The sequence below is a fragment of the Canis aureus genome, chromosome 13 (assembly GCF_053574225.1).
Source record: "Canis aureus isolate CA01 chromosome 13, VMU_Caureus_v.1.0, whole genome shotgun sequence".
NCBI lineage: Eukaryota > Metazoa > Chordata > Mammalia > Carnivora > Canidae > Canis > Canis aureus.
The window spans coordinates 39,696,932-39,940,724 of record NC_135623.1 but is presented as its reverse complement, the minus strand read 5'-3'; the positions used below and the strand labels follow the sequence as shown (position 1 = coordinate 39,940,724).

Below are 243,793 nucleotides of genomic sequence, written 5' to 3'. Positions count from 1 at the left end.
AGGGTACAAGGTAATGGTAATGAAAAGAAAAACTATTGCCTTGCTCAAGCCACTGTCACTAATTCCTGGAATTTGGGGGAGTGTTACTTGATGGCTCAAGACAGCCATGGAGATGGCTGTGAATGAAGCCCAAGGAGTCTTTTTATCCCACATTTTCTCTGGGCTTCTTGATTCTGAGGTGGCTCCCAATCATTTCCAGGGATTTGGGGGACCAGAGACCAGTGATCTATGACCTGCCAGTTCTGCGCCTGCTCATAGGACTTTGGCGGAGCTGATGTCACTCCTCACATTTCTGCCCCCAGCAAACCTTGACAGCTTCTCTGTTCCCCCAGGGGCCAGCAGTCCTGAATTTACAACGGCTTGCCCCTTTGCACAAGGAACTAAAATTGTCTTAGCTTCCTTCCTTCCCTCTTTTCCTGTGGGGAATGTTGACCTTGGACTGACTGAGTTTGGGTCTGATGATCTTACCCTCAGCCTTTGTCCATCTCATGCTTATGTTTGGACTATGTTGAGTTTTACTTGAAGGTGAAGAAAGACTCTTTTGTGTCAGGAGAATGGCTTACTGCAAGAAACAGCCCTCTCCACCTGACTTCCGTAAGGATCATGAAGCTCCCCCTTGTTTACCTATCACAAAGCCAGACATAGACCCCATCAAATTCTTGCTTTTTGCCTCAAAAGTGATTAGTTGAGCTTGTCCCTCACTGATCAAAATCTTGGACTCTGGGAAGCACTTTCCTGTCACCTTCCCAAGCCTTATATTTTACCCCACCACCAGACAACCAAATGGCAGTTCCTGGGCCAGATTCAGCCCCAGATTTCCTTTATCTGATCCACACAGTATCAGAAATATTTCTTTTAATTAGTAACCACCGTTTTTAAAAATCAGGAGACTCACATAAATATTCTAGCTTCCCTTGAAAAATAGGAGCCAGAAACATTGTTTGCGTCTCTGCAAAGAGCAACAAGTCTTCTTAATTCACCTGCTTCTTCGCTCATTTCCATTACCTGCCCAGTCTGTGGTCTTGAATGCTTACCGATGACCATGGCACGAAGCAAATGGTACTTCTCTCATTTAGTTGTTTTGAGCTCAAAATAAGATAAAGTACACAGTGGCTCCCAGTAGGACCTCCATAACTGGTACTTCTCCATCCTTACTTGCTGGTATTTAGGCTTGTGGGCTTACACGGACTTTGAAGCATTTAAATAGATTTTCTACCTTGAATACATGGCTAATGATTAAAAATAACCACAAAAGAAAGGTTAGAAGCACATCTGAGATGGAGTAAGTCCTTAGGGGAAAAGAAGCTGACTTCAGAAGCTTGAAAAAAAATGTGTTTGAAAGATAAACCTTTTTCTTTAAGACTTAAATCTTAGACTGTAGTTAGGTCTTCCAAGTGAATCACTCAATCAATGAAATTGTTCACTGGTAAAATAGATGTTTTCCCTACACGGGGCCAAAAAAACAGATTTGATTGATTTTACAATTAAATTGAGGGAGGTGGCTGATTGTTTTTGCAAACTCATTCCTTGTCCTTTATTGATTTGGTTTAAAGTTTAGCCATTGAACGTTACAGTAAAGTGACTAATCCACCTTGAACTGACAAAAGCAAGGACAGTCACCAGTTGAAAGGACCATACATAATAAGCATGTGTCACAACTCTTACGGATTTTTTTGAGTCCAACTTTTCCTAGAAAATTTGCGTCTGATCACTGGACTATGAAGGCTAGAATCTCTACCTTGAGTTTAGCTCTGGGCCATCAAAGCTGCCTTGATCATTGCTGCTTGTCTACGGGGTTCAAAAGTTTTCCTAAGAAAACTGGCAGGTTCCATTTCCTTCTCTGAAGATTTCTTTGCAGATCTAAACCCTGAAGAGGTTTCTCCCTCCTACCAGTCTCACTTGTGCTTCCTACCAAGTCTACTGTGACCAACAACATATTTCAAAACTCCCAAGTGGTTCTTCCTCCCTCTAATCCTTCCTGAGCACTGAAACCAGCATCAGTTTCGGGAATGATGTGCTTAGTTCAACAGCTGTCAGAAGAACACATCCCATTTACAGAGTCTACAGACACCTCACACCAGGCCTTAAAGTCCTCATTTCTGGGCATGAAGTGCAGGATGGAATTTGGCAGAAGCCTGCCAGCCTCACCTCTTGGACTTGCAACTTCTCCCAGCCTCAGGTTTTCCTTCACAGTACATACAATATTTTCTTCTAGATGCTTCTCCTGGCTAGGCTTTTCTTCTTTGCTTTTGAAAAACAGTGTCACGTCTTTTCCCCAGTGGAGGTCTCTGAATGCATCTGGCCTTTTCGCAGGCTGCTTTCCTTTTTTTCTTAAACTTTGGTTGTGAAGCAAAATGCGGCAAATTTAAGTGTTTCATTAGCTCTTGCTAAGCTGCTTCCCCGCTTGCTTTGTCAACTCTTTCCAGGACTCAGTGAAAGTTTAGGCACTTATTTTGGTTTTGTGAAGTGAACTAGCACCCTCTATAGGCCAATCTTTTCATAAGTAGGAGAAACCATATCTCACAATAGAGTGTTAAATTTCTAATGCCAGGGCCTCAGGCAAAAAATCGCATTTGTCAAAATTATTCATGAAAATCCCTGAAATAATCGGCCAGCATGAAAGCCAAAAAAACTGGTTCTTTTGTTTCTCTTTGAATTTGGTGGCTGCCTCCCATTATCTGGAGCAACACTTCAACAGGGAAGGGAAGATGAGGTTAAATAGAGACAGTCTCTTTCTCCACCCCTCTTTCTGTCTCTCTTGCCCCCAATTTATTTTGGGAAGCTTGTATTCTTCAGTTCCCATTACGTGTATTCATCTGGCAACATTTATGACTGCCTGCAAGGTGCTAACCACCGTTACAGTCTCTAGCAGAGAGACCCCTGCTTTCATGAAGCTCACGCTCCCATGACCAGAAAAAGAAGATTGACATATAGGTTCTGAAAAGAGAGGAATTTTTTTTCAGACAGTGCTAAGTACGCTGAGCGTGCTGTTTGCCCCACTTTGCTGCACTTCTCTCCTGGGGTGGCTCCCACCCTTTCCTCCCTTGCTACTACCCACAGCTGCTTCGGCCTCCTGGGCTCTGGGCCTCCATAGCTGTGGGAGCATCTTTCCCACCCAGGGCCGACCAGGCAAGCCTTCCTCAGTGGCTGCCTGAAGGACGATAATAACCACTCAGAACTATGGGGGGTGGGGGATGGGGATGGGTATTAACACCCCACTGGATGAATTTGACCAGTGAGAGGCAAAAAAATCCAAAACTGCTACCACATAATTTCCTCTCCTCTCTTTTACCCCACTAGTGTGCCAATGCCTTGCCTACACTGCCTACACCTGGTAGCTTGTTAGAAATGCAAACACTTGGGGAGCCTGGCTGGCTCACTTGGTCAAGCATCTTCCCTCAGCTCAGGTCATGATCCCAGAGTCCTGGGATCAGCCCTGCATCAGGCTCCCTGCTCAGTGGGGAGTCTGCTTCTCTCTCCTTCTCCCCCAACTCATACTCTCTCTTGATGGCTCTCTCTCAAATAAAAAAATAAAAATCTGAAGAAGGAGAAGGAGAAGAAGAAATGCAGACACTCAAGCCAAGTCACAGGCCTATGGAATCAAGTCTGTATTTTAACAGGATCCCTGGGCGATGCATATGCACACTAACAGTTTGAAAAGCATCACTGTAAGAGGCAGCTGTTCCTCAAACAAAACAAAACCAGCACCTAGACACATCCTACTCAACTACTGAAAACCAAGGATAAAGAGAAATCTCTAAGGCAGCCAGAGAAAAAAGACAGGTTACAGAGGATCAAAGAATTACAGCAGTCTTCTTGTCAGAAGCTGTGCAAGCCAGAGGGCGGGAGGGTGTCATCTTTACCAGGAGAACAAAACGGTCAAAAATATCTTTCAAAAATGAAAGATAAATGAAGACTTTTTTCAACAAACAAACACTGAAAGAATGAATTATAAGCGGTCCTGCACACTCGGGAATCTTAAAGGAATTTCTTAAGCGATATTATATCAGACAGGAACTTGGATCTGCACAGAGCAATAGGGCTAGAAATGACATAAATGAAGGTAAATTATGAAAAAATTTTAAGCTCTATTTTTTTCTAAAATGGCTGGTGATTTATTAAAGCAAAAATAGTAACACCAGAGAATTGTATACAGCACACGTAAAGTAAAATGTTAGCACCATGGTAGCACAAAAGATGGGAGGCACAAATCAGGAGCATATTGTTATAGGATATAATATTATTTGAAGGTAAGCTGCACTTATTTAAAGATCAACTGAATTGACTTTGTAAAATGCTCACCAAAAGAGAATATAAAAATATGCTTTTCAGCTATAGCAGAAATAAACCAGACATTAGTAACAGAAAGATATCTGGAGAAGCCTTAAATATTTGGAAATTAAACAACACACTTCTTTTTAAATTTATTTTATTTTATTTTATTTATTTATTTTTTATTTATGATAGTCACAGAGAGAGAGAGAGAGAGAGAGAGAGAGAGGCAGAGACACAGGCAGAGGGAGAAGCAGGCTCCATGCACCAGGAGCCTGACGTGGGATTCGATCCCGGGTCTCCAGGATGGCGCCCTGGGCCAAAGGCAGGCGCTAAACCACTGCGCCACCCAGGGATCCCTTTAAATTTATTTTAATTTTAAAAAGTTTGTCTCGGGACGCCTGGGTGGCTTAGCGGTTGAGCGTCTGCCTTTGGCTCAGGGCGTGATCCCAGATCCTGGGATCAAGTCCCACATCGGGCTCCCTGCATGGAGGCTGTTTCTCCCTCTGCCTGTGTCTCTGTCTCTCTCTCTGTGTCTCTCATGAATAAATAAATAAAATCTTTAAAAATAAATAAAAATAAAAAAGTTTTTCTCTTTTAATTTTAATTTCAGCATAATTAACATACAATGTTATATTAGTTTCAGATTAAACAACACACTTCTAAATAACCCGTGGCGCAAAAAAAAAGGAAGTCATGAGGGAAATTACCAAATATTTTGAGTTAAAGAAAAATGAAAAATATTGGTGACCTACAGTTCATGTTACAGGGAAATTATTAAATTATAGGGCTCACCCATTTTTTGGCCTCCCCCTCTACTGGTTTCTAGGTCACTGCCTAGGTGCTTCTTTGTTGAGGAAATAGGGTAAAGTAAGAAAACTAAAAAATCCAAGAAGGCTTGGTTGATATCCATAATAGTGAACCGAGGTGCAAATGGAGGAAAAGTGTCAGGAGAACTTTCTGAAACAGAGAGAGACAGCGGAGAACGTGAATTTGGGGGAAGCCACTGCAGAGCACGCAAGAGAACTCAGTGATAAGAGGGTGTCTGAAGTGTATTTTAAAGAGTTTTGCTTTATATTAAAAATATACCCCAACTTCAATATTTTATGAAAAAACTAAGCAAAGAATTACATTTCATTTGATTTTATTTTCCTGGAGGTCTGTTTCTTTGAATGTGACTCCAACACAGGACCTCATGAAGCCCCATCTAGCCAGAAACAGGCCTATCCACCCCCCCTTTCCACCATCCATTTCACCAAGGAGCATGTCCTTTTTTCATTCTCCTGAGGTCAACAGGTTATTCTTTTGTAATTTATGTTCTTCCTGAATCCCTCCCTGGATTTTCATTTGTTTCCTTTCCTTTACAAGGAAAAGCCTTTGTAAGGAAGAGGCTTTGGAGCACCTGGTGGGTGGAGGGGCTCAGTCAATTAAGTGACAGACTTTTTGATTTCAGCTGTTCAGGTCTTGATCTCAGGGTCTTGCTCTCAGAGTCGTGAGTTCAAGCCCCACGCTGGACTCCAACGCTGGGCGTGGAGCCTACTTAAAAGAAAAGAAGAAGAAATAAATTAAGGAAGAGACTTCATGCACTCCCCTGACCGGGGGGGAGTAAATCCCTCAAGCCCTCTAGGAATGACCCCTGACATCTCACACTTACTTTGAGATCATATAACCTTCTATTTTCATCAGATATCTGGATGACTTGAGCATTTTGAAGTCCCATAGGACTTCCCTGCTCCACTCCAACCAGCAAATGAGGAGCACATGACCCAAATGAACCCAGGAATTTGAGTTCAGAACATAAAGACACACAGTTGGAAGGTGGCCAGAGCTGAATCATTTTGCTGGCAGCCTCCAAAATGTCCTCTTCCAGGAATCCCTGGTACTGAGATCCTTGGAGCTGTCCTGGTTTGGTTCTTTCTGAGACTGGTTTTCTCTGTCGATCCTGCATTTTCTTGTATTATTCCAATCAATTCTTTATTGCTTGAATTAGCCAGAATCTGTTTCTGTTGTTTGCAAGCAACTGATCATAACTGAGACAAGTGGCAACATAAAAACAGTACTGAGGGCTGTGCCAGACTCTTTTGAGTTGATCCTGCTGGTGTTGATGTAGGGCTCGGTGATGATTCAGTGCTCCCACAGTTTTCTCCACTTATTCTGCTGTGACACCTCTGATCTTAAGTGGACATTGTGCCAGGACATCATTTTGTCCCTCATTGGTGCAAACGCATTATTTATGTTTTGAGTTCACATTTGTTCTTTATTTATTAGTCTGTGTGTCAAGTAGTGGTACTTGACACTGTACAAAACCATTTGGGTCATAAAAGTAAATAGCATCCCTCAGTTATAAAGCAGCCATTCGAATGATCCGAATATGTTCATATTAAAGTTTTGACATTATCATTGAAAGGAAAACACGTCACTTAAAATAATTTTAAAAAGGCTGTTGTGGTAGCCCTGTGCTTTGTGTTGTAATCCAGACTTTGTCACTCTCCCTTCATGCATGGTAGGAATCATGACCAAACGTATGGTTGAGTACCATAAGCTTAAAAAGTTAACAAATGCTGACACGAACAGAAATGTCACAAAAAAGGAAGCATAAGTGGCCAAAAAGTATAGGAAAGTGTGCCTAATTTCAGTAAGATCTAAGATGTTTAATGCATCATTCATGATGGTCTAGGTAATACCACAGTAATGCTCAACCCCAAATCACAGTGGCTTAATACAACCAAGGTTTATTTTTTGCTCATATTTTTCATGATTTAGCTTTAGGCTTTGTTTCATGGAATTGATTAAAATGGCATGGCCGTGTTAATCAATTATTTGAACTGGGCCAGTTTTTGGAATGTTATTGCTGGTAACCAATAGCCTGAGTGAGAGACAGCTCTATAGGGTCTTGCACTGGAAACGAAATACTCAGTCCAGGTGATAATACAGTATGGTGTGTATTCACAACTCAGTGACCAGAACAGTCCACCTAACCTCAAATGCCATGAAATTCAATCCTATTGTGTGATCAGGGAGTGGAAAGTCAGAAATATTTGGTGTGCAGTACTAACAGCTACAACAGGTGATCAAAACAGTAATAAACTTATTTTTCAGCTATCAGATCGGTCACTTGATAAAGATACATGCAACGTGGTCTCAGCAAGCACTTGGTAGCAGGTGCTCTCATGCATCAGGAGTGAAAGTTTTTTCATCATTTCTGAGGGCAGCTTGGCTGCACACACGCGTACACACACACACAGAGCGTGTGCATGTACTTTACCCTACAATTCCCTCTGGGAATTTAACCTAAAGAGATAGTCACAGTTATGAAAAGATAGGTTGACAAACACATTCATTACAGCGGACAAATGGAAAGGCCCCATGAATGTGACAACCTTGTGACGGCTGAGCAGTTTATGTTACAGCTGTACCATACATTGTGCTTCCAAAGGATCTAGAACTGAGTACTATCTTTATTTTCTGAGGTTAAATGACAAAGCAGCCTGTACACATTCGGTGTGACTTCTCACTGCAAGTGAAAAAAAAAAAAGCACTGCACAGTTTTTTCGCTCTCTGCTTCGGAGATCACAGCAAAGCCTGGAAATTTGCTGTTAGGACCCCAGTAGGGCTGTCCTTCCATGGGTGACTCTTGGGCTATTTTAGAGCTCTACTGTTCTGCATCCACAAAAGCTATGCTCCATTTCCCCGGAGGCTTGTTTGTGTTCAGGACTAGGGAAGAGGACAAACTCCATCCCCAGAGTTTTCTCAGCTCAGTTTTCCTCCCCTCCTGCTCTCAAGGGATTAGCGAAACACCCCATCCTCTCCATCTTCTCACTTTGACTCCTCCTCCCTCCTCCCCTCCTTTTACCTTCCTTTCTTTCCTGTTTCCTCAAAAGGCACGTTGAATAGTTTTTTTTTTTTTTTAAGATTTTATTTATTCATGAGAGACAGAGACAGAGAGAGAGAGAGAGAGAGAGAGAGAGGCAGAGACACAGGCAGAGGGAGAAGCAGGCTCCATGCAGGGAACCTAACGTGGGGCTCGATCCAGGACCCCGGGATCACATGCTGGGCCAAAGGCGGGTGCTAAACCGCTGAGCCACCCAGGGATCCCCACGTTGAATAGTTTTAAGTCACAGGTACTATACCCAGTGCTGGGACACCACAATGAACGACTTACTCTGCCCACCCCCCACCCCCCCAACCGGGGGCATTTTATCCATGAGCGCAAAGCAGAAAATTGTAACAGGCCCCTGTGCAGGCACCTGCGAGGGCCCAAATCCTCGCTGCCTGCTGACGTTCCTGCCCGGGTACAACCGCCTCTCCTGAGTGTTGCCTGGATTGAGTTGCTTAGAACACACAGACCTTGGCAGAGCCGTGGGCTGTCACTCCCGAGCTCAGGTGATGGCCAGACCGCCCGTGTGCTCCCACCACCTCCCGCCTTCTCGCCCTGCTCCAGGGGAGGGCGCCCCCGCCCTGGGCCTCGGCCCTGTGCCACGCAGCCAGGGCCAACCGTCAGAAATAAGGAAATAGTATTCCTCAGCCATCAGAAAGGACGAATACCTACCATTACATGGGCATGGATGGAACTGGAGGGTATCAGGCTGAATGAAATAAGTCAATCGGAGAAAGAAAGACAATTATCCTACAGTTTCACTCATATGAGGGATATGAGAAACAGCACAGAAGATCATAGGAGACGGGAGGGAAAAACAGAATGGGAAATCAGAGAGGGAGACCAAACCATGGGAGAGACTCTTAACTATGGGAAAGAAACTGATAGTTGCTAGAGGAGAGATGGGTGGGGGCTTGGGGCAACTGGGTGATGGGCACGAAGGGCAGCACATGATGGGATGAGCACTGGGTGTTATACTATGTTGGCAAATTGAATTTCAAAAAAGGGAAATAGAAGGCAATCATAAAACCAATCATGTTCAAATCTAACAAGATGAGATTGCCCACTGAACGCTCGGAATCTAAGACCTCCTTGCTCCTTTTGTGGGTGTCACTCCTTAGAAGAGAGGTGATAAAACCTCAGGAGGACCAAGCTGACATATTGTCTTTGATATGCTCAAGATTAAAGAGAACTGAAAAAAAAGAATCATGTGGTTTTATTTTAGTTACTGCTGCAACCACCTGAATGCACATGTAACACTTACCTGTTTTCCATGACACTTTGCAAACACTGCCCTGCTCAAGCCCAAGACCCTCCTCCACAAATGTAGCTCAGTGCTCCTTACCTAGGGAAAGCTGTGTTTTTGTTGTTGTTTTTGTTGTTTTGGCTTAAAAAAAAAATTTTTTTTTAAAGTGGGCTCCACACCCAGCATGGGTCTTGAACTCACAACCCTGAGATTGATTGAGAATTACATTCTCTACTGACTGAGCCAGCCAGGTGTCCCAGGGAAAGCTGTGTTTTTAAGGCAGACCCAAGGCAGTATCTGCAGCTGGGTGCATGGCACAGTGGTGTTCCATGAATTTTCACAGTGTGCTACTAGATTTTGATCAATATATAAAATTGATGTCCCCCTTCCAGCCGAGGATACACGTTTTTCTGTATGTATGACAGGAGGCTCGGCAGAGTGAGTTGCGTATCCCATTCTCCCTACTTAAGAAACATCACCTTTCTGTGGAAACGGTGAATTGGAACAGTAGTCAGGACGATAACCACTCAACAGCTTCGTAGCTACATACATAAGGGCGACCCAGTGAATAGCAAAATAACTGAAGAAAGATTTTTCAATCTTCCAGAACTTGCTTTTTAAAAACGATTCACCTTGGGACATCTGGCTGGCTCAGTAGAAAGAGCATGCGACTCTTGATCTCAGGATTATGAGTTCAAGTCCCATGTTGGGGGTAGAGATTACTAAAAATAAATAAATAAGCTTTAAAAAAGAAAAAAAGAGCCAAAAAAAAAAAAAAACCCAAAAAACCAGCATTCATCTTTTCATGCCTTTTAGCACATTGTCCAAACTTCTAGAATTCAAAGATGTACCTAACCCTCCCATTTTAGGGTTGAGCAATCAAGTTAAAAATCAACATTTTTGCAATATGTTCTCATGTGTTTATAGGAACAAATACTTCTTATTCATTTGTACTATCCAAGCAATAAAATATGACTAATGATTTGTGGTGATAAAATTCTCTCTGAAATGCTTCCTAAAATGCAACTTGATTTTTTTCTCTAAGATATATTATGAAAAACACTTTGAGTTTGCAAATGATTTGTTCCAAGTCACAACAGAAAATAATATTTCTTAAGGAACAGTATTTTTCCTTTCTCAGAGTTTTAGAATATGCCTGATGTATTTTTAAACAAATTAAACCAAACAGTATGGTCATGCCCCGGAAATGCAGGGGTGGGGGAAAAGGAGTGCAGGGGAGCAGTTGGGGGTACAGTTTTGTGCATAATAACAGAAGAAGGAGGCACAGGGTTAGAGAATTATTATTTCTTCTCTGGTGCAGAACTGGGCCATGTTTGGGTGCCTGCAGTGAGCTTGGCAGAAAGTCACTTGCTTCCTCGAGCTGTTATGTTCCACAGGACTTTCTGTCTACATGACTGTCTTAGTGAATGGCCTATTTTATAAACTAAATGCCACAGTACTTTCACATACCCAAATTAGAAGAAAAACGTTGACCCAAAATATGGAAATCTATTGAAATATCAGACTTGATTATCTTCTTGCTGCAATTTAAATAGTCATTCTTGCCTAGCATCCCCAAAATGATTTTATTTTATTTTTTAAAAGATATTATTTATTTATTTATTTATTTATTTATTTATTTATTTGACAGAGATGGTGTTTGTGAGTTCAGGCAGGGGTAGGGGAGAGACAGAAGGAGAAGGAGAGACAGTCTCAAGCAGATTCTGTGCTGAGCACAGCCCTTGATCCTGCAACCCCAATTTCATGACCTGAGCCAAAACCAAGAGTTGGGCACTTAACCAAATGACCCATCGAGGCACCCTCGGCATTCCCCCCACCCAAATTATTTTAAATAAGTATCTAACTTGGATTGAAATGTTTGAGTCCCAGACAGAAAAAAAAATAAGTCGCATGAGGAGACAGGATATGAGGGATTCAAGTAACATTTTCTCTCTTACAGATTTGTGACTTACCCACCATTTTCTGGCCTGGAAGAAGGAGCTTTCACAGAAGCAAAATAAGTTCTATTTGCTTAAAAGAACAAATCAATAGCAATTACATTTAATTGGGACATTAATAACTGAGGAAAAAGGACAGATTGTCATACTCTAGATGGTCAGCCTCAGGGCATGCGGGACCTCAGTCTGGCTGGTGGGGAGGAAATGGAGTCTGAAACCAGGCTCAGGGACATGATTTGGCTGTGGCTCTGACCCCCATACATGCTGGCCAGTGGTCCAAGTTAATATTCAAAGGGGAGGAATAAAAAATGTGATTGCACTCAGAGCTGATACCTAAGGGGGTCAATCGTGTCAGCAAAAGTCTCCAGGCACAGGTGACATTTCAAAATAGCAGGGAACTAATATCATACTTGCAAAATTTTTTTTTTTTTTTTAAGAGCAGAACCTCAGCCAGCAATTCAGGAGCTCGTGGAGAGTCTCTAGACCCCCAAGAAGAGGAATGGTGAGACTTGGCAATGCTCCAGCAAAGCAGAGCTGGGATCTCCTTCTTAGGGAAATTAAGGCAAACCAGACCCCCATAGTGAGATTTAGGGGAGTGTTATAACTCAGTGGGCCCACTAAATACATCACAAACATTGGGTCTACAGAAAAACAGCTATTTTCAGAACCACTCCCTTGTAAAACTGGGCTTCAGGGAGCGAACTTGAAAGATATTAATGTGAGATAACCAAAGTACTTTGCCCTGGTAAGTAGGGTCTGCAATACTCATTGAAGGTGTGTTGAAGGGATAGTCCTGTAGTATATTTTATGGAAATAAAGTATAAAAGAATTTCTAGAACCCCAAATGGTCAATGAACAAATGAAAGATGCTCAACTTCATTGGCAGTCAGGGAAATGCCAAGTTAAAACCACAATTTAGGAGCATTTCACACGCATCAGGTGTCCATGAGAACAGCATTGTAGCATTGCAAAAAAATTAAAATTACCCAAACATTCATCAATAGGATGGATATTTGACTTTGCAACAAATTTTATGGTAGTTTAAATTTTGTATTGTATTTTGCAATATGATGCTATATAAAGCAGTGAACATGAATGAACATGAGCGAGTAGAAAAAACTGAAAGCACATTCATGAAACAAATCCTTTATTTCTAGAATAACACAAGCTTAAATTATAGAATGAATCTAAATATGAAATTTAATGCAGAAAAGCACTTTGTTCTTACTTCTAACATAACACTTGGCAGATTCTATTGCACATTTTTATTTAGGTACCCAGTGACACAACATGACAGTAAGTTTTTTTATTAAAATGTAATTGACAAAAAAAATTTATTAGTTCCAGGTGTACAACATAATGACTCGATATTTGTATAAATTATAAAGTGATTGCCACAATAAGAATATTTACTATACATCCTGACACGGAGTTATAGAAAAATATTTTTCTTATGATAAGAAAGCAGAACATTCTGCTTTCTTGGCAACTTTCAAATATGCAGTCCAATATTACTGACTATAGTAGCCATGCAGTACATAATATCCCCATGACTTATTTATAACAGTAAGTTTGTACCTCTTGATTCCTCCCGCCCTTTTAGCCCATCCCCCTCCCCTGTGGCAGCCACCAATCCGTTCTCTGTGTCTGTGAGTTTTGTTTTGTTTCTTTGTTTTGTTTTTTAGATTGCACATATAATGGAAGTCATATGGTATTTGTCTTTCTCTGACTTAGTTCACTTATGTTATTGCAAATGGCAAGATATTTGCAAATTATATATCTAATAAGAGATTAATATCCAAAATATGTAAAGAACTGAAACAACTCAATAACAAAAAAAATAATCTGTTTAAAAAATGGGCAGAGGGTCTGAAAAGACATTTTTCCAAAGAAGGCATACAAATGGCCAACGGGGATACAATAGGTGCTCAGCATCACTCATCATCAGGGAAATGCAAATCAAAACCACAGTGAGCTATAACCTCATACCTGTCAGAATGGCTAAAACCAACAACACAAGAAATAACAAGTGTTAGCAAGGATGTGGAGAAAGGGGCTGATGGTAGGAATGTAAATCGGTGCAGCCACTATGGAAAACAGTATGGAGGTTCCTCAAAACATTAAAAACAGAGCTACCATATGATACATCAATTTCACTTGTAGGTGTTTGTCTTAAGAAAATGAAAACACTAATGCGAAAAGATATCTGTACCCTTATGTTCATTGCAGCCGTATTTACAGTAGCTAAAATATGGAAACAACCTAAGTGTCCACTTATGAATGGATAAAGACACTGTGATACGCACACACACACAGCACACAATACACAATGGAATACTACTCAGCCATAAAGAAAAACATCTTTCCATTTGCAACAGTTAGTGTTTTGAAGGCAAGAACCAAGCAGAACGTCTTTACAGAACGAGTACTGGATGACATTAGTTGAACGAATTAGGAAAGTGAATGAAGAGTGAAAGACACAGGTTGCTTAGCCGTCATCTCGTGGACCAAGCTCAAAGCCATCATTGCTAATCTTTGGCTCCTGCCCCTCCTCCCATCTAAGTGGCCTTTTCTGGAGCCCCTCACTTTTCCTTCTTATGTTCTTACTGGATCAATCAGGGCAAGTTGGGAGAACAACCATCTGCCCCCATAGCTCACTCTCGATCCGTATTTTTTCATCTCAGCTTGAATAGTCTGGATGTCTTTAAGGAAACCTTGCATATTGGACTGTGATTTTTCTATTATATGTATTTGTGTATGTTCATGGGCATGTTTTCATGTGCACATGCATAAAATTCAGGCTGAATGCCTAGGCCGAATGTTGATTTCAATACTAACCAGTAAATACAAGGCACTTATACACAAATCACATTAATCTGCTTAAAACCTTCAATGGTTTACACTTTCTTTCTACCATATCACTCCTAATTTTAGGGACACTTGGAAAAGTCACACACAGAAAAATAAATAAAACAAATGAAATGTGAACCCTGTGGCTACTCTCAGAGCACTTTGATGGGCCTTCACTTTAAGCGGCATCTCAGGGACATCTCTAGAATAAATCCAAAGAATAGTGTGTGCTAGGAGGGATGGAGGCCTTTAAAAATTCTAAAAAGGACAATAACAAAAAGAACGTTCAAAGAGTATTTAAGGCAGGAAAAACAAGAAAAAGAATAAACCTACTGCCAAAGGAACAGGAACAGATGGCACAAAGAAAATGAAAAAACCTCACTTTTGCTTTGATTTTCAAAAGCATCACTTCTCAAAGTGGGTTCCACAAAATGCTAGTTCTTGAGTACATTTTGCAGGAAGAACATTTGCATGACCAGATACATTTGGGAAAATACTCCGATTTCTTTACTGCAGGATTTATTTTTTTATGCTTAAGATGCTACAGTGTCATTTGAGACCCCAAGAGAAGGGTAGAGTCTTCACTGTAACCAGATTTATGTAATAATCGACACTAGTATTTTGCGGAATGCATTTTGGAAAACTGTCTTGAAGGCAAAGAGAATGGTTTCCAAGACAAAACTACATCAATAAACTAGTTTTGTCTTTGAGGGGAAAAAAAGAGAACTTGACTATTTTCAAAGATTTCAAATCTTTCAGCCCAGGAGATATATTCCAACTATGAAAATCAGTTGTGAGAAGTGAAAGAAAAGGTTAAACTTTACATTAGATTGGAAATGAACAAGTTGCATATCCAAAGAAACGTTCTAAAAACTTGAGACCAAAATACAATCTCCTCTTAACACTAAAATAGATTTTCCTTCCATTATGATTCTTCAAGTGACAGAAACCAACACTGACCTTTTTAAGGAAAAAAAAAAAAAGTGGATGAACTGGTGGGACTTTTACTGGGAAGAAAAATGAGAGACTGGAGACTCCGTCTTGAAACTGGGACAAGAACCAAGGAAGCTGGGCACACACGGAACCCAGAATATGTGCTTTAAAATTTGCCATGGCTGAAACAAAGTTCTTCAACATCTCCCCCCGCCCCCCCCATCGGTTACTCTGCTAAAGATGCTAAGTCCTGGGAGAGGAATTCCATTGGAACCTGCCTCTTGGCCAAGGGACAGCTGGCCACCAAGATTGTACACAATGGAGAGATGTGTTACCGAAAATAAAACAAACTGTTGCTAGAAAGAGAAAAATGAATGGTGAGTGGCTGAAAGTCAAAAAGTTCCCACTTTATGTTTCCTAAGAACAAGCTGTATCAGATTAATCTAATTGCCTGGAGTTGGTAAAACCCTGAAATGGCATAGAACTGTATCAGGGATTCATTGTGTGTATTTAACTCATTTGTTTATGTGTAAATATTCAATACTAACCAGTAAACACAAGGCACTCAAGTACACAAATCACATTAATCTCCTGCTTAAAACCTTCGATGGTTTACACTTAGAACAAAATACAAAATCCCTAATGTGGCCTCTGAGCCTCCTGGATTCTCTTCCATCCCACCTCCTTGGCCTGGCCATTCCAACCCCATTTCCCACACACTGGTGCGTCTCACTCAAGCCTGAGTAACTGGAGTCACTCTAGCCATACTGGGCCTCAGGTTAAACGCTGGTTCCTCGGAGAAGCTCTGCTAAAGCCACAGAGTCTGCCTCTCCCGCTGTTCCAGCCCCTGGCACCCTGGATTCTTGCTTCCTAACATAAATTGCACTCTCCCGTTTTTCTCCTGTTGGTTTACGTAAGACTCTCTTCCTCAGGAGATGGCACGCCTCCAAAATCTAAAGAGCACATCTCTCTTGTTTAATTCTAAAATGTTGTAACTAACACAGATCAGCGTTAGGCCGGTGTTGGCACACAGCAGATGGGAGTCAGGAATGAGTGTGGACTGTGTTTACCATGGAGTCTGGGTTCTGGGGACGAAAACCCTGATGACCACTGTGAAAAGTGCAGTCCAGGGGGATTGTAGAAAGTAATGGAAGGAACACCCTGAGGGAGGGCTACTTTGGCCATGAGGCAACCTCACGAGGTCTCTCCTTGCGTCCTTGAAGAGTTCCCCACAAGGGGGAAATGGGTGTGGACAGCACCAGGCAGCCAAAGCACAGGGGGAGGAAGGGGAGGACCTGAAGGGTACAGGCTTGGGGGCGGAGGGCGTGCCCCAGGACTGTGGCTATTGCTGCCTCTGCAGTCGGGATCTGAGACTTGGATGAAGACCGAAAGAATAATTATGAAACCTTCACAACACAGAACTAGAAAGAATGACTAATACACTGCCTTGTCCTGAAATTCTGTTTCCTCAAGTTTGCTGTAAAAATGTATTTCATGGGGGCACCTGGGTGGCTTAGTTGGTTGAGCTCAGGTTACCTTTGGCTCAGGTCATGATCCTGGGTTGCTGGAGATTGATCCCCACGTGGGGCTCCCTGCTCACTGGGGAGTCTGCTTCTTCCTCTGCCTCTGCCCCACCACTCTGCTCAAACTCTCTCTCTCTCTCAAATAAATATTTTTTTAAAAAAAAATGCATTCTATGTTACATTCCTTGAACATTTGCTTTCTATTCATTAGTAATGTTTTTGTGTTTAACTATATTTGTAATTTAATTCATATGATTTGGTAAAGGATTTTTAAGAGAAGAGATCAATGGCCTGATATTCTGGAATGTTAAGTATGTTACAAAGTGAATTCGTGATGCCAGGAACATAAAATCCAAATGTTTAATATTCCTTTCTCCAACTCATGTGCTGTCAGCTTTTTCAATGGTTACCATGACATGATTTTTATTAAACTCTTACTTTTTCCCCCTTTGCACATCAGGTCTTCTCCAGAAATCTTTCATTCATGTTAAAACTCCTTATTGCATCCAATTTGCTGTAACAGAATTGCTCCTACACACACACACACACACACACACACACACATTCATCTAAGGATACATACTAATTCACTATCGTGCAGTTCTTGGTTGGTTTATGGTTCATTCCTACTTTGAATTCAGAATAAAAATGTACCCAGCTGACTCTTCGGTGAGTCAGTAAGACTTTTTATTTCCTAATTCTAAATCTAGTTAAGGCTGGAATAAGCAGTTCTCCACCCAGCAATTGTAATTAAACCCACTAATTAAAAAAAAAAAAACCACACACATAGACCTTAATACATCAGTTAAAATGGCTACAGGTTATATCTAATAAAAATGGGAATCCAATGAGTATATAGTTCTGCATGTGACATATTAAAAAGACTGGCTGTATTTAATTCAGCTGATGTATCACGGTCAATCTGGTTCCTCATCCTCTGTTGCTGTCCCTTCCTTGCTTTGTTGTTTTGGTATTTAGTATACTACCCAGGTCTTCTTGAGTAAGGACAGAAAATAAACATTTGTTAGCACTTAGGCTTGATGTTCACCAACATCCCACTGACACATGAAAAAAAATAATCATGGAGCATATTATTTAAGTTAGAATTTATCTAAATCATTTAATTTTATATTTCTTTTAGAGGAGGGGTGGGGTGGGGGTGGGAAAAGAGGGAGGAAGAATCTCAAGCAGACTCCATGCCCAGCCTGGAGCTCAACATCGGGCTTGATCTCACAACCTCAAGATCATGACCTGAGCTGAAATGAAGAGTTGGATGCTTAACCAACTGAGCCACCCTGGCACCCCTAAATCATTTAGCTTAAAATAAAGTAGGAAATTCCATATGCTACATTTAGGAAAACTACTTTATAAAGTGAAGATGAGGGTAAATCTTAATAGATTGCATGGATGTAGATAGAGATTTTTCTGTTGATAAGAATTGAAGATACAGCCTCAGAGGTGTGGATTATGAGTGAGAGGTAGCCCCACATTTTAAAGAAGGGTTCTCAACACACATACATGGGTCTCATGAGAGGAACATTCCAGTCCAGCAACCATCTCTCCCACAGCCATTAGCAGAGAAGGCCAAAGATTCAGTTGGGCAGATGCATCTTTGGGGGGACTTCCCAAGAGGAGACAGCACAGTAGCATTTCTTCCCTGTGCACATGGGACATTGCTCCTCTACCAGAGCCAAAAGAGGGACACAGTGAGAGAGCTCTTCAGAGAACTGGGAGTACTAGCCAGAAAGGAATGCTGGACTCTCACTCCTTGGCCAGAGGCTTGCCCGGCGGGAAGAATGTGCACATTTGGCCTGTGCTGCTACAGTAGTGGAAGACAAGTGTGTTCTGGGAAGAATTTGACCAGGGTCTCCTGGAGTTTGAAGAGTATGGAGAAACAGTAGACTGGAGACTGCTGGAACTGCTCCTAGTGGCTGAATGATGATGACAGAGGGTCCTACCATTCAGCTGGGTGAGAATGAGCAACATTTTCCATGGACCAAGGGGACAAGATGGAGACTGTCTACCAAATGAGATAAAAGGACAGGCCATGCTATAATAAGAGACACAGGGAAATTTGAATTAGATGAAAAATTAAAGTTAATTTAGATTGGACTGGAATTTCCCATAGCTGAAAATGAGACTCTTCCCCGATCTGAAAGGGACCCTAAAGGTAAGGGATCTGCCTGAAATGTCACTGGGGGCAGAGAAGGGAGATCTTGTTTAAAGGCAGAGGGGGAAGGGGGCGCCAGGCTGGCTCAGTCAGTAGAGTGTGTGACTCTTGATCTTGGGGTTATAAGCTCAAGTCCCATGTTGGGTGTAGAGATTACTTTTAAAAACTTAAAAATTTAAAAAGAAGATAAAATTGGGGTAGCTGGGTGGCTCACTTGGCTAAGCATCTGCCTCTTGATGGTGGCTCAGGTCATGATCTCAGGGTGGTGAGACTGAGCCCTGCTTTGGGCTCTGTACTCAGCAGGGTGTCTGCTGGAGATTCTCTCTCTCTCTCTCTCTCTCTCTCTTTCCCCCTACTCATGTGCTCTTTCTCTTTATATATATAAAATAAATAAATATTTTTTAAAAATAAAATGAAGGCAGAAGTGGGAGAAGAAAAGCTGTTTACTGCTTATGATCACTGACTCAGTACATTGAATAGAGCAATCACACCATTTATTTAAAAAGTAAGCTACTATACCACCTATAAAGTATTCTTACCAAAACAACAACAAAATATTTCTGAACCTGAATTTAATCAAGCCTCTTGAACTAACTAGCAGGTTATGAAAAAGATGGGAGATGGAAAACTGGCTAATGACACCAGGGGGCTGCTATCCATCAACTCCAGAATATTAGAAACACCACAGGACAGAACCTTTTGTTGTTCACAAGTGTCATGATTCCGTATCCAGCCACCATGTGAGATGTGCCTCGCTCAAACCTTGTCACAACATAATTGGCACCTTACCCATCTGAAGTGAAAAGAAGAAAAAAGAATCCCACAGGACAAAATCCCTTTTTTCTTCAAAAAACACATGGTGTAAAAGAATAAAGAAGAGGAATTGTTATAAGTTAAAAGAAACCTAAGAGAATGCCTGGATATGTAACGTGTGCACTGTGCTTCAATTTTTACTTGAACAACCGTAAAAAGACATTTCTGAGACAATCAGGGAAAGTTGAACTTGCATTGGATATTAAATATATTGAGGAGCTTTTATGAATTTGGGAGGGCATGATAATGCTATTATATTTTTAAGTTCTCATGCACTATAGAAACATTCTGGGGGATCCCTGGGTGGCTCAGTGGTTTCGTTCCTGCCTTTGGTCCAGGGCGTGATCCTGGAGTCCCGGGATTGAGTCCTGTGTCAGGCTGCCGGCATGGAGCCTGCTTCTCCCTCTGCCTCTCTCTCTCTCTCTCTCTATCATGAATGAATAAATAAAATCTTAAAAAAAAAAAGAAAGAAACATTCTAAGATATTTATAGGTGATGAGATATGATGTCTGGGATTCATTTTTAAATATTGTAGGATAAAAGAAAATAAAGTGTGAATTTGAGAAAAGGATCAGTGAAAAAATAGTAGAATGGGAACAATTCCTGAAGCTAGGTGATGGGTACATTAATGCTTCATTATACTATTCTATTTTTGTAAAACTTTCTATGGAGTGCCTACATGGCTCAGTTAGTTAGGTATCTGACTCCTGATTTCAGCTCAGGTCATGATCTTGGGGTCCCGGGGCAGAGCCTCACATTGGGCTCCACACTCAGTGGGAAGTATTCTTCTATCTCTCTCATCCTCCCTTGCCCCTCCCCCTGCTTGTGCACTCTCTCTCTAAAATAAATAGATAAATCATTTTTTTTAAACTAAAAATAAAAAAATTTATAATAAAATGTTAAAAATTAAGTTAAAAAGATCTTTAGATATCAAATATTTTTATTTTTACTTTTTAAGGTCTGTGTTGTAGCAGAATGGTAAAAAGTTTAAGAGTAGGTGTTAAACTTAGTTTTGAATACTGGCTGCAACTGTTACCAATTATGTGATGTTAGGCAAGCCACTTAACTTTCTAAGCCCCATTTTCCCCTCTGTAAAATGGGAATAATAGTAATAATGCCTATTGTTGTTGCTGCAAAGGGTTTAATGAGATAATACATATAAAATTTAATAAACCACAGAGCTGATGCAAGTATTAGAGAAATGAGTAATGTCTGCAAGGAGGCACAGAGTAAGTGCTAATATTAGCTTAATTAGATTTAATTTTCACTTCTCTGTTCTCTGTTTGAGTTACTATCTTTGATATTATAACTGCCTTGTTATCTTTATATCTGAAAACTGCAATGCTGAAGTGAAAATGTGCTTAGGCAGAAAGCCTCAGGTGGGGAACTGGTTTTATATCTCCTCACTTTGGAATACATCCAGACTTTACCTTTGATCAGTTGGAGTTCTATGATTGCAACTCACATAAACTTATTTTCAATAACTGAAGGGGAAAAAACAGATACCTTACAGGGGTGCCTGGGTGGCTCAGTCGGTTAAGCACGTCTTTGGGTCAGGTCCTGATCTTAGTGTCCTGGGATCAAGCCCTGCATCGGTCCCTGCTCAGTGGAGAGTCTGCTTCTCCCTCTCCTCCCTACTTGTGCTACCTCTGTCTCTCTCAAATAAATAAATAAAATCTTAAAAAAAAAAAAAGATATCTTACAGCATCCAAGGACAATCTGGACCTAGGAAGGCTGACTAAGGGCAAGCTCAGGAACCAGGAAAACTCTAGTAGAGATCTGAGTAACAAAAAGCCATAATGTTTAAATTCCTCAAGTCACTACAAACAGGATGAATGAACTTGAATTATTTCAAGCCTCTGTATCACTTTGCTCAAGATTTGGCCCAGTTTGGGTCATATGCCCATCCATTGATTGGAATGGGGAAGTGGATTTGGTACCTCTAGTGACTGTATCTGGTGATGAAAGGGATTGTTATCTGTGTCAGACCACTAGTTGTTTTGTAATAGCCATTCTTCCGTTCTTTCATGGAAATAGGGTTTTAGCTGGCTGACTACCTGCCCAGCTAAATACTACATTTCCTAGCCTCCGTAGAAGCTCCATGAGACCATGTAACTCAGTTAGGTACCATGGGATAAAAGCAAAATATGTGACATGTCTAGGTTCTGCCCTTAATAGAATTGGAGACATGCTCCTCCTTCCCGTGGCTGAAAGAAAACTAGAGCTGGAACAGCCACCTTGGATCAATGACAGGAGTAGGGCTGTGAGATTTAGTAAATAAAAATACAATGCCCAATTAAATTTGAATTTCAGATGAACAAGGAAGCCTTTAAAAAAAAAAACATAAGTATGTCCCATGCAACATTTGGAGACAGGGAAGTTCAATATAAATTGTTAAGTGAGAATAGTATGTATGCACTGTATGTTAATGACCTATATGCTAGCGTATGTTTAGAAAAGTCACTTATGTTTAAATATGACCATTCTGACTGTGATATGAACATGATTTTGAGAGGAAGGAGAGGAAGAGAGGCAAGCCTGGACCAGTTGGCAGGATTACAAATGGAAAAGAGTAGACAGGGCAGCCCTGGTGGCTCAGAGGTTTAGCTCCACCTTCAGCCCGGGGTGTGATCCTGGAGCCCCGGGATCAAGTCCCACGTCGGGCTCCCTGCAGGGAGACTGCTTCTCCCTCTGCCTGTGTCTCTGCCTCTCTCTCTCTCTCTGTCTGTCATGAATAAATAAATAAAATCTTTAAAAAATAAAGGAAAAAAGTAGACGGTGATATACATTGAAGATAAATACATGTGTTTTGAGAATATGCTAAATCATTACTGGTGGTTTTAACAGGGTGGGCAGAGTGTAAAATAATGCGGGAATTTCACATCCTAAATCATATAATTTTAATAGGAAATATTGAAATTTTTGACTTCCTAGAAATAAGAAAAACTGTATGTTTAAGTGCCATGAAAAGCTAAAAGATGAATGCAAAACTGGGAAAATATAAACTATAAAATTTACCTTGGACAAAGGATTAATATTCCGAATTTATAAGAGCTCCTACAAATCCAAAGGATAGAGATTAACATACTTGTAGAAAATTGGCAAAAGACATGAAAGTCACAAAATAAATGTGTATCTCCAAGATACTGAAAACATTCTACCTTGTTAACCAGAACAGAAAGGCATATAACAACTAGGTAGTATTTTCTTCCTAAATTGGCCTTTTTTTTTTTTTTTAAAGAACAATCTCAGTGTTGGTTATGCAATTTCCTTGAGTAAGGCTGTTATCAGAGAGTGGGATTTGGGAGTTTAGTTTGTCTGCAATGAAGTAGCTTTGGTGATGACAAAGCCAAAGGTAGTCCCCAGAGTAGGTCACATTTTGTGCACGGGATGATGGTGGCTGAAGAACTGGGAGATCACAGAATCACATGGGTTATAAATGTCTAACACAAGTAACAGTAACTATTTGAGTATTGAAAATTACTGAGTATTGAAAACATGCCAGGCAAATGCTGAATGCTCTCCAAATTCTATTAAAGGAGGTGCGAATGTCCTTCACATTCTACCAGGAAAAAAACAAACAAAAAAAACCAGGTCTTGGAAAAGTTGAGTAACTTGCTATCTTTTCCACATTTACATAGGTGGCATATCTGAGATTTAAATGACTCAGAAACTCTTCATTCCTGACCACCATACTGTACTTCATTCATACTTACAATAAACATCAAGTATTAGGCAACTGCATTAGGAAATACAAGTACAGCAGTGAGCAAAATCCCTCTCTGTGTAGCTGATTGGCTAGAAGGAGACAGGCAACTAGGCAATTATAATATAGGGCCCTATGCGGTCTCTGAGAGACCCACCTAAAACCAGGGTAGGTATTAGAGCTGTCTTGTGCTTGCTCTTATCAGCTCACAAGAGCTGACTGTTACAGCAGCATTATTCATAATTGGCCCAAAATGGAACATTGATTAATGTTCATCAACTGATAAATGGACAAATAAATGTTGTATATCCATACAATGAAATATTATTCAGCAATACAATGAAAATGAAGTGCTGATCCATGATACAACACATATGGACCTTGAAAATATGTACTAAGTGAAAGAAGACAGTCTTATAAACGCATACACATACACAAAGCATGTTGTATGATTCCATTTATGTGACATGTCCAGAAGAGGCAAATCTATAAAGATGGAAAATAAATTAGCAGTTGCCTAGGACTGGGACAGGCGGATGGTTGGAGGTTAGTGAATGTTGTTAAGGACAAGGTTTCATTTTGGGGTGGATGAAAATGTTTGAAAATTGATTGTAGTGGTGGCAGATGCACAGGTCCAAATATGTTAAAATTGATGAACTATCCCTTTAAATGGGTGAATTGTATAATATGTGAATGATATCTTAATAAAAGTTATTTTAAAACAAGTTGACGATAAACATCTCTTCCCAATTTTTCATTCAATGATATATCGGTGGGAGTAGGGTTGCCAGATTTAGCACGTAAAAATACAGGACAACGAATTAAATTTGAGTTTCAGATAAACAGCAAATACTTTTTAAAAATAAGCATGTTCCATGCAATATTTGGGGCATATTTATATCAAGAATATTCCTTATTTATCTGATGTTCATATTTAACTGGGTGTCCTGGATATTATCTTGCAACCCACGTGGAAGTATTGACACAACAGAAATGAGTAAATTCTACAAATCCCACTCCACTCCTCCTCCCCAGAGCTAATTGTTAAGCATGTATCAGGGCATCACTACCTAAGCTGTTAAAAAAGAGAGAAAGACAAAAAGTCAAAGGATGTAAAAAATGTATATATAATAAGCAAATACTAACCAATGCAAAGGTAGCATGATTATGTTCATATCAGGCAAAATAGATTTTAAAGCAAAAAGCTTTACTGGGATAAGAATAAACATATTGATAGAAGATTAACTTAATTAAGATTCAATAATTCAAAGTTCTATGGGCCCCATAGCACAGCATTGAAATACTTAAAGTGCAAGTTGCCAGGACTGCAAGGAGATTCAGCAAATTCATTACCATAATGGGGATTTTGATGTATCTATATCAATAATCAATAGGTCAATCATAAAAGATACCGATAAAAATATAGAAGATTTGAAAAATACAACTAATAAGCTTATCTAATAAACCCCCACCCCAAAACTGAATTACATCCACTCCTGCCATAAAACATTTATGTAAAAACTTACCAGGCTAAAAAACAAGTTTGAGTAACTTTTTAAAGAACTGGTATATGCAGAGGTGCCTGGGTGGCTCAATTAGTTGAGCATTTGATTCTCGGTTTCCACTGGGGTCATGATTCCATGGTGGTGGGATCTGGCCCTGAGTCAGGCTCCACATTCTGAGTGGGGTCTGCTTGAGATTCCCTCCCTCTCCTTCTGTCCCTCCCCATTCACACATACACACACACACACACACACACACACACACACAGACATACACTCTCTCTGTCTCTCTTTCTGACAAAAATGAAAAAATAAAATCTTTTTTAAAAAAGGAACTGGTATATGCAGAGCATGTCCCTAAGTACAATGTGATTGAATTAGAAATGCATGTTAAAAGATTTTTAAAAATATTACATGATTGGAAATGTTATAAACATACTTATTGAAGAAACACATGTCTCAGAGAAGAAATTGTAATGGAAATTTAAAAATACTTAAACTTGGATGGTAAGAAAAATACATATCAAACATTCTGGAAAAGAATTCTTAGAGGAAAATGCATAATTCTCTGTGCTTATATTAGAAAGAAAAGTATACTAAAAGGTTAATGAGCTACCCTAATATAATCTATGAAATAGGAAGAGAGATCAAAAGAATAAAATCAGGGGCACCTAACTGTGAGTGCCTCACCCTTGGTTGTGGCTCAGGTTGTGATCTCAGGGTCATGAGATCAAGCCCTGTGTCATGCTTTGCACAGAGTCTTCTTGGGATTCTCTCTGCCCTGTCTCTGTTTCTGTGTATGTGTCTCTCTCTCAAATAAATAAATAAACCTTAAAAAAAGAATAAAACCAAAGATAGTGGGGGGAAAAGGAAATAATGATATAATATTGAATATTATATTATTCAATAACATACTGTATATGTTACATTCAATATTGTATTCAATATTAATTCAATATTATATTGAGTGTAATAATGAAATAATAATAAATGATTTAAACAGAAATTAGAAGGAAAGAATGCACAAATGAACAAATTAAGGGAAAGTGGTTAAAATAATAAAAAATTGAATTGGCATTTTAACATCTTTCCATGCATGAAAAGAAACCTACTAAGCCCAGAGTACTTTATCAATGAGTTCTAATACACTTTCAATAGATAGAAAATGATGAGAAACAGTCCCCTCATTTTCTGAAGCTGGGTATAATGGTGATATCAAAAATAGACAATCTCAGTATAAGAAATGCAATCTATAAGCCCTTGCACTTATGAACACCAATGCCAAATCCTAAAACCAAATTGTAGAAAACTGAATACCATAAGAAAGACACAGATAAAGACTATAGAATTTTGCCAAGCTGATTATAAAGATGCAGGATGGGTTCAACATTAGAAAATCAACTAGTGTATTGGGCACCTGCGTGGCTCAGTCTATGAAGTGTTGGACTCTTGATTTCAGCTGAGGTTATGATCTCTGGGTTGTGAAGTCAAGCCCTACCCTACTACAAGCCATGATGGGGCTTAGCCTACTTAAGATTCTCTCCCTTTCCCCTGACCCTCTCCCTCCCCCAAAATAAGAAAAGAAAGAAAATCAACTAGTGTGATTTTCCACATCAAGAGATTAAAGGCAATGTAATCATCTCAATAGATACAGAAAAAAAATTCAATAAACTTCAGCAACAGTTCATGGTTTAAAAAGCCATCTTAACCTGATTATAAGTACTTGAAAAGAGGTATAGAGAAAACAACATATTTTAATAGTAAAATATTAAAGTTATACTTTTAAAATCAACAAGACTAGGTTGCTTGTTATTGCTGCTTCTATGTAACATTGCAACGGAGGTCTTATCCAAAGCAATCCACAAGATAATAAGAAATAATGACTGGAAATAAAGTTTTGAAAACTATCATTATTGATAAAGGAAAGGATAGCCTTTAAAGAAAACACAAATGAGGGCACCTCGGTGATGCAGTTAGTCAGGCATCTGATTCTTGGTTTCATCTCAGGTCATGATCTCAGGGTTGTGATCTCAGGGTCATGAGATCCAGCCCCACATCAGGCTCTATTCTTAGCACAGAGTCTGCTTGAGACTTTCTCCTTCTCCTCTGCCCCACCCTCCATGCCCTGGCTCTCTCAAATACATAAATAAATCTAAAAAAAAACAAAAAACAAAAAAAACCCCACAAATGTATCTGCTCATTTATTATTGGATAAAAGGGTTAAACAGGATCATTAGATTTGATTTCAAAATATAAAAGTTTAGTTACATTTTGATATAGTAGCTAGAGTCAGAAAATGCAACAAAAATATATTTAGAAATAATTTTAACCAAAGACATGTAAGATCCTTTTGTAATGAAGTGTTAAGACTTTACCAAATGGTATTAAAGAAGATCTAAATAAATGGAGAGACAAAGCATATTTATGGATTGAAGGATTCAATGATGTCAATATTTAGTTCTCCCAATACTAAGTTGATTGAAATCAATATCAATTAAAATCTCAACAGGATTGGGGCGCCTGAGTGGCTCAGCTGTTTAAACACCAACAATTCTGCTCCTGGGCATGTATTTTATAGAAGCTCTTTTATATGTACTTCAGAAAATGAGAATATTCACAGCAGCACTGTTTAAAGTAGCATAAACTTGGGAAAAACTCATATGTGGACTAACGGCATTGCTTTTGTGGTAGAGTTATCCAATGGTATATTGCACAGGAGAAAAAAATAAACCACAGCTATATACATTTGCATATTTGAATTAAAGAACCTGAAATTAGAGCAGAAAACAGGAGATTAGATAGAGTACAATTGTACTGAGAGAAAGGTAAATTATAGGCAAGACTAAAAATGTATGTTTTGTTAAGGAATACCTACACGAGTGGTAAAATTATAAAGAAAAGAAAAGGAATAAGTAAAAAATATATAGTGAGGTATGTGTTTGGGGAAGGGCATGCAAAAAGACTTCAGAGATATTCCTTTACTTTTTTTTTTTTTAAGTTTTTATTTATTTAAGTAATCTCTACACCCAATGTGGGGTTTGAACTCATGACCCTGAGATTAAGAACTGTATGCTTTTTCAACTGAGCCAGCCAGGTTTACTTTACTGTTTCTTCCTTTACTGTTTCTATTATATATAAATTTTATAATACTATGTGTCAGCAAACTATAGCCCATGAGTCAAATCTTACCTGCTGCCTGTTTTTGTACAGCTACAAACTGAGAATTGTGTTTACATTATTAAATAGTTTTTTTAAAGGAAGAATATTTATCACACATGAAAACTAAGTTAAATTCTAACTGTAGTATCCACAAATAAAGTTTTATTAGAACACAATGCCCATTTCTTTAGGTATTGTCTATGGCTATTTCATACTACAATAGCAGAACTGAGTAGTTGACCCAGAATGATATGACAGGCAAGTCCTAAAATATTTACTATCTGGCCCTTTACAGAGAAGGTCCTGAAAACTCTGCTATAAAGCTCATAAGTGTATTGTAACACCTAGAAATAAAATTATATCATAAAATATTAACATTTAAAAAGCTATAGGAGTTACTAGCTTATTTTAGTAGATGTCTATACACTAGAAATTTGATTTTACAAGTTTTTATGCTAAAGACTGAATGAAATATTCCATGTGTATGGATTTTTTGAGGATGCAAGGAATCATTTAAGAGACATTTTCTTATTATGGCACGAAGTAAAGTCTATAATTGAGACAACAAAATGTTTATACATGATTATCAACTTGTATTTATCTCAATAAATTCCTTCTTTTCATATAATTATCAAATGTTTTGGATTGACAATATATTATTGATCAAATGATTTGAGGTTATTTAGATGGTAGCATTGAAAATATTATGTCAAAAAATATTACCTGATTTTCACAGTAGATGCCAGCAAGGGGATTAGTGACTGGAAAATATAGGCAAGGAAAATTGCTTTTCCTCTATTCTCTAAAGTTTGGTGCCTGGAGCCCTGCAAATTGAAATGACCAAAGATGGTTAAATAGGAGAAGGTTTCTTTTACATGGAGAGCCCTTACAAAAATGAAGTGAGGAGATCAGACCCAAAGGCTTATATATCATTTTATCAAAGAACAATACATTTGTGGAGAAGGGACAAGACAAAGGAGAAAAGAGATTTGAATTTCCTGAAAGATGGAAGATAATGGTATTTTGCAAAATTTGTCATGCAGATTCCTCAGGTATTTATCCAGTCTCTGGTCTGGTAAGAGTTGAGCTGTCTCCAAGGATTAAGAATCCCAAGGATTAAGAGTTGTTTTCCCTTTCCAGTACAGAAGGAGACATCTTTATGGATGGCAAAGTTTGTCCTGCTTTTAGCTAGATGGTGGAGGGCAGAGAGTTTTTTTCCCCCCATGACCATAGTTTCTTATTGCCTTCAATTCAGAATGATGGTCATGCCACATTTTGGGGTGGCATATTCTGGTCCTCTTCAATAATGAGTGGCTGCTCAAGGTAGGATTATCTCAGTAAATTTCACAGTCTGGATCTGGTGTCCCCTCTACCCCACCTCAGCCCTCTTCAGAGAACACACACATTTCTTCTCCACAGATGCTGCTTGTTTTTCTATCTCATCATATGTCATTTCTATTAATCTCTCTATGGAAGGTTGGACAGGAAATTTCGTCTACTCAAGCACCACTACTGAGGGCTTCAGTATCCTTCAACCACAATTTAGTTTACTTTTTAATTTACTTTGGGACTATTTATTATACATTTTTTCAATTTTTTCCTCTTAAAATGGTTTGTGTTCTTAAAGCCAAAGAACCACATCCTAATTTGATTCTACTCATTTATTCATCAACACATGTTTTTGAGTCCCTATTATGTACCAGGCACTGTTTCAGGTATTGGGGGATACTGTAATGTAGAAAAGCGGAAAACACTCTGCCTTAATATCCTAATGGAGAGTAGACAATAAACAAGATAAATAGGTAAAATATGTAATATTAGAATGACAAATGGTAAAAATGACTGTAGGAGTAGATGGTAAATTGTAGAAAACCAGAGAGTGATTGATGCAAATAATCCCTAAGTGATTGCAATGCAAATAACCGTTGTCCCCTAGAGATGCAAATGATTTATGTCTGGTAGAAGAGATTACAACTCAAAGATTAGATTTATTGCCCTGTGAGGTGTTAATCGGTTTTTATGTAATTTAGTAACCTTATTCCGGCATTTTTTCCCTCAGTGACTAGAAATATTTTGTCCTATGCCCTGTGGCTTATCACCTTTCTCACTCTCTCATTAACAAGATAAACAGCTCTTTGACTCTCTATCTGTATTCTGAGCATCACAGTTTTTAACTTCCTGAAAATTCTATATCATCAAAAAAAATTGATATATTTAGCTCTGATTTGCCAACCATCTTTTTAATGAGCAAACAAAAAATTAAAAAATACATATATTTCAAAATATATATGTTAAAAAATAAAACTAGAAACAAATCTTGTGGGCTGATTTTTAATATTCTAATGTTGATGGAATATTAGGCATTTAAAATGGAGACCATGAAGACCATACAGTTATAAGGGATGAAAGGTTATGAGAATGTTTTAAAAACATTTATATAGTTTTCGGGGCACCTGGATGGCTCAGCTGTTAGCATCTCAGCTCAGGTCATGGTCTCAGGGATCAAACCCTGCCTCAAGCTCACGTTGGGCTCCACGCTCCGCAGGGAGTCTGGTTGTCCCCCTCCTTTTGACTTCATGCTCTCTCTGTTCCTTTCTCAAGTAAATAAATAAAAAATAAAATCTTTAAAAAATATATAGAATGTCAAAAGATAAACTGAGGCATATTAAACTTTTTGAGTTTATTTAAGCAAAAATCCACTTCAAACTTGGCAATGTCAAATGAGGAGTGGTTAGTGGCACTCCATCATCAGGAGCTGGGGGACAAGACTTGTAGAGAAGGTGCAGGAGCAAAGCAAGGAAATTATTTGATTGGCTACAGACTAAGTATTTGCCCTATTTGGAAAAGGCTACTTGGTTGCTTGTGATTGGTTGTTCTTAGGTTTTGATTTCTTAGTCTTGAAGCATTTTAGGGTTAGGTTTTGATTTTCTTGGGTAGGCTGCTGAGGCATCAAAGCCACCTCATCAATGTTTAATTAATTTAGCAATAGGTAAATAAATAAAACATTTGAACTTGTAGAATAATATTGCTTACTCTACTAGTGTTTTGTATCAGTCCACTAGCCATTCAAATATTTGAAATTATTAATAGTTCAGGCTCTGGAGTTAGACTGCCTGCCTGCCTTCAAATCTTGGCTCAACCACTTCTTGGTTTGGAAAAGTTATTTCATCTCTGTCTCATAGGAATATTGTGAGGAATAAATGAAATAACATAGGAAGTTCTCAACAGTGTTAGTAAATTCTTGTTACCTGTGAGCTTTCTGTGGAGTTACTTTGTCCTTGCAATGAAAAGTCAGGCCGTACAAAGTAATGTAGAGCAAGCAAGTACCCATTGCAACTTAAATCGTCATGTAAATTACTTTAAAAACAATACAGGATGTTTGCAATGTTTACTAGAATGATGTTTCTCATTATTGGAAAATTCTACTTAGCAGAGCTTTTTTCAAATCAAAATGGATTCTTACCCACCAAAATAGCCCCATATTTTATCTTTATTCTATAGTATAATGGAACAGTTTACAACTTTAGTTTTTAGTCAAACCTAGGTCACAACAAACAGTGCTTTTTTTTTTTTTTTTTTTTTGCAAGAACAAGAAACTTCCTAAACTAACTGTTACTCAAAGAAACGACCTGGGAAACATTTCTTCAGAGGATTTATGAGTAAACCTACTTCTGCCAAACATTAGCAGTTAATAATTTCCCAAACAACAGAAAAAAATACCCTTCCCCCCAAAAGAAATACAATAAAATGAAAACAAAAATAGATACAGTTCCTTTGAAACTATGGACAGGATGATTCAAGCCAACTTGCTAAGCAGGTTCAGCAAATACTATGCAGGCTTAAAAATGACCTGGTGTTTCCAGATGTCTTAAGATTTGAAAAATGGCTTGGTCTTTCCAAGTGTCTTCAACTTTCCAAGTCAGAACAGAAGATACAACAGATCCCTTTATTCTATTCCATCATACAATATTTTAAATTCAACGAAGTTGCCAAAATTGAGGGACAGAAATCTCAGTTTACATAACAACAGCTTAAACTTTGCAACTCCAAATTACTCCACTAAGTTGGTTGCATACTATCTTAATTTTTCCTCAGCATATAAAAGGATTTGAAGATGTTTTTTGTCACTTATTTCCCACCAGAAGATGAAATTATTTATTGTGAGCTTTAAATTTTTTTAAAAGAAACATTGGGCCCCAAATAAAGTCACTTTTGCTAGGCCCTGCTGGGACTTCATACCTACCCTATTGGCAGTTCCTGCCTCTCCCAGAGGTGGAATTTTAATCCAGTCAGTCTGGAATTTCCTGGTCAGTACTAGTGAGGTAATCTGTATGAGGAGAACCCCTGCCTTCCTCTCTAGGAGAAGGTAAACTTGCATCAAGTAATCATCTCTACATTTCCTTGTCCCACCCTCCTTCCGGCCCATAAAAAAACTTTCATTTTGTGCAACTTGTGGAGAGCTCCCTTCTCTTCCCTAGATGGGATGATGCTGATTCGTGAATCATTGGATAAAGCCAATTAGATCTTTAAAATTCGACTTACTCAGCTGAATTTTGTTTTTTAAACAAATTTTATCCTTGGATTTTATAATGCAATTAATGGAAGATGGTCGGAAGAAAGGCAGGCGGGGCCTAGTGTGTCCCCCACACCGTTCTGAAGAGGAAACTACCCTTAAAAGGAAAAAGATCCCATCCTGTAATTCTACACCACCCTGGAAGGAGCCCTCCACCCTTTCCCACGTAAACAACCAACCACCTGATAGGTAGATGAGCACGTAGACAAAAACCTGATTAGGTGACAGCCATGGAGGGTGAATCAGATGAAAATAGCTCACTCACAATCTCATAAAAACTCCTAAACTTAGAAACTCTGAGGCAACCCTCTGGAGTCCCCTTTCTCTTTGGAACCCTGTGCTATCGCCCAATAAACTATGCTGTGCCCCCTTCTTCCCAGCAGTGTGACCAAGAGCCTCAGCCACAAAAGAATAAGAAATCCTAGAACACAGTGGTGTTATATGTAGCAGTTTTTTTTTTTAAAATAAGTTTCTTTTTATTTATTTATTCATGAGAGACACACAGAGAGAGAGAGGCAGAGACATAGGCAGAGGGAGAAGCAGGCTCCATGCACTGCTTGGGAGCCCGACGTGGGACTCGATCCCAGGTCTCCAGGATTGCACCCTGGGTCAAAGGCAGGCACCAAACCGCTGCGCCACCCAGGGATCCCTATGTAGTAGGTTGTTGAGTGAACCATAAGAGGAGGAAAAAGAACTTTGCATTTACCCTTCCAAGTTATTGGCTGAGACACCCTGTAATAAAAATCATGTGGAGAAAAAACCAAATAGTGTATTATTGTATATGCCTTATGTACACCTGGGAGATACCCAGGGAGAAATGGGCCACTCCCCAGGGAAGTCTAAGCCACCAGTTTAAAAAACCACCTTCAGCTTTTGTATTGGTCAGTCGCTGGGGGGATGACAGGGATGCATTTATGGGATGGAACCAGGATGGTATTCCCTCTTCCTGGTACTGACAGAGGACACTCTTATAGAGGTTTCTTTACAAAAGGATAACTTATATTCTGTTTTCACAGCTTCTGGGTCAGCCACTTCTCAAAAGGAGAAGCTCTAAAAAATCCTTATGCCAAAGAGGTATACTTTGGGGTGACATTCTGCTATCCATAGAACAAATTTTCCACCTGGATTTCAAGTGAATTGGGCCCCACCGTGCTCCACACCTCGGAAGAGATGTTTTAGATAGAAGGGGATCAGAATATGCTGCTTGGGCATGTTAATTATTTTGAGGTAAAGGCAGTTGGGAAACAGCAGATAGAATCAAGATTCGTTAAAATAAATGTCTGGTCCCAAGACGTAGCTGCTCCTGCAGGGGGCAGGGAAGGGGGCTGCCACATAGGCAAATCAAAGCTTAGACAGCCTTTCTGGTGGTAGGAGCCTGACGAGAAACATAGTTATACCCAGTCAACCAATCCCCAAAGGCCAAGGCAACTAGAGGCCTTCTCACTGAAATTGATGCTGTGGCCCCCGCTGAACAGATATTTTCTATTTGTCTCTTCCTTGTTCTTCATTCTTTATCCTACAAAAGCTTCTTGCCTTCTGCCTCATTTTTTTTTTTTAAGTTTTGTTTATTTAAGTAATCTCTACACCAATTGTGGGGCTTGAACTCACAATCCCAGGATCAAGAGATGCATGCTCTTCTGACTGAGCCAGCCAGGTGCCCCTGCCTTCTGCCCCATTTTGCTGTTCTCTGAAAGAAGATGTCCACTTCATGAAGGGTTAAATAACATTTGTTGGTAAAACCTAAGCTGTCTTCTTAAATCATCTTTATAACAGAGTTCTCTACTCTCCCTCTTTCCGCCTAAAAGCAGGGCATAAGCTTCTCCCCCCTGTACCAGGTGAGGAGAACTATTCTTATTTCTCATTAAGAGATAAACTCTGAGGCATATTAAACATTTTAAGAGTTTATTTGAGCAAAGCTGATTAGAATGGGACACTGCCAAATAAAAGGGGTTAGCATTCCACCCATCTACTCAGGGGTAAGACTTCTACTTGCTAGTGTCAGGGAGCAAGAACTCCTGTCCCTTTCAAGGGCCTTCCAACTGGACTAAGAATCAAGTCAGCATGAGACAGATTAGCAGAAGAAAATCAAACTCAACAGGGTTATATACAAGAAATCCACACAAACATGGCAATTCCAAAGACAGGCAAACCGAGGTATGTTTGTCATTCTGAACCAAGAAGGAGGGGGAAGGGGTGTGGGACTTCAAAGGGAAGTAACTCCATTCACAGGAAGATGAAAAAGAGTAAATATTTGGTAAACAAATGTTTGCCCGGGACTACAGATGGGTGACTCAGATTTCATGTGTCTCTGCTAATGACCCTTATTCTAGGAAAGACCTCCAATTTAGATTCTTCTATGTGATTAAGGGAGGGGTTAAAGTTTCTCTTGAGCCTGCAGGGTCTTGATTGCCTTTGGCTTGAAATAGTCTGCATGCCAAAGTAGCCCATTTGGGAGCAACCTGCCCTCAGCCCCTACACCAGTCACTTTCCTATCATTTATCTGCCTGAAATACCTAAACTCTTTTTCCTTTGTCTAGTCACTTCTCAACATATCACCCTTTGGTAAAATGATATATATGCCCACAAATCCAACTACTTCTTTGGGGTTTTCTCTTCTTTCTCTTCTCCTCTTTCTCCTTCCCCTCCCCCTCCCTCTCCCCTTCCTCCCTCCTCCTCCTCCTCCTCCTCCTCCTCCTTCTTCTTCTTCTTCTTCGTGAAGTCTTTATGCACATATACATATGAACATCAATAAAAATTGTCTTTTCTCCTGTTAACCTGTCTTTTGTTCCTTCAGTTTGCAGATCCTCAGATACTTAAGCTGAGAAGGTCAAGGAAAAGTTTTTCCTCACCTACATGGTAAAAAAGAGAGAAAGGAGACTGTGTTTTCTGAAAGTTCTTCTCTAATTTTCTCACCAGATTAATTGGTTTGCTTGTCCATTTTATATATTGACTAAAATCTGTCTAATGAAATATCTTTTGGTATCTCATTTTTTAGCCAACTAACCTGTAACAAGCATTGTCCTTAAACTCTTTTTAAAAGTGTACCATGTGTTTTTTATGTTGAACATCTTGAAGATGTTGATATTAAATATTTCAAAATTTTTAGAAGTGATAACATGAATGAGGTGACTGCTCTGAGTTATCAGATAGATTTTTTTCTCTTTTAACAAAAGAAAGCCTTTTTTAAAAAAAGATTTTTTAAATTAATTAATGTATTTAGTTATTTGAGAGAGAATGAGCGTAAGCACAAACAGGGGTGGGGTGGGGAGGAAGAGGGAGAGGGAGAGACTCTCAAGCAGACTCCCCACTGAACATGGAGCCCCACACAGGGCTCAATCCCACGACCCATATTCCTAATTTCACTTGAAGTGAAATATGGTTCAAAATGAATAGGCAGATAGGGGATCTCAGCAGAGAAATGGAAATTCCAGAAAATGATCCAATGGAAATTCTATAAGAGCAAGACTATATGTAATTTATTCTTTAAAGATTTATTTATTTATTTGAGAGAGTGAGAGAGCGAGAGTGCATGCCAGGGAGGGGCAGAGGGAGAGGGAGAGAGAGAATCTCAAGCAGATTCTGTCCTGCTCATGGAGCCCCATGCAGGGCTCAATCTCATGACCCTGCGATCATGACCTGAGCCAAAACCAAGAGTCAGGAGCTTAATTAAGTGAGCCACCCAGGTGCCCCTGGTTTTTTTGTTTGTTTTGTTTTGATTTTTTTTTTAAGTACAAATAGATAACAGAGGAGAGAAAGTATGTATGAGAGCTGCTTTTTCACCCAAAACATTTTTTACACAATAATAATTTAACTATGAATAATAAAGTAAAGTACTTTATCATCTCTCATTCCTCACTCATCTCACCATTTCTGTGGTAAGACATTTTCAGATTAGGGTATTATAAAGGACCATTTATTTAAATCTCAACTATGATATTCTACTTTAGATTTTCAGACTATTCAAAAGCTGTCTATGGGCTTAAGCAACATATTACTTAAATAGATGGCGTTTGGAATCTTCTAGCCCTGAGTTTCTATCAAATCATAAGGCAGTGATTGAAGTGTGGTAGGTCTAAATTCTATGCAACTCATCATTCTAATTATGCAGCCCAGGGAGGCCAACTGGCTGTCAAGAGACCTCAGGAAGTTCATTTGCATTGGTAAATTCACTATAGTACAAGCTCTGAATCTTTGCTTTGCAGGCTTAAAACTTGAACTTTTGTCAGCACATTGAAAGTAAAGTTTTCTCTCGGCAAACTCTTCCCACTCATTGAGACTGAAATGTCATTTTATTAATTTACAATGGGCAATAAAATATTCATGTGGATTGTTATGCTTGTATCAACAGGACCAGTGCATTTCCCCTTTACAGACAAAACTACCTGGGAAGCCAATTATAATTGAAAACTCTGGGGGTGGGGGTGGGGTGGGGGGTGTTCTGCAATCAGAACAAGAGGAGGTAGTTGAATGATGTACCTTAGGGACAAACTTGTCCTGTAGCCTAGAATGTTTTGAGTTGGCCAAAGTCTTTTCTTTCCCGTAAAAGGATTGGGTACAAAACTGAGGTGCACATAGGTTGTGTAGCTTAGTTAGGGAGTATTGGGTGGGGGGCAAGAGTTGGGCATAAGTAGGAATTGGATAAAGGGAGGATGAATGTAGGGAACTTTTCAGGCTTATGGAGGGAACATTCAGGAATGTAGGGAACTTTTCAGGCTTATGGAGGGAACATTCAGGAATGTAGGGAACATTTCAGGCATATGGAGTAGCATATGTAATGGCTTAGAGTAAGGAAAAGACTAATGAAGCAGAAAACTGCAATAATTCAGTATGCCTGGGTTGTACCAGTGCAAAGGAAATAATGTCAAGAGATAAGGACAGAGGGGTAGCTGGAGCAAGAGCATGTGATGACCATGGAAGCCACAGTAAGGGATTTGAATTTTTATCCTCAAAATGATGGGGAACTCATGAGAAATTTTAAGCAAGGGAGTAATGCTGATCAGATTTCTGCTTTAGAAAGATCACTCCAGCTGCAGTGTCAAGAATGAATTAAAGGAAGGCAAGACCCAAAACAGAGATGAGTTGGCATCTCAGATTAGAATGGAATGAGTTGAAAAATGGGATGATGTGAGGTAGAATTTATGGGAGTGGGTGATTAATTGAATATGGACAAAAGTAAAAAAGGGACAGAAAAAAAGAGGACAGTTTCTTGCTTGGGCATGCTGGTGCCAGCAATGATACAGGAACCCTGGAGGTCATAGGGAATTGAGTGAAGGGTGAGCAGAAGAGGCAGATGATGAGTCACTTTAGAGGTTAGACATTTCAAACTGAATGTGAGGGTTCTCTAAATCAAAGTGCATTTGTCCAGTAGGCTGTTAAATATTTGGGCTTCATATTATTTACATATTTATTGAAGAATTCTATTTTATTTTAGAGAGAGTGAGCGTGTGTGTGTGTGTGTGTGTGTGTGCGTGCAAATGGGAGGAGGGACAGAGAGGGAGAGAGAGAAAGAAAGAGAATTTCAAGTAGACTCCCTGCTGAGTGTGGAGCCCTCCTTGGGTTTTGATTGTACCATCCTGAGATCATGACCTGAGCCAAAACCAAGAGTCTGTTGCTTACCCAACTGAGCCATCCAGGCACCCCTTGGCTTCATATTTAGAAGAGAGACAGACTGCATATTTGGGGATTACCAGCAAATAAATAATATGTAATAGAAACCATAAGAATGTCCGGTGACCTATTGAGAAGGTATGGGAGGTAGGTAATAATAATAATACCTGTCACTCTTCTGTATACCTTCAGGTAAGGTCCTTCCAAAGTTGAACAGTTCTGGTACATGACTAGAAGCTTCACTTTCAAGTTCATGACACCATTTTCCAAAGAAGGCAGCTTCTTGGAAGATTTATTGAGCTAACAATCGCATAAAACAAACAAACAAACAAGTAAACATTCCACTTGTATTTGTTAAACACTTTAGTCTCAGAGGTCATACAGCAACTATTCATTTGGAGCAACTCACGAAGTCCTGCTCATCTTCAAGGGAAGAATTAGAGTTTACCTTTTGGTGGGAGGAATGTCAAAGAATTTTCACATGTATTTTTTTTTCAGGCATATTTTAAAATCACCACAGGGAAAAAAGAGGCTATGTGTTTTGGAGGCTATACCCAGTAAGTTTACTACCAACAAGTGGTCTGAAATATAATTCTTCCCTTCCGTCCTTCTTCCTTTCCTTCCTTCCTTTCTTCCTTCCATTCATTTTTCAAAACTCACTTAACAGACATTGGCTGTTAAGTGAGCTACACTGTGACACTGTTACACTGTGTCACAATCAATAAATTCCAAATTCAATGGACATATTGTTCATTAAAAAGAGAGGGGCTTTTTGTTGTTTGTTTTTGGTTTTGTTTTTAACAGTGCAGATATGTTATCTTACAGTTCTAGAGGTGAGACGTCTGCAATTGGTTTTAAGTCAAGGTGTCTTCAGGGATGGTTCCCTCTAGAGACTAAACAAGACAATGTTTCCCTGCCTTTTCCAGGTTCTGGAGGCTCGCTATATTTCTTGGCTCATGACTCCTTCCTTGCATCATTCTGACACAAGGAAACTGGAGGGGCTCTGTGAAAAAAACTGTTTTTTTTTCCTTGCTTCTTTCCTGCTTCTGTTCTCGCTAGGACCTGCACTTCTGCCTTACAGAGGCCTTAATGTTTGTCCTCCTTATAAAGGTCAAGGAGTTTATGATTTCTTGGAGCCTTCCAGCACAATAGATAGTATCTAGGGGCTGACAAGATGAAGTCATCATGTATGTTTTCTAAGACCATTGACTCCAGACACCTTGATGCCAAGACTCCTGACTCCAGAGCATCAGTGACTTATGGAGGACACCTGAGCAAGGACTTGTTTGACCAGTTCCTGGATGCCTGTAAGGACACCTACACCAGACCATCATCCTCAGTAAAAACCCCAGACCTCAAGCAAAGATGAGACTCATTCTCCTTTTCCTTTACAAGTCTCCTGGACATTCCCTCTATGTCTATGCTCTCTCTACATCTTTAATAAACTCTTCTCTCACTTCCTTCTGGTCCACATTTGATTTGTATCCTTAACTTTTATTTCTTTATGCATTTTTAAGTAGGCTCTAGGCCCAGTATGAGGCTTGAACTCATGACCCTGAGAGTAAGAGTTGCATACTCTACTTGACTGAGCCAGCCAGGTGCCCCACATTTGATTTCTATCCTATATGTAGTCAAGGACACTCTTGGATGGTCCTGCAGGACCCACTTTGGGTCCTCAGACCTGGCCTGCCAGCATCAATTCCAACACCCTGCTTTCACTGTCACATCTTTTTAAATTGTGGTAAAATGTACCTAACATAAAATCTAGCATTTTAATTATTCTTAAGTGGACCCTTAGTGACATAAAGTACACTCACATTATTGTATAGCCATTCCCACTATCCACTTCCAGAACTTTTTAATTGAAGAGTTTTAAAATGTTAACCATTGTTTTTATTATTACCTTCAATGTAGTATATGGAAAGAATCAGAGCTTTGTAGGCATGGATTAATTTCCAACGTCTGATCCCCATGCACTCATGTATGATATTTAGATAGTGTTGTAGACAACATGGATGCCATGTCTAGTACTAGGCCAGACTCTTTGCTTTTAATTATTTAGACCTAGTATATGTGAACATATAGAATCCAGTTTATTTTCCAACATTTTTCCAGAGGAAAGATAGCTCAGCTTCTTTTTAACATGAGATCTTAATTGCTCAGCTTCCAGAGGCTAACTGGATCTGCTCATCAAATCCAAGGCTCCCTTGCTCCTTGTTGGGATGGACCAGTGGTAGCTCCTGCTGTTGCTAACCTAGGTGTGCTTTCCCATTTCTTCCTGGTTTTCTTAACTTCTGACTGTATCTATTTAAACAGTGCCCTCCTTCAAAATATCTTCAATTACATTTTTCCCTCTGGGCCCCTGATTGATACATTCCTTTTTGTGTGTGTGTGTGTGTGTGGTTGTTGTTGAAATAAATCTACTCTGAATTCCATTATGTAGAACAGATAAAAGTGAAACTACATGAGCTTAAGCAAGGGTGAATAATGTAGGGCCTCAATTGCTTCTCCTCATCCTCTGAGAACATAGGATTTGAAGGAACAAATTTAGAAAAACACTGGACTGAGAAAACCCAAGGAAATGCTAGCCCTGACCAATGCTTGGATGACATCTCTCTTCCAAACTCATGAAATAACTTCACCTGACTTCGCACACATGCTTTGGAAGCATGTGAGAACACACCTTCAGGTATCTGAGTTCTACAGTGCATCCACACCATCTCTTATGGAAGTCCTTGTGCTTTATTGCATCTGGTTAGCTGTTCAGTTAGGGAGTCCACAGATTGCTTTCTCAGTTTGAAGGCTGATAAGAATGATGACTTAGATTTAGCTTCATACCAATTTCACTTTGATTTACTATTGAATTTTTTTTCAAATAGGCAATGTAAAGAATATTCACAAGATAAAAAAGATGAGTTATCTTGGACCCCATTGCTAGTCTAGTTCTCAACACGTGTGGTTTTGGAAAATCTAGGCAGAATGAGAAGTCTCCCAGGTCAGAAATCCTAACCATGCATTTTGGATGGGATGGCCATCTCAGGACTCAAGAGGTCCACCTGTTATCACAGATGGAAATTTTTCTTGTGTCATCTCTGCATGATTCCATGGTCTATTTTGTACTCCACTAATTTGTGACTTAAATGCAATAGGCTTGGCTATAGCCTATCACATAAATATTAAGGGCAGTATTTTTAATAGATCTTAAAACATTAACTGTTATTTTGGATCTTCACTAAAGCTGCTTCTGAAGAAAGCCAGCTAAGACCTGATACCTTTCTTGAGATTAATCAAGTCAACTAGAGTATGGAGGAAACCAGTAGTGACTTCTGGAGAATTCATATTATCTCCCCACTCTTTTGAAGTCCTTGCCTTTACTTCCCTCTTCCTACTGCCCTCAAGGGCTGAAAGAAGCACAACTTGATACTAGGCTTCAATTAGTTGGTTCAGTGCTGCTAATATAATTTGTTAAAAGTGAGCAATTCAATTAAGTTAAAAAAATCTACTAAAAAAAAAATCTCCTTGATGCCAAATATATGGTTAGTAGTCCTGTGTATATTCCTTAGAATTCCTTTTTTTTTAATATAGATTTTTTTTTAAAGATTTTATTTATTTATTCATGAGAGACACACAGAGAGAGGCAGAGACACAGGCAGAGGGAGAAGCAGGCTCCATGCAGGGAGCCCAACACAGGACTCGATCCCAGGTCCCCAGGACCAGGTCCTGGGCCAAAGGCTGCGCTAAACCGCTGAGCCACCAGGGCTGCCCTTCCTTAGAATTCCTAAACTATTTTTGCCTTACATGTACAACGTTATCACCTGCACTGTGCTTATTGTGTTGTGATTGCTCATAGAATTGCTTCTAATTGCAAATGAATTATTTGGTTGTCATGTGAAATTAAAAAGAAGAAAAATGTTCTAACTTAAAGGTCAGGTATAAGTTGTTTCCCATAAATAGTGGGAAATTTTCAAGAGTCACATAACATACATACATACTAAATGAAAAGAAAATAGATCACCAAGTAGGATCAAAAGATTATTAAATTGCTCTCAAGATCATTGGATTTGAGTAATATCTTCACAAGTAGGAAGATACTAAGTTGAGGAACTCTTTGAGGCAACTGTTACACAAGTAGTTATATGCCCTTCTATCTTAGCTTGAGCTGCTATAACAAAATTCCACAGATCAAGTGTTAGAAATTTATTGCTTATAGTCCTGGAGGCTGTAAGTCTGAGATCAGGGTGCCAGCATGGTTGAGTGAGGACCACCTTTTGGATTGCAAACTTATTATTAATCTTCACATGGAGGAAGGGACTAGAGAACTCTATGGTTTCTTTTATGAGAATACTAATCACATTCATGAGGGCTTTCCCTTCATGACTTAATTACCTCCCAAAGACCCCCACCTAACTACTATCACCTTCAAGGGTTAGGATGCAAGTATGAATTTGGGGTAGGGGCATAAACAAACAACAGCCCTTCTTTTCTTCTTTGCTTCCTTGCTTGCTTGCTTCCTTCCTTCCTTCTTTCCTCCACAAATATCTATTGAGCACTGTTTTAGTTATTGAGGATAGAGCAGTGAAAAAGAGTCAAGGTCCTTGCACTCAGGGAACTTATATTATTATTGGATGGACATAAATACAAAGATAAAAAAGTCAGAAATGATAGTTTGCTCTGCTATGCAGAGAATTAAAATGGGTGATGTGATGGTTTGGAGACCACATCAAATAAGGTGATCCTTGAGAATATATCTCTGAGGAGGTGATTTTTTGGAGTTTATTTATTTTTTTAGTAATCTCTATACCCAGTGTGGGACCCGAACTCATGACCCCAAGATCAAGAGTCACATGCTCTTCTGACTGATCCAGCCAGGTGCCCCCTGAGGACACTTTTCAGGTACAATATGAATGCCATGAAGTTAGCCACAAGATGTCAGGGAATAATATTTCCTACAAGGCAGGAATGACCTTAGTGCGATTGAGGAGGCTGGGGCATAGTGAACCAAGGGGAGAGTGTTATAAATGGGAAGCAGAGAAGGAGGCAGGGCCAGATAGACAAGATATGTGAGCCAGGATGAAGTATTTGGAGTTGTGATTGTGGTGGGAAGCTTCAATTAAGGACAGTGACATTATTTGATTTGCATTTTTAAAAGCTGTTCTTTGCTGCTGTGTAGTTTATGGAGTAGAGGGAAGCCAAAGTAAAGACAGGGAGACCAACCAGGAAACCTTTACAGTAGTCTGGACAAGAGATGAAGGCTCTATGGCCTAGGCAAAGAATGGAAAGAAGTGACAGATTTAGGATATACTTTGGAGGTAGACTTATCAGGATTTCTGGTGGATCGGCTGGAAGAAGGAGAAGTGATGAGAAAAAGAGAGAAATCAAAGATAACTCCAAGATTTTTGGTTTGATCCAACTAAATTCCTGGTAGTAGTATCTAGTGAGACAGGCAAACTGGCAGAGAAGTAGTTTCGAAAATAAAAATGAAACAGCTTTGTATGGGCCATGTTAAGTTAGAGATGCTCGTGAGACATCCAAGGAGAGCTGTGTAGATGGTTTGTTGTGCAGGTCTGGCAATCTGGGGAGAGGTCAGTGTTGAGATATAGGCTTGGAGGTCTTGGGCAGACAGATGAAATTCAAAGCCAAGAGATTGGTTGAAATCATTTCCAGGCTCTGTGGGACAGATAAAAAGAGGGACTGTAGACAAAGCAGGGAGTTTTGAACAATAAGCTATGCAGTAGAAAAGTCAAAGGAGTCTGAGAAGGAATGATCATTGAGGAGAAAAACCAGAAAGTGAATTGTCAAGGAAGCCAAAAGACTAAAATAATTTGAGGAAAGAATGGTCAACTGCTCTCGGTGTAAACAAGGGTCAAATAAAGCCAAAGCAATAAAGTTGTTCGGGGATTAGACAACATGAGCAGTCTCATTCGAATAGGTGAGGAGGCTTTTATTTTATTGTATTTATTTTATTTTTGAGAAGGAGGCTTGATTGGTTGATTGGAGTGGCCTAAGAAGAAAGTGCGATGTAAGACAGTGAAACCACCATGGGTGTAAAAGCCATTTTGGACAAAGAAAGACCAGAGAAGAGAAAGAAGACCAGGAAAGGGAAATAAGATTGCTGCCAGACAGTGTCGAGAGCCTGTCTGAGCTCTGTGGTTATTAATGTAAAAGAAGTGTCGTAGCCCCCGCTTTACCTGTGCACCGCTGACGGTATTCAGCTGCCCTTGTGCAGACACAGTGGATGGAGAGCTGGGTTTGGGTTCTGCTAGATGAAAACAACGGACCAAGAAGAGAGAGGTGAAGAAGTTAAGCATATTCATAAGAATGGGCGCTTATCAAGTTGGATCATGGACTTGAAGTTAGGTTTTGATGGAAATGAGGTTCTAGAAGCAGCTGATAGTAAGAAGGTGAGAGGAGTCAATCAACTGGAGGTCTTGATGGAGTCAAAGAATTAATGGAATATTAATGTAAAGAGCTGAACAGATGGGGATTAGTGGCAAGGCAGGGTAAGCACAACGGTTATGTGTGGGAGCTGCTAAATTAGTGAAGGGTATTCTTACATTATTATGTCTCACTCACTGCTTATTTACTTTTGAGCAATTAAGTTCTCTAGTGTGTTATTCCAGTCATATCATAAGCTGCAGGGGAGCACCCAAACTTTTGAATAAGCCATCCAGCTGAACAGATGAGAGTGTCTTATATTATTAGGCAAAAAATTCCACAGGAGAATTCCAGTGTAGAAGGCCTTAGCATGTGACATTAATAAGCAGCTTTAAACTAGATTAATTTTTGAAAAATAAACAAAAAAGGGAGACAAATATGACTTTAAAGGAGAAAAAATGAAAACTTGTTTCCCATCTCTACTTACAACACACTTTTAAAAAAAGTTTCTAATTGTTTAATTTTTAAAATGATTTATTTATTTATTCGTGAGAGAGAGAGGCAGAGACATAGAGGGAGAAGCAAGCTCCCGGCCAGAGGCCGATGTGGGACACGATCCCAGGATCCCAGGATCCCAGGATCCCAGGATCATGACCTGAGCCAGAGGCAGACGCTCAACCACTGAGCCACCCGGGTGCCCCTATTTTTTATTTATAAGGATCTCTACAACCAATATGGGGCTCAAACCCACCACCTGAAGATGAAGAGTCATATGCTTTACTGGCTGAGCCAGCTGGGTGCCCCTACTTATAATACTTCTAACCCCAAATGTGTGGGGTTTTATTCTGCAGCAGGTAATTTGCTAATTCTGTGGACACCGACTGGGTGTCCTCTAATTAAATTCAGTTGTGATACTAAGCACCTGGAGTTAGTGCAGACCCTCCAGGGTCAGGGCTCAGTTCTGCAGGACAACCCCCGCTTCAGACACTGGTCACACGTTCCAGGTTGCAACTTTGCTTTGAACCAATTGGCTATAAATTGGGGGTTCCCACAACACCCTTCTCAGGTTTGAAAATTTGCTATAACAGTTCACAGAACCTAGGGAAACACTTTTCTTACTGTCACTGGTTTGTTATAAAAGATGCAACTCAGGAAGAGCCAAAGAGAAGGGATGCATAGGTCAAGATATGGGGGAAGGGGTGCAGAACTGTCCTGTTCTCTTTGAGCACATCATCCTTCTAGTACCTTGATGTGTTCACTAACCTAGAAGCTCTCTAATCCTCATGGTTTAGGATCTTTATGGAGGTTCCATAGCATAAACAGCCATGATTGATTAAATCAATGACCATTAGTGATTAACTCTTCCAGCTCCTCTTTCCTCCTGGAGGTGGGGGGATCGTGGGCCTGAAAATTGCAACCTTCTAATCATGCCTTGATCTTTCTGCAGATTAGCCTCCATCCTAAAACTATTGAGGGACCCCCAACCACCAGTCATCTCACTAGCATATACTCTTATCACTGTGGCTAGTCCAAGGGTCTTAGAAGCTTTGGTGTCAGGAATCAGGGTCAAAGATTAAATATTAGAACAAAAGATGCTCCTAGCATCCGTTCAATCAGGAAATTACAAGGGTCTTAGGAACTCTGTGTCAGCAACAGAGACCAATTATATATTTATTAGGGCACATAGTTTTATCTCCCTATGTTGGTCAAAGTATTTCCCATGTTGTCTGAAAATAAAGCACCTTGTGTCTAGAAAGATGGAAAGTTGCACTTTGCTATGTTTGTCTGGAAATATTTAAGTGCACTATTATCAATGGTGATTAATAACGTATTAGTTGTAGGTATGACTATTTTGCTGCACTATGGACACACACACAATAAAGAACAGAACATGTCTGGAATAGAAACATATCACACCATATAATAATGGCTTTACACTTTACAAAAACATTTTATATTAACTCATTTGAAAATATTTGCTGCATCTTTTCAAACAATCTGGAAGTACTTTGCAAAAAAGCATCCCATTCATTGCTTGGGGTAGACCTGAGGTTTCCCCCCTCTCCCACAGCAAGGCCAATTACATTATTCCCTCTTTCTTTTCTTCCCTCCTTCCTTCCTCCCTCCCTCCTTCCTCCCTCTCTCTCTTCTTTCTTTCTCCTTCCTTTCTTTTTCTTCTTTCTTTCTTTCTTTCTTTCTTTCTTTCTTCTCTTTTCTTCCTTTTTTCTTTCTTATTTATTTTTTTAAATTTTATTTATTTATTTATGATAGTCACAGAGAGAGAGAGAGAGGCAGAGACACAGGCAGAGGGAGAAGCAGGCTCCATGCACCGGGAGCCCGATGTGGGACTAGATCACGCCCTGGGCCAAAGGCAGGCGCCAAACCGCTGCGCCACCCAGGGATCCCTCTTTCTTATTTAAACAATATTAAAGTCTTCCCTCTTCGTCCCAGGGTAAAGCTCCTGAACCTTGGCTTGTGAATGCTAGCAGAATGGTGGGTCTCCGGAGCTGTGATTTTTTTTTTTTTTAAGATCTAAATATTTTAGAGAGACGGAGAGCCGGGCAGGTGCCCATGTGAGGAGGGAGGGGCTGAGGGAGAGAGAGAGAGAGACTCTCAAGCAGACTCTGCGGAGCCTGGAGCCCAGGCGGGGCTCGGTCCCACCGCCCGGAGATCGCAGACCTGAGAATAAATCCACAGTCCCACGCTGCATGGACCGAGCCACCCCAGCTATGATTTTTGGACCTAAGTAACGACGTGGTGCCTGGAAGTCAGTTTGAAGTCCACACGCCCTGTTTATTTGTGACCTTCTTCTTCTCTCTCTCTCTCTCTTTTTTTTTTTTTTACTGAAACAGACGCATTAACGTTGCTTCAGTGGATACGCCTGTTAGCAGCACAGGACTTGAAATTCCTTGGGAGTCGGGCCACGCAGGGGCTTCCCAAGGAGAAGGGGTTAGAGACCTCCGCCGATTACAGACTGATGCGACGATCCAAAAAGGACGCCCCTAAAGTTCTCTTGCCAACTCAAATTCGTTTCTCCCTCTCCTTCCTTCTGCTTCTTTACTTTCTCTCTGGCCGAAATCAGCAGCGAGAAGGGAGGACAGAAAGGAGACCCGGGATCGAAGCCGAGGCGGGAAGCCCAGCGGACGGGAGAAGCGTGTCCGCGACTCCCTGCTTTGCCGCGGAAGTGAGGGTCCCGTGCAGCCTCGGTCAAGAGCAGGGTCCAGCCGACCAGCCTGACCCGGCGGCGCGGACCCTCCCCGGGGCCCTCCTCCCGCGGGGCCCGGGGCTCCCCGCCCGCCTCCCCCCGCGGGCTCGCGGCCGCCGCGCGGGCACGGCCCCTGACGGAGCGCGGGCGTGCGCTCGGCCGCCGCGGCGTCCCCCGGCCCGCCGGAAGGAGGGGCGGCGCCAGCGTCCCGCCGCCTGTCCGTCACGCGGCCGCCCACGCCGCCGCCGCCTCCGATTGGCCGCAGGCCGGGCCGGGCCCCTTGAGGCCCCGCCCCCCGCGGACGGACAGGCCGGGAGGGCGTGGCGGCGGCGGCGGCGGCGGCGGCGGGCGGCCCGCCCGGCTGTCAGTTACGGGGGCGGCCCGGCCGGCGGGCGCGCGCTCCCTGTCGCCGCCTGTGGGGAAGTCGGGGCCGCCCGAGCGGCCGCCGCCACCGCCTAGCCCCGGCCTCCTCCCGGGTGCCTTCCCGACTCCGTGTCCCCCGCTCGCGCAGCCCCGGGTCGTGAGGGGGCCCGCGCAGGGTCCGGAGAGTCACCGCGGCGGCCCGGGCGGCGTTTAAACCATGTTCAGGAGGATTCTGCAGAGGGTAAGCGAGTGCAGCCGTCCGCGGGGCGGCACGTGAGCGGAGCCCGCCGCCGCCGCCGCCGCGCTGAGGGGCCGAGGCGGTGGCTCCTTCCTCCTGTAGGCCCCGCAGCCGGGAGGTGGTTAGGCCTCGGCCGTCGGCGCCGGGGGCGGGCCGCGGGGGAGGGCGGGCGGCGGCGGCGGCGGGGCGGCGGGGCGGGCGGGCCGGAGCCCGGGCGGCCTCCGAGGCCCCCGCGGCCCCGCGCGCCCAGGCCCGGCCGGCGTCGCGCTCCCCGCGGGGCTGTCAGCGCCGCGGGCGGCGCGCGGCGGGCGGCGGGGCGGGAGGGTGTGGTGCGGCGCGTTCCTCCCCGGCCCGGGGACGCCGCTGCCGACCCGAGTCGGTGCCTCGCCCGGCGGGGAGCGCCCGGCCCCTCCGCCGCCCGGCTTCGCGCGCACCTGCCGCCCTGGGCCGCGGGTTCGCGGGGTAACGTGCCCAAGCCCGGCCTAGCTCGGGCCCAGTCGTGGTCCCGACACTTCCTGGCGAAACCCGCCGAGGAGGAGGAGATTACTCACTGTTGGAAACTTTTTTTTTTTTTTTCCGTCCCCCAATTAAAAATGCGTTTCCCCCTCTCAGCCCCGGTACCTTTTTTTTTTGAGCTCTCCGAGAGTAAATTCGCAGTCCGCTTCGTCTAGTGTTCAACGCTCGCTCCGTCACTTTCTGCCAGCGCTGTCCCTACTGGAAAGCTGGAAAAACCTGAAGCTGTAAAGCCAAGAGCATTGGAAAGCTGTACGTGTGTTGTTTAGAGATCGACTCCTAGAATAAGAAGAGTATCATTTCCTACAAGCGTTGCTGTCACTCAAGGTTTTGTTTTGGATAGCTTTTCTTTTCTTTTCTTTTTTTTTTTTTGGAATCTGAGAAGCTGCGACAAACTGTAAACGATTGAAAAGTTGGGGCAAACTGATTAGTTGGTTACTGAGGGAGTAGGATTACTGGTTCACAGGACGGAAGAAATTAGTGAATTTGTAGTATTTAGCCAAGGAATGTGCCAAAGACAGTTGAGTCATCCACTATATGGAAAGGGAGTGTCCTTGGCTCCTGCACAGCTTTGTGAAATGGTCAAGTCATGTGAGACTTGGTCGTGCATCAGGGGAGAAATAGTTAACTTTTGTATCTGCCGCCCTGTATTGACATCTGATGATTTTTTTTTTTTTTTTTTTTGCAGTGGTTTTGTCAGAAATCTTGATAAGCTGATGATTTTAGCAATAGCAAGGACATGCCCTTTACCCCTGTCGTCCCTTCCTGGGTCCAGCAGTAAAGACGAGTGTGCATGATTTACTTGTGGTACTTGGAGAGGGTTTCCTTCTAGTCCAACCTGGAGGAACCGATTATCCCCTCATCCCTCAGACTGTGTTTCCGCTATAGTTGCACATCTGGAAATTAGTCTGCCTATGGTTTGCTTTAAAGTTGATAAATAAAACGAAGTGTTTCCTGACTCAGGAGTGGCGTCTGGTAGGGGCGCCTGGCTGGCTTCATTGGAGAAGCAATGCCATTCTTGACCTAGGAGTCCCGAGTTTGAGCCTCACATTGGGTGGAGAGGTTATTAAAAAACATACATGAATAAACTTTGAAAAAAAGAGTAGCTTCTGGTAGTTACAGTTTTCGGAAATACGGGATGCTTTCCCGTCCTCGTGGTTTAATGTTGTTAAGCATTACCGTTGTCTAAGGACCGTTCTTATATAAAGACCATGTGTTGGTGCATGCACGACTATTAATAGAAGTTTCAAATGAAACTGCAAAATTGGGATTCTGATCATTGCTGAGATGTGACATGCGATCATCACATATGAATAAGTCAGTTGACAGTTGACTTTTTTTTTTTTTTAATTTTATTGATTTATTCATGAGAGAGAGGCAGAGACACAGGCAGAGAGAGAAGCAGGCTCCATGCAAGGAGTCTGAGTGGGACTGGATCCCGGGACCCCAGGACACGCCCCGGGCTGTAGGGGGCGCTAGACCACTGAGCCACAGGGGCTGCCCGGCAACTAACTTTCTTAACCAAGGCACTACTGATATTTTATGACTGGATAGTTCTTTTTTTTTTGTGGGGGGCTGTCCTTTTGCATTCTAAGATGATGCTCTGGCTTCTGCTCACTTCATGTGGTTAGCAGTCCACCCCTCCCCCACCCCTTTCCCCTTTTGTGACAACCAAAAATATATATATATTTTAAGATTTTATTTATTCATAGAGACAGAGAGAGGGGCAGAGACAGGCAGAGGGAGAAGCAGGCTCCATGCAGGGAGCCCGATGTGGGACTCGATCCCGGGTCTCCAGGATCACACGCCAGGCTGCAGGCAGCGCTAAACCGCTGCACCACCAGGGCTGCCCCAAAAATATCTCTTGATTGAGAACCACTGTGTTAAGTGTGTATACTCTTTTATAGGGAAATTTGAATTGTTTCTCACAGTTACTTTTTCCCCTTGTGTATTTATATTGAGTGTCAGTAGTCACCAGACATATGCAAGGGACTGGGAAATGGTTTATAAGGTATGGGTCCTCCCTTTAAAACTCACAGCCAGGTAGGGGAAGTGGACATTTAACAGTGATTACAGTGCTGTGTAATAGAAGAAGTGTGCCCTGGGTGCCTCTGTGTGAGGGTGTTGGGATCCTCAGGAGAAGCTTCTAGTAGGAGGTCATATTCGCAGCTCCAAAGAGGGAGGGGCATGTCAGGCAGAGGGAGACCGAAATGCCAAGGCATCTTGAAAGGGTAGGAGGAATGTGAACAATTAAGGTTAGGAAGTGAAATGAGGTGCAGGGATAGGTGGGATATGAAGATGCCGGGGTAGTAGAGGCTGGATCCCTAGAGGACTTAGACTACCTTCAGAGGAGTTCAGCTTTATCTTGCAGATGGCTCACTGTTATTGCTCAGCATATAATAGGGGTGTTTTGATAAAAACCTTAAAGAAATCTGGTGACTTGTATTATTAGTTTAGAACCTAAACTGTTATTATTAAGTCCACAGGTGTATTTACTAACAAGTATAACTAGAATCTTTATGTAACATGGCAACCGTTTTATTTTACCCCACCCTGATAAATCTTATTTCTCAACAGAGGTAATAAGATACAAGATTAAGACAAAAATTGCTAATTTAGAGATTTGTTTGAAATAGTCTCCATGCTTTGGGATTATATTGCATTATTTTAATATTCTGTTTTAGATGGCCTTTTCTTTTTAACCTTTGTTATTTTCTTCTGAATAGTGTCCTTTAAAAAGCGTTTTTGAAAGAAGATACGGACAATATGCTTACAATCAGTTGTAACTCAGTATTTGAACGTTTGCAATGAGGTCCCAGGGTACTTGACAAAATTTGCTGCTGCTGCTGCTTTTTCTTCTTCTTTCCATTAACTTACTAAAAGTTGGCTTTCTGAGGCTTGAAAGGATCTGAATTAGAAAAAAAGAAATTAAGGTAGCTCCAGTATGTATGTATTGACTGTTTTGCTTAATGGTCCTCTGAAGAGAAATATGAATTTAAAGTGCTTGATGACTGTGGGGGCACCTGGCTGGCTGTTGTTGATCTTTGGGTTACAGGTTCCAGCTCCACGTTGAGTGTGGAGATTACTTAAAAATAAGATCTCTAAAAGGAAAAATAAAGTGCTTGATGGTCAGAGGAAGAGATGATCAGTATTTATTACTTGAGGCAATTTGTAAGTTTTGTTGCCATTTCTTAAGAAATTACTGTAATTTAGTGTATTAGATTTCTTTTCACTGGCATATATAAATACCATTGCTAAAGAAAAAATGGATTTAATTATTCTAGAATTGTAGAAACAAACAGCTTCTTTTATAGTCAACAGGTCCCTCTCTGATTTTAAAAATGAGGAAGTAAAAATGGATTAACTGATTTATCTAAGGCAACACAGTAGATGTCAAAACTGAGACAAGAGCCAGATTTTCCCAACTCAGTCCATTTCCCTTTTTCTGGCACCTTGTTGCCCTTTCCCCACTACTCAAATTAATATGATTGGCACTATGCTAATCACTGTGGAAGATATGGGGAAAATATCATATCCTTCCTTAAGGATGCGATTAAGTGCCAACGAAAATGATACACACAATGAAGGCTGTAGTGGTACAGAGAAGGAAAGATCAGAATGAACCTGGGTGAATGGGGAGTCTTCTTGGAGAAAATGAGCATGAGACGGGGTTTTGAGGAATGTGTGTGTGTTTAGGAGAGGTCTTAGAGAAGAAAGTTTCTTTTTAGGAAGGAGTTACAGTATAAGCAAAGATGCAGAGTTGGGAATAAGTTCATTTTTCCCTGCCCTTCCTCCTTCCTTTGCACATTGCCTTTTTTTTTTTTAAGATTTTATTTTTATTTATTTATGAGAGAGGCAGAGAGAGGCAAAGACATAGGCAGAAGGAGAATCATATTGCCTTTTAATAAACAGATATTAATAACACTTGCTATGTGCTAGAAACTGGGGACACAGCAGTGAATAAGATACAGTCCTAAGCCTCAAGTAGCTTAACCCTTATCACATCTGGAGGCCCATGATGTCTTTCTGTCCTCCGTAGGTGCCGTTAATTTTGATTACCTTGTCAGAGGTCGGGGGTAGCCGAATTTTTTGATTATATAATATTATTTTTTTCTTCTTTTACAGTTAATAGCATCTACCTAGAAGATCATGTACATATCTTGCCCCTTACCAAAATTTGCCATTAATTTAGCATTCATTGTTCATTCTTGCCCGATCTAGTCTTCTCCGTAATGACTGCAAAATGATGATTTTTCCACTCCGGCATTCCCTTCACCTTTACCAGGTGATTCTTGGCTTTCCTGTTCTTCTTTCCTCCCTCTCAGCTTCCTTTCTTCTTTTCTATTTGAGTGGACTCATAATTTCAATTTTTAAAAGTGGTTTATAACTCATTACAATATTTAATTATTTTGGTGCTCATATTTGAACAGTGGGAGCCTTTTCAGTGTGGCTCCTATGTTTTGACATGGTCCTATGATTTTTTTTTTTTTCTTTCTTTCTTTCTTTCTTTTCTTTTTTTTTTTTTTTTTTAGTCCTTCTTTACTTTCTGGCATAACAGTGTATTCATCCCTTACTCTTTCCCAGCCCTGAAATTAGCCATTTCTCTGAGGAGCCTTTTTCTTACAGTAGGGAATGGTATTAGAAACCCAAGTCTGGGGTGGCTTTCCTTCTCATTTCAATAGACAAATCTGACATTTTGAACTTTATTCTGTAGGCATTAGGAAATCAATAAGATTTTATTAAGCAGTGAAATATATTTGGTATGCAGGAGAGGCAAAATTTTCCACTACCTTCTTTGGGTGTCTGGCTGGACCTAAGAATTAAACATATAAAGCAGATTAACAGGAGAAAGGATACACGTTTTATTAAATTTTTACATATACACAGGCAGCTTCACAAGAGAATTTAAAGTCTTTCTACAGAATTCGGGTGCCAGACAGCCAAAGAAAGTGGATGAAATTGTGCCTCTCCTGCATACCGAATGTTAGAAGTAGCCAAGATAATAAGGGTTAGTTTAACAGGGTTGTTTATACAGATTTCTCAGCCCCAAATTTTCTGTCTTTGGTGATGAGAATAACTTTTTCTCTCCCTGTACAGTGAGGGAGCTTTCCACATGAGAATTTTATCTCCTTTCAGGAAGAAGAAAGAGGGTCAGAGTGTTCTTGCGTACCTGCTGCTTTAGTGCCTTTAATTAAAAATAATCAATATGCCAAAGTGGCATATTTTGGGGGTGACATCTTGGTATTCTTTAGGCACAAAGTAGAAGTTAAAAATGTTTGTTTTTAGGAAGATTAATTGGTCAGTTGCATGTGATACATTAACACCATAGGGGAGGAGTGCCTGGGTGGCTCAGTTGGTTAAGCGTCTACCTTTGGCTCAGGTCATGATCATGATCCCAGAGTCCTGGGATCGTGTCCCATATTGGGCTCCTTGCTCAGTGAGTGGTCTGCTTCTCTCTCCTTCACCCTCCGTTCCTCCCCCATTCGTGCTCTTTCTCTGTCTCCAATAAATAAATTCTTTAAAAAAAAAAAAAACCTTAAACAACCCGTAAAGGAGTATAGGCAGAGATCAGATAGAAATTTTAATATTTTAGGCTCTGAGAAATTATGATTTGCATTAGAATGATGACAATGTGACAGAAAAAAGGATGATGAATAGGGAAGAAGACCTTTTTTTTTTTTTTAAAGATTTATTTATTTGAGAGAAAGAGAGGTGTGTGCACACACACACCTGTATGCAAGCAAGGGGAAGGACAGAGGGAGAGGAAGAGAAATCCTTAAGCTGACTCCATGCTGAATGTGGAGCCTATGTAGGACTCCATCTCATAACCCTGAGATCATAACCTTGAGCCCAAATTAAGAGTTGGACGCTCAACTGACTGAGCCATCCAGACACCCCCAGAAGACCTTTCAAGCATATCTATTCCTCAGATGTCTAGTATGGGCCCACCGTGTGCTGTGGATACACTGATGAGTGAAGAGACATAAACCCCTGTGGTGAAGCTTCGTGAAAGAGGAACTGTTCAGAGAATCCCATAGCTTTTTGGTCACATGAATGAGTCTTAAGAAGCACAAAGGCATGGGGAGATCCACGAGCATAAAGCAAGAGGGCCCTGATCTAAACTGAGATATTAGGGAAGGCTTCCCTGTCTGGTTACACATTTAAGTTTGATGGAATTACTACTAATTTATTAAATTTTAAAATGTGGAATTATTTTCTCTTTGTGTAGATTTATTTATAGTGTGTTTAAGAATAGAGATTGAGGTATAAAAGAACCAGGGCTAGAACTAAGTTTTTTCTGTTCTTATCCTGGTGGTCTTTTGCTTGTGCCAAAGAGACAGTATGATTCGTGGTTAATAGCCTGAACTCTGGGGCCATAGTCCTGGGGTGGTATTTGTATCCCATTTACTAGCTGAGTAACTTTGGGCACGTTACTTGATTTGTCTGTGTCTCATTAAAATGATCATAATAATAGTACCTGTCTCATAGGATTGTTGTTGTAAGGACTGACTGAATGAGTACCTGTCAAGGTCTTTGACAGTATCTGGCACATGGTAAGCTCTCTGTAAATGTTACCTGCTGCTAATGTTGGTATTTTATTATTATTACTATATACTCCAAATTTCTTTAAGGAATACTTTTCTTATCACTTTTTTTTTTTTTTTAATCATGCGTGTATGTTTGTGTAGACATTCATCACACCATTGGGCATTCTGTGCTACTTACTTTGCTGGGTTTGGGGATGAAAAAACTCTAAAGGAGTTTTAATGGGGGAGACAGATACTTAAATAATTACAAGATAATGTGATAAGTGTTAATAGATACCCAGAGGAAGAGTTCGTGAGTACAAAAGAAAAAGTAACTAATCCTGTGAGGGAATGTTTAGGGGGAGATTGTTGGACTGGAGATTGTGGAGGACCTTACAGAGGCTGGAAGTGATAAGCAAAGAGGAGCAAGGAAGAGAAGCCATCTTTAGAGACAGGGACCAAGGAAATGTAAGAGCATGAAACAGTCTAGCACAGCATTAGAAGAGTTGTGAATATTTCTGCATGTGGATGGGAGTAGTTATAAGAGATGAGATCAGAAAGAGGTTTGGACTTTATACTATATACAGTAAGGAGCCGTGGAAAGTTTTTTTTTTTTTAAAGATTTTATTTATTCAAGAGAGACACACAGAGAGAGAGAGGCAGGCAGAGACACAGGCAGAGGGAGAAGCAGGCTCCATGCAGGGAGCCTGACATGGGACTTGATCCCTGGTTTCCAGGATCACGCCCTGGGCCAAAGGCAGGCACCAAACTGCTGAGCCACCCAGGCTGCCCAGAAAGTTTTTAAATTATCAAATTTGTAATAAGGAAAACCCTCCAAAAATATTTTTCGTAGGTAATCTTTATAAAAAGTAAATTGAATGTATCGCTCTTCTGTCTAAAATATGTTGATGAATAATCATTGCCCTTTGGAGATGTCCAAACTCTTTGCCTTGGTACACTTGGCCCATAAAGCTCTGTCCTTTTATAGGATTTTAGGCTCATCTTCACCTACCTCTCTGAACATGCCCTTGACCTTTCCATTCTCACTAATTGTGTTTCTCACAACTTACTCTATTCTGTCATTCTTTCATACCTCTGTAGAAGAGCTTTATTCTGTTCAGACTGTCCTACCTCATTTGTAGACATTGCTCAATTCAAGTGACTCTGGGAGTTTTTTGATTACTTTTTTTTTCTTCTCCCCAAACATCCCCATACTAACTAGAACAGGCTTTTGGTACTAGACCATCATTTAAGGCCTGTGTTCCTCCATTTATGAGGGTGAGATCTTGTACAAAATTTCAAGCTTTCTGAAAAGCTTGAAATTTGCTTTATCTGTAAGTTGAGGATATTATGTATCTCACAGTGTTGTGGAAGGATTAAATAATGTTCATGAAGCATTCACTGCAGTATCCAGCATTCAATAGACATTTAGTATATGGTAGTTGAGTTCAGATCTCTAGAAAATTTATGTTGTTTTTGTAATTTATTTATTTGACCATTTCCCTATAGACTTGAGCTCCCTTAGGGGAGGTATTTTGTTTTCTTTTTTAGTGTGTAGAATCTAACTTAGTATTTGATGCTTGATGTTTTTCAGTAATATATGTTGACTACTTGGTGACTCTATAGAGAGGGTGGCTTCATTAGGGAAGAGACTGGCTAGAAAATAATAACTTTTTAGTTCTAAAATTGCTGCACATTATTATTATTATTATTAATTAATTAAGGATTTTATTTATTAATTTGAGAGAGAGTGAGGAGAGAGAGCACATGTGTGCATGAGCCAGGTGTGATGGGGTAGGGGGAGAAGCAGACTCCCCACCCAGCTGGGAGCCTGGTGTGGGGCTTAATCCCAAGACCCTGGGATCATGACCTGAGCCGAAGTCAGACGCTTAACTAATTGAGCCATTCAGGCGCCCCTAAAATTGTTGCACATTAGAATCATTTGGAATTCTTAAAAAAAAAAAAAGGATTTTGAAGTCCCTCTATTGTATCAATTTCTGGATCTTCAGTTTTCAGTTCAGGAGATGAAGAAAACTTGAAGTTAGACAATGGCTTTAGGGATAGAGAAAGAATGATTTTCAAGAAAATTAAGATGTAAAATTGATAGGGCTTATTGACCTTTGAGTAGTTTGGGCAGCTGAGGGGGTGGTGGAATTGGACTAAGGTAAAGAATAGAGAGGGAAGAAGAACAGGTTTGGGAAGGAAGATGAATGTGAGCTAGACGAGTGCCCATCCCAGTGGAGATGTTCATAAAGTAGGTGGAAATATAGGTCCAGCACTTAGGAGACAAGTGGAGGCAAGTATAAGATATGTACAAATACATATCTTGAAGAGAGGTAAGTACTGAGAAGTGTCCATTGAATGGAACAGTTGAGTCATACCTAGTTCAGTTTTAGGAGAGTCACAGGGACAAATTGGGAAGTAAGGAAGTAGAATCAGGGAGCACAGACTACTTTCTGAGGAATATGGAATAGAGGAAGCAGAAACTAATTAAATATTAAATACATGAATGAAATTTGTCATCCTTGGACAAGATTCTGATAAATGATTTTTATTTTCAAGGATTATAAACTTCCTCAATCAGTTTAAGTTGAAAGGGGGGTTTATTATAAAGTTTCAAAATGATCATTGAGCAAGAATTGCTGTACACTTGGGACTTAAGAGAATGTTGTTAGAGACAGAGGCATTTCTTCTCTTTGTTTTACTCTTTCATAGACTGCTGGCATCTTGTCTCTGATTCTGCGACCATCCTCCTTGTTGCTGCTTACTCAGTGTGTTCAAGACCCAGATGGTCATCTGACCGCTCAATTCTGTATACTTTTCACCTTAGCTTTGTATAACCAATTGGTCCAATGTCTCAATTCCCAAAATCCAAGAGAAGACTTTAAAATGTCCTCTGCATCTTTTCTCGTTGGATCATGCTTAGGTCTCTGGATGGCCGAAGACGTTCATTGATGGTTTAGTCAACTGAGGTTGGAAGTGGAGTGTGGTCATATAATACTTAGGACTATTCCTTCTAGGAGTTGTGGTACAACATACAATGTTGTGTAAACATACAATTTACACATTGTTCTTCTAGAAATAAACTTTACCATGGCTCTGAAATAGTGATAATAGTTATGATTAATTAAGTTCATTTGATTCTAGGAATAAAGAATTCATCAGGTTAGCTCAAAAGTAGCATAGTAGTGAGTATAAGGATGCGCTCAGCAGTAAGAAAGATGGAATTTCATGGAAATTCAGAACCAAACATTTAATATGGGGTTGATCCTCTCAGACATTTTTACTGGAAGGCTTTGAAGGCTCCATGGCAGTGCTATCAGGGACTTTCTCTACTGGGCTTTATAGATTTTCACTGTAGAGTTGAACTGTTAAAGGACTCAGTGACTCTTAATATATTTGTGTTCCCTGTATCTAAATACTTTTGTTTCACCTTTCAGCTAATTTTCTTACCCTCTATTCTAGTTTTTTTTTCTTCACAGCTTCTGCATACTCAGAGTCTTTGGTCTTTTGAAACTTTGGTGAGGTTATAGCTTTGATTTGCTGAACACTTTTATGTACTCTTACTTTACCTTATGATTACACTGTTTATCTGTTTAGTGCCAGTTTGTGTGTTAATTAATCATTTCTTTTCATATATCGCAATTCACAGGCCTAATCATGGAACTCAGCAGTAGTTCACTCTTGGCATTGGGCACTTTTTCTTTTTTTGCTACTGGGCCATTTTATTGGCTGCTAGCTAACTTATAAATATCTGCTATTTGGTCCAGCTGATCACATCTTTGGTCAGTTGGCAATAGACACAGAGTCATATAACTGGCTATCTTGGACTATGTTTTCAACATGGCGTATGGTAAGATAGCTTTCTTTAGGATGGAAACATGGCTTTTGCCCACGCTATGATTGATTGACATATTTAGTACAATAACATGAATAATTTAGTTGCATTGGCATCTGTTTAAGTATTGCATAGACTATACCAGTAATTGAAATTTAAAATCATCCTTTATCCCCTCATTTCGGTTTATGGCTAAGTTTTACATAACTCTGCTAATATAGAAGTTTTTAGAGTCTCGTTGATACTTTATCAAGTATCATTGGACTTTATTTTTTGATATACTCTCATATCTGTTTGCAACTTTTAAGTATTTTAAGCAATCTAGTTTTAAAAATAAAAATATTTGAAAATAAAATTTTGTTTCTGGTTATGAAAATAAACCATGTACATCACAGAAATTTGAGTAGGTCTGAGAAGGAAAATCAAAAAGAAGCAAAAGTGTAGTATAGTGGATAGTTTAACATTAAGAGCACAAGCTTTGAAGTCAGATGGAATTCCAGCTTTGTGCATTACATTTGTAATCTTAGCTAACAACTTATTTAGCTTCTTTAACTGTATTTTCCCTCCCTTGGCTACATGGAAGCAATCCCTTTGACTTTATTCAAAAGATTGTTTTAAGCATTAAATGACATAACGTAGACAGAGAGCTTGGTATTCTTGCCTGTCAGAGAGGTTATATGTTAGCTATTACTATTAATAGACAGAGAATATTTCATTTAGCCAGACTACCAAACTGACATTTCTTTAACTAGTATAAAACTCAAGTTTCTTATGCGCATGATTTTGAAAATGCAAATGATTCAGAAGAAGCTGGTATTGAGGGGATCTCTGGGTGGCGCAGAGGTTTGGCGCCTGCCTTTGGCCCAGGGCGCGATCCTGGAGACCCGGGATCGAATCCCACGTCGAGCTCCCGGTGCATGGAGCCTGCTTCTCCCTCTGCCTGTGTCTCTGCCTCTCTGTCTCTCTCTGTGTGACTATCATGAATAAATAAATAAAATCTTTAAAAAAAAAAAAAAAAAAAAAAAAAGAAGCTGGTATTGAGTTTTACAATAAGATTCATGCCTCAGGGTTATTTTGATTTTATTAAGTTTTTAGGTATAAAGTCACCAGGGCAAAATAGGGAAATCAGTAATTTGGAATCAGGAGATTAGAGTTCACGTTCTTTGGCAAATCATTGAGTTTTTCTGGGCTTCACTTTCCTTATCTGTCCACTGTGAGTGCACTACCTTAGGTGATTTCTCAAGTGCTTTTTAGGTTAAAGCTGTTATTTGAAAATCAAGAAAGTACCAAGATTTTACTAATGAAGATCATTTGCAACCCTAAAGTAGCATTTTAAGTGAGTTATGTAACAAATCCAAATAATGTTTACCCTATTTTCTAGCACCTTTGCTGAGAAAAACTGTCTTCAGGAAGCAAGGATTCAGTGATAAAATTTGATAACTTGTGTAAGGTGACTGTCATGGCATTTGCGTGTAGTAGGTTCCAGAAGATAGTAGGTCTCCTTCTCTGCTGAGATCTACCCCCTGCCCTTCTGGTGTATGGCCCTTTATGAGTATCTCAGATGCACGTAAGGTACATTCATGGTGGTAGATGCTTTGATGCAGCACTTAGATCTTCCTTCAGGATGGAAACACATTGCCCTAGCTGATTAGAGTTAAGGCTGCTGATGGCATAAAGCTGCATCCTTTTCTGGGAGTTGCCCTAACAAAATAAAGCTGCCCCATGCAAGATTTTGCTCCTTTCTTGGAAGCAGCCTCATTACTGTTCAATGTGGAGAATACAAAGAATCATCTTCTTGCCTTGATTTGGGACTTCTGTGAAGGGCCATCTAGCTTCAGGACTCTTGCTAGGATTAGCTGAGGCTGCTGTGGCAACTGTGTTGCTGATCAGTGCTGTTTATCTTCTCCTTCTGCTCAGTCATGCTGCTCCTGCGCTCACACAGGTGTTCTTGAGAGCACTGCCCAATAAACCTGCTTGCAGATTTCAGAGTTTCAGAGTCTGTTTCCTTGGGAACTCGAATTATAAGTCATCTATTTGAATAGTCTTTGTTAGAGATTTTTATATTATAAATGATGACTATTTTCAGGATAGATCTTAATTTTTATGAGCTTTGTGTTCTACTTCTTTGAAACTGATACTCTACATATCTTTTATAATAGGAATCCATAGCCAGTAGATTAGAATTTCTGTTAGATTCTAAAGTGCTGTGTAAGACCATTTGCTGGGATTTTGAGCATGGCCCATTGATGCTGTGTTTAGGAAGTTTTATTATCAGCACCATTCCCAGTTCCTTTGAGAGATTTTAAAACTTCAAAAATGAAAAGTGGCTTCTTCTCCAAACTAGAGTATGAACCCTTATTTTGGTATATTTTTGTGTCTGCCTATCCATATTTGTTGAATCAAAACACATAATACTCTAAATTTGCTTCACATATGTAGCTCAATTTTAACTATGTGTTAGATATTTAATTATGCATTAGATATTCAAAATATAGTAAATGTTAAAAAACTTACTCTTTTACTTAGTATTGACTTAACTATATGATGTCTGCAAACCCAATTAAGTTACTAATAACTTATCTATAGTTTTAATAATCTCAATCACTTACTGACTCGGCTGCTCTTTGTTTCTTTCTTCCTTCCTTCCTTTCTCTTCTTCCTTTCTTCTTTTCTTTCTCTTTTTGACCTGGCTGCTTTTGAGAGGTAAATTATTTTCATGCAACCATTAATAATAACTGGTAGACGTTTTAGAGTTTTGAAATGTCCATAAGTATATATAGAGATTAGAAATATAGTTGACTATCGTGGCCATTGCTGCTAGAAACATCGGGGTGCAGGTGTCCCGGCGTTTCGTTGCATTTGTATCTTTGGGGTAAATCCCCAACAGTGCAATTGCTGGGTCTTAGTAAATTGAACACCAATAAAAAAATAAATTAAAAAAAAAAAAAAAGAAATATAGTTGACTGTTTCTATGGATTTGCTTTTAAATTAGCCAGTTTAGGACCCAAATGAATCAGGGAATGGGAATTTTAGAGCTAGAAGGATCCATGATCATGATCCATGATCTATCCCTGTAGTATATCATTAAAGAAGTTGAGATTAGAGAAATTAAGTGTCTTGATGGATATCAGATGACTAAGAAATATTTTGGTTAGAAAGAATATTGAATTGGGATGTGGGAAACCTAAGTTTTAATTGCAACTTTACCATTAGAGAGCAGAGTGATGTCTGTCCACTAAGCCAGATGTGCTTTCTAGGGCTTAGTTTCATCATCTATGAAGTCATACAATTGGAATATAATTTCTTTTTTTTTAATTATTTATTTTTTAAAATATTTTATTTATTTATTCATGAGAATACGAGAGAGAGAGAGAGAGAGAGAGAGGAGAGGAGAGGAGAGGAGGCAGAGACACAGGCAGAGGGAGAAGCAGGTTCCATGTAGGGAGCCTGATCCAGGGACTAGATCCCTGGTCTCCAGGATCACGCCCTGGGCTGCAGGCGGCGCTAAACTGTTGAGCCACCAGGGGTGCCCTGGAACATAATTTCTGAGATGCTCTCCAACTTTTCAAGTTTGATTCTAGTCTTAATAATGATGAGAGCGACTACTATTTGTAGTATATCAAATGTTAGGCACTGGTTTAAACATTTTAAATGTTTCATTTCATTTAATCCTTACAAGAGTTCTATGAGGCTGACATTAGTTCTACTTTACAACTGGGAGTTTGGGCTTATAGAAGTTAAATAAATCTACAAAGCTTCTAAGTGGGTAAACTAGAAGTCGAATGCAGGTCCATGTGACTCCAACTTCTATATTCTGAATCACTATTCCTGGATATAGGTGGACTTTTATTTTTGGAACACTTGATAGGCCCTGCTGAAAACAAGAGTTAGTTATATTAGGTAAGTATATGTTTCTGACCCCCTTCTCTGGCAGAGTGTAGTATTGTGTGTCAGTAGGTCAGGCAAGAAAGACTTAGGATGCAGAAGTATGTTGTGTATTAACACAAGATATTTTGGAGAGGGTTGGAATTAGCTGCAACAGGGGGGATAATCTCTTAGAAGTTACTTGGAAAGACAAATTGAATAGGGATTACACTCAGTTTAGTATTAATAATTTAACAACATGGGTGGCTGTATTTGCTTGCTCATTAAAGTTGTAGGATGGCTCTAGGTTAGGCGAAATTGCTCACATTTCAGAAAATAAGAATTGTTCTCAGCTGAAAGCTGATATAAATAAGTTAGAGTTAAATGTGGTATATTGGTAAAGAAGCTTGCTATTTCTTAAAAATTTATTTCTTTAAAGTAATCCTACCCAGTATGGGCCTTGAACTTACCACACCTGAGATCAAGAGTTACATGCTCTACCTGTTGTGCCAGCTGGGTGCTCCAAGAAGCTTACTAATATTGTGTGTGATTTTATGATGGATAGAGAAGCATCTATGGAGTTATTTGGTGCCATAAATTTTTTAGGTCATATTATTGCAAAAGTCTAAGTAAGCCTTCTACTTCAGGATTTAATATGGATCAGGATATATTCGGTTTTAAGAAGACAGAGAAATAAGAAGGAAATCTGAGGACAAAAAAAAAGTAATTAGCAAAAATGAATTATGAGACAAGTTTAAAGGTGGTAGAATTATAGTGGAGATTAGAACGAAGAGTATTAGTGACCATTTTCAAGGTTGAAGACTTAGAATGAGCAGGAAGGACTTAAGACACAAATTTTATGTGGAGTTTGAGGCTGATATCCAGGAGTTAGAATTAGAGGAGTACAGAAGGTATAAAATGAAGAGTAGAGGGTCCCCTCCCCAGTAATCATTGCTAATAGTTTCTTTGTATTTTCCCAGAATTTTCTGATGCATATATCCATTAATATTATAAAAATATGATCTATTCTTTGTATGAGTTTGAAATTTTTTTACTTAATACAGTTTGGAAGTTTTTAAGTGCCAGCACTTTGAGAATTACTTTTTTTTTTCCTTTTCTTTCTGAGAGAGAGAGAGAGTGCATGTGAAAGTGGGCAGAGTCGGGGGGGAGAGGGGCAGAAGGAGAAGGGGAGAGAGTATCTTAAGCAGGCCCCATGCCTAGCACGGAGCTCCATGTGCAGCTTGATCTCATGACCCTGAGATCATGGCCTGAGCTGAGATCATGTCCTAAGCCGAAATCAAGGGTTGGACACTTGATTAACTGAGCCACCCAGGTGCCCCAGAACTATTTCTTTTATATTCTATTCTATGAATTATCAAAATTTAGTTCCCTGTTGAAGGACATTTAGTTTTGTTTCCAGTTTTTCTGTTACAAACAATACTGCAGTGAACATGCTCGTACATATATAGGCGGTACTTTTGCTTGTGCATGTATAGGTGGTACTCTTTTTCACTGAGTAATTTCCTAAGTACTAGGTCAGAGAGTATGTACATTTTTTTTGCGTTTAGTTATGTTCCCACTAACAATGTGTGAGAGGCTTGGTTTTCCAACATTATTTCCACCAATGACTACTGTCAAAAAATAAAACATCTTGATATTACTCAAATGCCCTGAAAACTAGATTGACAATTGTCATTTAGTCTTCCAGTTGCTTGTTAAACAGTTAAAAAAGAAAAGATGAAAAAAAGAATGATGTAAACTTGGAGTAGTTACATTAATCCTTTTTAAAAAATGTGCTAAAACTATTGGATGTCCTATTAAATTCAAGTAGACACTTTTATTGTGTCCTTACTAGGAATTGTGATGAGTACCTCATTCTGTATAGGGTCCCCAGCCTCAAAAAGGTTCCTTTTCTGTTTTGTGGAGAAGCTACCACATTGCATCTACTATATCTAGTTGTACCTGTTGCATAATAAACCATACTCAAACTTTGGCTTTGACTTAACCGCCATTTTGTTTGCTCTAGATTTTGTGGGTCAGCAATTTTGGGAGGCTTGGCTGAGTAGTTCTTCTACTGGACTCTCTTGAAGTTACTCATATAAGCAGGAGTTATTTGTCAGTTTGGAATGGATAGTCTAAGGTACTTACTCAGATTGCTGATTGTATTTGTTGGGCCACATAAGTCTAAGGTTAGTCTGGGCTTATATTATTGTAGCAGAAGAGTTTCCATCAATAAGAGAGCAAATCCCATTGTGCAAGTACTTTTCAAGTGTCTGCTTGTATCTCATTTGCTACTCTACCATTAGCCAAAGTGAGTTTAGTGGCCAGAGTGCATGTGGGAGGGAATTACACAAGAAAATTACAAGGGCATTAAAACATAGGGGTGATTCATTGAGGGTCATTATTGTAATGATTTAACACAGATAGCACTTTCTTCTATTATGAGTTAGTGTTACAAGAGTATAAATAAGAGACATGATAGAATTTAAAGGACAGTAGAATTTCTTATTTGAAAGAGGAAATTCATGAAAGGTTTTATGTCCTTTATGTGGAAAGGACTGATTTTATCAAGTTGCAAAATGATGATTTTCTAAATATTTCTTTTTTTCTGCATACATTAACTGACATTTTCCTGAAAAGAACTTTCAACATCAAGCAGACCATTTGGTTACCATGAATTTCTGGAAGGGCAGGGTAAATGTTTAATACTTTTTCTTTAAACACTAATTTTCAGATAAGAATTGGAACATACTTTAGCAATGATGAATGAGCCTTGCTTGTCTTTTGACTTTTTCTGTCCTTAAAGAAAGAGAACTCACAAAGTTTTAAATATATTTTATGAACTCATAGGTTTATATATATTTAGTAGGTTTCAATCAGTTGAAGTCTGAAATTTTTTGATGTGCAAATTGCCCTGCTTTAGCTACTGGAAGTGCCTTCAAAGTGACTTGTCATTTTGACAGGATCTGATTAGTATTTACTAGCTACTTTGCTTTTGGCACAACAGTATGTCCCAGGTTCATCTTGTAACATTTCTCCTCCAGGCTGAAATCAGCCATTTCTCCAAAAAGCCCTGGTTCCTTTCAGTGGGGAATACTATTTAGATAACAATGGTTTGGGCTCTAAGGGTGCTCATTGCTTCTGGGTTGTCATTGCTTTTAAGTAATAAGAACTAGGAAGTATTTATATCCATATATATGGCAAAACAAAACATGAATTCAAATTTAAGAGTATGAAATAGTTATACTATGAATTTATATCTTTTTTGTCTAATACTGAGTATCTTGATTCTTAACATTGATTGTTATTTTTTCCTAAAAAATACATAAATAGCTTTAATATAACAGTACTGATATTACCATTAATAAGATTATTGAATGTTACTGTGTTTTAAAAGCAGTTATTTTTGTCCTTGTATTGTCTATGTAGTTCTTAAATCATTTGAAATAATTATTTTCTATGTGGTTGGTTTTACCACCAACTTGAGATTCAGTTAGGTTTTCAAAAAGTTCTTAAATTTTGAAAATTGAAATGACTTTTCCTTCAAGGAATGAACTTTTTTTCAAATATTGCAAGTAGCATTGATTTATTTTTTCTCAGAACTCTGCTTGCATTCAGAGCTCTTCCATTTAGCATTTAAATTTTTTAAGTTGTTTCCTACTTCTTTTTGTTTACATTAGTTTGGTTTCTCCAGCCAGGTTTTAGTCTACCCCAAGGCATGGTCCTTGTTTCTCTTATGCTCTCCTTATATGTCTCCTTATATGTCTCCTTATATGTCCTTTTGACATCCAGAGCCTTACAGAATGCTAGATACTCCAAGGGAGATGAACAAATGTGTTATATACTTTTTGGTTACTATAAAAGATTTCTAAATTTAGGTAATACTTTCTATAAAAACATAATTTGGATGATATTTATCTCCTATTTAAATTTTTAGCACAAATTATTATTATTATTATTTTTTTTAAAGAATTTATTTATTTGACAGAGGAAACAAGAGAGAACAAGCAGGGGGAACAGGAGAAGAGGGAGAAACAGGCTTCCCGCTGAGCAGGGAGCTCCATGTGGGGCTCAGTTGCAGAACCCTGAGATCATGACCTGAGCCAAAGACACTTAAATCAGCTGAGCCACCCAGGCACCCCTAGCACAAATTATACTTATCCTCTTGTTTTCACAAAGTAAAACTTTTATAAGTAGAAAAGTTAGAATGCTTTAGATTGTTTGTTCAGGGTCATCATTACTGTAATTGGACTTCTCATTGAAGTAATGGGATTTTAGTGACTTAACAGAACAAGAAGTTATTAGACAATTTAGCAACAGTCAGGGAGAATGTGTTTAAAATATGGGTATGAAAAGCATCGATAGTTTCTCTCTTGTTTTTCCTTTTACTCCCCATTGTCTTGGACTTTCTTAGATCTGTTGACAAGGACTATTTTAGGCAAATATAAGAAAAGGTATTTTTGGTGAGGATAATAGGATTATGTAGATGTATCTCTGAATTGCTTACTTCACAGGGAAGGTAAATCTCAAATGAAAAGCCACCTGTAATCTGGAAAAAGAAAAGATAAAGAAATGTGGGGAAAATGTAATCCTTGGGAGATACAGCTTTAGTTTCCAGTGCTTTTAAGAATGGGGTCACTAATTTTAAAAGCCATTGTGGCGTGAAGCTGTTGAAATGTTGATGGGTCAAAAATGAATTTCTGGTGTTATACAATTCTTTATATTAAGTATGTAATATAAAGGGTCTTTGACTTATTCAACATTGAGCTACTTTTTTTGCCAGGTGCATGAGTATCATTAAATCCAGATAGCTGGCTTTTATTTATTTATAAATTCATGTCTAAAGCATGCTGTTTTGGGAAAGAATCTTGCTTTGTTTTTTAGAGGAGAGTAGCTAACAGAATAGTTAAAACATGAGAATTTTATGGATTTTAACTGAAAACAATAAAGCCACACTCTGGATAAGCTTAGAAAGTTTAAGAAGACTACATTTTGGGAAAATATGACAGGAATGTGGATCATCCATTTTGCAAAGGTCCACTTATTTTTTTTACTATTTTTAATATTAAGAAAAATTTCAGTGTACAAATAATTTAACTGTGGATCTAAAATTCTAAAAAAAAAAAATGAGCAAAACCCAAGCCTGAAAAACTAAAAGCCAAAATATCCGTAACTGTGTCTTGCTACAGAAATCATTATTTGTATTTTGGGATATATATATATCCTTTGAATTTCTTATAAATAGTTTTTATACATAATTGTATTTTTTAAATTTTATTCTATTTTATTTATTTTTTAAAAAGATATTATTTATTTATTTATTCATAGAGACAGAGACACACAGAGAGAGAGAGAGAGAGAGAGAGAGAGAGAGCAGAGACACAGGCAGAGGGAGAAGCAGGCTCCATGCAGGGAGCCCAACGCAGGACTCGATCCCGGGTCTCCAGGATCACATCCTGGGCTGCAGGCAGCGCTAAACCGCTGCGCCACTGGGGCTGCCCTGTATTTTTTTTCAAAAAGATTTTATTTATTTATTCATGAGAGACACAGAGAGAGGCAGAGAGGGGCAGAGGGAGAAGCGGCTTCCTGCAGGGAGCCCGATGCGATACTTGATCCCAGGACCCTGGGATCACGCCCTGAGCCAAAGGTAGATGCTCAACCGCTGAGCCACCATACATAATTATAGTGTATATGTTTTCTCATTTTTTTGTGTAGCTTTTATAATCATTTCAATTAGTGAATTTCAAAGTATCATTGCCTCCTTATTTGGCATCTGTGTTGAATATTTAATAGTGATGAATAGGAGGTTTGTGTGTTGAGACAAGTATAGTGAATTGCTCTCAGTCATGGGTGCTTGAGGTACATTTCAGTGGAAATGTCCATAAATCACCAGTATGGTTTAGTGATTATGGGCCAGACTGCTTGAGTTACAGTCCTTTCTCTCATTGATTGGCCATGTGATTTTGGGCAAATTACTTAGTTTCCACACCTAAGTTCTCTTTTGTGTGACGTGAGAATGATGAAAGTATGTACCATAAGTGTTTTTTGCTAAGGATTATTAAGTTGGTTGTTGTGTTCCAAATCTTTCTTCTTGCCCAGTACTTTATTAGATTTTTAGTTCCTTTATGGTAACACCTAAGTATTAATGAATAATTACGTGAGAGGATAAGTGTTGCAGGAGAAAAAGAAAAAAGAACTTTAATCCTCCAAACTGTATTTTTGATAATGGAATATCAAGTATTGAAGACAAATTGGTAATGATTGGCATGAATGATCTGTGTTGGTCTTTTGAGCAACCCTCATGTTATAGTTTAGTTGGTGTAATAGACAACAATGTAAGAGGAATCAGAAGATCAGTGTTTTAGTTTTTTCTGATTTTTGTTAACAGTACAGTCTTGAGAAATCTTTGGGCTACTTTGAATCTCTTTTCTCATGTATAGAGGTGACATATGTCCTGCGTCTCTCAGAGATGGCACTATGATTAAATAAAATGTTCTGTGAAAGTGAGTTGAAGACTATAGGCAATACATATAAAAATAAGCTTTTTATTAATTTAAAAAGACTAAAAATGAGAGAATGCATGCAGAGATCTTGATGCTATATTAGGCATAGTCTTCAATAAAGGATAGCTGCTAGTACAGTTTGTTACTATATTGAGAGGACATCTACTTTTATGTGTAAGGCTAGCCCTGATTATTGTTTAGGTTATTAAATAGTTTGTGAATATATTATTAATATCTACTTTGATTTTTTTTCTGTGTTTCAGACTCCTGGGAGAGTTGGCTCTCAAGGTTCTGATTTAGATTCATCAGCAGCTCCTATAAACACAGTAGATGTCAATAATGAAAGCTCTTCAGAGGTATGGAAATAATTTGGCAAAACAATTTAGTGTTATTTAAGGGAAAATGAACAGATATTTGGAGTAATGGTCAGTAATTGTATTGTAGGAAACATTCTCATCCTTCTTAACAAACTGGAATGTGACTTTTGAATCACTTGTAGAAAAATTCTGGTATTTAGTTTTAAGACTGAGAAAGTGTATATTAAGACTGAAAATTAAATTGTGAATTTATCTTCAATGTTAATGTCATCTCAACTTAAGGAAGATTTTAAAATCTGTTTATAAAAATTACCAGCTGATTAGTGTTTGCACTATCATGACTACTGAGCTAAAATGAAAAATGAGATTATCTATGAAGTTTATACATTATTTGCTGTCTTCATTTATGATTTTTTAAGAGCTTCTATCAAAGTTTATTAAAAATTAATGAGGAAAGTAAATAAATCTAAGAAAGAACTCAAATTTTTGGAGAAGTCAGCCTTAGTAGTAAAGCCTTGCTTTATTATTATTATTTTTGACAAACAAGATTTGCTCATTATAGAAAAAGAAGAAAAGGAAAAAGAAGAGCATAAAAGCCATCAATAATATTGTCCCTAAGATATTGATGTACTCACATTCTACTCTGACAATTTCTGTCAGTTGCCCCTTTCTGGGCCCAGTTGTACTGTTAACCCAGTCCCCTTTCCTGTGTTCCCCCTTCTGCACCTCTTGGTTGGTGAGTCTGTCTTCTGTCTTTCTGAGTTTGTCTCTCTATCCACTCATTTCCCTGTTTTGTCTCTTTCTGGCCATCTGATTTCATATATATGGATATTAACCATGATGAGATCTAACAAGACCCTGAGAGCTAAGAGAAAAGTATCAGTTGAACTTTATTAAGAGCAAATTTAATTGTTAACCTCAGTCAGGCCAAAACAAAACAAAAAAATCTCCAGTGGGTAGTGAACAGTGCCTGGTAGTCTTGCTGTATTTACTTATTAGTGTTATTTTCCTACTGTCGGAGATAGTTTTACTTTCTTCTTTATCCTCAAATCTCTCTTGTGTCTTACTCTATCCCACCTTCCCTCAGGCATCTTCTATATTAGGAAATATTAGGTGAACACCAATCGTTTTGTCACCAAAGCTATTTGCATCCATCTTTATTCTCTCTTACTTTAATACATGAAAGATAGTTCTCTTTTCCTATCAGATTTCAATCCTTTCTCTTGTGTTCTGAATTCTCTTCTTTTCTACATTCTCATTTTATTTTCTCTCTCCTTCCCTCCTGCCACTTTAGTTTCTACCTATGTCATGAATTATTCCTATCAGCATACAAATACTGCTGTAGAGAGGTTCATATGCCCAGTGCTAGGGTACATAAGTGTCAAGGTCTCAGGTGATAACTCTATCAGCCTCTCTCTCTCAGGTTTGTTTCCCCTTTACCTTAAGGTTGTCATCCCATTTTGAACAATTTTTTAACTTTGTCCCCTTAGCCATCTATATGGAATTTGAAATATGGTCTTCAGGACTAATTTTTTAAATTAATTAATTTTTTTTTTTACAAAGGCTCCACGTCCATCGTGGAGCCTAGAGCAGGGCTTGAACTCATTACCTTGAGATCAAAAGCTGAGCTGAGATCGAGAGTCAGACACTTAACTGACTGAGCCACCCAGACACTTGGGTCTTCAGGACTTTATTATTTATTTATTTATTTATTTATTTATTTATTTATTTATTTATTTATTTTAGGACTTTAAAGAAATAGAAATAAAGCAATATTTTGCTTTATATCATATTTATGTCATATTTTATATTTTGTTATATATTGATATATAATGTTTTCTTAATATGGCTGTTGTAACAAAAGTACTATAAACTGAGTGACTTAAACAACAAACACTTATTTCTCAGAGCTCTGGAGGCTAGGAAGTTCAAGAGAGGCAGAGGGAAGCGGAGAGAGAGAGAATCTCAAGCAGACTCCCCCCTGAGTGCAGAGTTTGACAGGACCCTGAGATCATGACCTGAGCCAAAATCAAGAATTTGATGCTTGATGGACTGAGCCACCCAGGCACCCCCAATTTTTCTTTAGTTGTTATCATCAGAATGATAGTTCAGACTATTTAGTTTAATGTATTGCCAGAAGCAAACATCTTTGTTCACTCTTTATCCCCTTCTAGTCTGACTTCCATCCTTGGTACCCACTGAAACTACTCACTTATTTTCCTGGTCCTTTAGCTGGAGAGGGAAGGCTCTTTTTGTAAGTGCTCACTAAAGTGTCCCTAGTACCTAGTCTGGTACTAGTCCCTAGTACCTAGTTGCCAGCTTCCCTAGTACCCAGTCTGGAATATATGAGGCAAAAGAAAATCCAGTGTATTTATTACTATGTCAGTCCTTGGATCCTGAGATGCTTAGCTGGTCCACCTTCTCATCACCTTTCAGAATTTTCTTATGTTTCTTTTGTTTTATATATAACGTCTAGGGATGTTAGGTGTAGCTAGCAGGAGGAAATGGGGCAAGTCAATCTATTCCATTTTGTCTGCAACTGGAAAACTAACGATTTCATTTATTTATTTATTTTTAAAGATTTTATTTATTTATTTATGAGAGACACAGAGAGAGGCAGAGACATAGGCAGAGGGAAAAGCAGACTCCCTGCAAGGAGCTTGATGTGGGACTCGAACACAGAACTCCAGGATCACGCCCTGGGTCCAAGGCAGGCGCTAAACCACTGAGCCACCCAGGCATCCCTGAAGTCTAATCATTTAAAAGTTGGATCATTTATCTTTTTGTTTTTGAACTATAAAAAAAATTTTTTTTAATCTATTCTGGGTATAAGTCCTTTATCAATATTTTGATTGCCTCCTATTTATCCTTATTGGTTAAGGCTGTCGTAGGCTTATAGGGATGGCTGAACATACAATTAGCCTGACACTGGACAGGTTGAAGTCAACAGCAGTTTGCTAACCACATATACTTATGGCCCAGGAGAACACTGTATGCCTTGAAGAGCCATATGAGGACTGAACTTGGGAACAAAATGAACAACCACGGGCTGTGAGAGGCAGGGTTTATGTTATTATCAAGAGGATGGGGTGCCCCTTGGTTCCTGCAGGAGATTGTCATTGGCTTGTTTGAATTATTCTGTGGGCTGGCAGGGAACTGAAACCTGCTACTTAGGGATAAGCAGGCTCTGTGAAGAGGAGGTTTTTGTTTTTTTTTTTTTTTAAGATTTTATTTTTTAAGTAATCTCTACATCTAATGTGGGGTTTGAACTCACAACCCAGAGATCAAGAGTCATGCACTTTACAGACTAAACCTCCAGGAGGAGGGTATTTGACTAGAGGATGCTCTTTGTGGGAGTAGTGTGGGAAGGGCACTTGCAGTTAGGCCATTTGAAGCTCTCCCATCACCACCTGAGAAAGCAGGGCATAGTATTGGGCCATAATTTTGGACTTTACACCATAATCAGATATATGTGATGTGTATATTTTTTCTGTCTGTGGCTTTTCATTTTGTTAATGGTGTTTTTCAAAAAGAAGAAGTTTTGAATTTTGGTCAAGTCCAGTTTGTCAGCCTTTCTCTTTGGTTAGTGCTTTTTGGGTCCTTCTACAATTTTTTTTGCCTACGCCCCAGGATTGCAAAGACTTTCTGCTATGCTTGCTTCTGATATATTTTTAAAAAATCATTTTAGCGTATACATTTAAGTCTGATTTATTTTAAAATATTGTGTATGGTATGAGGTAGTGCTTGAGGTCTCTTTTTTTCATATGGATATGGAAACTAGTTTTCTATATGGTTATTTCAGTACTATTTTTTGAGAATATTACCTTTTCCCATTGATTTAAATTTTCCCTTTTATGAGAAATCAGTTGACCTTATATGTGCGGTTGTATTTCTTTGTGCTCTGTGATCCAGGCATACAGAACTCCTGCTTTTAAGGTGTGCCAAATTTGTTCTTATCTTTGGGCTTCTATATGCTGATCCCCATACCTTACCTGCCCTTTTGCTTTTTTGTCTGGTTAACATCTGATTATCCTTTAGGTCTCATTACAGATAATTACTTTTTCAGTAAACCGTACTTGAGATTCACATGTGGAATAGATGCTTCTTTTGTGTGTTTCTGGGAAATTGTATTTTCTATCCTTTGGTAATGATTATTATTGTAAGATTCATTTATTTACCAAATATATATTGTTGTCAGACATCGTTCTGGATGCTAGAGACACGGCAGTGAGTAAAATAGTCAAAAATTTTTATCCTGGTAGAGGATGTTCTAGTAAGTGGAAATAGGCAAAATCCCCAAAACATACAAAAAATGGACAGAGGGAAACGATTGGTGTTAGAAAAATAAAGTAGGGAAGGAAGCATAGAAAGTGTTCTGGGTTGTTGCAATTTCAAATAGGATTGTAGGGAAGACTTCTCTGGGAAGGCATAGCCCAGGAAGAACCGAAGGAAGTGAGGAAATGAGTCATGTGGTTCCTGGAACCACTGTGTTCTGTTTTGTTTGCGTGGAGCAAGTAGAAAGTCTCTGAGGTGGGAGCCTAGCCTGTCGAAAAAGCAGCAGGGAGGCTGGTGTGGTTGGGGCGCAGTGAGTGAGGAGAGACTGGATCTGTGAGGTAATCAGGCTCACCTCATGCAGGGCCTTAGGGGCCTGCCTCAGAGGCCTTTGTGCAGACTTAGGTTTTTTACTTCTGGTGAGATGGGAAGCCCTTGGAGAGTTCTGACTAGGGAAGTGACAAAATTTATTTACATTTTTATAGGATACATTCTTGCTGCTCTGTGGAAAGTAAACTGTTAGTGGGGTGAAGAGAGAAGCAGAGGGACTGTGGAAAGCGATTGCAGTGATCCATGTGCAGGGTACCGTGGCTTGGCTCAGAGTGGTGACAGTGGAGGTCCTGTGGTTCTAAATATATTTTGAAGGCAGTTCTAATAGGGTTTTCTGGTTAGCGGGGTCTAAAATGTAATTTATTTTCTTTCATAACTTTTTCAAGAAGCCTGTAAGCTTCCTGAGGATGGGGCTTTGCCTTATTTTACAATTATGTTCTCAGAACCAAAGCATAATGGCTGGAATCACACTCATAATCACACTGAGTACATACTTTTTGAATGAAAGATTGAATGATTGTACATGGAAGCTGAGGGTGAAGAAACCAGTAAATTGAGAGGCAGCATAAAGCCATCATGGCAGAAATAAATGCACTGATGTGTTCTTTTAAGTAATTATTATTCTGTACTTCCAGCACTTTGGACTGTGGTTGCCTGAACATAACCCTTTTTTCAGTAAAAAGAATTCATATTCCTCACTTTCATCCCCTGGCTAATCTCCTTTAAGGGTTGTTAACAAAAGGAATAATGATAATAATGATAGCTAACATTTATTGAATGTTTTCTTTGTATCAGATGCTATGATAAACACGTTGCATGTATTATTTAATTCTCATGAGGACCCCCTCCCCACCCCCCCGGCAAAGAAATAGGTATTACTATTACTCCATTTCACAGAAGAGGAAATTGAAGGTCCTATAAGCTACTAAGAGTGGTGTGAATCCAGGATTCAAGCCCAGGCCTGGCTCTTAACTGCTACCCTGCCTTGCCTCCCACCTTGGGACTTTGTTTATAGTCATTGTCTCCTTTGCTATTATCCTAAGTGACATTAGTGACTCAAGGAACACCCTAGCCTCCCAGTTCATAAGTTTTCAATGCTATTGATGTTATTCTTTTCTAGCTACTCAAGTTCGTAACAGTACCTTCCACCTTATTACTGGGCAGAATAGTTGACTTGAGATGTTAAGACCAAATGTTCCCACGACTACCTAGCCCCTCAAAAACCTTCTCATATTTTTATTACTTTTTTGGCCTTGCTGAATATTTCAGGTGTTTAATTCCTGTCTTTTCTTCTAGCCTTTCAGCCCTTCCTGACTTCATTTCTTTCTTCTCTAACCACACATCTAATGACAATATTTATTGAACACTTAAAATGTTGCAAGCACTACACTAAGGATTTTATGTACCGCACAGTAACTCTAGAGGAATAGGTGCCAACATTAGCCCCATTTTATAGATGAGGAAATTGACATTTAGTAAAGTAAAGTGATTTCCTTAAGGTTATATCGTCAGCATTGGTCGAATCTCAAATCCACATCTATTTTTGACACAAAAACTCACAGCTTTATAATCTTTATCCTTCACTATAGTCTTCATTTTATTTACTTTAAACTGTAGATCAGTGTGGCAACCCACATTTTAAAGTAGAGCTATTGTTAGGTATGGAGAATCTGGGAGATTGACTGAAAATGATTTTGTTTTGTTTATAAATTTAGAAGGAAGGGTCCCCTATTGGGAATTATGAGTGTGGACAAAAATGGGACTTAGGCTAGTGGAATATGGTGAAGATTAAAAATTGCTTTCATTTTAAGAACTTTTTTTTGTTGAGAGCATTATCTCACATAGAGCTGTTTGTTGTAACTGCCAATCATTTCTTGATCTAAAATAAAGGCTAACTTGCCAATAATGGCTCTCAGATAAATAAGGACAAAGTGTCCTAAACAAAAAGAGTAATTAATATTCCAACTAAAGAAACTGATAACTATAATAAAATTGAACCAATGGGAATTTCCAGCAAAAGAATGGAAACTAGTTTTAGTTGTCCTATTTTGGATAGATCTTTCACTTTTTCTATATAGTTACTATGTGAAAATTTCCCTTACATATACTAAAAAGAGATATATTAATTATTTTCCTATTGTGTCTGTTTTCATTGTCTGTATTTTGATTTATAGATAACTTTTTATGTATATCCTCCTAAAAGTTGTTATTTCACAGGGTTTCATCTGTCCATTATGTATGAAAAGATGTATAACTGCTATTGATTTGTCGGAGCATTACCAGCAAGTGCACACTGAAAATGAAACGAGAGGACAGGAACTGCTTAATGACTCCAGTGTTACTGTGGGTCCTATGTATTTTGCCTTAGCAGCTTGGTTATGGGTTGCTCAAAATAGCTTTGTTTTTTCTTGCCTTGGTGTTGCTTAACTTTTTATGCTACAAAGGGAATATGGATTGCTTTAATTATGCATGCTTAAGGAAAGGTTCAATAAGGAAAACAGGCTCTTGGGAAGTTGGGTTGCTCTTACTTTTTCCAGCTGTCTTTTTTGTGAATCTGTAAATAAATATAAAAGTTTAAGTTAATATTTTTGCATAAATTTTGCCATGAAATTTGAAATATAGAGTGGATGATATTTGATTTCAACATCTGTATGTTATATATTATTTAGTTAATGCTGATGAATGTTTTAAAATGCTTTAGGTTAAAATGCCTTACTCTTACATGGAAAGAGGACTTTGCATATTAATTGCTACTGTGTTTATTTGAGAAAATATATGGCATTAGAATCTGGATCTACCACTCTTTGAATCTTTGTTTTGACGCCCTGGACTTGAGGAAGGTGACAGAATGGCACTACTCATCATTAACAGTGGATTACCCAAATGTTTCACTGTAGTGTGTGGGACTGGGGTTTATCTAAGGCTGAGGGTGGAAGCCAGTGAGGGGAACTATTGCCCATTTGCAGACTGGAAAAAATTTCTTAGATGATCTCTTTCCTTTGAAAATTGTTGCAGTATTCTAAAAACAAAAGAAACATAGTTTTTTCTTCCCATTCTTTTGCAAATCTTAGAAAAGAAGGAAACTTCTTGTACCCAGAAAGAAAAAAAAGTTTGTTTCTCCGTCTGGCAATTACATATATAAGAAAAATATTTTATCAGACATACACTTATTTATCATATTAATAGTGAACTTATGTACCATGTATTTTGGTAGGTAAAGGAGATAAAAAGGTAAGTAAGATATGATATCTATCCCAGGAAATTTCTGTGATAAATATTTGCAAAAAGAATGCAGTGGTGATTCAACTTGAGGGGAACCCCAGAAAAACTTCACTGGGAAACAGTTAAACCAGGACATTTTCTAGGGTTACGGGGAAAATGGGCGCATTATAGGAGGATACCAGTTAAATTAGTTACCTGGTGCAAGCAAGGAGAGAGGCATAAAAAATTCTTAGCATTCTCCTTAGCATTTCACCAGTGTCTTCCTTTCAGAACATGTGTGTCAATTTTTCTTCTTTATGGGTTAACCAAAATGAAAAGACACAGCGTCACCTACTTAAATAAGAACTTTCTTTTTAATTGAAAGAACACTTGGTATAACAGGGATGCCAGAAGTGTCAAGTCAGGTTCTTAGCTGCAGTGTATCTGAGAAAGGATTAGAGCTAACTGAAAGCTAAGAGTGAGGGGCTTACTGTTTTTAATCTTAAGTACAGTGTGTGTGTGTGTGTGTGTGTGTGTGTGTGTGTGTGTGGAGGGGGAGGAAGTTGGTGAGAAATTTGGAATGATTAAGGGAAATATAACTGCCAGTTTTTAGTGTTTTCTTGTAGTCTACATTTTGTGGAAGTTATTGATCTAGTTAACTTTAGTTCCCTTGGAGGTGGTTGAGAAAAAAATAGAGAAGCAGTCTCTTAATATCCAGAATTAGTATTACAGAGTTCATGAACTATAAAGATCATGCACTTTATTCATAAGACATCCCTCAGATATTCATTCTGAGCTTATGTTACTGTCATTTTAAATGAGTGATGTGGTTTTAATAAACTTTTTTCTTTATCCTTCTCATCTATATCAGGTGGGCATTATTAGAGCATGTGAATAATTTTAAGAAATGATTGTGGAAAGACAAAACAGGGTGTAGGAAAAAACTATAAAATGTGGATATAGAAGTTAAAGAGGCCAGAATTAATAAAGTAGAAGCCACCCATTCAGTGATTAATATTTATGTCTCTGAGACATCAAACAATAGTTTAATATCATCTATTTAAGAAGGTGAGAAAGTATATGTATTTTAGAAAGATTTCTTTTTATCAGAAATGTCCCCAAATTAAAGTGTTATTTAAGCATGGAAAATTCACTTAGGTGAATCATATGGAATATTCAGTTAGGTGGAATATTTCTATAATAAATATATATTACTGAATTTCTAAAATTTCTCTTTAGGGATGAATCAGTTCTTTCTGGAGTATTAACCTGGTAATATTTAGAAGCTTTAAGAAGGTATGGCATACCTTAATGTGACATTAGCTTTCTCCAATTCTTAGGTATCTAGAGCCAAAATCTGGAAGTAGAGACAGTAGTCAAAAAGCCAAACTTGTAAAGATTAAATAGATTTAAAAAGATTAAATAGTATAACTGGTATATGGATTCTCTGAGGAATATTCTATAATTTGCTTTCTAATTACCAGTAGAAGCTGAGATGCAAAAGAGAAATGACAGGCTTAATAGTATAGGGGTTGATGTACTGTTACAATGAAGGCATGTTAGCTCAACAGTATTGGATAGGAGTTTCTTATAAGAATGACAGGTGAAGCATCACGTGGAACCATTATAAAACATGATGGTAGATAATAGGTGGTTTTGAAGAAAGAGCATAACATCAGTTAGATTAGCACATAGGCTGGGAATATTCATTCATCCAAAAGACAGTGCTGAGCACCAAAGATCTCTACGGCCTAATGGCATCATTCAGATGTCCAGAGTTACATCGTTAATACTTCCAGCTTTGCTCATTTCAGGAGTTTCATAGGAGATCATTGCATTCGTTTACCTGTTGTGCCTCTGCCTTTTCCCTCTGGCTCTGTGACCAGGATACACCAGTTTCCCAAATGCAGCGTGACTATGTTTCAAACCTCCTTCCACACTTTTGTTAGAATGCCTTTCTCTTATTTCTGACAAGTAACTGCCACTCAGTCTTTAAAGGTACCTTATTCCAGTGTCCCATAGTCAGTGTATATACACAGATACATTATATATCTGTGTATTTTTTATAAAGCATTAACTCCTGCCACAGGCACAGGTGGAGTTCTCTTTTCCTGTGTTCCCATAGCTCTTTATGGATCCTTGTGTTATCTCATCGTCTGCTCATGTTTGTCTGCATGTCAGTATCCCCAAGATGCCGCGAGCCTTGATTCTGCCTCGTGATGTATGTAGATGAGAAATGATGATATGCTGTTTGTGAGCGTCCAATGAAGGAGAAATTTTTATTTTTTTTTAGTTTTTACTTGTTTAAAGCATTTATTATTATGCTCAGGCTGTCCTTGGAAGGTTTTATAATCTGCAAACTGTTAAAGCTCTTCTGGGTTTTTTTTGTGTGTGTGTGCCAAATTCTGCCCTGTTAGGTTCATTCATATTTTATATATATATGAAGTAGGCTTCACTCCCAATGTGGGGCTTGAACTCATGACCCTGAGATCAAGAGTCACATGTTCTAATGACTGAGCCAGCTGGTTGTTACTTTATTTTATGAAATAAATATTCAATGTAGAAAATAGAGAGTATGTTCAAAAATACTACACTAGCCAACATGGGTAGAAAGCTCTGTTGTGTTGTGTATTATAGTGAATGTAGAAACTTGACAAGCTACCAAGAATAGTGCTGGAGGGAAAAAGCAGTATATATGCAAAGGCCCTGAAATGTGGAATACCATGGTATGTTAGGGAACATAGTTAAGTCAGAGGAGTGGAAATGTTAGTATAGTTGGAGAGAGTGAGAGATGTCCAGGCATCAGAGTGGTTAGGTTATTGAGGGAATACTCATGCAGGACCTTGTATGCCATAGCTGTATAATTCTGAGATTATTTATAAATGTGTACTATTTTATGGGACTATTAACTTTAGGCTTTTACAGCGTTAATCTTAGGTTAGCAAGGAATTTACTGACTATAGTGCTTCTCAATCATTGTAAATATTCTGAAGTAATTCTAAATTATTTACTATATTACCTTCTTCCTCAGTGATCAGAATACTTTCTGTTTTAATTTTTTTGTTCTCATTCCTATGAAGTAGATTGGGGCAGATATTATTTTACTAAGGGGGATATCTAGAAAGAGAGAGAGAAGATATGATGGTAGATCTTTTCAACTAGTCTTCTAGATTAAACTAACTTCTCAAATTAGACTTCTGTATTCTAGCCATCGATTCATTCAACTTAAAAGATGGTTGTAAAGGTTTTCTTTTTGTTTTATAAATTTCAACCAGAGCAGGCAGTTAGTACCTTTACACAGTACCAGAATTTGGGCCTAACATCTTAAATTACAATTTATTAATGGCACCATTGGTGTAAGTAGTAACAGTTGACTGTATTTTGTGATACATACATTGCTGTCTTAACAGTATTAAACACCATTTTGTAACCTATTCCTGCCTCTTTCTGTAGGGTTTCATATGTCCCCAGTGTATGAAATCCCTTGGATCTGCTGATGAACTTTTCAAACACTATGAGGTAGTTCATGATGCTGGTAATGACTCAAGTCATGGAGGAGAGGCTCTTGCTCTGAAGCGGTACAGTACAATCGCTTTGAAGTATAATGCTGTTATGAACACATGTGATATGATCTCTTTCCTGTGTTAGGGCCTTGAGTAGTGTGCTCACTGTTCTTTGTCTCATTGACTCTTAGGTCAGGAGCATAGAATGTGAGAAGGTTTGACAGGACTCAAGGAACAGAAAGAAATCAGTGTTGCCTGAGCTGAGTGAGTGAGGAGTAGTGTTAAGGCAGGAACTATACTGTATAGATTGTATAGTCCTTGTTAATTAGTTTAGATTGGATGCTAACTGCAATAGGAAGCTATTGATCCTTATTATTGGTAGATTAATGGGGGATATTTTGTTTCTGGCTCAGGTACTTGATGATTATATCATTTCTATGATAAAGTGTTTTTCCATTTATAAACAATGAGCTTTTGGAATAAAAGTATTTTTCTAAGGGTTATACATAAAATTCTATACGTAAAATTCTAAGGCAGTTTTTTTTTTAAATTGAGAAAACTAGAATATTAATGTACAGTCATTAGCCATGATTTATTAAGAGACCAGGTTGTTAGAGAACATTAGCTATTAAGTTCTTTCTTCCCCAATTTATGTTTAGAGATGATATAACACTACTTAGACAAGAGATCCAAGACCTTCAGGCATCACTTAAGGTAACAATAACAATGATTATATTTGTTTATTTTCAGTGTTTCAGATAATAAATCTCTTGAAATTAAAAATCTTTTTTTTTTTTTCCTTAGGAAGAAAAATGGTACTCAGAAGAATTAAAGAAAGAATTAGAAAAATTTCAAGGGCTCCAGCAGCAAGTAAATGCTTTTAAATACTTGAAGTGTGTTTATTAGTTGTTTGTTTATTAGAAGTTGTGTTATTAGTTGTTGAAAATATGCATTTTGCATTTTTTTTTATTTATTTATGATAGTCACAGAGAGAGAGAGAGAGAGAGAGGCAGAGACACAGGCAGAGGGAGAAGCAGGCTCCATGTACCGGGAGCCTGATGTGGGATTCGATCCCGGATCTCCAGGATCGCGCCCTGGGCCAAAGGCAGGCGCCAAACCGCTGCGCCACCCAGGGATCCCGAAAATATGCATTTTGTAAGCAGGTGGCCTGATACAAGTAACTTCTAGTTTACTGTATTTAATAGCTTACAGTGTATGTCTTTTGTAATTCTAATGAATGCAAACAAATATTTGGGAAGCTAATATGTAACTTCTTAAAGGTGTTCCATTAAGAATCCCATTACCTGTGAAGTTTTTTTTATACTAGGCTGCATTAATTCTAATTTTCTGACAATATTCCTAAATGGTTAAAAAATAAAGGTTCAGACAATAGTGAAACTCTTCAGAACATGTGTTATGACAAATTGGAAGTCACTAAATTGTCTACTAGTAGGGAAAGAGTTATTAACTTTTTTGTTTACATTAGTGCAGATTGAAAATTGGAGGAATGGTTATATTAACAATTTTAGGGTTTTTTTTTTTTTTTAACCAATGTTGGGTTTTAAAAAAATAGAATAAAAATACTTATATATGTGTGTGTGTACGGACACACACAGCTTTATATAAAAATAATACATGGGAAAACCAAATCATTGGTCTCAAAAGTGGTTTTTTTAGGGTAAGATTCTGTTGGTATATAGTTTATCATATTTTCTAAAGAAAACCTTAACCAATTATGATTTTTATGTTAAAATTATATTGGCTTTTATATAACAGCTACTTAAAGAATCATGGAATAATGAATTTTATCAAACATAGTTTTCATTTGTAATAATAAAGCAGATACCCTTCAATAATAGTTGTAATATTTTTATAAAATAATTAGTGGTCCCTTTGCATATTAGTATATTGTGAATTCAGGCTTTTTGCCTTTTTTGTTTTTTTTTCACCAAAAATTGTCATTTGGACTAAAAAAAAACCCCAAATGAGAACAAGGTAACATTCTTATTACTACTCAGCTTCTGTATTTGAAGTGAAAAGAAGTTTTTAGTAATCTACCATACTTACGGTTCATTTACTCATGTTTTACATAGATGCATTAACAATTAACATGAAACATATGCTGTATTATTTTCTGTACCTGAAAACAGAGGAAACTGTTTTCTACATTTGGGATGACTATTTCACATTTAATAAATAAATTCTCCATAATGCATGGTGAAATTGCCTTGGTATAGGAAATTGACTTTTGGGGGAAAATGTATTTAAATATTGATGATTCTTATCAGCCAGTATGTCTAAATCTAATGTGTAGGAAAATAAAAAGGCAGATATACTATGAAATGCCTTATTAAACTCTTTCAGATATGTATAATTCTTTAGAATATGGAAATAATGACTAGTCAGTGTAGTGTTTTATTCCTAATGTGCATAATAAATTAACTTTATGGAATATATTATTTATGCTTTTTTGTTTTATTATATATTTTATTTATTTGACAGAGAGAGAGAGAGTGTGAGAGAGCACAAGGGGGGGGAGCAGCAGAGAGAGAAAGATAATGAGAGAGAGAAAGAGCAAGAGTGAAGGGAGGGAGAGGGGAGAGAGGGTGAGGGAGAAGCAGACTCCATGCTGAGCATGGAGCCCGATGCTGGACTCTATCCCAGAATCCTGGGATTATGACCTGAGCTGAAGGCAGACTCTTAACCAACTGAGCCACCCAGGTGCCCCAATTTCTGCTTTTAAAAAGATGAATTATAATTCTGAATTAAATATTTGTGCTTTTAATGCCAGGGATAACTCTATGGCATATTTTAGCTTTTGCAAATCTTCTATGTTATAGGATTGAATCTTTTACATTTTTTTTTTTAAAGATTTACTTATTTATTTGAGAGAGAGAAATCAATATATATATATTGATTAGGGGGATTGACGAGGAGGGGCAGAGAGAAAAATCTCACTGAGTGAAGGGCTTGCCTTGAGACTTAGTCCTGCGACCCTGAGGTCATGACCTGAGCCGAAACCAATAGTCCATGCTTAACCAGACTGAGCCACCCATGCACCCTTATAGGATTATGAATCTTATCTGCTGACTTAAGTATTGGCTTTAGAATCTATGTTTATAATTCATAATAATTTATGTTATTTTTAAGTCTTTATTGGTGTGCCTGGGTAGCTTAGTTGGTTAAGCATTCAACTCTTGACCTCAGCTCAGGTCTTGATCTCAGGGTCATGAGTTCAAGCCCAGTGTGGAGTCCACATTAAAAAATAATAATAATAAAAAAATAAAAAAAACTTTACTGAATTTATGAAATTTAAGATGCTATTTCAAGACCCATAATAAAATATATATTAATATAAAATTCTTAGAAGCAGTAACTGCAGTTAGATTGTTATGCCAGTCTGCCTAATGGTAGTTTAGAAATTTGGAAGATTGTGAACTGACCAAAATTTCATTAAAATCTTATTACTTCCCTGACAGAATGTGGCTTTAGAGATTTTTTCACACTGACAATGGTAACAGTATTATCTTTTCCTTTTAATGTGTTTGTTTATGTTTTGTTTTCATTGAGGAATCTAAACCTGATGGATTGGTGGCTGACTCATCAGCAGGTAACTTAAAACAGATATTTTTTCTTTTATTTTATTTTTTCCTTCTTGCTCATTCTTCTTTTTTACTTTTGACTTTTTTCCTAATGCCTGCTGCATGAATTTGAATTGTGGTTATACTTTATGGCTTTAAAACAGTGAAAATAATAGTCATATTTTAGGTTTAGAGCATTACCTTTGAACTCCATAATTAATCAGTCAACAAAAATCTTAGTGTTTTCTTAGTTCATTATATTCTGTAGTTATAAATAGACTTCTGGAATATTACATCCATACAGTTTAATGAAAAGTTAAATCTATTTTAAGGAGTGATGTACTCTTTTTCTCTTGAAATAAAATGACGAAACTAGCATCTTTGTAATTGACTTCAACTGAAGCAATGCTCAATGAATAAATAAAATTATATTTTGAGGTTAGCTGTTCTATTTACTTTCTCTCTGAAATCTTTTTATGAGAATGAAGTATTAGGAGTTGACTGCATATTTTAGTTATTTTATTTAAGACCTTGATTTTAAACAATTTCTTACTTCATTCTCATTAAAATAAATTTTATTTAGAGAGGCAGAGTATATTTCTTTCTGGTCAGTTGATGGTTATAAGAAAATAATATGTGAAGTCAAAATAAGCTTGACATGAATATTTATAGATTATTTGGGCATTATGCTAAATATTTAACTTGTTTTATATGTTTATAAATTATGACTTATGATTTAAATGAATTAGATATGCTTAATTCTTAAAATGTTGAGATACTCTTTGTAACTGGATGATTCATGTCTTTTTTTATGTTGATTGTCTTTACTTACTACAATGATTAGGATATAAGTAATAACAATTTAAGAAATGTAATTAGCATTAATTATGTATTTGAATAACAATGATACTTTTTTGTAGAACTACAGTCTTTGGAACAACAATTAGAAGAAGCCCAAACAGAAAATTTTAATATTAAGCAAATGAAAGACTTATTTGAACAGAAAGCAGCCCAACTTGCCACTGAAATTGCAGGTAAATTGAATCAGATTTTTTTAGCCAATAAATCAGTCTTGTTACCTTTCTGCCATTGTATATCCTAGAAATAAGGCATTGATTTTAGCGTATTGTATTGTAGTGTGATAAGGCATTTGTTATAGACTATGGTGGTGATTACTGGAATTTAATAATAGAGTTTCTATATAAATTATTTGTCTTCTCACCTCCTCCTTTCAAAGGACTGATTTTTTCCTGTAAAATTCTTGAAATTTAGAGAAGATGAATTTTTCTGGGGGAGGGGTATGCTTAAAGATTAACAAGTAACATTTTGAAGAAGTTACATCGTATATAGGTTTAACATTTGGTTATGCTAATCAATTATTTTTTTTAAAAAAATGCATGCTTTTAGGTAAAATTACATGATTAAGTCTACATTAAAATGCTAATTAGTAACTGCTGTGTGGAATTTATGTAGACAAAAACATTTGATTAGTTTAAGTTCATCTCATTTAATCAGAAGTAAAAGTTTATTGTATATATTTATGGTTATCTAAGGAATGTGAATTTGAATCAATGATATGTAGATATACATTGGGTAATATACAGGAATTTGTAAAATTGTCCTTTCTTAGAGTTAATGTCATGAAACTAATGTTTATATAATTATCTGTAATTAGATGTTAAGTCAAAATATGATGAAGAAAGGAGTCTTCGAGAAGCTGCTGAACAAAAAGTGACACATCTGACAGAAGAATTAAACAAAGAAACAACTATAATTCAAGATCTGAAGACTGAATTGGTAATTTAGAAACCATTTATTGGAATGTACTTTTATAATTTTGTAAATTAAAAATGAAAAAATTTTGAAAGTATGGAGGAAATGGAGAAAATAAAAATTTTTATAGTTCTATCTTCTACACATATCCTAATAGGATTTTTTACATAGAGATGGAATCTATGATACAAAATTTATTATCTTAACATTTTTGTTGTTTTTATCTTAATGTTGTCTTTTTGCTAATTTCTGTATCTGCATCTCTGATCCTGACTGATTCCCTGCACTTTGGTTTTATAAATCCATCAATTTTTATTAAGATACTTCTGATTGCATTTGTAGCTTTTATTTTAAATTCAACAAGTGAAGCATCAAGTCATCATATTTTTCTCCCCAACCATATTTCTGTCATTGGTATCATACATCTTCAACATTCTCACAATGTCTAACAACCTTGAATCTGTCCTTGACTCCTTTCTGTCCTTTATTAAGCACTCAATAAATATACGAACAAACTCAACCATATCAACCTGCAGCAAACCCTAATTATGCTTACATCTGCTCCTTTATTTTTATTACCAGTTTCCTAGGATAGAAAATGAGGTATTTATGCTTCAAAATGTGACATTTATCAAGTGATTGTTATGACCATTGGGTGTAGTTTGTGAAGGAACGACAAGCAAGTAAGATGCTAAGGAAATTATGAATTTGCTATTTTATACCTTAAGTGGTAATACTGTTAAATAGGGCATATATTGGGAAGTAGAGAGGCTTGTGGGGGAAAGGTATCAGTCGTCAATGTTTGCAGTGCAATAATTGATATCAAAGATTATTTTCATTTTCAATGTGCTTTACAGCTTCAGAGACCTGGTATAGAAGATGTTGCTGTGCTGAAGAAAGAACTGGTCCAGGTTCAAACGCTAATGGACAACATGACATTGGAACGTGAGAAAGAATCTGAAAAACTCAAAGATGAGTGTAAAAAGTTACAGGCAGAATTTGTTAACTCAGAGGTAAATAAGCTCAGTATGCCTAAAAGTGATTGTTGTTAACTTGGGTAGTATATACTGTTGAGTAAAGCCAACATTTGAGATTTTTCTGAGTGATCTATCAAAACAGGATTTGACTTTCATTTGTTCTGATTGATATTTGTATATGGTCAGTCTAGTCTGAGAGACAATATTTAACTTTGCTTTATGAAGCTAGACATTCAAAGAATGTACAAGAGTATTATTTTATTTAATAAATGATGTATATTGTGGAGAGATGATATTTAGAGTTAAATTTGACCCAAGCTAGTCAATAAGTGGTAATTGAGTTTATCTCAGTTTGATATGGGTATGATTTCATTTTTTACACTTGTATTACCAATGTTCAGAAAAAGTATTTAGGAAAAACTTAATTTCTAGTAGACTTGTTTTTCCTTGTTAATTATTGAATTACGTTGTTGAAGGAAATCTTAAAAATCAGCTAGTCTAACACTTTACTCAAGATTCCACTTCATAGCATCTGATAGGTGATTCCCAATTCTTACTAGGTGGTGTGTGTATGTGGGGGAGGGGAGTTGCATTTTTCTTCATAAGTCAGCCATTCCATTGATTTGACATTTGTTTTCCTATAATTTACATGCACCAGTTCCAGTTCTTCTTAGGAATTACACAGAATAAATTGTTCCTTTTTCCACATGAGATATTTGAAGACTGTTCATATTTACTCAGTTCTTTTTCTTCCAGGATAAACATTTTCAGTTCTTCTGCTGTTTGTCATGTGACTTGACTTTGGCCTGTTAATCCTTGATATGATTATGTCAGTATAGGACAAGTTCTAGGATATGGAATAAATATATTTGCTTAAAAATGCTAACCTTTTTCCTTTTTACTATATTACAGAGGATATTTTGTTATCTATTAATATTTTATTAACTATTATTTGTAGTTCTTAAGAAGCTCCCTTATGTGATGTGGACCTCTGCTTTTCACATTTTCACTTTAAAAATCTGAATTATAATGACATTTCAGTTTGCATTTCTCTCCTAGCGTCTTTTAAGCTGGTGATCTAAAAGCCACTCTATTCGTAATTAGTAACATAATTAGCTATGGAATATCAATATTGTAGATAACCATGTTGTCCTTTGTCTTACTTCCTCCTGAATCTTGTCAATGGGGGAGTGGTGAAAGTTTATGGCTATAATATGCATAACTATGTGAAGCTTTATGGTGCTTAACACCTCAGACCTCAAAGTTTATGAACTTCAGATGCAGATTTCCTAAAATTGATCTTTGTAGCCCAATGACACCTAACCCTACAGTTTTTAAAACAATTTCAGAGAGTTCATGAACTTACAGAAACCAGTTAAAAGCTTCTAATAATGTAATCAAGGAGATCCTTAATCAGATAAGTCTCATGAGGAAGAAATCCCATTCTGATAATGTGAAAGCAGAAATACTTCAATCTGGGTGAAATGAGTCATTTATTTCTGTACTTAATAAGAATTACTTTTGATTAAATCTGCCTGCCCACTAGTATTTTTCTGATTTTTAAAAAAGTATATTCTCTTTTGTTTAAAGAATTCCTTAAATTTCAAAACAAATGTAATGGAGTGACTAAAATTGAATCACAATAATGGCACTTGTATGATACATCTATTTTAAAGTGCAGTCCTCTCTGACCTATTCTTGCTGAGAATATGGAGTTCTAAATATACTTGTTAAAGAAGTAGAATTAGAACAGGAGAATAAATTTATATATTTACTTGCATTTTGGGAAAATATATGTGGGAAAATATTTCTGAGTAATATTTTATTTAAGAATTACTTTAATATGGAAGATTTTTATAAATTTGTATTTTTATTCATGTAGATTAAATTATCTTTATATGTCATGAGGAGGTCATTTAAGATGAAAAAGTATAACTAGAGTAAGATTTGGGAGAAAAGGATTTAGTGTCTTCCTGCAGGAAACAATGATTTTTTTTTTTTTCTCTTGGAAAGATGTTTCTGGAAAAGAAAAATGGCGTAGAAATCCATTCTTCACATCTTTCACATTTTCTTAAAATTTATCTTTTTAAGTGTTTGTTTGTTTATTTATTTATTTATTCATTCATGAAAGACACAGAGAGAGGCAGAGACAGAGGGAGAAGCAGGCTCCCTGCAAGGAGCCTGTGAATGTGGGACTTGATCCCAGGACCTCGGGATCATGCCCTGAGGCAAAGGCAGATGCTCAACCACTGCCACCCAGGCATACCTTTTTAAGTATTTTGAAATAAATTTTAAAATAAAGAGATTTATTCATGCTGAATAAGTCATATTTTTTATAAAACAAGGATAATAGTCCCTTCTTAGTTAGCTAATAGGTATGTAATGATTGAGACCTCACATTATACTGAAGTATTTTGAACAACTTTATTAAATAGTAGCATAAGAGTTAAAGTAATATTATTTATTATTGGAAACAAACTCTTACTTTTTGAGCACCACTAGGTTCTGGATACTATGCCAGGTATTTTAAATATATGGTCTCATTTGTTTCTTTTAACCTGCAAATGGAGTATTATGTTTGCTTTATATGTTAGGAATCTGAGGCTCAATGAAGGTCAATAACTTGTTTAAGTTCATGTCCCTCATACTAGGAAACTGGGACTAGAACTGTGGTCTTCTCCAAAGCTTGCAGTCTGTCCCTATCATGTTCTCTCTCATATGGGGTGGTCTGATGATTGCCTTAGAAGTAAATCTGTGCTGTTAATCTTGATCTAATACTGTTACTACTTTTTATATTTTGCCATATCGTATGTTGTAATATTTATATTGAATACAACTTAAAATACTTCTGACTTGTTTTATACCATTTTCATATTAAAAAATTAATGTCTAGATATTCCATTTCATTTATTTGTTTATAACTCCATTAGTTTTTAGCTTCTGCTTACTTTTGAAATATCTGACCTATATTTTACTAATTTATTAAAATTCAATCCTATTTATTCTCATATTTGTTAGTGAATTATGAATGAAAAAATTCATATATTACTACTTTATTGAACCTAAATATTGGTATCTGAAACAAAATACATTAAAAGGAGCTAAAGGAGATAAAAATGTAATGATTTATTTGGTATTTCTAATTAAGGCTGAAGGCATAATCTAATTTACATTATTAAGTATGTTCTTGTGTTCCATTACTTTATTTATATATACCTCATGAATCATTGACACTTTTTTGGTCCAGATATTTTAGAAAGCATATAAAAAAACTCATTCCAAAGCATTTGAAAATACTTTATAAATAGCTATGTTATAGATCAGAAATTGAGGATTTAAGGGTTAAAAAAGTATTATTTTAAAAAATTTACATTATTGAAAATATCAAAGCCATAATCAACTTGTATTTGGTATTAAATGGAAATGATCTTTTAAGAATTTTATTTGTATTTGTATTCCAAGTAAATTCATTTTAAAAACTAAAGTATTTATAAAGATGGAACAAAAATGATTATACTCATGCATAATTATTAAAGAGAGTACTTAAGTATCTTTTAAAAGCATGCAAATATCAGAGATCAGATTTAGTACGTTTGGACCTTTGTATTGTATGTTCATTGTGTACTTTTTGTCAGTCTTGTCTTCCACCTTTCATCCATCATTTTATTATTTTTTTTTCTGCTTTCTAATGGAGATGCTTAAACTTGAGGTAATGTGTTTTTGGAAGGTTTTTAATATTAGTAATACATAGAACTTTCTATTGTCATATGGCAATTTTGTGTTTTAAGGCAATCTCAGAACTTCAAAGATACTTTCATTTTTTTGAATCAGGCAAATTTCAACCATCTTTAAATGATTATTAGTAGTAATATAGTATTAGGGCAATAATTATCATTCTAAAGCACTAGAAGGATGTTTGCTCAAAATATCTTTCTTAATTTTTTAATTTAAGATTTAAGAGTAAAGATCCAATGTTGAATTCAATAACATGGCTTCAGGGAATTGCAGACTATTTTGTTGGGTCTGATATACTGGGAACAAAAATCTATTAACAACTTGGAGACGAATTACTCATTCCTTTAGTGAGTATTTTTTGAATGTCTGGGGTCAGCAGCTATTTTAGGTATAGAGAATACAACAGAGAGTAAGAGTGCCTACTCTCATAAAGCTTATATTTCTTTCTTTCTTTCTTTTTTTTTTTTTTTTAAGATTTTATTTATTTATTCATGATAGAGAGAGAGAGAGGCAGAGACACAGGCAGAGGGAGAAGCAGGCTCCATGCTGGGAGCCCGATATGGGACTCGATCCCGGAACTCCAGGATCGCGCCCTGGGCCAAAGGCAGGCGCTAAACTGCTGAGCCAGCCACCCAGGGATCCCCCAAAGCTTATATTTCTTTGTAGAAGCTAGACGGTATATAAATAAAGCATGATAGTCAGTTAATGCTAAGGGCTATAAATAAAAATAAAGCAGGAAAATTAACAAGTCAGGAAACAACAAGGATGTGGAGAAAGGGGAGCCCTTTTATACTGCTGGTAGGAATGCAAGCTAGTGCAGCTACACTGGAAAACAGTATGGAGGTTCCTCAAAAAGGTGAAAATAGAGCTACCCTATGAGCCAGCAATTGCACTACTAGGGTTTTACCCCCCAAAATACAAATGTAGTGATCTGAAGGGGTACATGCACTCCCATGTTTATAGCAGCAGTGTCCACAGTAGCCGAACTATGGATGGGAAGAACCCAGATGTCTATTGACAGATGGATAAAGAAGATGTGGTGTGTGTGTGTGTGTGTGTGTGTGTATGGGAATTCTACTCTGCTATCAAAAGAAATGAAATCTTGCCATTTGCAATGATATGGATGGAACTAGAGGATATTATGCTAAGTGAAATAAGTCAATCAGAAAAGGTAATTTTCACATGATCTCACTCACATGGAATTTAAGAAACAAAACAGGATCATAGGAGAAGGGAGGGAAAAATAAAACAAGACGAAATCAGGCAGACAAACCATAAGAGATTCTTAATCAAAGGAAACAAACTGAGGGTTGCTGAAAGGGAGAAGGGTGGGGGGATGGGGTAACTGGGAAAAAAATAATAAAGCAGAGTATGTATGCGCAGTAGTGAAGCTGGCAATAACGTGGGACAGTTTTAGATAGAAGGATCAGGGAAGGTCTTCTCAAAGAGGGTGTGGGTGAGAAGTAAGCAAGAATCAGGGTGAAGAATTGAGAGCAATCATTCCCAGGAAGAGGGAGTGTAACTTAGAGCCTCAAGGGGCAGATGAGTCTGGCCTGTTATACACTGAGGAAAGTCAGTGTGGAGAACCATCTTTGTTGGAGTTTCACCCATAGTCCTACTTGAACAAGAATATATCTATTTCTTTTTTTTTTTTTTAAGATTTTATTTATTTATTCATGAGAGACACAGAGAGGGAGAGAGAGAGAGAGGCAGAGACACAGAAGAAGAAAGGGAGAAGAAAGCTCCATGCACGGAGCCTGATGTGGGACTCGATTCTGGGTCTCCAGGATCAGGCCCTGGGCTGAAGGCGGCGCTAAACCGCTGAGCCACTGCGGCTGCCCGGAATAGATCCATTTCTTGCAAATTTTGACTTTTTAAAAATTTTTATTTTTTCCCTCATACAAGCATAATACATGCTTATTGTAAAAGATTAAAATGATTTATAATGTACAACAGAGAAAGTGAATGTTTTGTAATTCACTCGCCTCCTCTCCTTGCCCATGACTAAAATATACCTTTTGGTATAAATTCTTCCCACATCTTTCTTTTTTCCACCCTTGAGTAAAATAAAAAATTTCAAATGCTTGCTTTTTAAAAAATTCTAGTTAAATAAATACACTTAGTGTACAAAGGATAAATGATACACCTAATGTTTAATTCTTTAGGTATTAAAATTATAAACTCATAATGTGTCTAAAAACCATAAAATATAACAATATTTTTGGATATATTTGCTTTACATTTTGCTTGTTTTTTCTATATGTTGGAGTTAATCAGCAAGGTAGACACTAGAAAGATACTACTTACTCTTGGCTTACTACATCTTATAAACTTAAATGCAGAATCATGGAATATACTCATAATTTGCATCTTAATATATACTGTTATTTCTGTTTGTTATGTACTTTGCTAAATCCTTTGATACATAGTAATTTAAAATAGCCAAATTGTTCCCAATATTTCTATTAACATCCCGTAATGCTACTAATAGAAAATGATCTGAGATTCAAAGTTGTTAGATTGAAATAAACTCCCAATATTAATAAAAAGGTTTACATGATCAGTTTAAGAAAGAAGTTATTAGGTTATACCTTTAACTTGAATGTAGTTAAAAATAGTAAATATTTAAACATTTCCTTCTTTGGAGCACCTGGGTGGTTCAGTCAGTTAAGCATCTGACTATTGATCTTGGCTCAGGTTTTGATGTCAGGGTCATGAGTTCAAGCACCACGCTGAGCTCCATGCTGGGTTTTAAACATTTTAAAACTTAAAAACGAAAACAAACCCAGCATTTCTTTCTTTTAAGTATATAATATACATATAACATATTACATATATATCAGTTGTTATTATTGAAACATGCTGTATAAGCTGTAACTATAAAGCAGTGTGATAGATTGCTTTTCATCATATCAGAATTGGTTTATTTACATGAATATTTTCCTTAAAAAGTCAGGCCAGGAAGATATCTTAGACACGCTGTCATTCATAAAAACATTTTTGAAACCTCTTTTAACTGACTTTAAACCAGTTTGGAAAATACTCAAAAAACTAATTTCATTAACTTAGGGCTATTAAAATAATAAAAGTCCAAGTGTTTGATCATTCAGTTCAATTACTTAATCTCCTTTACTAGATGGTTTCCAAAACTTTAAGCCAAAGCACTGTCATGGATGAAGATACATACCTTTTAAAAAACGAGAATCCTTTGAAAAAAACAAAAAGTGCCGTACATACTGGAAGAATTTCCAAAAGAAGAGTACCAGAAGATCTCTTGGCATTATTGTCAAGATAAACTGATAGCCTTCTAAGGTTTCTCCCTTGAAAATGAAAGTACTCATTTGTAATATTTGATACAGATAACTACTGATGTGTTAAAAAAAAAGTTTAAAAAATTTATATTTTTCATGTGAAGTTTATTTAATAATAAAGAATATAGACAATAAAAATGATTGTAATTTTGGGAATGTAATAAGTGAAGCCAATAAGCAGTATTAGAAATACAGAGTTGTTTTGTTAATATCACTTGCAGGAAACCATACTTAAAAACAGTACTTAGTCTCTTTCTCTCGAGTTGTTTGAAACTCTCATGTAAAGGAAGTTTCTATTTCCGAGAGCTTTGCTTGTTTTCTGTTATTTTTTAAATGATCAGACCATTGTCTTAATTTCATTAAAACATTTTAAAACGCATTAAAGCAAATTCATGTCCAGCCATTATACCTGATCATGGAGTGACCCAGCTTAATGAAACTTTATCTAATAAAACTATGTAACTTCTTTGGACAAAGACTTTACGTTATAGTCAAAATGATGATTTACCAACTTTCCAAGTGATTCTGTATGGTATGTTTGCATTTATTTAACATGTTTTTAAAGTAAAAAGAAAAGACTATCCGATAGAAATTGGGAGAAAATATAGACAATAGCTTGCATATCTTCTTTAAATCCAGAAGGATTGAAGTATAGAGCTTCAAAGCCAGTAAATTCAAATTTACAGTTTGATGCTGACTCAGACACATAAAGTAGGATGCCAGCTCTTCATTTCTTGCATTATTAAATAAATGAAGTGCATTTTGGATAAATTTTAAAAGTTAATTTTCAGACATGTGGGGTGGCTATAGGAGTGGTAGGAAAAAGAACTGAGTTGAAACTTCTAAGTATTATTTCAATTTAACAACAGTGACAAAAATCTGTGTAACTTAAAAACCTTTGGATGCTCCCATTTCCTTTTCCATTTTAGTTTTCTCTAATTTCATTTTTCTTTTCTTTTTCTTTTTCTTTTTCTTTTTCTTTCCTTCCTTCCTTCCTTCCTTCCTTCCTTCCTTCCTTCCTTCCTTCCTTTTCTTTCTTTTCTTTCTTTTCTTTCTTTTCTTTCAGGCTACAATAAGCCAGCTGAGGAGTGAACTTGCCAAAGGCCCCCAGGAAGTTGCTGTATATGTGCAGGAACTACAAAAACTTAAAAGTTCACTTAATGAATTAACACAGAAAAATCAGGTAAGAATTTAAATACTACATATAGTGGTGAATTGAATTTGTATCTTAAAGTTTAATCTTGTGTGTGTTACATATATATTGGCACAAGTACAATGTGACTTACTCTGGTTTTAAGTGTTAAGGACCTTCACATTGTTATGAAATCAATCTCCAGAACTCTTTTCATTTTGCAGAACTAAAACTCTACACTTTTTGAACAACAACCCATTCAGGGCCATCTTCTGTAAAGAAAAAATTCTCCTTGAGAAGTCTTGTCTTCTCTATCTCAATACCGTATTATTATACCTTTACTTCTGACACCAGATGTGTGAGTGCTCCACACAGCAGTTCTGTGACACCAGTTGGTGTCATACAATGTAATTCAATTCTGACACCATTTACTTGGAGATAGTGTCAGATCCCACAGTATAAGAGATTAGTCCCACAAGACTGTGCCCCTACCCCAACACCCATTGAAAGTCCATCTTGTTATCTGTACTTTGCATCAAATGGCTGTAGATAGGAGGCTCCTACATCCTACAACCCTTTCTTTAAGTAATTTGCTAGAGTGACTCACAGAACACAGGAAAACATTTTACTTACCAGACTACTGGTTTATTTAAAAAATGGTAATTCAAGAGCAGCCAGATGGAAGAGATCCTTAGGGTAAGTTGTGTGAGAAGGGGCATGGAACTTCCATGCTCTCTCTGGGTGCTTTCTATGTGTTCACCAACCTAGAATCTCTCCAAACCCTGTCCCTTTGGGTTTTTAAGGAGACCTCCTTATATAGGCATGATTGATTAAATTATTTGCCATTGGTGATTAATTCGACTTCCAGCTCCTCTTTCCTCCCGAGGTCTTGGTGATAGTTGGGAGTTGGTGGTGGGGGTCCAGTTGAAAGTTCTAGCCCTTTAATCCCGGTTGATTGCCACGGTGATCAGCCCTCATCCTTAGTTAGGGGCTTTTTAAAAAATCATTTCATTAACATGAACTCATTGGTGGTTGAAAGGGCTTTGCTATGAATAACAGAAGACATTTTCTTTGCTCTTATCACTTCCAAGGGTTTTTGGAGCTCTTCCAGAAATGAGAATGAAAAACCAAATGTATATTCCTTATTATAAATTACAATCACACTTTTGATGCACTGAGTTTTTGACTTGATATAATCCGGTTTCTCTGTTTTTGCTTTTAGTGTCATATTTAAGAAATAATTGTCAAATCCAGTGCCATGAGGCTTTTTCCCTGTTTTCTTCTAATTGTTTTATAGTTTCAGGTCTTAAGTTTAGGTCTTTGATTCATTTTGACTTTTTTTTTTTTTTTTTTTTTTAATAGAGTAAGGTAAGGATTTACTCTCATTCTTTTGCATATGGACCTTTTGTTGAGAGACTTGTCCTTTCCTATGGTTTTGACACCATTGTTAAAAATCCTTGTGCAGGGACCATAATAATATTCTCTGTATCGTTCCAATTTTAGTATATGTGCTGCCAAAGTGAGCCACCCATTGTTAAAAATCATTAGACCATGTATGTGAGTGAGTGTTTATGGGCTCTCTATCCTTATACCAGATAGTATACCTTATACCTTATACTATATGTCTGGTTTTTTTTTTTTAAGATTTTATTTATTCATGAGAGACACAGAGAGGGAGAAGCAGACTGCCCGCAGGGAGCCCCATAAGAGGCTCCATCCCAGGACCCTGGGATCATGACCTGAGCCAAAGGCAGATGCTCAACCACTGAGTCACCCAGGAGCCCCTATATGTCTTTCTTTTTGCCAGTACCATACTGTTTGGACTATTGTAGCTTTTAATAAGTTTTGAAATCAGGGAATGTGAGACATTCAACTTCGTTCATTATTTTGTATTTTGTAATGTTAATATTTCCCACCTTGTTTCTTTATAGATGAGCAACAGATAACAGTTTGGGGGCAGGGCAGGTATTGATTAGTATTTTTCTTTATGTTTTTACTTTTTTGGTGGTGGGGAAGTAGGGAGTCATTAAACACTTTATTGAGTGAATTTGTTGGCTTTGCTTGAACCTAATATTTTGGTGAAATATAACAAAGGAAACACCAAAGAAAAGAACATGGTAGAGGGAGAAAAAAAACAAATTGACTATAAACTTTGAGCCTCCTTCCAACAGTCAGATAAACGAACTTGGAAGAAGATCTGCCAATTCTTGTCAAGTTGTCAGACTATAGCTCTGGCCCACAACTTAACCACAATGTCATGAGAAACCCTGGGGAAGAACCACTAGCTAAGCTCTTCTGAATTCCTGACCCTCAGAAACTGTGTGAGATAATAAATATAATTTTTACCTGCAAAGTTTTAGAGTAATTTGTTGCTTGTGCCATTGGCCAGTAGTTCTCAAACTTTTGATCTCAGGAATGCTACATATTCTCAGGTACCCCAAAGAGGTTTGATTTTTTGGATTATATCTATGGGTACTTAGTACATTAAAGATTAAAACATATATTTAAAAAATATATATGTATTTATTTTAAGAACCTTCTTAAATATTAATGACCATATTTTCCAAACAAAAAATAATGGTAATATTTTATATTTTGCAAACCTCTTTAATGTCTGGCTTAGTATTAGAACAGATGGATTATCATATCTGCTTTTACATTTCATCTGTTGTGATATGGTTGAAAGGTATGAAGAAAATTCAGTCTCATATAGATATGTAATTGGAAAGAGGAATATCTTAATAACCTTTTCAGATATATAGCTATTTTTATCTGATACTATACCAAAACTAGATAAGGCATAGTTTCTCAAAAGTTAGTTACAACGGAGAGTCTGAAACCATACCAATGCTATTTTTATACTTGTAACATTAAATTTAGTAGTTTTTCTTGCATTTTGAGTGGATCTTTCTGGTGCATGATTTTATAACATCATGCATTAGTCAGGTGGAAAATATTGGTTGTGCAGATCTTCCAAATATTGACAGATTTCATTGTACCATATAAAAACAGTATCATTTGCCAATATCACCGTCAATCTTAGAATAGACTTTAAGTAGGAGGAAGTGTCAAGCTCATGGTGATGGATACAAGTTTTCCAAAAGTCTAAGCTTCATGTGAAAGCTGAATTGTATTATTATACTATATTTATTATTTATTATAGTATCAGTTCTGTTCTCTTAAGTGACAGGTTCTTTTCTTACCCAAGTCTGAATAATAATGGTTTGTCTGTTACTCTTTCCAGTAAAAATGGTGTTTCATGAAAAAAGCAACTAGCTCACCTTATAATTTGATACTATTAATGCTCTTCTGTGTGACAGTTATATTCTTTGGTATGCAGTAGAAGTGATCTATGCATACTTCTCTACTTTTTAACATAGATTTTATTTTTCCTTGCTCTTATAAATATTGCAGCTATGAACATTCACATACAAATCTCATGCATCTGTGTTAAAAATTTCTTTGTTATGTACTTCCAAGTAAATTTGCTGAATTGGAGGCTACACACATGTTCAAATTTAATAGGTGATCTCAAATAATTTTCCAAAATATATGCTTACCATTGTTCATTTCTTTGTCAATTCTTGATGCTGACTTGATCTTTTTGTCTGGCTTATTAAAACCTATTTACCCTTCCACCTCCCTTTTTCTCCTGTCAAGCTATATGTAGAAGACATCTACATAAAATTTAGTTTTATTTTTGTCCCTCAGTTTGATTTTTAATTCCTTTCAGATCAGAGTTGACGTTCTACTTTTCGGAAACTGACCAGGATATGTACATGATGTGAATGCTTATGATCAGTGTCATTTGTCATGCAATTTTAAAACATTAAACTGTTAATAAAGGGCATGATTTGACATTGATAGCCTCAAATGTGTAGTCAGATAATGAAACACAAATTGTATATATGTATACACACACACGTATTATTAAAGGAAGTATTATGGCTATTTCATGAATAATATATAAATCAAGATGATTTAGTCTGATAAAATTGGAATATTATTGACTAGGGAATAATAGAATCTTCTATTAATCTTAATAATCCTTATATAAGTTATAAGACCTCACTTTTTTTTCCAAAATGTTTTCCTGTTTAGGGTTTGCTCACCAGTTAAAGTAAGGACAGACATGCATCCTTTTCTTATTATCCTTACAATTTGCCTCTTTCACCCCTCCCTACCCTGTGTCCTTGGCAAACCATAATTGTTGACAGTGGTGATATCTACATTTTGAATTTGGAAGTCTTTGCATATAGTCTTATGAAGGCCATTTCATAAAATGCCTTGGGCTGTTTTTGTGTGTGGCTCAGCAGCATCAAGGTGGATAGATAATATTTTAATATACAGCGAATGGAAAAAATAATTGCTTTTATGCTACTGTCAAGATCTTCAGCATTAGATAAGTGTTTTGTAATTAACTGCTTTTGAAACCTTAAAAGGGGAATATTGAAGAAACTTCCTTCTTAGTTTCTAATAAAAATCATACTCTGACATTTAAACAATTCTGCAGCTCAGTTTAATTATTTTTATATAAATTCTGGAAAAATCATATGCTTACTTAAAGCTACTAATATAGGTCATTGTAAGAGACTGAGTAATTTTTTGGGTTTCACCTCTCACCCCTTTTCCATCTTTTATTACTTTTCCCTTTCTAGCAGTCCTATTATTAAGTTGCTGATAGTCTGAAGCAAGAGCCAGCTATGGCTAGTAGTTCTATTGCTGTGTGTTACTACTGTATTACAAAGTGGCATATTGAGGAATATTGTAGGACAGTGGTCAAAGGCATGTTTAAATCCCAACTTTGCCACTGACTGTGACACCCTCTCCAAGTTTGTTTCCTCTTCTGCTAAGAGATGATATTTTACCCACTTGTATCTCAGGAGCGATATGTGTCTTAAATAAATTAATACTAAGCCCTTAGGCTTAGACCAGTATCTGGCTTTTCGTAAGCACCTCAATGTTTGTTGTTTTTGTTTTTATTTGATAAGTGTGATACAGCATTGGGTCAAGATGAAGGTGGAAGTTTTCCCAACTTACTGCCTACTAAATCAGGAAAGGCTTTTATAGAAGACAACTTTTTAGCTTAATCTTCAGGGATCCTAAGGAACATTTCACATGGCAGAGGGGTTAATGGCAATTCATTTTGAGAGCTAGATATGCAAAAGGCACGGGAACACCTAAGAGCATAAAAGAATATAAAATGTCGGGAATTTATAGTAGTTCAGTTTGTTCTTTGTCACCAAGCTCTTTTGAAGAACAAATGAGATGTGATCTCTGAAACTCCTTTGTAAACCAGCAAACATTAAAGAATTGCCATCCTTTTGCATTCATTCTCATTACCTGGGCAAGTAACAAAGTGAAAAATGGAGTAATACAGGGAAATTTTCTCTGAGATAATCTGTTGAGTGAATAATTGATGAGGAAATCAAGAGAACTGAACATTTAGAAGGAATGAATTTTGTTTACCCAATGACAATTGTGTAATGAATTAGAGTTAACAATCATTTATTTTTAATCATTATCATTATTTTATTTTATTTATTTTTTTTTGAGAGAGAGAGAGAGAGAGAGGAGGGGAGGGACAGAAGGAAAGGGAGAGAATCTTAAGTAGTATCCATACCCAGCTTGGAGCATGTTATGGGGCTTGATCCCACAACCTTGAGATTGTAACCTGAGCCAAAACCAACAGTCTGGGCGCTTAACACAGATTGACTTGTCAGATGCTTATAGTGACTTCCTATTTAGTTATCTTTCTTAACAGAATTGAGTCAAAATTCTGATCTATGTCTTATGTGTAAGTGTATTGACTTAAAACATTCAGTATTAGTTGTAACACCTCCACTTAAACCAGATTTTGACATTTGATTAGACTGGTCGATCCAAATCTTTGAGGAGGCGTCATTTTTATATTTTGTACTTAAAAATATTAGTAACATGACAAAATATTAGACGGGTAAATTGTTTTTAGATCACTATTTTTACGTTACTAAAAAGATATTTAAGTTAAACTTATGACTCTTAAAAAAGTGTTTAGCAAGAAGAGCAAAAATAATCAGTAGCATCTGCATACCAGAACAGTGAATAATATTGATATGCTAAAGCTCTTATCAACTATGAAATTACAACACCCCAAATCAGAATTGTCATTAGATATTGTTATTCAAAATAATTTTTGATGGTGGAAGGTAGTTTTAATATTTAACTCAAATGGTAGAATAAAAATATGTTGCATACCCTAAGAAATCCAGCAGATTTTAGTGTTTGACTTTATGTCAAAATTTTGTTGGTAATTCTTAAATTATATTAGTAGAGTTTAGCCAAGTGGACCAAAAATAAAATAAGTTAGCATGCAATAATTTAATCCTTTTTGGCTAGAATATGTCCGCTGTTTTTATATTGCAGTTTTGACTAATTTTGATGGTACTGCTATAAAGATTGAATAATTAGAATAATTGCAAATATTAGCAAAGGAAATTTTTACATTGATATTTCAGAATTTGTCTGAAAAGTTGCTGAAGAAAGAACTGGAGTTCACTCAGTTAGAGGAGAAACATAATGAAGAATGTGTGAGTAGAAAGAATATACAAGCAAGCCTTCATCAAAAAGATCTAGATTGTCAGCAACTTCAGTCAAGATTATCTGCATCTGAAACCTCCCTGCAGAGAATACAAGCAGAACTAGGTGAAAAGGGAGAAGCTACACAAAAGCTCAAAGAAGAATTATCAGAAGTGGAGACTAAGTACCAGCATCTTAAGGCTGAATTTAAGCAGCTACAACAGCAAAGAGAAGAAAAAGACCAGCATGGGTTACAACTCCAAAGTGAAGTTAATCAAGTAAGAGATGTTGCTTTTATTTATTGTAACTCCTCCTATGGTTTCTTAGTGTGCTTGATAGTTATTTGACCATAATATAGTTCTTAAAAAAATACTGTCATTTAAAAAAATTAACTTTTAAATTAAAAATACAATTAATTAATCGTGTTAATACAATTTTAAATTACAAAAATATTGTAATTAAGAAAAATTGACTCTTAATTTTCACAACTGATAGTTTTGAGTCAGATTTCATTTCCTTTAATTTCGGTTTTCCTTAATGAGAAAAAAAATATTAGCCCTCATTATATAGTATTCCTGTGAAGTGTTTATGAGTTAATAACCTATAAATTACTTAGGATGGTGCCTGGCACATGGGAGGTACTCAGCATATATTAGTTCATTGTAATTAATTCAAATTGTTGATCATTCTTTACTGTAGAAATTCTTATCTTTTTTCTTTTCTTGTTACTAAATTTTCAAAATATAATTATGGTTAAACTTAAACTAATAATATAAAAATTAGATATTTTAAAACAAAAACCATGTTAGTCTTAACTATTTTTATAATAATATCAAACTTAAATTCTGTATTCTTATTTCTTATAGGTAACATTAAAAATTGATTGAAAAATGGAAATTTAGGGGACACTGAAGGCTTCAGCCACTTTTTTGATAACATTCAACTATTTTCACTTAAATGGTAGTGATCCTTGTTTTTATGGCATCAGTCCTTCTGTCTCTTGGCCTGAGATAGTTTTCTTATTCCTCTTCTCCTTGCTGAACACATCACTTACTTCACTTGTCACTTTTCTAGAAGTCCTTTTCTGAACATTGCCATTTCTCCCTCCTTTGACCCCCTAATGTTGGCTTAAGCATGTATATATTTTGATTGTTTCACTTGCCACAGTATAGTATATTATCATAACTTATGTGTCTTTCCTTACTAGATTCTGAACTCTCTGGGTACAAAGACCATGTCTTACTCATTTTTTATTTTCACTACTTGGCACATTGCTTTTTTTTTTTTAAATTTATTTATTTATTAGAGCACGCAAGTATGAGCTGAAAAGGGGCAAAGAAGGAGAGGGAGAGAAAGAATCTCAAACCTACTGTGCATGAAGCACAAGGCCTGATGTGAGGTTAGATCTCATGATCCTCAGAACATGACCTGAGCTGAAAATTAAGAGTCAGACACTTAACCAATTGAGCTACCCGGGTACCCCATTCACATTGATTGTTAATCAGCAGATGTTTTAGTGAATAACTTAGATATATGATGTTCATTTCACATAAACAAAATTTGGCATTTATGGTTTCCAAAAGACATCATGTTTTATTTGTTGGGAGATGTAGAACTGAAAAAAGGAAACCATACTTACCTTAAATGGTTTTGTGAAATCTCATTGAGGATAAGGCAAGAACTATCCTATATCAAAGAATGTGAGGATTATAATAAAATGATCCCATATAGGATAGGGATTTGGAAGAGTTCCTCATTTGTTTTCTTCCCCCACAGTACTTCATTTGTGTGATTATTTTATCCAGTTATTTGATCAGGAAAAGCTTTGTGTAAAACAGAGGTGGTACATGAAATAATGAATATTCTGTAGATATTGACAAGTTTGGAGGTAAGAGAATCTTCCAGGAGGAAGAATTAGTGAGAGTAAACTAGTGTCAGGAAAGTATTGTAAGAACTAGGAAAGTATATCTCTTAATATAGAGTTTGTGTAATAGAAGTGGACTATTGTGATTGGAAAGAGCATTTGGAACCTTATTATGTGGGGTCTTGAATAGCAGGCCGAGGAATTTGGGCTTTATTTGGTTGTCAGTGGGATGAGGAGCATGAGGAATTTTTGAGAACCTACTCAAACATATTTTTAGATAAAGACTTGAACATGTGATTAGTGGTTTAGTCACAATTCTGTGATAAATAAAGAAGTTATACTGAAGACCTTCAAGTGATACCATTTATCTTCTTTCTTTAAGCATTCTTCCTTCAAAATATGTCTCATACACTTTTCATCATCTACACTGCTCCTGCTCTTAATTTAAGCTACTGTATTGGCCTTCGTAACGTTTTCCTTCTCTTGACCTCTTTAATCTGTTTTCCATGAAGAAGCAGAGGTATCTTTTTAAAACATGAAGGATATCACTTTGTCTGCTTACAGTGGCTTTGCATTACACTTTGAAATTAATCCAGATATCTTACTTTGGCTTGTGAGTTCTGCATGTAGCATCGCCCACACTGTGTCTTCAAACTCATCTCCTACCACTGTTAAGCTATGTTGATCTCCTTTTAGTTCCTCAAACACACCAATGCTCCAAGCACTTTCCTGCCTTAGGTCCTTTGCCCATGTTTTTTTTTTCTTAGTGTGCCCTTGACTTCGGTTCTTCAAAAGGCTGGCTCAGGTGTCATTTCATCAATAAAAACTTCAGGACTGCTCCATTTAAATAGCTTGTTTTCCATATATTTTGGACCCCTTTTTTATTTCAGCAGGCTTTTTTATTCTTCTTTATAACACTTTACATTGTATAATTAGTTTTTTGTTTACTTGCATGTTGTCTACCATTCCCCTTGGACTATGAACTCCTTAATGTGAGAAATTTATTTTATACTCTGTCAGCCTGTGTATTTAGGGCTTTCAGCAAATATTTATTAGAAGGATGGAAATAAATCTCACCTTAAACCTTTTTTTTTTTTTTTATATTCTTAAAGAGTATAGGCATGAACTGGGTTTATTTTGCTCTCTATTGTGTCCTTAGCACCGATTTCAGTAGTGACAAAGTAGATAGCTGGCAACTGTCAACAAAAGAAGACAAAGCAGCCTATATTCTTCATATTTGTGTCTATGAGCACAAATGTGTAAATAGCCATAGATGTGTAAATAATGATGTTACATAATTTAAAATCAGATTGTCATCATTTTATTTTTTATTTATTTTTTATTTTTTAAAATTTATTATTTATGATAGTCACACACAGAGAAAGAGAGAGAGAGAGAGAGAGAGAGAGAGAGAGGCAGAGGTATAGGCAGAAGGAGAAGCAGGCTCCATGCACCAGGAGCCTGACATGGGATTCAGTCCCGGGTCTCCAGGATCGCGCCCTGGGCCAAAGGCAGGCGCTAAACCGCTGCGCCACCCAGGGATCCCAGATTGTCATCATTTTAATTTTTAAAAATTATCTAACCTGCATCTTGAATAGCATAGTGGATTGATTGGTTGATTGATTGATTTAAATGTTTTATTTATTTATTTTGAGAGAGGGGGAGAACGAACATAGAGTGGCAAAAGGAGAGGGAGAAGCAGGCTCCCTGGAATCATGACCTGAGCCGAGGGCAGAGGCTTAACTGACTGAGCCACCCAGGCACCCCATGTGTTGATGGATTTTGTTAAGCACCAGCCCACCTTAGTTAATATTTGCATTTAGAATAGAGTTTGGCACTTAGTAGATATTGTTAGCAATATAATGAGTAAAGAATTATATATATAGGTGTACAAATTGAATTTATTATGGAGTATATACATATATATGTGTATCTCAAAATAGGGTAGACTATTCTATTAATAATTTAAGTGTTTACTATTTTTACTGTTTATTTAACCTCATTTTCTTTAACATGTTTACTCTACAATGGTATAGGCATCATTGTTTAAGTGATTTTTGGCCTGCTCCTACCCTTTGATGGCCTTTTTTGAGACTTTATAGTACATATCCCTTTTTCTCATCCCTTTAGTAAATCTTCACTTCAGAGCAATAGTGCTCTTTAATTTGGTTGGTTCTTGGTTCTGTCTGCACGTCAGAATTACCTGAGGAGATTTAAAAAATTAGCAATATCAAGGCCTCCCTTGGTCCAATTAAATCATAATCTCTTGTATAGTCCTGGGCACTGGCATATTCAAACGTTTCCCCTGTAATTAACTGTACTGTGCTGTTGAGCTTGAAAACTACTCCTTTTTAAAGTATTACTTTTTGGCAAGGGATTTCTAAAGTTTCCTGAAGCTGAACATCATCTGATTGTTGTTATGAAAACATGGATTTCTGGGCTTTAGCTTAAATGTATTAAATCTAATCTTACATGGAAGGAGTCTGATTATCTGTGTATTAACAATGATATCAGAAGATTCTTTTATTATTATTTTTTGGTGTGTGTACGACATAGTGATTTGGCAAAATCTGTATGTTAATGAATGCTCACCATGATAAGTGTAGTCACCATCTGGCACTCTACTGTTTTATTACGATATTATTGATTGCATTTGCTATGCTGTACTTTTCATCTCTCTGACTTATTTTATAACCAAAGTTTGTACCTCTTCATCAGCGGAGATTCTTATCCAGCAAGTTTAAGACGCTAGATGTGAGTGATGCCAGTTTGTAAGAGATCACACAGTCTAGGTGCTTGTAAAATGAGTTTACCTTGAAGGCCTCCTTTGCTTTTGCATATTAGAATTGTGCCTAATTGTTGTAGTGAGAAGGTTTGAAACTTACTTTATAGAGCTAATCCACTGCATTTTAAGAAGAGGCATAAGAAGAAAGATGTCAGAGTGCTGGCTAAGGACAAGATTAAAATAAATGCATTCTCTTAGACTTGTTTTAGTTAGATGAAAACATGTTTTATTTTAAAAATTAACTTTAGAGGGATCCCTGGGTGGCGCAGTGGTTTGGCGCCTGCCTTTGGCCCAGGGCGCGATCCTGGAGACCCGGGATCGAATCCCATATCAGGCTCCCGGTGCATGGAGCCTGCTTCTCCCTCTGCCTGTGTCTCTGCCTCTCTCTCTCTCTCTGTGACTATCATAAGTAAATAAATAAAAATTTAAAAAAAAATTAACTTTAGAAAAAAATAAAATAAAAAAATTAACATTAGTTTTCTTTATTAAGGATAGAGTATATTCTAATAGCCACAGGTTGTTTCACAGCATAAGAGAATAGTGAGTGTCCACTTTTCTGATAGAACTTTGATCATGACCAAATATGAATTTTTATGGAGAAATATGCATGTGTAGCACATATAAGTATAAACATGACACATGTTAATATTTTCACATTTAACATGAATAGTTTTAATTGAAAGCAATTGTACAGGGTGTTATTAATTTTTAATTTTGCTGAGGCACATGCCTTTGCATGTGTTATAAGGCTGGTATGTAGGAACACTCTTAATGTGTAAGCCTTGCTAAATGTTTTGCAACTTTAAAAAATATCATACAGTTCATTTTCATTCTATATTCCCAGCACTCATGAAGTAATTTTTCTGAAATTAATACAAGCTTTTTTTCTTTTTTTAAATGGATCTACGATTTCTGGTACTATTAGAGAAAAATAAAGAATTTGAGAAAGTGATGGTTCTTAGCTCTAGGACAGATCTCTCCTTTAGTTTTAACGGGGTGGCAATTTTAAAGTTAATGAATGAAGCCACCTAATGGTTTTTTAAAAAATAGTCTTTCTTCTCCTTTATTTGGAAATTATGTGCCAGTTCAAGGATTTGGGATTGCTATATGCTCTATTCAATACTCAGATTTAGGAAGTAAATTGTGGTGGTACATAACTATGAAAAAACAATCACTTGAAATTGAAAAAAATACTGTGGAATAGGTGTGAGTGTGTTGATTGATTGATCGATATTTATTTATTTATTTATTTATTTATTTATTTATTTATTTATTATTTTTTAACTGGACTCATAACCCTGAAACCAAGACCTGGGCTGAGATCCAGAGTTGGAAGCTTAACCTGCTAAGCCACCCAGGTGCCCTGAGCATCTTGATTTTTAAATTTTATTTTATTATTATTTTATTATTATTATTTTATTTATTAAGTTCCTCAAATGCTTCTAACACCCAAGTCCAAATAAGAGCCTTTCTTTCACTGTAATTTTGTTGTTGTTGTTGTTGTTGTTGTTTAGAATAACAAAAAAACCCTAAAGCTGTGATGTTTAATCACAGTTTTATGTGATCCATCATAATTTATGTGATTAAAATTCAGTTGAATCTTAGGTTCCTCCAAAGTATATGAAAATTAAGATTTATACTTATATTGGTAAAAAGAAAACATTGTTTAGAAAGTAGGTAGGTGGTGGGGATCCCTGGGTGGCTCAGCGGTTTAGCGTCTGCCTTTGGCCCAGGGCGTGATCCTGGAGTCCCGGGATCGAGTCCCATGTCGGGCTCCCGGCATGGAGCCTGCTTCTCCCTCCTCCTGTGTCTCTGCCCCTCTCTCTCCCTCTCTCTCTCTCTCTCTCTCTCTCTCTCTCTCTCTCTCATGTCTATCATAAATAAATAAATAAATCTAAAAAAAAAGAAAGTAGGTAGGTAGTGTTAGTGATGTGGGGATGATGTATAGTATATATGTACTATACAAACTATTTTCTTTTTAAAAGTTACATAGCAAACTTCTGGAGACAGAACGTCAACTAGGTGAAGCTCATGGTAGGCTAAAGGAACAGAGACAACTTTCAAGTGAAAAATTGATGGATAAAGAACAACAAGTGGCTGATCTACAGCTCAAACTTTCTCGTTTAGAAGAACAGGTAAGCTAACACATCAAATGAGTTTATTAGAGGCATCTTAAGTATTATTATGGTTCAGTTTTTTTCAAGAGCTTTAATTGGACATTTTTTTTAAACTTTAAATTGACATTTATTTTTCCTCACTACAAACATCTTACTTATTATTAACTGTATTAAGTCATTTTGTTGTGACTGTATTCTCTAAAGTTCTCAACTAAAATGTGTTATAAGAAGACTGCTTTTTTAGCTTTAGGCAAAATAGATTCTGGGGATCAACCTTTATGAGGCTAATGAAAGGGAGGAGTCTTCCTAACCAGTAAGAACAACTTCCCAATAAAACAGCTTAACAGGAACACAGTGAGGATCTTTAATGACACATATTGGGTGCATATAAATTTTGAGTTTACATTTAAGAATTTTCACTTTTACAATTTAAGCATAAAATTGAATGCTCTCCTAATTAAAGGTGTTGCCAAAAATGGTAACTATTGGTTAAAGTAAAAGTTATCATTGTTAAATTATTTCTTTTACTAGGATTGAACAAACATTGAGAATTAAAATCTGTAACTTCATCAATAGATTTTATTCTAGATTCAGAATCTTAGCTGTGGTAGATGACTCCATTATTTTCTAGTAAGCAGTGATAATGTTGTGGAAAAAAATAAAACAAATATTGATACTATGGTTTAGATTATTATTACAAAAAATCTGTATATAATCAATTCCTTGATCATATTAGTATACAAAAAGCATTAATAAACTAAATGCCAACCTGGGGAAAGAATTCTATTCTTAGGGTTAGAGTCTATTCCCAGAGAATGCTTTCATAATCATGAGATTAAGATTCTATAAGTAATAGATACTGCTTTTAAAGTTGATTTTATATATTGTCAGAATTTAGGTTTTTTTCTTCAGACTTGAGAATTTTGAGAATTAAAGTAATGCCAGATCTTTATGAATGATAGCATTATGCCTTTAAGTTGTCAACTGACAGTCTACATTTTTTTTAAGTTGAAGGAAAAAGTAACAAATTCTACAGAATTGCAGCATCAATTAGATAAAATGAAGCAACAGCATCAAGAACAACAAGCTCTGCAGCAAAGCACTACAGCAAAACTTCGAGAAGCTCAGGTAAATATTAGCCTTTTAAACAGAAATTAACCAAATCATTATTCTTTTTTTGTGGTAAAACTGTATAATGCAAAAAACTTGATTGTGAATAGTTTTGATAGTTTTCAGTATCTGGATAATTCGAAACTCTGTTTCTTTCAATTGCTATTTTGAAATTTTCTATTTTAAAATTATAACTAGACTTATTATAAGTAGACATATTCATATAAAATATTTAAATTTTATTAAATTTCTTTACTAAATAAATTTACCTATTAAGTTTATTTAAATAAAATATATTTAAATTATGTATACAAAATAAATTATTACTTATTAGTTTAAAAATACCATATTTGAAAAACTTAAAAAATGCAAATAAAATTTCCTGATTTAGTTATCCCAGTAAAAAAGAACATTTTGTGTTTTCTACAGTAGAACTTGATATTTATTTGTCCCATCTTTCCCTGCTTCAGAGCTATCATATGAACTTTGGAATTGTAGGTATAGAAAATATAAGAGATTGGGTTAAATTTATATAGATTCTATAGTGTACCTTAGAAGACTGAAAGAAGTAAAATTTTTGTTTTGTTACAGTGAGGGGAAGAGGGTACCCAAGTGTTTGAAATGAATTTGACTTTGATGTTCATTTATCCCTTCAGTCTTTCATTAATTCATTGAATATTACTTAGCTATATATGTCAGGCACTGGTAAGCACTGAAAATAAAGAGATGAGTAAGACACAGTGCCTGCCTTCTAGAAAATGGCAGTCTAATGATGTGCACACAGAAACAATGTTGGAATTTAAAGGAGGCTGTAAGTAACTTGTCTATCTTACCCTTCTGAGTTTGGAGAGTGGGATGGGAGTCAGATGGATAGAGATAAAAATATTGTACTCATTTACTTGTTATTTCATTTATTGGGTCACAAATGTGTATTCATGTCTACTCTTGGCTAAGGAAATGATTTTGTGGATATGCCAGCAAATGAAATAGACAAAGCTATCTGCTCTCATGGAGTTTAGTGAGGGAGACAAAAGAAAAGCCAAGGTAAGTAGGCAAAATATGTAGTGTTAGATGGTGACAAGTGCTATGGAGATGCAAAAGGGACAGGGAGTAGAAAGAATCTGGGAGGCTGGAAGGGGTGCTGCAGTGTTAGATAAGATTGGCAGAGAAGATGAAAGGCCTGAAGAAAAGGGGAGTGTGAGACATGTGGATATCAGAGAGAGCACCAGTACATTAAAAGGCTGTAAGGCAGGAGCATGTTTAAGGAATATCAGGAAGCCAGTGACTAGAGTGGTATGAGTGATGAGAAAGGGGTGTAAGTGATGAGACATAGGTAGAGGGAGAAGCAGGCTCCAGGACCCTGGGATCACGACCTGAGCTGAAGGCAGACACTCAACCACTGAGCCACTCAGGCACCCCCAAGTGTGCTTTTTTATAGTATACCCCAGAGTTAAATTTATTCATCTGGTCACAGACCAAGCTGAAAATGACAAGCTTTCAATAACTTTAGGCAGGTTGTCTCTTAGACTGAGGGGAGAGCAAGGGGTTGAGTTAAACATGCTTTAGTTCCTTATTCTAAACTTTCAGTTAGTTAAATTCTCATTCTCTGGGGAAGAATAAGAAAAGGATGGCAAAGAGGCCAGGCAAAGTGTTTCATTATGGAAACATTAAAAGTCCTAAAATTAATTAAAGAGATGTAATCAGTGTTGTTATAGATGAATATATGTATAGAAGATTACTATGGTAGCACAGAGGGCAGTTATCTGAGATAGAGTCTGGAAAAGAGCAATCATTGGAAACCTCTTAAAAGTGACAATTTGATTGCACTTTTGCAAAGGATGTGCAGATGGTTTCTGGGTCGTGAAGATGATGATAGTAAGGAGTATGTTCCAAATAGAAGTTAAAAGGACAAGGATACTAAAGCTGACATGAACTAAACTTTTAGGTTTTGCTGAAGCTTAAAATATAACTTAGAGATTAGTTAGAGTAGAGGCCAGAGCATTAGACATGAGTAAGTTTTATAGAAGGTCTTGGGCGACATTTATCTTTGAAGATAGAAAGGTATTGAAGGTCTCAAGGTAGAACTGCTGTAGCCAGATTTGATTTTTAAATAGGTCATTGCTGTGTTTGTGTGAAAAGTAGATTTCAGAGGGAATATTCTGAAGCAGGAGTTCAGCCAAAAGACAAATATATGCAGTAGTTTAGATGAAAAATAATAATGTCCTTATTTCAAGCAATTGTTAAAAGATGTCATAGGGCAAATCTGAGTAATACTTGAGCAGAAAATAAGTAGGACTTAATAATTAGGGAATTATTAGTAGGGAATGAGAGAGAGAATGACTTCCAGATAGATAACACTGGGTACATGGTAAATGGAGGTGTCATCCACTGTGTGAGTGGATGTGAGACAGATGCCCATTTCATTGGCTAAAACTTCACCGTGATAAGTTCAGGTTTGGACATGGTTGAGGAACCTATAGGATATATTTATTTAAAGCTTGGAGGAGAAAACCATGTTATATATGTACATATAGCTGTGAGCTAATATATATACATATATATGTGTGTATTATATATATATGTATGTATTAGCTGTATATATATGTATGTATATATATATATAGCTGTGAGCTAATATATATATACATACATATATACGTGTGTGTGTGTATATATATATGTATGTATGTATTAGCTGTGAGAAACATCAGTATATACGGAGTAAATGGAATTATTAGAATAGATATGATCATCCGGGGAGGGAGTGTAATGAGGAGAACAGATAACTGGTAACACAGAACTTCTGGGAAATACTAGCACCTAATGGCATGGATGAATGGAGGAAGAACAGCCCAAAGGAGGAGAATGATCAAAGTAATTAAGGAGAACCTGCAGAGTGGAAGTCAAAAGAGTGAGGAGAGTCAAAGGTTGGGAGTAATCAGCAGCTTCAAATGTGGAAGTGTAGTGGGGATTGCCAAGTATGATAAGTGAAAAATGTCCATTAAACTGTAATTGTATGTTGTAAGTATATATTCTTATATGTTAATAAGTCATTGACCTTGTTAAACATAATTTAACAAGCTGCTTTTTGATGAGTAAATGAGAGATGGGGGAGTTGGAAAAGTGAATTTGAATTTCTTTTGAAATTTAAATATGAATTGTATAAAAACTGGGCAGAAATGAGTGGAGTTTGGTCTGGGAAGCGTTTTTGAAAAAAAGATACTCGGGGGATTCCTGGGTGGCTCAGTGGTTTCGCGCCTGCCTTTGGCCCAGGGCGCGATCCTGGAGTCCCGGGATCGAGTTCCGAGTCAGCCTCCCGGCATGGAGCCTGCTTCTCCCTCTGCCTGTGTCTCTGCCTCTCTCTCTCTCTCTCTCTCTCTCTATGTCTATCATAAATAAATAAAAATAAATCTTTAAAAAAAAAAAGAAAAAAGAAAAAAAGATACTCGAACATGTTTATAGTCTAGGACAAAGGGACTGGTAGAGAGGGAATGGTTGAGCATATTGAAGGAAAGGTGACTGAAGTAATAATAAGGTATTGAAAAACTATGAAGTAAAAAAAAAAACTGTGAGGTAATAGGAACAATGGGTGGTGGTAAAATTTATCTTCTTTTGAAGGATATTCTTTGAAGTTTGAGAAAACAAATATAGATCTATCTATCTACCTATTTTTATAGATAAGGGGATTGAAAATCAAGGCACATCACCCCTAAAACTTCACCCACCTCTCCCTTTCTTTTGGATAAAGATGGCGATGGTAATGGTTTAATGAAAGGCAGGCAGAGATTAAGAATCTGGAGAGAATTTTGAGGCTTTTAAGTAGTTACTGAGGCAAATATTTGAGAATGAGAACCTTAGTCAAGTGAGAGGATTGACAAGTATAATGGAGGTTGGACTCTAGAACGCTGTAGTGGCAGCAATCTTTGAAGATTTATGATTTTGCTCTAACAGTACTTGGAAATGTAGGTATGGAGTCAGCAGATTATAATATTATAGATTATAATATTGATCTAGGATTGGGCCTTTTTTTGGGTGGCTGTGTTGGGAATTTGGAGGTGAAAGCAATTGGAGAATGTTGAATAGCTAAGAGAATAGTTAAGGTTAGTCCATATCCATTATATTAGGTTCAGAAAGAGAAATGAGATGTAAGCTTTATACACTAGAAGAAAATTGAGATCAATGTCTCTTTGACATTGAAGAACAGAAATGAGGTCATGAAGTTGGAACATGGTCAGGAAGTTGTGGCCATAGAGTAGGAGAGTTGAAATTTTTCATCTGGTACAATTTCAAGTGATTACAAGATCCTACGCGTGAGTGATTGAATAGGATGAGTAAAGGTCCAGGAATTAAGATGATATGAATATTTGAGGCTGTGCTCTTAATTCTCTATGTATTTTGTGTTTCCCAGGAAATTGGCAGAAATTGGGATTGAGAGAAAAACTAAATCAGGTCTCAAGTCTTCAGTGAATGAGGTAGGGGTTTATAGATGATAGCAACACAGAATAGAGGTTAGAATAAATGAGTGACATATTCCTCAAAGCAGCATGAAGTTTTTACATGATGGGGAGAGTTTTGGGGTGAAAAACCAGGAAGGAATCAATCTCTGTTGCTTGCCTAGCAGAATGGTCCTTATGTATCTGATAGTGTTAAGGAGGTATCATCAGCTGTAAAGAGTGAACCAAATTTCACATCTGACTTGGAAATAGAGTGACTGTTTTGGAAAAAAGCTTAGGCCTGGAGCTGTGGTTCCAGATGATGAGTGGGATGTGGAAAAAGGGGTCATTAGTGGCAGGAGTTAGAGAATAAGAACAGAAAGGTTAGGGTGCCTTTCATCATTTTGTGATTGAAACTTAGGGAGATGAGAAACATGTTTGAAAGTGGTCTCAGATGGTGCAATACTGGTGCAAATTATTGAAAGTACCTGGTGGTTGCTGACTCTGTTTGAGCAAGATAGTGTGGTGTACTATAAGGTTTGCAGAGGGGCTTGTTAGGGCCTGATTCTAGGGAAAGGTTCTCTCTGGCTGTCTTAGAATGATTGGATCAAGCCAAAGGCTGTGGGTTAGATAGCTCCAGAATATTAATGGGCATTGTCTGGGTGCGGACTAATGCACCCTGCTCTGTGTAACATTTAGGCCCTTGGTAGACTAAAAGAAGTGGTCCTTTGATATATCAATAGAAGAGCCCTATTGGAATATTGAAGTGAGCCTTCCTGAGTGTGTGTATTAGAGTGCAGTTCTTTATTTCTCACTTCATTCAACAAATATCTTAGAGCATATGTATCTTGGATACATCAATGAATAAAGCAGACAAATATCCTCACCTTGTGGAGCATACATTTTAGTGAGGGGGTGGAGGGAGACAAATAAAAATGAAAAATAAGTAAATTATTTAGTGTTTTAAAAGATGAGTGCTATGGATATGGAAAAAACATTCAGGAGAAGGAGTATTGGGAAAGGCTGGAATTTTATTTTATTTTTTTAAAGATTTATTTATTTTAGAGAAAGAGTGAACAGGTGCATGCATGAGTTAGGGGGAAGGGCAGAGGGTGAAGGAGAGAAGCAGACTTCCTGCTGAGCACAGCAATGTGGAGCTCAATCTCAAGACCCTGAGATCATGACCTGAGCCAAAATCAGGAGTCAGATGCTTAACTGCTGAGCCACCCAGGCACCCCGAAAGGCTGCAATTTTAAATGTAATGGTTAGGGTAGGCCTGATTAAGTGACATTTGAACAAACATTTGAAGGAGAGGGGATGAGCCATGTGACTTTGTGGGAAAGGTATTCTTTCTAGATAGCAGAAACAGTGCAAAAAAAGGCCCTGAGGTGGGAGTGTGCCTGGTATGCTAAGGAATGAGGAGAGTCTCATAGGTCTGAAATGGGTTAAACAAGAATAATAGTGGGCAGTAGGGGGATCCCTGGGTGGCGCAGCGGTTTGGCGCCTGCCTTTGGCCCGGGGCACGATCCTGGAGACCCGGGATCGAATCCCACGTCGGGCTCCCGGTGCATGGAGCCTGCTTCTCCCTCTGCCTGTGTCTCTGCCTCTCTCTCTCTCTCTCTCTGTAACTATCATAAATAAATAATAAAAAAAATTTAAAAAAAAAAAAAAAAGAATAGTGGGCAGTAGGACCGAATGTTAGAGTAAGAATGTGGCTAATTGAAGGGTTTTTTGTTGTTTTTTTGTTTTTAGTTAAATTCTAGTTTATTATCAATAATACAGATTTATATTTTTAAATACATAGTTCTAATTATTTAAGTTTACCATGTTAAAATGTAATGAGCAACTAAAAAATGTAAGACTAAGAGTTTGAGTTGTAAAATGTATTATCATTTTGTTGAGGAATAATTTTTTAAGTTCTTTATCCTTAAGGTAGTAGTTTTCACTTCTTTACAGAATGATTTAGAACAAGTACTACGTCAAATTGGTGATAAAGACCAAAAGATCCAGAACCTTGAAGCCTTACTACAGAAGAGTAAAGAAAATATTTCCTTACTAGAAAAAGAAAGAGAAGATCTTTATGCAAAAATTCAGGCTGGTGAAGGAGAGACTGCTGTTCTTAACCAGTTACAAGAAAAAAACCACAACTTACAGGAACAAGTAAGCATGACAAATGATTCTGTTTCTAAAATTGGGTTTGTAAATCTTACTAAGTGCTTTATTTAAATGACTCTTCATTCTGGTAATTTTTAGTACTTTTTAAGTATTATTTTTTTTGACAAATAACATCTCATTTACCTTAGAGGTAGTTGCTATTGTAGTAAAAGTAAGTTAGCATAATCTGACAAAGTTTCAGTTCATGTCCCAGCATGTAACTTTTTACCTGTGTGACCACAAGCAAATCATTTCACCTTGTCATCAGCTCATTAGAAAATTAGAGATGTTATTAACAGTGCATTCTTGCCTCATGGCATTTTGTGATGTTTTGAAAAAAGAATGAATAACAACGTATATTTATAAACTGAAAGTACTAATTGTTAGTTGTCACTATGTATTGGTTAATATGCAGGCTTACTAGTTACTTATATTTTGGTCATTATATGTCTGTGAAATACATAGCTAATAATAATTTTGGTAAGTTGCTTATATGTAGTTTAAGAGAAATTTACAAAATTTTACTTAATATATTTTCAAACTGAAAGAATTTATAGTTACTTTTTTGGAAGAATTGTCCAATAAGAGAGTTATAAGTATCTAAATGAGACCATTGTAAAACAAAACATCAATAGGTAATGGCACTTTTCTAATTCTTTTTAAGAGAATAAATAAAAACAAACCTATCTACTTGAGCTTCCTGCCTTGTTGGAGTAACAAATACCTATTTGGTCCTATCACCATAAATGACTAGAAAAGTAGGGAAAAAATGTGTAAAACCACCGCTTCCAGATACTGTACAATAAGCAGTGTGGGGCTTTGATTCAGGAGAAGCAAGGGAAGTGAACCTTTTGACCATTCTAGTTTCTGACTTGGAGACATTTTCCAGACTGTGGTGCAGGTTGGGGGGTTCCAGGGAGCACAGCAGTCCCACTGCAGTCAGGGGTGAGAGACGAGTTCACAAAGGGTGGGGCACCTCACCTGTGCAGGACAGACTATCAGAGAGGGGTGGGGCCAGGGGAGAGAGCAGCCCCAGCAGTCTACTGAGGTATTCACTTGGGTCCTTAGCTGGCTGCAGCACTTTGCATTGGCACGGTGGGATTCCGTGAGGCTGGGCCGTGAGCAGTTACTAGGAAGCTGCAAACTGAGACGTGGTCAGGACTGGGAGATGCTCAGGTTCCAGCAAGGGAATAAAGACGTAGTTGAACACTTGGGGGACATTTAGTAAAACCCCAGAAATGTCACACCATAGGAAACTAAACTGCCCTAGGGTAAAAGCTAGTGTACACCTGGCCTAATAAAGCATAAGAACAAGCCTCAAAAGGATCCAGCTGAACCTCATGTATATTAACTGCCTGCTAGAACAAAATTAAGTATTTTTGAAAGACGACAACAAAATCAAGACTTGTTCCATAAATATCAAAAAATTGCTGACGTTCAAAGAAGAAGAAAACATATATGGCTCTTAAAATATGCTTATAAGGGAAAAATTATAATAATGGAAATAGAAGTAGAGATGATAAAAAAAGAATTAAATAGAAACGTATAATTGAAACTTCATTGGATGGGCTTAATAAATTAACCAAATAGAAAGCAGTAGAGAACATTAAGACAAACCATTGAAACTGTCCAAGATGAAGCACAGAGAGAAAAAAAGGCTGGACTAAAAAACAAAACAAAACAAAACAAAAAACCCAAAAATCCAAAACAAAAAAACTATGCTTTAGTGACCTGTGGGACAGGATCATGTAATCTAGCATACATATAATTGATGTAACAGAAGGATGGGGAGGAGAAAAAGATTTATTGAAATGATGGCTGAAAAAAATTTCAGTTCGATTAAAAATAATGAACCCACAGAGTCAAGAAACTCAATGAACTCTAAGCAAGGTACACCAAAGAAACATCACATAAATTGGATTTCATCTAAATTAAAATTGCTTGCATTTCAAAAGTTATGATAAAAGTAAAAGCCAAGCACAGACTAAGAGAAAATATTTGCAAAACATAACTGACAATTCAGAAATATTCAGAATATATAAGGAACTCATTATTTAGATCAGTGATTGGGGCTAGAGATGAGTAGAGGGTACTGACTGCAAAGGGGCATAAGTAAACCTTTTGGGGTAATCGAAATGTTTTCCATCTGTGGCAATGGTTAAATGAGTGTATATATTTATTAAATCTCAAGCTGTGCGACTAAATTTGGTGAATTTTATTTCATGTGAATTATAGCTCTGTAGAGGTGGTTTTAAAAATAATAAAAATCTCTGAATTTGTTATAATTTTGAGTGTTTGCTTATTTTTGGAAAGATGTGAATAAATTTAAAAAAATATGAGATAACTTATCATAAAGCACTTTAATATTCTCATGGTCCTTAAATTTTTTTGTTTTGTTTTGTTTTTTTAGTTCTTATTAAATCATTTGTGACCTTCATAATTAGAGTCTTGCTTATACGATAGGTAACTCAACTAACAGAGAAGCTGAAGAATCAGTCAGAAAGCCATAAACAAGCCCAGGAGAATTTGCATGACCAAGTACAAGAGCAGAAGGCACATCTTCGAGCTGCACAAGACCGTGTTCTTTCTTTAGAAACTAGTGTCAATGAATTGAATAGTCAATTAAATGAGAGCAAGGAGAAGGTCTCCCAGCTTGACATACAGGTAATGTTGAATTATGCAATTTAATGTGAGTTTGTCTGAATAAAACTTCTATTTAAGCCATCAAATATAAATTCTGTTTCTCTCTCCTTGTGTCTTTCTTTGTCCCTCATCTTCACCTCCCTCTCCCTCTTTCTACTTTACTTACTAGTGGAAAGACATTGGGAATAGGAATTAAATAAAGGTTGTGTTTAGACAGTTTGTTGAGCTTTTGTGTTTGCCTTTTTTGCTCTTTATGTTTTCTGGCAATCTAATCTGAAACCACCCGATCTTTTTTCTTTTCTTTCTTTCCTTTTTTTTTTTTTTTTTTTCATGAAATCCTTGTTTTTTGTTTTTGTTTTTTTTTAATTCAAGTCATTTTCTATTATACCATTATATTTCTGTGTTAAAAACTTTTCGACTTTGATTTTTAGATTTTATTTTAAAGGTTTAATTAAAAAATCCCTTTTTATGTACTATTATATGTTTTTAATATACATTCTTTCAGAGGCCAATATAGGTCTTGTTCAATGAATCAGTGATGATGGGATGGGAATTAAAGTATTTATTTTTCTATTCTTATTGTTGGTTTCTCATTCTATACTATAGTAGAGAAGGTTATAGAAACATTTCTAAGCCTTGATTTTATATTAGGAAAATAATTCAGTTGGAAATAAGAAATATAAAATAATATAATAAGGGATACTTAATAACTTGGAAGAAGAGGATATATATTTGTAGATGAGTTGTATGTTAACCCAATATTTGGAGTCCAATTAGAGAGAGGGAGATGTGTTTTGGTGTCATGTAGGGGCATATATATCATCTTATATATCATGATAAACTTCATCATTTATGCAAACATTATTAGGAGTCTCTTTTCTCCTACTCATTCCTGTTTGAGGGATTATCACATACTTATTTTTCAATGTCTAAATCCTTACTTTTTTTTTTTTTTTTTTTTTGCCAAAGGACCTAGTTTTTAAAATAATTTAGTGACAGAAGCAATGTATATTCAAGCAAGGGGAAATCAAGAACTAAATAGGAATTAAATGACTGGTCAATTTTGTTACAGATTAAAGCCAAAACTGAATTACTGCTATCAGCAGAAGCAGCAAAAACTGCTCAGAGAGCAGATCTTCAGAATCATTTGGACACAGCCCAAAATGCATTACAAGATAAACAGCAGGTAGGTAAACCTGATGCAGTTTCATCCGATAATGTAATGTTTTGTTAGATGAATTAATTGCATACATGTATAAAAGTGATTCTCAGTTTTATTAATGTCCTGATCAACTTGCTTTTTCCCTTTAATTTCTCCCTGATTTCAGAATCAGTTGAGTGTTGGATGCAGGAGTCAGACAGATGAAGATAAAAATTCATTTTTGTTTTTGATAAAGCTTAACTGGTGTGCACCTGTGGTTGGGCTTCTTAATATTATATTACTCTTTAGTATAGGCCATGGTGTGGAGCTGAAGTATCTACTCCTAATTGTTGAATTGTTGCATTCCATCAAGTGCCAATGATTGGGAAAGAGGGCCAGACTTTCACACCTGTTTTTAGTAGGTAATCTGGGCCATGACTTGGATATACTTACCACTTGGAAGCAGGAAAAGAGTACCACCATGTATTCCATTGCAGTAAGAGTTACTCTTTTACCTTGGGGGTAAGAATAAGGAGGGTTATAGGGAGTGCAGAAGTTACTTTTCTCAATACTGCTGATAAAATAAAAGCTTACTACTTTAGGGCCAAGATAAAAATACTGAAAGATATTTTTCATGTTTTACCAGACAGAAAGTTTTAAAATTTATACTTATTTTACAGGTAACACTGGTTGTTGGTCTAATTTTTTTTTAAAGCAGTATAGTAATATATTAAGTGAACAAACTAAAAACTTTGTTTTCTATATTTTACCCTAAGCTTTAATCCCATTTTGCTCCTTGGATGGAATGTTTACTCTTAAATTTTGTATGTATCATACCAGAGTTTTATAAGCATTGAATAAATACATGTGTATACGTTTATATATAAACACATACACACAACACACACACACACACTGCTATTTTTATGTACATAGAATTACTGTGTATGTATGTTCTATAACTTTACTCAAATTTTTGCTAAATATGTCTATTTTCTGAGCACGAGGTCAGTGCTAGAAACTGTAATAGAAAGAGTATTTATAAGAATAATCACATAAAAGTCTAACATTTTTCTGCCCAAAATATCACTAACAAAGTTTGAAAGCACATAGCAGAAGAATAAAACATTTTCTAAAATGTGTCTGATGAAGGGCTTAATATCCTTTTATTTAAAACACTTAGATAAGAATTAAGGAAACCTACAGAAAAAGTAAATGATCAAATATATGTTAGCAAATGTTCAAGTTCATTAAGAATCAATTGTAAATTAGTATAGTAACAGAAGATGCCCTTATTGAGGTAAGATGTCTGTGTTTAACACTAGAAGGTTTGGAGAGGGTGTAAAAGAATAAGCCATCTTCATACATTGCTGGTGGTTGGCTATGTTAGTTCAACCTTTTAATGATGGTAAGGAAAGCTGTTTGGCAATATTTTTCAAGAACTTTAGGATTTTTCATTCTTTAGCTCTTTTTAGTTCTTTATCCTAAGGGAATAATCCTAGCTTTTAGGGGATGCCTGGGTGGCTCAGTGGTTGAGCATCTGCCTTTGGCTCAGGGCGTTATTCTGGGATCCTGGGATCGAGTCCTGCACTGGGATCTCCACGGGGAACCTGCTTCTCCCTCTGCCTGTGTCTCTGCCTCTCTCTCTGTGTCTTTCATGAATAAATAAGTAAGATCTTAAAAAAAAAAAATCATAGCTTTTAGGATGCTCTTCACATTTCTGTTAATAAAATGAAGAAAGTTTATAGCAATCTAGGAATCTAATGCAGGACATTTGGCTAAAAAATGATCTGGATCAAATAAAATAGAAATTTATGCAGTCAAATATCATATTTTAGAAAATGATGTCACAATTTCATGATACATTTTTATGTTAAAGGTTAAAATAAAGCAGTATGTAAAGCAAGATTCTCTTCCTGTTTCAAAAGTATAAGACAAAGAAACAGAAAAGACTAAAAGGAAAATTATCAAAACATTAATAGTGACTATTTATGGGTGGTATTTACTACTGGTAATTTGTATTTTGTTCTTTCAGTGCCTCTAGATATTACAAATTAACAAGTTTCATATATGTAGTCACTGTTTTTAAATGTTATTTTTTAAAATGGCATCTTGAACACTGAAAACAATTATAAAAGCGTTACTTTATTATCAGCCTATTTAATATTGTTATATCTTTTGGCTCCTAGAATAATTCTTTCTAGAAAAGGTTAATTGACTGGTTATGCATATAAACTTGGTAGCTCTTACTGTGTGCAGTTTCAGTTCAGGTCCTTTATACTGGTAAATACAACCTTTGATTCATTATTAGACTTATTTCTAGTCTTACTCCAATAGTTTCTTAAATAAAATTAGAATTTTCAATTTTACTTTGATGAAACATTTGGGCATACAATAAAGTAAACCTTCCTATTACTAAAGTTTTCTTCAATTGTGCTTGTCTATAGGAGTTATCTAAGATCACTACTCAGTTGGATCAGGTCACTACAAAGTTGCAGGATAAGCAAGAACATTGCAGTCAGCTGGAAAGTCATCTTAAAGAATATAAAGAGAAACACCTCTCTTTAGAACAAAAAACTGAAGAATTAGAAGGTCAAATTAAGGTTTGTATAAAAGATATCAAATTTACCTATATTTTCTGCTGCTGTAGTAATGGAAACTGATAACTAGAAGGAATTGAAGATTTAAAATTTGTAAACACGAGTGAAGTTGTGATATAAGACTTAAAATTATATGTAATATTCAAGTTTTATTTTTGAATTCCATCTTTAGTTCTAACTTGGTAGAGTTAGAACTACTAAATGGGTAGCTTTACAAATGGCAGCTTTAACATGTATACTAGTTCCTTTGTAATGTGTAACTAACTATTGCAAAGAAACAACCAACCAGGGATCTACTCTAATTATATAAACTTATCATTTTGTTGTTATGAAGCCTCTTCTGTTCCATCATTCCCATCTCTTTAGCTCCTATTCCAATATATATTTCACATATGACAGACTTCTTCCTTTTTTAAACTTAAAATTTATACCTTTTGAATTTTGTTTTTAGTTTAATGATAAGTTTATGCTGTGGTAAACTACTTCTTATTTTAACACGATTCCAAGTGAAAGTGTTGATTTACTAAAGAGATTAAATGACTAGACCTTTCAGAAGAGGATTTGACCTCAGTCCTTTTTCCTTTAAATGGGATCTACTATTAATTAACTATATCTCAAATGACTATGTATATGTAAGTTATATCTTCACAATCAGATGAAACACTTCTGTAGAACTACGTATATACATACACACACATACACTGATACAACATGGGAGAAGATTTATGTTTACAATTCTGTTTAGGGATTTCTTTTTCTTTTCATTATGGTCAGTGATAATAGTAATGACAAATGACTTTTTGTAATGGTTGAAAAGAACAGAGACCATTTACTGAAAAGCATCTAATGAGAATTCTCTTCGGGTATCTTCTACAAGTAGTTATTTAGAACCAAGAATGTCTCATGTGATTAACATTTGGTAATTATTTTAGGAAGTATTCTATGTGTTTTATATAGCTGTTTTAAAATTTTACAGTTTATATCAAATATCCAGTATAAGTGTTGAGTAAGTGCCACAGATACAGAGGTTGGTTTATACAATATTTAGGGTGCAAAACTATTACAACTGTATAAGAAAATGCCTTGCTCATCAATATTTAAACTTTATACTTAACAGCTTGATTTTGTAAATTTGTAAAAATACAGCTATATGTATGTGTATGAGACAGAAACTATACTATGAAGAACAGCCATCTCTAAACCAAGAACTTAAAGGTGCAAAACCAAGAATTTAACTGACTTTATATTTAGGGCCAATAGGTGTTAACGGGAGGGATAACATGACAACTACATTTTAGTTTTGGATATTTATAATTACATTGGTGTTGTTCACTGAATATAAAGGATAATATGTTTTAAGTGGGCCCATGTGTAAACCTGTTACCTAGTTTTTTCATACTTGAATTAATAACTTTTATTCAAATAATAGATATAATTATTTTAAGTTTATTCTCTTTAGAGTTAACGTTTAAAAGTAGAAACTTAGTGACTGCCTGTCATGTATAAAGCCTGCTGGTAGGTCCTCTGAAAGATTCCAAAATAAATAGTTCCTTTACTCAGTAATAGCTGGGAAGGAAAAATGTGTTTTTATTATATCATAAATATTGTATGGTTATTATTGTCAACACCAATGTAAATATAAACAAAAATGTTATATTTAATAACAGATGGATAATTATTGGCATTAAAATGGTTACTGTATTATATTTCTTCCATAGAAACTAGAAGCTGATACTCTTGAAGTTAAAGGAAGCAAGGAACAAGCTTTGCAGGAACTACAACTACAAAGACAGCTGAATACAGATTTAGAGCTTAGAGTCACAGAATTGAGTAAACAGCTTGAAATGGAGAAAGAAATGTAAGCTAATCTACTTTAAGGGAGAGGATTATAAACTAAGTATTAAAATCTTACGGTTTCAGTTTTGCTTTTGCAGTGCTTAAAGATTTATTAAATGTTTCTTATGTTGATTCTGTAAACTCTGATGTTAATATGAATGAGTGAAAAATAAAGCTGTCATAATATGGTTAAATTTACTATCACTAGAAAGGATTGAAAGTTTGGGTCATCTGGTCTCTTTTCAACAGTAATGTGGTACTCATTCCTCTGGGTTAAAACAATTGTTCCGAGTTATTCACTGATTTGAATAAGTTAATGTGAAAGTAACAAATAGAGGAGTATTTATATATATCACCCAAGAACAATCAGGCTTCCTCTTTGAGGGACTATACCAAATATGGAATGTATACCTTTTTTAATTTTTTTTTATTTTTTATTTTTTATTTTATTTTTTTAAAATATTTTTAATTTTTTTAAAATTTTTATTTATTTATGATAGTTACAGAGAGAGAGAGAGGCAGAGACACAGGCAGAGGGAGAAGCAGGCTTCATGCACCGGGAGCCTGATGTGGGATTCGATCCCGGGTCTCCAGGATCGCGCCCTGGGCCAAAGGCAGGCGCCAAACCGCTGCGCCACCCAGGGATCCCACCTTTTTTTAAAATAAGAAATACTCTATTTAGCTTTGTGATGCATCTTGATAGATTGTATTTATGAGCACAAGGAAAACACCAGAATCAGTTTATCTTTTTAAAAATTATTATTATTATTATTTTTAAGGATATTATTTATTTATTCATGAGAGACACAGAGATAAGCAGAAACATAGGCAGAGGGAGAAGCAGGCTCCCCACAGGAAGCCTGAAGTGGACTCAAGCCCTGAACCGGGATCATGCCCTGGGCCAAAGGCAGATGCTCAACCATTGAGCCACCCAGGCTTCCCTTAAAAATTATTGAAGTAAAATTTACATACCATTAAATGCACAGATCTCACATACACAATTTGTTTGAGTTTTATTAAGTGTGTACTCAGTGTAATAATATGCGCCCCCTTCCCCACAAAATTTTTATTACTCATGGAGTTTCCTTGGGGTGCCGTTCTAGTCAAAACCTTGTAGATGCTATAGTTCTGATTTCAGTGTCTATACATTGATGTTGTGTAGTTTTGAATTGAAATCATATAGTATGTTTTGTTTTTTTTTTGTGACTGGCTTTTTTTCACTTACTGTACTGTTTTAAAAATTCATCCATGTAGTTGAATAAATATTGTTCCATTGAATGAATATACTATAATTTGTTTATCTAGTCTTTTGTTGGTGGGTATTTTTTGGGTTATTTGCATTTTTTGTCTGTTTGATAAAGGTGCTGTCAATATTCTTATATAAGCATTTTTGTGAAAGTTCAGAGTCATGGTGGGATAGATGTATGCTTAACTAACTGTATGAAAAACTACCAGACTTTTTCCCAAAGTGTCTGTACCATTTTATACTCCTACTGGGAATGTTTCAGTTGCATCATATCCTTGCCAGTATTTGGTGTTGTTAGTTTTTTAATTTTAGCTATTTATTGAATATTAAATGGTATCTTATTGTGGGCTTAATTTGCATTTCTTCATTTGTGAAGTGTAAATTATTTTGCCTATTAAAATTTTTTTCTCATTGGATCTTCTTACTATTCTTTGTGTATTCAAAATACTAATCCTTTTCCAGATAACCAGCCAGCTAACCAGACAGACAGCTAGATTATCAAGACATTTCCTAGCAGCTTTGCTTTACGTTTTTTTGGTAGTGTCTATCAGTGAAAAAAAATTTTAAATTCTGGTTGAATTCAATTTATTTGTTTTATTTTATGTTTAATGTTTTGTGTCTTTTCTAAGAAACTTCTGCCTATCCCCATGGTTTATGAAGAATTCTCTTATGGAAATTTTATAGTTTTAGTTTTTACATTTAAGTATAGGATCTGCCCTGAACTTATTTTTGTAAGAAGTATGAGATAGGGGTCCAGGATCATCTTTTTTTCCCGTTCATCATGAAGTTGTTCTAATACCATTTTTTGATAAAACTTCTTTCTCCCAATGAGTGGCCTTTGGTGCCTTTGTCAAAAGCAGTTTACCTAGTATATGTAGGTTTATTTATGGGTTCTATTCAGTTCCATTGGTCTATGTTCTGTGTGGTATCCTGCCAGCATGTTGATTTTTGTAGCTTTGTGGTATAGGTCTTGTTATATTGTATCAGCCCTCCAACTTAATTGTTTTTCAAGATTATCTTGAGTCTTTTAAGTTTATTGCTTTCCATATAAATTTTAATATTAACTTATCCATTTCTACAAATAAATTATTGGGTTTTGATTGGAATTACAATGAATCTGTAATTCAATTTGGGGAGAATTAATGTTTTAAGAATACAGAGTCTTCTAGTCCATGAACATGGTATATCTTTAGTATTTATGTTTTCTTTAATATCTCTCATCAACATTTTGTTGTTTTAAAAATAGGAATCCTAAATATCTTTTGTTAAATTTAATCCTAAATATTTTATGTTTTTCAATTTTATTGTAATTGGAATTGTTTTTAAAATTTTCTGATTTCTTGTGGCTTGTATAAAAAAGCAATTGAATCTTACTACCTTTAGCATTGTTAAATTCACATTTTTGTTTTGTAGAGTTTTTAGAATTTTCTAAATGGATAGCTTTGCTGTTTGTGAATTAGCAACAGTTTTACTTCTTTTTTTCTTCAATCTGTAGGCCTTTTGTGTTCATTAAAAAGTTTTTTTTTTTTTTTTATTTACTGTTAGCTGACATCTACAGTGAACTTTTGAATAAAAAGATAGTGGATATTCTTGCATTGTTCCCAGGCCTTGATAGGAAACATGAAATATTTCATCATTCATTTTGAGGTTAGCTGTGTTGTTTTTTTTTGTTGTTGTTGTTGTTGTTTTCCCTAGATTCCTTTATCAGATTGAGGGCACTCCTATCCATACTAGTTTTGTTAAAACTTTTTTTGTCAACTTCTTTTTCTGTATCTATTGATCATATGATTTTTCTCCTTTATTCTGTTAATATGGTAAATTACATGGATTGTTTTTTTAAATAGTAAACCAATCTTGCTTTCCTGGGATAATTCCCACTTGATCATCTTGTATTATTCTTTTCATATATTGCTGTATTTGACTTGATAATACTTTGCTTAGAATTTTCTGTGCATTCATGGGGATTTGTTGGTCTGCAGTGTTCTTTAATATCATCATCATGGTTTTGGAATCAAGGTTATGTCGGTCTTAAAAATAAATTGACAGTTTTCTTTCTTTCTGAAAGGATTTGTGATAGGTATAATTTATTTTTTAAGTGTTTTATTGAATTCATCATGAATCAACTGACCTGAAGTTCCCTCTGAGTTGTTTCTTAATTTGGAGTTCTATTTATTTAATAGATACAGAGCTATTAACTGTTTTCAAATATTTTACTCGAGTCAGTTTTGCTAATTTGTGTCTTTGAAGAAATTTGTCCATTTCATCTAAACTTCAAATTTATTGGTACAGTAAGATCATTACACTTTTAAGATCTGTAGTATCTGTAGTGATGTCTTTATTATTTACTCTGGTAATTTATGTTCTCTATCTTTTTCTTGATCAGTCTAACTTGGGGTTTATCAATTTTATAAAAAAAACTTGATTTTGTCAAATTTTTTTAGATTAGAACTTTATTTATTTTTAAAAATTATTTTAAGTAAGCTCCATGCCCAATAGGGGCTCAAAACTCACAACCTGGAGATTAAGAGTTGCATGCTCTACCAACTGAGCCAGGCAGGCATCCCTGATTTTGTCAATTTTCTATTTCATTTATTTCTCATCTTCTCTTTAGTATTTTCTTCTGTCGACTTTGGTTTCAGTTTGTTCTTCTTTTTATAGCTTTTTAATGTGGAAGCTTCCCTGTGACTGTTCACCTTTTGTAGTATCTGTTTCATTTTCAGTTACTCACCCTCTTTGTAGTTTGTCAGGTTTCTGCAGGTGATTATTATATGTCGTAGTATAGCATGACACTTTTTCAACAGATAGAATAAATTACCTTGAGGAAGATTGTCTTTTCCCATTTGCACTAAGTGCTTAATGGGCTTATGACAACTCTGAGTATAAGGGTAGGTTAGTTTAGAAGATACTAGGATCTAAGAGATTCAGTGATATATGAAAATTCAGATGTCCTTGGTGGCAGAAGGGGTGTGTGCCTGCAGACATAACCCATATTTTTATAAAAGTGCTGAGATGGAGCATCTTTTCTTACTTCTAAGGTAGAATTAGTCTCTTGCTTAGCTTGTTCTTGATGCTTGCACTGGGTCTTTCCATAAGATCTTCAGTGGACACATACTTACCAGAATTTTGCTGGATAAAAATCAGTTCCACTCCATTCATCTGGATATATCTTCAAAGGAGGGCTTATGACTAGTCACATTTCAGTAGACTTTACCTTTAAAGGCCAAATAGGCCACTCTGAGTTGACAGACTTGATCTGTGTCAAGGGTATGAAGGTTTTTGACTCTCAGTAGTAAAAATGGAAGCTGAGAGCCTTGGAAAGATATCCTTTAGGGAAATGAAATAAAAACCCATCAGATTGATGATAATTAAGTTGTTTGACACCTTTATGGTTTTTGTCTTTGTTTGGGAGTGATGATAAAAAAAATTTCTTGTATTATTTCTAGTGAAATAAGTCCTGATACTTTGAGGATATAGAAGTGCATTGTATGGCATTCCTTCTCACTGTTAGCATCATGGTTTAGGGTGCATAGGTATTTGGGGAGCACATGTGATCCCTTATATCATCCCCTGAGTAATTTAATTAAATTAATTTACTTCTGGAACCCAGTCATCAGTCCATGAAGATCACTTCCAAGTTGGTTCTTGTTCTTCTTCCCAAGGCCCTGTAATCCCAAAGGTGCTTCCATTTCTAACGGGCTCAATGTAAATGGGCCCATTTCTATTGTATGTTCTAATCTTATGTTTAGAACTCACTTAGGCTTCCCTATCATGTTGAGATAGGGAAACCTTTTAATACTAAAGTCTTTTTCTTTTTTTTGTCTGTATACTTTATGGAAATGTTTTGTTTTATTTTTATTTTTTGTGTGGAATATTGTATTTCTCCTGTACTACCTTGGAAAAAAGGACTAGGTAAACACATCTGGGTTTGCCTAAACTTTACCCCTGATCCCAGGGCTCAGCCCAAAGAACAGGGTAAAGTTTCCCCTTTTATCAAGCCCACTTTCATCTGTGTATCCAACTCTACTTCCAACTGTGATCTTACAATATATTTTCATTAGTGTATAGTGTAATGTACTTTCTAATATCCTTTGTGATTTTATTCTTTGATACATGGAGTATTTAGAAGTATGTTGTTTACTTCCCAAGTATTTGGAGCTTTTCTTGATAGCTGTTACGTCTAATTTAATTCTACTGTGAACAGAGAACATACTCTGTAAAATTTAGACTTTTCATATGGTCTTATCACCCAGTGTATGGTTTATCTTGGTTAATTTTCCATGTGTACCAATGTATATTCTCTGTTGGATGAAGTGTTTTATAAATATCAACTAGGCAAGGTGATTAATAATACTTAGAAAAAGGTTTTTTTCTTTTTTTTTTCTTTTTTTTTTTTGACTATAGTTGACACACAATGTTACATTAGTTTCAGGTATATAGCATAGTGATTCAGCATCTCTATGTGTTCTGCTAAGCTCACCACAATGGTAGCTACCATCTGTCACCAGACAACACTATTACAATACCATTGACCAGGTTCCCTATTTTGTATTTTTTTGTTCCGTTGATTTATTCATTCCAGATAATGTTTAACTTTCAATATACTTGCCTTTTTGCCCCCTGTGGTTCTGTCAGTTTCTGAGAAAGGAGTGCTAAGTTTCCAACTATGATTGTAGATTTATTATTTCCTTTAGGACCCTTTTTAAAATTAGTTTTACAGTGAACACAGAAGGCTTTATTTCTGTTTTGCCTTCTTTGATTCACATAGTCTTATGATTTTATAATAATTATTTATGGGGTAGCATAGTTATATATATCAAGTCCTAATTTTAGAGTTGCGTATAAATATAATTCTGGTATTGTATGAATACCCAACTTCCACAATGTGGCTAGTACATCTTTTAACAACCTCTCTTTAACATATTATTAAATTTATACTGATTGTATAAAGTATATCAGAAGTAGTATGCATTCCAGAAATACTACTTTGCATCTGGTTTTATTTTCACTTTAAAAATAGTTGATCTTTAACAAATGTGTTTCTCTTTTCTTTTCTTTTTCTTTTTCTTTTTCTTTTTCTTTTTCTTTTTTCTTTTTTCTTTTTTCTTTTTTCTTTTTGTGTCTTTTTCTTTTGGTGAGTAATTTTATTCCTTTTATCAAAGCAGCAGCAGTTTTTAACTTTCTTAAAGCTGTATCTTCATTTTCTTATTCTTGAAGCTTATTCACTCAGGTGTAGAAAACTTATGTTAAGGGACAGAAGATAACAAGTCTCTTGTATAATCTGCTAGGCTCTAGAATTAAAGTAAATAGTTCGTCTTTTCTCTATGTTTGAAATGAAATCTCTCTCTCTTTTTTTAGTTTTTTTCTGGGTTAATCATGTTTTGAAGCTTAATATATAAAGAGACATAATGTATTTTATATTTTCAAGGAAGAAGACAAAGTTCTCTATATGCGTGGGGGTTAACACAATGAATAGGTTCTTTAAACTACATGGAAAACCTTTTCTGGCTATTGTAGACTAGAGGCTCTGCTATATGTACAATTTGGGGGGCATCCATTGCAACAGACAAGACTGGATTAAGTAAGGAGTCTTAGATAGTCTTGGCTTTACCATTAATTTATTTAACTTGAAGAAAACCATCTTTATCTGTTAAGTGATCAGATCAGATTTAAGGATTTTCAGTTTTATGACATTAAATTATGATTTTTACATCTGAACTACACAAGAAAGTTGTAAAACAAAATTATTAATTTAAAAATAGCAATTAATTTTTAATGCTAAGTTAAGAATGCTAAATTATGCATTATTTTAAAAACTTATTTCTTAAATATTTAGAGTATCCAGTACAAAGTTGGATCTACAGAAAAAATCTGAAGCCCTTGAAAATATTAAGCAAATGCTTACCGAGCAAGAGGAAGAAAAAAAACTCCTTAAACGAGAAATTGAAAATTTAAGTCAAGATGCAAAGATGCAGCACAAGGAATTGAATAACAAAATTCAGACAGCAGCAGCAGAACTACAAAAAGTGAAGATGGAGAAAGAAACTCTAATGACAGAGCTTTCTGCAACAAAAGAGAATTTTTCAAAAGTTTCTGAATCTTTGAAGAACTCTAAAAGTGAATTTGAAAAGGAAAATCAGAAAGGAAAAGCTGCTATATTAGATTTGGTTAGTTGTTTATGTTCACTACGTTAGGTAGAAGTGATTTTTATTTAAAATATACTGGTTTTTCTTCTTAAACCCACTGTTGACTTTTTATCCTACATTTAAGTGATTTTAAATAATTCTTATGAGGAAGGAAAGTGGGATTGCTTAACCAGAGAAAAAGATATTAGTGTTTGTGTGTAAAATTTCCAGAGGCCCAGGAAGCTTTTAGTTGGATATACAGTTTTTCTCTATTGTGTTACAATGGATTTGGGAGAGATAGCTGCCTATTTGTACACAGAGACATTTTCACAGAGAATGTAGCTGCTGGTACAAATGTTATTCACTTGCCTGAAAAAAACCAAAAAGATCAGAAAGACCTTGTTGACTTTTAATTCTGGTACTAGAAACTTTCTAATTTTCTACTGAATATTCTAAGACTCTAGATAATACCATGTCTTAGAGATACCATAAAACATATTTAAACTATATGAAACAAAAGTCACACAGTTTCAGGAAATGCTTAATGAGGGCTTGTATTCTCAGAAATATTTTATCCCATGGACGCCTGAGTGGCTCAGTTGGTTAAGCATCTTGGTCTTGGCTCAGGTCATGATCCTCGGGATCCTGGGATTGAGCCTCATGTTGGGCTCAGCATGGAGTCAGCTTGAGTTTCTCTCTGTGTGCCCCTCCCCCTACTCATACTCACTCTTTGCTCTCTCTCTCTCTCTAAAATAAATTAATCAACCTTCAAAAAAAAAGATTTTAACATGGAATAACAGAGTAACAGCAAAAGTAAAATTCTCTTGTTTTAAATCTAAAAGTCAGTGAAAGTATTTAGTAGCACAAAAAATATATGATATTTGTATGGTTACTTTTATGTTCCTTTCTGTTTGGAGAATATATTTCCTATCTTTACATCTTTCCTCTTAAGTTGTGATTGTTTTATGTGAATTTATGTGTATATAATATATATGTATACATAAACATATTTATATGTAATATAAATCACATATTTAGTAATATGTAATTATTCTTTATTTTAACACTTTCTTTTGCAAAAATTTCCTTTCTTCCACTTTTTAAAAAAAAATATATTTATTTATGAGAGACACAGGCAGAGGGAGAAGCAGGCTCCGTGCAGGGAGCCCAATATGGGACTTGATCCCAGGACTCCAAGGATCACGCCCTGGATTGAAGGCAGGTGCTCAACCACTGAGCCAGCCAGGCATCCCTCCTTTCTTCCATTTGGTTGAATATTGTTGTTTTACTTTTATGAGCTTTTTAAAAAATAGCTCCCTGCCCAAATGGGGCTTGAATGCAGTACCCTGAAATCAAGTCACATGTTCTACCAACTGAGCCCAGGTGCCCCTCGTTATCCTACTTTTAAAATAGCATGACACGTTAATTAATTACAATTAATTGCGTGACATAAAAATATGGTTCCTAAAGTGTTGTGCTGGTTGATGATAGAAGCTCTTAACCTTTTTCTGTCCCTCTACTTTACTGCTATAATATTTGGCTGTTGTATAACTGAAATGGATGATTCTATCCCATGTTAAACCATCAGTGATTGTAGTTTATTTCCATGTGTGGATCTTACTAAGCATATAAATCAAACTTCTTAAACTTACTACAAATACTTTCTGTATAATGTAGTTTTCATTTGTTTTTAGGAAAAAACTTGCAAAGAATTAAAGCATCAGCTTCAGGTACAGACAGAGAATACACTTAAGGAACAGAATGAACTGAAAAAGTCACTTGAAAAAGAGAAGCAGGTAAGATTTTTTTCTGTAAATAAAATATGAAGAATAATAAAGTCTATTTTCAAAATAATTTCACACTTACTTAAGCCAAAGGAAGTTTATTTCTCTGAAATGTAATGGATCACAAAAATAGTTTAAAATTGTCATTTATGTTTTATCTACTACTAAAAAGATTTAAGATAGTTTATTTATTTATTTTTTATTTTTTATTATTTTTTTATTTTTTTAAGATAGTTTATAATAAAAGACCCAAAATAAAGGATTATAACTAATAAAGTTAATTGAGTCAACTTACTATAGAATTATAACTAGATAATTTAGATTAAGGAACATTATTATGATTGGGAAAAATACCTTGATAGGCTTTCCATAGAAATAACATTGTAATGGCTCTTTATTTCATGGATGTCTAGGTTTAATGGTATGTTAATGGTTGTATAACAATAGTTTTTTTCTGTGATTAATGCTTTTATTACTATCCATCAAAAATAAGCAAGCAAATGAGTAACTAAATGGGTATAATATATAATTCTTATTCTCTGAAGACCTACCTCTAGCAGTTAGAGTCTAGGAATACAGTTTTTCTAGAGATCTGGTTTGTTAAAGCAGCAAAACCTAGACCTCAGAAGTCTTTTATGTGATTGTAGTCTGGTTGTTGATTTAGAGGAGACCACCTGTGTTTTAGATACCCGTCATCAAGTGGCAAAATTATAGTGGCTTAGTGTCAAGCTCTGAATCCAGATTGTCCAGATTTATATCCTGACTGTGCCATTTGCTAGGTATGTTCTTTTGCCTTGTTTTAGGCAAATTGCTTAATCTCTCTGTACTCCTGTTTCCTCAGCAGTAAAATGGGGCTAATAACAATCTATGCCACAGGATTATTGTAATTTTTAAAAATTCTATTTGAATTCAGTTAACTGAGATACAATGTATTACTTGTTTCAGAGGTAGGGGTCAGTGATTCATTAGTCATATATAACACCCGGTGCTCATTATATCCCATGCCCTCCTTAATGTCCATCACTCAGTTACCTATCCCCTCACCTCTTACCCTCTAGCTACTCTGAGTTTTGTTTCCTATGATTAAGAGTCTCTTATGGTTTGTCTCCCTGTCTGATTTTGTCATTTTATTTTTTCCTCTCTTCCCCTATGAACCACTGTTTTGTTTCATAAATTCCACATATGTGTGAGATCATGCAAAAATTGCCTTTTCTGATTGACTTATTTCATTTAGCATAATATCTTCTGGTTCTAACCACATCATTGCAAATGGCAAGATTTCATTTTTTTGGTGGCTGAGTAGTATTCCATTGTATATATACCACGCCCTCTTTATCCATTTATCTGTTGATGGACATCTGGGCTCTTTCCATAGTTCGGCTATTGTGGACATTGCTGCTATAAACATTGGGGTGCAGGTGCCCCTTCAGATCACTACATCAATATCTTTGGGGTAAATACCCAGTATGCAGTTGCTGGTTCGTAGGGTAGCTCTATTTTTAACTTCTTGAGGAGCCTCCACACTGTTTTCCAGAGTGGCTGCACCAGCATGCATTCCCACCAGCAATGTAAGAGAGTTCCTGTTTCTCTGCATCATCGCCAACATCTGTTGTTTCCTGACTTGTTAATTTTAGCTATTCTGACTAGAATAAGGTGGTATCTCATTGTGGTTTTGATTTGTATTTCCCTGATGCCAGGTGATGTAGAGCATTTTCTTATGTGACTGTTGGCCATGTGTACTGCTTCAGAGAAATGTATGTTCATGTTTTCTGCCCATTTCTTGATCTGATTATTTGTTCTTTGGGTGTTGCATTTGATAAGTTCTTTGTAGATTTTGGATACTAGCCCTTTATCTGATGTGTCATTTGCAAATATCTTCTCCCATTCTGTCGGTTGCCTTTTGGTTTTGTTAATTGTTTCCTTTGCTGTGCAAAAAGCTTTTTATCCTGATGAAGTCCCATAAGTTCATTTTTGCCTTTGTTTCTCTTGCCTTTGAAGACATGTCTAGCAAGAAGTTGCTGCAGCTGAGGTCAAAGAAGTTGCTGCCTGTGTTCTTCTCTGGGATTTTTTTTTTTTTTTTAATTTATGATAGTCACACACAGAGAGAGGCAGAGACATAGGCAGAGGGAGAAGCAGGCTCCATGCACCGGGAGCCCAACGTGGGATTCGATCCCGGGTGTCCAGGATCACGCCCTGGGCCAAAGGCAGGCGCTAAACTGCTGTGCCACCCAGGGATCCCTTCTCTGGGATTTTAATGGATTCCTATCTCCATTCATTTTGAGTCTGTTTTTGTGTATGGTGTGAGGAAATGGTCCATTTTCTTTCTTCTACATGTAGCTGTCCAGTTTTCCCAGTATCATTCGTTGAAGAGACTTTTTTCCATTGGATTTTCTTTCCTGCTTTGTCAAAGATTAGTTGATCATGGAGTTGAGGGTCTATTTCTGGGTTCTATATTCTGTTCCATTGATCTGTATGTCTGTTTTTGTGCCAGTACCATATTGTTTTGATGATTGCAGCTTTGTAATAGAGCTTGAAGTCCAGAATTATGATGCCACCAGTTTTGGTTTATTTTTCAACAATCCTTTGGCAATTTGGGGTCTTTTCTGGTTCCATATACATTTTGGGATTATTGTTCCATCTCTGTGAAATAATTTGATGGTATTTTGATAGCGATTGCATTGAATGTATAGATTGCTCTAGGTAGCATAGACGTTTTAACAATATTTGTTCTTCTAATCCCTGAGCTTGTAATGTTTTTCCATTTCTTTGTGTCTTCCTCAATTTCTTTCATGAGTGTTCTATAGTTTTCTGAGTACTGATCCTTTACCTCTTTGGTTAGGCTTATTCCTTAGATATCTTATGGTTTGGGGTGCAATTGTAAATGAGATGGACTCCTTAATTTCTCTTTCTTCTGTCTCGTTAGTGTACAGGAATGCAACTGATTTCTGTGCATTGATTTTATATCCTTCCACTTTCCTGAATTCCTGTATGATTTCTAGCAATTTTGGGGTCAAGTCTTTTGTGTTTTCTTTATAGAGTATCATGTCATCTGCAAAGAGTGAGAGTTTGACTTTTTTGTAGATTCAGATGCTTTTTAGTTATTTTTGTTGTCTGATTGCTCAGGCTAGGACTTCTAGTACAGTATTGAACAGCAGCGGTGATAGTGGATATCCCTGATGTGTTCTTGTATTCTTGAAAAGCTGTCAGTTTTTCCCCATTGAAAATGTTACTCACTGTGGGCTTCTTGTGTATGCCTTTTATGATATTGAGATATGTTCACTCTATCTCTACAGTGTGAAGAGTTTTAATTAAGAAAGGATGCTGTACTTTATCAAATGCATTTTCTGCATCTATATGTTGAGAGAATCATACGGTTCTTGTTCTTTCTTTTATTAAACTAAACATTTATTAGTGTATCAGATTGATTGATTTGTGGATGTTGGACCCCCTTGCAGCCCAGGAATAAATCCCAGTTGGTCGTGGTGCATAATCTTTTTAATGAATTGTTGGATCCTATTGGCTAGTATTTTGATGAGAATTTTGGCGTCCATGTTTATCAGGGATATTGGTGTGTGATTCTCCTTTTTGGTGAGGTCTTTGGTTTTGGGATCAAGGTAATGCTGGCATCATAGAAAGAGTTTGGAAGTTTTCCTTTCATTTCTATTTTTTGAAACAGCTTCAGAAAAATAGGTATTGTTTTTAAATATTTTATTTATTTATTCATAAGAGATACAAAGAGAGAGAGGCAGAGACAACAGGCATAGGGAGAAGGAGGCTCTATGCAGTGAGCCTGATACAGGACTCAATCCGGGGACTCCAGGATCACGGCCTGAGCCAAAGGCAGATGCTCAGCCACTGAGCCACCAGGCGTCCCCAGAAGAATAGGTATTAATTCTTCTTTAAATGTTTGGTAGAATTGCCCTGGGAAGCCATCCAGCCCTGGACTCTTGTTTGTTGGGAGATTTTTGATTACTGCTTCAGTTTCCTTGCTGGTTAGGGGTCTGTTCAGATTTTCTATTTCTTTTTGTTTCAGTTTTGGTAATTTGTTTATTTTTTTTAAAGATTTTATTCATTTATTCATGAGAGACACAGAGAGAGAGGGGCAGAGCATAGGCAGAGGGAGAAGCAGGCTCCATGCAGGGAGCCCGATGCGGGATTCAATCCTGGGACTCCAGGATCATGCCCTGAGCCTAAGGCAGACACTCAATCACTGAGCCACCCAGGCATCCTGCAGTTTTGGTAGTTTATACATCTCTAGGAATGCATCCATTTCTTCCGATTGTCTAATTTGTTGGCATATAGTTGCTCATAATATATTCTTATAATTGTATTTCTTTGGTATTGGCTGTGATCTCTCCTCTTTCTTATATGATTTTATTTATTTGGGTCTTTTTTTTTTTTGTAAAGTTTGGTCAGGGGTTTATCAGTTTTATTAATTCTTTCAAAGAACCAGCTTTTAGCTGTATTGATCTGTTCTACTGTTCTTTTGGTTTCTATTTCATTGATTTCTGCTCTAATCTTTGTTATTTCTCTTCTCTTGCTGAGTTTAGGCTTTATTTGGTGTTCTTTCTCCAGCTCTTTTAGGTGTAAGGTTAGGTTGTATATTTGAGAACTTTCTTGTTTTTTGAGAAAGTATGCCATAGGATTAATAAGAGATAAATAGGTTTAAATATTTCAAAGTGCTTGGTACCTTTAACATAACAAAATAAAGGCTCAAATGTTAGTTATCAGTTTATCATTGGTCATCATATTATAATAATCATCATTGTTACACTACCTGACTCCTGTTTTGCACAAAAATATTTTCCTTTGTGTGGGAGATAAGCTGAAGCAACCATATTTAGGAGTGAAACTTTTCAAAATTAACTTTGAATATGGTCAAATGCTCAAGTTAAGTTCATAAGGCAAAATGCATAAAACATGGAAACATGACTTTGGCTGGAAGGGCAGGAGATCATTGTAATTCACTTTGACCATAGTAGAACCTCAATGTGACTTCTGTATGATACCTAATTTTGAGAATTATATCCTAGTAGATTATAAAAACAAGTAGTAGCACAATATTCCCCAGAGCTCTGAATGAGGAAACTATTACATGGTATAGTTCAGTATCATCAGTCATAGACTAAACATATTTGCCAAAATTTTTTTTTTTTTTTGCCATAGTTGATATGGAGCTATCCGTTTTGATTAATCATGGCTAATAAGCTAAGTTGGCATTTTGAGAATATTCTTGAAAGATAGTAGACATTCCAGAAATCTAAAGATTGATGTCAATATTCCTGTTTTCTACAGTACAAGTTTATACTATTCTGGCTCATTTATATATTTTTTTTTATTTTATATATAATATATACCAAATATATACTTACAAGTTAGAAAGGGAGGTAAGGTTAAACACATATTGAAGATTAATCCAGCATGTTATCTAATAGCAAATAGTGTCAATTAGGAAAGCTTCATGAGGGCAGAGATTTTTTTTGTTTGGTATTTTGATTTACCACTGGTCACCTTTGGCCACCAGGCTTAGTAGTTTCTACCTAGAGTAGTGCTTGGCATTTAGAAGGTCCCCAGTAAACGTGTCTTGATTGAATGATGAATGCTAATAAACAGGTTTTATTTTCTTTTAGACTTCTCATCAGTTGAAGTTGGAACTCAATTCAGTTCAAGGACAAGTTGTACAGGCCCAGAATACTTTAAAACAAAAGGAAAAAGAAGAACAACAACTTCAGGGGACCATAAATGAGCTGAAGCAATTGACTGAACAGAAGAAAAAGCAAATTGAAGCACTCCAAGGAGAAGTTAAAACTGCTATTTCACAGAAGGTAGTAATACGATATTTGTTTACTTTTTATGGGAAGAAAATCTTTGCAGTTCATAATATAACAGATGAGTTGCAGCAAAGAAAAATTTATATATGTTCAAAATTTTTCTAAGTAATTTTTCTAAGTATTTTTTAATGTATAAAAGCTCTTAATTATGTAATTAAATATGTAAGTCTGGATTTCCATTCACTAGAACCATGTTTTTAGATAATCTTTATTTCAAATTAATCATCTGATATAAAATTACCTTTTTTTTTTTTATTATTCATGAGAGACATAGAGAGTGAGAGAGAGGCAGAGACACAGGCAGAGGGAGAAGCAGGCTCCACACAGGGAGCCCAATGTGGACTCGATCCCAATCTCCAGGATCCCACCCTGGGCTGAAGGTGGTGCTGAGCCACCGGGGCTGCCCTAAAATTACCTTTTTATGTAATAATATAATTAACACTTAATGTTATGGAAATAATTTATATAATATTTCTAGTGCATTAGAAAATTTTAAAGGAATTTAAAAATTATCCTTATTAAGGGAAGATAATCAAGAACAAAACCCATAAAATGGTACATATTAAAAAAATTCAGGAGTGTAGGCTTTATGTGGTTAAAATTGTTTGATATTTCAAGTTGCATCTTATTGGTTTTCATTTCTCAACTATTCTAATTTATTATTGAGCATCTATTTTTTATTCTTAAATATATTTTAGTACTTGTCTGTACCAAGAGTTGACAAGATAGATTGTACTTAATAGTTGAACAAAAATAACTTTTCATTACTGTTGGTATGTGCTTGCCAGTTGGTCAATGGAGAAGAGAGAAGTGAAGTCTTTTCTTCTTCTTTTTAAAGATTTATTTATTTATTAGAGAGAATATATGAGCAAGAGCAGGGGAGAGAAATGGTGGGGATGAGTAGAGGGAAGGAATCTCAAGCAGACTCCGCACTGAGCATGGAGCCTGATGTGGGCTCCATCTCACAACCTTGTCTCACATGCAACCCTGAGATCATGACCTGAGCTGAAATCAAGAGTTGGATGTATAACCAACCGACAGAGTCACCCAGGCGCCCTGAGAAGTGAAATCTCTCTTATGTAGAACAAACAAAATATGTCCTGTCATTAAGAGTGGGCTATCACATTATGAGAGGAAAAAAAATTAACCTTGCAAATAGGTATTTTATGTTGACAACTGTCAATTATTTCTATTTCTCTTTACAAAAGAGTAATTTTCTAATAACACAAACAATAGTAGACAAATTTGCCTGTGCATTTTTGGTGTTATATATAATCATAAGTCAGGATATAATTATCACAATACATTTATTGTATGCTTTGGTATCTTGAGTTAATTCTTTTCCCCCAATCTATTAATATCATATTTATGTATTCCCTAGATCTTCATTTTTATAGCATACCTTCATGAATTAAAAAAAATAAAACCCAGCTATTTTTAGCACATTTTCTTAAATTATTAGTTACAATATGATTTCTTTTAGATTTATGATTAATGTATATTGCCTATACTTTGCATGGCTTTACTAGATTACACCTTAAGAATTATGAGAGCTTAAAAAAAAGAATCATTTAAAGGAAATGCTTTTATTAGTAGATGTCATAGTTTGGATTGCTATAACAAAAATACCATAGACTTGGTGGTGTAAGCAGTGTGTTTATTTCTCACAATTTTGTAGGCTGGGAAGTCAAATATAATGACACTGGCATGTCTGGTGTCTGGTGAAGACCCATTTCTTGGTTTGTAGACAGATACTTTCTTGCTGTATCTTCATATGGCTGAAAGAGAGATAATCTTTCTTGTGTTTCTTTTTGTAAGGACACTAATCCCTAATCACTAATTCATGAGGGCTGTACTCCCATGACCTGATGACCTCCTAAAGGTCACAGTTCCAAATAACCATCACATTGTAGATCTGGACTTCTTCAACATGAACTTTTTTTGGGGAGACACAAACATTCAGCCATGGCTATATTAGTTTCTGTTAGTGTATGGATGCTAAAATAAGCACACTTTTTAACTTTGGGATAGATGGTGGATGGCATTTTGGGGAATGTTGGGTTGATAGTCAATGTAAATTAGACTTTGAATTTAGAGTAACTAGAGAATCATTGAAAGGCAAGTATAATTTGGTTTTGTTGGGGAGCTGTGTAGCATGGAAAGAAGGATAAATTTTGGAGTTAGGCAAGATCTGAATTTAAATTTTGTGTGACACACATTAGATTTATGGTCATAAGGAAGTGAATCATCTTTCTGGGCTAAATAAAATGGAGTTATAGAGTTGTAAAGATTAAGAAAACATATTTAAAATATGCAGGACTGTCCCCAGTGCAGTATGTAAGCAAAATAGTTTGCTATTACATGGAAGTATGTCGGTGTGCATGATTGACTATGCAGTGATGGTCTGTGACAAAGTTACAACTGTCCCACAATGCAATAGAAAAAAAAAAAAAACAGTGTTTAAATGGATCTAGATATGTATGTGTATGCACTTATGTAATCCACACACACATACCCACACACATATTTTGGATATATATGATTGTTTGGGAGCCACTGATCAAGGATCCTGTAAGTAGGATCCTGCAAATAAGTCAAGGCCCCTATACTAAATTTATTTGAAATCTATTGTGGGAATACAGAATGAATAGGATAGCACCCTTAACTCTCAAGTAGCTTATAATTTAATAAGGAAGTAGGTATGTAAGGGAAAAACTAATGTATAAAGGAGAATGAAACAAACTTAAACAGAAATATGAGAAAAATTAGAACTTAATGGAAATTTTGACTGGCTTTCTAGGGAGCTAGCATTTTAACTGGGCCTTTGGAGATGATTATAATTTTAAAACATTAAAAAAGAGGAAATTAGATATTTCAAGGAGCTAAACAATATTAGCAATGTTTGTAAGACTTAGAAAATGTCATTAAAGAACATTAGCTTTTGGAGTACATGGTAAATGGAGAAGTGAGGGGAGGGATAAGGCAATAGAATTGGATGAAATCATATCACAGTAGATGATATATAGTCATTTCCACTTTAAAATTTTAATATTGGAGGATTAATAAAGATTTTTAAGAAGGATGGAATGTGATCAGATCAATTTTAGAGCAAAAACTGGTCAGTTTGTGAAGGGTAAATTGTAAATGACTGACCTTCCTGTATTCTCCTTTGGAAGTTTGGGTTTACTTCTATTAAAGCAACTGTCAAACTGTTTAATTGATGTCTTTTTTTCTTTAATTTCCCACTAATATTTTTGAGTTCCTTAGGGTCAGAGAACTGTGTTTTTTGACAAATAAACCATCAATAATTATTTGAATGAATGAATGAATGAGTTTGTCAGAGTAAGGATAATGATAGCCCAAATATGAGCCCAAAAGGGCCTTTAATTAAAGGTTGTCACTGAGATTTTGCAGAGGGCTTAGTTGAAAGCCATGAAGATTAGATTAAAGAGAAAGAAAACTAGATTTGTGGGGGAAAAGTGTTAAAGCAAAGAAGTAGTATTCTATAAAAGAAAATGTGTAATAGCAATATAGTTCTCAAGATGAAAAAAGAGTCCAGGAATTATTCATCATAAAGAATCTAAGTTGGAAGAAGTGGAAAGGAGGTGACATGGGATTCTATGAGATAACATATAGGGAGATCAAACCCCCTTTCCTCCATAGGCATTAGCACCACCTCCTGTCAGTCGGCCTCCTAGCTCTCTTGAATCCATTCTCTTTTCTTATTTCCCATGACCACAATCTTAGTCCAGGCTATTTTGTTCTCTATCCAGGCTATTAGAATAGCTTATTAATAGTCATCCCAGCCTTTTCCACCTCCAATCTATTTGTCATTTATTCATTTAAGAAATATTACTAGGCACCTATTTTATACCATGGCACAATTCTGGGTGTTGGAGATACAGCCATGAACAGACAAGGAAACTGTTTTCATGGAGCTTACACTTTTTGGGGAAGAAACTAAAGAGGGTGATATGAAAGACAGTGATGGGACAGAGTCCTACTAAAGACTGTGTGATCAAAGAAGAAATCAAATCTGAAGAGATTTGAGCTGATACATGAAAGACAAGAGCTGTGTATACAAAAGGTCCAGGTGGACAACTAGTGCAGAGACCTTAAGCTAGAGCAAGCTTGGGATTTTCTAAAAATAGAAGACCAACATTGGTTAAATATAGTGGGAGAGTAGAAGAATGATATGAAATGAGCTCAGAGAAGTAGACAGGGGCCAAAGCATATACATGCAAATTTATAGATTATAAGACAATAATAATGATAACTTTGTTCTAAGAATAATTAGAATCAGTTGGAGAATTTTGAGCGGAAAATGGTACAGTCTGACTACAGGGGGATAAAGGAGCAAGCAGAGAAGGCACTGAAAAAGTGTTGGTAGTAGTCCAGACAGTTATAATGATAGCATGAACTGAAGTGTTGTTAGGAGTGAGTAGATGATTTGGGAATATATTTTGGAAGTTGAGTCATCAGAACTTGCTGATTAGATGATGAGAGATGATGGAAAAAAGAATCAACTACATTTGATGATGGAAAGAAGAATAACTACATTTGTGGCTTATATAAGTGCATAGTTGATAATATTTATTGGGGAAAAGTAGCAGCTTTTTGATAAGCAGTGTCAGGATCAAGAGTTCTGCTTAAGATAGATATCTATCACTCATTGAAATGGAGATGTCAGGGAGTACTTGATCATAATGAGGCCAAAGTTTAGGCAGAGAGGTTAGGGCTAGAAACATAATTCAGAAGTCAGTTGTAAATAAATGATATTTAAAGCCATGAGTGTAGTTGAGATCTTCTAGAAAGAGACTATGTATGGAATAAAAGAAGGACAGGGACAGAACCCTGGGGTTCTACAATATTGAGAGACCAAACAAAAGAACTAGTAAAAGATTTTAAGAAGGAATGATCAATAAGATAGGTGCCCTGAAAACAAGCTTGAAAAATGTTTCTAGGAGGGAACATCATTTGCCATTTCAACCTCCCATACAACTGGGAGGTTAAGTAAGATGTGGACAAGGAGATGATGAATATTGAATTTTGGAGCAGGAGGGTCATTGGTCATTGGTTAACAAAAGTTGCATTGAAGTAGTGTTTTTATTTTAAAAGCCAAGTGTTTATTTTCCTAATGTGCACACAAATTTTAAGTATGTCATATTTGTACATATCTCCTGAATCTTAAAAACTAAAGACAAGTTTAGAGAAGTCAGACCTTTGCAAGATTTTCCTTTCCTTCTGCCTTGTTAATAAAGATAATCTGTAAAAATTTCCCAAGTTATTCTGGAATTTCAAGGAGTAGAAATGATAGACTTTAACACAGTAATGACTCTTTTATTTCTTTCATATAGAAATTTCCTTTAGTTCAACCTTAAATTACATCCTCTTCTAAAGCATCTAGCACTGCATCTTCTATCAGAATGTGGTTATTATTCTCAGTCTCCCGACACATTGATATCACCCAGTGAAATACTTTTTTTCTTTACTTAATGCTTTTTTATTTTTTGGTTTTTAAATCGGGACTTGTTAGATTTTGGATTTTGTACATACTTTAAGTTTGTAATGAGTAAGTAAGTTACTCTTGATTAAATAAGAATTTTAGGACCTAAATGCTGTTTACTTTGTTCTCAGGAATCTTCTTAGTTGTGTGGATTTCATTTTATATTTGTAACTGGTTTTCGATATGCATACTGTTCTAAATAACTATTGTGTGTTCCAGACAGAACTTGAGAGTAAACTACAGCAGCAGTCCACACAAGCAGCCCAGGAACTTACAGCAGAGAAAGAAAAAATGTCAGTGTTACAAAATACCTATGAAAAAAGTCAGGATAATCTAAAGCAGCTTCAGTCTGATTTCTATGGGAAGGAATCTGAGCTTCTTGCCACCAGGCAAGATCTTAAGGTATAGTAAAATATATCACAAAAACTCAGTAAGTTGCTTATAGACATTCATTAAATGGTTGATTTGAGCCAGATGGGCAAGGGAATGTTAGTATTTATAGAATGTGATGCTTCTTTTCTGTTATTATTTTTGGAGTAACGTGCCTTTTTTTTTTTTTTGTAACATGCTTTTTAAAATTTAAATTGTTTTATATTATAAAATGTATAGGTAAATACAGGCATTTAAAAATAACATCTGTAATAATAAAATAATTTGGAAATATGTTAATTACTGCATTATTAGCTTATCTAAAGACCGCTGTCTATGGAAGAAGGTAACTTTTAAAAAGGACTGCTGATGGAAAAATCCAAGGAGTTTTAAAATGTAAACCACTTGTGAAAACGCAAGCATTTTCCTGTTGTTTGTCAGGCAGTATTGACTTTAGTTTTTTATATTGGTCAACTTCTCAAGACTACCAGAAAGTCTAATGATTAAAATTAAGAGATTTAGCTCAAAGTAAACTTAACCCTAATTATCTAAACATATATGGAAACCTTGTTCTTGACAGTACTGTTTTAATCAGTTAAAATATCATGTTAAAATGATTAAAATATCATGTTAAAATGAAGGATATACAAAAAGGATAGTTTTTATGTAGCATTAAGGATGAGTTCTCTAAGATAAATGGAACATTTTTGTTCTCTCCCAGAAGATTCAGCTTAGTTCTCTCTATTTTTTTGTCATGGTGAAGTATTATGCTTTTTGTTTCTTCCCTGTTTAGTTTTTTTTATTTGTTTAATTTAAAGTACATTATTGAAAAATTTTGTTGAAAATCACAGGATATTTATATGTTATATATAAATATAGTATGTCTATATTTTATTATAGGCTGTTATAGGGAAGACTTTATGAGGGAGAAAGGACTTGAACAGATTCTCAAGGATATATAGAATTTGAATATATAGAGTCATGAGGAAGATCATTTCACTTAGGCACATTTGGGAAAACGTGCTGCAGGGGAAATGACCAGAGCCAGGAGGCAGTTACCAGTTGACTACCATGCTATTTTCTGTCTGGTGGTTAAGTTTTAAAAGATTGGGATCAAAAAATCATGAAGTATCTTAGACGCTTAACAGAGATGATTGGACTTTATATTTGAGGGGGGAAATAAAGAGTCTCAGCAGGAATAAAATGAAGAAAATAGTACTTTGGACAACTTAACCTGGAAGAGGTTTATGGACTACTGGATTGGACCTGGATAAACTAGAGGTAGGGAGATTAGTTAAGAGGCTATTATCTTCTTTTCTCCATAAATTCCATTAATGAAGGTATGAATTGATTACACTGGGCTTAAAGTTCAAGAGGAAGGAGCAGAAGAGATGAATGAGAGAGATCGGGTGAAACAGGAGGGCTAAATACAGATAGGCCACAATGGAATCACAGGAACCAGTGGTGACTAATGATTTGACAAAGAAATAGGAAACTTGGGTCAAAGAATTTTCCTCATGCCGAGTTGTTATAAGAAGAAAATACCACCTGACATTTAGAGAGTGTCTCAATTGCTCTGTTTTCTAGTAGTTTTAAATTATTGGTATTTTTTTTCTTTTTAACACTATTAAAAGGCAGGGAAGGTCTGTGGAAGAGTTTGGACTTTACCCTAAAGGCAGGAGGGACCACAGAAAAGATTTGCTTGGATCTGTAGGTTAGGTCAGTGACTGGCTGAGGATAAAGAATGGATTGGGGAGCAACAGGGCTGAGTGTGGAGACTAGAGAGGACACATGGCATAATCCAGGTATGTGTGATGGCAGAAACAGTAAGGATGGAGAATGTAGATGAGTTAGAAGGATGTTTAGCTGATCAAAGAGATGAAGTTTAATAATTGATTATAGAAGTCCTATAGAAATCATACTAATTTTTTTCTCATAGAGCTGTATTATTTACCCAAGAGCATAACCTGGTGACAGGACATAGAGCTCTTAGATCAGTATTCTTTCACTAAGCTAACAGCTCTTTTTATTATGCTTGAAAACTACATTGTATACTAATAATTTTATACATGAAAGAAAAATTCAAAAGATTGAAATGTTTGGACATAAAGGGAAAGTGGAGGAATAAGGCTACTGAGGAGTTTTTCAACTATTAAGAGACATGGCTAGATCCTCTATTCCAAAGCCTCCTTTTGCAGATGAGGCTAAGACCTGGAGTGCTTTGTGGCAGGCCCAAAGTTGCACAATGACAGACCCATGATTAGATCCCAGTTCTGATTCATAGCCCTTTACTCTTGTTATCATTTCGCTAGGATTTTTAAATATAAAATAGAATATTGCTGAATTCTATTAGTAATGCATCCAAAAAGAGAAGTATCTGAACTACTTAGGAAGTTAAAAAAAAAAAAAAAAAAAAGAATTCCTGGAGAACTTCAGATGATATTTATGGACCAGAATAAGAGATGGTTATCAGCCATTATTTTTCTTTTGCTTCATTGATGTTATATGATCTTGTTGCTTAGAAGTGAGAAAGGGAGAGATTGAGAACTTTGTTACATGACACCTGCCTAAGTCAAGGCTGCCATCTGTGGGCTGACAGTGTACTACTTCAAGACACCAGTAGAATGGAAGACAAGCTGGCCTGATCTATGCCTTTAGCCCCATCTGCTGGATTATTTATGAAATACTTATATGCTTGTTGACTGGATATTTCAAGTTGGCTATGCCCTGTGCTATTCTTTACTGTTGAAGAGAGATAGAAGTGGAATTTAACTTATATTTTGTACCCTGGTAAGTTTAGAATTAAATATAAACCATTAGCCTATACCATTCCTTATGTCATTTAACCAGACATCAAGAAAAAGCAATAACTAGAATTTTAAGTTTTATTTTGAAAGAAGAAAGGGAAAAATTGTTGGGCAGGCAAGAAACAGTAGTTACCACAGAATGCTGCAGAAATTCCTTTTTAACTGCACTGCTATAATGTGATTGTGGTATTCAGGGTCAAGGTTGGTAGTTGATATACTCAGGGATTTGCCTGTTCTAGTGGGAGTAGGGTGGTTAAAGATAGGTCCACAAAACATTGAGTGGGAGAGGGGAGTTCCTTAAAGGAAGAGATGCTGAGCAGATGAAAATAATATGGACTGCAACAAGAAAGATAAAAGGAATATTTAAAAGGCATGGCAGTATATCACTGAATGACAGAGACAAATATTCAGAGATAAGAGCAATATGTCTAGGCATCTTCAGAAAAGAAGAGTGCAGATTTTGAGCTTGATTTTAAAGATTTAGTCACTGGGATTTTGGGAATTTAAAATTCTATTGTATGTCATTTATACCATGGGCAGTTTGGAATTCTTGTGGGCAGAGATTGGGGGTACTGTTAACTTAGTATTTAGCAAGCCTTGGTGTAGTTAGTGTTAGATCAGGACCTCTATTAGTTGATAATAATAATTGCTATAGACTGTATGGGCTAGACTTTGTCAAATTGTATTATTTTTACTTGAAATCACTCTCACCCTTTGTGATACTTATGCCAGTTCCCACATTTACCATGAAGGCTTCTGTAAACACATTCCAGGCAAGGTTCTCTCACACACATTGTTTTTCTGTGCATTTGATGCATAGCAAATGCTCTCCTAGTGTGTATAGGTTCCATTTTACATGCTGGTTCTGTTTTTCAGGTATGGAGTCAGCTTCTTTAAGTCAAGGACTCTCTCTTACCTCCCTGTTTACCTAAGGAGCACACTCAGTTAATGGTTAGCTGCTTGATTAGTAAAGGACTAGTGACTTAGAAACCTTAGGGTTTTTTAGTATTCATTGGAAGCCATTGGAAATTGAAATTTCATTTTTATTAGAAAGACTTCTGAATTGGGTTTATTTGTAAGGAATAAACTTTCTCCTTAAGAAAGCTTGAGAAACTACTTAAATAAGGTCTTCATTTAAAATTTTTTTATCTATTTTTTTTTTTTTATTGAATAGCCAAGCCTAGCCAGCAGGGATCTTTCCTAGATTTTATCTTCTGCCTCCTTTTCAAAGGAACTGTGTCTACAGAATAAGAAAGATGAACTTCTTCCAGATGGTAGAAGAGCATCTTAGAGTTCCTCTCCTTCCCTGATGATTGTTTACAGTTGCAACTGAGAGTGGCAAGGTTCCTGCCACCATCCATCACCCACTTGTTGCCATAGCTACCCTGAAATGGAACATAATAGATCAGAAAGCTTGCCCTTTCCACCAGCTTTGGCTTCACAAAATATTTCAGCTTTAGAAGAGTCAGTAACTATGGGCATTGTTAACTAACAACACTACTTCTACCATATAGATTGGAAGTTAAGAGGCTGGGCTAATGGCTTTGTCAGAAATAGAGCCCCAGATGTCTGGTTGATTTTCTTTTGGTTCACTTGATCAGGTTGGTAGACGTGAAATACAGTTTTTCTTTTTTTTCCCCAAAAATAAAAAACTTTTTTTTTTTAATGTATTAAAGATTTCAGCATGTCAAGGGACATCATAGATCGTGTAAGACATATATGTATATGTAATATAGATGTAGCATTTAAATACATCTCTTTTTAAATTGTTTTTCATGTCTTCCCATTTCTTCTTCTTCTTCTTCTTCTTCTTCTTCCTCTTCCTCTTCCTCTTCCTCTTCCTCTTCCTCTTCCTCCTTCTCTCTCTCTCTCTCTCTCTCCCCCAGCTGCCCTGAGGGTGTTTGATATGATCCCTTCTTATTTGATATTTAATACTTATGGATTATTTCTAAAGGTTTTGGAATTGCTTCAATTTTATTAAGTGTTTTATACTAAAATTGTTTCCTTAGGCAAAAGAGTTGTCTAGTGTTCTTTCTCTTTTGCGTAATCTTACTGAAGGGTATAAGAAGCTATCTTTTTATAGTATTTTGCTTTCTACTGTGCTTATGCTGTTGTATTTCTGTTAAAATTTGCTAAAAACAAAAAGACATATAATAATTTGGGAAAATTGTTTTTAAAAGTCTGTAGAAGAGAAGCTTTCTCTAGCACAGGAGGACTTGATTTCAAACAGAAATCAAATTGGAAACCAAAATAAATTGATTCAAGAACTGAAAACTGCCAAGGCTGCATTGGAGCAGGATTCTGCAAAGAAAGAACAGCAGTTGAAGGAGCAGTGTAAAACACTACAAGATATTCAAAAAGAAAAGGTATTTATTTTATTTTCTGACTAAATCTAGAATCTGAGAGTTGCAGTGGCTTTAGAAATCATCTAGTCAAATCTCTTACCTAATATAGGCATCACCTTTATCTTCAATAGCTCTCCTTAGATGTACTCTAAACCCTTTGTTCCTTTACTTATCAAATGAGGATTAAAAAGAGCTATTTAGTATAGATATTAAATTAGGTAATATGTAATACTATTAACTAGTGCCTTATAAAGATATTGCTAGTAATAATAGTAATAGTGATAACAGCATTAATGAGAGAATAAGAACGGTAGTTTTGGCTAAATTTTGCACTGTTCTTATTTTGGCTAGATACTATTCATTTTATGGTATTAACAGTATTTAATGCTTATAAAGATCTTACTGTTGTTCACATTGTATAAATAAGGACATAGAGGCAAGTGAAGGTAAGTAGTTTGCTCAAGTTAACTTAAGTAGAAAGGGACAGAGACAGTGTCCTAAATAGTAGCAGTTATTTTCTTACATTGATTTTCAGTTAAGTATTTACTTTAAAATTAGTTTTTAATAAATTATTTTTCTACAGTCACTGAAAGAGAAAGAACTAGCAAATGAAAAATCTAAATTGGCAGAGATAGAGGAAATTAAGTGTAGACAGGAAAAAGAAATTGCTAAATTGAGTGAAGAATTCAAGTCCCACAAGCAAGAAAGCATAAAGGTATGTTAAGATAATCATTTTTCTTTCCTCTGTACTGTATTGTCATTTAAATAAAAAATAAATATGTTACTGAGAACTTACTGTATGCCACACATTGTTTTGTTGTTTTGACAATGCTCTCACCCTTTTGTTGAATAGTGTCTATCTATATGTATATTGAAACTATGTTACTTATGTTTTCAGATTACTGAATAAAGCAGAGTAACTGTACTAGATGAGGAGACTACCTAAAAAATGAAAATAAAATAAAAAAGATATTGATTTAGAACATCATGCTTATAGATAGTAAACTTAAAAATATGTAAGAGTTTAGAATTAAGATTTCTAGGGAATACTGTTTTTTTATTTGTTTTTCTTCCCTGAAATCTTTTAATAATCTGTCTTGAACATTTTCCCTTTCTATTTTGAACATTTTCACTAGGCTGCCAGTTGAAAAAACTAATTGTCTATAATTTGCTTTGTAAAATGTTTCTAATTTTCTTAGAGAAAGGTTAAATTCTCTCTTGAGCACTCTCATTACCTTTTATGTCTACCAATATACATATTTTGCTTTATAATTTATCACTTTATATCATTATGTTCTTGCACACTGTGACTTCCTTAAAGCAATTAATGTATATAATTCATCTTTATATATATTCTTAAAACCTAACACAGTGTGTGATGCCTAAGATGGTGACCAGTAAACTTGCTAAGTGAAGAATGGGAAAACAGAGAGGTAGAAATTTTTCACATATTTTAATCAAAACATGCATGTAAAGTTATTACTTGAATTAAAATGGTTGTTGAGCAGAAAGTAAATAATCTTGCATCTTTTTAGCGAATTGCTTAAAATATTGAACTTTAAGAATCTCCTAAGAGATTAAAACTCAAATTATATATATTGTTATGATAACTTGTATAAATATCAGCTATGCTTGGAAATGTTTACCATAAAGGATGATTTATTTTTGGCCTTTTTCAATAGGAGGTAACAAATCTCAAGGATGCCAAACAACTTTTGATTCAGCAGAAATTAGAGCTTCAAGGGAGAGTAGATTCTCTGAAGGCCACCCTTGAACAGGAGAAGAGAAACCAGCAAATGCTAAAAGAGCAGATGAAAAAGGAAGAAGATGAGCTCAAGAAAGAATTTACTGAGAAGGAAGCTAAACTGGTCAGTAAGTTAATGGTGGGAGTGTGTTTTGTAATTGATTTTGTTAAGTCAATCCAGTAAGAGGATTTTTCTCCTTAGAAGTTAGGATTTAAATGCTCTCACCTAGTATTTTAATTTTTGATTGAGAAAGAAGATCTGATTTGTTCAAAGAGCTGATATGTGATTGGAAATATTTTAGTCTGTTATTATATTTTGGTTTATATAAGTGAAAATTCAATTAAACATAATTCAAAAAAATAAAAAGACTTTTAGTGCCAGGAAAACAAATCCACAGCTATGTAGATTGAGGTAAATGGCATGAATGCTAATAACGCTAAACTCATTTGTTTGGTCAAAGTGAAGGTTGATAAGGGAGAACGGAAACTTCAGTTTGGAATTTTGATGACCAAAGTCTACTTTTCCTTCCCTAAATTGTGCATGCCAACATGGGAAGCATCTGGCTTTCCTCTATTGAATTAAGTCCAAATATCCCCACATAACTTGAGTGCTGAATGTTTTAGTTGAAGATTTGCAATTTCAAGTTCACAATGATTTAAAGAATTTGTATTTTTGTTTTGTTTTGTGTTTTTTTTGTTTTGGCAGGTTGATAGAGAAAAAGATGCATGTGGATTTGAGACTGAAAATGCCGACTTTGTGTCCAGAGCACGTTGCTCTCCCTAACTATGTGTTCTTCCCCTGCTCTAGTGAGAAAGGGAAATTCTCAAATTGCTTTATGTTAATTGCTCTTGTAAGAAGCTTGCTGACCATCATTTCAGCATGATGGCCTTTGAACCAGTTCAGAGTCACAGATACTTGTGGAATCAATTTAATTAGTGTAAAATGAAATATATCCTGCCTTCTTTCCTAAATAAGTAATAGTATTTGTGTTGCCAATATTTTAAATTCAATAGCTAAATAAATTTATTTTGCATTACTTTTGTAATAGGTTTCTTTTCCCTCTGTTATTCTTTTCTCAGCATTCTGAAATAAAAGAAAAAGAAATAGGAATGAAGAAGCATGAAGAAAACGAAGCTAAACTTACCATGCAGATTACAGCATTAAATGAAAACTTAGGCACTGTAAAGAAGGAGTGGCAGTCCAGTCAACGGAGAGTCAGTGAGCTCGAGAAACAGACAGATGACTTACGGGGTGAAATTGCAGTACTGGAAGCTACAGTTCAGAATAATCAGGATGAAAGGAGAGCACTACTAGAAAGGTGATTGATGTCTAGTAAAATTAGTTTGTTTCCATTCTTGGTGATGAAAAGATGGTCTTTTTCCACAATTTTTAAAATGGAAGAATCTTAAGAAAAGTATATATGTCCTGCAGGTGTTTATGTAGCTATTTAGAAACTTAACTCTTAAAACAATCAGGTGGTTGAAATTAATGTATTATATTTGAAGTTACTGAAGTAGTTTATCATCTATGTTCTGGAAAGATCTTTATCATTAAAAAAAGTTAATGATGTCTTTGCAATCTGTTCTAGATATCTTAAAGGAGAAGGTGAAATAGAAAAACTTCAAACCAAAGTCCTAGAATTGCAAAGAAAGCTGGATAATACCACTGCAGCGGTGCAGGAACTGGGTAGAGAAAATCAATCCCTTCAAGTAAGTCATCTGGTAATGTGAGGCTGTTTTTCAGACTGGAATGAACTCTTAGTGAAAAGCATATTTTCAATCTTTAAAACAAACAAACTCCTGTATTTAATAAATACTTTTGAATGGTTACTGTCAATACTACCACACAGTAGGTGTTATGGATAGTTAAATAAAAGCAAAAAGAATTTGCCGGAGAGACCCCTGGGATTAGTTAGAAAGCCTTGTCATTCATGAATTTTCAGTACTGGGAAAATTCAGAAACACCAAGGAATAGGTGAGTCACTATGTGTTAAAGAAGCAATGGACTTGGTGCTGAGGAAGGTTGAAAGATTAACATGGATGGGAAATCGCTAAAGATTAGAAATTACCAATGACTTTGAGGACTAAAATTTGATTTACTTTATTTATTTATCTATCTATCTATCTATCTATCTATCTATCTATCTATCTATCTATTTATATCATTCGGACTTAAGAATGTAGTAACTTTTGACAATGGAAGCTGACCAAAGCATTTCTGATTTTTAAAATTCTATCCAGTGGTGCCTATAAGTCAAAATTCTAAAGCTTGGGCACCCAATTAGAAATTATGCATCAGTCTTTAAAATGTTGAATATTATAATGTATGGGCAGCTGTTTGTTTTGTTTTGTTTTGTTTTTTAATAGATCAAACACACACAAGCGTTAAATAGGAAATGGGCTGAAGACAATGAAGTACAAAACTGTATGGCCTGTGGGAAAGGCTTCTCAGTAACAGTGAGACGGGTAAATGATTTTGTTCATATTGCTATGGTTCTGGATTTTATTTCTCAGTATCAATTAATGTCTTAATCATCAAAATATCTTGCATTTGACAGATTAAAAATATTTTCTATTGATTTACTTTGCAACTGTATAGAATCATTAAGTTTTATACAGTCTAGTTTCTGGTCAGCATATTTTAGTTTTAAATTTAGTTGTTGCCTTCCTACTGGGTTACTCTCTGGAATAATCATTTTCTGAACCAATGGGCCAGTATTAAGCTCATATGTTTTAGTCATCATTGGGTTCTTTTAAAGAAAAAGCAGATATTAAAAAAAAATTAAATAATACCCTGTGATATTTCAGGTTTATATTCTCCTTGACAAAATTATGCCTGAAATACTTGGCAAATGGGAATGATTTTCACCTGATAAAATGAAGTGCTTTATTATCACTTTTTAGATGCCTCTTAAGGTACTTTTGAGAATTCCATGATAAATTTCATATAAAATGTTTAACATAATATCTGATAAATAGGAAACATTCAGATAACTAAGGGATAACTTGACATATTGAAATATTATTAAATAAGACACTAATCACTTGAAAGTTAATATGCCTTCACAGTGCAGTCTGCAGTATTCTTGTAGTCTCATAATGCTTTTGGTATAGTCATATGCTTGAAATTGTTTAATTTTTGTCATTTACAGCATCACTGCAGACAGTGTGGAAATATCTTCTGTGCTGAGTGTTCAGCCAAAAATGCCTTAACTCCTTCTTCCAAGAAGCCTGTTCGTGTCTGTGATGCATGTTTCAATGACTTGCAAGGATAATGGGTTATCACAACGTCAGAGTAGTATTACACTAACATTAGATTTTTAATAAATGCACTTAATAGAGGTCTTGGACTACTATTTGATTTGGACAGTGGTTGCAATATTAGACCAAATTAGAATTCATATATTTTGGAATGTTATCAAGTAAAAACTCTTCTATTTTTGTGAGACTTGGGCTCATCTTTCATCACTTTTTTCCATTTTAACCCCTGGAACAGCTTTCATGCCAAGTTTAGAATTAGCCAATGAAATGTAAATAAACTTTGGACAGAAAATAGCAATGTATTTTTTTAAATATAATTTCATTGTTCACAAATGACATGAATACACTTCCTTAGCTTACTTCTTTCTCCCAAATTTCGTGTACAAAAATGTACATGGGCGGTATTATCACATCATATATGTTGCACAATAGCACATTAATTATATTAAATAATCTTTGTGAAGTCATGCACAGAACTATAAAGCTTTCTGTTTTTCTTATATATAGATCCATAGCTCAATTGCATTGTTACGTTATAAATTTACCACTCAAGTGTTCTAAATGCAGTTTATGTTGAAATATATATATATTTTTTTTTTTTTTTAAATAATTCTTTTAATTTTTTTTTTTTTTTTTTTTATGATAGAGAGAGAGAGAGGCAGAGACACAGGCAGAGGGAGAAGCAGGCTCCATGCACCGGGAGCCTGACGTGGGATTCGATCCCGGGTCTCCAGGATCGCACCCTGGGCCAAAGGCAGGCGCCAAACCGCTGCGCCACCCAGGGATCCCTGAAATATATATTAACCATGAATTCGAACATGGTTTTCGTTTTAACAATATTGATTAAATTCTCTTGGGTAGATTTTCTGGAAACCTCTGTAAAATCAGTTTGCTTACTTTATGGTTATCCTGGGATTGTATTTTAAAGATTAGGGTTAATTTTTCTTTTTCTTTGTCTTAATTTCTATCTCATTTTAAAACTCTCATATTCTCAATGAAGAATTCTATAAAACTTCTCACCCTCACCCCAATTGGAGGATGAATAATAGAAATTGTATAATGGTTCTATTCTTAGTTTAAGTGGGAAAAACTTCCATTTTAATCTGAGATTAGCCTCATACTGTCTCTCCAGCCTCTTTGGGTATCTGAGTTTGCTTTTTTAATCTATTTTTTCCCCCTTTATTTGGTTTAACCTTTCCAAGCATAGCTCAGCTTCACTATTTATAATTTTGCATCTTAAAGCCAATAACTGATACTGCTTTAGTCTTATCTGTGAAAACAAATACAAATGGTAAGGAGACATTAAATATTCTACTTTACATTTTTCTTACCTAACAGGGAAACATTTTTGAAAGTTGTGAACTTAAATTTAAAATGATTCTGAATTTGGGGTTCCATACCAGCTGGTAAATCTTTTTACTTCCCAAAAATGTTGCTGTGAAATTATCTCGAAGTAACAGGTGGAGAATAGAATATCACCAAAAACAAATGTATTTGGGAATCCCAAAGTTATAATCAGAACTGAAAATGGCTAATTAAGGGTAATTAAAAGCTAGCTTATTTGTATCCTGAAAAATGAAATTAAACTTTAATTTATCATTATCTTATTAATTTGGCAAATTGGAAAACATCTGTAGAGGTCATTAATATTGGTTTATTCTTTCTAGAGAAAAAATGTGAAGTTATCCATTTGTGCAGAGTAATCATTTAGTAATAATAGTGGGGAAGGATGGGAGTTAATATTTCATTTACAATATTTTATAATATACACTTGCTTTCAGATATCATGGTGAAATAAAGTTGTGTTTATGCTTTATCTGTAACATCTGTGAACTAAAAGAGATTGCCATACATTCATTTAATTATTTAAAAAAATTCATTTAAGTAAATCCTGTTGTCAGTAGTTATTAAGGACCCTGATTGAGTCCCTAGATTTGGATAAACAAATATCCTTGAGCTTATTTAAAGAGGAAATACAATGAGTTTTTTTATTAAAAATAATAGTTGGATAATATAAATTGAGCTAAAATTATTTATGCATTTTTATATACTTATAAATCCTTTCAAATAGTATTAATTCTACACTTTAACACATAAGAAACTTAATATGAAACTTAGAAACTTTCTGTGTTGGAAAAATAGATATAGCACTGTTGTTTTTTTTTAAGATCATAAAAATTCATGAGAATTCTAGATTCAAATATTTGTTTACTTCATCTCCTAATTGGGTACACTGAAGGAGTTTTCCCTGTCTTGTCCCCCACCCACATATTCACAATATGTTGTGGGGAAGACAACAAATAAAACCATATGCATTTGATTAGCTAAATGAAAACTAGATCTCATTTTATAGATCCTGAATAATTTACCATTGGCTACTACACTAATAATATTAGAAATAAAACTTTTTTTTTGCATATTAACTCTGAATTTAAAGTGTTTTGGAAACAGAATTTTCTTTTTCTTTTAATAAAAAGTCATCCTTTGAGTTCTTATTGGCTCTATATTTTAGATGTTTGCTGGTACAATTTGTCAGTGAGTTAGAGCTGGCATATCTGAGCTTTTGGCTCTAAACGCAAAGTCTGTTGGCATCACACGTTAGTAAATTCCAAACCCGAGCACAGAAATGTGAATTAAAGTCAAGTTTTGCTGGGTTAGTGTACCATAAACTATACCTATAGATTTCCTTTAATAGGAAGAAGACAAAAATGCTGGTATAGAATTAGTTCATTTTGAAGAAAAAAGAGGGAAACAAACACAAAGACCTCAATGCAGTGTACAAATAATATTTTGTTCAACTACCTCTTAATGTGGAATTAGCTAGTGTAATAGTTTCCTCACAGTAATGTCACATAGTAACTGCCAAATTTGTTAGTTTCCCATCTCTCTTAGAAAGGCTTTAAGATTATTTTATAGTTTTGAGAACTTTGAAGCCACTTTTTTTTAACTTTGCATTTGCATAAAAATGTTTAGCTTTTAAGTGGAGAGCAAATTATGATCATATATTTTGATATTCATGAGCTATTTGACTATAGCAATTTTTTTTAATGCACTTTGGCTATAAAACCATGGATGATTTGATCCATAAGATTTAAATGTGCCATCAATTTAGTATTCCTAGACATGAGTTTGATGAATGGTATTCTGTAATTATAATGTGCCACACATTATCGTGTTTTAATTGCCCTTTGCCTGAATTTTAATGATCAATTTGTTATTGTTGCAGATGTGAATATTGTGCATAAACTTACTAAATTTATGTAAAATTGTATAAAATAGAATTGGAAATAGGTTCTTTCTGTGTAGAAGTAATGAATTTATTGTAACATGATGCAGTTATGTATATGACATTCTGTACTTCCTTGAACTGGATCATATATTCATAGTTTCTATAGAAACTTTTGCATGAATATTTTTTCATTTAGGTTTTGAACTCATTATTTGTATTGTGTTTACTACTTGTGATCATGTAGTTGTGCCTTATTTTGTGAGAGAGTTTAGCTCAGTAAATACAGTAATTTCTAAACTCAGTGAGTGGAAGGTTTATTGATTATAAATATAACTGATAAATTACACAACAGCATTTAAAACTGTATAAAGAACAATGGAAGGATCCTTATTGAATTGTTGCTTTTTTTAATTTGTTAAAGATGATATTAAAAAACATTTCTTTCTAGTAGATGTATTCTGTGACTATAAATTATTTTGTCTATTTTTTAAAATTTTTTATTTATGATAGTGACACACAGAGAGAGAGAGGCAGAGACACAGGCGGAGGGAGAAGCAGGCTCCATGCACTGGGAGCCTGATGTGGGATTCGATCCTGGGTCTCCAGGATCACGCCCTGGGCCAAAGGCAGGCGCTAAACCACTAAGCCACCCAGGGATCCCTATTTTGTCTATTTAAAAAAGAGTATAAAACAGCAACCAGGGATCCCTGGGTGGTGCAGCGGTTTGGCGCCTGCCTTTGGCCCAGGGCACGATCCTGGAGACCCGGGATCAAATCCCACATTGGATTGGGCTCCCGGTGCATGGAGCCTGCTTCTCCCTCTGCCTATGTCTCTGCCCTTCTCTCTCTCTCCCTGTGACTATCATAAATAAATAAAAATTAAAAAAAATTAAAAAAAAAAACAGCAACCATTTTGTATTTACTTACAGAATGTTAGAACTTTGCCCTTGGATTGTAGAGAGTGGGTAAGCTTTGATATTCAACTTAGAATAGTAAGTTCATAATTTCAAGAGAAATTACTAAAGCCATTTTGCTTGAGACATTCATTCCCTTTCCATTCATTATTGTGGAAAATTAACAACTACAAAGAAATATTACACAATATCGAAGTAATTCCGTCTTTCATTGTTTATCTAAGTTTAGTACCCAGGTGACCATTTAAGGATACACTTCTGAGGGCTCAGGATGCCATCATTCTGTATTGTGTTTTTCCCAGGAACCAAAGTTCTGGAAGTGTTCTTTCATTTTACTCGAATGTGCTTGCCTCTGAAGAGTTTAATGTGTATATCTTTAAGAACTTACTAGATTAAAAAAAAAAAGAATTTACTAGATTATATATTAGATATGTTATTTTGTGAGCTTTATAGAATTCCAGTTTACCTATATAGCAGATTCTTTATAAAATTTTATTGTGGTAAGAATACCTAACATGAGCACTACCTTCTTTGACAGCTTTTTAGTTGTATAGTACAGCAGACCTTTAGAGCTTTCTCATCTCACTTCACTGAAACTTTATGCCATTGATTGGTAAATCCCCTTCTCCTCCTCCCTTGGAAACCACTGTCTGCTCTGATGCTATGAATCTGACTACTTTGGATACTTCATGTCAGTAGAGTCACACAGTATTTCTCTTTCTGTGACTCTTATTTCCCTTAGCATAATGCCCAAGTTTCTTCTGTATTGTTGCGAGTTGCAGAATTTCCTTCTTTTGAAGGCTGAAACAGTATTTCATTGTATGTATCTACCATATTTTCTTTTTCTATTCATATTGATGGACATTAAGGTTTCTTCCACTTCTTGGCTATTGTGAGTAGTGCTGTGATGAACACAGAAATGCTAATATTTCTTTGTATATAGTGTATTCTTAAGCTGTTTTATATCTTGATGCTTATTTACTCAGTCTTTCTCTCCCTTGATTGAGATTTAAGGGTGAAAATAGCTATAAAAATATATATATAAATATATATATATATATGTATACACACACACACACACACACACACACACACATATATACACTTAGTGGACTCGGGACTTTAGGAAGGAATTCCAAGAGATTGCCTCATCCCTGTCCATTACCTTCCTCTTGGGTTGGCTTATATCTAAAAATTCTTGTAAGATGATTGTTGATTTTTTTTCTCAAAAAATATGTATATTATTTTTTGGCCAGAAATTTCTTCCTAAATCTTCTTTGCATAAATCTATATTGTTTTCTCCTGCTCGTAATTGCTGTCAGTCTTATCTGGGTTCCATCTCTAGGAACTCACTTGAAATCTAGTCCCTGTTCTTTGCCCTTTTTTACCCCTCATTTATTCTTAAATATTAATGTAGTTATTGCTTTCCAGATCTTCCTCTTCTTTTTTTTTTTTTTAAGATTTTATTTATTTTTTCATGAGAGATGCAGAGAGAGAGAGAGAGAGGCAGAGACACAGGCAGAGGGAGAAGCGGGCTCCATGCAGGGAGCCTGACATGGGACTCAATCCTGGGTCTCCAGGATCATGCCCTGGGCTGAAGGCAGGCACTAAACCGCTGAGCCACCAGGGTTGCCCCCTCTTATTTCCACTTATTCTAATATCTGAGATTATTATACAGAGAGTGTGACACTCTCTTCTAGCAGTGCTTTACCCTTTATGCTGCTCTTATACTGCCTGGTTTACGTGGTGAAATCTGTGTTTTCCTCAATTAACTGTGCACGTGACTTCCTCAGGCATCATCCTCTCTTTTCCATCCTCTAAAACTTAAAGCCCAAATTGATAAATTTAATACTTCCACTTTGGAAATTGCAAAAGTTAGCATTCCTGAAGTTGAAATATGTGGATTTCTTTTTTATATAATCTGATTATAAGAACTAGTTTTTTAAATGCAGTTAATAGTATATTGCACCATGACAATATAATTCAAGCTGCCTTTCTTCCTAAAAATACCAATAATGTTTCAAGTCCTTTCTGCCAAATAAACTTGACTATACTGTGCTAACACACACACATACACACACACCACTCAAAACCAGAAAGTAGTTTTATGACAAACTTCATCAATCTTCAAAAAATGAGGTTCAGAGAAGGATATCTTAACTATTTCTATGAAAAGCTCCCATGTAAAACTGCTATCTGATGAAACTGGAACAAATACTTTTTTTTTTCTTAAAATAAGGGAATTTAATATCAGGGATTTCTGAGTTAGAGTATTATTATAAAATATACCTGAGATGAGGAAACTGTTGGCAAATAGGAATTTTAAGACTATTAAATATAGACCTTATTGATTGCTTAATTTGTTAGGAGAGCAAAGTATACATCAGAATTATTATTGCATGTGAGGACTCCAAAGCAGTAAGACTGATGTACAAACCGTGTAGGAAATTAGGTTTCGTTCTTGACATAGACAAAGTGAGATGCTAGAGTCCATACTGAGCACAAGCAGTGGGCATTGCTTTCCTCCTGATGCTCCATTCAGCTGATCTTTCACCCTTTACAAATTTTAAATAGCACCATGCTTCCCTCAAGTCCTACTAAAACATTATAAGGTACTCTAGGTATCAGTATATGCCTGCCAAAAAATTCCTCATAGTTCACATTTGTTGGTCATTATTCCTCTATACTGAGGATTTTCCTGGCTCAAATTCTCAAATTCTGGAACTTTTTTAAGATGCACAATTCCTTCTAACCCATCATTAAGTGTTACAAAGGTTTGAAAGAGTATCTTAATCCCTAATATCTAAAAAGGTGCACCACTTGTTTTAGATCCTTAAATTTCAGAGGATTCTGCAGGCAATGTAAATAAAGATAGATTCTTGGTTTCCTGATTCTTGATGAAACGAGATTGCTGCTTGTTATTTGTGCCATCCATGTTTTCTGTTAAAATATGTGAATTTTTCACATATTTGGACTAATATTTACCTTTGTATTTACTGATTTACTCTTTAAAACTGAAGACTAAGGAACATTTACATATTTCCCATTTTCTTTCTTAAATCTAATATATCATAAATATCTAATCATCTATGAAAATGCAAATGGATTAAATGAGTATGGTATAGTAGTTGGAAAAACAGTTATGAGTAATCAAGGAACCGTAATAGTCAATGATGACTAATTAGAAAAATGAGCGCCGAGAATATAGATAAGTTTGAAAGTTGAATTTCTTGAATTTCCATTTTGTATGGAAATAGTTCTTAACAAGTGGCGTAACTTGAAAAACAGACCAAGGGAGGTGACCCAGGAAATTGAGTTATTAAGAGTAATGCAATACCGCATTAATTGTCTGGCCATGTTGTTGCTATGATGAAAACCTTCCTGGGGAAAGACAAAAATGGAAACGTCTGAGATAGAGATACCAGAGTCAGCTGCTTTACCCCCTCCATAGCTGTATCACCATTGACATATTTTCAAAGGTAGGTCACTATGGCAGGGGCCCCTCATCTAAGCTGACATCACATTGTTTGTGTACCGGGACTTTGGAAATTGATTGGAACACCTTCAAAGCCAATCATGCAGCGTAAAAGCAGTTCTTTCCCCATTGTTCTATTTAAGCTGCAGAATTTAGAAGCAGCACTTGAACCTCTAGTCCTCCTGGACATGATGACGGCTGTGTCAACTATGCGAGTGTAAGGAAATGGTCAACTCCTGAAATGTCTTTGCATGATATGGACTAGATGTCCACATCCTTTGCCTCTTACCATCTGCCCTTCCCAAGAGCTGGTGAAGGAAATACACAAGATTTCCCATTTAATATTATTTAAAAGGCCTGGAGTGAGATTTTTTCCTTATGTCAAATCTGAAGAATCAAACTCTATAAAACACATAGAACCTTTGATGTTTTCCATTTGGGCTTGTAATAAGAGTGCTGCTATCCACTGCTGATGTCTGTTTTCACGTTGTGCAAGGCAAGAATTTCTCAGCCCAAGTGCTAGAAAAAGATCACAAAGACAAATCATTTAATATGAAATCCAACAGTTCCTCAGTGTAAAAACCTGGAGTATTTGTTTTTAATGAATGTGGTGGGTTTATATAGATTACAAAAAAAAAAAAATCTGAAAAAAAAAAAAGGCTGAAACTTCACCACCTATATCCAAATAGAGCTCATTTAAATATGAGAAAACCCTTTCTTCCTTCCTTAGCTGAAGACTAGTGGGGTTTTATGAAATGCAATTATGGCTTGGTGGAAAATGGGCACTTTTAAGAAGAAATTTAGCATGTTAGGGGGATAGTGTGTGTGTAAAATATAGACAATAAAAATATGGAAAAGTATGTAGCTGTTGTTTCTTGTATTTCCACCACTCCTTTTTAAAATGTTACTTTTGTATTTAAAGTGAAATCACAGCAAAACAAGGGTTATAAACAAGATGTAGCAAAAATACCAAATCTGAGGGCCAAAAAATTGACTCAAAATTCAGCCTCTCGCAAACTATGTGAAATGTGAAACAAACAAAAAGAAGTGTTGGTGTGGTTTCTGCTCTTGCAAAAGAAGCAGTCTATTGGGTCATTTCCTAGCTGGTCTCTTAGAAAAATGACAGGAGATACTGGGAAAAGAAACCCCCCCCCCCCCCCGCTTGTTTTGTTTTTTTGGTAGCAGGAGCTTTTTAAAATGAAAGCTTCTTCCTTGAATTATTAATACAACACAGGGAGTAAAATTCTGCAGCCTATACAGTTAGTTTAGGTGTAGGAACAAACAGAAAAACAAGCCAGGCTGGTCCTCGGGTCACATCAAGTAGCCCTCAGGGGTGGAGGAGGTGGCACCGGCCTTTATTCCAGCGGAGCCTTAAGCCGGTGCTCGTCCGCTGTCTTATTTGTATTTGATGAAACGTGTGGGTCTAACTGAGACTCCCCGCCAGCGGGCTGGGACACATTTCAGTATCAAAGCGAATGTAAGACTTTTATTTTCTTAACTGCAAGAACTATTCTAGTATCACAGGTACCACGCAGTGGTCTAAGCCTCCTAATTCCTAAATTCTAACACAACAAAGCCTCTTAAGGTCATGAAATTCTGTCCAGCTTTTCTGAGGTTGAGAGGACTATTAAAATGACTTTCTGGAAAAAAGATCTGACTGCGTTTGTTTTACTCCCTGATTTTCCTCCTTATAAATTCCTCGTAGCAAGTGAGGCTTTACAGATCAAGTTGTTGTTCTTGGCTGGATTTGGAGTCCATTCGCCTCAAAAACTGCAACTGTAGTTCCCAATTATTCAAGGCATCCCTTGTCTGTCTGATTTGTAATATGGGCACAGGGGACTTTATAAGCATAGGGAACCGGTCCAGCTAGGCCTGTAAAATAAAATGAGAGGAGATATGCGGTCAAGAATTGCCCTTTTTCTTGCCTGACATTCTAATGTAATAATAATTATAATAACTGACACCATTTATTAAGCCCTTTCTGTGTACTGGGCACTGGGCTGTATTTTCCTCCTTTTTGTGTCAATTAAGCCACACACCAACCGAATAAGCCCTCTAGTTTCTACTTAGGAACCAGGAAACTGATTTAGTTTTTTCAAGCTCACCCGGCTCGTAAAGGACATGGCCAGGATTTGAAACTGGGTTGTCAATCACTCCGAAGCACCATCTCTTCTTTTTTTGCTCCTTATTCTTTCTCATTCTGCCGCTGGTTTGCTTCATGCACTACGTGTCTCAACAGTTGAAATAATAGATGAGAGGAATGGGGGGGGGGGAAATATATATATATATATATATATATATATATATATAATGAGATGGTAGTAACATCAGAAAATAAAATGGTGGACATATAGCTTTTAAAAAAAGAAAAAGATGCTTTCGTTAAAAAAATAACAACAACATGCATCTCCCAAGGTAATCCGTGATGTGGGGTAACCTGAGCCCTCACCCTAAGCCGCCACCCCTGCCCCCGGGGTTCTGACGGCTTCCTCCCCTCAAGTCCCTGTATCATTTTTTTTTTAAGATTTTATTTATTTATTCATGAGAGACACGGAGAGCGAGGCAGAGACACAGGCAGAGGGAGAAGCAGGCTCCACGCAGGGAGCCCGACGCGGGACTCGATCCCGGGTCTCCAGGATCAGGCCGTGGGCCGAAGGCGGCGCTAAACCGCTGCGCCCCGGGCCCCCCCGACCATCTTCTAGCTGAGGCCCCTGTGGTGCGAGGAAAGACTCGCGCCCCAGGTAGCCTCTGCCAGAGACGCTTCCCCGCGTGGACAGGTGCCTCGGAGCGCCTCGCCCGTCTGCGCCTGCGCTGCTCTGCCCGGCACCGGCACCGCGCGGAGGAGGACCCCTCCCGGCAGAGGCTCCGCGCCCCCGGGACGCCGCTTTCAGGCCTTCTGTGGGATCGCCCTCTGCCGGCAACACGCTGCTCTGTGTGCACCGCAAGTGGCTCCCGCCAATGCGGACGGGAGGCCCCGTGGCCTGACCTCCACGCCGCCAGCGAATCTTACTGGAAGTGGGAAGCTCGGAGGGCGGAAGGCCCGTGTCCGGACGCGGGCGCCGCGGGGGCCCTTCTGCGGCCGAGGCGCCTCCCTGCGCGAGTTGGCACCTGCGCGGGCTGCGGTCGCCCCAGCGGTGCGGTGGCGCTCGGGGCCGGGCGGGGGCGCTGCGAGCAGCGAGCAGCAGGCAGCGCGGGTGCTGCCCAGCGCCTCGGGCCCCGGCCGGCCCGGCGCCGTCTCCGCTCCCCGCCCGCACTGCCTGCGCGGGTCGGCCTCTCCCAGGGCCTCGTCCCCGGCGGGAGGAGCCGCCGCTTCCTTCCGAACCCAGGCCCAGGCCGGGACCCGGCGCTCGGGAGCTGGGGTGCCTTCCGGTCTCCGGAGTCTCGGGGCTCTCACGGCAGGACTTACCGTCGAGTTTGATGGTTTGGAGGGTTCCCCCAAACGGGGCCTGTTCCTGGTTTGTCTTTGTAACTGCGGGCTGCGCACCGCGTGCCCGGTTGTCCGGAGGCGCTCAGCGAAGGCTTGAGTCCGTGGAGCTGACCCTGTGTCTCTGTCGTAGCCACGCGCGTGCAGACGTGTCTGGGGCCCGCGTGCACAGGTTCGTTTCTGGCACGTTTCCTTCCATCGGGCTACTGCGCTGTCTCAGGCTTGCACGGCACGCCGCGGGCCCTCAGTTCTCCACCAACAGCAATAGCCCTGGCCACGGTATCCTAATACTGGGCGACAGTTGACGGAGTGCTTTGCAGGCGTCATTTCATTTCCTTCTCCTGACCACCCACCGAGGTCCATATTCCTGTTTTACCGAGAGAAACAAGTGGCGGAGAAAATTCATGGTCACGCAGCTAGGGAGCGGCAGAGCTGGATTATCCGCGCGTTGGAAACCAAGCCCAACTTTCTCCAGAACTAATCCATAGAGTGAGTGACAGCCACCTAGGAACTCAGCATTGTATTTTATGAAGATTTAAATTGGATTCATGTCTTATTACCCCAAAAAAGGACCCTACAAAACTCTGTGATGGTAAACAGAGAAGCTGGATGATACAAAACAAAACAAAAAGACAAAAAACAAAACAAACAAACAAAAACAAAAACGAAAACCTGACATGGGGAGTAGATCAATACTTTTGTCCTCTAATCTGTCTAGTGAGATGGGCATGAACCACCCTCTTTTATGACTGTTTGCAGCTCAAGAGTAAGCAAAGGACACAGCAAACCAGTGTCGGAGCCTCCACGTTTCTGAAAGTAAAGAAGAAAATAGTGCAATAAGTAGAAAGTAACTACTGATGCACATACCTAAAGTGCATCCTTAACCAAATCAGTTTTTATTTTTTTTATTTTTTATTTTTTATTTTTTTTTTTTTCCAAATCAGTTTTTAGAAATAAGTGCTTGAACTCCAGCTATTTTTTTTCTGGATCTTGGAAAGCATTTCCGTCCAATACCTAGCGATTTAAAGCTTTAACATACATAGTGTTCCCGATCCCCAAGTTTCATTGTCTGAATAAATAATGAGTGATGCTTCACAACTGGGAAACATTGAAGTCTCCATTGCATCATTGGGAAGATTTTCATTTCCAGTATCTCTCCCTAGTACTCTGTTGGTTGAGTCAGAAAGGGGAGCCTCCTTTAGGCCAACTCTGTCCGTGGAATCTAACACTAAACTCTAAGTAGATTCCATGCCTATGGCTTGTAAATAATTGAATGACTTAAGGTGCTGAATATAAGATGCTCAATTGAAAAAAAAAGAGTGTCAAAGATTGTGATTTGCATGACGTATAATGTGCATCAAATAGCAAAGAGGAAACAAAATAGAGGAATTTAAAACATAACATTCCTTTTCTTTTTTTTTTTTTAAGATTTTATGTATTTATTCATGAGAGACGCAGAGAGAGGCAGAGACACAGGCAGAGGGAGAAGCAGGCTTCAAGCAGGGAGCCTGACGTGGGACTCGATTCTTTGTCTCCAGGATCACGCCCTGAGCAGAAGGAGGACGCTCGACCTCTGAGCCAACCAGGCATCCCAACATTCCTTATTTTGGAATCCAGTTGTGAAGCATGAAACCAACATATCTTATTATATGGTTACTGTGAGCTGCCAGTAATTCTCATGCTCTGATCTGTGCCACTATTTGAAGTGGAGGCAAGCTGTGTTGGCCTCATGGTTTTTGAAGGGGATGACGATTTCTTAGAGCTCGACTTATTCACACACACTAGTCTGGGTAGTTTAAAACACAAGAAGGCCATCCAGCTCTCAAAACTGCGACTCCTAATTTCCTGCAGCACCCAGTTCCTTCCCCATCACCGATCAGCTATTCACAGATGGATTAATGGGTATCTATTTTACTACGTAAAGATCCCTAAATTATTTAGCTCACCTAGCCAACATGCCATCTAGAAGCTCTGGTTCTTAAAAGATGTAAAGTAGTTCATGATCTTACCTCTGTGTAAGGCTGAGTCATTTGGTAAAGAAGTGGGATGAACCAACAGTAGGCCCCTGAGGGCCTATGACACACTGCAGCCCCTCCTCCCTGCTCTGAGGGGCAGATGCCCAAGAGCCTTGGGGGAGTCCCCACTCCTGCGACCACTCACACATGTCATTCGGGGAGCACCCTATGAAGGGGAACATTAAACAGAAAGCCTTGAGTGGACCGCAAGACCCCACGGCCTCATGCATGGTAACAGCCACCATAACGGTAACCACTTATACTCCAGTCATGGAAGAAATGCCCGTTCTCAGGAGAGATTTTGTGGCTTTAGCCCCGAGTTGACTCATTCTGCGATGCCAGCTATACCTCACTTGGCTTCTGCAGTTCTTACCTACAGGTAGACACTGAGAGCCCAGGGCTCCCCGGTCATCGTCTCTCAGGGACTGTGTGCACTTTCAAATCAAAATGAGGGTGAAAAAAAAAGGAAAAAAAAAATGAGGGTGAAGATGACCTCAGCCCAAGACAAGAGAAAGTTTAGAGACCCCCCTCAACCCCCGCCCACAGCTCCGCTCACTGGCTGCTTTTGCTCTGGTGGGCAATCTGGAAGGCAGTGATGCTCATCACGATACCAATAACACCGCCGTGGATGGTAGACGAAGGCCAACATGGGCAAAAGGAGTTTGGCTTCACTTACTTAGGCAGGTCAGGCAAAAAGTCTAGGCTTCTGAGACTTATTTCACAAGTATACAGACAGAGTCTAAGAATGTATTTCTATTTCTTTTATTTATTTTATTTTTTATTATTTATTTTTTTAAAAGATTTTATTTATTCATGAGAGGCAGAGACATAGGCAGAAGCAGAAGCAGGCTCCATGCAGGGAGCTCGATGTGGGACTCGATCCCTTGGACCCCAGGATCATGACTTGAGCCAAAAGCAGACGCTCAACCGCTGAGCCACCCAGGGGTCCCCCTCTATTTCTTTTAGAGGGTGAAACCTATGTGATGTAGAACAATCTTTGCATTTTTAACACAGCCTATTTAGGAATATCTCTAACCCTATTTAGCAGACTTATTTAGAAATACAGCATTTTACCTTTTTGTGACGCTTTTATAACTAAGAGGAAATTATCGGAGAGAAACAGATAAACATCTAGGAATCTTGTGCTTCCCGAGGGGGGGGAAAAGGCGAAATTACTATCTGGCAATAGATTTTTTTTACAGAAAGTTTTTTTTTTTTTTCAATCAAAGAATCCCCTAGAAAACAAGACAGAGTGGGTATCAGGGCACACCAGGCTTACACCTCTGGAAGCTCCAATCATGAGGATCAGAAAACTGCATTACTGTTGCATTGATTTCTGCCGAAAGCAGAGATCTGATGTGAGCCCAGGCTTCCAACTTTAAAGACATTATACTTGTGATGCATTCCATGTGGATCTAAGATAATGCGGATGGTATTTGCGGTGGTTCCAGCTAAGCCTAGGCCACATCTATCGACTAATGGAACTTGCAGTATTTTGGCCTTTTGACTCATCCGGGCGGTCATTGGCAAAGGTACACGTGACTAGAAAAAAAGAAAAGGCATTTTGTTATTGCTGTGAACTGAATTGTGCCTCCCGCCGCCCAAACTCCTGTGTTGAAACCCTGACCTCCACTGTGGCTATACTGGGAATAAGTAAGGAAGATTAAATATGAGTGGAGCCCTGATCCAATAGGATTAGAGCCATCGAAAGAGGATACACAAGAAAGGCCTCTCTCCCTGCCGCGTGGGGCCACTGAGAAGGAGGCCGTCTGCAAGCTGAGAAGAGAGCCCTCACCACAAACCTAACCAGCTGGCGACCTGATCATGGACTTCCAGCCTCCAGAATTGAGAGGAATAACGTCCTGTCCTTTACGTGGCCTCGTCTGTGGTATTTTGTTATGACAGCCGTCGCTGATTAAGACAGTCATTGGGCAGCCTGGGTGGCTCAGCGGTTTAGCATCGCCTTCAGCCAAGGGCCTGATCCTGGGGACCTGGGATCGAGTCCTGCATCGGCCTCCCTGCGTGGAGCCTGCTTCTCTCTCTACCTGTGTCCCTGCCTCTCTCTCTCTCTCTGTTTCTCATGAATAAATAAATAAAATCTTTTTTAAAAAAAAGTCATTCCCAAGTTGTTTCCCAACTTCTGCAACGTGTCTGTACATGCTTAAATATTCGTTGTGTAGCTTTAGATTTACAAACTTTTCTAATACCACTTTTTATAGTTACGTCAGGCAAGTGGGCTTTTATACTTTTCCCCAAGAAGGAGATAGTAGTAGAAGAGAAATCGAGTATTAGAATGAGGATTAGCCTTCCCTAGTCTACTCGATTTCCCTGGAAATTAGAAATAGGAGTGGTTAAATGTAAATAATTTCAGAGGAAAAGGCAATCCATTCCAAGGTAGACATAACAGATGTTTAAAGAAACTATAAGAAAAATCAGTAAAATACTTAATATTATTCTAGAAGCTCTTTCTCTCTCTCTCTCTTTGTTTTTTTCTCTTTCTCATTTACTGTAAATCCCAGGAAGCTGTGGGGCTAAGGTTAAGTCATAGATAAAATATTAAGGGTTCATTTCTATTTCCTCACCTCTTGTCAGTTTAGAGGAAAGATTCCATACTTGCATGGAGAGACAGTGTACATTTTATTCAATCTTGAATTGTCCCTGAATATTTTTTTAAACTATTACTACTAGAAACTTTCATTTTCACAAATCAAGCTGCTGCAAGGACTGCTCGCTGCTTGTCCCTCAAAAACCATTCACGCCCCCTTTGTAGTAGTGGAGTTTCTGAGTTTCAGTGTGTACATGTCCACTTCCAATAAATACTACACCTCCCAGCTTCCCTTGTAGCTAAATATGGCCAAGCAACTAAATCTACAGATGGATATGCGCAAAAGTGTGTAACTTCTGGGTCACATCCTTAAACAGCAGGGCTCTGATCTCCTGTCCCCGCTTCCCCTTCCCACCTGTTAGAATGTAGACTCACTGGTGACTCATGCTGGGCCGTGCAGAAAAAGCCATTCCCCAGGGATGCAGAGCCAGCCTCCGCCCCACACTCCATGCAAGCACCCCGAGCCCATGTGACGAGTGAATGCACATCTGACATGGCTTTTCACTGAGAGATGGTCGTGAGCATGTTTATCCAGCTTCCACATGACTTCTCATCATGACTTCTCACCTACGCTTGAATCCTAAAACTGACTCCCTGACCCACTTTCTTGTCTATCCTCAGTGTTGTTCAACCAACCTTTTAGGCACACGGATTAGAACACCTAAGGGTGTCTTCGACTCATTTTCTGTTGACTCTTTTTATCAATCATCAAGTCCTCCTGCCTTCACCTTTGAAATCTCTCTCACATTTATCTTATTCTATTTATGTGCATTTCTGACATTTTAGGATAGGCCGGTACACCTCACAGGGTTGGCAGATAGAGCAGGGGGCGAATCAAAGTCTCTGATAATGCCAAGTGGAGGCCAATTTTGTAGGGAAAGGCAGTCTTAGTGCAGAGTTGTTTTGCTTCCTTACTTTGATTTGGTTTTGTGATGTGGTATAATTATTTTTGAAGTGGCGAATAATTAAAAGAATCAAAATTGTCATCTTTTCAAATGGACGTGGGCAGGGCACGACTTACGGGGAAAGGAACAGTTGAGAAGCCCAGGCCCAGGCTCTTCTCACCTCACCCTGCTTCACTGAGGAGTTTCACTCACAAAGTAAAGGTCTCTCTACTTTGGTCTCCTTCTATGCGCCCTTTTGCGCTTTGCTTCTGGTAACTCTTTCTTCATCAGCATTGGAAACCTATCATTCCTGTCCAAGAACTCAACAACTTCTTGTTGTTAGCAGTTTCCTGGCTGGGCCCCTCAACTTGGCTGCCAAGCCAGTTGCTGTGATTCTGGAAGCCTACCTATGCTGAGGCGGCCTGACGCGGGCCTGGTCTCTGCTGTTTGACGTGCCAGGTGAACTTGAGCATGGTTATAGCCTCAGATTCCTCGTCTATACCATGGGATTAAGTGTAACTTCTCTGCATAACTCACTGGAAGGAGAAAATGCATGAAGCAGCCCCTTGATGTAGAATGCTGGACACACATCTACCCTTCCTGGTCAGCAGTAGCCAGGTGGCCACTGTGTCCCAACCTGACATCTAGGGCAAACCCTAAAATATCACAGGTTCTCAACAATGTGCATTCAATCAGGAGTTACCACCCAGCACCTCCTCCCTGGACAAAATACTGGAAATAGGCAACCCCGTGTCCCACGAGGCTTCACACGCAGCAGGGGGCCAGTCGAGGAGTTCGTGCAGAAGTGAGTAAATGAATGACTGCAAGTCTTATTTCAGTCTGGCAGCCCTTTCTGATCATGATGGCATTAATTGAGTGCCGACTCAGTGCCAGCCATGCTTTCCAGTACCTCTCCATCCGTTAGCTCATTGAATCCTCACAACAGAGGGAGGGGAGCACAGGGCGGCAGGATTTCTGGAAGGGGCCGAGGGTCACAGAGGCAGAACGGGCACAGCCAGGAGGTGAGGCTGGCAGTCGGCCTCTGGGGCTCAGCCTCCACACCACCAGCTGCCAGGACCTACATCCTCAGGGGCTTCTCTGCCTCCAATCCTTTCCTCCGGCTCTGTTCTTTATCTGGGATGTCATCCCACCTATCCTTCCAGGGACTTCCAGCCTTCCTAAGGCCTCAGGCCTGCCTGCAGCCCCATGGACCACGTGCAGCCTTGCTCAGTCAGGTACACCAGCTTCACAGACTCTTCACCTTTCTGAACTTGCACTGCAGGTCTGCTCGCTGCGGCAGAGCTTCCCCACCTCAGGGACAGGGGTTTGCTGTGCTTCCTGTCCTCCAAGGGTACCTACCTACCACAACCTGTAGCACAACATAACGGGGCCCGACCAACACTGACAGGATGGTTGCCCTGCCTACTGGGGGAGTAAAACCAAGATGGCAGCAGATGCCGCCCAGTGTTTGCCATGTTCCAGACCACCAGCTAAGCTCTTTTTGTCTATTATTTCATTTGATCAACAACCTGTGAGATAGACATGGCTATCTCATTGCACAGAGAGAAAGTGGAGAAACTGTGGCCTTCACAATGTGAAGTCGTTGATCATACCAGAGTGGTGTGAGAGTCCCCAGGAGGCCCTGCTCCACAGCTTCCATGGCCTTGGCCCTAGAGAGGCAAATACAATTCCTCCCACGCTTCTGTTCACAATGACTGGACAAGCTACAAGGTAGCAAGCAAGGATGTTGAGTTGGTAAAGGAAGCAGTGTTTTACCTGCAGGAGTTAATTTTCTTGTGGAGAGAAAGTGTCTCTTGGTTGGTGACACGATGTTTTCTGCCACACATGTGTTCCTTAAAAATGTTTCAGGCACTTGTTAAGGGAGAACAGCAGAGAGAGATTGTTGGTCATCGAAGGAGAATATATCCCAGGAGCTGGGGCAATGCATTCTAGATAGCTAGAAGGGGGGCGACGCTCAGAAATGCTAGAAGGTGGACATGAGAATGGGACAGAATGGAAACTGCTCAGAAGGGCCACCCCGAGAATGGCTGGTAATGTCAGCCTCCCACATACAAGGTCACATGGATGAAAGCTTCACTTCTTGTTCATAAAACTCGATTTCTTATTCCAGTGGACAACTGGGGACTTTCTAAGACTCGTGTATTAATTTCTACTTAAATGACAAACTTCTAGAAAAGGACACAAGTCTTAATTGATCTTTTTTGTACCTCTGGAATGAAAAGTGCTTTTTTTTAAAAAAAAAAAAAAGATTTTATTTATTCATGAGAGACACGGAGAAGCAGAGACACAGGCAGAGGGAGAAGAAGCAGACTCCATGTGGGGACCTGGATGTGGGACTTGATCCCAGGACTCCAGGATCATGCCCTGCCACCCAGGCATCCCAAAAAATCTTTTATCTCTATCCCAAAGGGGAGGCCACCCTCTAATCTCTTGTAGAGGTCGACATTTTTGGAAATTGTCAAGCCTTCACCTTTCCTTCAAGATCCCCTGAAAAAACAAGACACAATCAATATAGTCTTAAATGCATGTGACATTACAGCACAAAATATAACCAAGATCCATAGTAATCATTTAGAGAAGCTGACTGCCCCTGGAGACAAACCGTATCTTAGGTTCATTTAACATATTGCTTGCTGTTTAAATGTCTTCGAAAAACTCACTAATTTGAAATCAGCCGCTTGCAGAGAAAAACGAAGCTTAACTATTGTAATTCAGCAAGTTGGCAATGTATTGTGCATTTTTATTTCAATAATATGAATAAAGTCTTTGGTAGCTTTATCTTATTCTGTAAACCATACAGCCTTTAATTAGAAGGGACAAAATCAGATGAACAAGGACAAACATATCTTTTTGTACTAATTATAAAACCTACATCCACTTCATGATAAGGATAATTATTGCTTTTTGAGAAGAACTCATTTTACCTTCTGAGGATATGTATTAATTTTCCAACATTTTAAAATAACATACTATGGGCACCTGAGTGGCTCAGTCGGTTAAGCACCTGTCTTCGGCTCAGGTTATGATCCCAGGGTCCTGGGATGGAGCCCCACACTGGGCTCCCTGCTCAGCGGGGAGTCTGCTTTTCCCTCTGCCCCTGCTCCGCTCTCTCTTACTCTCTCTCTCTCAAATAAATAAATAAAATCTTTTAAAAAATTACAAAACATATTACTATTGAAGTTTTGAAATAATTTTTGGAAATATGAAAAAAATCATAGATTCATAGAATCACATGGTGGGTGGAATTCTAGAGAATTCGTCATCTTTAAAGTCATAGACTTACAGGAAGCTCACAGGAATCTCTTCCCTCAATGACAAGGTCCCATATTTTATTGAGAAATCTCCAGAAGAGAACTGTTGTCTTCCTCACTAACCTATCAAAATGGGTAATAATCTCCAAAATGACTTCAAAAGTTTTTTTTTTTTTTTTAATCTGTCTTTAACTGAGTTTTTGTCTTGTTCATCAAGAAGCTCAATTCTAGTTCCTTGGGTCATTTTAGAATTTGAACAAAAAAATTTAAGAAGAAAAGAAGCTCCCAATTGAATGGCTATTTTACTTCAGAACTTGTAAAAAAATTTTTTTTTTGTTTCTGTAGAGCTGATAATCGTCAATTTGAGTTGTTCCTTTTGGATGCTTCCCAGGAAATCTTGGTTTATGGGCATGTGTCATGGATTTCTTTATTTGAATTTAATTATACAAAGATCCACAAATTAACTTAAGTCATCGTTGGGCTTGCTTAGTTCCTATTCTCAAATTTTAGTTCTTGAGACTGCAATTAGCATAATGTTATTGGCCCTGGAGTTCAGTGACCTTAAAAAAAAAAAAGAAATATATATATATTATATTATATATATATATGTATATATATATATAATGAATGTAGTTTATCCTCCAGAAAGGCTCCCTGTGGTGTTTACCCCCATTTACTTTGTGTGTGGTTCAGTATGGATGTTAAAAACAAAGCGCCTTCACCTTCAGTCATCTGGGAAGTAGGTCTTTTCCTGCCTGAACTCACTTTTGAAGGCCTTGGAGACAGACTCACATTCTCCACAAGCTTGGTGTTCTCATAGAGGCTGCCAGGGTGTGCCTGGAGCCCATTGTTTTGTGTGTCTGAGCATACGATGCGCTCAGACTCAAATCCATGTTTCTGAGAGCCATGACCTCAAGTTAATGGAATTAGCTTCTAGGATGGAAGTGCTCCTGGTTCCCAGCAGCCACAGAGCCCTCTATCCCTTTAAGTAAGCTCACTCAGGGGCTCTGGGGCACCTGTCTCAAGGACTTACTGATGGACTTCTCCACCTTTTCCTTGATGGCATCGATCACGATTTTCTCTGTAGAGTTCCTACTGCAGTAACAGAGGGTAGGTACCACGTCAGCCTGTGCAGTGCAGCCACCAGCAGCTCAGCCAGTGAAGCTGGCTGCACTGTTCTTTTTGCTCTCGCCGCTGTGGAAGACAAAAGCAGATATATCAGAATATCACTTCTCCTATCAAGGCACCAAGAAGCCTGGACGCAAGAAACTCTTAGGGACTTTATTCAGTAATGACATGATATACCTGTGAGCTTGGTGGGCAAGTTTATAAGCCTGTGGCCTAGACTTTGGTTTTGAAAATTCCATCTTAAACTGTCATTAGCAAGCATCTATCTACAGGTGCCAAATTCAAGGTTGAAAATGGGGTCCTTAAACGTGGTTAAGTATTATTGTGGGACTGACATTGTTATTTGCCAATGAAAGAAATGAAAGAATCCTTGTTCAGATGTCTTGCTTTCCCAGTAATGATGGTGAAGGCAGCCGCCATCAGCACTCCACCAAGCAGGGAAATGTATCAAGATTTTGATACACAGGAAATACTTGAAATCTGTTAAATGTCCTAGAGTATGCATGTTCCGGTCAGGGGCAGTGATAAGATGTATCAATATACGGGCTCCAGCTTTGTTTACCCTTCTCACTTAAGACTTTAGTCTCACCCATTGGCTTCTTCCCTCTCTCTGGCCCTTGGGGGAGACTTCTAGTTTCACCAGCTCTGCTCCCATGCTCATTGTGATGCATAGTTAGGAGAACTGAGAATGAACACTGGAGGGTAGATGGGAAAGCAAGGGGTTTTGCTAGTTGGGACAGTTCCTTGAGTTTCTTTTGTTGCTGAGAATCAGGGTAAGGAAGGGAAAAGGAAAACACAAGTCCAAGAGGTTAAATTGATCTACCTGATACAGAGCAGCAAGGAGAGGGGAGAGGCAAAGACAAAGACAATTTTCAATAGAGAGAGCTTGGATCAAGAGGCAGTTGCAGGGTGTGCAACCACTGGGGAGACAGAGACAGTACTCTTAGTGAGTACTGCCATGACTCATGCACTGGATTCCATAAAAGGTATTTGAGAAACACAAGCGAACATGAGAATAGCTCTTCCATTTGTTTCATCTACTGGACTGTTTCTTTGAACGTGACACTGTCTTGAACGGAGGGGCCCTGGCTTTTTGGTGACACATGATTCATGGAACCAAATTTCTGGCTACTACGCACCTAGATGCCATCAAGGACATGTGTTCTCTTCCTCTTCCCTTCTCCCACCCACTCATGCCTGTGTTGAGCTGTGAAAGGGTCCTACCCTTAACTAAATGTTTTTCCTGCCCCAGGCTATTGCCTGTTTTCCACTTTCCAGTTAAGTCCTTTGTCTCATGACCCTGGCATTTCAGGGCCAGCCTCTGGAGGGCCCAAGGCATACTGTAGAGGCTCCTCTCGCCTCCCCAAAGATAGCTGAGCCCATCTATCTGCCCAGATGTCAACCTTCGCACTTTGGAGATTGGGGTACAATTGGCTCAATGGCCCAGGGACGTCCGAAGCCCTTCTGTAGATATTCACGTACTTGCTGAGGGGCACTGAGATTCCAATGGATTTCTCTGGCCCCTGGGATTCTGTTTGTACCCATACTGCTTCTCTCTTGAACAGCATGGGCCAAATGCCAAGTTAAGTCTTTTGGTTAGTTTCCTATGTTGGTTTCCACCGTAAACCCACTCAGGGAAAACATTTTATGAATTATGAATTATTATTTAACATTTATTTTACTGAAGATTTTGGGTTGAGGGGAGGGGTCAAATATACAGCCCACAGCCCCCCACCATTTTTCTGGTTCCATTTCCTTCTCTGAAAAGAGAGCTCTTTCTCTCACTGCTGAACTTATCCCTTCTCTTGCCCAGCCTCATGCTTAGCAATTTGCACCTGTCTTTCAAAGTTTGACCATATCTGTGGGGTTCTCGTCTACCCACATTAGCAGCTTTATTGAAATTATTTCTTCTGAAAACATTCAGTGCTCATTCCTCACAGGAATTTGGGCAGACACAGTCTTTTCCACTTTGCCACATACAGATGGCAGGTCACGAAAGTGAGCACATGGGTGTGGGGTGGATGGAGCTCTAGGATCCAGGCTTCAAGGCTTGCTGAGGGATCACCCTCCCTTCTCCGTATCCCAGATTCCTCTTTTGGGAAATAGTGGAAGGTACTAGATCATCTCCAAGTTCTCAGCCAGGTCAAAGACGGCTGTGATTCTCATCAAGGCTGTAAGGGATAGAGAAGGAAGCAGAGACTCCAGGTGCAGAAAGGCTGGGGGTGGAATCAGTGGAAAGAAAAGACATTGGTGGTGGTGGTGGCGGGGGGGTTCACCTGTGGCCTTCAGGGCTGGTTTCCATGCTGACTCACTGGCAGCTGCATTCCAGCTGGGGTGGTTGGGAGCCCCAGTAACGGATTTCCTCAAAACACAGCCCTGGGTCATTGCCCCAGATTTCCACACCTCAGGGGACAGCTCTGGCTGCCAGCACCCACTGGGATTCAGGGAGACTGTAAAAACATCTGAACCCCCCAGATAACAGTCGGGCAAGAAGCATCAGTAGTAAACAATTTAGCCAAAGATCCAGGCAGGGATAATTGGAAGCTTTTAGAATTTTGAAAGGCCTCAGAAGAGAGAATAAAGATATTTGATGATTCTGAAAGTAGCCATAAGTTTTTCTTTCATCTCCCTATTGGCTTTCTTTTCTTTCTTTCTTTCTTTTTTTTTTTTTTTTTGGTGCATTAGGGAAGAAAAGAACATTTCTGTCAAGAAAGATTGGACATAAAAGGCCTTTTCATGGATGAGTCTAGATCAATAGAGCCTGCTTTTGTTTTATAATAAGTATCGAGTGTGTTTAGGGGAACAGTGACAGGAATTCAGAGCCCCAGACAAAAACATTCTTCTCATCAATCTGTCTTGAGGGGGATGTAGCATTGGGCTGGGCAGCCTGTGCTTGTGGAATCTTGGGAAATTTACATAAGCTCCCTAGAACTTGACTGTGAAATTCAAGTAACAGGAGTGCCTGTCTTGTCAGGTTGCTGAGGGGTCTTGAGCTCATCTTCACGAATGCCTAGAACAGTCTACAGCAGGTAGAGCTCTTAGCCATTGTTTAGTTGAAGCCTATGAACAGAGCTCACATCAAGTTTCCAGTCTCTTTCTCTGTCTCATCTCAACTGTCTAAGAAAGAGCAAGGAGACTTCAACTCCCATCAGTGTCCACCACCACCACATACAGACACCCATAAGGCCTAGTCCCACATGGTACAGAGGGTAAATCCCAGTGCATTCAGGTTCCAGGTGCATTCCCGGTTCCAGGGAGCCCATAGCATGACACAGATTTCAGTTCTCCAACCACGCTGTTTAATTTTTTTAATTTATTATTATTATTATTATTATTATTATTATTTTTAACCATGCTGTGTAGATCAAAGCAGAGAAGGAAAACACATGTCTGCTTCAGACAGGACTGCGTGTGAATCGTTCCTGCCCTCTGCCCAGAGTGACCCTAATTCCCAACAAGTTGCCTCATTTGTCTAAATTCCTGGAAAATGGGGATAATGTCAGTGCTCACAGGGGAATTGTACAGACAAAGAGATGGTGCATGCCCAGCATGCAGCACAGTGCCTGGCCATAGCAAGAGTTCAAGAAGGAGTCATCTTTTCACCTTTATTATTATTACTACTTCTTCTTATGTATTATAATTATTCCATGTTATAAGCACTATGTGTATAATTATTGTATTTATTGTATATTTTAATACTATGATTATCAACTATCAGTGATGATCCTTTTGTTCTGTACTGTGGGGCTGTGGAGGGCAGATGCACCTCCCATTTCTCCAGAGCCTCCCCCTGATTCCTCAGCTTTGTCTCATGATGCTAACAGCTCCCCAGAAATGGGAAATTGCCTTGAGGACTAAGAAATAATTGTGGTGTAAGGAGCATTGAATTATTTTTTTTTTCCTGGAGACCTTTATCCAGGTTCTTTTTTGCCATCTACTGGCCATGTGACTTTATAGAGTCACATCATCTCTCTGAGCCTCAGGGACATATGGAGACAATGTAATCAGCTTCAGAGTTTTGTGCTAAGGATTAAGAGATGTTTGAGCAAGTGCCTGGTAAAGCCTTACGCGTTGTGAGAGTATTGTATGTTACCACTATGACATGGCCCTCCCTAGTTCTTTTCCTTAAATATCTCAGGTGCTATATACATTTCACAGATAAATGTAAGCCAGTTGATATGGGGTTTTCCACAGTTACTTGAAAGTAGTGGCTGAGCTTGGCTAAATTAATCTCTGCCCTAGCTTGGAAGGGAGAGACATGGACCTGGATTCTCGCCAGTTTGGGGCCCTGGCCAGGAATCCAATCCATCAGCTTCCAGGGAAAACTTTTGCCACAGGATTATTTATACGTTTGGAAATCTAATGAGGTTTTAGTTTGAGTAGCAAATTGAACACTGAAAGGCTGAAGCTACAAAAATGGAGCCAAGTCTCTTCCCAAAGATCATCTCTCTTATCTTGGCCAGGCCACACCCAGGCTTTCTGGCACACGTGGACCACAGCAAAGGCGCAGTGATTCACAGCGAAGTGTTTCGGGCCCGTGGCCACCTTCCCTCCCATGCCTCTGAGATGGTGCTCTGGCAGGGGCTTCTCACAGCTGCAGGGAAGAGCTGTTTTCTGGAAAGGCTTGGGCCATGTTCTCTGGATCATACAGAAGGGCTCTGGCATGATACTGAAGGGATCAAAGGAATTAGGGAAGTCAGGGAAAATTCTTTCCAGTTATTTTGTTGTTGTTGTTTTTAAAGATTTTATTTATTTATTCATGAGAGACAGAGAGAGAGAGAGAGAGAGGCAGAGACACAAGCAGAGGGAGAAGCAGGCTCCATGCAGGGAGCCCGACGTGGGACTCGATCCCGGGTCTCCAGGATCATGCCCTGGACTGAAGGTGGTGCTAAACCACTGAGCCACCCGGGCTTCCCATCTTTCCAGTTATTCTTATTAGCAAATGTTTAAGTTCCCCTACAGAAATTTCTTGCTTTAGGACCCATGGCTGCCATGTTGTACAGCTCCCTGGGCAACACTGCAACACTAACTTTGTGCTCCGTGAGGTGTGAGGTGCTCTAGGGGTCACCATTCCCATAAACTGCAATCTAAGTGGTGCTCCGGGCTTCTGTGCAATAGGACTTTCCTGGGGCCAAATCCTACAAAAGCCAAATGTCTGGTCACAAAGCCACACAATGTACCGATTTCTTCTACAAACAAACCAAAGAACAAAGAGCATTTTTAAGCCCTACCTACCCAAATTTTAGGAAAGATGATATAATGTTTCCGGATGGGCACCACTGCCAATTCCTAAGTGTCCAGTGGACTAGTTATTTACAGGGAAAGCAGATTTGTCATTAAAAGATATTATTGATCATTTGTTTTTCTTCTTTCCCTTTTACATGGTCTGTAATAACTCTTAGAACCTGTTACATCCAAAGAGTCCTAGGGAAAACATAAAAGGAAATGGTACTTGACTTTGAAGTAAATTCCAAAGTCATCTCTTTGCCTCAGGCTCTCAAGATAAAAGATGTGGCTGAGTAATTGAGGCAATAGGTCTGGTGGCTCTCTGAGCTACTGCAAAAAGAGCAGGACAGAAGGAAATTCAGAAGCAAGGAGAGCACAGACATTCTTTCTCCCTTCACCTTTACCATTAGCTAGGGCCGGGAAATGAGAAAGTCACCACTGTCAGGTGGGAGCTGTGACTGTGGACAACAGGCAGTCTTTGTGATAAACACTTTTTAAACAAAAACGGTATTCCCATAACAAAGAGGTAACTCCTCAATAAGCCACCCCCCCCTCCCCACTTCCTATACTTAAAGAAAATCTCACTTTGGACAGCTTAGTTTAATTCACCCTTTACCTCTGTTTATGCTTTGTTGAGGTCTACACAGCCCACGTGGTTCCTGATCACAAACATTGCCTTTGATTTCGGTGCTCATGTTGGTGGTTGTTAAGCTGGCATGGATAGTACGTGATTTACCTCTTCATCAGCTAGTCCTCAAAAATATCCATAAACTTGATTCTCCTGCTGGCTTCCAAAAATAACAGCATTAAATTTGCCCCCCACCCCCCCCGCATTGTTCTCATGTTAAATCTGATGAAGAGTTAGATGTTGTTACTTTTATCTTGTAAAATTTTCATCGTGTCTTAAACCTGCTGCAATGACTTCACACTTGTAAGCTATCTCACATTTATTTTAGCAGAGGGCAGATGGCCCATCCGGATGTATATGTTCACATATATGAGGGTCAAATGGAGCACACCACCCAACACGCCACTCCCTCAGGGAAGTGTTTCTTTGGAATCACAGTTACCTTCTCTCATGGCCAATGCATCTGCCTCCTTCCTGGCAGATGCTCTCTTCAGGATTCCATAGTGTCTGCCACATTGCTAGCCCTATGTGCTCCTTGATAGATTTATTGATTAAAATAATGAGTCATGGGTCCCATTCAGGGATTTCCAACAGTGTCATAATGTGATGGAGGGAGAGAAAGAAGGTACGTGTGCTTCCTGGTAACATCACCACTACAGTGAGTAGAGAAAGCAGACCCAGCCTATAAGGCCACTAAAGAAAGTGACAAGAGTAATGACAGAGATAACAGAAGCCCAGAAAATATTTTGTGGCAGGACCTCAGATGACAAAACACTCTGGAGAGAAAGGTTACGTTTCAGCTTCAGCAAGAAGTGATTTTTTTTGTTTAAGGTTTTATTTATTTGACACAGAGAGAGAGAGAGAGCACAAGTAGGGGGAGCAGCAGGCAGAGGGAGAGAGAGAAGTAGGCTCCCCGCTGAGCAGGGAGCCTGATGTGGGGCTTGACTCCAGAACCCTGGGATCATGACCTGAGATGAAGGCAGATGCTCAACCGATTGAGCCACCTGGGTGCCCCAGCAAGAAGTAATTTGAAAGATGATGATGCGAGTTTATTTTCATGTTGGGGGCTTTGATATGGGGGCAGGAAAGACTTGGAAATAGAGAGCAGGACTTCTCAGAGGGCACTGAGAGCCTTGACAGATGTCATTACCAAGAGGCAATTGTTAAGACCATGAAGAGTTAGTCTTAGAAATCCAGTTCCACAAGCTCTGTGACCTGGGCCAGATGATCTGACCTCTCCACACCTCCTTCTTCTTCTCAGTGACTCGCACAGATGACTCACCTGTGAATAACAAATGCCCCAGTCTGCCCCCAGTGGGCTTCTTATGAGGCACCGGGGTATTACTCTTCACCGGTTCCCTTTGCCCGGGAGGAGTTTAGGAACCCACTCCACTGAGGGGCAGCTTGGCCGTGTGACTCTCTTTGACCTTTGCCCTGTGAACAGCCATGCCATGGGTTGCTTCAGGCAGAAACTTGATGAGTCAGTGAGTACTCTGCCCTCCTCTCTTACGTCTTTGCCATGAACACACGTAACGCTCCAGATGGTGGCTGTTCCCTCCGCATGGGTCCCAGAGCGAGGACCCCCAGCCACTGAGATTTGGAGGTTGTTAATGTGGCACAAAAATGAGTTTAACCTGATTGATACAGGACAATTTAAATTTAGGAAAAGCTTTTACAACCCATCTTTGCGCATTTGTAATACAATATGAAGCATTCACATGTGGGTTTTACTATAGACTTTTAGGAGAGAGCCTATTAATGCCCCATGCTTAGCAGGCCATAAGGGCTTTAATGCCATGGCCTAAATATCTGTGTCCCCTCAAATTCATATGTTAAATACAAATCCCTAATGTGACAGCGTTAGGAGGGGGGCCCTTCCCTTGGGAGATTAGGTCATGAGGGTGGAGCCGTTGTGAATGGGATCAGCACTCTGATAAAAGATGCTCCAGGGAGCTCTCTAGCTCCTTCTGTCCTGTGAGGATACAATGGGAAATCTGTGAACCAGAAGAGGGCCGCCACCTGACTACGCTGGCACCGTGATCTTGGATTTCCACCTTCTAGAACTATGAGAAATTTATTTATGTTGTTTAAAAGCTGCCCACTCTGCGATATTTTGTTATAGCAGCCTGAGCAGACGAATACAACTTATGTGTTTTGATGAGAAGTTGATGTTTCTCCAGACTATTTACTAAAAACTAAATTTAAATATATTCTGAAGGACTGAGAAATCCTGAGATTTTTATCTAATTCCCAACACTATGTTCTTTCTCTTGTTTTTCAGAGCACTTCTTAGTCAAATCTGTTTTCAAAGTTTTACTAAGGATCTCCTTACTTTCACTTAATTTCATGCTTGTTTCACCTTATTAAATACTCCTTCGTCTCTTACCTCGAGCATCATTGCCTCCCAAAGGATTTCCTATGTCACTACCTCACCATCTGCCCCAGCCTGGAAGCTTTCTTCATAATATCTCTGTTCTTTCCTCCCCAGTATTTATCTCAATTTGATTAAATCATAACGTCATTATTGGATCGATTTCTCCCCCATGACTGATAACTCCCCCAAAGCAGGGAGTGAGTCTAATTTTGCAGATTAGCATGTACAGGGTCTCAGCCCCACACCTGAGCACTTAGTAAGTGCTCAATAAATATCAATCCATCTATGTTTTTTTTTGAATGGCCTATAAAAATTTAAATCTTGCTCCCTGAGCATGGGACTGGATTAAAAAGGTCAAAGTAAAAAAAAAAAAAAAAAAAAAAAATGGGGGTGGAGGTCAATATTTATTCAGGAAATAAGTAGCATTTATCATACCAGAGGTACGGGTCTTTTTCTCTTCTCCTTCCATACAGAAGTCTTATTAAGGATGTTCATAGATGTGAAGGTTTATTTTGTTCCTTTCTGCAAGCCTGGTACTTTGTTAGAAGAATAACTGAACCATGTAATTAGCCTACACAAACTGTTGCCATGAATATTGCTTTAAGTTGAAGTAATTTAAAAAACAGACTTGGAAATGGAGTTTCCATGCATGCAGAATTTTGTGTTAATAAAACCCACACAGGAGAGGTGACAGTGGCAAACAGAAGCTGCAAGTTATTTTTGAAAATGTTGACTGGCAGAGGAAAGGATGTCTCCTTTGTGGGAGGGTGCGCGTGGAACTTTCTCAGGCATAGTAGCACAAATCAAGCAGTAGTTCAAATCAAGCAGCTGTGAACAACCCTCCCAGGATGGGGGTCAATTTATTGCCTGGAGCTGGGAAGTCCCACAAGGATTTCACCTTCGTGAGCACAGAAATGAAATCCAATGGGAGTGAGGTCTCTGAAGGCTTGGCATAGTCTTTGATGATGCCAAAAAGACTGTTCACAAAACCAAAGCTTGTCTAGGGCCAGGGAGAAAGAAAACAAGAAGTAGGCACACTTCCAGGGGCAAGGAATAAAAAATTGATGAGCTTCGAATATCACTCTTATAAATGTTTTCCATTTCGAATTTATCACTTGGCAAAATCCAAAGACTTCCTTTTCTCCACTCTCCAATATATATTTTCTTATAAGTTTTTCTTATAACTAGATTCTTGTTGGTATCTCTCTTCCTTTTTAGAGGAAAGATATTATTTATTTATAATATATGTGAGAAAAGGACATTTATGTGAAAATAAATATTTATGAAGATGATGGAGATCTTAAGAATGTGTTTAACTTTTTTTTTTTTGTATTCAGCATTATTTATTGAGGAAATTCTATATTCAGTGTTATTTATTTATTTATTTATTTATTATTATTATTTTTTATAATAAATTTATTTTTTATTGGTGTTCAATTTGCCAACATACAGAATAACACCCAGTGCTCATCCTGTCAAGTGCCCCCCTCAGTGCCCGTAACCCATTTACCCCCACCCCCCGCCCTCCTCCCCTTCCACCACCCCTAGTTCGTTTCCCAGAGTTAGGAGTCTTTTGTTATTTAGTAAGTCCTCCCAGATACCAGGCACTGTTTTAGGTCTCCTGGATACAGCAGTGAACAAGATGGGTTCCTGAGTATATTCTAGAAGAAGTTCCAGAGTGTGTATTCTAGAAACAAATATGGAACGTTTCACAAATTTGTGTGTCATTGTTGTGCAGGGGCCATGTTAATATTCTCTGCATGGCTCTAGTTTTGTGCTAATGAAGCAAGCGCTATGTTTACTTTTTTAAATGGCCATGGCAAGGTGAAAAATGTTACCGAACCCCCACTAGTATCTGCAATCTATTGGAAAGACGTCAACAGACATTTAGATTTCCTGCTTATTAACCCAAACTCCTGATCATGAGGTTATATGGGGACGGAATATAGAATATAAGCCACAGGAATAGAATGAGCATACATTTTTTATGATTCTCTGGTGAATTTTAAAACATAGTTACTGGAATCTTCCCACTATGATTCACCTGACTTACTCCTGTAGGTTTGCTAAAAGTCTCCATAAATCTACATCCAGGAGATATTCATGAGTTGGTAGATATTTTAATGTATTCATGAAGATCTTTAAGAAAAATGCATATTACTTTCTATTTTCCAATTTTGAAACTTGCCCTTTGAGAGAACATTAAACATAAGGCTCCTGAGTATAACTTTACAAAACAATGTAGAAATCAGTATTTTCAAGGTTTAAGAATTTTACTAAATACAAAAGATGACATTTAAGCCCCATAGGACATATGGGAAATGAGCTGTTCTGTTCAAAGTTGCTGTTGGTCACAATTCCTGTTGAACACTGAATCTGTTCAACTGGGCCTTCTTGGCTTTCTGGGGCCAAAGAAATCTCAAAGTTTCTCTTCTTGCCAAAGGTATTAACTTGAGACCAAAACAGCATTCAAATTGAGTTCTCATTTATTCCTTCCTCTGGAAAAGACCCAAATATCCTGTACATTCAGGAAATTAAAAATAGAGGACTAATGAGTTAATATCTGATAACTGGGAAGATGTTTAGATTTGGATAAAGCCATTAAATATTGATGAAACATTAAGGCAGTCTTTATGTTATTATTACTTGATCTGATGCTTTCATATAGTAGGAAAACTAGAGCAAGTCAAGAAGGAACTATAATTCTCACAGATAACCTGCCCTCATTCTATAAACTAGAGATCAACTTGTTAATAATTCTTTCTTTTATAGATTTTATTTATTTGAGAGAGAGAGAGAGAGAGAGAGAGAGAGATACTGAGAGAAAGCATGAACAGAGGGTTGAGAGAGAAGCAGATTCCCCACTGAGCAAGGAGCCTGATGTGAGGCTCAATCCCAGGACCCTGGGATCATGACCTGAGCAGAAGGCAGATGCTTAACTGACTGAGCCACCCAGCCACCCAAGATCAACTTATGGAAACAGGACTACTTTGTATAAATATGATGAAGTATTCAAAAGGACCAATTATTTCAAGGAGTTTAGGTGCTAAGAAAAGAACTCTAGACCACCAATCTTTTCTAGTTTCCATTTCCATGTATTAATGCAGTGAATGTTTCTAGAACTTGCATCAGAACCACCTAGAAACCTTGTTAAGTCAGAGATTAGTGCCAACTCCCCAAATTTCTGATTCATAGGTCTCTGATGGGGTCTGAGAATATATATATATATTTTTAAGTAGGCTCCCTGCCCAATGTGGAGCCCAATGAAAGGCTTGAATTCAACCCATGATCAAGACTGGAATTGATATCAAGAGTTGGATTCTTAACTGACTGAGCTACCCAGACACCCTAAGAATATGCATTTTTAGCAGGTTACCAAGTGACTCTGATGCTGCTGGTCTAGGGACCCCATTTTGAGCACCACTGACTTAGAGCTTCCTCACATCCCATGTACAGACACCCCTCATAGTCTTGCACTTCATAGATATACCAGTTTTTACAAATTGAAGGTTTGTGGCAACCCTGCATGGGGCAGGTCTTTTGGTGTGTTTTCCAAGCATTGACTCACTTCATGTCTGTGTCACATTTTCATAATTCTCATACTTCAAATGTTTTAATTATTATTTATTGGTGATGGTGATCATGATCAATCATTTTTGATGTTACTATTGTAATTGTTTTCTGGTTCCACAAACCACACCCACTTAAGATGGTGAACTTAACTGATAAGCATTGTGTGTGTGTCCTGACTGCTCCACTAACCAGCTGTTTCCCATCTCTCTCCTTCGCTTTCCTCAGGCCTCCCTATTCCTTGAGACAGAACAATAGTGAAATGAGGCCTGTGAATAATCTTACAATGACTTCTACGTGCTCAAGTGAAAGGAAGAGTCAACTGATATGACAAACTTCATTTTTGCCTTATTTTAAGAAATTGCCACAGCCACTTCAGCCTTGAGCAACCACCATCCTGGTCAGTCAGCAGCCATCCACACTGAGGCAAGACCCACTGCCAGCAACAGGGTTCTTTTTTTTTATTTATTCATGAGAGACACAGAAAGAGAGAGAGAGAGAGGCAGAGACACAGGCAGAGGAAGAAGTAGGCTCCATGCAGGGAGCCTGACGTGGGACTGGATCCCAGGACCTCAGGATCATGGTCTGAGCCAAAGGCAGATGCTCAACCACTGAGCCACCCAGGCACCCCAGGATTTTGACATACTGAAAGTTCAGATGGTGGCTAACATTTTTCAGCAATGAAGTATTTTTAAATTAAGGTACGACCATCATTTTTTAGACATACTATTGCATACTGGAAAGACTGACTATACCATAGTGTAAATGCAACTTTTATATGTACTGGGAAAGCAAAATTTCATTTGACTTGCTTTATTGCAATATTCACATTATTGCAATGGTCTGGAACTGCACCCACAATCTCCCTGAGGTATGCCTGGAGTATTGGTTGTCTGGAAATCTGGCAATATCCAAGTATTTAAAAAACATAATCGTAAGAAACAGAAGTCATTGCTACAGATAAATCGGGAACATTTAGAAGAAATAGTATTTTTGCTATAATATTCTTTCCATTATAGAAAATTTTGCCACTTAAAGAGATGTTGAATCCTTTGGCATACTTATTTTACTACTTGACTTACAAAATATAAGTAACTTGGGGAACTTGTATTGACTGTGCAAAGGGAGATACATATACTCTAAATACACTGGGACATTTGAAAATAAATAAACTCAAATTGGCATTAAAAAAAACAGAAAATGCTAGTTTGAAAAGATTATGAGGTTTGCAGTGGAATTAAAAAATTCTTAGGCAGCTTATTTGGGCAAAGGAGGTAACATATAGGCCAGGGGTTAGTGCCCCATAGTGAACATCTATTGGCTACCACCCAGCTTCAGTACTCCCTTTCCCTTGTACCTTCTACTTTTCAGTTCAGTGTCTAATCTTCCCCATGCCTTGCATGTGCCATGTATCAAGATGGCCTTACTCCTAGGGATGGGTCTTGATTGCCTTAGACCAATTAGCACTTTCTTTCCTTATCAGAGTAGTTGGTTCAGGAGAGGGCATGTGACTGAAGCCAGTCCAACTGGAATGAAAATCAAGACTTTGGCTGTGATTTCTCTCTCTCTCTCTTTCTCTCTCTCTTTCTGGCCTCAAGGGCAGCAGCCACTCTGTGACTACAACATAGGATGAGGGTGACGCCCTGGAAGGCAGGGATAAGAGATGGAAAAAAAAATTCTGTCCTTGGTTTTGAGTCCCTTGGTCGAACCAACCTTGAACTCTCTCCCATCTGTGGACTGTACACCCACATGAGCCACTAACATCCTGTATCACTTAAACTCTTTTTACATATCCTGATACGTATCATCTCTAAATCTCAATTTCCTGAGTGTCTTTGTGGTTTAAATTTTGCTGGTAAAGTACTTAACATTGTGACCAACACAATCAATATTACTTATAGAAGATATTAACTGACATTTGTATAGGACCGGTTAGATTTTGAAGAAAACCAATGTGATCATCACAGTGATGGGACGTCATGAGATAGCCGGAGATGGGATTGTCATCCCTCTTTTATAGCTTAGCCCAGGGATTGTTAAATGACAGCCTGTGCGATCAACCAAGACTACTACCCAAATAATATTTTAATGTAATACAGCCATGCACATTATTTATTTTTTTCTTTCTTTTCTTTTGTTTTTTTTCTTTCTTTTTTTTCTCTTCTTTCTTCTCTCTCTCTCTCTCTCTCTCTCTTTTTTTTTTTTAACTAATTATCTATTGCAGCTTCTTTGGCTCTGTGGCTGAAGAGCCAAGTAGTTGCAATAAGGACCACATGGCCTGCAAAGCCCAAAATATCTACTGTCTGGACCTTTATGGAAATGTCTGCCAACCCCTGGTTTAGGAAATGGAAGACTAGACTTTCTGAAGGTCAAAGTCATAGGCAGATCCAGAGCTTGAACCCACGTCTCCCCACACAGTGTTGTTCCTGTGTAAGAGTGTGGCCAGAGCTCAAAAGCCTTATGGGCAGAGGCAGCCCTGTGGTGAGGTGGCTCCTGTTCCCTGTGGCCTTGGAAGGCCACTGCTCCCTTCCCATTCTTTGCCCTGTGGTTCTTCCTGGAGGGAATTCTCTGCCCAGAACTGCCCTGGATCAGGGCTGCAGCCCCACATCACCTCAGGGGCACCAGCTCCCGGGAGACGCCAGGAATATGCTGTGTCATCCAACCCCACTGCACACCAGGAATGGTTGCCCCGGGCATCTGTGCCTGCGAGGCCATGTTTTTAAAAAAGAACAAAGAGCCAACTCAGTAGCAGATAAACAAAAATGAACAATACATGCAATTTTCTTAAGATCCCCTGAAAGAAGAGACCCTTCCCCCAATTTCATTTTTTTTAAGCATGGAGGGGACCATAAGTCCCCAGAGAATCAAATTAATATTTTCCATCTACTACAAAACTGAGAGCCAGCATCACAGTCTTAAGAACTAATAAATGGCCCAAGAAATAAGTGCATTCACTTGTGAAGAGCTCTCACACAGCCTCTTGATGCTTTCTCAAGTCTAATTGGTCGGTGGGAAGTTTTTGATGGGTTTCCAGGACTTCGTTCCAGGTTTCACCATGAATGTGGGAGGAAAGAGAGAACAAACCATGTCCACCCCGGTGAGCTGGCTTGCAGAATGGCAGGAACAGGCCATTCCCAAAACCATATCTCCCACTGCAGGCCCTTGGCATCCCTCTCACTAGTGGCTCCTCAAACTACTCCAACGACAGAACTTACATATAAGTTAGAAATAAGTCCCTGTGCCTTTGAGATGCCAATTGTACTTGATGCCAAGCATGGGCTGCAGTTTACATACATTGTTTTTCGTTTAAAATGAGAAGAAATCCAAATCGATGTTGTTTTGAATGACACTTCTGAATTTCATGAGTCCTTCTCAGTGTATTACAAACAAAACAAGACTATCCTCAAAGAACCCCAAACCCAGAACTGGGCAGTCTAATCCAGGTTCCACTGGCAATGCTTGTTGAAATTAACTTTTTTAATTTTTTAATTTTTAATTTTTTATTGGTGTTCAATTTGCCAACATATAGCATAATACCCAATGCTCATCCCATCAAGTGCCCCCCTCAGTGCCTGTCACCCAGTCACCCCCACCCCCCATCCACCTCCCTTTCCACCACCCCTTGTTCGTTTCCCAGAGTTAGGAGTCTCTCATGTTCTGTCTCCCTTTTTGATATTTCCCACTCATTTTTTCTCCTTTCCCCTTTCACTATTTTTTATATTCCCCAAATGAATGAGAACATATAATGTTTGTCCTTCTCCGATTGACTTACTTCACTCAGCATAATACCCTACAGGTCCTTAGGAGGGGCAAGATGGCTGAAGAGTAGGGTCCCCAAGTCACCTGTCCCCACCAAATTACCTAGATAACATAACCTTCAGATCATCCTGAAAATCTACGAATTCGGCCTGAGATTTAAAGAGAGACCAGCTGGAATGCTACAGTGAGAAGAGTTCGCGCTTCTATCAAGGTAGGAAGACGGGGAAAAAGAAATAAAGACACAAAAGGCCTCCGAGGGGGAGGGGCCCGCGAGGAGCCGGGCTGAGGCCGGGGCGAGTGTCCCCAGGACAGGAGAGCCCCGTCCCGGAGGAGCAGGAGCTGCACCGACCTTCCCGGGCGGAAAGGGGCTCGCAGGGAGGTGGAGCAGGACCCAGGAGGGCGGGGATGCCCTCGGGCTCCCGGGGACACTAACAGGCACCTGCGCCCCGGAGAGTGCGCCGAGCTCCCTAAGGGCTGCAGCACGCACTGCGGGACCCGGAGCAGCTCGGGGGGCTCGGGGGCGGCTCCGCGGAGGGGGCTGCGGGGGGGAGCAGCTCGGGGGCTCGGGGGCGGCTCCGCGGAGGGGGCTGCGGGGCGGGAGCAGCTCGGGGGGGCTCGGGGGCGGCTCCGCGGAGGGAGCTGCGGGGCGGGAGCAGCTCGGAGGGGGCTCGGGGGCGGCTCCGCGGAGGGGGCTGCGGGGCGGGAGCAGCTCGGGGGGCTCGGGGGCGGCTCCGCGGAGGGGGCTGCGGGGCGGGAGCAGCTCGGGGGGGCTCGGGGGCGGCTCCGCGGAGGGGGCTGCGGGGGGGAGCAGCTCGGAGGGGGCTCGGGGGCGGCTCCGCGGAGGGGGCTGCGGGGCGGGAGCAGCTCGGGGGGCTCGGGGGCGGCTCCGCGGAGGGGGCTGCGGGGCGGGAGCAGCTCGGGGGGGCTCGGGGGCGGCTCCGCGGAGGGGGCTGCGGACCCGGAGCAGCTCGGGGGGCTCGGGGGCGGCTCCGCGGAGGGGGCTGCGGGGCGGGAGCAGCTCGGGGAGCTCGGGGGCGGCTCCGCGGGGGGGGGCTGCGGGGCGGGAGCAGCTCGGGGGGCTCGGGGGCGGCTCCGCGGAGGGGGGGCGGGGCGGGAGCAGCTCGGGGGGCTCGGGGGCGGCTCCGCGGAGGGGGCTGCGTGGCCGGGAGCGCGAATCCAACAGCGCAGGCTCCGGAGCACAGGGCGCCGGGACACAGCCCAGGATCCGGCCTCCCCCGGGACAGGCAGAGGCCAGGAGGGCCCAGGACAGCGAGGACGCTCCTGCCCCAGCTGAGCAGATCAGCGGCCCCGCCCCGGAGCCTCCAAGCCCTGCAGACGGAGAGCTCCATGGTTACTGCGGGGGCTGAATCCAGGTTTCCAGAGCTGGCCCCGCCACTGGGGCTGTTCCTCCTGGGGCCTCACGGGGTAAACAACCCCCACTGAGCCCTGCACCAGGCAGGGGCAGAGCAGCTCCCCCAAGTGCTAACACCTGAAAATCAGCACAACAGGCCCCTCCCCCAGAAGACCCGCTAGACAGACAAGTTCCAGGGGAAGCCAAGGGACTTAAAGTACACAGAATCAGAAGATACTCCCCCGTGTTTTTTTTTTTCTTTTTGATTTCTGATTGCTTACCCCACCCTTTTTTCCCCTTTCTTTTTTTCTCTTTTCCTTCTCTTTTTCCTTTTTTTCTTCTTTTTCTTTTTCTTTGTCTCTTTTCTTTCCTTCTTTCTCTCCTCTCTTTTGCTCCTTTTCCCAATACAACTTGTTTTTGGCCACTCTGCACTGAGCAAAATGACTAGAAGGAAAACCTCACCTCAAAAGAAAGAATCAGAAACAGTCCTCTCTCCCACAGAGTTACAAAATCTGGATTACAATTCAATGTCAGAAAGCCAATTCAGAAGCACTATTATACAGCTACTGGTGGCTCCAGAAAAAAGCATAAAGGACTCAAGAGACTTCATGACTGCAGAATTTAGATCCAATCAGGCAGAAATTAAAAATCAATTGAATGAGATGCAATCCAAACTAGAAGTCCTAACGACGAGGGTGAACGAGGTGGAAGAACGAGTGAGTGACATAGAAGACAAGTTGATGGCAAAGAGGGAAACTGAGGAAAAAAGAGACAAACAATTAAAAGACCATGAAGACAGATTAAGGGAAATAAACGACTGCCTGAGGAAGAAAAACCTACGTTTAATTGGGGTTCCTGAGGGCGCCAAAAGGGCCAGAGGGCCAGAATATGTATTTGAACAAATCATAGCTGAAAACTTTCCTAATCTGGGAAGGGAAAGAGGCATTCAGATCCAGGAAATAGAGAGATCCCCCCCTAAAATCAATAAAAACCGTTCAACACCTCGACATTTAATAGTGAAGCTTGCAAATTCCAAAGATAAAAAGAAGATCCTTAAAGCAGCAAGAGACAAGAAATCCCTGACTTTTATGGGGAGGAATATTAGGGTAACAACAGAACTCTCCACAGAGACCTGGCAGGCCAGAAAGGGCTGGCAGGATATATTCAGGGTCCTAAATGAGAAGAACATGCAACCAAGAATACTTTATCCAGCAAGGCTCTCATTCAATATGGAAGGAGAGATAAAGAGCTTCCAAGACAGGCAGCAACTGAAAGAATATGTGACCTCCAAACCAGCTCTGCAGGAAATTTTAAGGGGGACTCTTAAAATTCCCCTTTAAGAAGAAGTTCCATGGAACAATCCACAAAAACAAGGACTGGATAGTTATCATGATGACACTAAACTCATATCTTTCAATAGTAACTCTGAACGTGAACAGGCTTAATGACCCCATCAAAAGGCGCAGGGTTTCAGACTGGATAAAAAAGCAGGACGCATCTATTTGCTGTCTACAAGAGACTCATTTTAGACAGAAGGACACCTACAGCCTGAAAATAAAAGGTTGGAGAACCATTTACCATTCAAATGGTCCTCAAAAGAAAGCAGGGGTAGCCATCCTCATATCAGATAAACTAAAATTTACCCCGAAGACTGTAGTGAGAGATGAAGAGGGACACTATATCATACTTAAAGGATCTATCCAACAAGAGGACTTAACAATCCTCAATATATATGCCCCGAATGTGGGAGCTGCCAAATATATCAATCAATTAATAACCAAAGTGAAGAAATAACTTAGATAATAATACAGTTATACTCGGTGACTTCAATATAGCTCTTTCTACCCTCGATAGGTCTTCTAAGCACAACATCTCCAAAGAAACGAGAGCTTTAAATGATACACTGGACCAGATGGATTTCACAGATATCTACAGAACTTTACATCCAAACTCAACTGAATACACATTCTTCTCAAGTGCACATGGAACTTTCTCCAGAATAGACCACATACTGGGTCACAAATCGGGTCTGAACCGATACCAAAAGATTGGGATCATCCCCTGCATATTCTCAGACCATAATGCCTTGAAATTAGAACTAAATCACAACAAGAAGTTTGGAAGGACCTCAAACACGTGGAGGTTAAGGATCATCCTGCTAAAAGATGAAAGGGTCAACCAGGAAATTAAGGAAGAATTAAAAAGATTCACGGAAACTAATGAGAATGAAGATACAACCGTTCAAAATCTTTGGGACGCAGCAAAAGCAGTCCTAAGGGGGAAATACATCGCAATACAAGCATCCATTCAAAAACTGGAAAGAACTCAAATGCAAAAGCTAATCTTACACATAAAGGAGCTAGAAAACAGCAGATAGATCCTACACCCAGCAGAAGAGTTAATAAAGATTCGAGCAGAACTCAACGAAATCGAGACCAGAAGAACTGTGGATCAGATCAACAAAACCAGGAGTTGGTTCTTTGAAAGAATTATTAAGATAGATAAACCATTAGCCAGCCTTATTAAAAAGAAGAGAGAGAAGACTAAAATTAATAAAATCATGAATGAGAAAGGAGAGATCACTACCAACACCAAGGAAATAACAAACGATTTTAAAAACATATTATGAACAGCTATATGCCAATAAATTAGGCAATCTAGAAGAAATGGACGCATTCCTGGAAAGCCACAAACTACCAAAACTGGAACAGGAAGAAATAGAAAACCTGAACAGGCCAATAACCAGGGAGGAAATTGAAGCAGTCATCAAAAACCTCCCAAGAAACAAAAGTCCAGGGCCAGATGGCTTCCCTGGGGAATTCTATCAAACGTTTAAAGAAGAAACCATACCTATTCTACTAAAGCTGTTTGGAAAGATAGAAAGAGATGGAGTATTTCCAAATTCGTTCTATGAGGCCAGCATCACCTTAATTCCAAAACCAGACAAAGACCCCACCAGAATGGAGAATTACAGACCAATATCCCTGATGAACATGGATGCAAAAATTCTCAACAAGATACTAGCCAATAGGATCCAACAATACATTAAGAAAATTATTCACCATGACCAAGTAGGATTTATCCCCGGGACACAAGGCTGGTTCAACACTCGTAAAACAATCAATGTGATTGTTTTATCATCATATCAGCAAGAGAAAAACCAAGAACCATATGATACTCTCATTAGATGCAGAGAAGGCATTTGACAAAATATAGCATCCATTCCTGATCAAAACTCTTGAGAGTGTAGGGATAGAAGGAACATTCCTCAACATCTTAAAAGCCATCTATGAAAAGCCCACAGCAAATATCATTCTCAATGGGGAAGCACTGGGAGCCTTTCCCCTAAGATCAGGAACAAGACAGGGATGTCCACTCTCACCACTGCTATTCAACATAGTACTGGAAGTCCTAGCCTCAGCAATCAGACAACAAAAAGACATTAAAGTCATTCAAATTGGCAAAGAAGAAGTCAAACTCTCCCTCTTTGCCGATGACATGATATTCTACATAGAAAACCCAAAAGCCTCCACCCTAAGATTGCTAGAACTCATACAGCAATTTGGTAGCGTGGCAGGATACAAAATCAATGCCCAGAAATCAGTGGCATTTCTATACACTAACAATGAGACTGAAGAAAGAGAAATTAAGGAGTCAATCCTATTTACAATTGCACCAAAAGCATAAGATACCTAGGAATAAACCTAACCAAAGAGGTAAAGGATCTATACCCTAAAAACTACAGAAGACTTCTGAAAGAAATTGAGGAGACACAAAGAGATGGAAAAATATTCCATGCTCATGGATTGGCAAAATTAATATTGTGAAAATGTCAATGTTACCCCGGGCAATATACACGTTTAATGCAATCCCTATCTAAATACCATGGACTTTCTTCAGAGAGTTAGAACAAATTGTTTTAAGATTTGTGTGGAATCAGAAAAGACCCCGAATAGCCAGGGGAATTTTAAAAAAGAAAACCATATCTGGGGGCATCACAATGCCAGATTTCAGGTTGTACTACAAAGCTGTGGTCATCAAGACAGTGTGGTACTGGCACAAAAACAGACACATAGATCAATGGAACAGAATAGAGAATCCAGAAGTGGACCCTGAACTTTATGGTCAACTAATATTCGATAAAGGAGGAAAGACTATCCACTGGAAGAAAGACAGTCTCTTCAATAAATGGTGCTGGGAAAATTGGACATCCACATGCAGAAGAATGAAACTAGACCACTCTCTTGCACCATACACAAAGATAAACTCAAAATGGATGAAAGATCTAAATGTGAGACAAGATTCCATCAAAATCCTAGAGGAGAACACAGGCAACACCCTTTTTGAACTCGGCCACAGTAACTTCTTGCAAGATACATCCACGAAGGCAAAAGAAACAAAAGCAAAATGAACTATTGGGACTTCATCAAGATAAGAAGCTTTTGCACAGCAAAGGATACAGTCAACAAAACTAAAAGACAACCTACAGAATGGGAGAAGATATTTGCAAATGACATATCAGATAAAGGGCTAGTTTCCAAGATCTATAAAGAACTTCTTAAACTCAACACCAAAGAAACAAACAATCCAATCATGAAATGGGCCAAAGACATGAAGAGAAATCTCACAGAGGAAGACATAGACATGGCCAACATGCACATGAGAAAATGCTCCGCATCACTTGCCATCAGGGAAATACAAATCAAAACCACAATGAGATACCACCTCACACCAGTGAGAATGGGGAACATTAACAAGGCAGGAAACCACAAATGTTGGAGAGGATGCGGAGAAAAGGGAACCCTCTTACACTGTTGGTGGGAATGTGAACTGGTGCAGCCACTCTGGAAAACTGTGTGGAGGTTCCTCAAAGAGTTAAAAATAGACCTGCCCTATGACCCAGCAATTGCACTGCTGGGGATTTACCCCAAAGATACAGATGCAGTGAAACGCCGGGACACCTGCACCCCGATGTTTATAGCAGCAATGGCCACGATAGCCAAACTGGAAGGAGCCTCGGTGTCCATCGAAAGATGAATGGAGGGGATCCCTGGGTGGCTCAGCGGTTTGGTGCCTGCCTTCAGCCCAGGGTGCAATCCTGGAGTCCCGGGATCTTGTCCCACGTTGGGCTCCCTGCACGGAGCCTGCTTCTCCTTCTGCCCGTCTTTCTCTCTCTCTCTCTCTCTATCATGAATAAATAATAAATAAAATCTGGAAAAAAAAAAAAAGAAAGATGAATGGATAAAGAAGATGTGGTCTATGTATACAATGGAATATTCCTCAGCCATTAGAAATGACAAATACCCACCGTTTGCTTCAACGTGGATGGAACTGGAGGGTATTATGCTGAGTGAAGTAAGTCAGTCGGAGAAGGACAAACATTATATGTTCTCATTCATTTGGGGAATATAAATAATAGTGAAAGGGAATATAAGGGAAGGGAGTAGAAATGTGTGGGAAATATCAGAAAGGGAGACAGAACGTAAAGACTCCTAACTCTGGGAAACGAACTAGGGGTGGTGGAAGGGGAGGGGGGTGGGGGTGAATGGGTGACGGGCACTGAGGGGGGCACTTGACCGGATGAGCACTGGGTGTTATTTTGTATGTTGGTAAATTGAACACCAATAAAAAATTAAGTTATTAAAAAAAATACCCTACAGGTCCATCCACGTTGAAGCAAATGGTGGGTAGTTGTTGTTTCTAATGGCTGAGTAATATTCCATTGTATACATAGACCACATCTTCTTTATCCATTCATCTTTCGATGGACACTGAAGCTCCTTCCACAGTTTGGCTATTGTGGACATTGCTGCTATAAACATCGGGGTGCAGGTGGTCCGGTGTTTCACTGCATCTGTATCTTTGGGGTAAATCCTCAGCAGTGCAATTGTGAAATTAACTTTTGAAGAATCATGAAATATGGGTTTTAACATTTAAAGAGACCTTTAGAAGTTGTTTCATCAAAAAAGACCCAGAAAGGTGAATGATGGTAGCAACTTTTGACATTTTGCACGGGGCTTTCTGGTCCCCCAAGTGTTCTCTTGGCCATGGCTTTGTTAAGATAAAATAGCTTTCCCAGGTTTCAGTGTGCAACAGAGAGAGCCAACCGGGTTCTGTCTCCCACATTCTGCTCGTATTATGAACAAGGCAATAATTTGACAACTTAAAATAATGACTACACCAGCAACAACAACAACAACAACAAAAAGAAGGCCTGCCGCGGCCGCAAACAAGGTATGAGCTACCTTGGGGCCATGGAGCTCACAGGCCCTGAGGTCTGCAATCTTCACAGAGGACAGAGAGCCTTCCAGATGGGATACGTGCTTAGGTTCGTCTTGGCCTTGCTTAAAGATCTTTAGAAACGGGACTTTCAAGCCTGCACTCTTTAAGGACACAGCTTTAGCAGCCTCAGTATGTTCCACTTCATTCTCTAGGATGTATGGGAACAGACTGCATGCACATTTTGTGAAAAGCCATTTCTGAGCCATAGTCTGACCCACAGAACCACAGAGTATCAGACCCAGAGGACAGAAGCCAGGATGTCTAGTCCAAAGGTCTTGTTTTACCTGAGAAAAGACACAAATCCAAGGCTCGGGACAGTCAGGTACTAACTGCGGTCTAGCACCCGCCCTGGGGTGATGGAATGTCCTTCTCCATCCTAACTTTTCCAAATACTGGATCACAGCATGTTAGCATCAGAGGTGTCTCAAGTGTGTTAGCTCAAGTCCTCAACTTAGCAGATGACTAAATAAAGCCTTGAGTGGTAAAGGCTGCCCAACATGATAAGTCTCTGCCACAGAATACCAGAATATTCTAGAAACTCTGGTTTCACTAGAATGGGACCACTCACTTATTTTTGTTGTAATTTTTATTTTTAATAATATTAGTTTTAAAAATCTGATTACAGGAGGACCTGGGTTGCTCAGTGGTTGAGCGTCTGTCTGCCTTTGGCTCAGGGCGTGACCCCCAGGTCCTGGGATGGAGCCCCACATCGGGCTCCTTACGGGGAGCCTGCTTCTCCCTCTGCCTGTGTCCCTGCCTCTCTCTCTGTGTCTCTCATGAATAAATAAATAAAATCTTAAAAAAAATCTGATTACAAAGTTATTGCAGAAAATTTGAGAAACAAAGAAAAGCACAAAATCGAAGTTACCGATATTCTCTATGCCTAGATAACTGCTGAAAGCATTTTTCTGATCGTATTTATAAGTAATTTTTAACGGTGTTGTACTTACACATCCTTTTGTAACTTGGTTTTTAAACTTAATGTGGTGTGACCTTTTCACTTTTTTTTTTTTTGACTCATTCAGTATTCTGCTGAAAGATCATGAATTGCCACTGAAAGAGCTCATTTCACCAGGAAGAAACTCTCATAACAATGTGGGAGTCTTTCTAAAGTCAACTTGGCTGCATTTCAAATACGTGTTTATCACAGATAATTTTTTAACTTGTTCTATAGCCCCAGGCCTGATGCATGGTGCTGGCCAGTGGATCCAAGCAGTTTGCTGGAAGTTACTCAACTTGACAGGTTATAAGCAAGAGAAGGCATGGGTTTCCTGCTGCTGTGGTTAGATGGTTCCCTGTGTATCTGAAAGGAGACCTATATAATAGTTTTAGAATGTGCTCAAGGGCTGTGGCTGGTATTTCTGGTAGGGTTATGGCACTGGAGAAAGGAATCTGTTAGAAGCTCATTAGCTTCCACGGTAGCAAAGGAATCTTGCAGCCAGCTGGAGACCTCCTACAGCAATTGGGACATATGCCTTTTGTTGATGTCTGAAACCATAGCGAGTGCATGTTGTGGAAATTTTAAAAATCAGCAGCCAGTTAGAAAATAAAGAAGCTGAGACAATAGAAACAGTGTTGGGGCTATGGGAAAGTGGGCGCCAGCCCTCTCTCTTGAGGGGCACTCACTGTTACTTTCCTTGGGTCTGACCAACCTCCTGACCAAAGTGCTCTGTGGACATACCAGTGAGGAGGGAGGGGACAGTCCTTCCAGAGGTCACATTAAGTCTTTAGAGTAAGAGACCCATTTTCCAAGGCCTTATTGCTTCTGCTATGGTGGCATTGGCTAGGAGACGCAATAAGAAGCATTTGAAGTGTATTTGAAAGGGTATACAGGACAAAGAAAAGGAATAAGACAAGGTTAGTTCTAGAGTCTCAAACTGAATAACTCTTAAGAGGTAGATGGGATGGAGTTTGCAGTGGCCACTGGTGCCATGGAACTACAGCAAAATGGACATACGTGGATATATACGTTTTGGAGTGGTTGACAAAGATGGCATTGAATTGGTGAGAATGGGGAAGACTTTTGAGAGCTCTGATGAGAGAAAGGAAAGAAGATTGTCCGGGGGTGGTCATGCGGAGAAGCGGGGCAATGTCAGAACTGAGACCAGAGCCAGATGGTGGGACCCCTGGGGACAAGGCCCCATTTTACCATATAAGAGCTATGCGACCTCAAGAAGCCAATCCACCTCTCTGAGCCTTGGCTTACCCATTTGCAAAATGGGGACAGTAGCATTACCGACCTGGATGGGTTGTTGGAATAATTAATGAATCAACATGTGTAAACCCTGACATGCACGAATAGGAATGCATGTAACAGAATCAGTGCCTGGTCATTGGAAACATCCCGTATGTGCTTGCTTTTATCCCTAATATTGTTATTGATGGTTGGGAAGAAATGAAGGAGAGAAGGAAGGATGGTAAGAAAGGAAAAATCTGTAATAGATTGGGGAAAGACATTACAATGTAGCAGCATGTTTGTTATATTCCTGTGGATTATCATTTATAGAGATGTGAATTAGGTGATACATAGGCCTCAAAAGATGAAGGAGCAAGTAGACAGGTTGATTTTAAAGGGAGGAAATATTGTATCCTTTTGAAAATGAGCCTTCAAGAAATTGAGTTCAAGAAATGAATTTCCCTTCATTACTGAGAACATTTGCTGAAACGTTTTGTCATTCCACTAATTATTCTCCACCGCTGCCTACCCACCTCCAACACTGTGCAAGTTATTCAGCACATTTTTTCTTCTAATTTACATGCCAGTCGAACCTTCTCAATTATGAGTTGGTGATGGGCATCTTGGTGTCTTAGCACATACAGTCACCCGGCACATGTGGGACATGTTGCTTCTTTAGGAGGAATAATAGAGCTACTAAAATCTAAAAATAGATGGGTCATCTTATAGGAGTGTGCTTGTAGGGGTATCCCTTCCTTAGGTAAGTTTTTCCCTTCTGATAGCACATTCTATCTCCTTGGCAGCTCTTACAGCTTCCTTCCTCTGGAGGAAAGCTGGTGGGAGATGCCCCTTCTCCTGGGACCTCACACCTGCCTGGTAACTCTCCCTGCTCCCATTTATATGATGAAAGAGCCCAGGCAAAGCAGTCTCAGATCTGCCAGGAAAATAGTCAAATCGAGTCTCTAAACAGGGACAAAATGAGAGTGACTGGTGAGCAACATCTCATGTCATTGTTGATGACGACGGTGTCACAATTGTACCGGTAGTTTATGATTTGAATCTAAACATTTGTAATGTTTAGACTGTGTCCCTACAAACTGAATGTTTGTATCCTCCCCAGATTCATATGCTAGAGCTCTAACCCCTAAATGTGATGGTATTTGGAGATGGGGCCTTTGGGAGGTAAGCAGGTTTAGATGAGATCATGGGGGTGGGGCCCCCAGGTTGGGATCTAGGCCCTTATACAAAGAGGAAGAGACAGTAATGTGCTCCCTCTCAGCCATGTGAGGGTGCAGCGAGAAGGTGGCCACCTACAAGCCAGGAGGAGAGCCTTCACCATAACCCAACAATGCTGCCTCCTTGATCTCGAACTTCCCCAGCCTCCAGAAATAAGTATTTGTTATTTAGGCTTCCAGTCGTTGGTAGTTTGTTACAGCAGTCCAAGCTAAGACACTTATATGAGATTTTTTTTTTATGCTTGAAAAAAATTATGTGAGTCACCCACGCATTCAGTTATGAGAAAAAATAGTTTTCCAGATCCTAATTATATTTATTTTTTAAAAAAGATTTTATTTATTCATGAGAGACACAGAGATAGAGAGGCAGAGACACAGGCAGAGGGAGAAGCAGGCTCCATGCAGGGAGCCTGATGTGGGACTTGATTCCAGGACCCTGGGATCACGCCCTGGGCTGAAGGTGGCGCTAAACCGCTGAGCCACCCAGGGATCCCCTCCAGATCCTAATTAAAGTAATACTACCAACACTATGGCCAGGATAGATTGCCATGTTTACCACATGTCCCATTCTGTGGCAAGCTCCACAAACATTGTTTGATTTACTCATCAGGACCCCCTTCTGAGGCTGGTCCATTACCACACCCCCCTCTGGAGGGAAGGACTCAAAGCCGAGGGAGGATGATTCATCTGGTCAAGGTCACAGAACAGTAATTAGAGCAGCATAGACTGGAACCTCAGAGGACGTTGGATTTAGCTACAGGACTTAAAAAAAAAAAAAAAATCAATGTGTGTGTATCCACAGATGACAAAGTGATTGGAGGCCATGTGGGCAGACTTTTGTACTAGAATGGGGCACAGCCACTACCCAGGAGGCCCTACTGCTCCGCCGGCTGCAGGTGTGTAGACAGCAGTGAAGCGTGCCCACTGGGAAGGCCGGCTGGCCGCCAACTCTTGTCCTAGGTGATAAAGAATCAAGGCTCACCGCTTTCTATTTATAACCCTTCAATAATGGATGGAACCAAGAATGAATTTTAAAAACCTACTAGGACAAGTCCAACTGGCTTTCCCAGAAATAGATGTGTATTTGTGGAATTCGCTTCCATAATATCTCATTAATTTTTCAGTGTTCCCAATGCGCACGGCGCCGACTGCAAACCGGGCATACCCTTGTGCAAGCTTGCTTCAACGAGTGCGCCGCCTCCTAGGCTGTATCAGGTTATAAATTTGCAGTTGTCAAGCATCACAATGTTAGCATTGCTTGGTTTTTTGCAGAGCTCATTACCCACTGGCAATCAGCATGTTCCGCTGCACGCAATGGCATCGTTTGGCATGTTTGGCAGCCACTGCCGTGGATGTGATGATATTGTTTAAACTCCATGTGCCATCTGCCATCACGCAAAGATAAAGTGGGATGAAGGGACTCTTCAGCCATCTCTCACTTCCTTAGCTACCGAGGCTTTCTTAAAGCAAACATGACAATGCACAACACTCACCACCTGTCTCTTGGAGAAAGGCCATCTTGGCTTTTTGGATTCTGCTGAGTGAAATGAAAGAAAATACATGAATATTTCAAGTAACTGGTGACAGATCATTACAGGGCTTGACGCAAATGAGCCCAACAGAATTTATCCTGCTTTAGTGCTCCTCTGGAGCATCACAGAATGAATATTTATATTTATGCAGATGAGCAAATAAAGCAACATCACAACCTAAAAGTTGGCATCCCATTGCTACCTCGAGGTGATATCGTCCTGCTTCCCAATTATTGTTTAGCTTTCTTTCCCCCATCAGTTGGAGAGAAATTTATAAAATATGATAAAGAAGTCCAGTAAATCCTTTAAGACAGAATGTCGTGGTCACACTGGGCTACCGGAAGGCAGGCCAGCATCTGCAATGACCCAACTTGATACGTGGAGATTGTGATGATAATCCCCAGGTGTGGTTAGGCAAGCCCTGGAAATAGGGGGGCCATCAACACGTGTTACCCATCTTTATTCTGGGGCTTTTCATTGCTATTGGCTACCATCCGAACAGTTCTTGGGAGTTTCTTTAAGTTGTGGAGAAAGTCATTATCCAGTAACACATTTCTGGGGATTCTCAGAAAGCAGAGATTAGATTAGGGCCTCTTGATTTTTTTTTTTTTTTAATGGCGTTTGCATCAACTTGTAATGCTAGTCAGAAAAATCTGGGAATTGTCTCTCAGGTTTAGATGAACTGGTCTCGTGGCTCAATATATAACACGATGTCTTCTGGGTCTATCTCCTTTCTATTAAATTCATCAGGAGATTGTGCAGAGCACTCCCATCAAATGAAAGCAATTACCCAAGCAGCACTTACTACAAAGGATGTGCTCCAGGGACTTTTCCTCCTGGAACCCTGAAAGGCAACTGTCTAGCTGATTATCCCGCCAGTTCTGACCACCCTATTGATCTTTTTAAAGGGGATATTAGGTGGAATCTCCCTTAGGGACAAATCAGCTTTCACGGCGCTCAGCCCCCAAATGCCTGGTGGTAAATTATTATGTCCAATTTGAACTGCAATAATTGGGGTCTCCGATCTTAGCAATTTCTCTCTGCTTTTCTAAATTTGGGGATAAGTTTAGGGCCTTGGGAAAGATTCGCAAGCATTCAGAAGGAGATTTAAAGTCCTTACTGGACCCGCAATCTTATTATCTGTATTAAATATTCACTTTTGCTGAGTCGGAATCTCTATTCCAACAGTATCATTAGGTGATGCATTTGCACATCAAAGCTTGGGAAGCAAAAAAAAAGTAAAAAAAAAAAAAAAAAAGCTTGGGAAGCACTGCGTGCACCATGATTTTGGGACTTGGGGAATCTATTCAAAATCTATTCTTCAGAAGGAGATGAAGAGAGGTAAGGTGCAGGATGTTGCGCATCTTTTACTATGTGGTATTTACCATGATGCTAGGCATGTGACAAAGAATACTTAGTAGGATTTAGAAGCACCGGGCCTGGTGCAGACTTTCCCGGGCTCCTTCCTGACATACATGCAGGCAGAGCCAATTACTGCTCAGGTCCCGGGTCCCACAGGAAGGGCGCATCTCCCACCAGCTCTCCTGAGGGCTCCTCCAACGCAGGGCAGCTGTAGGACTGTAGGGGAGATAGAAATACGACCTTGTTCCTTAGCATGGGGGTTCTCAAACTTTAGTTGTCATCAGCATCACCTGGAAGGCTTGTTAAAAAAACCCAATTGCTGTTTTAGGGGCTCCACTCCTAAACTTTCTAATTTAAAAGGTCTGGGGTGGGCCTCAAACCTGTATTCCTGACAATTTCCCAGGTTAATACGGAAGCTCCTGCTCTGGGACCACCAGCCTTTGGGAAACATGACATTTGCTCTAAACATGTACTAACTAACTTCTATCAAGGTTATGCTGTGTTCAGAGGAAGCTCTAGTTTCTAGGGGCCTGTCTTTGAGTAGATCACTTAACTCCTCTGGGTTGGTTCACTTGGGTTATTACGTCCTATGAGATGGTAGGTATTCATTTGGATTGTTGTATCAGTGAGACAGTGGGGGTGAAAGGGATCCCTGAAGACTGAGGAGCTAACAAATGTTAGCTGTGATTTATTCATTTGTGGCTTCCGGACCCCATACACAGAACCTGCAGCTGCCCCTGCAAGCGCCTTGCTAGCCCTGCCATGGCTAGTGGTCAGAAGCCTAGATTCCATTTGTCTGACTTGAACCAGTTAGCACCGTGGCTGGGTCACTTCTTTCTGAGTCTCACTTTCCCCCTTTTGTGAATGGGGAGTGCACTTGGTGGTTTCCTAGCTAGGTTGCTCAGGGTCCAGGGCTTCTGGAGATGGTGAGCCTGTGGGGCCCACCCCAGCTTCCACCCCCTGGATTGGATTTCCAAACAAGGACAGTTTTGCAAAAATGGCTCTGCTAAAAAAACAAAACCAGTTTAAAAATGACCAGAAGAAGGTGCCTGGGTGGTGCAGTTGACTGAGCGTCTGACTCTTGATTTAGGCTCAGGTCACCGTCTCAGGATCCTGGGATGGAGTCCCACATCAGGCTCTACGCTCAACAGGGAGTCTGCTCTAGATTCTCTCTCCCCTTCTCCCTCTGCCCCTCTTGCTCATGCTCTCTCTCTCTTTCAAATCAATCAATCAATCTTTTTTTTTTTTTTTTTTTTTAGTCTTTTAAAAAAACTACCAAAAGGATAATCTTTAGCTTTCAAACTTCACCCTCAGAATCATGGAGGTTGTACCCAGAATAGCACAGTTATTCTTACCTTTCACGAGTGAGGTGAAGATGCAGATTTAGCCCTGGAGCTGCCTCTCTCTGATCTGCTCTAGCAGGAATCTGTTGTCACCAAGACCTCTGCCTCCACATGCCACCACCCTGAAGGCCAGGAGTCAGGTGGGGGTGATGTTACAGCAATGATGGGGGAGCTGCCCCCCAGCACAGAGAGAGCATTCTGCTCCATGATGATGACCGCCTCCAGTGGACCTGTTCCAGGTTCTAGACTCGGGGTAAATTATTTCTCAAGAAGAGCTTTTGAGAGAAGGCCCATACTTTCTCCAACTCTGTGAGGTAGTGCCCGATTCCAAGACTGGTATTGAGTTGGTTCTAGTAATTCATGACCGGTGCCTGTCCCAACTGGTGAGACATTGGTTCGAGCTGGTTAGTGCACATGTTTTACTAGTTACTAAATATTTTGACGATCTCCTCCCCTCCTCGTTACGATAGCTATCCCGTAGCGGGCATGCAATGCAAGAAGGCTGAGTGAATGGGACCTGAATTCAGTAGCACAAGTGGGTGGCCCAGGTAATTGGCAGCTCCCTCCAACACCACAAGGGCCCCAGGGAGCACCTCCAGCCCAGGGGAGTACCACAAAACTCCTCCTACACTCGAGGAACTGGTAGTCAAGAGGTGGAAAGTGAGATCTTAGAGCTGGCACATAGAGGGTCCTTGGGTAGACCTCTGGGCACGGGGAAGTGACTGCTAGCAGCCTGATTAATGCCCGCTTTCTTACAAGGATGGGCAGGCCATGCCAGGCTCCAGGCCCAGGAGGGCTGTGAGGACACCCACACCCCTCCTCAACACCTCTTGAAACTTATTGACTGTTCATGCTATTGACTAACCCTCAAATGGGGGAGCTCACCTGGAAATGGCAACACACACATACCTGAAGTGTTATGACCCTGAAGGATACCAGGAGAAAGTCCTTGAACACAGCAGTGTAAATTATGTTCCAGTGAGGCACACTGGGATCAGAGGTGAGTAGGATCTGTGATGCAGCCCCCAGCATCCCTTGCAATCCGAGCTACCCAAAACGTATGTGTGACCTGGTCCCTCCTGGCTTCAAATGGCTCTTCATCTGATACCCGATGCTGATGGTTCAGTGGCTCTTCATCTGGTACCCGACAAACATGTTATTAAGATACACAGATAACCCTTTATTTTCCTGGTATTTCTTACTTTGCAATTTATTTTCTGGAAACAGGGAATGGATCATAATCTCGACACAAAACAGCTCACACTTTGGTGGCTTAGCTGGCAATGTTTCGCCCTCCCCAAGCCTGTCTAACTCCCACCCATCTTGTGAGATTAGTGCCATGGATCATCTGGTAAGTAATTTAAAAGGGAAAATACTTAAATAAATTTAGGCTGATATTTATTTAATTATCTGTGTTCCCTTGAATTTTAAAACCCACTTTGATTTGCCCTTTCTCTGCTCTTCTCTCTCGTTATTATTTTCGCCGGAAAACTTTAGTGTAATGTTGCAGACCCTGCTGGCTGCTGACCCAATATGTGGGCTTTCCATTTTTCTGGCTATGAAAACCCTGCTTCACTTACTCATGCAGGTGCGGAATTAACACACTCACTTGCTCTGACTGCAGCTAGCAGGGGCCATGTGACTCAAATGTAGCAATGAGCTTCAAACAGGAGCTGCTGGATGTGGCTTCTGGAAACACTTTCTTGAAGGTGTCCTAGTGGACTAGTTTCTTCCTTTTTGGACTTTGCCCTCCTTGTTGTCTGGAATATACCTTGGTATCTGAAAGGATACCAGAGGTTTTGCAAAGATAGCATCAGAACAGAAAAACTCAAGGAGCCTGTCAGGCTGCTAACATCTGCTCTGGCCTGGGCTCTGCTTATATTACAAGAGGAATTCCCTTTTACAGGGTACTTGGGTGGCTCAGTCGGTTAAGTGACTGACTCTTGATTTCAGCTCAGGTCATGATCTCAGGGTCCTGAGATCGAGCTCCACATTGGGCTCTGAGCATAGATCCTGCTTAATATTCTTTCTCTCTTTCCCTTTCCCTCTACCTTCCCTCCCCCAACCTCCTTGTTCTCTTTTTCTCTCTTTCTCTAAAAAAGAAAAAAAAAAAGGAAATACTCTTTACTTGTTTAGGTTATTCTAGTTGAATTTTGTCATCTACAGGCAAATACTATTCTAACTCACACAGATCTCCCCATCCTGGACTTCCTTTTTCAAGAAAAAGGTCATATTTTGGCATTCTGACATCTTGTGACTTTTCTTTTTTTTTTCTGCCTATTTATGATGAGGTTTCATAATAAGATCATTAGAGTGTTACTTCTTATAACTCTCCCCGTCTTGCTATTTGCCAACCCAATGCTTGTGGTGGTTATGAGGATAGAGAGGGCTGAATTAGGTAGGAAATGGAAAAGTTACAGTAATTTGAATGGAGATATATTCCAGTTTCATTGGGTAGAGAATATTGAGACTGACACATAAGAAATGAACAGCATGCAAATCCAGCCAGGACTTTTCACTGTCCTATTAAAAATCCATTAGATAACATAAAATACTGCAAGCCCACAAGAGGACCCCTGAAAAGAAATGTTAGTGGCTTCCCCATCAAATTTATACTTCTCTTGAGAAAGACCCTACAGGCATCTAATAAGAGAGTTGGGATTTAAGGCAATAGATGGGCCTGAATTGGATGGGGACTGGAAAAATTACAACAATACAATGAGAAATGTTAACCTCGTTGGGTTCTGGGGGAAAGGTTTACCCTTGAGCTTGAACTCTAGATGTTTCACAATCTGGTAAGTGTTAGTATTTTGTAGTTTCCTGAGATTCGGTAAGCTATCTTTGTATTCCCTGGAGACCTCAGAGAAGGTACGTTACTGGGGAAACAGAAAGACTAGTCCTCCGAGGGCACATCTAGCCTGGCTTATCTTCCCGTACGTCCATAGTTCTCCGGAGTGATGGTTGAGAATGCAGAGTCAAATTGTCTGGATTGTAATCTTAGCTGTGATCAAGCAAGTTAATGACCTCTCCGCACCTGACGTTGCCATTTGTGAAATATAGACAATAATGATATTTACCTATTGCATGAGGATGATCAAAGTTAATCAATAGAACACTTAGATCAGTGTCTGGAATTTAGTAAGCGGTCAATAAATGCTATTACGTTGATTATTGAATATGCTATGATATAATGTTCTATTTATGTATCTGTTCACTCCACTAGATTGCCAGCTCCTTCAGTGCAAGAAACTTGTGTTACTTCTTGATGTGGTTGGTGCTCATTTGGTATTTAATCCATCGTTCTTGATGCGCATAAATGAATGAAACATCCTTCTAATGTTGTCCTCTCTTGTGAGGAGTATCTTACTTTACAAGGTAGTTTTGCAGATTTATGTCTCATCTCCTCCCTTACCCTAAGCTCCTAGCTCCTGTTGTAAATCCCTCTGTTTAGTAAGAGCTCAATAAACATTTGCTAAGTAGATAAAACCATAACCAAACCCTCACATGCCCAGAGTCATCACTGTCAGTTCCTGATGCGAACTCCCACAGAATGTGTCCTTTGGTGATAATAGCAAGTTGCTCACTGTTCTTTAAAAGCTACTCTGTACTTTGCCTCTCCATGCCTTGGCTCAGGTAGTTCCCATCTGCCTGCCTACCTTCACTTTGCTTGGCAAACTCCCATTCATCTCTAAATTCCAACTTGGACACTCTTCCTTCGGAAGTCTGCTCTGATTCACACAGCAAGAGCCATCTCTCTCTCTCTCTCTCCCTCCCACTTCCACCCCCACCTTGTCTTTCTATTCTATAATAATTTCATTGAAGACTCATACTGTGTCTCACATAGTATAGAACCTAAGCAGCTCGCCTAGCGCTAGACATAGAGCTGGTATTCGAATAAGCTTCTTATAGGAATAAGCAAGTTGACCTATAGAATGATATACAGACAGTCCTCAAATGAAGGTGCTTTTCCATTCTAAGTCATAAATAATCACATGCATTTACAATCTAGCAACATGCAGTACCAGTCCCCCCCCCCCCTTGTTAGAGGTGGTTAAATTATTCTATCCATTTCCTTTACCCTTATCCTCTTATTTCCCTACCCCCTTATGACCTGACATGAAGCATCCATTTGAGGGGCACATAGGCCAGGTTTTGGAGTTCAATTTGTTTGTATGGAGCAGAGGGAAGACAATGGCTGGCACAAGGTTTGAGTCTTGACTTTGGCTCTGTTGCTTTCATGTTAAAAACCCAGTGATTCTCATTCCAGAAAGGTGGGCAAGGCCCTGGAAGGGCATAATAGAATCTTGTGGACATGACATTTTTATGTTCATAAGAAGGTATGGATTAATTAAAATATCAAGTATCACAGTTTTGATGATATGAAGACCCAGGAAAGCAGTAAGGAAGATCATGTGCATATAGTGACATGAAGAGACATGAATTGGTAGAGAACACCTGCCCTGCATCTCCCGTGCCTGGCAGTGGACTAGATTTCTGGGCGCTCTGGAAAGAACCCCATGTCTGTGTCGCCAGGCTCATTCAGATCACTGGATTAATGACATTAATGCAAATGGTTGCAATGATTATTTCTGCTCTTCCAAATGTAATTAGTTCTTATAAAAAAAATGGCATGCATGCAGGATCCTTGTGTCTAGTTCTGGACTGATTATCTACTGGAAGCAATTACCGTAATAAAGACTTTTTTTTATTTCCCTTCCCTAAACAAAATGGTACATGTGAAGGGCAGTGGCATCCTGTGTGGGGGGTGGGGAGAGAAGTTTCTTATACCTATATTTCTCAGAGGGAGGTTAAGCTAGGAGATGGACTAACTATAAATGCAAAAGTGTTTGGGGTGTGGCTGGCAACCCACTGTCTCTGTATAAACACAGTATAACTTAATGCTGCCTTTATTTGTTTGGAAAAGCACAACTAAACAAATATCCTTGAGAAATGCATTTTTCTTCTTTGTTTGCTGGTTTGATGCTTGGCTATTTTGCCTATTTGCTTCAGAACAAAATTCTGGACCTGAGAGGTTCTCAGTGGACAAGACCTGACCCAGATTCTGCAGCCCGCTTGGGCTTGCCAGCCTCCTCCTGCCCGTCCCTCTCCATCCCCATTCCTAAACCCAAACACAACCACACTAACCCTGAGTTGCGTTGCTCCAGGCAGTCATATTTGAAGAGAGTAGTCCCATAGTTGTTGGAATAACCTTGTCTCCTCCCCGGTACCAGAATGTCTCCTTATTCTGTCCTCGCTGAAGGTCCAAATGTCCGTGGTGTGGCCTGGGACAGCAACAATGTAGAGAATCCAGAGAATTCTCCCCCCACTGCTGAGAAGGCCACACACCCGTGTGTCAACACTCAACAATGAGCTTGCTCTTCCATGTTGGTGCCAGAAAAATTTTTGGCTGGTGGAAACGTGTCTCCCCCATGGACCTCAAATGTATACACGTGGTAAGGGATAGATGGGTCTTGGTAAATATTTTATCATTTAAAATCAGCTGGCACTTACCACCAGAATACTTTAACATGCATTATCACACAGATTTTCACAAACATCCCATAAAGTGGAAATCACTGCTGTCATTACAGAGCCAAGAAAACCGCAGCAACGAGAAGGCTATATAAACAACTGACTTAAGGTTGCATGGCTGCTGAGTGACAGAGACAGAATTGCAAGTTCGAGTATGCAAGTCTGTCTCTAATAAGACATAAATAGGGAGAAAAGATACTACAGACCACGTGGGAGCACTAAGTTTGCTTGTTTTTTTAAGATTGATATAATGACGGTGACTGCTTTGGGTAGAAGAGGAAGTGGAGTGGGTTGAATGGAAGCTCCTAGAAAGATAGGTTCATGTCCTATTCCCTAGAACCTGTGCATAGGATCTTATTTGGGTAAGTCTTTTTGCAGATGTCAGTAAGTGAAAGAGCTCGAGATGACATTATTCTGGCTTATCTGGGTGTGCCCCAAATCCATCGACACCTCAGGAAGAGGCACAGAGAGTAGAGAAGGTTGTTTGAGGACAGAGGCAGAGATTAAATGCAGCCACAGTGAAGGAAGACCTTGAGGAAACAAGGGAAGGTCCTCGCCTAGAAACTTTGGAATTAGTACAGCTCTGATAGTTCCTCGATTTTGGATTTCGGGCCTCTAGAACTATGAGAGTGTAAATCTCTGTGTGTTAAGCCACCTGGTTGGTGGCCATTTATTACACCAGCCATAGGAAACTAATAAAGGGGGCAGTACAAGTGAGTGGCAGGGGCGCTCCACTTACGACCCCAATTCCCAACTCTGACCTTTATTACATTTCATCTTGGCATGTCACTTCCCTGGGACTCAATTTCCTTATGTGGAAGACAACTGCAGGTGAGACCCTTTCTGTCTTTGGTGATCTATGAATCAAGAATTTAGGAGCATTGCTATCAATTTCCCTGCCAGTGGCCAGTGGGTGGGAGCAGTAATTATACGGTGACCTTTATCTTGGCAGAAATGTTTGAAGATGAATAATTAAAGCTCCTCCTTTAGAAATATGACTAATGCATCATTTGCATTTTTTTTTCCAGTGGGCTTAAACCAAGGCTTTTAATCCCTGGATGTACATTTTAAAGGAAAATAATGAAAAATGCTAGAGATTATGGGGGTTAGCAACTGTCCTACAGTGACATGTGTGTCTCAAAGGAGTCAAAATCTTATTGACAGTACAATAATTTGGGTAAGGCATTATCTAAGTCTTCGCCCTGCTATGAATGATGCCCGGTGGTTTCCTGTCAGGCAAGCTCATGAGGCTTCATTTTTCAGATGTGATAGTCCTTGCCTGACAGTCAAATTCATGGTAAATATACCTTTTTCAGCAGGTGGCTTTCCAGCAGTTGTGAGACTAGAAAAGGTAGGGATTCTATTTTAAGAACCACAGTGTTTTAGTCTATGCAGGCGATACAGTGTAATTTGGAATGCTTGCTCGCAACTATGGGTTGATTATATAAGAAGAGCAAACTAAGAATCAGCAACAGTCTTAAAAAAAATCTCCTTTTAAAATAATCAACAGAGAAATGGCAAACTTTCCAGTTACGGAACTGTCGCCCTCTCGGTGAAATCTGGGACATATTTTGCCATTAGGAGTCTCAAAAGATTATTGGGAACTTTCCTTTGCATGTGCGACTGTAATCTTTAGTTCCACTTTCTACCAAATGTCCCATTTTCTAGAATCCAGAGAAGGCAGCAAGGATGGGGAGCCTGTAGGTCAGGGCCCAGGGCCTGCTACCTAGTGGCCCCTTCATGAATGTAAGTGAACAAACAGCAAGTTTGTTGATGAGTTTGCATCACTCATCCCCCACAAGTCGGTTTCAACACAGAACAGAGGCAGCTTATGGAGTCTCGTCACTGTGGGGCATACCCGACACTGTGACATCCAGGACTTAGTCAGTGACAGTCACCAAATACACATGGATTCTGGGTCCCAGGGCCGCTGCTGGTACTCGTCGCTCTTACTCTCATCATCTTTTTAGGCTACTGTCTTTGCTGGATGAGAATCAAAATACTGCCCAGGGGGATCAAATGATACTTGTGCAAATCCCTACCCACCCAGAGCACATTTAAGAGACAAACATAGATCCGATTGGGAAAACGGGAGGGTTAAAAGGAGGCGGAGGGAGACAAGTAAGTAGCTGGAGGAGAAAATACACAAAATGAAGGGGGACCATATACTTTCCCCTACCAGGCTTGTCCTAACCTCACTAAGTGACCAATTGATTTCTTTTGTGCTTCAACTTTTATTGAACATCTACTATGTGCCAGGCTGTGTTCTAGGCATTAGGAATATAGGAAGTGAACAAAACAGAGAAGAGCCCTGCTTCCATGGAGCTTCCACTCTAGAGGAGCTGAGGTCAATGGAAGAAGCACACACGGGTCTTGCTGTGTAGGGTAGCTGCCCGGCCATCCTCGACCTTCCAGCCATGTCCAGCCCCGTCTCCCTGAGACCACAGTCTCCTCTTCTGATGAATTAACAGCCTGCTGCCTATCCTATGAGAGGGGAAAAGAGTTATAACTATGAGGGGTGATAGATGTTAACTAAATTTATTGCAGCGATCATTTTGCAATATTCATTATACACCTTAAACTTCTACCACGTTCTACGTCAATTATGTCTCAAGAACATTGGGAGAAAAAAGAAAGTGATACAGTAAAATATGATGCTGTGGAGTGTGAAATGTTTCCAAAAAGCTAAAAATAAATAAATAAATAAAAACTCAGCAACCAATATGTTACTTATTAGTCTCTAGTTAATACCTTCTTAACAAGCTCTCAAGCTCTACAAGAGCCTGGACGGAGTGTTCTCCCTCTCCGGTGTCACCCAGGGTTTAGAGACAGTGCTGGGTGTGTAACAGGTTTTAAATAAATAAAAGTCTGTGGAGGATATAATATCGTATTGAATCTGATGTCCAGACACCTCAGATGAACTGCAAGCATGGGTCATCCCACCCTGGAATCAGAATAGCTTAGAAAGGATAAGTTGGTGACTCGAATACAGGAAGTGCTTAATGAATGAATGAATGAGTACATCCTTTATTTAAAAAAAAAAAAAAGCTAATATTTGAGTTGTTCTCTTGATCATATCAAAAGCCTATTAGATGGTACTATTTGCATCGTCATTTCAACAGATGAAGACTTAGAGGTTTAGAGCTGTTGAGATCCGCACCTGAGACCACGTTGCCAGAGAGAAGTAGAGACAGGTAAGGTTCAAGCCTAAATTCTTCACACCTCAGTAAGAAAGAACTATAAAGATTTTTTGTTTGTTTGTTTTTGTTTTCCAGGAGGCTTATTTTGGTGATAGGAGAAATTTGGAGTGAGTGTGAGTTCCGAGGAAGAGAGAGAATGTCCGCAAGTGTGATTCCAATAGGTCTTAACACTATGCTGTACCACTTCAGATCTGGCTGGGGGGAGGGTACGGGGTGGGGGGGATGTCTTCCTGGCATTCAATGTTTTTTGTCTTCTTTCTTCTTCTAAAGTGACTTTCAAAATACCTCTCATTTGGTTTTCATGATGTTACCCCATTTGAATATATTTAGCTTTCTTCCTACATTTCGAAGGAAGTTAGCCTTTGTTTTCCTAGACGTGGGATGTACATGTCCCTTTTCAGCTTCAGGGCAGACTGAAAAAATGAAGTGAAACAGAGTTTTTTTGTTATAGATTTTAAGGGGGTGCCGGAAAGGTCTCCCTACCCACGAGATCTCCCCCGCTTGCTTCCTGACGCTTGCAGTCCCACCAACGCGGCTTCATTGTTTGGTTCCAAGTCAGTTTTCTGTCAAAATGCAAATAAATCAGGGATTGATAATGGCACTGTAAGCCAAACAGCCTGCCAGCCTGCCCCTCTCCCTTCCTCCACCCATCTTTTCCTTTAATAAATACTGTTGGAGATAGACTCTTGCTGCGTAATGGGTTCTAGAGTTTTAAAGGTATTTAAGTGGTCCCTGTCCTCAGGAAAGTCTTGACTCTGGAAGCAGAGGAATTTAAAAGAAATGCAGTAGTGTTTGATATAAGGTGTGGGGAAAGCTAAAAGGGAAAAATACTCTGTTTTACTTAGAAAGATGAGCACAAATATTTCTTAAGCCTTAAGTCCTTCTCACTTCAGTAAGAAAGAACTATACAAATTCTTTTTTTATCCAGAAGGCATTTTTTGGTGATAGGAGAAATTTGGAGTGAGTGTGAGTTCGGAGGAATATTACAGAGGGAGAGAGGGAATGACAGTAAGAAAAACACGAGAACCTTGGAATCAAGGTCGTAACACTGAGCTGATTTCAGAACTGGGTGTCATAGATTGGGCCCTCCTCACTTACAGGAACCTGCCCCACTGTCAGGCCATGTGTTAAAACACCACAATAAAAGAAGAATCAGTATTTTTGCAAAAGGACTTGAGTCTATTCTACAAAGCAGAAAAGGTTTACTGTGACTGATCGGTAGGCACAGAGGCAAGCACTTCTCTGATATACTAGGGGGTCAGCAAACTTTTTCTGTCTACTACCAGCTAGTTAATATTTTTTTTCTTTTAAAGTTTTTATTTATTTATTCATGAGAGAGACACACACAGAAAGAAAGAGAGAGAAAGAGAGAGAGAGAGGCAGAGACACAGGCAGAGGGAGAAGCAGGCTCCATGCAGGGAGCCCGACGTGGGACTCGGTCCCGGGTCGCCAGGATCACGCCCTGGGCTGAAGGCGGTGCTAAACCACTGAGCCACCTGGGCTGCCCCAGCTAGTTAATATTTGAAGCTTTGTGGGTCCTACGGTCTGTAGTGACCGTGTTGCAGCTCTACCTCAGTGATGTCAGAGCCCCCAAGGCCAGTATTCAAATGAAAGGGTTGTGGCTGCTTTCCAACGAAACTACTTACAAAAGCAGATGGATGTCCACAGGGTCTCATTGGCCAGCTCTTGGTTTATACCATTTAATAGACATATTAAAGGCCTACATTAAGTAAGTGTAAGATTTAAATTAAGTTTAAATACATTTTTTTAAGGTGAGGGTCCCATCTCCTGGATGGACAGCAGGGTCTCCTGCAGAGCCCATTCCTTATGTTAGATGACTGCACAGCCTGGTGTGGAGCCACTGGAAGGAAGTTGCCCTTTGAGCAAACAGCTGCTGAAAAGTCTGCAGTGAGTGAAGAAGAGAGGGAGGGCACAGAAAGGCAAGCAGACAGTCAACAAAACTAAAAGGTAACCTAAGGAACGGGAGAAGATATTTGCAAATGTTTGATCAGACAAAGGGCTAGTATCCAAAATCTATAAACAACTTATCAACTCAACACCCAAAGCATATATAATCGAATCAAGAAATGGGCAGAAGACATGAACAGACATTTCTCCAAAGAAAACCTAGACATGACCAACAGACACATGAAAAAATGCTGCACATCCCTCGGCATCAGGGAAATCGAAATCAAAACCACTATGAGATCCCACCTCACACCAGTCAGAATGGCTAAAATTAACAAGTCAGGAAACAACAGATGTTGGCAAGGATGCGGAGAAGGGGGAACCTGCTTATGCTGCTGGTGGGAATGCACGCTGGTGCAGCCACTCTGGAAAACAGTATAGAGGTTACTCAGAAAATTAAAAATAGAGCTACCCTGGGACCCAAGGATTACACTACTGGGTATTTGCCCAAGGGATACAAACATAGTGATCTGAAGGGGCACCTGCCCCCCTGCCCCCTCAGTGTTCACAGCAGCAACGTCCACAGTAGCCAAACTGTGGAAGATCCCAGATGTCCATCAACAGATGAGTGGATAAAGAAGATGTGGTCTATACATACAATGGAATACTACTCGGCCATCAGAAAGAATGAAATCTTGCCATTTGCAACGATGTGGTTGGAACTAGAGGGTATTATACTAAGTGAGGTAAGTCAGTCAGAGAAAGACAAATACCACATGATCTCACTCATATGTGGAATTTAAGAAACAAGGCAGATGAACATAGGGGAAGGCAGGGGAAAATAAGGTGAGATGAAGACAGAGAGGGAGGCAAACTGTAACAGATGCTGAACTCTAGGAAACAGACTGAGGGTTGCTGGGGGGGGGGGGTCATAGTCATTAAGGAGGGCACTTGATGTTATGATGTGATGAACACTGGGTGTTATTTGCAACTGATGAATCACTAAATTCTACCTCTGAAACTAAAAAAAAAATGCAGGTAGACAGGATCGTTGTGCCACAGATGCTTAGCTGGTTACCAAAAATTCATGAATTAAAAAAGTATAGAGTGAGTAGTCTATGACTGATGAAAAACTGCTGCATTTTAGTGATAATATATAAATGTTTATCGAACATGCTAATTCACAGATTATAGTTACTCAGGCCTTCATGTATTCATTCACAAACATTGCTTGTCACACGCCAAGTATTGCAGAATGTCCTGGAGAAACAATATTGACTAATTCAGGGTCATCCCTGGACACCCAAGATGTCCAGGTTACCTCCCGTCTAACTCCCTGTTTTTGGTAACGTTCTACTATTTGGTAATATGTGATTATGATACTGGACTGCACAGAGTGTTTTTAAAGCCTCAAGCCCTTGGACCAAGTTGTGCCTTTGAATTTACCAAGACTAGTTCTGTTATAGTCGTGCAAAGATCCTGCCGGTCGGAAACAATTACCTGCATGCCATCTTCTGCAGAATGGCCTGACACATCCCATCACTTAAGCTGTATGTCTGCTAACTCCATCCTATAATCAGAGCTGGACACAGACTTCACCTGCTCTAGAAAGCGTCGCCTTATTAAAAACTCTCAGGTATGTATCCCCATCCCTGATGGCTTCTCTCATCAACTACACCCTCAAAATCTCCGTTCTGATGATCCATAGGTCCTCATATTCAACATGCCCAAACTTGAAGTCGAGACCTAGACCCCACCTACCCTTCCTTCCCTCCCTCACCCTCCCACACAAAGTCACCAAATCAGTGAACAGAACTATTTGCTACCCAGTGAAGCCACCCAGAAGCTTGGAGGTCAGTCATTTTCGACACCTTCCTTCCTTTCACCCCTAACGGTCTACTATTCACAAAGTCTAGGTGATTCTATCTCCTAAATACCTCCTCAGCTGAATACTTTTTCTAACTCCAGTGTGTTCACCAGAGCCTAACCTACTAACTTCTCGTATCTGGCCGTTCTAATTGTTCTGCTGGAGTCCGCTCTCACCTAAATGTCATGCCCATCCTGTATCCATCTGATCATATCCATCCATTCAGTGGTTTCAAACTGCTCTCAGGCTAAGGAACAAAATACCTTGAGTATCCTGTTAGATTTTTGCACCATCTACTCTAACCAACATCCCCATGTTCCTCTGAGGCTACTCCCTTTTTCCCTTTTTCTGACACGTCTGAATTAGGTATCATTTTTGAGCTTTACTCCGGTCTGCGTGTGTAGATTTGTATTAATGATTCCATTCTTCATCAACTTTTGTATCCGTACCCTTTGCCAAGTAACACTTCTGTGCTCTCCCCCTGTTGGTGACACATAACTTCCTGTCCCTGGGTTCAGTCATATGATTTGCTTTGGCCAATAGAATTAGGTGCAGTACTGACCCCAGTATTGCAAGAGGCCTTCCTGGCTTCCTTGTCCTCATGAACCTCTTCCTTCATCATAATAAGAACATGCCTAGGGTAGCCCTTTGTTTCCATGAAAAAGTTGAGGAACATGCTGAGTGGAACTATCCAGCTGAGACCAGCCTCCATCAACTCACACCCAGTAGACACACATATATGAAACAATAGCTGGTTGTTGTTTTAAGCCACTGAGGTTTGGGGTGGTTGTCAAGTAGCGACAGCTAACTGATACACTACCATAATAATCTGCATTTTCCTGCAGCTTGGTAAATGTCCTCAGCCTTTGTTTTTGCGTTGAGGTCAATGGGGGTTAAAGTCCACAAAGACTACGTAGATGGGTCTCATTCTTCCTACTTGAACAGCAAACTTGTGCTTGAGGATTGAGGTCTGGTAATAAAACAATGGCTACTTCCTGAGATTTTTCTCTGTGATTTTCCAAATGAAATTAGGGCTTTCCTACCCATCTTGCGAGTAGGGTGGATGAAATTGAGCATGGATCTTTTCCTTGCTGCCACAGAGGATCTTCATCCCTGGGAGGGACGGTGAATCCACTGCTATAAACTGAGGACCATGCTGAAAATTCAGGCTGGTTTTGTTTCGTTTCATTTTGTTTCTTTTTTCTCTTCTTTCTCTTCTCTTCTCTTCTCTTCTCTTCTCTTCTCTTCTCTTCTCTTCTCTTCTCTTCTCTTCTCTTCTCTTCTCTTCTCTTCTCTTCTCTTCTCTTCTCTTCTCTTCTCTTCTCTCTTCTCTTCTCTTCTCTTCTCTTCTCTTCTCTTCTCTTCTCTTCTTCTCTTCTCTTCTCTTCTCTTCTCTTCTCTTCTCTTCTCTTCTCTTCTCTTCTCTCTCTTCTCTTCTCCTCTCCTCTCCTCTCCTCTCCTCTCCTCTCCTCTCCTCTCCTCTCCTCTTCTCTTCTCTCTTCTCCTCTCCTCCCCTCTCCTTTTCTTTTTTTTTCTTTTTTTCTTTTCTTTTCTTTTCTCTTTTCTTTTTTCTTTTCTTTTTTTCTTCTTTCTTTTCTTTTTTCTTTCTTTTTTTTTCTTCTCTGTTCTGTTTTTCCTTTTTTATTTAAATTCAGTTTGCCAACCTGTAGTATAATACCCAGTGCTCATCCCATCAAGTGTCAGGGCTGGTTTCTGAAGTGACACACTCTACCTGCTTCCTAACTAAAGGCCTGGGTGTCCTGAGAGGCCTTTTGAAAGGCCTAAATTGAAACAGCTCGTCTTGTTCTTTTTATCCTTGTCCTCTGAAGTTCTCTTTGAAACTCTGTTGAATGTTTCTGGCCTTTATATTTTCTTGACCTAACAAAACCAATTACTAAGTGGATGTTAATTAAGCCACAGGGCCAAGTCATTGGCAATTCAAAATGAAAACCATGACTGCATGTGGCTGTCATACTTTGCCCCAAAAAGCCACAGCAAAGCGCTGTGCTCTTCAAGGAGACTCTTGAAATTAAGACTTTCTGAGCCATAAATGTTAAGTGACTTGAGGGCTGTAAAACAAAGTGCCTTGATTAATATGCCATCAGGTCTGCTATGTCAGGACAGAAACAGAGATGGAAAAGCAAACAGTGAGCAGTTTTCATGGCACCAGAGCAAATAAAGACATACACACGTGCATGGATACAATTCTTCTCCTAGAAATAAATTTTAAAAACACACGGGTTAGTTTTGCTCAAGTCCACCCAAAATTCCAAAGCAGACATCTGGAAAGGAGAACAATTAAGCATCCTAGCTAAAATGCTTTAGATATTTTCTTTTTTGGTGGGGAGGGGGAGAAGATTAGAAATTTGAACAATTTGTTCTTTCTCTGCCTTTAAACCAGGTTGTCTTCAAATGGCATGGATTTGCACGACGGCCACCTCTGCTACCCAGTGCCTGACAGACCGTTGCTAACCTGACCTTCTCTAGAAGAAGAAAGTGAGCTAGGCTTCCATTCTCCTTCTTCTGCAAACTACTGTACCCTTTTACTTGGGAGCCAATGTGTCCTGAAAAGTATGTATCCCCTCGGCAGTGACTTCCTGTGCCATCTCCCATCATAGGACGCCCTGGCCTGAGGGGTAATATGGGAACCCAGAGATGTATCTTGCTCTGTGGTACACAGAATGAGCACAGGAGGCTCGGAGCTGTGTTCCCTGAGGACTGGGGTGGGGTGGGGGGGAGCTGCGTGGCAGGGCTGGGTGGTCAGTGGCCTCCTTTCTCTGGAAGAGAGGCCTGGAAAAGAGCCTGCTCAGTGATGGGCTTGAAGCTCAAGAAGGGGTTCAAATCAGTCCGTTGTGTTGAGGGCCCTTTTGGGGTCAGAGGCCATCTTGATTGGAGTCTCAAACGCAATAGGGAGTGTGAAGAATTCTTTGGGCTTCCAGGTGGACTCTTGGAGAGGTAACATAGATAGTCTACAGGCTCCTTTGCTTCTAGGCTCCTTCCTGGTGGGCATATCCAAGGTCTTTTGCTGAGACAACAAGTGTGAAGTCCCAAGGCCATTGCCCTTAATCTCTCCAAAGTGGGAGAGGTAAAGATGCAGCCCGGGGCTTGTTGGTCAAAGTGGAGAAGGTTCCTCTGGTTCTCACAGTGTTGCTTTGACAGACTTCTCAGGGGGACAACCTTAGGTCTGTACCTCTGGGCCAGATGGCTCCATCTTCCCTGTGTAGAGAAAAGGCCCCATTACTGGATGCTTCCAGGGGACATTGTTGGACTTACTCTTCTCTGGACCATGCTGGGGTTGTTCACTTTCTGAATCCAAGTGCTGTTTTTCCTCTGGTATGTCTTTGTCCTTTCCCAGAGGATAGTTACAGGCAGGTTGTTGTATCTTTAGTGAGGAAGAGCAGAGTGTGCAGTCTGTTGCAAATGAGGGAGACCAGTGTGAAGAAAAAAAAAAGGCATCTGAAATTTCACATGAAAACCTCTAATTTGTACAGGAGATAGGTTGTCATTAGTGTCCTTTATGTTTTGAGAATAATTAACATAAGTGATTTCAGCCTTCCCAGCCGAATAGTTTGTATGTTGAAGTTTGTTTACTATTTACTTATTATACCTTCCAGGTTGAAACAAAAAGTGTTTTAAAAACCTTAGTAATGGGGCGCTTGGGTAGCTCAGTTGGTTAAGCGTCCAAATCTTGGTTTCAGCTCAGGTCATGATCTCAGGGTCGTGGGATTGAGCCCCAGATTGGGCTCCTTGGGGAGTCTGCTTGGGATTCTCTCTCTCCCTCTCCCTCTGCCCCTCCTGCTGCTCATGTGTGCTCTTTCTCTCTCAAATAAATAAATCTTTATAAAACAAACAAACAAACAAACAAAAACCCTTAGTGACCTACAATACTTTTTGGAAGGCACAAAGCTCATCCCTTTTTGATTATTCCATTTTAAGACAAATATACATTAATATTTTCTTTCTTTCTTTCTTTTCTTTCTTTCTTTCTTTCTTTCTTTCTTTCTTTCCTTCTTTCTTTCTTTCTTTCTTTCTTTCTTTCTTTCTCTCTTTCTTTCTCTCTCTCTCTCTCTCTCTCTCTCTCTTTCTTTCTTCTTCCTCCCTCCCTCCCTCCCTCCCTCCCTCCCTTCCTCCCTTCCTCCCTTCCTTCCTTCCTTCCTTCCTTCCTTCCTTCCTTCCTATAGTACTTTGGTGTATTCCAGTGATATAAGGATATAAAAAGAAGAAGAACAAAGCCCCTTCCCTCAAGGTTTAAATTACAGAATGAGACATGTTTTCAGAGATACTGCTACTAAGTATTTTGCAAAAGGCATTCTAGATTTTATCCATCCTTGTGTTTTGGAAAAATAACCTGCAAATTTGAAAAGAAAAATCCAATGTCACCCACATGCCCCACTTCTCATGATTAGAAGTGTTTTCTAGGATTCACCAATGCAGAATTACATTAAGCTCTTTTCATGCTCAAGGTAAGCTGATTCTACCATTTGACAACTTGATCTGTGGCCACATGGCAGCGACTTATGGTGACTCCATGATTTTGTAGTTTCCCGTATGAAGAAAGTAGTTGTGTGTAGAATAGCATTGATCCTTACTCATCCTGCTACCATAAGCGTTAACCCTTAATTATTTACAGACCTGGTGTGGGGATGTGGATTAGTTGTAATAACCATCTTCCCTTGCCGTGGGCAATGTGGAAAATGGTTTCAGACTGTGTTTGGCTTGTTTACAGATACAAACATCAGCAGTTGACCTCATATTCTGAGATCCCCAGTAATAGTTTTAGCCAGTCTGTAATTCTAGAGCAAGACTCAGCAATCTGAAATGCTTTGGGAATGAACACATTCGGGTTGCCAAATTTTAAGGATCGCTAATAATTTCTCCTTTAGTGCTATATGATTTTAATTGTGCTGACAACACTTCAGGAGACCTATTTCTGCAGTGTATTATTTACTTTCTCAACCTGATAACAGAGAATACTGCCCAGCAGTAAGCCTTTTCTTGATGACCTGGCCTCCTTATGTTGATTATCACTCACTGTACTAGTTGACATGCAATGATTTTTACTATGTTTACTGCAGTTTTATGGAGAATACAATAACTGTTACAGATTTTTACAGCATATGATTATTTACCCCACATTAAATGGCCTCCCACTGATGTATTCCCGAATTCTTATTCATTATTTCTCATCATAGTTGGGATACTTGCCTATGGCAGCCACTCTCACCTTTGTTTCTTCCAGAATGCTTCAGGCATAGAAGTCCAGGAACCCCATATAGACAGGATTCATAGGCTTTTAGGTTTACTCTCACCAATAAGGAGTAGGAGTCCAATGTTATGACATGGTCATGACAATACTGTGACCCCGTATTCTCTTATATTTGCTCCCAGGTTCTCATCTGGTTTAAGATCAAATGAAACTAACAGATACCAGATTTTAGACTGGAGAGTTGTTCAAGGAGCTACTCAGATATGAATTAAAATCAATTCAACTCTTACTAACAAAAGCAATAGACAATTCTTTTTTTTTTTAATTTTTATTTATGATAGTCACAGAGAGAGAGAGAGAGAGAGAGAGAGGCAGAGACACAGGCAGAGGGAGAAGCAGGCTCCATGCACCGGGAGCCCGACGTGGGATTCGATCCCGGGTCTCCAGGATCGTGCCCTGGGCCAAAGGCAGGCGCCAAACCGCTGCGCCACCCAGGGATCCCCCTAGACAATTCTTAATATTGGGTAGCTTTAATATTTTGAGCTGAGTGGCTACAAAACTTCACATGTAGAACAAAAATGCATGATGTATCCTGATTTTGGAGGCAAGAGAAGAGCTAAGAAACTTACATTTTAGTTAAGGTGGGCCTGAACTGATTTTGGTTTTAGATTGATAATTTCTGGCTGCTTCTTTAAAGGCTGACACCAGCTTTGTTGGAGGACAATGAAGAGGCCCATTCTGACCTTTGATGAAAACAGAGATATAAGGTCTTTTATTAGGCCCTGCATTGGAGGGGCCAGTTCCTCATTCTCCCAAGAGACAAAGGGCTGAGTTGAGGAATAGAGTTGCAGGTACTTTCACACACATACACGTCCAGGAAATTTAATTTTTTTTCTCCTTGATAACCAAGTCCAAGTTTTAGGCAACAACTCTATTAAAGCAATTTGGTATGATTCCATAGATACTTGGAGAAAAGTTCTATCAGAATCCTTACTACTTGGGTTTCTCCTGGTTCTTGTGATTTCTTTCTCCTGCTTTGAGGAGTTAGGGCACTGTGTTGACTTCCTTTCCAGTCCTAGTGGCTGGTAGGAAGTCCTGATGTCTGATATGACTTAAGGGTCATTAATATTATTGATTGGCCAGTGTTTCAAATACTGGAACAAAAGCAGTAGTAACTGCTGGCATGACTCACCGCAGAACCAGAGACACTTTAAATACAGCAGGTCTCTGGAAGACAGTTTGAGGAGAAGAGAGAGCATAGCCTTGGGAGTAACCTACCTGTTGGCTGTCCCCACCTCACCACCAGCTAGCCTGTGACTTAGGATAAGTTATTGTTTTCTGGCAGCTGCTAGGCTGCATTTATGGAAGGGCATCAGAGTTCCTCTCTCACTCGCTGGGTAGTTGCAGGCATTAAGTGGATAACACCCAGGTTCTGGGGCAGCCCTCCCTAGACTTTAGATTACTCCCATGGAGCTCGTAAGGAATCAAAAGTTAACAGAAAAGGTAGGACAAACTTCTCCTTTGTGTTCTTTAAGAGACAAACTCAGTAAATGATCCTTAAAAAGATTTACCAGCCTTTGACCTCCTGAGCAAGCACCACTTACTGTTGGGAAAGCAATCTCAGCGTCTTCGAAATTAAAATCACACATATTAATGTTTCACCATGCTTCTCAGACCTGGAGAGGCCAGCAAGACAGAACCAAGAGAAGCTGGTAGCAACAGGATCTAAAGCAAGTGGAAAGTGTGAGAGGGAAACACAGCCAGCCCCAGAATGTTGCCTTTAAGACCAGGGGGGTGGTCTGCATTATCCAGGTGGGTCCTGACCAGGGAGGGAGTCAGCAGATCCAGAGTGAGCTGCCAGGCTAAGGTTTGGAAGGTTCCACACTTGTTAACAGTGGACTTTCCCAGCCAAGTACAGGCGAATTTGAGGCCAGTTGAAACAAGGAATTGGCCTCTCCCCTCCTTAGAGACTTTTCTAGTTGTTTCTGAAAAAGCCTAAAAGGAAGAAAGTTTGGAATCTAAGACTGCCTAAGAAAAATGATTTGTTTTTGTTGAACAATGGATGATCCAATTTGGAAATGATGCAAATGTAGCTTTTTACTTACCTTCAGGTGTTCAATAATAATCAGCAATTACTCTGTGATACAGTTCTGTACTGTTCAAAGTTGTGAGAATTAGTCCTTTCAACCTGACTTTGCTCACATCTTAAAGTAGTTTATGTGGATCTGTTTAATGAATGGGCTGTTTTGATAAGCATTGAATAATAGAGGAAATGATCATTATACTTGGGAACAAATTTGTGTGCATTAATTTTCAAATAATTAAAGTGGGAATGGAAAAACATTTGTAGCTACCAGCATTCTCATTTGACCAGTACCTAAGAATGTATGCAATACTAAAACATATTTCTGCAGGATCTTTATAAAAACAAATTCAAACAAACTCTAATCATCTAATTTACATAAGTTTAAATTGCTTAGATTCTTTACAGATACTTTTGTGGAGGTTTCTGTAGATCAGTGGTTCTCAGAGTGAGGTCCCTGGATCAGTAGCATCAGCATCACTTAGGAACTTGTTTGAAAGGCAAATCCTCTGAATTTTTTGGGGGGATGTTTAGTTTGATAAGTTCTTTATAGATCTTGGATATTAGCTCTTTATCTGATATGTCATTGGCAAAAAACAATCTAGCCACGAAACGGGCAGAAGACATGAACAGACATTTCTCCAAAGAAGACATACACATGGCCAACGGGCACATGAAATAATACTACACATCACTTGTCATCAGGGAAATAGAAATCAAAACCACAATGAGATGCCACTTTACCCCAGTGAGAATGACTAAAATTAAGACAGGAAACAACAAATGTTGATGAGGATGCAGATAAAGGGGAATCCTCTTACACTGATAGTGGAATGCAAGCTGGTGCAGTCACTCTGGAAAACAGTGTGGAGGTTCCTCAAAAATCTAGAACTAGAACTACCCTATGACCCAGCAATTGCACTACTAGGTATTTACCCCCAAAGATACAGATGTAGTGAAACCAAGGGGCACCTGCACCCCAATGTTCCATGATAGCCAAACTGTGGAAGGAGCCAAGATGTCCTTTGATAGATGAGTGGATAAAGAAGATATGATCTATCTATCTATCTATCTATCTATCTATCTATCTATCTATCTATCATCTATCCACACTAGAATATTCCTCAGCCATCAGAAAGGATGAATACCTACCACTTACATTGAAGTAGATGGAACTAGAGGGTATTATGCTGAGTGAAATAAGTCAGTCAGAGAAAGACAATTATCATATGGTTTCACTCATATGTGGAATATAAGAAACAGGTCATGGAACTGTAAGGGAAGGTGGGAATGGAGGAAAATTAGAGAAGAAGATAAACCATGAGAGACTCTTAAATCTGGGAAACAAACAGAGTTGTCAAAGGGGAAGTGAGTGGAGGGATGGGATAACTGAGAGCCCTGAATGTTATACTATATGTTGCAAATTAAATTAAAAAAAAAAAAAAAGAGAAAAGAAAGGCAAATTCCTCTCTTCCCCCACCTCTTGAACTGGAAATGCTGGGGTGGGGCTGGAAGTCTGTGTTTTAGCATGTTTAGCATGCTCTCCTGGGGGATTCTTACATTTGTTAAAGATTTGAGAAATGTTACCTTAGGGAAAACTGAGTCTAACTTACATAACTTGGCCTTATGATAACCTTACTGTTAGTCTTTAATCTTCCCACTTTGGCCTTATTGGGACATCATTTACTTAGAACTTTGGAAAATGACCTGACCTCCTTCTGTTACAACCATTACCATCCACCACTGCCACCAAACCAAAAATGTGATATCAAAAGCCAGTATGAAATAGTCTGAGCTCTTGTCAAGGCCAGAAACGATGTGTTTCATTTTAGGAAGAAAGAAAAATGAATAGAGCATTTTTAGCTTTTGGTTTATGGAATGAAGGTCGTGCTTTATCTACTAGTCTCCTCACGCATGCGTGATTGTAAAACTCTCTCTCCCCAGGGGGGATATGATAATGGAATATTTGATCCCCATCCCCAAATTTCCAACCTCTGGTTGTAATTTCTATAAGAAAATTAAGAGTCTACAGAAAGGTCACAAAGTCATTACCGTTGGGGGTGGGGGTGGGGGGTGGGAATAGCACAACCTCTAAGGAGAAGAGCAGCAGGGAGGAATTTGGGATGGGGAAGGGGCATCCTGCAGGATGGGCAGGCCCTAGATCTATCTCTCCTTCAGGACCCTCGAAGCTATTGCCTTGAAAGCAAAGGTGGTCCTTTCTGGCTCAGTTGTGCCCATGAAGATTCTCTCCAACACTGCAGAGGGGGCAGCTTTTTGCATGCTTTTGCCTCCTGCCTGGCTTATTTGATCAGGATAAATTTTGGTTGTTGACAAGGTCACCTGGGATGTGCTTCATGCAAAGTCTAAAGCCCAGCAAGCTAGTCTTCTATCATGGATATCTACATCTGAGGCTGCCAGCTGCGGCATCCTGATTGGTCCTTTAGCTTAAAAAAAAAAAATTAATCCAACATCAAAAATTAGGAGATTTTACAGAAAAATTTGGATTGCAAGCTTTTTAAAAAATATATTTTTATTAACCAATCTGGCAACACTATGTCCATATTGGATCATTTCCATATCTATAGAAAAGGAGTAGATCTGAGGACGGGTTTTCTGTGTCAGATGCGACAAGCAGAATCCCGTTCACCACATTCTCTGCCAGTCCCTACAGTGCCTCTGAGGCTACCATTGGTTCCTATTTATCATTGTGTATGTAGTTTGATTTCCTCCCAAAACACTACAAATAATGGCCCCAAACTGGAAAAACTCTGATGTCAATTATTTAAATAGGACCTCCATCATCAACAGACAAATACCCTGATATGTTCCCCTACGAAAATAAAGGCGCAATTGTTTTTATCCCAAACATAATGTTTAATGAAGCCAGGCTCTATGATTCCATTTATATAAAGAGCAAGAGTGGGCAAAGTTCATCTAGGGTGTTCCAAGTTGGGATGGTAGTTCTTATCCTTGGGGAGAGGCTGGAGTGTGGCTTCGGGGATGTTCATATTCAATTTCCTGATCTGGGCGCTGGTACCTGGGTGTGTTGTCTTTGTAGAGATTCATTCACTGGTATCCTTGTGCTATGTGCATTTTTCTGTCTATGCATGTTCTGCTTGAGTCCAAAGTGTCCTTAAAAAAGTATGTGTGTGCTGAGAGCTCACATCCTGATTTACTTACTTATTTATGTGACTTACTAGCTAATATGTATCTTCAAATAAGCCAATTTCTAAAAATTTTTTCCCCTAGTGTTTGAAAAGAGGCTAAGATTCTTAGTTGGGTTTTCTTGTAGGTCTTAGGGTTATAAAACTCCTGGAGAACCATGTTTAAAATTATTAATCTCAATGCCCCTAGATATGTCTCAATCTCTCTGAATTATTCATTTAAGGAAGTTTGCTAGGCGGTACACATTCGAAGCTGTTTCCTACCTGAGATTGTCTTTATTTTGCCATCACATATGAATCCTGGATATGGAATCCTTGCAGCACATATTTTCCTCTAAAGGGTCTATAGACATTTTTACATGATTTTCAGTCATTAGTATTTGAAACAGGAGACCAATGGAATATTGGCTCTTTGGAGGATATTTTATACTTTTTTGTTATTAAATTTATTTGTGATCTTTTCAACTGATAAATTCATTTCTATGTATTTTTATTTTAAAAAGATTGATTCTTTATATTTGAAGCTAGAAATGCTTAAACAGCATATATCAAAGTAGGTTCAGTTCTGGCTAGGATCTGGTATGTACTCTCAATTAATCAAAATACTTTTCCCAAGTAAGAAATATTTCTATATTATTTAACAATTATTTCTCTTTTTTAATTTTCTTTTTTCAAGGGAGACCTATTATCTATTGGCTGCGATATTTCATCTTCTCTGTACATTATTTTCATTGCTTTTAACTTATCCCTTGTAGTTAGGGAGAATTTCTTGACATCATTTACTATTTTTCTTATTCTATTTTTTGCAGAGTCTAAATTACTTTTAAGTACTTCTATAATGGCTTTGGCATTAATTTCACTTTTAAGATACATAGGACTATTTCCAGTGAAATTATTTTTTTTCTAAACATTTCCATTTTCATGGTGGTGGACTCTAGGTTTCTTGAATCACGTTGAAATACAAATTATTCAAGATTTCCTGAACTGAGGCATGTGATGAATTCAATTGTACACTTGTGGTCTAAAAATTAAAGTCAAAGAATCACAAGTCAGATAATTTCTAATTTTTCTATATCTTGAAATAACTCTATTTTAGAGAAAGGTAGCTCTACTGATCTTAGAAATTTTTACTTCATTCTTAACAATCTGTAGACAATTTTACTGGGTTCTGTATTTATTCTATTTTCTGTTCCTATGAGGTATTTTTTACTTGCTTGCCATTGATTTATGGCCATGGAAGAGTTGAACTAGGCTCTGATAATTGGTGGGTTTATGCCAAAATATCTCAAATAGAATTTGTTTTGAAGGAAGAAATGACAAACACAAAAAAAGAAATAAATGACATATAGTTAAATCATCAGATTGCTTGCTTACTGATTTTGAAGACTAAAAGGCATGGAGAAGGATCTAGAGCCACAGCTGTACTCACAACCAACATTTAGGCTTCACGCCATTGTGGGAATCAAAGACAATAGCTCCTTCTATGCCCAATACTCTGCTTGCTGAGACTTTTAGCAGGAACAAAGTCTGAGGCCTTCCCACATGTAGCCCCTATGCTACTTAAGGGGTGAGATGAGAGAGTCCTAAGTACTGGGCTTCCCAATGAGTTCCCAATGTCCTCCTCTTTTTTGAGTCTCAGGACAATGCCGACTTCACCATTTTGAGTTAGGATTGTAGTAGACATTTTTTACTAGCCTCTCTGGATCCATGTTCTATGACCCTTTCTAAAGAGTTGTGATTTGCATTTAGATTTTGTGTGTTTCTATCATGCTTATTCCATGACCAACTTGAGAAGTGGAACACATGACTCGGTTAACACTAACCCCCTCTACTCCACAACCAGATCAAAGATTGTTTAGGAGATGGGTATGTGAGCTAAGCTTGTCCAATCAATGTGACTCTCAGAAATTTTGCTGAGATACTGGGACAAAGACTCCCTTTCCTGATGGATTTGAAAGAGGAGACATGCAGTCCTGGGACCTGTTGTCAGCTGTCTTGAGACCATGGGGGTGCAGGAACTAGTCTTAGGACATATTTGACACCAAGGCAGAGAGAGTGCTCTTAGAAAAACAAAATAAAACGAAACTGGGATTTAGTGACATCTTTGAGTAGCTGAATCTGTCCTCGTTAGATTCTAGGCAGACATTTCTCTATATTTACATTTTTCCAAGTCATTAAATTTCCTTTATTGTTAAGCCACTTTCAGTGATGTTTTCTTTGGATACAAATGGGTCTTCACTGGTATAGAGGTAATGGCTCTAGGTCTACTAATTCCTCTTCCTAACTTCCAGACCTTATTCTCAGGAAGAGGGCAGCTTTCATAATTTTTTTTTTTTTTAAATCCAGAACTGCATAGACTGTATCTGGAGAATAAAATCCTGTAGATTTCTGGTCTGTAGATGGCACCAGTCCTTAATTTAAGTGGTCATGCAGATGTTTTCCAATGTGAATATTATTTTGGTCACCGTATTAGTTTTCCATTACTACATAACAAATTGCCATAAATTTAGTGGCTCAAAACAATACGTATTTATTATCTTACAGTTTCCTGTGGGTCAGAAGTCTGAGCACAGCTTATCCGAATCTTCTCATTGTCTCACAAAGCTATAATCAAGGTGGTTGGCTGCCTTCCTTTCTGGAGTTTATGGTCTTCTAATCTCACGTGGTTATTGAAAGAATTCAGAAGGCACTTGGGGGGCTCAGTTGGTTTAGCATCCACCTCTTGATTTCTTCTCAGGGTGATGAGGTGGAGCCCCGCATTGGACTCTGTGCTTAGCACAGAATGTGTCTGAGAAATCTCCCTTTCTGCCCCTCTGCTCGCCCTCTCTTTCAAATAAATAAATAAAATCTTTTTAAAAAAAGAAGAATTCAGTCCCTTGTAATTGTAGAATTAAGGCTCTCCCTTTCTAGAACCCATGATTCCCTGGCACATGCTCCTTTCTATAGGCAGTTCATACCATTGCTTGCTTCTTCAGGGCCAGCAGGACAGTGTTTCCCTCCAGTTTGGTAAAGGTGGAGTCTTGTAGATTTCTTGTAACATGAACACTGTAGTGATGTTCCATGACCTTTGCCATATTCTGTAGATTAGAAGCAAAATGTTATTCCAACCCACTCTCTTAGGGAGGGGATTAATTAAGAGTGTGACCTGTGGGGTGGCACATTAGGCTGTGTCTACCACAGTCTTTTAAATTACTCTTTTCAAAATAATTTAACTTTTTATTTATGTAGCAATACTAGATATATCCCCAACCACTTGCACCATACTTTCATTTTACTCTTTTTTTTTTTTTTTAAGAGATTTTATTTATTTATTTATGAGGGACTCAGAGAAAGGCAGAGACATAGGCAGAGGGAGAAGCAGGCTCCCTGCAGGGAACCCAATACGGGACTCGATTCTAGGACCCTGGTATCGCAACCTGAGCCACCCAGGTGCCCCCTTTTTTCTATTTGACATCATATTGGTCTGAACTATGATTTTGGTGTTTCTGAGAGATAGAAGCCAGTGGGGAAAAGTGGAAATAAACCAAGCAACTACACATCACAGAAACTCAAAAAGTAGGCGCAACTATGATTTCACAATTCCTTGTTCCTTATGCCTTTGGCTCTGTACCAGCCCATCTGTGTTTGCCAACACCCGACAGAGGCACTGTGGGGTCTGCTTCTTCCATTTAATTGTAGTGTGGGCTGCTTTGAATTTTACTTTGACGTTCAACAGCGGCTTACATTAACACTTAGACTTATATGAATGGATTTCTTCTGATGTTGATTCAGCCAGCAGCAAATTATCTACCTTGGAAAGAGTGGGGATGAGATTTAGGTGTGAAATTCATTTCTGACTGGCGCTGAAGTCCTGGTTTACCTGGCACATTTCATCCAGTTTGACTCAACCAATTTTTAGTAATGACATTTTTAAAGTGACTGAGTTTGCCTCCCTTGTCAGAATTCTGGCTGTGAAAAAGTTAATGATTGCAATAATAACCTTAGAAATGATTTTTAAGAGACCACTAGGGGGGAAAATGAGTCTGTGAATTTTATTTTAAAATGTAGTAAAGCTAGAACAGATAAGTTGGTTGAAAATTATCCTGTTTTTGGTTTTTCGTTGTGATTTAGGAACCATTGTAAGATTTCATCCATGTCTCTGTGTTCTCTGTCCTCAAGTCATAATTCTAGTGTGATTACGTCAAAATTATCTCCACAGTAGCCAACTGTGGTGTTACAAACAGAGAATTAAGACTTCAGGAGGTGAATAAGCAGAAGCAGCAGGAGCTCTAGAAACGGAGAGGCATAAACCTTCTGATCTTCTGAAAATGTTCCTGAGGACAGCAAAGGAAATGGGGGGTGGAGAGAAAAAAAACGTGGTTTATTACATAAGCCAGAGTCACTTCTAAATGGAAAGAAGGTGGATCCAATTTTTCTCAAATGGCACTCATGAATCTTTCTCAAGCAAAGGGACTTTGTGAGATGGATCATATTACCGTTGCATTCTATATGGATGGAAACATTTTTCAAAATGCAACATGTGCATATTTTTTGTTATACAGCCGACAGCCATTATATAAAAATAAAATCATTTTTAAACTTTTATGACAAAAAGCACTTTACCTGATTCTATTTTTTATTTTCTTTTCATGCAAGAATATTTCTCAGGTTATTATTAAAGGGATTATCATAATCAGAAACTGATTTGTGCATGAAATACTGTGGTGAATACATTTATTGGGGAATGGTCAGTGTACAAGGCTGATGTTAATATAGAAAGTTAAATAATCACTTATAATTATTTAGTTCTGTTTCTTATTTCTTTTAGCTGAGATCACTATATTTTGTGGCTATTCATTTTGTTTTACCCTAGGAGTACCCTTTGTGCATCATTAAAAACTCATCTCACAGGGTCAATCAAATTAACTTAGGAAAGATTCCAGGGGTCCACATGGCACTGGCCGAAAAAACAATGTTTTATATTCTTTTCTTCTTTTTAAAGGTTTTATTTACTTATTAGAGAGAGAATGAATGTGCATGAGTGGGACCCAAAGGAGCAGACAGAGAGAGATAAGCAGACTTCCCACTGAGCAGGGAGCCCGATGTGGGGCTCAATCCCAGGACCCTGAGATTATGACCTGAGCCAAAGGTAGATGCTTAACCAACTGAGCCACCCAGGTGCCCCAAAAATGCTTTATATTCTTATTTTCTGCTTTTCATACATAAGGAGAATTTTTTATATGTATGCAATATACTTTAATTTTAACATGGCATCAAGCAAAGATCTTCTGAGCACGATGGGGAAAACTGGAGTTCAGGAATCTCAACAGAGATCAATTGTACCCTAAAAAAAAACTCATCCTGATAAGTGTGGAGAGCAGTCTATATAGAAGGCCACACGTTTTTGTATCAATCAACATTTTTATAAATGTTTTTATGATGGATTAGAAGTTCTGTTCATCAGATTTATAATGTCTCATGATAGATGGGGAGGCTGACAGAATGGACAATGATCAAAATGACACAAGACAACCCCCTTCACTGATTGAAATTCAAGAAGAGGGTATATGACCGGGATACACCCTGAAAGTGACTTAAGTTTTTCTTTATTATATTTTAATTTTAGATATTAAAAATGTTTAAAAGTCATACGAAAAAGGAAATGTGTTTCTCATGTATTCGCTTTCTAACTGCAGCTTTTCATCATGTTTTATAGATTTTTGAAAAGAATGTGTGTGTGTACATGCTCATACACATATTTATACATTTTGAATGTATATAAGTAATACAGAAACATGTTACCCTGTGAAAAAATATTATATGTGAAGTCCTGCTGTAGTCTGCATGTGTCCCCCCCCAAATCCATTTGTTGAATCCTAACCCTCAAATATGGTGGTAATAGGAGGTGAGGACTCAGGAAAGTGATTAGGTCATGACCTTTATAGATGGGATTAGTACTGTTCTCTCCTACCACTGGTACTATTCATACTAACTGCCTATAACCAAATATGTGAATTTTTTACATGCCGACCAATTCTCTGATACCAGCTGGGTGTCCTGCAACTCTGTGCAGCTCAGACACGGTCCACCTGAAATAAGCATCAGGTCCCACGAGTCAAGTGCTCAGTCCCACAGGACTGTTCCCACTTCAGACACCAATAACAAGTCCTAGGTTGTACCCTGTATTTTTGATCAATTGGTTACAAATTGAGGTTCCCACAACCTTCTCCTTGGGTGAGATCTGGAAGGGTCCTGGGCACAGGAGCTTCTTCCTCTGTGGAGTTGGGGTACATCAATTTCCTGGCACATACATGGGAGCTCTCCAAGCCTCTACTTTAGGGATTTCTATGGAGGCTTTATACGTCACCATGATAGATTATTATGCATCATTAAAAACTCGTCTCACAGGGTCAATCAAATTAACTTAGGAAAGATTAGGCCCTTAACTTAGGAATGATGGCCCTTCTTTCCTCCTCAGAGAATAGAGGATGGAGTTGAACATTCCAGGCTGCTAATTATGGCTAGTCTTTCTGATGACCAACCCCATCCAGGAGCTATTCTGGAGCCCACCAAGAGTCACCTCATTAGAACAAAAGACATTCTTATCACCTAGAAAATTCCAAGGGATTTAGGAGTTCTCTTTCAGGAACCTGGGTCAAAGACCAAATGTTAGAACGAAAGATGTTCCAAGCGCCCCTATTGCTTGGGAAGTTACAAGGGTTTTAAGAGCTCTGTGTCAGGAACCAGGGGCAGAAACCAATATATATATATTTCTTATTATTTCACACCTTTAAGCACCATTGTGCAAGCTTTTAAAAATGTAATCATGACTCTGTTGGTGTCGTTGTCACCTAACTGGTAGCAGGACATTGCTAAATGAGAGTGGTTTTCCTCTATCCCTACTTTTGGCATTTGTATCCTTTTTCTTTTTTTTGGAGTGGGGCTGCTTTCCTTCTCTCTTCTGCTTGACACAGAACAAAGGCTGGTCAGTCAGAACACTTTATCACTCTGGCTACATGTGATTGGTTAGTAGTTGACAAGCATTACAATCCAGGTCAATCAAGACTTTGGCTGGGGTTCAAAGAAGCAGATGCTGCTTGATCTTCAATCATATGCCATGAAGATGGCATCAACTGGGTTTCGCTCACAGCCATATTTGCAATGATTTGGAAACAGCTTCTCAAAAGGTGAAGTAAACTCAAGGAAGATAAAGCATAGGGATACATAAAGCCAATTCTAATCCCTAATAATTTCCCAGCTATGTCGTAAATTCTCCCCTTTAAAAGCCAGGATAGCTAGGTTTCTATCACAGATATCCCAAAGAGTCATAGTTAATATAGAAATAAGGTGTAGTTAAAAGAAATGGAGATATTTAGCTTGTATAAGAGACAACTGGCAGTGTAAGAGAACTCCCTCCCTGCACTTAAACAACTGTTGTGTGGTAGTAGTCTTATTCTGAATAGCTTCATACTAGAATTAGGCTGTAATTTAGAGAGAGGTACATTTTGGCTCTAAATAAATAAAAACGTCTAACACTTAGGGCTGTGTAAGAATGAAGATCTGCTTTTGCAGGCATTCGGGAAGCTACATCCTGGAGCAGTAATGTGTCAGCAAGAAACTTCTATGCCATACAAAGAATACCTGTGGGTGTGGCCTAGGTCTCAGTCCTCAGGTCATTAAGGGTGGCAATAATGGGATGAGGGAAGCACCCATTGGAAGATCGAGGTCTAGCTAGGTTTCAATTCATACAAGGTTTAGCATATGTCTCCAGGGAAGAAAATAGCTAACAATCTCAGTTTACATAGAAAGGTCTTTTCATTGTTTCTAGAGTAGCAGCTAGCATGATGGCTTGTCGCTACTACTATTTACTACCTAGATGAAGGAAAAATCTTGGCCCTGGTAGATCATAGCAGCTTCCTCCAACCATCTCCACTCTGAATTCATACAGGGCCCACAAGTTTAAGCCCTTCTAAGTCACTGGAAACTCACAAACGAATATGCAGAGAACTTTTCAGTACTTAAAAAAAATCTTCCAGGACCATGCACCTGTAGGTCATAACAACAACAATAACAAGATAAAAAACAGTTTATTGTTCATGTTTTATATTTTAGGTATTGTTCTAAACCTTTTCTCAAACTCCATGAGGAAGGCATTATTATATCCTTGTTGTATAGATGTAGAAGTTGAAGTTCCAAGAAGTAAAGTACATTGTCCAAATGTCACTCAACACTCAGCTAATGAATGGCAGAGCTATAATTCAAATATAAGCCTATCTGACTTCTGTTTCTCTTAATCAATGTACTATAAACAGTCGCTAAATGAAGGACATCAGAAATTGTAAGTCAGAAGGCATAATAATGGCCTCTTTGTCATGTGTAACAAACCTATTCATACCAGAAAGCAGCTGTACCTCAATGACCACTCACTACCATATACACTTCTCATCTAAAACTGTATTTGGGAAGACCATATGAATAAAGTCTTGATATTTATCAGGACAGATCCTTCATATTATTTAGTTCTGGGATTATTTCAAGTGAACTCTTGCTATTCTCCCAAATGATTAGGTTTCAAAATGTTTAAGACCCAATATTTAAGCATCAATTTGATGTTCATCCCATTTTCTCGTCAGCTGAACCATGTATTTTTGAATTTGTTGCAAGATACACAAATAATTTTAGTTCAGTGGATCCATAAAGTAAGGTTAGCTTTGCTAAGTTTGGCTAAGTTTTGGCCCTAACAGTTATCTCCTGATATTGGCATTGCCCAGAGATTTGGGAAATGGAAGCATCCTCCACTCATTGTTCCCACATGTTTTCCTTGGTTCTGAATGTGGTTTTACTTTGCTGTTTTTCAGATACAATTGTCTCATTAGAAGGTCTATGGCTGTGTTATCCTGGCTCATTATATCTATTTTTTTCTCATATTTTATTTTTTAGCTTTTAGATGCCCTTGGTCAAAACTCCCACGCATGCTTCCTTCCTTTCCCGTGGTTTCTGCCGGCAGCAAAAACAGTCTCAGAAATTTCCAGCTGGCTGAGAACAAAGAGAAAACCACAGAAAATATGGTGATAATAGCTGCTGCTTCTGGCACAGGTTTCTCAGGGGACTTAACTTCTTAGGCCCCATAGATAGCAGAGAATCAAAAGCTGGGAGGAGAGTAGAGAGTCAGCAGTTAAAAACTCCTTCATTTTTTCAGTCATGGATAGAAAGCCCAGTGAGATTAAATAATTTTCCCAAAATGATTTAGCTTCTGGTATGATGCTGGCATTAAAATCTAGGATGCTGACTCTGAGCTCAGTGCTCTCACCAAACCCCATCACTGGCCAAGCCCTCGTTATAAAGCCGTTCATAGTGTCGCTGAGGAGGATGACACCACCATGATGTTTTATGACTTGTTCCTTCATCAGTCAGCATTTCAGGCATCCTCATTTATTCCTTTTTCAGGTAAGCCAAGACATTGGAGGACCTTATAACCACTATCTGTGATACCAGAGAACTTAATGGTGAAACTTATTCTGGCAGCTTTGTCTTTGACCATTTTTTAAGAATTTTCTATCCTGTGGAGGTCTGAGCAACAAAAGGGGTCATCTGCATCAGAATTAAACAACTGTCTTAGTGCATAGACTTATGTAAGTCCACAGCACCTGTTGAGCTAAAGAAATAGTGAGACACAGTGGCTTTTGGTTTGCGAGAAACAAAATGAATGTACAGTCATAAAAAAGCTCAATTTTGGGATCCCTGGGTGGCGCAGCGGTTTGGTGCCTGCCTTTGGCCCAGGGCGCGATCCTGGAGGTCCGGGATCGAGTCCCACGTTGGGCTCCCGGTGCATGGAGCCTGCTTCTCCCTCTGCCTGTGTCTCTGTGCCTCTCTCTCTCTGTGACTATCATAAATAAATAAAAATAAAATAAAGATTTAAAAAAAAAGCTCAATTTTATGGATTTATGTATTAGATCTTTATTATTAATATTTTTCATTATTTATTTCATAGATTTTTTGGATCATTTTGTATCTGACTGTGCTCCCCCATTTCTGTCTTATCTCTGAGACTCAGTTCCCATAAGCATACCAGAGATTATTCTGCTTCTAACATTTGGTTCATCAGCCACAGTACTTTTGATCAAATTGTGCTCCTAGGGATCCCTGGGTGGCGCAGCGGTTTGGCGCCTGCCTTTGGCCCAGGGCGCGATCCTGGAGGCCCGGGATCGAATCCCACATCAGGCTCCCGGTGCATGGAGCCTGCTTCTCCCTCTGCCTATGTCTCTGTGCCTCTCTCTCTCTCTCTCTGTGACTATCATAAATAAATAAAAATTTAAAAAAAAATTGTGCTCCTAAAATATCCCAGTAAAAGCCTATGTTAACGCATTTTTGGTTTATACTTTGCCTATCTGCAGTAGCCTTTTCACTATGCTCCATGTGATGAAAGAGCTCCGGATTGGAAGTAAATACTCATTTACTACTTCAGTTTAGCAAGCATTCCAATATTAACCAAAGCCACACCAATAGTGACAACAATTGTGGAGTTGGTACTTTGTGCCAGGATCCAGAGGCAGTATGGTGACTAAGACATGGTTGTTGCTAATTTGCGGGTTCCTTGAGGGCACCCCTGGGCCCCGTTTGTCTTACTGCTCCTCCCTGCACCTGCCCTGCATCCTGCATGCAGCAGCATTGGGATTTGGCCAAGCACAGATGATGTGGAAGGGCTTTCCGATAGAAGCAGGGTTTGAGTGTGGACAGAGAAAGGAGGTGGGCCTGAGGACAGAAGGGTTTGCTGACCCGGAAAGCTGAACTGACTTGGGCTCAGCCATGTCTCATCAGCAGCAAGGCCAGGGCGAGGCAGGGCCCTAAGGGGATGTGTGTGGGGATCCTGATGCCCAGGAGAGTACAGTAGGAGAGACCCAGACACACAGGGCGCAACTCTGCAGCATCTTGCAGTGAGAAGAGTAAGGTGATGCCAATGAGGATGAGAGCTTTTCTTTGGTGAGCATTTCATGTGTGCCAGACACTTTCCATACATTCTTTCTATGAGTCTGACAAAGGCTCACACATTAAATCTAGGCTACAATTGTATCTTGTCCTCACGAAGAAGTTAATTGAGCTGCTCATGGTCACATGGCTGGTAAATAGTAGAACCAGGTTTAATCTCAAATCCATCCAACTCCAAAGTGTCTGCACAAATGGTGTACAAATAGGTTATACTCTGCCCTCAGACACCTTCACAACTGGTTGCTCCTGGTCAAAGTCTATTCACAGGAGGATTGTCACCGGGGTGAGATCCTTGCTCTTTTCCAAATTGGAGGAAAACTATCACTGGAAAAATCTTTCTTAGTAGAGGATCACTGTTGACAGACAACAGTGGCAGATGTGAGAAAGTGCTCGCCTTCTGGTCATCACAGTTGAGGAGCTTCCTAAAGGGTCAAGGGACAGGTCTGGAGAAATCTGGAACCTGAATGCTGGTTTTGCTTCATTCTACATGCACATTTCTTTGCTATTGTGGAAAGTTATTTCTGTGCTGATAAATGATCTTCTCGATTTCTCATCCCCACACTGAGATTGTAAAATAATTTCCTGCTCCAAAATAGCTTCTTGCTCCCTATAGATTGAAATTGCGATCTCTCCAAACCCTTCCACACTCTGGTTCCAGAACGCTTTCCCCATCTTTTTTCCCCATTTCTCTCCCTTTAATCCTGGGTCCTGGAACAAGTGTCTTTCCCAGATATAACCATGCCTCTTCTTTGCTTATGCTGTCCCCTTTGCGTGGGGATGACCTTTTGCAATCCGACCTCCTCCCTTCAGATTTCAGTATCTATAACCGGAAGTGATCCTTTCCTTTCTAGCTAAAAATTCTGTTTTATCTTCTTAAGCTTCTTAGGTCAACCTTGGAATAATACAGTTGTAGTAAGGTATTTAGTGGATTATTTTAACAGCTGGTCCTGGAATAACTCTTAGGGAGGAAAAACCACAGATGCACAGCTAAGGGACTTGCAGGAAAAGATGGTGTTGCCTTCAGCAGGAGTCCAGAGAACAAAGGTGATGGTTATTCTCCAATGAAGGAGACAATGAGATGAATGCCTTGTGCTTTTGAAAAGATGATTGGAAGGAGAGAGTGGATAGAGAAGCGAGAGGGGCATGTGTACGAAGGTAGTAAGAAGGTGGCCAGATAAGCACTGTGGCTGGATTTCCTCAGGGGTCAAGTGGCCAAAATTCCTGGATGCTTGGTTGGCTAAAAGGCATCTTAAGAACAGAGAAACTTAATGTCTAACCTGAAGCTGCAAGTTTAATGGAACGCACACCAGATGTTAACCTTACCTCTGTAACCCTTCAGTAAAGTCTGTTATAACCAGACATTCTTTTGGTGTGTGGTTGTGAATATGTCTGTCTGCCTGTTGCAGTGTGGAACCAAAGTGAGCTATAGTGGGCAGCAAAGCAAGAGCCTGGATGTGACCACACCCACTGGACCTGGCAAAAATCTGGGACCGGCGTTGAACCTTGAAAGTGGCTCAAGCCAACCTCATTTAGGTTGCAGCAAATAGTTATATCCTGATCTTATTTTATTTCCTAAATGACATCCTCCTGGAAGGCAAAGCTCACGTACCTTTTGTTCATCTAAAAGATCTTCTGATGCGATACTAGAAATAATGATGCCATCTGTGGAGCAATTTTACTTCATGATAGAAAGAGGCAGGACCTCAAAAGTGAAAAGATCCAGATTTGATTTCCAGATTTTGTATTTCCTAGCTATGTTAACTTGAGGCATTTCCTCCCATGAATCTGATTTCCCATCTGCAAAATGGAAAAACACTAGCTCTAATCCCTAGCTTGCTGTGAAAATGAAATTTAGTTGTCCCACTCTACAAGGATTTATGGAGTGCCTCCTATGCGCAGAGGAATTGCAGAGCTAAGAAACCAGAGCATCACCTGGTCCCAGCCCTCGTCTCCAGCAGCTACATGTGAGCAAGCACCACTGGCAGCCACACTGTGTCCCCTGGTTCTTAATGGGAACCTGGAGGGTCTGTTTTTCCATCTTATTTGCATAGATGGCTCTAATGAGACTGAAATTGCGTGAAG

General features: G+C 38.5%; 2 protein-coding genes, 1 long non-coding RNA gene, 1 other non-coding gene and 2 pseudogenes across 9 annotated transcripts; 2 read left to right on the top strand and 4 right to left on the bottom strand.

Annotated features, from left to right (window-relative positions):
• Nucleotides 1-5,399: 5,399 nt before the first annotated feature.
• Nucleotides 5,400-49,374, bottom strand: LOC144282309 (uncharacterized). 3 transcript variants are annotated; one of them, XR_013350721.1, is made up of 4 exons: nt 48,992-49,374; nt 38,357-38,489; nt 28,733-28,833; nt 5,400-5,811 (listed from the first exon to the last, which is right to left on the bottom strand). It is a non-coding gene; the product is annotated as an uncharacterized LOC144282309 (long non-coding RNA). The 3 variants fall into 3 exon arrangements; XR_013350720.1 differs by having other exon boundaries at nt 5,400-5,808; XR_013350722.1 differs by lacking the exons at nt 5,400-5,811; nt 28,733-28,833 and adding an exon at nt 35,237-35,431.
• On the top strand, nt 19,523-19,628 carry LOC144282744 (small nucleolar RNA U13). Its single transcript, XR_013351202.1, has one exon. It is a non-coding gene; the product is annotated as a small nucleolar RNA U13 (small nucleolar RNA).
• Nucleotides 48,155-156,470, top strand: EEA1 (early endosome antigen 1). Of its 4 annotated transcripts, XM_077845795.1 has the most exons (30): nt 48,155-48,373; nt 69,879-69,971; nt 76,752-76,877; nt 81,189-81,313; nt 81,898-81,952; nt 82,043-82,108; nt 84,809-84,848; nt 85,740-85,853; nt 86,495-86,616; nt 87,450-87,605; nt 95,682-95,798; nt 102,245-102,583; nt 108,940-109,089; nt 110,080-110,199; nt 116,571-116,774; nt 119,232-119,432; nt 120,484-120,597; nt 123,000-123,155; nt 124,871-125,010; nt 132,068-132,398; nt 134,051-134,152; nt 139,771-139,965; nt 145,697-145,879; nt 150,834-151,019; nt 151,582-151,713; nt 152,681-152,866; nt 153,823-154,061; nt 154,332-154,452; nt 155,110-155,208; nt 155,895-156,470. In XM_077845795.1, exons 1-30 carry the CDS (start codon nt 48,350-48,352, stop codon nt 156,015-156,017), a joined length of 4,359 nt encoding a protein of 1,452 aa, XP_077701921.1. In that variant the 5' UTR covers nt 48,155-48,349; the 3' UTR covers nt 156,018-156,470. The 4 variants fall into 4 exon arrangements, with proteins under 4 accessions (XP_077701921.1, XP_077701922.1, XP_077701924.1 ...); XM_077845796.1 differs by lacking the exon at nt 76,752-76,877 and having other exon boundaries at nt 48,156-48,373; XM_077845799.1 differs by lacking the exons at nt 48,155-48,373; nt 76,752-76,877 and adding an exon at nt 78,975-79,031 and having other exon boundaries at nt 69,882-69,971.
• On the bottom strand, nt 97,201-97,275 carry LOC144282722 (U6 spliceosomal RNA; annotated as a pseudogene).
• Nucleotides 156,471-162,493: 6,023 nt separating the features above from the next.
• On the bottom strand, nt 162,494-240,151 carry PLEKHG7 (pleckstrin homology and RhoGEF domain containing G7). Its single transcript, XM_077844420.1, is given in 31 exon segments — nt 162,494-163,055; nt 163,058-163,087; nt 164,044-164,139; nt 167,717-167,770; nt 167,773-167,854; nt 169,101-169,225; nt 170,134-170,204; nt 173,810-173,813; nt 174,325-174,391; nt 174,393-174,420; nt 174,938-175,033; nt 175,035-175,056; nt 176,854-176,934; nt 176,937-176,978; nt 176,981-177,014; nt 181,419-181,617; nt 182,401-182,461; nt 182,464-182,504; nt 184,313-184,392; nt 186,075-186,176; nt 187,211-187,315; nt 191,658-191,806; nt 200,107-200,200; nt 205,046-205,083; nt 208,304-208,392; nt 208,394-208,425; nt 222,981-223,031; nt 223,033-223,509; nt 223,567-223,675; nt 239,696-239,761; nt 240,036-240,151. Coding segments are annotated over 31 exon segments (2,718 nt in total). The 3' UTR covers nt 162,494-162,978.
• LOC144282794 (U6 spliceosomal RNA) lies at nt 186,870-186,967 on the bottom strand (annotated as a pseudogene).
• Nucleotides 240,152-243,793: the final 3,642 nt, after the last annotated feature.

What these genes read in the sequence shown, in the direction of transcription:
- EEA1 (XM_077845795.1), top strand. Translation starts at nt 48,350, where the DNA reads ATGTTCAGGAGGATTCTGCAGAGG. An exon ending in ATAATGAAAGCTCTTCAGAG is followed by an intron (nt 69,972 to 76,751) that starts GTATGGAAATAA and finishes GTTATTTCACAG; the next exon opens with GGTTTCATCTGTCCATTATG. An exon ending in ACCTTCAGGCATCACTTAAG is followed by an intron (nt 81,953 to 82,042) that starts GTAACAATAACA and finishes TTTTTTCCTTAG; the next exon opens with GAAGAAAAATGGTACTCAGA.